This window comes from Oncorhynchus gorbuscha, linkage group LG07 (assembly GCF_021184085.1).
Source record: "Oncorhynchus gorbuscha isolate QuinsamMale2020 ecotype Even-year linkage group LG07, OgorEven_v1.0, whole genome shotgun sequence".
Lineage (NCBI taxonomy): Eukaryota > Metazoa > Chordata > Actinopteri > Salmoniformes > Salmonidae > Oncorhynchus > Oncorhynchus gorbuscha.
This window is the reverse complement of record NC_060179.1, coordinates 69,760,223-70,048,580: the sequence shown is the minus strand read 5'-3', so window position 1 is coordinate 70,048,580 and position 288,358 is coordinate 69,760,223. Positions and strand designations below refer to the sequence as shown.

Here is a 288,358-nt window from a genome sequence, read left to right as displayed (position 1 = left end):
GAGAGGAGAGGTCTTGGTCTCCACTGGGCTTTGTTAGCACTAATGGGAGAGGAGAGATCTTGGTCTCCACTGGGCTTTGTTAGCACTAAGGGGAGAGGAGAGATCTTGGTCTTCACTGGGCTTTGTTAGCACTAAGGGGAGAGGAGAGATCTTGGTCTCCACTGGGCTTTGTTAGCACTAAGGGGAGAGGAGAGATCTTGGTCTCCATTGGGCTTTGTTAGCACTAAGGGGAGAGGAGAGATCTTGGTCTCCACTGGGCTTTGTTAGCACTAAGGGGAGAGGAGAGATCTTGGTCTCCACTGGGCTTTGTGAGCACTAATGGGAGAGGAGAGGTCTTGGTCTCCACTGGGCTTTGTTAGCACTAAGGGGAGAGGAGAGATCTTGGTCTCCACTGGGCTTTGTTAGCACTAAGGGGAGATGAGAGACCAAATCAAATCAAATCCATTTTCATTTGTCACATACACATGGTTAGCAGATGTTAATGCGAGTGTAGCAAAATGCTTGTGCTTCTAGTTCCGACAATGCAGTAATAACCAACAAGTAATCTAACTAACAATTCCAAAACTACTGTCTTAAACACACAAGTGTAAGGGGATAAAGAATATGTACAAAAAGATATATGAATGAGTGATGGTACAGAGCGGCATAGGTAAGATACAGTAGATGGTATCGAGTACAGTATATACATATGAGATGAGTATGTAAACAAAGTGGCATAGTTAAAGTAGCTAGTGATACATGTATTACATAAAGATGCAGTAGATGATATAGAGTACAGTATATACGTATACATATGAGATGAATAATGTAGGGTATGTAAACATTATATTAGGTAGCATTGTTTAAAGTGGCTAGTGATATATTTTACATCCTTTCCCATCAATTCCCATTATTAAAGTGGCTGGAGTTGAGTCAGTGTGTTGGCAGCAGCCACTCAATGTTAGTGGTGGCTGTTTAACAGTCTGATGGCCTTGAGATAGAAGCTGTTTTTCAGTCTCTCGGTCCCAGCTTTGATGCACTTGTACTGACCTCGCCTTCTGGATGATAACGGGGTGAACAGGCAGTGGCTCGGGTGGTTGTTGTCCTTGATGATCTTTATGGCCTTCCTGTAACATCGGGTGGTGTAGGTGTCCTGGATGGCAGGTAGTTTGCCCCCGGTGATGCGTTGTGCAGACCTCACTACCCTCTGGAGAGCCTTACGGTTGTGGGCGGAGCAGTTGCCGTACCAGGCGGTGATACAGCCCGCCAGGATGCTCTCGATTGTGCATCTGTAGAAGTTTGTGAGTGAATTTCTTCAGCCTCCTGAAGTTGAAGAGGCGCTGCTGTGCCTTCTTCACGATGCTATCTGTGTGGGTGGACCAATTCAGTTTGTCTGTGATGTGTATGCCGAGGAACTTAAAACTTGCTACCCTCTCCACTACTGTTCCATCGATGTGGATAGGGGGGTGTTCCCTCTGCTGTTTCCTGAAGTCCACAATCATCTCCTTAGTTTTGTTGACGTTGAGTGTGAGGTTTTTTTCCTGACACCACACTCCGAGGGCCCTCACCTCCTCCCTGTAGGCCGTCTCGTCGTTGTTGGTAATCAAGCCTACCACTATTGTGTCGTCCGCAAACTTGATGATTGAGTTGGAGGCGTGCGTGGCCACGCAGTTGTGGGTGAACAGGGAGTACAGGAGAGGGCTCAGAACGCACCCTTGTGGGGCCCCAGTGTTGAGGATCAGCGGGGTGGAGATGTTGTTGCCTACCCTCACCACCTGGGCGCGGCCCGTCAGAAAGTCCAGTACCCAGTTGCACAGGGCGGGGTCGAGACCCAGGGTCTTGAGCTTGATGATGAGCTTGGAGGGTACTATGGTGTTAAATGCCGAGCTGTAGTCGATGAACAGCATTCTCACATAGGTATTCCTCTTTACAGATGGGTTAGGGCACTGTGCAGTGTGGTTGAGATTGCATCGTCTGTGGACCTATTTGGGCGGTAAGCAAATTGGAGTGGGTCTAGGGTGTCAGGTAGGGTGGAGGTGATATGGTCCTTGACTAGTCTCTCAAAGCACTTCATGATGATGGAAGTGAGTGCTATGGGGCGGTAGTCGTTTAGCTCAGTTACCTTAGCTTTCTTGGGAACAGGAACAATGGTGGCCCTCTTGAAGCATGTGGGAACAGCAGACTGGGATAAGGATTGATTGAATATGTCCGTAAACACACCAGCCAGCTGGTCTGCGCATGCTCTGAGGGCGCGGCTGGGGATGCCGTCTGGGCCTGCAGCCTTGCGAGGGTTAACACGTTTAAATGTTTTACTCATCTCGGCTGTAGTGAAGGAGAGGCCGCATGTTTTGGTTGCAGGCCGTGTCAGTGGCACTGTATTGTCCTCAAAGCGGGCAAAAAAGTTATTTAGTCTGCCTGGGAGCAAGACATCCTGGTCCGTGACGGGGCTGGTTTTCTTTTTGTAATCCGTGATTGACTGTAGACCCTGCCACATACCTCTTGTGTCTGAGCCGTTGAATTGAGATTCTACTTTGTCTCTATACTGACGCTTAGCTTGTTTGATTGCCTTGCGGAGGGAATAGCTACACTGTTTGTATTTGGTCATATTTCCGGTCACCTTGCCCTGATTAAAAGCAGTGTTTCGTACTTTCAGTTTCATGCGAATGCTGCCATCAATCCACGGTTTCTGGTTTGGGAATGTTTTAATTGTTGCTATGGGAACGACATCTTCAACGCACATTCTAATGAACTCGCACACCGAATCAGCGTATTCGTCAATGTTGTTGTCTGACGCAATACGAAACACATCCCAGTCCACGTGATGGAAGCAGTCTTGGAGTGTGGAATCAGATTGGTCGGACCAGCGTTGAACAGACCTCAGCGTGGGAGCTTCTTGTTTTAGTTTCTGTCTATAGGCAGGGATCAACAAAATGGAGTCTTGGTCAGCTTTTCCGAAAGGAGGGCGGGGCAGGGCCTTATATGCGTCGCGGAAGTTAGAATAGCAGTGATCCAAGGCTTTGCTAGCCCTGGTTGCGCAATCGATATGCTGATACAATTTAGGGAGTCTTGTTTTCAGATTAGCCTTGTTAAAATCCCCAGCTACAATGAATGCAGCCTCAGGATGTATGGATTCCAGTTTGCAAAGAGTCAAATAAAGTTCGTTCAGAGCCATCGATGTGTCTGCTTGGGGGGGATATATACGGCTGTGATTATAATCAAAGATAATTCCCTTGGTAGATAATGCGGTCGACATTTGATTGTGAGGAATTCTCAATCAGGTGAACAGAAGGACTTGAGTTCCTGTATGCTTTTGTGACCACACCACGTCTCATTAGCCATAAGGCATACGCCCCCGCCCCTCTTCTTACCAGAAAGATGTTTGTTTCTGTCGGCGCGATGCGTGGAGAAACCAGCTGGCTGCACCGACTCCGATAGCGTCTCTCCAGTGAGCCATGTTTCCGTGAAGCAAAGAACGTTACAGTCTCTGATGTCCCTCTGGAATGCTACCCTTGCTCGGATTTCATCAACCTTGTTGTCAAGAGACTGGACTTTGGCGAGAAGTATACTGGGGAGTGGTGCACGATGTGCCCATCTCCGGAGTCTGACCAGAAGACCGCTACGTTTCCCTCTTTTACGAAGTCATTCTTTTGGGTCGCCGGCTGGGATCCATTCCGTTGTCCTGGGTGAAAGGCAGAACACAGGATCCGCTTCGCGAAAGTCATATTCTTGGTCGTACTGATGGTGAGTTGACGCTGCTCTTATATTCAGTAGTTCTTCTCGACTGTATGTAATGAAACCTAAGATGACCTGGGGTACTAATGTAAGAAATAACACGTAAAAAAACTGCATAGTTTCCTAGGAACGCGAAGCGAGGCGGCCATCTCTGTCGGCGCCGGAAGTTCCTGATAGAGGTAGCACTAAGGGGAGAGGAGAGGTCTTGGTCTCCACTGGGCTTTGTTAGCACTAAGGGGAGAGGAGAGATCTTGGTGGTGTGGGGGCTGTGCTTTGGCAAAGTGGGTGGGGTTATATCCTTCCTGTTTGGCCCTGTCCGGGGGTGTCCTCGGATGGGGCCACAGTGTCTCCTGACCCCTCCTCTCTCAGCCTCCAGTATTTATGCTGCAGTAGTTTGTGTCGGGGGGCTAGGGTCAGTTTGTTATATCTGGAGTACTTCTCCTGTCCTATTCGGTGTCCTGTGTGAATCTAAGAGTGTGTTCTCTAATTCTCTCCTTCTTTCTTTCTCTCTCTCGGAGGACCTGAGCCCTAGGACCATGCCCCAGGTCTACCTGACATGATGACTCCTTGCTGTCCCCAGTCCACCTGGCCATGCTGCTGCTCCAGTTTCAACTGACCTGAGCACTAGGACCATGCCCCAGGACTACCTGACATGATGACTCCTTGCTGTCCCCAGTCCACCTGGCCATGCTGCTGCTCCAGTTTCAACTTTTCTGCCTTACTATTATTTGACCATGCTGGTCATTTATGAACATTTGAACATCTTGGCCATGTTCTGTTATAATCTCCACCCGGCACAGCCAGAAGAGGACTGACCACCCCACATATGCTCTCTCTAATTCCCTCTTTCTTTCTCTCTCTCGGAGGACCTGAGCCCAAGGACCGTGCCCCAGGACGACCTGACATGATGACTTCTTGCTGTCCCCAGTCCACCTGACTGTGCTGCTGCTCCAGTTTCAACTGTTCTGCCTTATTATTATTCGACCATGCTGGTCATTTATGAACATTTGAACATCTTGGCCATGTTCTGTTATAATCTCCACCCGGCACAGCCAGAAGAAGACTGGCCACCCCACATAGCCTGGTTCCTCTCTAGGTTTCTTCCTAGGTTTTGGCCTTTCTAGGGAGTTTTTCCTAGCCACCGTGCTTCTACACCTGCATTGCTTGCTGTTTGGGGTTTTAGGCTGGGTTTCTGTACAGCACTTTGAGATATCAGCTGATGTACGAAGGGCTATATAAATACATTTGATTTGATTTGATCTTGGTCTCCACTGGGCTTTGTTAGCACTAAGGGGAGAGGAGAGGTCTTGGTCTCCACTGGGCTTTGTTAGCACTAAGGGGAGAGGAGAGATCTTGGTCTCCACTGGGATTTGTTAGCACTAAGGGGAGAGGAGAGGTCTTGGTCTCCACTGGGCTTTGTTAGCACTAAGGGGAGAGGAGAGATCTTGGTCTCCACTGGGCTTTGTTAGCACTAAGGGGAGAGGAGAGGTATTGGTCTCCACTGGGCTTTGTTAGCACTAAGGGGAGAGGAGAGATCTTGGTCTCCACTGGGCTTTGTGAGCACTAAGGGGAGAGGAGAGATCTTGGTCTCCACTGGGCTTTCTTAGCACTAAGGGGAGAGGAGAGATCTTGGTCTCCACTGGGCTTTGTGAGCACTAAGGGGAGAGGAGAGATCTTGGTCTCCACTGGGCTTTGTTAGCACTAAGGGGAGAGGAGAGATCTTGGTCTCCACTGGGCTTTGTGAGCACTAAGGGGAGAGGAGAGATCTTGGTCTCCACTGGGCTTTCTTAGCACTAAGGGGAGAGGAGAGGTATTGGTCTCCACTGGGCTTTGTTAGCACTAAGGGGAGAGGAGAGATCTTGGTCTCCACTGGGCTTTGTTAGCACTAAGGGGAGAGGAGAGGTATTGGTCTCCACTAGGCTTTGTTAGCACTAAGGGGAGAGGAGAGATCTTGGTCTCCACTGGGCTTTGTTAGCACTAAGGGGAGAGGAAAATTGTACTGAGCACACAGCTATGTTTTCATACAATGCAACAAATTGTATCAGAAACATGCCTAAGACATGCTTAAGACATCACAGCGCAGTTAAATCAAAGCAAGCAGGATGTCAAGTTATAATGCAAGTGAAGCCGTGGTTTACAATATATGTGTAATTATAAATCCTATTGCCTTTCTGTTTATGTGACTAGTCTTTGTGTACATCACAAATGGCACCCTATTCTCTACATACAGTAGTGTACTAATTTTGACAGCCCCAGTGATGGTCTATAATTAGAGTGGTGATAATAGACTGAAGTCAAGAGTGGAATGTAATCTACAGTACATAATGCTTTATTTGTGTTGGTGGACGGTGAAGTGAACATCTTGCCAAAAGACCTGATACACACACACACACACACACACACAAGCCGTATCTGTGAGGGTGAACACTACACTGTATAACAAGGCCCCCTGACAGATAATAAACAAATGACTTTGTGCTCCACAGGGTGGGCCAGAACCATGTACTGTATATATAGTACATATTGTATACATAAATATGCCATATCTAGAGTAGGCAGGGATTTACTATTACTAATGCCAGGAAGATCATTTCTCACTCTCGTGTCACAATGATTGATGGTGGCCCATGCCAACTGCAAAGAGCTGGATAGACTGACACTGAACCTGGCAGAGATTGGGAATGAGGTAAGCTTCTATGATGAAGGATTTCAGATAAGGAATAACATATTTGCTGTTGTGCCTGAGAGTTTGAGTTTAAAATGTGATTAAGTCTGCATCGACGAGTGTACGTTCATCTAGGTGTGTGTGTGTGTGTGTGTGTGTGTGTGTGTGTGTGTGTGTGTGTGTGTGTGTGTGTGTGTGTGTGTGTGTGTGTGTGTGTGTGTGTGTGTGTGTGTGTGTGTGTGTGTGTGTGTGTGTGTGTGTGTGTGTGTGTGTGTGTGTGTGCGTGTGCGTGCGCATGCGCATGTGAGTAGCAAATAAGACAGGTGTGGTGACAATAAAACAGCACTTGTTCAGTCTATACTGAATGAGTTATGGGGAGTGACATAGTAGATTTGGCTTTCTGTGAATGGAGTTATTACTTTTTCTCTAAAATATCCACCTCATTTTCGACCGCTTTTAAAACACAAAAGACAAAATTGGGAAACTTCCTCTGCGCATTATCATAATTCATATGCGTTCCACTAGAAAACCCTGCATTAGAATGTTTCTGTTAGCCGAGACGTCCTGACAAAATACCATACATTCATAACATTGTGTTGGGGGGGTTAGGCATCTAAAGCTCATTTCCTGTATTTTTACACAATCCAATACGCAGTCTTCATTTAGAACAAAAAGTAAGCAGAAATGCCCACAGTCATCAAGCTAGGTAAGAAATCATTATTAAATGTGTTTAAGTGGTTAATAAGGCTGAACTAAATCAAAGGTAATTCAATAATAAATAGTGTGTTGCTCCCTTAACCCATAGACCTAAATGAACATCAAAATACAAAGGCTTTTGTCTTTATTAAGACATCCTCTATATAACATTTCAGCAAAGACCGACCAGTCAGACTGAGCCGCCTTCATGCCCGATCCCCAGCAGTCTAGTCAACAACTTAACTCTCTCCCAACAATTTCCTTCCCAGTTCACACCTTTATTTTTTTTTATTCCCAAGGGAAAGGTTTGGAACATAAAACAAAACTTATACATTAACACACAGAAACAGCAAATCCTCCATATAATTAACATCATAGGACTAATAGTACTGTAGAGCTCTTTTTACTTGCACACAATGTAGCTGGGTCACCCAGTCCTGTCCCTAGGGGTCCACCACCCTGCAGAGCCCCAACACGCCCCACTCAGCTTTAGGATCTTAGTGAAACATTCAATATTGATTTTGGGTGTGTTAGGCCAAGGCCAGAGTGACAACCCACAGGACGGCAGACCCCCAGGGCCAGGACTGAGCAGCCCAGCAGCTAGGGGTTGCCGAAACAGGTATCTCCCTTGACGAGGGCATGTTTTCAATACAGACTCCTTTAGTCATACTGTATTCCATAGAAAGCATTCAGACCTTATGGAAGTTTCCCAGTATACCCTCAGTGGTGGAAAAAGTACCCAATTGTCATATTTGAGTAAAAGTAACGATACCTTAATAGAAAATGACTCAAGTAAAAGTCACCCAGTAAAATAATCCTTGAGTAAAAGTCTAAAAGTATTTGGTTTTAAATATACAAAAGTAAATGTAATTGCAAAAAATATACTCAAGTATCATGTTCCTTATATTTCAAATTCCTTATATTAAACAATCCACAGTGCACCATTTTCTTGTTTTTGTTATTTATGGATAGCCAGGGGCATGCTCAGATACTCAGACATCTTATTTATGGATAAATGCAATACCAGACATCTTATTTATGGATAGCACCATTTTCTCTTATTTATGTTTTTGACATCTTATTTATGGATAGCCAGATACTCAGACATCTTATTTATGGATAACATGCTCAGATACTCAGACATCTTATTTATGGATAGCCAGGGGCATGCTCAGATACTCAGACATCTTATTTATGGATAGCCAGGGGCATGCTCAGATACTCAGACATCTTATTTATGGATAGCCAGGGGCATGCATACTCAGACATCTTATTTATGGATAGCCAGGGGCATGCTCAGACATCTTATTTATGGATAGCCAGGGGCATGCTCAGATACTCAGACATCTTATTTATGGATAGCCAGGGGCATGCTCAGATACTCAGACATCTTATTTATGGATAGCCAGGGGCATGCTCAGATACTCAGACATCTTATTTATGGATAGCCAGGGGCATGCTCAGATACTCAGACATCTTATTTATGGATAGCCAGGGGCATGCTCAGATACTCAGACATCTTTACAAACTAAGCATTTGTGTTTAGTGAGTCCGCCAGATCAGAGGCAGTAGGGATGACCAGGGATGTTCTCTTGATACTACTACGTTCTGTGAGCTTGTGTGGCCTACCACTTCGCAGCTGAGCCGTTGTTGCTCCTAGACATTTCCACTTCACAATGGTAGCACCTACAGCACGAACTGACTTGTTGGAAAGGTGGCATCCTATGATGGTGCAACGTTGAAAGTCAATGAGCTCTTCAGTAAGGCCATTCTACTGCCAATGTTTGTCTATGGAGACTGTATGGCTGTGTGCTCAATGTTATACCCCTGACAGCAACGGGTATGGCTGAAATATACTAATCCACTAATTTGAAGGGGTGTCCACAAACTTTGTATATATAGTGTAAGTGTGAATTGTATAATTTTCCAGTACTTTTGGGTGTCAGGGAAAATGTATGGTGTAAAAAGTACATGATTTTCTTTAGGAATTTAGGGAAGTAAAAGTAAAAGTTGACAAAATCTAAATAGTGAAGTACAGATACCCCAAAAAAACGACTTAAAAAGGAAAGGTTTACCCATTTGAAGTGTTACATTCTTTTTGTACATCTCTGAGCAATCTATTGATTCCCTGGGTCATTTCATGTGTATCTGAGTTGTTGGCGTTCAATCAGGCAGAAATCTGGCAGGTATGACATATCACTGTGATAAAGTCGTTGTCACGCCCTGGTCGAAGTATTTTGTGTTTATCTTCATTTATTTGGTCAGGCCAGGGTGTGACATGGGTTTTTGTATGTGGTGTAGCTTAGTGGGGTGTTCTAGTTAAGTCTATGGCTGTCTGAAGTGGTTCTCAATCAGAGGCAGGTGTTTATCGTTGTCTCTGATTGGGAACCATATTTAGGCAGCCATATTCTTTGTGTGTTTCGTGGGTGATTGTCCTTAGTGTCTTTTTCCTTGTTCTGTGTGTATGTGCACCAGTATTAGGCTGTTTCAGTTTTCATTACGTTTATTGTTTTGCATTTAGATTCGTGTTACGTTTGTTTATTAAACATGGATCGCAATCTACACGCTGCATTTTGGTCCGACTCTCCTTCACCACAAGAGAACCGTTACAGTCGTTCTCATTACACTGGAAGTTAATAGGAATATGACTTTTAGATCGCTAAAACGTCTATCATACCTCACATTTCAATTCTGGCTGATGTCATAAATTCGGAGGATGTCTTCTCTCGAATAAGCCTTTGATCATATTTTTGCGATATTCCTTCCTCAAGAAATTTGCAATTTAACAAAGGGTCAAGTACATTTGTCTCCTTCTTCTATGATATAATGGCAGTCTGCAAACAAACATTAAAGGTGCACGCTGCCACCTACTGTGCTGGAGTGTGTATTCTCAATCACAGTTTACAACATTAGCTCCACATTTCTAAATCCTCCTACCGAACGCAGTACTTTTGAGAAAATAAAGAGCCCTACTAACTTCTAATAGATCCTCCCCATCCCCAAAATCCCATCCAACCCTGCCCAACTTCAATGACCGTACACTTCAATCTTTCCCTCTCTTCAACACACAACAATATAAGCACATTTCTCCTATTTGTCTGTCTCTTTAGTCCAGGGTGCATTTCATGGTGCCATTGCCAGAGATATTCGAGAAAGGAGATAGGAATCCAATGTATGAAGAATGTATAACGCCCCAAACCAGTAGACTGTTGACCGATCATGTTCATGTTGACAATTATTCTTGATGGTTGTACAGTCGTCTCAAATAAAGCTGTGAAGGACCTCGGCGTTACTCTGGACCCTGATCTCTCTTTTGACAAACATATCAAGACTGTTTCAAGGATAGCTTTTCTCCATCTACGTAACATTGCAAAAATCAGAAACGTTCTGTCCAAAAATGATGCAGAAAAATGTATCCATGCTTTTGTCACTTCTAGGTTAGACTACTGCAATGCTCTACTTTCCGGCTACCCGGATAAAGCACTAAATAAACTTCAGTTAGTGCTAAACACGGCTGCTAGAATCTTGACTAGAACCAAACAATTTGATCTTATTACTCCAGTGCTAGCCTCTCTACATTGGCTTCCTGTTAAGGCAAGGGCTGATGTCAAGGTTTTACTGCTAACCTACAAAGCATTACATGGGCTTGCTCCTACCTATCTTTCCTATTTGGTCCTGCCTTACATACCTACACATACGCTATGGTCACAAGACGCAGGCCTCCTTACTGTCCCTAGAATTTCTAAGCAAACAGCTGAAGGCAGGGCTTTCTCCTATAGAGCTCCATTTTTATGGAATGGTCTGCCTATCCATGTGAGAGACTCAGACTCTGTCTCAACCTTTAAATCTTTATTGAAGACTCATATCTTCAGTAGGTCCCTATGATTGAGTGTATTCTGGCCCAGGAGTGTGAAGGCGAACGGAAAGGCACTGGAGCAACGAACTGCCCTTGCTGTCTCTGCCTGGCCGGTTCCCCTCTTTCCACTGGGATTCCCTGCCTCTAACCTATTACAGGGGCTGAATCACTGGCTTACTGGTGCTCTTCCATGCCGTCCCTACGAGGAGAGAGCGAGAGTCAGAGAGGATGGAGGAAGCTTTCCTTGAAGCACTGAGCATCTTGTTATGACATGCATTATCTGTTGGATTGACGTTGGACCAGATCAAACGTTAACTTGTCTGTGAAGAGCAGCACTAGAATTAAAAACATCTTACCTTCTTGTAGTTAATCAAATGAATGGGAAATGTGATGACTATAGTATCCTTAAATCCTGAATGAATCCCTATTCCTTAAAGTGCACTATATGGGCCCTGGTCACCTATGGGCCCTGGCTGATCAAAAGTAGTGAACTATATATGGAATATTGTGTCATTTGGTGCCCAGTCCAGTCTTCCCTCCCGTCTTTTCCTTGAAAATTACCAAGACGACCCAAGTTTAGTAACTGGCAGTGGTGCAATGTAACAAACAATACTTTTAAGTACTCCTGCCTGCTTCAAATCAAGGGTTTGAACTGGTTCAGGGAACAGAAACATGGAAAATAAATACATTATTTGAGGAACAAAACTCAAACTGGAAATTAAAGTGATCTATTCAGAACCGTTCTTTTAAAAGCATGGGAGGGCTTTGTTTGCCAGTTCAACAAAAATCGCAACAAAGCATTTATGCAAAGCCCTCACTCTGTCACTTAGAAACTTATTCCAGCATCTTCCTGCAAGCTGTAAATCTTTTCCTGTGTGTGTGTGTGTGTGTGTGTGTGTGTGTGTGTGTGTGTGTGTGTGTGTGTGTGTGTGTGTGTGTGTGTGTGTGTGTGTGTGTGTGTGTGTGTGTGTGTGTGTGTGTGTGTGTGTGTGTGTGTGTGTGTGTGTGTGTGTGTTACCTGCCCCTCCCCTTTGAAGGATAGGTTACTGTAGCCTACTGACGATGAAAAAAGTATTGTTCCAAAATTAGGAAGAGATTTTTAAAAGAATGAATTATTTTTCCAATGCTAGTTAAGTATGAAGATGCTAAGATTTCTCCATTATTTAAATGTAATTTCCAGAGATCAGAGACAGAGACAGTCTCTAATTGCCATGGGGGATGAGATCTGCAGGGCATCAGAGGAGAAGAAAAGATAGAGAGATGGTGGAAAGAAATGGAGAGTTGGGAAAGGGAGGAAAATAAAAAGAAAGTTCTCCAGGAGCAATCAGGGACATCCCTGAAAGACTGCCTAAAGGGACCGAGGGACACCAGCACACACCGCACGCCTTTTTTCATCCCTTGTTTTACACTGCCCACTGTATGAGCATAGAGACACATGAAACAGGCCCCCAGTAATAGCTTTGCGAGAAGGAGAGAGGGGAAGCAAGAGAGGAGAGCAGAGGAGGAGAGGTCAGTTTAATCCACTGATGCTTTCCAATCATGCCAACAAAGACTAGAGAGATGCAGGGGCCGTACTTGCGAACATTAGAAACAGTTGAAATTCAAAGTTAAGCTGTCTAAAAATGAGCATCAGACAATTAAAATAGTTGATTTACTTACATATGATAGAACACAAATAGTGTAGGCCTAATATGTAAGCCGACAGTGTGCCACCCCACCAAGCCATTTGAAGTGGGTGATTTAAGTTGTACTGTATCTATCAGGGTTCCAGGTAAGACCCAAGTTCAGACTGTGTCAAGTAACAATGTTTATTGTAACAACAGGGGCAGGCAAACGACAGGTCAAGGCAGGCAGGGGTCGCCTCCAGGGTGGTGCATTGGTTAAGGGCGCTGTACTGCAGCGCCAGCTGTGCCACCAGAGACTCTGGGTTCCCGCCCAGGCTCTGTCGTAACCGGCCGCGACCGGGAGGTCCGTGGGGCGACGCACAATTGGCCTAGCGTCGTCCGGGTTAGGGAGGGTTTGGCTGGTAGGGAAATCCTTGTCTCATCGCACACCAGCGACTCCTTTGGTCGGCCGGGCACAGTGCGCACTAACCAAGGTTGCCAGGTGTTTCCTCCGACACATTAGTGCGGCTGGCTTCCGGGTTGGATGGCGCTGTGTTAAGAAGCAGTGCGGCTTGGTTGGGTTGTGTATCGGAGGACGCATGACTTTCAACCTTCGTCTCTCCTGAGCCCGTACGGGAGTTGTAGCGATGAGACTAGATAGTAGCTACTAAAAAACAATTGGATACCACGAAATTGGGGAGAAAAGGGGGTAAAATAAATAATAAAAAAGGCAGGCAGGGTTCGATAATCCAGAGTAGAGGCCAAGGTACAGGACGACCGGCAATCTTAGGGTCAGGTCAGGCAGTCGGTAATCCAGAGGTGGAGAAAAGGTACGGGACGGCAGCCAGACTCAGGCGGAGTGGTCAGGCAGGCGAGTACGGGGTCAGGACAGGCATGGGTCAAAAACCAGGATTCCGAGAAAAGAGTGACTAGGGAAAACCAGACACTGAGACAAACCACTGGTAGGCTTGAACAAACAAGACAAACTGACACAGACAGACAGGAAACACAGGTATAAATACCCAGAGGATAAGTGGGGAAGATGGGCGACACATGGAGGGGGTGGAGATAAGCACCACGACAGGTGAAGCAGATCAGGGCGCGACAGTTTCGCAAATATGGTTTTGCATAGGCTATTACTGTGTTTGTTACAGACTATTTGAGGAAGCAGGCTTGCTCTTATTCATTTCTCTTTGTAAAACAGGCCTACAGCATAAGCTAAATTAACTGTAAGGGAAAGTTGCGAGAAAGTGAGTTGGTGTGATTACTTTGGCCAGTTATGATAACATTGTTGCACTGATGCATTGCACATAGTTGCACAGGACAGACAGAGATGAGCACAGTGAACAAGAAGACACAAAGGAATTTGCAACTATTAGAGAAATAGTAATCACTTGGAAACCACTTGAGCAATGAGGCAAGGACATTTTGTAAATGATGTGCAGGCTAAACTTTGTTTGCTGTTGAATTGCTACAGTTAAATATTTGTTGTATATTCTTTTTCATTGTATGTAGCCTACGTTGAGTGTTATTTGCAGTTGTTACCTTGACAATGCACACACCCTGAATGCACTGAATGGTCTGTGTTAGCAACTTAATAGTCTTACAGTGTGCAGTAGGATGGGTTGATTGACAGGCATACTGTAGAATGATACTCTTTCCTCTAGTGTGGATCGTCGACAATGTGGGTTCCAGTCCGGACTCACGATAAACTGCTTTAAAATAACTAACACTGTTACTGCAATACTGCCATCTGTAGGATGATAACGAGAGTGCTTGATTTTGTTAAAGACGGTCTTATTGAAAACTGTTTGTTCATATCCATCTACATCAACATGTGTAATTGATTGATGCAGAACTTGTTCGAGGAAATAATCACTGTCATCTGGTGAGGTCAGCATACACTCTTAGAAAAAAGGGTTCCAAACGGGTTCTTCAGCTGTCTCCATAGGAGAACCCTTTTTGCTTCCAGGTAGATCTCGTTTGGATTCCAAGTACAACCTTCTATATAAAGGGTTCTACCTGGAACCAAAGGGCTTCTACCTGAAACTATTATTTTTATGTTCTTTGAAGAGTGTAGGGCTTACGTGTGCCAGGTTATCTCAAATACATTCTAGCGTTCTATCACATGCAAGTAAATCAATGATTTTCGTTTTGAGACAGAGCAACTGTGTAATTGTAGTTGCACAAGACTCATTGGACTCATTGGCCCTCTGGCTGGACAAAGGATCCTCTGGGTCCTGGAGAAGTTCCAGGGACCAGCAAGTTATGGTCCTTGCTCCTGTGAGGTCAGCTTTGTCTAAAACCAATACTTGAGAACTGACTTTCAATCAGTGCCAGCTAAATATCTACAGGACCGATCAGCAACATCCCAGTTACTGACACTGGTGCACGGATAATAAACATTGCTGTAGGCTACCCAAGTGGCTCAGCAGTCTATCGCAGTGCTTGAGGTGTCACTACATAACCGGGTTCGATCCCAGGCTGTGTCACAACTGGCCGCGCACGGGAGTCCCATAGGGCGGCACACAATTGGCCCATCGTTGTCCGGGTTAGAGAAGGGTTTAGCCGAGGGGATCTTGGGCTCCTGCAGGCTGACTTTGGTTGTCTGTTGAATGGGGTTCCTCCAACACATTGGTGTGGCTGGCTTCAGGGTTAAGCTGGCAGGTGTTAAGAAGCGCGGTTTGGCGGGTCATGTTTTAGAGGACACATGAGTTGACCTTTGCCTCTCCAGACCCAGTTGGGGCGTTGCAGCGAATGAGACAAGATCATAATTGGATCGCAATTGGATATTACGAAATTGGGGAGGAAAAAAATGGTCAAATACAACAACAAATACTAAATATTGCTGTTGAGGATAAACAGTCTGTCCAGTTAACACCTGATAACCTGCAAGATTACAGAATCTACATGATCTACTAACCCCCCAAACTAAGTCCGCTTCTATGTCAGAGCCATAATAAAGCTTTTAGGCTATATTGATTGGATTGTGTTTAAAGCTTGTCCTCATTAGCTATTCCATGGTCAACTATTGAGTTGCTACTAACTGCTTCAATAGAGACCCACAGTGGAGGCTCTATAGACAGCAGCTATTGGAGGGGAGCTAGGGAGCTGCTAGGGACCAGCTATTGGAGGGGAGCTAGGGAGCTGCTTCTATAGACAGCAGCTATTGGAGGGGAGCTAGGGAGCTGCTAGGGACCAGCTATTGGAGGGGAGCTAGGGAGCTGCTTCTATAGACAGCAGCTATTGGAGGGGAGCTAGGGAGCTGCTTCTATAGACAGCAGCTATTGGAGGGGAGCTAGGGAGCTGCTTCTATAGACAGCAGCTATTGGAGGGGAGCTAGGGAGCTGCTAGGGACCAGCTATTGGAGGGGAGCTAGGGAGCTGCTTCTATAGACAGCAGCTATTGGAGGGGATGCTAGGGAGCTGCTTCTATAGACAGCAGCTATTGGAGGGGAGCTAGGGAGCTGCTTCTATAGACAGCAGCTATTGGAGGGGGAGAGCTAGGGAGCTGCTTCTATAGACAGCTATTGGAGGGGAGCTAGGGAGCTGCTTCTATAGACAGCAGCTATTGGAGGGGAGCTAGGGAGCTGCTTCTATAGACAGCAGCTATTGGAGGGGAGCTAGGGAGCTGCTTCTATAGACAGCAGCTATTGGAGGGGAGCTAGGGAGCTGCTTCTATAGACAGCAGCTATTGGAGGGGAGCTAGCTAGGGAGCTGCTTCTATAGACAGCAGCTATTGGAGGGGAGCTAGCCAGCTATTGGAGGGGAGCTAGGGAGCTGCTTCTATAGACAGCAGCTATTGGAGGGGAGCTAGGGAGCTGCTTCTATAGACAGCAGCTATTGGAGGGGAGCTAGGGAGCTGCTTCTATAGACAGCAGCTATTGGAGGGGAGCTAGGGAGCTGCTTCTAGGGGAGCTAGACAGCAGCTATTGGAGCTAGGAGCTATAGGGCTAGCTGCTTCTATAGACAGCAGCTATTGGAGGGGAGCTAGGGAGCTGCTTCTATAGACAGCAGCTATTGGAGGGGAGCTAGGGAGCTGCTTCTATAGACATCAGCTATTGGAGGGGAGCTAGGGAGCTGCTTCTATAGACAGCAGCTATTGGAGGGGAGCTAGGGAGCTGCTTCTATAGACAGCAGCTATTGGAGGGGAGCTAGGCAGCTGCTAGGGACCAGCTATTGGAGGGGAGCTAGGGAGCTGCTTCTATAGACAGCAGCTATTGGAGGAGGGAGCTGCTTCTAGGGACCAGCTGCTAGGGACCAGCTATTGGGGGAGGGGAGCTAGGAGAGCTGCTTCAGCAGCTATTGGAGGGGAGCTAGGGAGCAGGGACTATTGGAGGGGAGCTAGGGAGCTGCTTCTATAGACAGCAGCTATTGGAGGGGAGCTAGGGAGCTGCTTCTATAGACAGCAGCTATTGGAGGGGAGCTAGGGAGCTGCTTCTATAGACAGCAGCTATTGGAGGGAGCTAGGAGCTGCTTCTATAGACAGCAGCTATTGGAGGGGAGGGAGCTGCTTCTATAGACTATTGGAGGGAGCTTGCTTCTATAGACAGCAGCTATTGGAGGGAGCTAGGGAGCTGCTTCTATAGACAGCAGCTATTGGAGGGGAGCTAGGCAGCTGCTAGGGACCAGCTATTGGAGGGGAGCTAGGGAGCTGCTTCTATAGACAGCAGCTATTGGAGGGGAGCTAGGGAGCTGCTTCTATAGACAGCAGCTATTGGAGGGGAGCTAGGGAGCTGCTTCTATAGACAGCAGCTATTGGAGGGGCTAGGGAGCTGCTTCTATAGGGAGCTGCTTCTATAGACAGCAGCTATTGGAGGGGAGCTAGGGAGCTGCTTCTATAGACAGCAGCTATTGGAGGGGAGCTGGGAGCTGCTTCTATAGACAGCAGCTATTGGAGGGGAGCTAGGGAGCTGCTTCTATAGACAGCAGCTATTGGAGGGGGAGCTAGGGAGCTGCTTCTATAGACAGCAGCTATTGGAGGGGCTGGTCTTTTTTAGCTAGGGAGCTGCTTCTATAGACAGCATTGCTATTGGAGGGGAGGGAGGCTAGGGAGCTGCTTCTATAGACCGCAGCTATTGGAGGGGAGCTAGGGAGCTGCTTCTATAGACATCAGCTATTGGAGGGGAGCTAGGGAGCTGCTTCTATAGACAGCAGCTATTGGAGGGGAGCTAGGGAGCTGCTTCTATAGACAGCAGCTATTGGAGGGGAGCTAGGCAGCTGCTAGGGACCAGCTATTGGAGGGGAGCTAGGGAGCTGCTTCTATAGACAGCAGCTATTGGAGGGGAGCTAGGCAGCTGCTAGGGACCAGCTATTGGAGGGGAGCTAGGGAGCTGCTTCTATAGACAGCAGCTATTGGAGGGGAGCTAGGGAGCTGCTAGGGACCAGCTATTGGAGGGGAGCTAGTGAGCTGCTTCTATAGACAGCAGCTATTGGAGGGGAGCTAGGGAGCTGCTTCTATAGACAGCAGCTATTGGAGGAGACTATTTCTTTTTTGAGCTAGGGAGCTGCTTCTATAGACAGCAGCTATTGGAGGGGAACCTGGCTATTTGGAGCTGCTTCTATAGACAGCAGCTATTGGAGCTGGAGCTTCTATAGACAGCAGCTATTGGAGGGGAGCTAGGGAGCTGCTGCTTCTATAGACAGCAGCTATTGGAGGGGAGCTAGGGAACTGCTTCTATAGACAGCAGCTATTGGAGGGGAGTGCTAGGGTTCAGCTGCTAGGGACCAGCTATTGGAGGGAGTTGCAGCTAGGGAGCTGCTTCTATAGACAGCAGCTATTGGAGGGAGCTAGGGAGCTGCTTCTATAGACAGCAGCTATTGGAGGGGAGCTAGGGAGCTGCTTCTATAGACAGCAGCTATTGGAGGGGCCAGCTAGGGAGCTGCTTCTATAGACAGCAGCTATTGGAGGGGAGCTAGGCAGCTGCTAGGGACCAGCTATTGGAGGGGAGTCTGGGGAATAGGGAGCTGCTTCTATAGACAGCAGCTATTGGAGGGGCCAGCTAGGGAGCTGCTTCTATAGACAGCAGCTATTGGAGGGGAGCTAGGGAGCTGCTTCTATAGACAGCAGCTATTGGAGGGGAGCTAGGCAGCTGCTAGGGACCAGCTATTGGAGGGGAGCTAGGGAGCTGCTTCTATAGACAGCAGCTATTGGAGGGGAGCTAGGGAGCTGCTTCTATAGACAGCAGCTATTGGAGGGGAGCTAGGGAGCTGCTTCTATAGACAGCAGCTATTGGAGGGGAGCTAGGCAGCTGCTAGGGACCAGCTATTGGAGGTGAGCATAACGATACATTGTTGCTGACAATATTTTTCACGATTGAAATTGCCTTTGTCTTTTATTGTTTCTTTAATAAATCATCTACCATAGATGATTGATGCAATCCGAGGGTAATGTCGCTGAGACAGTTTTGATGGGATTGTGGAGAGAGAATATAAAGAATCAACTTAGTGTTGAATATTTGCACTAGAGTAACTCAGACTAAAAATGCAGTACTTTTGGAGCTGGCTGTGTGTGAGTGAGCAAGAAAGAGGTTTCAAACTATATTTTAGTCACTGCAGCCAACTCAAGGGCTTGACTGCAGACTCTTCTGTTTGCTGTTTAGATGCATGTCACATTGATCTAAAAATGCATATATTCTGCTACATAGAACAATGATAGACTATTTTTGATAGATTAAAGCAATGCCTGTTCTATAGTATGGCAATATGATTAAGATCAGACTGGGTAATTGTAGGCAAAGTGAATACACACTGACGGGGGGTTGAGAAATAGTTAGAATTAAGCGATAAAGAGAGATGTTTGTTAATACCAGCTCTAATCTACATGTAACAGTGCTGATAAGTCTGCTTCCGTAGATAACCACTGATGAGATGACATCAATCATCAACTCCTTTACGAAGTACCAATCTCTCTGTTGACTGGCTAAAGCAGAATCTACACTGTCATGTACACAATGGGACATCTGTGTTAATTTAGCGTTGTTAATTGCAAAGCATACTGTATACTGACTGTCCTCAGTCTCAACAACTTTATCGGGCCGTCTCACTGCTAATTATCAACCTATTTATCAATTGTGTTGTGTCAGTAAGAGGTAGGGATGGTACTGTATGTGATAGCTTGGTCCAAAATATATCACATCTTACAAATTATGGGGTTGACTAAGCCTAAAATTGAAGACAATCAAATTGTTTTATTCTCACTGCGCAACTTGGATGCTCAATATTATCAAGACAATATCTCTGCCAGCTCGGTCACCATCCCTGCTGATTAATTAGTGTTTCAAATTCATTTAAGCAGGGACAGAATACCCTGAAGTGTTTCTTTTATCCCTGTGTGTCTGACGCCCGCACCGCAAAAACCCCTGCGTAACAATATTCCATTTTATTCACGTTAACGTTCACTTTGCACTATACACATGGCAATTACTAGATAGAAATGAGCTTTGTTTTTTATATCCCATACATAACTTTATTGCAGAAATGCAGTTTGACATTTGCTATTATTGTTTTCTGTCAAGTGAACGCTTCATAGTTTACGTGGTAACAGTCATTGGTATAATTTAACTCAAACTTTTTTCCCATGAGTTTAAAATAGCGAAGTACATTGATATTGATTATGGTTATTGCGAAAATAATGCTTGTCTTTAAGAACATGATCCGTATATCTAAACATTATAACATTGTCTAAATGTAAAACTTGATGGTTTGCAGACTCCCCTTGGAGCATGGAATGGAACTGGCCACTCCCCTTAGTCTCTGTGAATGACCATTTCAGTTGGTTGGTTTATGGTTTATGTACGTTGTCTTCCTGCATGTTTGATCTTAGTTATTTTTTAAGTTAAGATTTTATAGGATGGTCTGATTACTCATTTAAATTAATTTAGTATATTTTATTGTATTTTGAATTTTTACCCCTTTTTCGTGGTATCCATCTTGTCTCATCGCTACAACTCCCGTACGGGCTTGGGAGAGACGAAGGTTGTGCGTCTTCCGATACACAACCCAACCAAGCCACACTGCTTCTTAACACAGCGCGCATCCAACCCGGAAGCCAGCCGCACCAATGTGTCGGAGGAAACACTGTGCACCTGGCAACCTTGGTTAGCGCGCACTGCGCCCGGCCCGCCACAGGAGTCGCTGGTGCGCGATGAGACAAGGATATCCCTACCGACCAAACCCTCCCTAACCCGGACGACGCTAGTCCAATTGTGCGTCGCCCCACGGACCTCCCGGTCGCGGCCGGTTAGGAAAGAGCCTGGGCGCGAACCCAGAGTCTCTGGTGGCCCTTAACCATTGCGCCACCCGGGAGGCCCATTTAGTATATTTTAAAGCACTGGTTTATTTCCTTATCATTATTTGCATTTTCTATGTTGAGGAATAAAACCCTTACATGGTGTGCAAACCTACTCCGTTGTCTCTCGTTGCCTGCTAGGTCATCCCTGACAGTGTCACTTCTTCCCTACCCTCTTCAACTCCAGGAATACATTTGTCATTCAAAGTCATCATAAAAATTCTGGAAAGTTAGTTTAGCATGGTGACACTTCATCTTAAAGTGTTTAACCGTGAGACAGACATTCCTTGAAGAGAAGAGGGAGGAAATTTGGGTACTCAAGTGTCACCATCTCTACAGGGATTGTTATTGTAGTGGGGGGAGAACATGACACAGTACATCAGCTTGTCTGTCTCAGACTTCAATTGAGATCCAATTATAGGCCTGTGGTCTTTCTCCTTAAACTGAGTCACATCTCCATATGCCAGAGACACATTGCTATTGTGGAAGAGAATCAGGAGATGATGTAGACAACAGAGTTGTACTACATAGAGTTTGGTCAGCAGCTGAATCTCCTTCCATCTACCTGCACTGATACAGCATCCTCAATCCACACTTACACAATGTCCAACACATACATCAGGGCGAGACAGGGAGAAATGATTACAGAAGTGCAATTACCACAGACACGCTCATCACACACAGGGCATTAAGAGCAGCTGAATTATTGTACAGCTACAGCATCCTCAATCAATAACAATGCATGCACACACTACCCCCCCCCACACACACATTCTCTCTGCAGTCTCACAATGTACATGATCGGATCCCCATGATCAGATTCCCATTGTAGCTAGGTTTGTACACATTGTACAAAACACTGTTCATAATTACCTCTTTCCATGACAGACTGACCAGGTGAAAGCTATGATCCCTTATTGTCACTTGCTAAATCCACTTCAGTGTAGGTGAAGTGCTGGTTAAGGATTTTTAAGCGTTGAGACATGGATTGTGTACAGAATGTGTCATATGTACAGTGGGGAGAACAAGTATTTGATAACCTGCGAAATCGGCAGTGTTTCCTACTTACAAAGCATGTAGAGGTCTATAGGTACACTTCAACTGTGAGAGACGGAATCTAAAACAAAAATCTAGAAAATCACATTGTATGATTTTTAAGTAATTAATTTGAATTTTATTGCATGACATAAGTATTTTATACATCAGAAAAGCAGAACTTAATATTTGGTACAGAAACCTGGTTTGCAATTACAGAGATCATACGTTTCCTGTAGTTCTTGACCAGGTTTGCACACACTGCAGCAGGGATTTTGGCCCACTCCTCCATACAGACCTTCTCCAGATCCTTCAGGTTTCGGGACTGTCGCTGGGCAATACGGACTTTCAGCTCCCTCCAAAGATTCTCTATTGGGTTCAGGTCTGGAGACTGGCTAGGCCACTCCACGGCCTTGAGATGCTTCTTACGGGGCCACTCCTTAGTTTCCCTGGCTGTGTGTTTCGGGTCGTTGTCATGCTGGAAGACCCAGCCACGACCCATCTTCAATGCTCTTACTGAGGGAAGGAGGTTGTTGGCCAAGATCTCGCAATACATGGCCCCATCCATCCTCCCCTCAATACGGTGCAGTCATCCTGTCCCCTTTGCAGAAAAGCATCCCCAAAGAATGATGTTTCCATCTCCATGCTTCACGGTTGGGATGTTGTCTTTAGGTTGTACTCATCCTTCTTCTTCCTCCAAACACGGCGAGTGGAGTTTAGACCAAAAAGCTCTATTTTTGTCTCATCAGACCACATGACCTTCTCCCATTCCTCCTCTGTATCATCCAGATGGTCATTGGCAAACTTCAGACGGGCCTGGACATGCGTTGGCTTGAGCAGGGGGACCTTGCATGCACTGCAGGATTTTAATCCATGACGGCGTAGTGTGTTACTTATGGTTTTCTTTGAGACTGTGGTCCCAGCTCTCTTCAGGTCATTGACCAGGTCCTGCCATGTAGTTCTGGGCTGATCCCTCACCTTCCTCATGATCATTGATGCCCTACGAGGTGAGATCTTGCATGGAGCCCCAGACCGAGGGTGATTGACCGACATCTTGAACTTCTTCCATTTTCTAATAATTGCGCCAACAGTTGTTGCCTTCTCACCAAGCAGCTTGCCTATTGTCCTGTAGCCCATCCCAGCCTTGTGCAGGTCTACAATTTTATTCCTGATGTCCTTACACAGCTCTCTGGTCTTGACCATTGTGGAGAGGTTGGATTCTGTTTGATTGAGTGTGTGGACAGGTGTCTGTTGTACAGGTAACGAGTTCAAACAGGTGCAGTTAATACAGATAATGAGTGGAGAACAGCAGGGCTTCTTAAAGAAAATTAACAGGTCTGTGAGAGCGGGAATTCTTACTGGTTGGTAGGTGATCAAATACTTATGTCATGCAATAAAATGCAAATTATTACTTAAAAATCGTGATGTGAATGTGATTTTCTGGATTTTTGTTTTAGATTCCGTCTCTCACAGTTGAAGTGTACCTATGATAAACATTACAGACCTCTGCATGCTTTGTAAGTAGGAAAACCTGCAAAATCGGCAGTGTATCAAATACTTGTTCTCCCCACTGTGTGTGCCATTCAGAGGGTGAATGGGCAAGACAAAAGATAAGTGCCTTTGAACGGGGTATAGTAGATGACAGGCGCACCGGTTTGTCTGAACTGCAACAGTTCTGGTTTCACGCACAACAGTTTCCTGTGTGTATCAAGAATGATCCACCACCCAAAGAACATCCAGCCAACATGACAACTGTGGGAAGCATTGGAGTCAATGCCCAGACGAATTGAGGCTGTTCTGAGGCCAAACAGTGGTGCAACTCATCTGGAAGGTCTTCTTAATGTTTTGTACACTATGTACTACAGTTGTGACATGTGCCGAGTTTGACAGACAAGATTAAGACGGCATATGTAATCAAATCAAATTGTATTAGTTACATGCGCCGAATACAACAGGTGTAGTAGACCTTACAGTGAAATGCTTACTTACGAGCCCCTAACCAACAATGCAGTTTAAAAAAATACGGATAAGAATATGAAATAAAAGTAACAAGTAATTAAAGAGCAGCAGTAAAATAACAATAGCAAGACTATATACAGTGGGGTACCGGTACAGAGTCAATGTGCGGGGGCACCGGTTAGTTGAGGTAATATGTACCTGTAGGTAGAGTTATTAAAGTGACTGTGCATAAATGATAACAGAGTAGCAGCGGTGTAAAAGAGGGGAGGAGAAGGGGGAGGGGCAATGCAAATAGTCTGGGTAGCCATTTGATTAGATGTTCAGGAGTCTTATGGCTTGGGGGTAGAAGCTGTTAAGAAGCCTCTTGGGCCTAGACTTGTCACTCCGGTACTGCTTGCAGTGCAGTAGCAGAGAAAACGGTCTATGACTAGGGTGGCTGGAGTCTTTGACAATTTTTAGGGCTTTCCTCTTACACCGCCTGGTATAGAGGTCCTGGATGGCAGGAAGCTTGGCCCCAATTATGTACTGGGCCGTATGCACTACCCTCTGTAGTGCCTTGCGGTCGGAGGGCCCGAGCAGTTGCCATAACAGGCAGTGATGCAACCAATCAGGATTCTGTTATTGGTGATGTGGACACCAAGGAACTTGAAGCTCTCAACCTGCTAAACTACAGCCCCGTCGATGAGAATGGGGATCTGCTCGGTCATCCTTTTCCTGTAGTCCACAATCATTTCCTTTGTCTAGGTTCACATTGAGGGAGAGGTTGTTGTCCTGGCACCACACAGCCAGGTCTCTGACCTCCTCCCTATAGGCGATCTCGTTGTTGGTGATCAGGCCTACCACTGTTGTGTCATCGGCAAACAGGAGGGGACTGAGCACGCACCCCTGAGGAGCCCCTGTGTTGAGGATCAGTGTGGCGGATGTGTTGTTACCTACCCTAATGTGGGGGATTTAACAATAATTATAAACTGGGTGGGTCGAGCCCTGAATGCTGATTGGCTGAAAGTCGTGGTATATCAGAGTGTATACCACAGGTATGATGAAACATTTATTTTTACTGCTTTAAATTACATTATATCTAGTGTATAATAGCAATAAGGCACCTCAGGGGTGTGATGTATATGGCCAGTATACCACAGCTAAGGGCTGTATCCAGGCACTCCACTTAGCATAATTTCTAAGAACAGCCATATACCACACCACCTCTGGCCTTATTACTTAAATAGCCTACTCTTATAGCCGTAATATACCATATTTTATACGCGAGGTGAAGTCCTCAGGACTAAGCTAAACATTACGTTCTTTATGTCAAGGACTGGAGCATGGGAATCACACAGTCAGGGTGCAACCATTTATTCTCAGAGTCAAAAGAAAGGCTATCCCATAGGCCTACATCATGTCCATATGTGCTCTCCAGCTCCAGGAGCGCCGTACAACTGTCCTACAAGAGACTTCAACAGATAGCAACATGAGAGCTCAAACAAATATCACCAGGTTTATTCACATAGTCAAACAGACAGTAATGTGTTGCAACACTCAGACAGCATGCCCAGGGAGAATGAGAGCAGGTCTAGGTGGAATATGGGCACCAATGCCTAAAAACACCACATATACAAGCATTCCTATTTCTCATACTTCCTTTGTTTCAAAAACCACCATCATCACTCCCATCCTCCCAAGGCCCACTGACCAGCACATAGTAAGGGGATCCCCCAAATGAAACAAACAGGATGGCTTTTATACAAAAGGCTACACCCTTAATTAACAATCACATACACCTGGCACAGGCAGAATAAAGAGTGTGTTCAATATAGGTTGACGGTTCTACCCCACATTATCAGTGGGTGCTGCTGATGATGCACTATTGTGTGCATCAGTGGGGATAAGAGCTGCTGAGTAAATGTAATGTAAATGGGAGGACGGCTCATAATAATGGCTGGAATGGAGTGAATGGAATGGTATTAAACTCATAAAAACCATGTATGTTTGATACCATTCCATTTACTCCCTTCCAACCATTGTTATGAGCCGTCCTCCCCTCAGCACCCTCCACTGGTGTGCATGATTATGCGAGCATATGTGAATGTGTGTGTGTGTGGGGCCTTATATTCCTAATATCACCCAGAGGATTGCATTCTAGATCTTCCTTAAACACACAGTGTCACTACCTCAGGGGGGAAACAGGAAGCGTGCTGCTGGTGTACTTGAGACAAAGTGTGTGTGTGTGCTAGAGAGAAGGCTCCTGATACTGCGGAGTCTCTCTCTCACACACACACACACACACACACACACACACACACACACACACACACACACACACACACACACACACACACACACACACACACACACACACACACACACACACACACACACACACACACACACACACACACACACACACACACTGTGTCTCGGCATAGGAAGAAGCCAGAGGATTACCAAAGGCAATAAGCATGAAATCCAGCAGGCTCACAGCTTGTTTACTGACTTAACAAAGAGCTTAAATTACCAACACCACACAAATACACCATGAACCACCCTCGTCTGACGTGATGACTAATCTTCCCTGAGACCTGAAGACTTGTGTTGTCTCCTGAATGTAATGCCATACCTAATCGACACAGATGTCAATTCCACGTCTATTTCACGTTGGTTCAACATCATTTCAAGTTAATTAGAGTTAGCAGCCTTAGAAATTGCAGCCCAAGTAAATGCTTCACAGAGTTCAAGTAACAGACACATCTCAACATCAACTGTTCAGAGAAGACTGTGTGAATCAGGCCTTCATGGTCGAATTGCTGCAAAGAAACCACTACTAAAGGATACCAATAATAAGAAGAAACTTGCTTGGGCCAAGAAACATGAGCAATTTACATTAGACCAGTGGAAATGTGTCCTTTGGTCTGAAGTCCAAATTGGAGATTTTTGGTTCCAATCGCCGTGTCTTTGCGAGATGCGGTGTGGGTGAACGGATGAGCTCCGAAGGTGTGGTTCCCACCGTAAAGCATGGAGGAGGAGGTGTGGGGGTGCTTTTCTTGTGACACTGTCTGTGATTTAGTTAGAATTCAAGGCACACTTAACCAGCATGGCTACCACAGCATTCTGCAGCAATACGCCATCCCATCTCATTTGTTTTTCAACAGGACAATAAACCAACACAACTCCAGGCTGTGTAAGGGCTATTTTACCAAGAAGGAGAGTGATGGAGTGCTGCATCAGATGACCTGGCCTCCACAATCCCCCGACATCAAACAAATTGAGAAGCTAAATCAGCCAACGGGTGCTCAGCATATGTGGGAACTCCTTTAAGACTGTTGGAAAAGCATTCCTGGTGAAGCTGGCTGATAGAATGCCTAGCGTGTGCAAAGCTGTCATCAAGGCAGAGGGTAGCTACTTCAAAAACACTTTTTTTTATCTACATGATTCCATGTGTTATTTCATAGTTTTGATGTCTTCACTGTTATTTTACAATGTAGAAAATAGAAGAAAAAAATATCCTTGAATGAGTAGGTGTTCTAAAACTTTTGACCAGTAGTGTATAAAAATGTTTTCGCTTTGTCATCATTGAAAGGTTCGACGCAGGAGATGAGAAGCAGGTGCAGGTTATAGGAGTCCCGCTAGCAGGACAACTTCCGGTGAAACTGGAGGGCGCACAATTCAAATAAATAATCGTAAATATTATAGATTTTAAACATTTAGGTACACATAAGTGTCTTATATATCGGCCCGAAAGCTTAAAATCTTGTTAATTTAACTGCACTGTCTGACTTACAGTAGCTATTACAGCGAAAACATGCCATGCGATTGTTTGAGGACTGCACCCCACATCAAAATATTTTTCCACTGGCACAGTTTTCATAAATTCACATATAACAATGAAATATTCACTTACTTTTTGAAAATCTTCCTCTGATTTGTCATACAAGGGGTTCCAGCTATAACATGCACGGTTGCTGAGTTAGATAAAATCCTTTTTTATATCCCAAAAAGTCAGTTTAGTTGGCGCCATCGATTTGAGTAATCCACTCGTTCAACTTGCAGAGAAAGAAATCTGAAAATCTACCCCTAAACTTTGTTTCAACAAGTCAAAATAAGTTTCCATTTACTCCTCAGATACCCTCAAATGTAATCAAACTATAATATTTATTACGGAAAGAAGTATGTTCGATAGGAAACCGATTTTAGCAGGTGCGTCCTGTCTTAATAGCACACACAAACACGGATTTCCAAGACTGTGTCCTTCCAAGCCCGACATCACCAACAAAACAAAACCCTAAAAAACTCCCTGATGTTTCTTGTAATGGTGTCCACATTCTTAAATGATCAATGCAGGAGATGAGAAGCAGGTACAGGAAGTGAAGGTTTAATAACTGATGGACATGAAACAGAACAGGAACATCGTCTGGACAGGAACACATAGCAATTAATGCGGACACATGGAACACCACCGAGGAACATACAGATATACAGGGGGGAGGGTAATCAACCACGTGAAGGAGTCCAGGTGAGTCCAATGAGCGCAGCTGTGCGTAATGATGGTGACAGGTGCGGGTAAAGACGGGTAGCCTGGAGCCTCGAGCGCCAGGGAGCGGGAGCAGGCGTGACATTCATGGGGTATTGTGTGTAGATTTCTTAGGTTTTGTTTTTATTTCATCCATTTTAGAAAAAGGCTGTAACGTAACAAAAAGGTGAAAAAAGTCAAGGGGTCTGAATACTTTTTAATGCACTGTATGTTGATATTCTTCAAGTGCACAGAATGAAACACAAGACCACATGATGAGACAATGAAACACAAGACCACACGGTGAGACAATGAAACACAAGACCACACGGTGAGACAATGAAACACAAGACCACACGGTGAGACAATGAAACACAAGACCACACGGTGAGACAATGAAACACAAGACCACACGGTGAGACAATGAAACACAAGACCACACGATGAGACAATGAAACACAAGACAGACAATGAAACACAAGACCAGACATTGAGACAATGAAACACAAGACCACACGATGAGACAATGAAACACAAGACCACACGGTGAGACAATGAAACACAAGACCAGACATTGAGACAATGAAACACAAGACCACACGGTGAGACAATGAAACACAAGACCACACGGTGAGACAATGAAACACAAGACCAGACATTGAGACAATGAAACACAAGACCACACGGTGAGACAATGAAACACAAGACCACACGGTGAGACAATGAAACACAAGACCACACGGTGAGACAATGAAACACAAGACCACACGGTGAGACAATGAAACACAAGACCACACGATGAGACAATGAAACACAAGACCACACGGTGAGACAATGAAACACAAGACCAGACATTGAGACAATGAAACACAAGACCACACGGTGAGACAATGAAACACAAGACCACACGGTGAGACAATGAAACACAAGACCACACGGTGAGACAATGAAACACAAGACCACACGGTGAGACAATGAAGCACAAGACCACACGATGAGACAATGAAACACAAGACCACACGGTGAGACAATGAAACACAGGACCACACGGTGAGACAATGAAACAATGAAACACAGGACCACATGAGACAATGAAACACAGGACCACACGATGAGACAATGAAACAATGAAACACAGGACCTCATGAGACAATGAAACACAGGACCTCATGATGAGACAATGAAACAGAAGACCACATGATGAGACAATGAAACAGAAGACCACATGATGAGACAATGAAACACAAGACCACATGATGAGACAATGAAACACAAGACCACATGATGAGACAATGAAACACAAGACCACATGATGAGACAATGAAACACAAGACCACATGATGAGACAATGAAACACAAGACCACATGATGAGACAATGAAACACAAGACCACATGATGAGACAATGAAACACAAGACCACATGATGAGACAATGAAACACAAGACCACATGATGAGACAATGAAACACAAGACCACATGATGAGACAATGAAACACAAGACCACATGATGAGACAATGAAACACAAGACCACATGATGAGACAATGAAACACAAGACCACATGATGAGACAATGAAACACAAGACCACATGATGAGACAATGAAACACAAGACCACATGATGAGACAATGAAACACAAGACCACATGATGAGACAATGAAACACAAGACCACATGATGAGACAATGAAACACAAGACCACATGATGAGACAATGAAACAGAAGACCACATGATGAGACAATGAAACACAAGACCACATGATGAGACAATGAAACACAAGACCACATGATGAGACAATGAAACACAAGACCACATGATGAGACAATGAAACACAAGACCACATGATGAGACAATGAAACACAAGACCACATGATGAGACCCATGCTTTGAGGACCAGGCAGTACGGTGCTGTGAAGTGTGTGCGCGTGCATGCGTATGGATGTGCGTTTGTGTGTCTGTTCGAACATGCATGCATGTGTGTGCCTGCATGGTGTGTGTGTGTGTGCATGCGTGTGTGTGTGAGTGGATGCGAGAGGGGAGGAGGATCCTGAAATGTAAAGCCTAGCCATTTAACGCTGCATGGCGATCAGCAATATTAAAGCAGGCACTTTATCAATAAGTCCTTCCTCCGCCTCCCAGAGGCTCACACAGTGTGTGTGTTCTGCCAGCTTGTTCTCTTCCCTCGTTGTTAAGACTGAGCTTGTCCCTCTATTCAAAACTCACAACAAACTCTCATCTACTCTCCGTGTGTCCATATAAACCAAACACATTCCCAAGGCATGTGTGGTCCTGTGTAGTTAAGTTTGAAACAGCATGGCACCAGCAACGCCAAGGTCATCGGTTCATTCCTGCAGGGATCACATAAACAGTACATATATTATGTGCATGTATGGTTCATGTATTGATAGAGTTGCATTATTGCCCCAGACACTGACACTTTGTGAATGCGGGACCAGAAGCATCTCAGAGTACAAGTGCTGCTCTAGGATCAGGTCCCCAGGGTTCATATACATTTAACTCACTACGCATGTTTTGATTTGCTCCAAGCACTACACAGCTGATTCAAAATCATCAACTCATCTTCAAGCGTATTTCAATCAGCTGTGTACTGCTAGGGCAAAAACCAAAATGTGCACCAAGGGGGAGGGGTGCCCAGGACCGATTTAGGGAAACCCTGTTCTAAAAAGCTAAACCAATCGTAGATCTGCAATCCTCTGTGAATACAGGCCCAGAACTACACCCTGTATAATGTATCACCATTAAAGAATTATCAATATCTTACCAGCTAAACAGCAATAGTGTGTCTCTTTCTTCTAAGCGTTGCTCTTTTTAACTGCAGCATCTAATGTTCCTCTGACTGTTGTGAATGTACTGCTGCTATACTGCTATAACTACAAGCCTGTCTCTGGCTGTAGCTCTGCATATTGAATTTATAATGTCGTTCATTATGTAAGCTGCACTCTCACTGGCAGTGACAAAAGGAAAGAAAGAACGATGGCTCAATGTTTCCCCCAAACCAAAACGGATGCAAGATAACAATTGTGTCCATCCATCATTCCTCCCTCCCTTCTCCATCTGTCTCTGACTGCCTTCCTCTCTCTCTCTCGCTCTCTCCCGCTTTCTCCCCTTCTCTCTCTCTTTCGCTCTCGTTGACTCTCTCCCCCTCACCCCCACTCTCTTTCTCGTCCTCTCACTCTTTCTTTCCCTCTCTGTAGTGCACTATATAGGGAATAGGATGCCTTTTAGGACATGGTTTCTCTCATCTAAGCTCTTCATTATGCATTATAATTGGTAGTGGGTCTATGAAATTGCTTTTACTATGCTAATGTGATTCAGGGTGTGTGTGTGTGTGTGTCTGCATGTGTGCATGCAAGTGTGTGTGTGTGTGTGTGTGTGTGTGTGTGTGTGTGTGTGTGTGTGTGTGTGTGTGTGTGTGTGTGTGTGTGTGTGTGTGTGTGTGTGTGTGTGTGTGTGTGTGTGTGTGTGTGTGTGTGTGTGTGTGTGTGTGTGTGTGTGTGTGTGTGTGTGTGTGTGCAAGCCAACTGTGTATAACTCAGAGTTGCTTGGGGCCTTAAAACATATTCCTACGCAGATCCAGGAGTATTGAGTATTACTGGTCAAAGGTTTTTACTGTAATACGATATTGTCCCAGGGGTCTCGCTGGAGTGGTTGCTATGCAACTCCTACAGTTACTATCAGAGTTACAGTATATAGCCTAAACCAGATAATAGGACGGCTCAGAGCATGGGTCAGCTATTACAGTAGATAAAATATCACTTGTGATTGAGGAATATTCACTTGCATAATATACAATCAATCATTTAATGTACTGAGGTTTTATGTCATTTATCTGCTCCTGACCATGGTTTGGATCCCATAAGAACACATTACTGTCATAAAGTGAAGCAAGAGGTCAAGAAATCCGAATGTCTGTACCTAGTGCTCAAGCACTTTCGCTATCAGGAGCTAAAATGACAGGCCTAAGTCAAGAGCACAGGTCAATTTGAGCTGTGACATTTTTTTTTATACCTTTATTTTACTAGGCAAGTCAGTTAAGAACAAATTCTTATTTTCAATGATGACCTAGGAACAGTGGGTTAACTGCCTGTTCAGGGGCAGAATGACAGATTTGTACCTTGTCAGCTTGGGGATTCGAACTTGCAACCTTTCGGTTACTAGTCCAACACTCTAACCACTAGGCTACCCTGCCGACATTAAGGAATATAGACTAACTTCAAGATATAATGTGGGTGATTAGATTCCAGTAAGAAGCTCGTCTTCACCACAAGTACACTCAGCTTTTATTTTCATCTTAATCAATCATCTTCCCTTCAACAAGTATCTACAGTGCCTGATTTTTTCCACATTTTGCTGTGTTAAAACCTGAATTTAAAATGGATTACATTGATACCCCATAATATTTACTAATTAAAAATGAAAAGCTGAAATGTCTTGAGCAATAGGTATTCAACTCCTTTGTTACGAAAAGCCTAAATAAGTTCAGAAGTAAAAATGTGGTTAACAATTCACCTAATAATTTGCATGGACAATAGAGTTAAACATGATAACGGAATGACTACCTCATCTCTGTAAGGTTCCTCAGCTGGGCAGTGAATTTCAAACACAAATTCAACCACAAAAACCAGGGAGGTATTCCAATGCCTCGCAAAGGCACCTATTGGGAGAAGCAGACATTGAATATCCCTTTGAGCATAGTAAAGTTATTAATTACACTTTGGGTCGTGTATCAATACACCCAACTGCTCAGGGATTTCATCATGAGGGCAATGGTGATCTTAAAACAGTTAGAGTTTAATGGCTGTGATAGGAGAAAACTGAGGATGGATCAACAACATTGTGGTTACTCCAGAGTACTAACCTAAACGACAGAGTGAAAAGAAGGAGGCCTGTACCGGAATACACATATTTCAAAACATGCATCCTGTTTGCAATAAAGCACAACTGGAAAAAATGTGGCAAAGAAATTAACTTTATGTCCTGAATACAAAGCGGTATGTTTGGAAACCAACACAACAGATCTCTGAGTACCAATCTTCATATTTTCAAGCATGGTGGTGGCTGCATCATGTTATGGGTATGCTTGTCGTCAGCAACGACCAGGGAGTTTTTTTTAGGATAAAAAGAAACAGAATAGAGCTCAGCAGAGGTAAAATCCTAGAGGCAAACCTAGCGCAGTCTGTTTGCCAACAGACACTGGGAGACATATTCACCTTTCAGAAGGACAATAGCCTAAAACACAAGGTAAAATATACACTGGCTTTTGCTTACCAAGATGACATCGAATGTTCCTGAGTGGCCTAGTTACAGTTATGGCTGCGATCCCCGTACAGGGACCAACATCAGGGGAAATTTCAGAGTGACAACTAAAAATACAACTTTGTAACATTAAACGTTCTTGAAAATGCAAGTGTCTTACACCCTTCAAAAGATTAGAATCTTGGTAATCAAACTAAGTTTTCCAATTTAAAATAGCTATTACAGAGAACAAATACCATGCTTTTGTTTGAGAAGAGCAATCAACAACAGAAACATTTTCCGCCATGACAGTTTTTACACATTCACATCTGAAGGTAAAATGATGACTTACATTCTGATATCTTGCTCTTATTTCTCTTCCTGAGGGTCCCAGTGATCAAATGAAGTGCGTTTTCTTTGATCAAATCCATTTTTATAGCCTAAATCGAAACATTTTGTAAACCATTTGTGCCGTGAACTCCATCTCTATCAATTTTTTTACGGAGCATTCGACGTGATTCCCCCCTGTAAACAATCGTTTATCTAGTCATGGTTGGTTTCAGTGCATTCCTCTGGATGTTTGCAACACAGCCAAACGTCATTGTTTTTTTTTGCAGGGAGTATTGACCGAAGTGAGGTGATTTGAAGACAACAATATATGACTACCTTATGCACCAATAATTTAAGCGAAGCTTAATTGATTGACTATATTTCTGCCCAATGACCACTGATCTTCTTGAAATTTAGCTCGGTAGATAGCCAATGAGCTGAGGTAAATGCCAGTATGTAATGGTTTGGGATTGGACCACAATTCCTTGCTTGTAATCGCACGCGCAGGGAACTCCATTCTCGCCTTGATGATCAGAGGAGTTGCTGTAAGGCTTTTTATGCGCAGCTGTATTTCGGAAAGTTGTAGTTTCAACGATTTCATTGAAGATATCATATTAAAAATTAACAGAACCCCCTGGAGTCTCAAATTACCTTGAATGAACTACAGGACAAAATAAAAACCCTCCAACCGAAAAAGATGGTATCCTCAATTAAATGATAAAATACACGGACAACAAATTCCAATTGGCTATACTAAAACTCTTTAACATCATCCTCAGCTCTGGCATATTCCCCAATATTTGGAACCAAGGACTGATCACCCCAATCCACAAAAGTGGAAACAAATTTGACCCCAATAACTACAGCTGGATATGCATCACCAGGAACCTTGGGAGAATCATCTGCATTATCATTAACAGCAGACTTGTACATTTCCTCAGCAAAAACAATGTACTGAGCAAATGTCAAATTGGCTTTTTACCAAATGACGTACGACAGACGATGTATTCATCCTACACCCCATAATTGAGAAACAAACCAAAACAAAAGGTAAAGTCTTCTCATGTTATGTTGATTTCAAAAAATATTTTGATGGAATTTGGCAAGAGGGCCTGCTATACACATTGAAGGAAAGTGGTGTTGGGGGAAGAAAAAAAACATACGACTTAAAATCCATGGTTTTGCAGAGATTGTCAGACCTGGGCCCCAACAGTAAATCTCAGTAAGACAAAAATAATGGTGTTCCATAAAGGGTCCATTTGCGAGGGCAATGAATACAAATGCTATCTAGACACCGTTGCCCTAGAGCACACAAAAAACTAAGCCATCAAAAGGAACATACCAATTAGGATCTGGCTAAGAATACTTCAATCAAATCAAATCAAATCAAATTTTATTTGTCACATACACATGGTTAGCAGATGTTAAATGCGAGTGTAGCGAAATGCTTGTGCTTCTAGTTCCGACAATGCAGTGATAATCTCCTCAGTTATAGAACCCATTGCCCTTTATGGTTGTGGAGGTCCGCTCACCAAGAATTCACAAAAATGTGACAAACACCAAATTCAGAATCTGCATTCAGAATTCTGCAAAATATTCTCAGTGTAAAACACCAAATAATGCACGCAGAGTAGAATTAGACGGATACCCGCTAATTATCAGAATCCAGAAAAGAGACGTTAAATTCTACAACCACCTAAAAGGAAGCGAGTCCAAAGCCATCCCCTACGGAGAAATGAACCTGGAGAATAGTCCCCTAAGCAAGCTGGTCCTGAGGCTCTGTTCACAGACAGCGATTAGACCCAACCAAATCATGAGAACAAAACGATTGTGTCAAGTACCAAAAAAAAACCTTTAAAAAATAGAAGGCTATTTTGCTGAAAGGAGTACACATTGGTAGAATACCCGATCACTGTGACCGACTCAAAACTAAGAAAATCTTTGACTATGTACAGACTGAGCATAGCCTTGCTATTGAGAAAGGCCACCATAGGCAGACCTGGCTCTCAAAAGAGGCTATGTGCCCACAAAAATTAGGTGGAAACTGAGCTGCACGTCCTAACCTCCTGCCAAATGTTTGAAGCTAACTGAACGAGCTTCTCCAAGAAGGCCCTCCATACTCGGGATGTGAATTGGGGGCCACGGTCTGAGACGATGTCCTACGGAAGGCCATAATGCCAGAAGACCTGCTGGAAGAGGGATTAAACAACATGACTTGGAGAATCTATCCGCCCCCAGAATGGTGGTGAAACCATCAGAAGGGGGAAGATCAGTAACAAAGTCAATGGATCCTGCACCAAGGTGGGCCACCAGTATTTCTCAGTGATGGAATGGATGGTGCGAGGAATCCCTGGATGTCCAGTGACAACAGCTGTGTGTGACCAGGTCAGCAGCCTGGTCACTGCTTCTGGAAACTGCTACTGTCCGTAAGGTAAGTGCATACTCAGCAGCCGTCTGATTCCCCTGCTGGAGCTGAACCGAAGCGCTCACCTCCCTCCCTGCCCTCCACGGGATGATCGAAATGACATTTTAAACAGAGCCATGAACCCCACAAGACTCAATCTCCTCCTCTTCCAGACGGCCGTAGCCCATTCCAATGCCCGCCCAGTCAGCAGAGAAATAACCGTGGCAACCTTAGACCTCTCAGTGGTGGGTGCTCCCATCCCATGTGCGAAATAGAGGGAGCACTGAAGGTGGAAGCCACAACATTTGGATGGTGTCCAGTCATATATCTCCAGGAGGGATAGACGGGCTTCGCTGACCTAAGCAGGTTGCTGAATGGGCTGGTGTGCTGACTCGTTGGGTAGACTGGCTCTAGAATATCCTCCACTGTTGAGACATTGTAGACTGAGGAGAACCTATTCCATGGCCTTCCCCATTTGAGCCAGCTGATCATGGAGTTGACGAAGAAGGTCACCTTGTTCATTAATTGTCTGGGAGACGTCCGGATGTCCTGCTGCTTCCATATTTTGAGTTGATATTCTGTAATGATGGGGCGGTGAGTCGGAAGCAGGTGCTACATTTTAATATAACAACAAAACCAAGACCATGACACTAACATAAGGCAGAACGCCAATACACATTGAAAAATACCAATTAGTGAGTGAACCTGGGAGATTAACATATAAAGAGGTGGAAATTATGAAGGTAATGATTGTGTGAATTCGTAATGATTCACAGGTGCGCGTAATGATGAGTGCCAGGTGTACGTAATGATGAATCCCAGGACCGGTGGTTAGAACTCTGGCGACGTCGTACGCCGGAGGGGAGGAGCAGACGTGACAGTCTTTATTATTTTGGAACTTTTCTGGGTGTATGTTTAATGTACATTTTGTATTGTTTATTATTTTGTTTATTATCTGCTTCAATTGCTTTGGCAATGTAAACACATGTGTCCCATGCCAATAAATCCCCTTAAATTGAAATTTAATTGAGAAAGAGAGCGAGGGAACGGGAGAGGGAGAGAGGGGTGGCAGAGAGACAGAGAGAGAGGTGGGGGAGAGAGAGAGAGAGAGAGAGAGAGAGAGAGAGAGAGAGAGAGAGAGAGAGAGAGAGAGAGAGAGAGAGAGAGAGAGAGAGAGAGAGAGAGAGAAAAGAGTGAGAATGCTGCTCCTCCAATTTCAACTGGTCTGCCTGCGGCTAAGGAACCCTGACCTGTTCACCGGACGTACTTCCTGTCCCAGACCTTTTCAACTCTCTGGAGATAGAGAGCGGTAGAGATACTCTGAATGATCGTCTATGAAAAGCCAACTGACATTTACTCCTGAGGTGCTGACCTGTTGCACCCTCTACGACAACTGTGATTATTATGGTCATCTATGAACATTTGAACATCTTGGCTATGTTCTGTTATAATCTCCACCCGGCACAGCCAGAAGAGGACTGGCCACCCCACATAGCCTGGTTCCTCTCTAGGATTCTTCCTTGGTTCTGGCCTTTTCAGGAGTTTTTCTAGCCACCGTGCTTCTACACCTGCATTGCTTGCTGTTTGGGTTTTAGGCTGGGTTTCTGTACAGCACTTTGTGACATCAGCTGATGTAAGAAGGGCTTTATAAATAAATACATTTGATTGATTGAGAGAAAGACAGTGTGAGAGAGAAAGAGAGAAAGGGAGAGGGATAGGGGGTGGCAGAGAGAGAGAGGGAAAGAGAGAGAAAGAGAGGAGAGGGAACAGGAGAGGGGGTGAGGCTGCCCCCCTGTAGCTCAACCCCCTGTGGAAAGAAAATTTAATGAATTGAATACAATTTAATGTGGGCCACGGGTGGAGGAGAGAAGGATAAGAAGAGCAATGGGTGGGTAATGCTGAGAGAGAACGAGAGAGAGAGTGCCTGGGCTGGAGGATGAGAGAAGCGATGGGTGGGTAATGCCAGTGTGATGGAGTTCCCCATTTGCCCTGCGGTGCTTTGCCAGCCTCACCGCGCTGACACTCAGCGGATGTGGGAAGAGACTGAATACCCTGTGTTTGTGTCATCCCTCTGCAGGCTCTGTATCATTAAGCTCCTACATGATACACACAGCTATTCAGCTGGGATAATACCAGGGTCGTGACTGGCCCACAGGCAAAACAACTCTCCATGCAGTTTTATGAAGAAGGAACTGTGGGATATCATATCTGTGCTGTTATTTTACTTTTGAGAAACTGATATAGGGGATTTTAATGATATGCTGATTCTAAATTTAACAAAGTGGTAGATTACACACAAAGGGGAGTTGTAGATTACACACAAAAGAACAGTGGTAGATTACACACAAAATGATAAATGGAAAGGGGGAAACCTAGTCTGTTGTACAACTGAATGCATTCAAATGAAATGTTTCTTTCGCATTTAACCCAACCCCTCTGAATCAGAGCGGTGCAGATTTTTACCATGTAATTTCAGGGATTCAATCCAGCAACATTTTGGTTACTGGCCCAATGCTCTAACCAGTAGGCTACCTGCCGAGTGGCACATTTAAGTGATAATGCCCGAGAAGCCGGTGTATGGCGGATATATTGGCACGGGTGTTGTTTGGATCGAGACAAAGTTGTATTACACACAAAGGAACAGTGGTAGATTACACACACAAGGGCACTGATAGATTAAACACAAAGGAACAGTGGTAGATTACACACACAAGGGCACTGATAGATTAAACACAAAGGAACAGTGGTAGATTACACACACAAGGGCACTGATTGATTAAACAAAAAGGAACAGTGGTAGATTACACACACAAGGGCACTGATAGATTAAACACAAAGGAACAGTGGTAGATTACACACACAAGGGCACTGATAGATTAAACACAAAGGAACAGTGGTAGATTACACACACAAGGGCACTGATAGATTAAACACAAAGGAACAGTGGTAGATTACACACACAAGGGCACTGATAGATTAAACACAAAGGAACAGTGGTAGATTACACACAAAAGGGCACTGATAGATTAAACACAAAGGAACAGTGGTAGATTACACACAAAAGGGCACTGATAGATTAAACACAAAGGAACAGTGGTAGATTACACACAAAAGGGCATGGATAGATTAAACACAGAGGAACAGTGGTAGATTACACACAAAAGGGTACTGATAGATTAAACACAAAGGAACAGTGGTAAATTACACACAAAAGGGCACTGATAGATTAAACACAAAGGAACAGTGGTAGATTACACACAAAAGGGCACTGATAGATTAAACACAGAGGAACAGTGGTAGATTACACACAAAAGGGTACTGATAGATTAAACACAAAGGAACAGTGGTAAATTACACACAAAGGCACAGTGGTAGATTACACTCAAAATGACAGTGGTAGATTATTTTATGGCAGTGTAGAATGGGCTGTAGAATGTAGGCTATGTAATGTTTTAGTTCATTTTTCATCCTCTCTTTGTTTCCTTGTTTTCCGTGACCTCATCCTAACTTTCCACAGACACCATCTGACAAGCTGGACGATCAATGAGACCTCCCCTGCGTCCCAAATGGCACCCCATTCCCTATGGGCCCTGGTCAAAAGTAGTGCATAAAGGGAATATATAAAGGGAATAGGGTGCCACCTCAACTGCATGCAACCTGTACGATCAATGAGACTTCACCTCATCTGTCCTCTGTTTCCATAAATTGACACAGGCGTTGGTTGGCAACTTGGCACCGATTGGCCTAAGATGAATTTTTCATAACCGGCCTCTGAAGACAAGAAAAATGACTAATGATGATGGAAGAACAGTGTGCCTCTCCCTGCATGTGTATCCCACACACACACACACACACACACACACACACACACACACACACACACACACACACACACACACACACACACACACACACACACACACACACACACACACACACACACACACACACACACACACACACACACACACACACACACACACACACACACAGAAATCTCAGGGAAATACAGTATACAGTTTGGCATCCGGGATTCAGTCTAACTACATTACTGTCACTCAGGTAATTTATTTCATGGTAACACAATGATTGTTATTTTTTGGTATCCTGCCATGTTAAGAAACACTTTAAACCAGTAGCTGTGTAGCCTGCTGCTCACTGTTGTAGGTAGCAAACGAAAATAACAACAGCACAAAGCGGAGACACGGCACCACAACACAGAAAGTGCAGTAGCATGCTGAACAAACAAAACACTAATGGATGTCAGGGGAGCATGTAGAGAGAGTGTGTGTGTGTGTGTGTGTGTGTGTGTGTAGGTCTGAGGGTGTGTTGTGATAGTAGGACAGAGACATTTTACCACAGGAGACCGTTGCATTGTAACAGGTTCTGGGAGTCTGGCCAAAGATATCGGCTGGGCAGCCATCCCTATTATGCCATAGTGAAATGACATTTGACTTGATGGATCCTAGCGATGGAGGACGGAGAATCCCGGAATCCAACTGTGGAGAGACAACAGTACAGATAGTCTACATGTGTTTCAACAAGAGTGTAATGTTCAATATCCTGACCTAGCCAACTCCTTGCACTAAACAGCACTTACCTTAACATTACAATTCAGTCATTTAGCAGATGCTCTAATCCAGAGCAATTTACAGTTAGTGCATTAATCTTAATTAAGGCACAGATGTTATAGGTACAACAACCACTTCTCACAGTCATAGTAAGCAGAATGTTAGTGCAAGAAAGGAACTACAATGATAGGGTGCTAGTTTTCTTTGTTGCACAAAAGCCATTATGGCTACTCAAATCAAATCAAAGTTTATTCATCACACGCACAGGATACAGCAGGTGTAAACTGTACAGTGAAATGCCTACTTGCAGCTCTTCCTCAACATTGCAGTGCAACTGTGGAGTTTTGTGCTATTGGGTTTTATTGATTGCATTCAAAACCAAAGCACAGCAATGACATACAGGAGAGTCAACGCGTATATGTTCTCACGTTGTGCTCTGAAGATAACATATATACAGATGTAGGATCTTCATTTGAGCCAGTTTGCTACAGCAGGAAAATAATACTGCAGCAACAGGAAAGTTAATTATTATGTGGATTATAATTAATGGACATTTTTTGTTAGGGTTGATAGATTCTTAGTTAGGGCAAATCAGGTGTGACAAGTTGCAGGGTTGAGTAAACGGGTGTAGGCCGGCTAGTGATGGCTATTTAGTCTGATGGCCTTGAGATAAGCAAACAGGAAACCACTCACCCAGAGGCGGCGCTCCTAGTGGCTGGAGACTTTAATGCAGGGAAACTTAAAATCGGTTCTACCAAATCTCTATCAACATATTAGATGTGCAACCAGAGGGGGAAAAATTCTAGATCACCTGTACTCCACACACAGAGATGCGTACAGAGCTCTTCCTCGCCGTCCATTTGGTAAATCCGACCACAACTCTATCCTCCTGATTCCTGCTTACAAGCAAAAATTAAAGCAGGAAGCACCAGTGACTCGGTCTATAAAAAATGGTCAGATGAAGCAGATGCTAAATACAGGATTGTTTTGCTATCACACACTGGAACATGCTCTGACGCCTGTCAGATGTGGCAGGGCTTGCCAACTATTACAGACTACAAAGGGAAGCACAGCCGCGAGCTGCCAAGTTACACAAGCCTACCAGGTGAGCTAAATCAGTTCTATGCTCGCTTCGAGGCAAGCAACACTAAGGCAAGCATGAGAGCATCAGCTGTTCCAGACGACTGTGTGATCACACTCTCCGTAGCTGACGTGAGTAAGACCTTTAAACAGGTCAACATTCACAAGGCTGCGGGGCCAGATGGATTACCAGGATGTGTATGTGCTGACCAACTAACCCTGACATTTTCAACATGTCCTTGATTGAGTCTTTAATACCAGCATGCTTCAAGCAGACCACCATAGTCCCTGTGCCCAAATCAAATCAAATTTATTTATATAGCCCTTCGTACATCAGCTGATATCTCAAAGTGCTGTACAGAAACCCAGCCTAAAACCCCAAACAGCAAACAAACTGACCCTAGCCCCCCGACACATAAACTACTGCAGCATAAATACTGGAGGCTGAGACAGGAGGGGTCAGGAGACACTGTGGCCCCATCCGAGGACACCCCCGGACAGGGCCAAACAGGAAGGATATAACCCCACCCACTTTGCCAAAGCACAGCCCCCACACCACTAGAGGGAAATCTTCAACCACCAACTTACCATCCTGAGACAAGGCCGAGTATAGCCCACAAAGATCTCCGACACGGTACAACCCAAGGGGGGGAACCCAGACAGGCCGACCACAACAGTGAATCAACCCACCCAGGTGACGCACCCCCCCCAGGGACGGCACGAGAGAGCCCCAGCAAGCCAGTGACTCAGCCCCCGTAACAGGGTTAGAGGCAGAGAATCCCAGTGGAAAAGGGGAACCGGCCAGGCAGAGACAGCAAGGGCGGTTCGTTGCTCCAGAGCCTTTCCGTTCACCTTCCCACTCCTGGGCCAGACTACACTCAATCATATGACCCACTGAAGAGATGAGTCTTCAGTAAAGACTTAAAGGTTGAGACCGAGTTTGCGTCTCTGACATGGGTAGGCAGACCGTTCCATAAAAATGGAGCTCTATAGGAGAAAGCCCTGCCTCCAGCTGTTTGCTTAGAAATTCTAGGGACAATTAGGAGGCCTGCGTCTTGTGACCGTAGCGTACGTATAGGTATGTACGGCAGGACCAAATCAGAGAGGTAGGTAGGAAGCCCATGTAATGCTTTGTAGGTTAGCAGTAAGACCTTGAAATCAGCCCTTGCTTTGACAGGAAGCCAGTGTAGAGAGGCTAGCACTGGAGTAATATGATCAAATTTTTTGGTTCTAGTCAGGATTCTAGCAGCCGTATTTAGCACTAACTGAAGTTTATTTAGTGCTTTATCCGGGTAGCCGGAAAATAGAGCATTGCAGTAGTCTAACCTAGAAGTGACAAAAGCATGGATTAATTTTTCTGCATCATTTTTGGACAGAAAGTTTCTGATTTTTGCAATGTTACGTAGATGGAAAAAAGCTGTCCTCGAAATGGTCTTGATATGTTCTTCAAAAGAGAGATCAGGGTCCAGAGTAACGCCGAGGTCCTTCACAGTTTTATTTGAGACGACTGTACAACCATTAAGATTAATTGTCAGATTCAACAGAAGATCTCTTTGTTTCTTGGGACCTAGAACAAGCATCTCTGTTTTGTCCGAGTTTAATAGTAGAAAGTTTGCAGCCATCCACTTCCTTATGTCTGAAACACATGCTTCTAGCGAGGGCAATTTTGGTGCTTCACCATGTTTCATTGAAATGTACAGCTGTGTGTCATCCGCATAGCAGTGAAAGTTTACATTATGTTTTCGAATAACATCCCCAAGAGGTAAAATATATAGTGAAAACAATAGTGGTCCTAAAACAGAACCTTGAGGAACACCGAAATGTACAGTTGATTTGTCAGAGGACAAACCATTCACAGAGACAAACTGATATCTTTCCGACAGATAAGACCTAAACCAGGCCAGAACATGTCCGTGTAGACCAATTTGGGTTTCCAATCTCTCCAAAAGAATGTGGTGATCGATGGTATCAAAAGCAGCACTAAGGTCTAGGAGCACGAGGACAGATGCAGAGCCTCGGTCCGATGCCATCAAAATGTCATTTACCAAAGGCAACCTGCTTAAATGACTACAGACCCGTAGCACTCACGTCCGTAGCAATGAAGTGCTTTGAAAGGCTGGTAATGGTTCACATCAACACCATTATCCCAGATACCCTAGACCCAATCCAATTTGCATTCCGCCCGGAAAGATCCACAGATGATGCAATCTCTATTGCACTCCACACTGCCCTTTCCCACCTGGACAAAAGGAACACCTATGTGAGAATGCTATTCATTGATTACAGCTCAGCGTTCAACACCATAGTACCCTCAAAGCTCATCACTAAGCTAAGGAACCTGGGAATAAACACCTCCCGCTGCAACTGGATCCTGGACTTCCTGACGGGCCGCCCCCAGGAGGTGAGGGTAGGTAGCAACACCATGCTGATCCTCAACACTGGAGCTCCCCAGGGGTGCATGCTCAGTCCCCTCCTGTACTCCCTGTTCACCCACGACTGCATGGCCAGGCACAACTCCAACACCATCATTAAGTTTGCTGACGACACAACAGTGGTAGGCCTGATCACCGACAACGACGAGACAGCCTATAGGGAGGAGGTCAGAGACCTGTCTGGGTGGTGCCAGAATAATAACCTAGCCCTCAAATGAACCAAGACTAAGGAGATGATTGTGGACTACAGGAAAAGGAGCACCGAGCACGTCCCCATTCTCATGGACGGGGCTGTAGTGGAGCAGGTTGAGGTCTTCAAATTCCTTGGTGTCCACATCAACAAACTGGAATGGTCCAAACACACCAAGACAGTCTTAAAGATGGTAAAGCCTCTTCCCCCTCAGGAAACTAAAAAGATTTGGCATGGGTCCTGAGATCCTCAAAAGGTTCTATAGCTGCAACATCGAGACCATCCAACCGGTTGCATCACTGCCTGGTACGGCAATTGCTCAGCCTCCGACCGCATGCACTTCAGAGGGTAGTGCGTAAGGCCCCAGTACATCACTTGGGCAAAGCTGCCTGCCAAAATTATCAAAGACCCCAGCCACCCCAGTCATAGACGGTTCTCTCTACTACTGCATGGCAAGCGGTACCGGAATGCTAAGTCTAGGACAAAAAGGCTTCTCAACAGTTTTTACCCCCAAGCCATAAGACTCCTGAACACGTAACCAAATGGTTACCCGGAGTATTTGCATTGTGTGCCCCCCCCAACCCCTCTTATACGCTGCTACTCTCTGTTTATCTTATATACATAGCCACTTTAACTATACATTCATGTACATACTACCTCAATTGGCCCGACCAACCAGTGCTCCCGCACATTGGCTAACCGGGCTATCTGCATGGTGTCCCACCACCCGCCAACCCCTCTTTTTACGTTACTGCTACTGCTACTCTCTGTTCATCATATATGCATAGTCACTTTAACCATACCCACATGTACATACTACCTCAATAAGCCTGACTGACCGGTGTCTGTATATAGCCTTTCTACTCTTATTTTCCAATGTCTTTTTACTGTTGTTTTATTTCTTTACTTACCTACACACACACACATATTTTTTAATTTCTCCACACTATTGGTTAGAGCCTGTAAGTAAGCATTTCACTGTAAAGTCTACACCTGTTGTATTCGGCGCATTGTATTCGGCGCACGTGACAAATAAACTTTGATTTGATAGCTGTTTTTCAGTCTCTCAGTCCCAGTTTTGATGCACCTGTACTGACCCCCCTATAATCCAAAAAGACGAGGTCAGTACAGATCTACATCAAAGCTGGGACCGAGCGACTGAGAAACAGATCTCAAGGTCATCAGACTGTTATTAAATAGCAATCACTTGCCAGCTACCACCCAGTTACTCAACCCTGCATCTTGGAAGCTGCTGCCCTATGTACATCGACATGGAATCACTGGTCACTTTAATAATGGAACACTAGTCACTTTAATAATGTTAACATACTGCTTTACTAATTTCATATGCATATACTGTATTCTATTATACTGTATTTCTGCTGTAATAGTTATACACATATATCTTAATTATATTCTTTTACTTTTAGATTTGTGTGTATTGTTGTGAACTGTTAGATACTACTGCACTGTTGGTGCTAGGAACACAAGCATTTCACTACACCTGCAATAACATCTGCTGAGTATGTGAATGTGACCAATAAAAAATGATTTGATTTGATGACATTTTAACCAGGCAAGATGAAGTCATACTGCCCTGCATGGACAGGTATCATGACCTACAGTATAGCCCTCATACTCAACTCTAGACCTCGAAGCCAGTTCCACTGCTGGTTTTCTGTTCTACCTGATAATTAACAGGGACTGATTTAGGGACACCAGGTGGGTGCAATTAATTATCAGGTAGAACAGAAAACCAGCAGGCTCCGGTACATGTAGGGTAAGAGTTGAATGCCCATGGCCTACAGCCTGTGAAAATAACAGTTAAGGTCATACCATTATCAAGGGTTTAGACTCAGTAGCAAGATTGACTTGTTAATTTGGAATTTCCACCGAGTCATTTGCATGCCTGACCAGTGACCATGCACAAACAAACTCCCTTGTACATAAGCTCATACAGTATGCAGACCCAACACAGATATTCCATAAGCAACATCACAATAACAAAATCATACAGCTGAACCTTTGTAAATTTCACCAATACACATTGTGCACATTCTCCGTTGAGGTTACCTACTGTACATGGGCTTCATAGAGTATTCAAATGTGAATGCTGACATGTTATGCAGGGAAAAAGTCTACCTCTTTTCCAGAGATGAAAAGTAGTTCACACACTTCACCATACAAATAGCATGCCTTCAACAAAGCCTGTTTCTAACCAGTGATGAAGTATCCACTAATTTAGTCATTCATTTTTATTTTAAGAAAGACCTGGCCAAAATAGCAGCACACAAAGTTTCAGACACATTTACAACACAAAACAATAATAATATTATACACTAGTCACGTTCGTCGTAATAATGGTCGGACCAAGATGCAGCGCGATATGGTTTCCACATAATTTATTAAAGTGAAAAACTTAGAACAAAACAAAATAAAGACACAAACAATGAACCGTGACTAACGAGATGCTACGTGCACTAACTCAAAACAATATCCCATAACACACAGGTGGAAAAATGCTACTTAAGTATGATCCCCAATTAGAGACAACAATTGCCAGCTGCTTCTAATTGGGAATCATACCAAAACACCAACATAGAAAAAACAAACTAGAACCCCACATAGAAAATATAAACTAGACTAAACCCCTAGTCACGCCCTGACCTACTCTACCATAGAAAATAAAGGCTTTCTATGGTCAGGACGTGAATAGGGTGTTTGAAGACATAATATTCAAAGTCGATGAATTTGGTTATTAACATGATGGCCTCAGTTTTGGCGAGGGAGGGAGGCCTCCATAAATGCACAAAAAGAGAAATCAACTTCAGCACCATGGACAGCGCCTGCACACATTCGAGTCGAGATTTCTGATAAGTTTTGTTGTGACCATACACATATAATCTATAGAAGTGGCTTAGAGCCTCTAACTCTGACAATTTGACTGGTAAAAGCATGTATACACTCGCTATGGCTGACCTGTTATTGTGATAAAATAAATGGTAATTTTGAATGTTCTATCAACTGCTGCTGGAATGCCATGGTCATGTAGAATATGCATTCAAATTATGCTAAATGAATGCATTTCTTGTAATGATTGATGGAAATGGCTGCCAGACAACTCAAAAAAGTCTGAAAAAGCTACTAAAGGTTGCAAAAAATATTTTTGGGAGCTCATCGCCAAATGGAGAAACACAGCAGACACTAGCTACACCTGACAACGATGGAGATAATCTGGACAACGCTGACAAGAATCTTGATGTGCCTCAAGGCCATAGGCCTACTGGTGTGGTTCAGATGTCCAAGACATTCTCCGTGGTGATTTTCTCTGTCTGTTCTTGGCATCCTCCTCCTTCAACTTTTTACAGACCATGAGACTGAAGGGTCAACTGAAGATCTCTGAAGAACTCCTCACTGATATTTCTGTAGAATTGGACAAATGAGGACAGGTGCTTCCCTAGAGACTTCAGTCTGAACCCCCACCATCCGCTACACCTACCAAGCCTATCCAGACTGAACCACCACCATCCACCACACCTACCAAGCCGATCCAGACTGAACCACCATGCCTACCACTACCACGGGAGTCCCAATGCCAACCACTGTTGAGACACCGTGGAGCCGTGAACTTTACATGAACCTTTCAAGAAAGCCTGGAGTAGTGCCCGAAAGTATGTGGAAGTGGATAATCATGGAGCTGATTTGATGCCATATAAAGCCAGCGCTCCTTATTCGCTTCTTCTCTCTGAGAAAGCCGCCTTTTCCGTAGAGGAAAGAGAAAAAGGTGCAGATGCACAATTTAGCTGTCCGTGTTTAACTTTGACACCAGCCATCAAAGAGCAGCCATCATCCCAGTTAAAAGTTTGGACATTCTACATTGTAGAATAATAGTGAAGACGTGGTCCTTCTATAGCTCAGTTGGTAGAGCATGGCGCTTGTAACGCCAGGGTAGTGGGTTCGATCCCCCGGGACCACCCATACGTAGAATGTATGCACACATGACTGTAAGTCGCTTTGGATAAAAGCGTCTGCTAAATGGCATATATTATTATTATTATTATATATATTACATCAAAACTATGAAATAACACATATGGGATCATGTAGTAACCAAAAAAGTGTTAAACAAACCAAAATATATTTTATATTTGACATTCTCCAAGTAGTCATCTTTTGTCTTGATGACAGCTTTGCACAATCTTGGCATTCTCTCAACCAGCTTCATGATGTAGTCACCTGGAATGTATTTCAATTAACAGATGTGCCTTGTTAAAAGTTAATTTCTGGAATTTCTTTCCGGGATCGGACCCTTTTTTTTTCAATTTTCATCTAGAATAACATACCCAAATCTAACTGCCTGTAGTTCAGGACCTGAAGCAAGGATATGCATACCATTTGAAAGGAAACACTTTGAAGTTTGAGGAAATGCAAAATTAATGTCGGAGAATATAACACATTAGATCTGGTAAAAGATAATACAAAAACAAACATGCGCTTTCTATTTTTCCCCCATCATCTTTGAAATAAAAGAGAAAGGCCATTATATCACTTAGGGGTCGAGGCGCAATTTAGACTTTGGGCACTAGATGGCAGCAGTGTATATGCAAAGATATAGACTGATCCAATGAACCACTGCATTACTGTTCAAAATGTATCAAGTGTGCCCAAATGTGCCGAATTTGTCAATTGATGCATTTGCAAGTACATAAAAATAGAGAACTTACAAAAATTATATGGTAATAAAAATTGTACGTTTTTACACACTCCCGGGAATGTCATAAATTATGGATAATTAGCTTCCCTACAGAAAAGACACTAACCTTCACACATCTAAACACTAACCTTCACACATCTAACCTTCACACAGCAGGGGTTCAAACTGTAGAACCCAGTTCCTACATTTGATTAGAACAATTGATTTTATCAAACAAAACTATGCTACATTTTATCTATGGGACCCTCAGGTTGACAAATCAGAGCAAGATTAATAAATGTAAGTACATTATTTACCTTCAGAGGTGAATGTATCAAACCAGTTGTTGTGATAAAAGTGTTTTGTTGTTGTTGTGCACTCCACACAAACAATAGCATGGTATTCATTCACTGTAATAGCTACTGTAAATTGGAGAGTGCAGTTAGACTAACAAGAATTTAAGCGTTCTACCCATATAAGACATGTCTATGTCCTGGGAAATGTTCTTATTACTTACAACGCCATGCTAATCACATTAGCGCACGTTAGCTCAACCGTCCCGCAGGGGGGACACGGATCCCGTAGATGTTTTAATGCATTTGAGCCAATCCATTGTGTTGTGACAAGGTAGGGTTGGTATACAGAAGATAGCCCTCTTTGGTAAAAGGCCAAGTCGATATTATGTCAAGAACAGCTCAAATAAGCAAAGAGAAACTTTAAGACACAAGACATTACTTTAAGACATGAAGGTCAGTCAGTACAGAAGATTTCAAGAAATGTGAAAGTGCAGTCACAGGAAGGGAAGACCCAGAGTTACCTCTGCTGCAGAGGATAAGTTCATGAGAGTTACCAGCTTCAGATATTGCAGCCCAAATGAATGCTTCACAGAGTTCAAGTAAACAGACACATCTCAACATCAACTGTTCAGAGGAGTCTGCATGAATCAGGCCTTCATGGTTGAATTGCTGCAAAGATACCACTACTAAAGGACACCAATAAGAAGAAGAGACTTGCTTGGGCCAATACTTGAACATCAGACTGATGAAAATCTATCGTTTTGTTCAGAGTTTTGGTTACAACATAACTTTTGTTACGTGTCTTTGAGAGACGCAGAGTAGGTGGACGGATTATCTCTGTGTGTGTGGTTCCCACCATGAAGCACGGAGGAGGCGTTGTGATGGTGATTTGGTGGTGACACTGTCAGTGATTTATTTAGAATTCAAGGCACACTTAACCAGCATGGCCACCACAGCATTCTGCAGCGATACGCCATCCCATGTGGTTTGCGCTTAGTGGGACTATCATTTGTTTTTCAACAGGACAATGACCCAACACACCTCCAGGCGGTGTATGACCATGAAGGAGAGTGATGGAGCATTGCCTCAGATGGCCTGGCCTCCACAATCACCCTACCTCAACCCAATTGAGATGGTTTGGGATGAGTTGGACCGCAGAGTGAAGGAAAAACAGCCAACAAGTGCTCAACATATGTGGGAACTCCTTCAAGATTGTTGGAAAAGCATTCCAGGTGAAGCTGGTTGAGAGAATGACAAGAGTGTGCAAAGCAGTCATCAAGGCAAAGGGTGGCTACTTTGAAGAATATCAAAACTAAAATATATTTGGATTTGTTTACTACACGATTCCATATGTGTTATTTCATAGTTTTGATATCTTCACTATTATTCTACAATGTAGAAAATAGTAAAAATAAAGAAAAACCCTGGAAATAGTAGGTGTTTCCAAACTCTTGACTTGTACTGTATGTCCAGCTATCCTTCGGGTCCAGTATACACGGCTGCTCTGCATGAGCGATGTTGGACACTTTGGTCAGAGGAGACATTTCTGAGACCATTCCCCCTTATGATGGATTCTACTGCATTGGTTTGAACAATATGGGACAAATTATTGTCTACGAGGAATCCCATCAGGATTCCGTCCACATAGATTCCAATATCGGCCATTGGAATCTATGTGGACGAGGAATCCTGACCCTCACCATGGTCAGATGTCTTTCTACGATGCGCACAGCCAACAACACCTTTACACTACCGTCTTCTCAAGAAAAGGGAAAATAGGGTTTCTTTGACATCATCACTTTTAGTTTTTCACAAAGGTATCTTCAGAAAGTGTTAAACAGGATGGGTCAGTGAAAATGGTGGAGCTCATTGGTTGAAGGTTCTTGTTGATTGCATGGAAGTAATTTTGGTTATTTTTTTACAATGAAAGTTGTACTACTTCGGGGTGGCAGGATAGCCTAGTGGTTAGAGCGTTTGACTAGTAACCGGAAGGTTGCAAGTTCAAATCCCCAAGCTGACACGGTACAAAGATGTCGTTCTGCCCCAGAACGGGCAGTTAACCCACTGTTCCTAGGCTGTCATTGAAAATAAGAATTTGTTCTTAACTGATTTGCCTAGTTAAATAAAGGTTAACAAAAAAACAACAAAAAAACAAACTATACAACATATAAGACTGGCTATAAGAGTCAGGCTGGTTCCCAGACTTGCCCTCTACAAGATCATCAGCAGACTCCATCACCATCATCTACCATCTTCTGACCAGTTATCTCCACCATCTTCAGAGGATACAGCTTTAAAGGACTTGGCCTCTATTGGTTGACCTGTCATGATGCTGTATATTGCTTGTTTGATTTTTGCTCTGAGTCTCTATGAAAAACGCTATAGAAATGCAATTTATTATTATTATTATTCATATTAAATGTGGGTTTTTCTAAAAGTTAGGGTGCCATCTAAACTTTGCCAGGCAATAAATATGGATATAAGATTTTATGCAATCACATCTTAGATAGAGATCAGGAACAAGCTAATTTTCTGATTGAGATTCAATCTACTTGGCGTTTTACAGCACCTACAGGACCAGTTTTATTACTGTGGTTTAAAATATACCACAACTTTAGAAAAGAGCTAGCTATGGCTACAGGAGAGAAAATGGCAAAGAGGGAGCAGGAGTTGACTTACAATCCACATCACACAATTTTGTATCTTTGTATAGTTTCCAGATATAGGGCCTAATGTATTTTCAATAGATCTGATATGGAGTCTAGCCTGAAGATATTGGGGAATATGTCTAATAAATAGCCTACCTGGAATTAATAATGCACCTCTGCACTACAATGTATGTAAAGCAACTACTGCAGCCTAGTACATGGTCAAATGTTTTCATGAAGGCCTAGGTTGTTGTGGATACCCCACAAATAGGTCCAATTCACAAGATAATATTCAGACTTTACAATTATGATACTATATCAGAGATGGTATAGAATCTCTGACTATTACCTACCAGATGCAAATATTTGGTTCTAGATGCTTGGACGTCACATTACTGTAGTTTTGTTAAGCCAATATCGATCTAGTGGTTCACAGTGCCCTCATCTGTTCAGAGCTTCCACTGCATCTTCACACAAAGGATACACCCCCGTGTCATGCTGTAACCCTGGCTGCAACCAGCAGAAGTTGATTTAAAAGCTATTTGGTTACATTTTAACAGTAACTATTCAACTGAAAACAGCATGGCTAGCCACACATTTATGTTAGCTCACACAACACATGGTATGGACATGTTTAGCGTTGCTAGTCGCCTAAATGTATTTAGATGAATGTAGTTCTGTCCTTAAGATTCAGAGTTTAATACTCACCTGTACATGGTTGCAGGTGTGATTGCAGGGTACAGTGAACATCTTGTAGGACTCTGTGAAATAAAACAACGGAAATGGTAACAGAAAAACAACACAACTATAAATAGAGCTATATGCATCATAACTGTAGCAGTGATGAATAAATACATGTCAATAGGGGTGGGACAAGAGCAAAGACTGTTTAGAGGGTGTGGGGGAATGACCAAAGCGGGAGCAACATGACCATTGAGGGGGGTTTGAGGACCAAGCTGTCCTTGTCTATGTTCTGTATTAGCCTATGTCATATATTTTATGTTTTGTGTGTAGACCCCATGAAGAGTAGCTGCTCCTTTAGCAACAGCTAACGGGGATTCTAATAAAATAGTAATACTAGAGGAAGAGGCGAAGCTAGAAGGTTTATTCCGCACCAAAAATGTCTACAAAAATAAGCCCTAGAAGTGAGGAATTTCCGTATGGAGCTCAATGATTGCTGAATTTAGACAACACTTCTTTTATTGCTAAGTTGCTTATTTGGTCGAATAGAAGTGTTAAAATAATTTGGGTGTTACGAGTGTACTTATAAGTGCACGGCAGCTATCTGCCCGCTCATTTGCTCATTTGCTAGAATGTTGCCCCCCCCCCTTGGGTTGTGCCGTGGCAGAGATCTTTGTGGGCTATACTCGGCCTTGTCTCAGGATGGTAAGTTGGTGGTTGAAGATATCCCTCTTGTGGTGTGGGGGCTGTGCTTTGGCAAAGTGGGTGGGGTTATATCCTTCCTGTTTGGCCCTGTCCGGGGGTGTCCTCGGATGGGGCCACAGTGTCTCCTGACCCCTCCTGTCTCAGCCTCCAGTATTTATGCTGCAGTAGTTTACGTGTCGGGGGGCTAGGGTCAGTTTGTTATATCTGGAGTACTTCTCCTGTCCTATCTGGTGTCCTGTGTGAATTTAAGTATGCTCTCTCTAATTCTCTCTCTCGAAGGACCATGCCTCAGGACTACCTGACATGATGACTCCTTGCTGTCCCCAGTCCACCTGGCCGTGCTGCTGCTCCAGTTTCAACTGTTCTGCCTATGATTATTATTATTTGACCATGCTGGTCATTTATGAACATCTTGGCCATGTTCTGTTATACTCTCCACCCGGCACAGCCAGAAGAGGAACGCTTGAACGCACTTGAACGCTGAAGCACTGGCATTGTTTGTCCCACTCCGCTTGTCGTAGCTTAATACTCTGTCGCTCATTTTGCTCCACGTAGACTGCACATGCGCACTACACTGATCACCTGCAAGAAGAGACGAGTGACCAGGAAAAATACTAAATACAGGAATTACATTACAATAAAATACATTTCGCTTGGAAGTAACAACATCTGGTGAAAAGATGTTCAAGAAACTAAAGCAGCAAAAGATAAATGAAGAGCAATTGCCGCAACGGAATGCGCAGTCACCGCAACAGGCCCAGGTTGGTTTACGAGTTGTCAAACTCAGCTGTTCGAATTAACATGTCATGGTAGCTAGGGCAGAAAGGAGTATTTTGATTTGCCTAGCTAGCTAGATAACTATCGCGCTAGCCTAGTTGGTTTGCTACCTTAACGTTTTCGCTAAAACACAACAACCATAGCCAAATTCAAATGTCTATCTTCCCACTATTCTGCAAAACGACTAATTTGCTAGCTGCTCAGAACCGAAAGTGTGGCGATTCCATAAAATCACGCCAATTCGATACAGTTACGACCAGAAGTGACCCCTTTCGTTGCAGGTTAGAAGAATGCCTAATTATCCTAATCTGCTGCGTAATACCGCGTTAAAAACAACTGGGTACTCGGAAATCTCAGACTTCAGTGTGTTCAAGTCAACTGGGAACATGGACAAAAACGAGCTCGGACTGGGAAAAATCGTTTGAATGGTCCTCCAACTTGGAATTCCAACTCTGGCATCTTTCTAGAGTTCTGACCTGAAAATCGCTGACGTCATGATTTTCCGAGTTCCCAGTTGTCTTGAAAGCATCATATGTTCTTTTAACCACTAAAGTATAATAAGAACTCCTAACCTGCTACAAAACAGGTTCTCATTTGGAGAGTGAAGTCCTGTGTAGGTGTTTGAGCAACACTTGGCTGTGACATGAGCAGAGAGGAATGGAAAGGTAGCTAGGTGTGTTAGGAGTTGAGGATGAGATGAGATGAAGTCGAGTGGTAAAAGGTGGAGGTAGAGTAGTGAGAGTAAAGGTTAAGAAGAAGATGAAGCCTGAGGAGCCTTTGCAGGTCTTGCCGGGGGAGTAGTGATGAGCGAGGTTCGGTTTTCAGTGTTGTACTGAGAAGTGGAGTTAAAGGTTTTGGTGAAATTGAATGATGAGGGTAGAGTCATGGCGGTCTGATCGCGTTGGCTTATTTCTGAAGCTAAGCAGGGTTGGTCCTGGTCAGTCCCTGGATGGGAGACCAGATGCTGCTGGAGGTGGTGTTGGAGGGCCAGTAGGAGACACTCTTTCCTCTGGTCTAAAAAATATCCCAATGCCCCAGGGCAGTGATCGGGGACACTGTCCTGTGTAGGGTGCCGTCTTTCGGATGGGTCGTTAAACGGGTGTCCTGACTCTCTGAGGTCATTAAAGATCCCATGGTACTTATCGTAAGAGTAGGGGTGTTAACCCTGGTGTCCTGGCTAAATTCCCAATCTGGCCCTCAAACCATCACGGTCACCTAATAATCCCCAGTTTACGATTGGCTCATTCATCCCCCTCCACCCCCTGTAACTATTCCCCAGGTCGTTGCTGTAAATGAGAACGTGTTCTCAGTCAACTTACCTGGTAAAATAATGGTTACATTTTTTTTTAAAGGACAGGTGTCTGCTAAAGTTCTTTGTGATGGAAGTTTGGTGGTGTGTATCAATGTTTAACAGTATGGGAAGGCGCTCAAACTCAAGCAGGTATGTAAACGTGCGGTGGATAGTAGCATGCCGGATCAAACTGGACGGCAGTGGGTGAAGGGAGTTATTACTGAATTTGTTAACGTGAAATATATAAAGGACCACTTGAAGGGAGGCTCTCTTAACATCTTACGGCTGAAATCCCGTTAACGGGATCGATTTGACAACAGCCAGTGAAAGTGCAGGGCGCCAAATTCAAACAACAGAAATCTCATAATTAAAATTCTTCAAACATACAAGTATTATACACCATTTTAAAGATACACTTGTTGTTAATCCCACCACAGTGTCTGATTTCAAAAAGGCTTTACGACAAAAGCATACCATGCGATTATGGTAGGTCAGCACAGCCATTTTTCCAGCCAAAGAGAGGAGTCACAAAAAGCAGAAATAGGAAATTTAATCACTAACCTTTGATGATCTTCATCAGATGACACTCATAGGACTTCATGTTACACAATACATGTATGTTCGATAAAGTTCATATTTATATCCAAAAATCTCTGTTTACATTGGCGCATTATGTTCAGAAATGTTTTGCTTCCAAAACATCCGGTGATTTTGCAGAGAGCCACGTCAATTTACAGAAATACTCATAAATGTTGATTAAAATACAAGCATTATACATGGAATTAAATATATACTTCTCCTTAATGCAACCGCTGTGTCAGATTTCAAAAAAGCTTTACGGAAAAAGCACACCATGCAATAATCTGAGTACAGCGCTCCGAGACCAAAACAAGCCATACAGATACCCACCATGTTATGGAGTCAACAGAAGTCATAAATAGCATTATAAATATTCACTTACCTTTGATCTTCATCCGAATGCACTCCCAGGAATCCCAGTTCCACAATAAATGTTTGTTTTGTTCGATAAAGTCCATCATTTATGTCCAAATACCTCCTTTTTGTTTGCTTGTTTAGTTCACAAATCCAAATTCACAAGGCGCAGGCACTTAGTTTAGTTTTGGCCTGCCATATGAGTTCTGTTATACTCACAGACATCATTCAAACAGTTTTAGAAACTTCAGAGTGTTTTCTATCAAAATCGACTAATAATATGCATATCTTAGATTCTGGACCTGAGTAGCAGCTAGAGGTCGACCGGTTATGATTTTTCAACACCGATTTATTGGAGGACAAAAAAAAGCCGCTGCCGATTAATCGGCCGATTTAAATCGATATTTTTTGTTTTGCAAGTATATATTCACACACACACACATTTATGTAATAATGTCAATTGCAACAATACTGAATGAACAATGAACACTTTTATTTTAACTTAATAATACATATGGGATTTTGGATAGGTGTTCTTAAGGTGATTCTATAGGTTGGTGGTATTTTTTGATTTAGCCATTGCTGACCCCATGCTTCCATCTTTATCACAAATAATACGCCTTGCTTTCCCTGGTGCCAATTCCATGTAATAGTCCCACACTGGTGCTCTGCTTTTCTCTGTTATCTGTAAAACACACACACAACTCTGAAGTGACAATGATACTGAAGAGTCTGCTTAGGAGACAAATACTCTCAACTGTTTGAATAAAAATAGAGTTCAAGTTACCTGTGATGAATGTTGAAAACAAAAACTGTCATTTCTATATGCAGGAAATCCTATTTTAATAATGGACATGGTAAGAATTGACTACCAAAGTGGGAGTCATAATTCCTATGACACCTTCTAGCAACATTTGAAAAGCGGTTCCTTCATTTATTTATTCCATAGGATATTTTTAGATTCACTTAAAATAAGGTCTGTGTTTCGTGTAGGCTTACACCACCTTGCCAATTTTATAACTGTGTAGATATCCATAGGACAAGGTAACTCTGATCAATATTGGCTAAATATAAGCGAATATCATTTTTTTGAGTGGATTTATGAAAATATGTTGACAAACGTTACCTTACCCATGTAAATCTCACTAGGATATCAAAACGCCGAGGTGGTTTAAACCTGCACGAAACACAGACCTTATTTGAAGTAGATCAAGACATTCTCTATGGAAGACATGAACGGTAAAATAACGAAGGAACCCCTTTCAAGTTCAGCCGCAAGTTATTACAGGAATTATAACGCGTCGACTATTTCTCTCTAAACCATATACCTTTGACTATTACGAGCCTGCTGCTGCCTACCACCCCTCAGTCAGACTGCTCTATCAAATATCAAATCATAGACTTAACTATAATAAACACACAGAAATACAAGCCTTAGGTCAAATCCGGAAACTATCACCTCGAAAACAAAAAGTTTATTCCGTTCCATATTTTATCTAACGGATAGCATCCATGAGTCTAAATATTTCTGTTACATTGCACAACCTTCAATGTTATGTCATAATTACGTAAAATTCTGGCAAATTAGTTCGCAAAGAGCCAGGCGGCCCAAACTGTTGCATATACCCTGACTCTGCGTGCAATGAACGCAAGAGAAGTGACACAATTTCACCTGGGTAATGTTGCCTGCTAACCTGGATTTCTTTTAGCTAAATATGCAGGTTTAAAAATATATACTTGTGTATTGATTTTAAGAAAGGCATTGATGTTTATGGTTAAGTACACATTGGAGCAACGACAGTCGTTGATTGTTTTTGTTATAAGATAAGTTTAATGCTCGCTAGCAACTTACCTTGGCTTACTGCATTCGCATAACAGGCAGGCTCCTCGTGAGGCAGGTGGTTAGAGCTTTGGGCTAGTTAACTGTAAGGTTGCAAGATTGGATCCCCTGAGCTGACAAGGTAAAAATCTGTCGTTCTGCCTCGTTCCTAGGCCGTCATTGAAAATGTGTTCTTAACTGACTTGCCTAGTTAAATAAAGATTAAATAAAGGCAAAATCGGCGCCCAAAACTACCGATTTCCGATTGTTATGAAAACTTGAAATCGGCCCTAATTCATCGGCCATTTCGATTAATCGGTCGACCTCTAATCCAATCTACTCAATACTGCCCCCCAGCCATAAGAAGTTAATGAGGGAAAGCGCCTTCAGATGACACGAGATGGAAAGAAGGTGGATAGCCTGTCAGTGCTACTATACTTTAAGGATCAGATACTGCCAGAAAAACGTAGGATTAGTTATGAGTTATCATGTGCGAGCTTATGTTCCAAAACCATTGTGTTACAATAACTATCAAAGGTTTGGGTATATGGCGACAGTGTGTATAGGAAAAACGAGATGAGAAGCAGTGAAGGTAGTTCACACACAAACAAGCGGGGAACCTAAAAGAACAGGTATTCCAGGTCGGGTTGCAGGTTGGGTGTGATGTAGTGAGCAGAATGGGGGAGAACACAAGACTGGTAGAAGACATGAGGAAAGGTTGTTACATTTGTGACAGCAGCAATCAATTGCACATAAAAATTACAATCTGAGTCTAAGAAGATTCCGATCATAGTGGAGCAGGCAGTGAAGTATCCTGGGATCACAGGACTGACATGGGAAAATGTACAGGATGACATCAATAAGATTGAGAATCATTCTAGCCAGGAATCATTTATTGGTTAGTTGTCATTATGATGTTAATCCTTCAATGGAATGCCAGAAGTTTGATGGTTAATGGGCAGGAGTTCAAACAACAGTTTCTTGACGAGTTACCAGCCAAACCTGATGTGATATGTCTCCAGGAGACATAGCTGAAAGCTACTCTAGATTTTTTTAAATACAAGGTTATGTTGCAGTCTGTAGAGATAGGGGAGGAGTGGTGTGTGCTACCTTTATAAAGTGGGGGATCCCATATAGGCATGTGGGAGAGGGAGTTGAATAGGAGTATGTAGTGGTTGGGAGGGGGGAATATGCTCATAGTGTAATTTTACAACCCCTGTAAGAGAGTTGTTGGCCCTTGGGAATGTAGAAGGTCAAGATAGAAGATGGGTAATGTGGTGAGGGGATTTTAATGCTCATAATACGCTCTGGGGAAGGGTACGGATAGATGTAGATGAACAAGTGTTGGAGGAACTATTTGATGAGAAAGGGCTTGAGTCTTAATAACGGCCGGGGAACCAGGATTGACCCAGTAACTGGAAATGAATCTGCTCTGGATCTTACTCTGATCTCAATATTCAATGGCAGGTAGATGTAGTTAGGAGGTTTTGGAGGAATCTACAGGGGGTAGTGATCATTATCCTATCATGTGTACTGTGGGAATGAGGGTGGAAAATTCAGTAGGACATTCCATTTTTTTTAATTGAACCTTTATTTAACTAGGCAAGTCAGTTAAGAACAAATACTTATTTACAATGAAGTCCTACACCGGCCAAACCCGGACGACGCTGGGCCAATTGTGCGCCGCTCTATGGGACTCCCAATCATGGCCGGTTGTGATACAGCCTGGATTCGAAACAGGGTCTCTGTAGTGAAACCTCTAGCACTGAGATGCAGTGCCTTAGTCCGCTGCATCACTCAGGAGCACAAATGGATTGGATTGAGGAGATGGATATTTGGGAAAGCGGAGTGGGGTCAGTTTCAGGACTTGAGTGAACAGGAGCTGTCTCAGGTTGATCTCAATTCAGGTATAGAAACAGTGAATGATAGAGTAAGAGGTGCTATAGGAGGGGCTGCAAGCCAAGTGATTCCTATGGGAACAGTAGGGCGAAAGAGTAACTCAGTTCCCTGGTGGACTGAGGAGTGTAGAGGAGCTGTGAAAGGTAGGAAGCAGGCTTTCAGAATGTTGAAAAGGTCCCATAATTTCCAGCACCGGATTCAGTGTAAACAAGCACAAGCAGTAGTAAGGAGGATCATTAGGACAGCTAAGAGGTAGGACCACTCCTGTAGGAGAGGTTTAGGGGGTGATTTAGAAGATGAGTAGGGTCAGATGAGATTAGGATCTCCCTGTGCTGAAAAGTGGGGAGATGGTTGCAGTGAGAGAGGGCAGATGGTAGAGATGTTAGCCCAGGCAATTTTGAAGGTGCACAGCTCAAATAATCTGACAGAAGAGGGGCAGCGTGGGAGAGAGAGGAGGAGGAGGAGAATATCTGGAGGTCCTGGATCAGAGAGCGATGGTGGGGGATGCGTTGAATACCCCTTTTTATGTGGGCTAAGATGAAGAGAACTTTAGCTAAAGCTGGGGTAGCATCTCCTGGGAGGAGGAGATGTTACATCATGATGGTTCGTCTCAGTGACACTGCAATGGCGAAAGTATTGTGCCTTTACAGTAAGGTGAGGCAGGAAGGGAAACTGCCTGGAAGTTGGATGCAGGCTGTAGTGGCGCCGATATGGAAACCTGGGAAAAACTCTACTAGTTCTTCAAGCTATAGGCCGATAGCATTCACATCTCATGTATGGAAACATATGGAAAGGATGGTAACAGAACGGCTGATTTACTTTCGGGAGAGTAGAGAACTAATGTCACCAGACTAAAGTGGGTTCAGAAAAGGCAGGGGAACGATGGATCTTGTACTGTGCCTTGAGTCAGTCATACGGAAGGCACAGGCAAATATGGGGGTGGTAGCTGTTTCCTTTGATGTACAGAAGGCCTGATATGATGTGGAAGGATGTCAGGGGGGTTGATGGAAAGGTTTTCAACTGGATAAGGGTTTTTTCTTTTGTCCGGTCAATAGAAGTGAGCGTGCGGAGCTCTTTGTCAGCTATGAGGTGTGGTCCTTCTGTAGCTCAGTTGGTAGAGCATGGCGCTTGTAACGCCAGGGTTTGTCAGAAAGCTATGAGGCTAAATGATAATGGTAGATAATGGTAGCCCCCAGGGAACTGTCATTAGTCCTTTGTTCTCTATTATGATTGACAATGTGTTATCCTAGGTGATACCTGATATTGGGAGGTCATTGTTTGCAGATGACTTTGCACTGTGGAAGAGGGAGAAATATTACCCATACAGCCAGGAAAGTTCAAGAAGCTATTAGTGAAGTTGATCAGTGGTCCCTCAGGTGGGGCTTTGAATTTTCAGTTGAGAAACCACTGAGGGTTTTTTTCTACATGAATGTTGGGGAGGAAATATACTTGAAGCTGTATGGAAGGAATCTGGAGAGAGTGGGAGGGTTTAGGTTGCTGGGGGTCTGGTTTGACACTCAAATGACATGGACAGAGCATATTAATAACAGTAGTTCTCAAAGGAAAGACAATATTGAATGTGATGCGTTGCCTGTTAGGAATGGAGTGGGGGGGGGGCAGATAGAATGGTGTTATATGCTTTATATAGTGCTGTTAATGTCATCACTGGATTATGGAAGTGTAGCATATGGATCAGCAGCTCAGACATCTTTAAAACATAAAAAAAGGAAGAAAAAATAAGCTAGATGTAATCCAGGACCAAGCCCAAAGAATATGTTGTGGGGCACTCAGGACCTCCCCGGTGGCAGCTATGCAGGTAGAGTTGAGAGAGTTGCCGTTGAAGTTAAGACAACTAACCATGACATATTGGGTAAATATACAAGGACATAAGGTTACACATCCAAATAAAAGGTACTCCTATGGTGCTGGGAACACTAACAAAATCCGAATACAAGTTTTGGGTGGATAGTCATTGGCATGGCTAGAGAGATGGGGTTGTTTGGGAGGGAGTTTAGCCTTTCTGTGGTTCTTCCTGCTATCCCACCTTGGTTGCTCCCTCTGCCAGCGATAGATTTAGGATTGCTTGAGAAGGTAAGAGCTATTGAGGAAAGAGTAGATTTAGTTGTATGTGAACAGTTTAAGAACACAATACTATGCTTTCTTGAATATATTCACATATGGATCTAAGGACCCCAAACAGATTTTAGTGTTCCTGAGTTTAAGGTGGCAGTGACAAAAAGCAACAGATCATTTATCTGTTTACACAATGGAGTTGATGACCATAATCTTGGCTGCAGAGTGGGGGGGGGGGGGTGAGGCCAGGCAGGGTACTTATCTGCTCTGATTCCTGATGAGCTTAAAATCATTTGTGTCTCGGAGCAGACAGATGTATTGTATGAGGTTTTGCAGTGCTTGTATAGGGTAAAACAGATGGGGATATTTATGATGTTCCTCTGGGTACTAGCTCATGTGGGAGTATAATTATTATTTCTTATTTTGTTGATGTATATGTTTTTTAAACATAACCTTTGTTTAACTAGGCAATTCAGTCAAGAACAAATTAGTATTTTTAATATTGCCAAGCAGGTTCTTAAACATCCTAATGTTGAGATGGAATTGTCCGTCAGTAAAGCAGAAGCCAAGGGGTTGGTTAAAAACAAATGGCAAGAGTTGTGGAAAAGGGAGGGAAAGGAAGACACCTGTCTAAGGTTCAGGAAAAGGTGGGGGCAGGGAGGTCCTCAGGCTGAGCGACAAGGGAGGATAGTGTAATCGCAAGGCTTCGACTGGGACACACAAGGCTCAATAGTACATTGAAATTGGTGGGGACATATCCAACTGGAAGTTGTGATCATTGTCAGGAGGAGCTGGAGACAGTGGAACACGTTCTATTTCAATGCCAGAAATATGGGAGGAAAAGGGAGTGATTGTTATTATATTATTATAAGCAAGACAAGTGTTTGTGTAAGTTTATCGATAGCCTAGCATAGCATTATGTCCAGCTGGCAGCAGGAAGCTTGGTCACGAAAATCAGAAAAGCAATCAAATTAACCGTTTACCTTTGAGCTTCGGATGTTTTCACTCACGAGACTCCCAGTTAGACAGCAAATTTTCCTTTTGTTCCATAAAGATGATTTGTATACCCAAAATACCTCTGTTTGTTGGTCATGTTATGTTCAGAAATCCACCGGAAATAGCGGTCACGACAACGGCTAAAAAAATTCCAAATTATATCCATAATATCGAAAGAAACATGGCAAACGTTTTTATAATCATCTCAAGGTGTTTTTCAAATATCTATTCGATAATATATCAACCGGGACAATTGGCTTTTCAGTAGGAGCGAGAGGAAAAATGACCACCTCTGTCTTTTACGCAAGAATCACTCTGAGAGCCCTCAGCTGGCCACTTACTCAATGTAGTCGTTTACACTCATTCTTCAATATAAAGGCCTGAAACTACGTCAAAATGCTGTAGGCACCTTAGGGAATACGTAGAAAAGGGAATCTGGTTGATATCCCTTTCAATGGCCAATAGGGGTGCATAGGAACACAACGGTTTAAAAATAAGAGGCACTTCCTGAGTGTTTCGCCTGCAATATCAGTTCTGTTATACTCACAGACAATATTTTGACTGTTTTGGAAACTTTAGAGTGTTTTCTATCCTAAGCTGTCAATTATATGCATATTCTAGCATCTGGTCCTGAGAAATAGGTTTACTTTGGGAATGTTATTTTTCCAAAAATAAAAATGTTGCCCCTAGTTTCAAGAGGTTAAAGTTGGTTGCCAACCGCTATAAAAAAATCCACAGAAGAAGAAAGGGCCTCCTGAATGGCGCAGAGGTGTCACTAAAGCAGCGGTTTTGATCCCAGGCTGTGTCACTGCCGGCCTTGACCAGAAGACCCATGAGGCGGTGCACAATTGGCCCTGCATCGTCTGGGTTAGGGGAGTGTGTCTTGCCAGGGTCGTGTTTTAGAGGACGCTGGCTCTGGGTTAAGCGACAGTGTGTCAAGAAGCAACTCCGGGTAGAGGATGCATGGCTCTCGGAGTTGCAGCAATGGAACAAGACTGTAACTACCTATTGGGCATCATGAAAATGTGGAGAAATGGGTAAAAGTACAACAAAGAAAGAAAGAAGAATGCTACGAAAAGTCACTTCCGGTCGTAGATGTATTGAAGTGTCGTGTTTTTAGGGAGTCGTGTCTGAGCAGCTTCGAACCAAAGTCTAGCTAGGCTAATCTATACTAGTGTCATGTGACTTTAAAAAAACACAATAACAGAACAATAATCATAGTTTTGTCTACATTTAATCAAACAAGTGTAGCTGTCTGTGGAACCATTACATTTGTCCCAGCCAGCCAGATCATCTTTAAATAATTGATTGACTGGACTTGTTAGTAGTACTGTAGCTACAGTTCCTTGTAAATGTCTAGCCAGTTAGCTGGTGGCTTCATTTGGCAGCTCCATGCATGTCACTCCTACTGGATAATCATTTCATTTTAACCCATGATGTATGTGTATCTCAAGGTAATATTTTTTCCATAGTCTGTGTCAATATAACCTGTCTGTCAAGCTGGCAATGTTTACAGAAAATAGTAGCCTATTGTTTAGTAAGGGCAGCTTGGTCTTTTAGTGAGTCAACACTAGAATCTTACCTAAAGATAGCCAAGGAAAAAAACAATGTTATCTAGCTTTAACAGATGCATATTTATTGTGTAGAGTGACATCCTTACTCTGTGGACTTGAACATGTTGGACAAATGTGTTGTTTATATCATGATACATATCAATAATTTTCCCTAAGATGGGCCCTGGAGAGAGACGTAGCAGCCACACACACCCCTCCCTGCACCAAGATACCTCAGCCTCACCTAGTGATAGAGAGGTAAGACATGAGCCTCAATGATGTATGTAATATCATCTGACCTACACTACAGTCTTCTGTTGATGTGCTTTGGCTCTACACTGCAACTTGTGCAGGCAGGAGAAATTGGCCTACAGTATGCGCACTGCCTTCTTAGAATCACTTTCTTATAAGGATTGCTTGAAATAATGTTATATTAGTCCTAGATCTTACGCTTCGGGCTAGTTTCTCTGAAACATATGAAGCCTAGTCCTGCCTAGATTACAAAACACTTTCAATTGAGGTTCTAGAAACTAAGATTAATCTGTGTCCAAGAAACTGTCCCTCATCATTAGACATAGATGATATGTGTATGTCCCAAAGCCCTGTTTACCTTCTCTTCCTCCAACACCTCTTGGATTGAGGACTTAGGCCAGGGCTCTTCAACACGGGTCCTGGAGGGCCTAAAAACTTGTTTTCACCCTCTCCTTCGAATCAGGGACTGATTCAGACATCGGACACCAGGGGCCGCCTCATTTATCAATATTACGTATATACTATTCTAAAATACTACTTCCGAACAGAATTTAGAATGTTCGTACGAATAGAAAAAGGGTGATTTATCAAATAATCCTATGAGCCTCATACGCACACCGGTAGGAAGTAACTATCATGGAAATTCGAACCAAAAAGAAGAGACTGTAGATTCTTCAAACAACAACTTGGAGCAGTTAACAATCACTCAATCGTGCAGAGTTAAGGGCCCAATTCACACAGTTGGGTTTCAGCTTTTATAGGAAAGTACAACGTCTTTGTTTACGTGGTGGTTAGCAGATGTGTGGAAACAGGGGCGGGAACATGGTGTAAAAGGTGATTTGCTTGTCTGTGCAGATTAAGATAGTTGACGTTGCCACAGCTCACACCATTGTCTGTTCCTTCCTGCACGTTTCCACACAGCTGAGTTCCTGCCGATAGTAAAACATGGGATGTGTCACATGCTGCGGTCGCACCCAAACGGCTCTTAGTCATAACACTGGGTGTATAGCTAAGACACAAACGTGTCTGTGTATCAGTAAAAAAACACTAACAAATAATAGATCGTTCTCTTAAGTGAAATGTTTAATTAGTCATTTTCATAATCATTGATAAATACCAATTATTCTCAGTGCTCGTGCACTGATATATTGTCAAATTCCCCCCTTTAAAGCCTGTGGGGAATATACAACGCGGTGAGGTGATAGTGTCAGAGATTGATTACAACCAAAAGTTGTTATTTGACTCGCTCAGTTGTTGACCAGTACAAATAAAAACATGGCAACAAAGAGAAGACCATTAAGACAATGAGTTGCTTTAGCAATGGCAAATCTACTTAAAATGAGTAGGCATTTCTCACCAATAAGCCATCCATCCTCGACAGCTCCCTCCTGTAGGCATTTAGGCCAATATTGCTTTCATGCAGAATGAAAGAGTTGTGCGTACCATCACATTCAGCAATGTCTTTTGCGCGTCATATAGCCTATCACCTGCACATTAAGAGTGGAAGCCTTCACATACAGTACCAAAAGTCAAAGGTTTGGACACACCTACTCTTTCAAGGGTTTTTCTTTATTTTTACTATTTTCAACATTGTAGAATAATAGTGAAGACATCAAAACTATTAAATAACATATATGGAATCATGTAGTAACCAAAAAAGTGTTAAACAAATCAAAATATATTTAAGATTTTAGATTCTTCAAAGTAGCCGCCCTTTGCCTTGATGACAGCTTTGCACACTCTTGGCATTTTCTCAATCAGCTTCACGAGGAATGCTTTTCCAACAGTCTTGAAGGAGTTCCCACATATGCTCAGCAACTGTTGGCTGCTTTGCCTTACCTCTGCGTTCCAACTCATCCTAAACCATCTCAATTGGGTTGAGGTCAGGGGATTGTGGAGGCCAGGTCATCTAAATCAGCACTCCATCAAGCTCCTTGGTAAAATAGCCCTTACACAGCCTGGAGGTTTGTGTTGGGTTGAGAAACAAGTGATAGTCCCACTAACCGCAAACCAGATGGGATGGCATATTGTTGCAGAATGCTGGGGTAGCCATGCTGGTTAAGTGTGCCTTGAATTCTAAATGAATCACAGACAGTGTCACCAGAAAAGCAACGTCACACCACCTCCTCTGTGCTTCACGGTGGGAACCACCGATCATCCGCTCACCTACATGTACATCATCTACATCATCCGCTCACCTACATGTACTCTGCGTCTCACAAAGACAGCGGTTGGAACCATAAATCTTTGATTTGGACTCATCAGACCAAAGGACCTATTTCCACCGGTCTCGTGTTTCTTGGCCCAAGCAAGTCTCTTCTTATTGGTGTCCTTTGGTAGTGGTTTCTTTGTAGCAATTTTACCATGAAGGCCTAATTCACACAGTATCCTCTGAACAGTTGATGTGTCTGTTACTTGAACTCTGTGAGGCAGTTATTTGTGCTGCAATTTCTGAGGCTGGTAACTCTAATGAACTTGTCTTCTGCAGCAGAGGTAACTCTGGGTCTTCCTTTCCTGTGGTGGTCCTCATGAATGCCAAGAGTTTGCAAAGCTGGCATCAAGGCAAAGGGTGGCTACTTTGAAGAATCTCACATTTAAAATGCGGCGTTCGTATTTGGGAACCCATTGCAACGAAAATCCTCTTGACTTCAACCTGTTGTGCGATGGTGTATGGAAATTGTATGTTAGTTTGTTTTGCTGCTGATTTGCATTCAAAACATTGTCTCATCGAGGGCTGTGAGATGCCGCTCAGCAAGCTCCCGCTAAAAAGTGTCCGTTGCCAAAAACCCGAGGGTGGATAGCACTTGGATGTGCACCGGAATGGCATGTCTTTGCCTTTTTAAAGTAGGTCTTAAATCCTTGCAAAACTCCTATAACATTGGCTCATCTGATATCATTTCTCAAAATCAATCTGTACTTTTTGCAGAAAAAGTCCCACCTGTCTCTTAAAAACACCTTCTCTGCTAAATGCAGCATGTGACAAATCTTCCAACAGAGCAAGATCAACCTAATTCCATTTCCCATTATCAAATCATTTTTTTGTATTTCAACAATGGTTTCACTTTCACACGTGCCTCTAATTTAACAAATTACTGTAGTTTATATGGATTATTATCGTAACAAATGCACTGATGTGGTCAGATGATATGCCTGTCAAGATATGTTGCATGAATTCACAATGGAAATACAATGAAACTGAAAATTGTTCAGACATTTTCAAGATATATTTTCCCCATTCTACGCTTGACAAGCAGCAGTTCCCTTATTCCACCACTTGGCATGGCTGTGTCTAAATTTACACACACTCTCAAGCAAACGTTCATATTGATAAATCTCACTTTCCGTGGAAATGATCCCACATATGGTTTATGCACAGATTTGTGCATTTGCATGATTGATAAATAAGGCCCCAGGTGAGTGCAGTTTGCTACCAGAAGTGTTTCGGCCCTCCAGGACCTGAGTTCAAGAGCCCTGACTTAGGCCTATGTCTGCAGTGCTTCCAGAGGACTACGCCGCCATGCTCTGCTGCATCATAAAACTGCCCTAATGCATATCCAAGGGTTTAAAGTTTCTGGAGCCTCACCCAAAGGATAAGCTGTTCAACCAGTATCATCCCTTAAGTCTCAGCCCTGCATCGATTTAAAGCTGATTAAAACAAACCATGACCAACATGGATGGAGGCAATTTAGCCTAATTAGTGCAAATTGTGGACTAAGTAAATTGCGGACCATCACTTATTAGACCTGACAACTAGGTTTTTATCCAATAAATTACCAAATTAATAGGGTTAAGAAATATTTCCACTATTGAAAAGAAGCTAAACCTTTTTGACTGTCTTCAAGTCCTAGCCAATTGTTTTTTTTATTTTTTATTGTTCAGGTCTAGGATAGTACTTCAATTAATTCCATGGGTGAACCACAATGTGTCGGCATGCCAAGTTTATTTTCTAATGACCTCTGACTTTGGAATGTAGCCTAAACAAGTGAAGTGACGTGTTCTCAGGTACACTGCTCTGAAGAAGTAGCCTAGGCCATTATGCAGCAATTAGGCTACAGTCAATCATCGCCTGAAGACTGCTGGTGGAGCTGATCTATTGACAGACTTTTAACTTTAGTTAAGGTGTAGGTGGATGGATCTCAATGAATGGCAATACATACAACAGCATTTTGATATTAGGACTTTGACTTACAGTGTTTTGTACAGTAAATCCAATTTGGCATATCCACGTCGTCAGATTAAAAAGACAAAAACAATTTTTACCAAAGATCATAGGCTAAACAACTTTATTTTCAACACATCCATTTCTAAATCCGTTGTAAGAAATAAGCTACCTCAGCAAATAATTGATTGATTCCGCATTTTAAATCTCAACTCAAGCCTAAGATATTCACCAACCAAATCCAGCCTGAGGTAGTGAATTGTAGGCTAGACGTTTCAGGCTTCCAGCCCTTTGACAGCACCCGGCTTTATCATCTCCCCTGAAAGACGGCCATCCCCACTATATGGCTTCAGATAGCCTAGAGGCATCTTCTTCCTCCTCATCGTATTCAAATCATCTCTAGCTCACCGTCAGCTCCAGCCTTTACTCCTTTGACTTCACTGTTTCTGTGCCCCACAAAAATGTAGGCAAATTAGCCTCATACATTTTTTTAGCTTAATGATGACTTGGACATCCTCGTTTAAAAGATAAGATGTTAACATTTAGGCCTACCTTTCTATCAATCTCATGAAAGGCTATTTCACAATGGAGGACACAGATACTAGGATGTCAAATTCAGTAAATACCACATCGCCCTAATGTTGATTGGGTGTTCTTTCCATTTTTCCTTTCTCTCTGTCTCTCTTTGACCAGTCTTTCGCTCTCTCTATGTTTTTCCTCTGTCTCTTTGTCAGATTCTCTCACTTTCGTTTTCTCTCTCTGACCAGTGTCTCTCCAGAGAATCTGGGCAGAGACTACACTCTCCTCAGCGCTGTTTCACTCACTCTCATGGTGTTGTTTTTCTCATTGCTCTCTGTCCCCCCCCCCCCTCATCTGTCGTCCCGTTGACACACTGACCTTTGACCTGGGGTCAGGTGCTGGCCGGGATGATAGCCGAACCTGCCTTTCTCTCTGAGTATACTATCTTTGCTCTGGACCAATCAAAGCCACCCCCCAAAGCACCTCAGGCTCAGGTTGCTCAGGTAGCCAGTGCGGTGAGTTCGGTTCGCCCCCCTCACACCCACCCCTGCCTCCTCTCCTCTTCCTGCCCCTCTCGTTTTCCTTTCCTCGCTCCTGGGTAGAGGGTAGAGGAGCTGGCCTGCTGTTTAGAACCAGTGAAGACTGCTTGCACCCTGCTCTCTCTGTCTTTTCCTCCTCCTTATCTGTTTTCTTTGATGTTCGTAACTTGAAGGCATCTCACCACCACCTAACCTTGCATCTAATCCCTTGGGAGTGATTGTTGGTTTGTAAATGTGACTGTTGGGATAGAAGCTTGTTGTGCTTTCTTCAGTATGCCAGTTTGTTGTTATCCAATAGTCTCTCTTTCAGTTGTCTCTGATTTGACAGAAAAGGATGTTATCCCGATTCCCCTTTGTCTTTAGTTATCCTTTATAGTTGCTTGCCCCTGAAACCCTACCAACCTCCTATATAGTTAACTATAGATTTTATTCCCTTCCTCGTTCCCACTTCTCACCCCAAACGTCTTCTGTTTGGAGAGTTTATAGTCATGCGATCCACCTCCGGACCTTCTCTAATTAGCTTGCATAGTTGAAGCTTTTCCTAGATCCATGAAAGATGTTCCTTTATTTAATTTTATACATATTTACCCTTCTCAATATAATTGATTGGTAGTGGTCAAACAAACAGCCCATCCAACAATACAATACCCTTCCGATTGGTGTTGAGTGACATATTTATATTAAAAAATATCGCACACCAAAACAACCAAGCTGGTGTTGGGAACTAGAATACTGCAGGGGGAACTAGATTAATGCAGGGGGAACTAGAATACTGCAGGGGGAACTAGAATAATGCAGGGGGAACTAGAATAATGCAGGGGAACTAGATTAATGCAGGGGAACTAGATTAATGCAGGGGAACTAGATTAATGCAGGGGAACTAGAATACTGCAGGGGGAACTAGAATACTGCAGGGGTAACTAGAATACTGCAGGGGTAACTAGAATACTGCAGGGGGAACTAGAATAATGCAGGGGTAACTAGAATACTGCAGGGGGAACTAGAATACTGCAGGGGTAACTAGAATACTGCAGGGGTAACTAGAATACTGCAGGGGTAACTAGAATAATGCAGGGGGAACTAGAATAATGCAGGGGAATTAGAATAATGCAGGGGAACTAGAATAATGCAGGGGGAACTAGAATAATGCAGGGGAATTAGAATAATGCAGGGGGAACTAGAATAATGCAGGGGTAACTAGAATAATGCAGGGGAACTAGATTAATGCAGGGGAACTAGATTAATGCAGGGGTAACTAGAATACTGCAGGGGTAACTAGAATACTGCAGGGGGAACTAGAATAATGCAGGGGGAACTAGATTAATGCAGGGGGAACTAGAATACTGCAGGGGTAACTAGAATACTGCAGGGGGAACTAGAATAATGCAGGGGGAACTAGAATAATGCAGGGGGAATTAGAATAATGCAGGGGGAACTAGAATAATGCAGGGGGAACTAGAATAATGCAGGGGGAATTAGAATAATGCAGGGGGAACTAGAATAATGCATTCCTATTCCTCCTCACTTCATCTATTGAAATACCATTGGAAAATACCACACAATACATTGGTCTCAATCTCATGCTCTTAAAATAGACCAAGTTGTCCCCCCCCTGAAACATTTAGCTAGCCAGCAGGGTTGGGGTTGACATTCCAATTGACTTCCTGAATTGAAATGGAATTGACCCCACAGATAGACTAGGCTACAGGCTAGATTGCTGTTGAAAAACAGAGCACAATGGGCTGGCTAGCCTCATCTGTCTGTCTGGAGGATTTACACATGATCTGCATTTAGAGATGGACTTAATCCTTCTCGAGGCTGTCACCACACTCATCTAGAATTAACAAGTTATCTTTACTCATTCTGTGTCTATTACATGTTTTATTTTTCTATATTTTCTTTCTTTCTGCATTATTGGGAAAGGCCCGGGACCATTTAACAAAATATCATCACTCTTCACCTGACTATAATATAGTATGTGTTTTACTATAACTGTGGAATCAACAGATATTGCAAATGATAGGCTATTTATTTAAATAATAGGTACTGACTCAGAGATATGTTACTATTTTGAGCAATGTTAAGTTGGAATCACGTCCTAATATTAGTCCATAAATGTAGTCTGTGTGTGACCATGTGTGTTTGTACAAAACATTTAACTTGAAAGTAAATGGTAAATGTGCCTTTTTATAAACACACAGCCTACTTGTTCCTCATAACTGCAGAGAGCTGTTCAGTTTAACACACTGACATCCTAACCTGTCCTTAGCCCTCTTGGAGTCCTCTAGTAGCTAACCTATTAGCCTAATTTCTTACTGTGTTTGAGTGCAGAGACTGCAGACGTTCTCTGGGCGAGCAGCTTTCCTGTTAGCCTAGTTTTTTATCTGTGTTTGAGTGCAGAGACTGCAGACGTTCTCTGGGCGAGCAGCTTTCCTGTTAGCCTAGTTTTTTTTTCTGTGTTTGAGTGCAGAGACTGCAGACGTCCTCTACTTCTGACATTGAAACACAGCACCAGTGTAGCTCTGCTTTCCACCACATGGTGTCTGGATGCCAAGCCAGGCTGGCATAGTTGTCTGTTGACACAGTATCGTTAGTCATCTGTTGGCTTGGTACAACTGCAGAGGGGAAAATACGATGTGTCCTGAATGTCAGGGATGCACCCTATTCCCAACAAATGGAATACATAGTGCACTATGTAGGGAACACAGCCTGCATCCTTCTGTTTGGCGAGATGTCCCTTTATATGCCCTGCCAGATTGTGTACAACTACAGAGACTATGGCACATGTTGCTGGTACACTAGCCTGACTGAGTGTCTGACACAATACCACCATACCAGTACTGTTGTCATCTGCTAAAGATAACCCGTACAAACCTGCCCTGGTACATCCTGCTTCAGCACTACACTGCTTATACCTATCCAGCCCCCTTAGATCTGCCAACATCATTGTCAGTATGGTTAGTCATCATGCCTTGGCCAGTGGCCTGACAGACTGTGTACAACAACTAAAACTAGGCTGCTGGTTAATGATGCCACTGCCAGTCTTCACATCCAGTGAGTGACAGTACTGTTTTCCTCCTTTGTGTGCCCTGTCTGCACACACAGCCTAACCTAAACAGCATCTTGGAATGACTGTTTGGGTGTAGTTGTAGGCAGCCTTCACAGTCTGGGTTGTAGGGGTGGGGATGGGTTGTGTCTAGACATTATTAGGCCATGTATAATTCATCGATTGAGAGCAAGTCAGGCATGTTTTCCACTACTCTGAGCATCTCACTCAGCCACTCTGGGGCTCTTCCCTTTGTCTGCCTGTAAGGTAGGGTTAGGGGGCATTGGTTTGACCTACAAACACTCACACTCAGATTCAAAGTCAAATGAAATGACTTGTTGTTGTAGTCAAAGCAGACCCTGCTGCTTTGTAGCCTCACAGCAAACCAGACACATTGTGAAATGTGTCCCTTCTCATCAGTCTCAAATTGCAACCTCAAACTCCCATAATACATTTGTATAGAGGTTTTCATTTGTTGAATCATAATTGATTAATATTTTTGATACTTTGCGATGGGTGTATAACTCTGTCTGTAATACGTTTGTTTCATGTGTAAGTGTGCTCTCAACATTTCTTTGTAACTGAGACAGCTCCTTGACTGGTATCACTGGTCAGATTTAAAGATCACACTTGCAGAAAACCCCTTGCTTTTCTTATCTAGTATCAATGTTACTCAAAGGAGGGGAGGAAACTGTTAACAAGCTTACAAGTAGGCCAAAAACTGGGTCGTGTTCTGTAGCAAAATATTTAAAAACCTTTTTAAAACTGAAGATGACAATTTCAGGCAACCCCTCCCTCTTTCAGTCCATTTTCTTCTGTTTGGTGGCTGATGCACCAAACTCTGATCTTTTCTATAACCAACCAGCCAGGCTACCCAGCTAATGTTCACAACAACACTACTACACCTGTCTTTACTATGTTCTAGTTAACCTACAATAACACCCTGCTGCAGTGATCCACAGCAATGCCAAACCTTTGACCTTCAACCTCTTCATCTACTGGCTCCTCTAATCAAGTTTGACTGTTTGTTTTGACCTCATGGCTACCAGTTGTAGTTTAATGGCTACTAGCTGTAGATCTATTTGAACTCCTATCTGTTCTGTTACTGTATGTTGTACAGTAGAGATGCCTTCTATCTTGTAATTTAACCCCTCTGTTTAATCCAATTTTGCATGAGGGTACCCAACTACAGTACCCATAAGTCCCTGCATTGCTCCTGTCCAAGCAATACTAATATTCAGAGCCATGTATATTAGATGGCTCTGCTAATATTGCTTGATCCTATACAGAGTAATCAAGGTGTAGCGGTACTGTGCACGATGGCTGGGTGTGGGACATATGGAAGACTAACAGATCCAGGTACCAGGGCTGCGTCTGAAATTGCACCCTATTCACTATGGCCCCTATATAGTGCACCACTTTGTCACCAGGGCCCATAGTCAAAAGTAGTGGTCAAAAGTATTGCACTACAGTATATAGGGAAATAGTGTTCCATTACAGACCCAGCCCTGGTTAAACCAGGACCTAGGTTGTTCTAACCTCTCTCTCCTGCCTCCTGCTATAGAGTGGCAGGAGAAGTGCCACAGGATCACCTAGAGGAAGCATCAATGGAGATGGGAGGGCTTCTCCTCAGGCAAGTTACCTCATTCTCCTAACACCTTTCTCTGGCTTTTCTGTTTCCATTTAAATGTGGTTATTGATGTGTCCTGAAGAGGTCATAAAGCAACTAAGAATACAAGTTAAGATGCTATGCCAATTAGGCCTAATCAGCTGCAGAGGAAGATGCATTCTGATAAATGTGCCATTTGGATAGAGTCTAGGCCTAACAAAAGGAGTGGTTTAGTTGATTATCTTTAACCCATGCATGTGGAAACACACATTCATATCCATGTGTTTCAGTTCAATATAGTTGACTGCCATCTGGAAATGAATAACTTAAAGTAATACACTCTCCTATCCATCCTCATACAGAGAGAAGAGCCCCAGTCGTTTGCCCAGAAGCTACAGCTCCGCGTCCCCTCTGTGGAGTCTCTCCTCCTCCGCGGTGCCAGCCGGGCCGAGGGCCTCTTCCGTTCCCCGTCTAAAGAGAGCCTGAACCGCAGCCCCTCTCTCAACTCCCTCACCCCCTTGGGGGAGAATGAGCCCCTGGCCTCCCCCTCTGCCACCTCAGCCTACGACCCTCCATCAGACATCGAGAGCGAGGCAGAGGAGTCTTATGGTAGCCCTGAATCCCTGCCGGCCCTGTCTAAAGAACAGCTGATCCATCGGCTACACAGGGTGGAGAAGAGCCTGGGGAACTACAGAGGGAAATACTCAGAGGTGGGGTCATGAGACACTACAGCAGTGGTACTGCATGGTACATCCTTTAGTGAGGCTTGTGGAAATCAGTGTCAAAAGAATTCAGTGTAATCACTAAATAATTATCAGGTAAAATGACCAGTTCAGCAAGTCATTCCGAATGGCTAAAACAGGGAGGTGGCCTGCTGTATATCTACAATACACCTCTATGGGATGTACAAGTCACTATGATCAGTCTTCTCTCGCTCATCCAGTTGGTCTCAAATTCAGATGACCAGAGTATGGAGTTGGCCTGATATGCATACAGTGCATTTGGAAAGTATTCAGATCCTTTGACTTTTTACACATTTTGTTACATGCCTTATTCCAAAATGTATGAAATAAAAAATAAAAATCCTCATCGATCTACACACTACCCTATCATGACAAAGCGAAAACCGGTTTTAAGAAATGTTTGCAAATGTATTAAAAATAAAACACAGAAATACCTTACTTGCATAAGTATTCAGACCCTTTGCTATGAGACTCGAAATTGATCTCCGATGCATGATGTTTCCATTGATTACAGTGTTGTACGAGATCTTAAGTTTCTTGGCAATTTCTCACATGGAATAGCCTTCATTTCTCAGAACAAGAATAGACGGTCGAGTTTCAGAAGAAAGTTCTTTGTTTCTGGCCATTTTGAGCCTGTAATCGAACTCACAAATGCTGATGCTCCTGATACTCAACTAGTCTAAAGAAGGACAGTTTTATTGCTTCTTTAATCAGGACAACAGTTTTCAGCTGTGCTCACATAATTGCAAAAGGGTTTTCTAATGATCAATTAGCCTTTTAAAATGATAAACTTGGATTAGCTAACACAATGTGCCATTGGAACACACGCCTATGGACGCCTATGTAGATATTCCTTTAAAAATCTGCCGTTTCATTACATACATTTACATTTAAGTCATTTAGCAGACGCTCTTATCCAGAGCGACTTACAAATTGGTGCATTCACCTTATGACATCCAGTGGATTGTCATTTACAACATTAACAATGTCTACACTGTATTTCTGATCAATTTGATGTTATTTTAATGGACAAAAAATGTGCTTTCAAAAACAATGATATTTCTAAGTGACACAACTTTTGAACAGTAGTGTGTGTTAAAAAATGTGTGCAACAATTTCAAAGAACTTGTTTTTGCTTTGTCACTATGGAGGATTGTGTGTAGATTGATGAGGGGGGAAACGATTCAATCAATTTTCAAAATAAGGCTGTAATATAACAATGTGGAAGTCAAGGGGTCTGAATACTTTCTGGATATACTGGATATCTGTGTGTACAGCTATATTTGATTTACCTTTCTAACCATTCTCCTTCTCTCTCTGTGTGTGTCTGTCTCTACAGTTGGTCACTACCTACAGAACAGTCCAGAGAGATAAGGAGAAGACCCAGGTGATTTTCATAAACCACCTCAACACCAGATTACCTATAGTGATGCTCTGTACTATTGGGAGGATGGAGGAACGCTTTTATCCACACTCACTGAATGCTGAAGTCTTTTCTGCTTATCTCCTCAGGCCATTCTCAGTCAGAGTCAAGACAAAGCTCTCCGTAGGATAGGGGAGTTGAGAGAGGTACGAGTATGACCATGAACACCATATGTTTCTGTTAAATACCAGTATATGTCTGTACTATTTTTGTCTTACTATCCCTATCAAAGTACTGTCTACGGGGTCTTATTTTACTCTGTTATGACCCGTTACTCTCTCTGAACTCAAAAACTTTTAGGATGCAGGCAACCACTGAGTCACAGCATTAGGTGTGGAAGTCCTGAAATCTTTCTGTCCTGACCCAAAAAACAGGAGCTGAGCCAAAGGAAGGACGTCAAGAGCAGTAGGTTAGCTAAGCCAAGGAAGGAGCAGTAGGTTAGCTAAGCCAAGGAAGGAGCAGTAGGTTAGCTAAGCCAAGGAAGGAGCAGTAGGTTAGCTAAGCCAAGGAAGGAGCAGTAGGTTAGCTAAGCCAAGGAAGGAGCAGTAGGTCAGCTAAGCCAAGGAAGGAGCAGTAGGTCAGCTAAGCCAAGGAAGGAGCAGTAGGTTAGCTAAGCCAAGGAAGGAGCAGTAGGTCAGCTTAGACAAACTGAGGAAGGAGCAGTAGGTTAGCTAAGCCAAGGAAGGAGCAGTAGGTCAGCTAAGCCAAGGAAGGAGCAGTAGGTCAGCTAAGCCAAGGAAGGAGCAGTAGGTCAGCTAAGCCAAGGAAGGAGCAGTAGGTCAGCTAAGCCAAGGAAGGAGCCATTAGGTCAGATTAGACAAACTGAGGAAGGAGCAGTAGGTTAGCTAAGCCAAGGAAAGTGAGGACGGAGCAGTAGGTTAGCTAAGCCAAGGAAGGAGCAGTAGGTTAGCTAAGCCAAGGAAGGAGCAGTAGGTTAGCTAAGCCAAGGAAGGAGCAGTAGGTTAGCTAAGCCAAGGAAGGAGCAGTAGGTCAGCTAAGCCAAAGAAGGAGCAGTAGGTCAGCTTAGACAAACTGAGGAAGGAGCAGTAGGTTAGCTAAGCCAAGGAAGGAGCAGTAGGTCAGCTAAGCCAAGGAAGGAGCCAGTAGGTTAGCTAAGCCAAGGAAAGTGAGGACTGAGCAGTAGGTTAGCTAAGCCGAGGAAGAAGCAGTAGGTCAGCTTAGACAAGGAAAGTGAGGAAGTAGCAGTAGCTAAGCTGAGGAAGGAGCAGTAGGTTAGCTAAGACTTGGAAAGAGAGGAATGAGCAGTAGGTTAGCTAAGCCAAGGAAAGAGAGGACGGAGCCGTAGGTTAGCTAAACCGGGGAAGAAGCAGTAGGTCAGCTTAGACAAGGAAAGTGAGGAAGTAGCAGTAGCTAAGCTGAGGAAGGAGCAGTAAGTTAGCTACAACTTAGAAAGAGAGGAATGAGCAGTAGGTTAGCTAAGACTTAGAAAGAGAGGAATGAGCAGTAAGTTAGCTAAGACTTAAGAAAGAGAGGAATGAGCAGTAGGTTAGCTAAGACTTGGTAAGAGAGGAATGAGCAGTAGGTTAGCTAAGGCTTGGAAAGAGAGGAATGAGCAGTTGGTTAGCTAAGACTTGGTAAGAGAGGAATGAGCAGTAGGTTAGCGAAGACTTAGAGAGGAAGGAGCAGTTGGTTAGCTAAGACTTGGAAAGAGCAGTAGGTTAGCTAAGACAAGGAAAGAGAGGAATGAGCAGTAGGTTAGCTATGACTTGGAATGAGCAGTAGGTTAGCTAAGACAAGGAAAGAGTGGAATGAGCAGTAGGTCAGCTAAGACTTAGAGAGGAAGGAGCAGTAGGTTAGCGAATACTTGGAAAGAGAGGAATGAGCAGTAGGTTAGCTAAGACTTGGAAAGAGAGGAATGAGCAGTAGGTTAGCTAAGACTTGGAATGAGCAATAGGTTAGCTAAGACTTGGAAAGAGAGGAATGAGCAGTAGGTTAGCTAAGACTTGGAAAGAGAGGAATGAGCAGTTGGTTAGCTAAGACTTGGAATGAGCAGTAGGTAAGCTAAGACAAGGAAAGAGAGGAATGAGCAGTTGGTTAGCTAAGACAAGGAAAGAAGGAGCGGTAGGGAGTGGAGAAAACAGCATATTTTCATTATCAGAACACGATAAGGCATCACAGGTGACTTGTTTGAACTTGTGTGATGTAATTCACTGATACTCTCACCTGTGTTTGTAGGAAAGAAACCTTTCCCTGGTTGAAATGGTGCAGTGTGCCCTGCATGTAGGAAGTATAGGAACTGGTTCAGGATTGTGATAATAAGGCGATCAGTGTGAGCAAGGCAATTCACAGAACTACTAATCTGGGTCTCATAGTGAGTAGTTATTAGGGAAGTAGGGTGTAAATCAGTCATTCTGAGTGGTCCGACTGCAGTGTAGTCGATCACAAACACACTATATTCCTCACCAAGAGCTGTGTGTATTAAGGCAATGTGTTATATGACAATGTTTCTCCCCAGGAGTTGCACATGGACCAGCAGGCTAAGAAGCACCTTCAGGAGGAGTTTGATGCTGCCCTGGAGGAGAAGGACCAGATGATTACTGTGCTTCAGACCCAGGTGTTTATATACAATACAGTGCCATTTTCACATTTTGTTACATTTTTGTTCAATGTAAAATGCATCACGTTGGGATTTGCCCCCACTGATCTGTACAACAACATACTCAAAGTATAAGAACAATGATAACATTTCTACAATTGATTTAAAATAAAATGTGTTTCAATGAGTGTCTGCTGAACACTGTCAGTATAATCTTGACTGTAGAATAATATCTCATCTTCAGCCTGTGTTGCTCTGTGTTTTGACTGTGTGGTCCCTCCTCCTCTGCCAGGTTGCCCTGATGAAGAAACATCTGAAGGGGGTTCCTGGTGGAGCTGTGGCCCCTGAGGTTGAACATCCTCTCCAGGCTGAAGATGCTTCAGACTCCACCTCTTCCCCACAGAGCCCCTTTAAAGACGCAGGTATTATACAGTACAGACACTATGCTGACTCCCACCCCTGATAGATGATGATGTGTAGATGGACAGTAGCAGACCTGGGTTCAAATAGTATTGTCTGGTGCAATGTAACCAATTGAATAGTGCCTAAGGTGCAAACCCTCTACACCTCTGGCACTCTAGGCAGGCTCAACCAAACACTTAGTGTTTGGATTTCAAATACTATTTTCACCCAGGTCTGAGTAATGTAATATTGAAATGTTTACAGCCATTTGTCTTTTATCACATTTATTGAGTATATTTAAAGGGATTAATCACCCAAATGACAAAATGACACATTGGTTTCCTTACCCTGTAAGCAGTCTATGGACAAGGTATGACAGCAGTCCCTGCTTTGATGTAGTTTCCCTGGCACTGTTTAAACATTCAAATGTTTTAGTGTTCGTTGCACAAATCCCACCAGCATTTTACACACGTTCTATTTATTTTATTTAACCTTTATTTAACTTTATTTAACCTTTATTTAATCATCAGAAAGTATCTCAAATAGACTGTAAAGCTCAACAAAGTGACTTATAGATGTTTTGAACATGATGTGTGACAAATGCAAATATTGGTGCCATGACTTAAATGGGATTTGTGCCACAAATGCTGAAACATTAGCATGTGGAAACAGTGCCAGGGACACTAAATCAAAGCAGGGATTGCTGTCATACCTTGTCCCTAGACTGCTTACAGAGTAAGGAAACCAATGTGTAATGTAGGTGAACTATCCCTTTAACACATAAAACCACAACACCAATCCTCTTATTCAGAGGGGTTTTGTTAAATGCGGAAGACACATTTCAGTTGAATGCATTCAATGGTACAACTGACTAGTTATCCTTAACGCCTCAGTGCTCCTCTTTTTCTGACTGAGCCGCGTTACCTCATCTAAACTGCAGAAGGCAGCGCTGACCCAGTGAAAACTATGGATAGGGATAGGATTAGAACATATGTACAGTATGTATTTCTATGTAATAGAATATGTATCTCTCCATGGGAGTCCCTTTCTCACTAAGCTGTGTTACCTCTTCCAAACAGCAGAGGGTGTCACTGACCCATCTAAAAGCATGGAGGTGCTGCAGAAGAGGGTGACGCGCCAGGAGAATCTGCTCCAGAAGTGTAAGGAGCTGCTCAGGACACACAAGGAGCGCAGTGCCCAGCTGACCAGTGAGAATGACACTCTGCAGGAGCAGCTGCAGGAGAGACTGCAAGAGCTGGAGAAAACCAAGGTGTGTTAATCAATGTCAGTGGAGGCTGGTGGAGGGAGAAATGGAGATGATGTATTGTGATAGTATTTCATGACTGGAATGGAACGGTATGGAACACGTAATCATAAATGATCAATATTCCATTCCGGCCGTTACAATTAGCCATTTTGTTTAGAAACGGTCACATGGCTCTTCTAATAAACTTTTCTGGAAAGATAGCTTACCCTTCACCCTGGAATACACATTTTAGAAGACCATTTTCCACATATGGCAGCCTGTACTTAGTACACTAAAGTTTTGAAAGGAGTTCATTATATGGGACTGAAGAGTGAGTGTCTGAACTCTGAACCACAGAAATCAACACTATAGTGTGAACAGTAACACCATGTTTCACAACACTGTTTATAAATCATCCAATGGAGTCTTGATGGTTTAGTGATCATGTGCCTGGTCTGGCTTCACTATCTATTTCAATGACACACACACATGAGGCCCTCATAACGAGACAGAGCTCCAAAGTACACAATGTATGAAAATGGGTGCCATATGTAGGGAATAGGGTGCTATTTACGACTCATCCCAGTGGCTGACCGAGGTCATGTCATTTAGCTAACTTTGACATTTATTCTGTTTAATAGCACAACATTGTTCTTTGGTGGAATAATAAGTACATAGTTTAGTTTGGCTGTGGTGTCTGTCGTTTTCACTACATTTACATTTAAGTCATTTAGCAGACGCTCTTATCCAGAGCGTACAAACTTAAAAATTCACTAGTGGCTGAGAGTGCTGGGTGTCAGAACAGGCCTGTGATAACAGACAATAGCTCTGCATCTAAGTGTGATGGGCAGAGGTGTGTGTGGAGTTGCAGAATGTGTGTGTGTGTGTGTGTGTGTGGTATCTGTGTGTGTGTGTGTGTGTGTGTGTGTGTGTGTGTGTGTGTGTGTGTGTGTGTGTGTGTGTGTGTGTGTGTGTGTGTGTGTGTGTGTGTGTGTGTGTGTGTGGGTGGGGAACCTGGCCAGTGTCTCAGAACAGGGCTGTTCCTGTGACAGAAAGAGCCAGAGGTTAACAGGCGCTCAGCTCACCTAACTTGCGTGGAGGGGCTTGCTCATCCACACACCCCATACCCTGTAAAACAGACAGCAGCTGTCTCTCAGGCCACCATTTCACCTTTGGGATCTGGTATTTATATGGCGGTGTGGTCTGTTTCGTATTTGCGTTAAATGTTTATTTACCTTATTGTATGTTCTCACACAGTAGTTTCATAGTGACGTGCTAGCTACACTACAGACCACTGCTGCTAACCTAACCTGGTCTATGTGTTGGTTTAGTTGGCCTCGTATGCGGCCTCTGTTGACAACCGCCTTGTGGCTGTGGTGGCCTGGCCTCATGGGTGGTGTAGGGAGACTCTCTGCCTGCCATGCAGAAACATTTTGCAACCTGGCTTGGTACTTCCTTGTTTTATTTAACTTTTTTTTAACCAGGAAAGTAGCCTGTTCTGAGAGCTGTTTGTATTGTATTCATTGTTAATTTACTACAGCGGTGCTCCTGTTCCTTTACTACAGCGGTGCTCCTGTTCCTTTACTACAGCGGTGCTCCTGTTCCTTTACTACAGCGGTGCTCCTGTTCCTTTACTACAGCGGTGCTCCTGTTCCTTTACTACAGCGGTGCTCCTGTTCCTTTACTACAGCGGTGCTCCTGTTCCTTTACTACAGCGGTGCTCCTGTTCCTTTACTACAGCGGTGCTCCTGTTCCTTTTCTACAGCGGTGCTCCTGTTCACTACAGCGGTGCTCCTGTTCCTTTACTACAGCGGTGCTCCTGTTCCTTTACTACAGCGGTGCTCCTGTTCCTTTACTTCAGCGGTGCTCCTGTTCCTGTTCCTGTTCCTTTACTACAGCGGTGCTCCTGTTCCTTTACTACAGCGGTGCTCCTGTTCCTTTACTACAGCGGTGCTCCTGTTCCTTTACTACAGCGGTGCTCCTGTTCCTTTACTACAGCGGTGCTCCTGTTCCTTTACTACAGCGGTGCTCCTGTTCCTTTACTACAGCGGTGCTCCTGTTCCTTTACTACAGCGGTGCTCCTGTTCCTTTACTACAGCGGTGCTCCTGTTCCTTTACTACAGCGGTGCTCCTGTTCCTTTACTACAGCGGTGCTCCTGTTCCTTTACTACAGCGGTGCTCCTGTTCCTTTACTACAGCGGTGCTCCTGTTCCTTTACTAGAGCGGTGCTCCTGTTCCTTTACTACAGCGGTGCTCCTGTTCCTTTACTAGAGCGGTGCTCCTGTTCCTTTACTACAGCGGTGCTCCTGTTCCTTTACTTCAGCGGTGCTCCTGTTCCTTTACTTCAGCGGTGCTCCTGTTCCTTTACTTCAGCGGTGCTCCTGTTCCTTTACTACAGCGGTGCTCCTGTTCCTTTACTACAGCGGTGCTCCTGTTCCTTTACTACAGCGGTGCTCCTGTTCCTTTACTTCAGCGGTGCTCCTGTTCCTTTACTAGAGCGGTGCTCCTGTTCCTTTACTAGTGCTCCTGTTCCTTTACTACAGCGGTGCTCCTGTTCCTTTACTGCTCAGCGGTGCTCCTGTTCCTTTACTTCAGCGGTGCTCCTGTTCCTTTACTACAGCGGTGCTCCTGTTCCTTTACTACAGCGGTGCTCCTGTTCCTTTACTTCAGCGGTGCTCCTGTTCCTTTACTTCAGCGGTGCTCCTGTTCCTTTACTTCAGCGGTGCTCCTGTTCCTTTACTACAGCGGTGCTCCTGTTCCTTTACTACAGCGGTGCTCCTGTTCCTTTACTACAGCGGTGCTCCTGTTCCTTTACTAGAGCGGTGCTCCTGTTCCTTTACTACAGCGGTGCTCCTGTTCCTTTACTACAGCGGTGCTCCTGTTCCTTTACTACAGCGGTGCTCCTGTTCCTTTACTACAGCGGTGCTCCTGTTCCTTTACTAGAGCGGTGCTCCTGTTCCTTTACTAGAGCGGTGCTCCTGTTCCTTTACTAGAGCGGTGCTCCTGTTCCTTTACTAGAGCGGTGCTCCTGTTCCTTTACTAGAGCGGTGCTCCTGTTCCTTTACTAGAGCGGTGCTCCTGTTCCTTTACTAGAGCGGTGCTCCTGTTCCTTTACTAGAGCGGTGCTCCTGTTCCTTTACTAGAGCGGTGCTCCTGTTCCTTTACTAGAGCGGTGCTCCTGTTCCTTTACTAGAGCGGTGCTCCTGTTCCTTTACTAGAGCGGTGCTCCTGTTCCTTTACTAGAGCGGTGCTCCTGTTCCTTTACTAGAGCGGTGCTCCTGTTCCTTTACTAGAGCGGTGCTCCTGTTCCTTTACTAGAGCGGTGCTCCTGTTCCTTTACTAGAGCGGTGCTCCTGTTCCTTTACTAGAGCGGTGCTCCTGTTCCTTTACTAGAGCGGTGCTCCTGTTCCTTTACTAGAGCGGTGCTCCTGTTCCTTTACTACAGCGGTGCTCCTGTTCCTTTACTAGAGCGGTGCTCCTGTTCCTTTACTAGAGCGGTGCTCCTGTTCCTTTACTAGAGCGGTGCTCCTGTTCCTTTACTACAGCGGTGCTCCTGTTCCTTTACTACAGCGGTGCTCCTGTTCCTTTACTACAGCGGTGCTCCTGTTCCTTTTGATAACTTGCAGATGAATCCATCTTTTACTTTCAAAGATGGTCCATTTATCTTTACCCAAATAGCACCTTCAACCTTCAATATATATATTATCTGATCTCTCCTTCTGTCTGTCTGTTCTCAGTGCCTTCACTGTTGCTTTGATACCTTGCACATTAACCCATTTAAAAATATATATTTCCTTCCGTTTGTCTTGTCTGAACTACAGGAGCTGCACACCACAGAGAAGACCAAGCTCATCACCCAGCTGCGTGATGCTAAGAACCTTATTGAACAGCTGGAGCAGGACAAGGTGAGTGAAGAGGGCTTCTAATGCTAGCCAGGAGATTCTGGACCTTGCTCACAAACATAAAAACTATTTGATTAAAACAACATCACCATAGATAATAAGCTGAAACCGTCAGTTAACTTTCCTTTTTAAGGTTGGTCATGTATCTTGATTGAAGCTCCCTTTTAAGCTTCTGAGTCACTGGAGGCTGGTGACACTTCAAATCAGGCTCATCGTATTGGCAAGAATGGAATCCTAAAACAACACATGGATACCCGCTGTTTGAAGTGTTGTATACCTTTCATTCCAGCCATTACAATTACCCCATTCATCGATTGCTCCCTTCTTCCACCAGCCTCCACCATTCTGGTCCTAATGTTGAGTGCCCCTAAAATGTCTTCCGCACTCCTGCTTAGTGTGAATGTGTGAAATATAGACATGTTTGTGCTATGCCCCTGAGTGCAGAGATGACATAAACACTCTATCCACGATTGTTGCGCTTGACCATTATCCTCTGGCTCTGCAAGAGATGTGTGTGTGTGTGTGGAGACTGTGACTTGTGAGGTCACACTGATGAATATGGGTTAGGGTTAGAGGCACAGCATAATTGTTGGAAACAATTTAGGGGCCTTGGGTTTGATTAAGACATACTACATAGGAGACAATCATAACAGTGCAGATAAAAAATAAAATAATTGAGGACCTATTTGGAAATATATATATATATATATATATATGCAAGCAAGCAAGCAAAAGTATGTGGACACCCCTTCCAATTAGTTGATTCTGCTATTTCAGCCACACCCGTTGCTGACAGGTGTATAAAATCGAGCACACAGCCATGCAATCTCCATAGACGGCAGGGTAGCCTAGTGGTTAGAGTGTTGGACTAGTAACCGGAAGGTTGCAAGTTCAAACCCCTGAGCTGACATGGTACAAATCTGTCGTTCTGCCCCTGAACAGGCAGTTAACCCACTGTTCCTAGGCCATCATTGAAAATAAGAATTTGTTCTTAACTGACTTGCCTGGTTAAATAAAGGTAAAATAAAAAAAAAAATAGACAAACATTGGCAGTAGAATGTCCTTACTGAAGAGCTCAGTGACATTCATCGTGGCACTGTCATAGGATGCCACCTTTCCAACAAGTCAGTTTGTCAAATTTCTGCCCTGCTAGAGCTTCCCCGGTCAACGGTAAGGGCTGTTAATGTGAAGTGGGAACGTCTAGGAGCAACAACAAGTGGTAGGCCACAGAAGCTCACAGAAGGGGATCACCGAGTGCTGAAGTGCGTGGTGCGTAAAAATTGTCTGTCCTCAGTTGCAACACTCACTACCGAGTTCCAAACTGCCTCTGGAAGCAACGTCAGCACAAGAACTGTTCGTCGGGAGCTTCGTGAAATGGGTTTCCATGGCTGAGCAGCCTCACACAAGCCTAAGATCACCATTCGCAATGCCAAGCGTCGGCTTTAGTGATGCATAGCTCTCCGCCATTGGACTCTGGAGCTGTGGAAATGGGTTCTCTGGAATGATGAATTCCGCTTCACCATCTGCTAGTCATACGGACAAATCTGGGTTTGGCGGATGCCGGGAGAACGCTACCTGCCCCAATGCGTAGTGCCAACTGTAAAGTTTGGTGGAGGAGGAATAATGGTCTGGGGCTGTTTTTCATGGTTTGTGCTTGGTCCGTTAGTTCCAGTGAAGGGAAATCTTAATGCTACAGCATACAGTACAATGGCATTCTAGATGATTCTGTGCTTCCAACTTTGTGGCAACAGTTTGGGGAATGCCCTTTCCAGTTTCAGCATTACAATGCTCACGTGACCAATGCGAGGTCCATACAGAAATGGTTTGTTGAAATCAGTGTTGAAGAACTTAACTTGCCTGCACAGAGCCCTGACCTCAACTCCATCGAACACTTTTGAGAGGTCTGGCCGACTGCGAGCCAGACCTAATCACCCAATATCAGTGCCTGACATCACTAATGGTCTTGTGGCTGAATGGAAGCAAATCCCCACAGCAATGTCCCAACATCTAGTGGAAAGCCTTCCTAGAAGTGTGGAGGCTGTTATAGCAGCAAAGGGGGGACCAACTCATTTGGAATGAGGTGTTCGACATACTTTTGGACATGTAGTGTAAGTGTGCTCATTAATGTGCTATCCTCTGGGATCACATACACATATCAGCATGTATTATTTTATTCTGAAAGTAAAAATAAATTCAATCCAATCATGGCTGTACCTTCAGGGCATGGTCATAGCAGAGACAAAGCGTCAGATGCATGAGACTCTGGAGATGAAGGAGGAGGAGATCGCCCAGCTCCGCTCCAGAAGCAAGATGGCTGCCGCCCAGAGAGAGGAACTGCAGGAGCAGAAAGAGAAGTCTGAGAAAGCAGGTCAGTGGATCTCTTCTTCGTCTTTAGCAATGGGTAAGTTGTACAATATCTAACCAACGATGTGTGTTTGCACCTTCCCCCAGGGTTTGAGGAGCTAGAGAAGGCTCTGACCATGGCCCAGAGGGCTGAGGAGGCACGGAGGCTGCTGCAACTCCAGCTGGAGGAACAGGTGAAGGAGGTAGTGCAGGTCGGGGAAGAGGAGAGGAGGAGTCTGCAGCAGGAGCTCACCAGGGTCAAGCAGGAGGTGGTAACCATCATGAAGGTGAGGGGCATCTACTGTACATCAAAATACTAATGAAAAACTCACTCAGTACTTATGCAGTACTCATACAGTAGTACACAATCACTACTCACCCAGTACCAAGACCAGGGTTGGCTGCAATTCCATTTCAATCCCTGTAAATTTACTAAGGGGCCGATTACGAACAGAGTTAAGCGCACATAAATGAAACATAATTACCTTTTTATGCACTTTTCTCTCTGTGTGTATTCTGGACTTGAAATTAAGCATGAGAATAGCATGCTATTCGTTTGGGTGGAGATCTAAGATATAAAGGTGTGGCGGAGGTGTGTCTACACATACGCTGTATTCTGACCTAAATTCCCTGAATAACTACATATATAGTCAGCAGCATGCTCTTACCAACTGAGCCACGAAGGACTACCTGTATTTACCCATCCATTGCAATCACTTGAAGGTGTAATATTGTGTTGCTATTTGTGTTGTAGAAATCCTCAGAGGAGAAGATGGCAGAGATGGAGAAGCTACATAGTGAAGCACTGGCCAGTAAAGAACAGGAGCTCACCGCTCGAGTCAACCAGGCCGTGGTAAGTTCGTATCTTTTAATACTGTATTTTGTCCTCTACACATACTGCAAAACAAACTCGGCTATAGTTTTGAGCTGTTTGAGCTACATGTTTACGTATATTATGTGAATATTTCTCCGGCACTGTCTTGCTGTTTCTATTGCTGTTTTATTGTGAGAGTCCTGAGTAAGATATCCAATGTATTTGTTACATATGGCAGATTTCAACGTGAATTGTGTGTTTGGTTTAGGAGCGGTGTCAAGAGGAGCTGGCCCAGGCTGCCAAGGAGTTGGAGCAGCAGTCTGCCCTTGCCCTGGAAGATGCAGAGCTGCAGAAGGCTGCCATAGAGACCGAGGCAGAGACCAATGCTAAGGAAATACTTCTGGAGCTGGAGACCACCAGAACTGTAAGTCCTCGGGTAGTTAATACATGAAGACTAATGCATTATTGATATTTGGAATTAGAATCTTTTGCCGTTTAGCTACTCTATTCAAATATGCTGCACATTGTTGATTCTACAGCAAATAATATAGTCTAATGTATCTAGAAGCTTTACATTGTTGGTTGATTCTATGGCAAACATACAATAAATACACATCTCATTACAGAGAATTCTGGAACTGGAGAGCTCTCTGGAAAGGTACTCCCAACCTGGGTCAGTTCCGTCATCAGATGATCTCTCCACTCAGATGGAGGAGCTGAGGAGAAAACACGAGGAGGAGGTGACTGCACTAGAGGAGAAGCACCGTGAGGAGCTGGAGAAGCACAAGGTAGAGCTGCACCAGGAGGCCTTAGCCCAACACAACGCTGCCATGGAGGAGTTCAGGGCAAAGCACAGAACTGAAGTGGAGACCATCTTGAAGGAGAAAGAGGCCCAGTTGCAGTCCCATGTAGAGGACATGAACCAGAAGACAATGGAGAAGCTTGATGTAAAACAAACTGAGTTGGAAGCCCTTTCCTCTGAGCTCCAGGAGGTGTTGAGGAGCAAGCAGGTTCTCGAGGAGAGACTGGATGCAGTTGAAACCGCTGGTGGGTCATCCAGGCAGGAGCTGGAGCAGAGACTACAGGAGGTGTTGACCAAGCACAGTGTGGATATTGAGGAGATCAAACTGCAGCATGTGCAGTCCCTGGGAGGGATGGAAAAGACGCTAAAAGAAGAACTCAACAAGTTGATGCTGGTGCTGAAGGAGAAAGAGAAGGAGCTTGAGGCTCACCTTGTCTGTGAGAAAAGACTGAATGAAGAATCAGAGATGGTTCTTCAAGACCGGAATGCCAAGGTTAAAGAATTAGAGGAGCTTAGGAAGAGTTTAAAGCAGGCCCAATCCGAAAAGAAGGGCCTTGAGAAATCTAATGCCCAACTCCGTAAGATCAGAGATGAACTCTCACAGTGCAAGAGTCAGTTGATAGATTTAGAGCAAAAACTGGTGACAACTCGAAGTGACTGCCAACAGAAAGAGGAATCTCTTCAACAAAAGGTACAGGAGCTTGAAGAGCTAGAGAAGCAGTTGCAACAGGCTAAGAAGCAGCTCTCTGAACAGGATACATCTTACACTGATGAACTGAACACTAAGCAAGAGGAAGAAAAGCAACTAAAGAAACAGCTAGAGGACCAGAAGGCTGCTCGTGAGAAGGTAGAAAACATTAAGACCGACATGGAAGCCAAGTTGAAATCACAGGAAGCGAAGATGGAGAAATTTAAAACAAAGAACAAAGAGATGCAGGAGAAATTCAAGAAGAAGCTTCAGGAACTTGAGGAATCTTCAAAAAAGGAGCTGGCAAAGAAGGAGTCAGAGCTATTGCAGAAGGAACAGCAAGGTAAAGAGAAAGTCCTGGAGTCTCAGACAAGTTCAGAAGGCCTGAGCAGTGCAATGTCCCAGCTTGAGGCCAACCACAAGGAAGAACTAGAGAAGATGTGTGAAGTCCATAAGCAAGAGAAGGAAAATATTGAGCATCATTGGCAGGGAAAGCTGGGACAACAGGAAGAGGAAATACAGGAGAAACACACACAAATACTACAGGAGAAGGTACAGGAATTGGAGGAGGTCACCCAGCAGCTTGGAAAGGCCAAAGAAGAAAAAGAGCAAGTTGTGCAGGAAGTGAAGAACATGAAGGAGGAGTTGGTGATGAGACAGACCACTGTGCAGAAACTGCAAGCCGAGCTTAAGGAAGCGGCAGTCAAGATGGAGAGTTTATCTCAATCTGAGGCAATTTTCAAAGAGCAAGTAGAGGTGATAGAGAGGAATCTAAACACGGCTCTGAATGAGAGGAACTCCTTCCAGGATCAGGTGAGCAAGACTGAGGAGAAGGCAAGAGAGACGATCAAGGCTCTGTCTGAGAGGTTTGTAGACACCGAGACGCAGCTTCAAGCTCTTGAGGCTTCTAAGGGTGAAGAAGGGGAGGCCGTTCAGAGGAGGCTTGAACAGCATTCTCTTCAATTGGAAGTCAAGGAAAAAGAACTGCAGAAGCAGTTCACTGGGATTAGCAACGAACTGATGCGTTACTGCAGAGAAATTGAGGCCAGCATCGAAGGTGGTACGAAGGAACTCTCTGAGCGAGTCGAGAGCAGAGTGAGAGAGTTGAAAGAGAGGGTTCTGGGTAATCAGAAGAAGGTAGCACATCTTAAAAACGTTATCCTTACCAAGGTTGACAGGATACGCACTTTGGAGGAGCAACTCCATCAGAGGACAGAGGAGAATAACAACCTATGCAGTTCACTAGAGCAAATGACTGTTCAGCTAAATGTACACAAAGATGATATCAAAGCCTTAACTGCTGAGAGGGAGTCTCTGCAGAGGGATGCTGAGAATCACGCTCAAGCTCTCTCAGAAAAAGTAATTTGCATTGAACAGCTCAGTGAGGAAAACCGAACCATCTCAGAGAATGTCAAATCAAACGTTGTGCATATCAGCAACTTGGAGAGTATCATAAATGACTTGAAGACCCAGTTATCAGGTAGCCATATGAGGAAGGATGAAGCCATATCACTGCTTGATCAGCAGCACAAGGAGGAGAGACAAAGGCTTGTTTGCAAAATGGAGGAGATCATTGACAGACTAGAGAAAGAGAAGAAATCTGCAGTGGAGCAAGCCGACACCCTCAGGAACAACCTCACTGAGTTCAAGACGAAAGCAGAGTCCAAGTTCTCTCAGAACCACAATACTGTCAAATCTCTGCAGACCAGACTTGAGGATATGGAGAAACAGATCTCTGAGAAGAACGAGGCCTTACAGAGACTGACGGCCAGCATTGACAGTCAGTCCGTCAGCAAGTCGGAGATGGACCAAGCCTTGAGTGAAAAGGAGCAGAAAGTCAGTGCCCTTTCTTTGCAAGTGGAGAGCTGCAACAGCCGGCTTAGTGAGCTGGAGGAGCAGTTGGTCCTCAGGACGAAAGAGAGTGAGCAGCTAACTGCTGACCTGAAGCAGCAGCACATTATCAGGGAGTGTGAGAAGCGAGAGCTCACAGAGCATCTACAACAGACCCAGGAGCAGTTCAGAACCCAGAATGTAAATCTAGTCCAGGCTACAGATGAGAAACTGCAGTCCCTGGAGAGGGAGAACCAAACTTTGAAACAAGAGCTGGAGTGGCAAAGGGAAGCCGTTGAGAAGACGAAGGCTGAGATTCTCAAGAGCAAAGAGGAGAGTCTGAAGGCGGCTGAAGAGAGGTTGTCAAAAGACAATGCTGGGAAAGTGACCGAGCTGAAGAAGAAAGCTGAGCAGAAAATCAGCCAGATTCGGAAACAGTTGACCTCACAACTTGAGGAGAAGGGAAAAACAATCAAAGACCTTCAAACACAGTTGGAAGAGGCCAAGATCGATGAAGTGAGAAAGAAGCAGCAGGTGGAAACCCTGGAGGAGAAAGAAAATTCCCTTGAGGAAGCCATGGCCAAGATGACGGAAGAGCAGGAGAAACGCATTGAGCAAGTGCGTAGTGATGAAAGACTGGAAAAAGAGAGCTCTTTACAGAGTTTGAAGGACATTTACGAGGAAAAGCTATCATTACTTCAGAAAGACATTTCAAACCAGGAGGAAGCCCTAGCCAAGCTGAAGGAAGAACAAGAAAAACATATTGAGCAAGTACAGAACGTCGAGAGACTTGAGAAAGAGAGCTTATTGGAGAGTTTGAAGAACATGTACGAGGAAAAGCTATTGTCACTTCAGAGAGATATTTTGAACCAGGAAGAGACCAAAGCAAATGAGACCCTCTCAAGGCTTGAGGAGATTAAGATTAAGCTTAAGGAAGTGGAGGTGGAAAAAGGTAACTTTCTGGCTGAAATAAGCTGCCTGAAGGATGATCTGCTTGAGAAGACTGCACTGATCGAACAGCAAAAGACAGAATTGGCTAGCTTAGAAAAACAGGGTATGAATGCAGTGGAGGTCGTGGAGCATTGCACTGCAGAGCAAACCAAGAGTCTCACAGCAGGCAAAGAGACGGAGAACCACTCTCTGACGCAGGAATATGGGGATGCTGAATCTCTGTCGTCCCTGCAGAATAAGCTGGCAGAGGCAGTGCAAGAGAAGCAGAATCTACAGAAAGACTTGCGTTCCCTAAGGAGGGAGCACGAGCAGGATCTGGAGTATGTGAAGAAAGAGTTGGCCCAAGAGAATGAGAAGAAGCTCAAGTAAGTTTGACCTAATGGTTAGTGCAGTCAATCAAACAAACAAACACAATTATTTATAAAGCCCTTTTTACATCAGCAGTCACAAGTGTTTTAGAGTTAGTGATTTAAAGTAGTCAGTTGAGGTCAGAAAATAAATGCTTTCGTTGCCATTTCTATTCATCCTTTTTGGTACTTCCTATTTTTTCTTTCTCAATCCATACTGTATTTGACATTTTCTCTCCCCATTGAACAGGCTTGAGGTCGAGGATCTGGAGATGAAGCAGAACTCGTCCCTGAAGCAGCTGATGAGGGAGTTCAACACACAGATGGCTTTGAAAGAACAGGAGATGACTGCTGCACTGAAGGAGACCATTGGTGAGAGGGAATCAGAGTTTTCTGACAAGCCATTGCATGATAAGACACTGGCAGGTATTACCATTGAAACTTATAAATATTTAGAAAGTCGCAGCTTTCCTTTTCTACAGTTCAGTTAGTTAGCACCTCAAGTTTTTCGGAAGTGCGTCTTACTACTTATGTTACTAGACTGTCAATGCCCAAAACACCGAAATGAATATGCATATATGAAGTCATTATATGTTATAAATTAATTTGTTTTGTGTGACTAAAATGTATTTGTTTTGTGTGACTAAAATGGTTTACGGTGTTAGTTTATAGTCTAACCATACTCTCAAACTTCACCAATGCAAATTCTTCACTTTTTGATCATTTGTCATGGAATCCACATAAATTCATGTGTAATTGGTCCTTGTAGTATTCATTTGAAGTGTTTCCAATAGAGAAAATGAAATGAGTTTTAAATATGAGTGACTTTTTAGACAGAACAATAGGGGTGAAACGGAGTTGGGAGATGATTGAATTAGGAAACTGTCTCTGTCTGAAAGAATCACCATATGTTTTCACTGTGGTCCAGTCATTAACACTGCATTCCAAAACGGAAGTAAGTGACTGCTTTGTAATATGTGAACTTCAAGGTCTACTACGTGCTTTGTTTCTTGGCCCGTATTCAAAAGCTGTCTGAGTACTGAATCTGATCTAGGATCAGGTCTGTCCATTTAATCATATTCGGTGTAACCTAAAAGGCCAAACTGATCCTATATCAGCACTCTTCCTCCTCCTCTCTTCTCTTCCAATCAGGGAAGGCCCAGAGCGTGGAGGTGGAGCTTATGGACAACCATCGGGAAGAGACCAATCAGCTGCAGAAGGTGATCGCCCAGAAAGATGAGGACTTAAACAGAACAGTCCATCGATATGAGCAGGTCCTGCAGGTACAGAACTGTATGAATGAATAGCACATGAATGTGTCTCTCGCACTTGTAATAACCTCTACTGCTAAACTCTATCAATATGTAAATCATAGCAGTTCCAATGAAACTACAAATATATTACTACAGCTATTACTGTGTAACTACATGGGTAGAATGCCATTTTAACGTAAAGGGTTATATGAATTGACATTTATCATTACAGACTGACTGGTTTGCTTTTAGAAAGTAGTTTACAAGTAGGATTTACTGGTCCAACATTGGGTCTGTTTTCCTCAGAATAATTAGTCCACTTGTGTTTTGTTTCCACGCTGTGATTCGAATAGTATTGTGATACTGGTCACTAGTCCAGTGTAAGGGTTTTCTTCTGGGGAAAGAGAGGCGGACCAAAATGCAGCGTGGTGGTTATTCATGTTTCTAATAAAGATGACTATACATGAACAGACTATACAAAACAAGTGAAAACCTAAACAGTCCTATCTGGTGCAAACACAGAGACAATCACCCACATAACCCAACACAAAACAGGCGACCTAAATATGGTTCCCAATCAGAGACAATGACTAACACCTGCCTCTGATTGAGAACCATATCAGGCCAAACATAGAAATAGACAAACCAGACACACAACATAGAATGCCCACCTAGCTCACGTCCTGACCAACACTAAAACAAGGAAAACACATACGAACGATGGACAGAACGTGACATCCAGACACTCCTATCAGTTCCTGACATATTTTTCAACTTTGAGCTTTATTAGAAAAGGACATGTACTCCACCCATCATCAGGAAACTATTACTGACATGGAACCTCCTCCCTTCAATCAGTCCCCCAGAGAACTAAGCTAAATGACAGATACCTTCTGGCTGTAGTGTCTGCTGAATGATTTACATTAAAGACTACTAGACTGTGTGTGTGTGTGTGTGTGTGTGTGTGTGTGTGTGTGTGTGTGTGTGTGTGTGTGTGTGTGTGTGTGTGTGTGTGTGTGTGTGTGTGTGTGTGTGTGTGTGTGTGTGTGTGTGTGTGTGTGTGTGTGTGTGTGTGTGTGTGTGTGTGTGTGCGTACCTTCTGACAGTATGTTAAGTGATTTACATTTGAAACTAGACTAAATTACTATAGAGGGATAGTCTGCTCTGCTCAGTTAAGTAAACTACAATAAAAGCTGTCTTCTCTCATTCATCACTGTCTCCAGACAATGAAAGTAGGAAGGCCTTAAGTAGAGTAGCACTTGGTATTTGACTGACTGACAATACTGTGCAGTTGTGATATCAGACTATACAGAGATGAAACACACACTGAAGGCTTTTAGCTGAAATGTTTGTTTGCTGATCAAATAAATAAATGGAAAAAAAGTGCAGGCAAAAAACATAGAAAAATACGTAGAAATACACTAAAATAATAGGGGAAAGTTATTTGAAATTACTGTACTTTTTGAGTACAGAGCTACTGTATTTTCTAAGAAAGGAAATGACTGGGCCGTGGTTGTCCTGTTCTTCCCGGCAGAGTCGAGAGGTGGAGATGGGGGACAGAGTGTGGCAGGTACAGAAAGAGCTGGAGGACCTGCAGGCAAGGACCCACAGCGGCAGTGGAGAGGTACGGTATCTCAGTTCATACTGTACATGTTTATTGGGTGAAGCTAGGAGTAGGGGTTAAAACTTAAACAAATTGGCATCCTTGATGTTAAGGGGAGAAAATCCCTGAAAAATCACAAAATTAAAATCACAGTGCAGTTATTACAAAACTACCACTAACAAGTCCTGATCATCAACATAAAGGGGAAAATTAAACAAATACCTAACGCAACAATGCTGGAACATTGCTGGAACAAAATATATTTTTTAGCTACTTTATAATGAGGGAGAGTGAGCGGCTCGAAGCAGAGCAGCAGCTCACGTGAGAGCGACGCGGGGAGGGAGAGAGAGATGGCAACCAAGTCGACTCGCGCTGGTAGACTAACTTATTGCTAGTTATGTATCATCTCATCTGATTACATAGTACTGGCCTTGACTGCATCAAACCGAGAGTAGTTAAGCTAGCTAGCTAACGTTAGTTAGAATAGTTGAGACTACATCATTTGAACTGTGCACTCCCTCCCCTTTAGAATCCTACAGTAAATAACAACTCCATTCGGATTACTAAGTAATGTTGGCTTTTGGGGTTTTTGCATGTCCTTCTCATTTAACCTTTAGTTAGATATCGCCTAATAGCTTGCCACACAGAGGCTCTAGCTCTGACTATAGCCTAGTGCCGGTTTGATGACTTTTGATTGGATGACAACAACAAGCTACACGAGCCACTCTTGTGAAAAGCAAGAGCACCAGCAGCATAAATTTTATAATTTTCTCTCTGTAGGAAGCGCAATGTAGACCATCTGCATTGTGAATTCACATGGAATTGTATGCATTTTCTTCTTGTTTTGATGGAAAACCAATAACAAAATGTCAGTTGAAACATTAAGAAAAGGTTCCACTTGTCACATCCCTAGCGAGGAGCACAACTAGCAGCACAGGGTTAGCCACAGAGTAGTTTGGGAATTAACTGCCACCACCCACTGGTTGCTTGGCTCACTCCTGCCAGATTTCTCCCGTCAGCCCTGAGACTCAAAACGGCAACCATCCGGTTACTGGCCCTTCTCTCTTAACTTTGAGGCTACCGCCGCCCCATCGCTACAGGTTTACCGATTTATTCATACTGTATTTAATTTACCCCCGCACACAGGATGTCAAAAGAGGTTGCCATATCTGTGGTATTTTCCCACTGACAGTGTGTCTCAAATTTCACCATATTTCCTATTTAGTGCACTACTTTTGACTAGAGCCTTCTATGCCCTGATCAAAAGTAGTGCACTGTAAAGGGAATAGGTTGACATTTTGGGAAACCCATATAGCCCTGGAGGCTTCGCTTGGCTGGATGACATATAGAATGGGATTCTGTTGAAGCAATACATTAATACAGCTTCCTGCTCATCCCGCTCACAAAAGAGACTCAACCACACACACCTCTGCCCAAACTGTCATTTTTCTTCATCCTGCCTCTCCGTGGGCCTGTATTTAAAAAACACCTATGTGTCTGATGGAGGAAAGATTACCGGTTCAGTGTGGAAAGCCAAGAAAAGCATTGTCTCTCTCTCTCTCTCTCTCTCTCTCTCTCTCTCTGTCTCTCTCTCTCTCTCTCTGTCTCTGTCTGTCTCTCTACATTTAAGTCATTTAGCAGACGCTCTTATCCAGAGCGACTTACAAATTGGTGCATTCACCTTATGACATCCAGTGGGACAGTCACTTAACAATAGTGCATCTAAAACTTAGGGGGGGTGGGGTGAGAGGGATTACTTAACCTATCCTAGGTATTCCTTAAAGAGGTGGGGTTTCAGGTGTCTCCGGAAGGTGGTGATTGACTCCGCTGTCCTGGCGTCGTGAGGGAGTTTGTTCCACCATTGGGGGCCAGGGCAGCGAACAGTTTTGACTGGGCTGAGCGGGAGCTGTACTTCCTCAGTGGTAGGGAGGCGAGCAGGCCAGAGGTGGATGAACGCAGTGCCCTTGTTTGGGTGTAGGGCCTGATCAGAGCCTGGAGGTACTGAGGTGCCGTTCCCCTCACAGCTCCGTAGGCAAGCACCATGGTCTTGTAGCGGATGCGAGCTTCAACTGGAAGCCAGTGGAGAGAACGGAGGAGCGGGGTGACGTGAGAGAACTTGGGAAGGTTGAACACCAGACGGGCTGCGGCGTTCTGGATGAGTTGAAGGGGTTTAATGGCACAGGCAGGGAGCCCAGCCAACAGCGAGTTGCAGTAATCCAGACGGGAGATGACAAGTGCCTGGATTAGGACCTGCGCCGCTTCCTGTGTGAGGCAGGGTCGTACTCTGCGGATGTTGTAGAGCATGAACCTACAGGAACGGGCCACCGCCTTGATGTTAGTTGAGAACGACAGGGTGTTGTCCAGGATCACGCCAAGGTTCTTGGCGCTCTGGGAGGAGGACACAATGGAGTTGTCAACCGTGATGGCGAGATCATGGAACGGGCAGTCCTTCCCGGGAGGAAGAGCAGCTCCGTCTTGCCGAGGTTCAGCTTGAGGTGGTGATCCGTCATCCACACTGATATGTCTGCCAGACATGCAGAGATGCGATCGCCACCTGGTCATCAGAAGGGGAAAGGAGAAGATTAATTGTGTGTCGTCTGCATAGCAATGATAAGAGAGACCATGTGAGGTTATGACAGAGCCAAGTGACTTGGTGTATAGCGAGAATAGGAGAGGGCCAAGAACAGAGCCCTGGGGACACCAGTGGTGAGAGCGCGTGGTGAGGAGACAGATTCTCGCCACGCCACCTGGTAGGAGCGACCTGTCAGGTAGGACGCAATCCAAGCGTGGGCCGCGCCGGAGATGCCCAACTCGGAGAGGGTGGAGAGGAGGATCTGATGGTTCACAGTATCGAAGGCAGCCGATAGATCTAGAAGGATGAGAGCAGAGGAGAGAGAGTTAGCTTTAGCAGTGCGGAGCGCCTCCGTGATACAGAGGAGAGCAGTCTCAGTTGAATGACTAGTCTTGAAACCTGACTGATTTGGATCAAGAAGGTCATTCAGAGAGAGATAGCGGGAGAGCTGGCCAAGGACAGCACGTTCAAGAGTTTTGGAGAGAAAAGAAAGAAGGGATACTGGTCTGTAATTGTTGACATCGGAGGGATCGAGTGTAGGTTTTTTCAGAAGGGGTGCAACTCTCGCTCTCTTGAAGACGGAAGGGACGTAGCCAACGGTCAGGGATGAGTTGATGAGCGAGGTGAGGTAAGGAGAAGGTCTCCGGAAATGGTCTGGAGAAGAGAGGAGGGGATAGGGTCAAGCGGGCAGGTTGTTGGGCGGCCGGCCGTCACAAGACGCGAGATTTCATCTGGAGAGAGAGGGGAGAAAGAGGTCAGAGCACAGGGTAGGGCAGTGTGAGCAGAACCAGCAGTGTCGTTTGACTTAGCAAACGAGGATCGGATGTCGTCGACCTTCTTTTCAAAATGGTTGACGAAGTCATCTGCAGAGAGGGAGGAGGGGGAGGGGGCGGAGGATTCAGGAGAGAGGAGAAGGTGGCAAAGAGCTTCCTAGGGTTAGAGGCAGCAGCTTGGAATTTAGCGTGGTAGAAAGTGGCTTTAGCAGCAGAGACAGAGGAGGAAAATGTAGAGAGGAGGGAGTGAAAGGATGCCAGGTCCGCAGGGAGGCGAGTTTTCCTCCATTTCCGCTCGGCTGCCCGGAGCCCTGTTCTCTCTCTCTCTCTCTCTCTCTCTCTCTCTCTCTCTGTCTCTGTCTCTCTCTCTCTGTCTCTCTGTCTCTCTCTCTCTCTCTCTCTGTCTCTCTGTCTCTCTCTCTCATTATTATTTTTTATTTTTTCCAAAAGTTCAGTTTACGAGCTTAACAGTTAGTGTCAGCTATCTTCTGGTTTGTTGTGGAGTAAAAATGTGTTTGTCTGTGTGTGTTAACAACAGGAGCTCCACTTTAAAGACATTCAAGGCAATTGTCAAAGGGTGTGGCTTACATATTTTGCTGTAATCAGGCGATGGGTTCTATTAGTAAGGTGGCTGGTCTCCAGAGCTAACTGGATGATCTGAGGATTTCTTGTATCAGACTGGGTAGTGTTCTCTTTTGGAAAACAGGTTTAAAGAGGCAGTACACCCCCTATTTGTTCCTCCATCCAGACCTATGTTCAAATACTATTCAAAATACTGCCTGGAGAGCCAGAAGGGCAGAGGTTTTGTGAGTATTCTATTGGTTCCATTTCGCCAGGCAAGCTCAATCAAGCCCAGATAAAGTATGTGAATGTTAAATATTATTCAAACCCAGGTCTGGTACACACATTCCACCCTCCATCCCTGTTCCTAGTTAATCTTCTGTGTCAGAAATGGCACTCTATTCCCTATAAGTAGTGCTCTATATGTGTAGTACGGTGCTATTTGGGACGTAGTCATTCTCTGGACGGCAGATGTATGCTTTAAAAAGGACAAGGATCTAGAGAGAGTGGTAGAAAAGCAGGAGGAGAGGGTGAATTAATACTCATGTGTTGTTGTGTAGAGAGACCCTCAGACTAACACCCACGCTCAGTCACACATTCACATGCCAGAACACATTCACCACCTCACACACACACACACACACACTACACAAAGACAGTATCAGCTTGCACGCACGCACACCTACACACACACACAGGACACGCTCCCCCATACACACACAATGAAGTGCAGCTCTTTTTTCGTTCACCTCGCTGTTGCATATTTCCAAGCTGATGTAATATCTTTGTGGGGATTGTATGGGGTTACACTCAGGAAGGACTACCCTTATTCAGGGCCTCAACAGGCCACTCTACTCATGTAGATGTCAGGTCAGTCGCTCTGTCTCTATGCTTTACGCTGTGAAATAGAGCACTCACATGATGCTCCTATAAAAGTGACATTTTATTTTCTTTCTCCATCTTTCAGGTTAATCACATTGAGATTGGAATCTCTGTTCAGGAGAGCTCTGAAACCATGTTCAAACCATTTCCCATTTAGGAGGAACGTCCAAAACTAGACCTACATTTTCTTTGTCGCTATTGATTTGTTGCTCATGTCTGTTATTGATGATTGTGTTGTATTGGTTCAGATGGGTGTGGAGGAGCTGCAGGCCCAGCTAGCTGAGAAGACCACCCTGCTCAGTGAGGCCAGGCTGAAGGAGCAGCAGTTTGTCGACAGGGTGAGTGTCACCGGTGGTGCCAAGCATAACCGTACTCTTCTGGCTTGGATGTTTTTTTTGTTCTTTCTTTAAAAAAAATATATAATTTAGCAGACACTCTTATCCAGCTCTTATTAGGGTTCAGTGCCTTGCTCAAGTGCACATCGACAGATTTTTCACCTAGTCAGCTCGGGGATTCAAACCAGCAACCTTTTGGTTACTGGCCCAATACTCTTTACCGCTAGGCTACCTTTCCATTATGGTTCCAGCAACTATGATGATGTTATATGGCCAGCACAGTACAGCTTGGCTCGACTATGCTCAGCTTGGCTCAGTAGTGGGAAAAGGGCATCAGTTGACCTTGGTCTTTCAGTCTCTGTCTCTCTACGGTACAGTACATCCCTCATTCCACACCACTGTATTCCTCTCTTCCTTTCCAGGACTCTTTCACCCTCCGGCCATCCTATCTGACTGTTAGTCAATCTATTTGGATTAAGTTCATTACATGGAACATCTGTTTATTCTTGCTGTAACCTTATAAACAATTACCCTGCCCCTTCCCACTGTTTCACACACACACACACACACACACACACACACACACACACACACACACACACACACACACACACACACACACACACACACACACACACACACACACACACACACACACACACACACACACACACACTGTTTCTCTCACACATTGTGTGGACTGATCGTTCTCCAAATAAACTAACCCCTGGATGACCATAGCAGGCCAGTATATTGCTATTTATCTCCCACAAACTGTTCAGTACAAGTAATTTAAAGGAACACAACCACTTGAATAAAATGGTAACACTTTACTAAGCATGTAGGTATGACACTTCATAACTTGTTATAAGCATGTATAATGCTTTACACCTGCAGACTTTAATTAAAGTGTTCCCAAAAAAGGAATCCCTTTTTGTCGATTTTGTGCTTTTTTCTAATGTACTTTTCCCCTTCTAGATCCACTCACTGGAGGACAAAATGAGATGTGTCCACAAGAACTCAGTGTTGACTCATATGGGGAGCACGTTCAAAGGTAAACATCTATATTTAAGTAATAAGGCCCGAAGTGATGTGGTATATAGTCAATATACCACGACTAGGGGCTGTTCTTCGGCCCAACGCAAAGCAGAGTGCCTGGACACAACCCTTAGCTGTGGTATATTGGCCATATATCACAAGCCCCGATATGCCTTATTGCTGTTGTAAACTGGTTATCAACGTAATCAGAGCAGTAAAAATAAATGTTTTGTCATACCGGTCTGCTATACCATGGCTGTCAGCCAATCAGCATTCAGGGCTTGAAACACCCAGTTTATAATAACATTTATATAAAACATCTATACTACTTTACATATAAGCATCTATATAACAGAGGGATTCTTTCCTCTGGTCCAATGCCCCAGGGCAGTGATTGGGGACATTGCCCTGTGTAGGGTGCCGTCTTTCGGATGGGACGTTAAATCCTGACTCTGTGTTCACTAAAGAGCCCATAGCACTTTTCGTAAGAGTAGGCGCGTTAACCCTGGTGTACTAGCTAAATTCCCAAACGGGCCCTCGTACAATCATGGCCACCTAATCATCCCCAGATTCCAATTGGCTCATTCATACCTCTTCTCTAACCCCTGTAACCTACTGTAAATAAGAATGTGTTCTCAGTCAACTTACCAGGTAAAATAAAACAAATACACTACAAGACCAAAAGTATGTGAACATCTGCTCGTCGAACATCTCAATCCAAAATCATGGGCATTAATATGGAGTTGGTCCCCCCTTTGCTGCTTTAACAGCCTCCACTCTTCAGTGAAGGCTTTCCACTAGATGTTGGAACATTGCTGAGGGGACTTTCTTTCATTCAGCCATAAGAGCATTAGTGCGGTTGGGCACTGATGTTGGGGGATTGGGCCTGGCTCGCAATCGACGTTCCAATTCATCCCAAAGGTGTTCGATAGGATTGAGGTCAGGGCTCTGTTCAGGCCAGTCAAGTTCTTCCACACGGATCTCGACAAACCATTTCTGTATGGACCTTGCTTTGTGCACAGAGGTATTGTCATGCTGAAACAGCTAAGGGCCTACCACAAAGTTGGAGGCACAGAATCAACAAGAATGTTGGAAATAAGGAGCCTAGCCTGAACCATGAAAAACAGCCCCAGACCTTTTTAATCCTCCACCAAACTTTACAGTTGCCATTTTGGCTATGTATCTTATTTTTCACACCCATACAGCATACAGATAGATACAGCGCAGAGAATCTGTCACAGTGCGAGAGCTGCTACTGCAGCATCTCAAACGGCAACAGAAGGCAGGCTTCATCAGCATGTCACACACCACTTTGCAATGAGCTGGAGGCAGTAGGTTATGCATTTTGAAAACATACTTTGTTTGAAACCTGAATGTTTTAATACATATGAGGCATGTCTTACCTTGCTTCAAAGTAGCCTATTAGATCTCTTTTTCTCCATTTCTAATGGATTTCCCAGCTAATTGCATTATGGAATGAACATACCCACATATCCTACTGCCTTGTGCGCTTATAATGTGAAGAAATAGTAGTTTATCAACATTAAGCCAAACATTCTGATATGTTGCATCAGACTCATTGCTTTTTAACTGGGTTTTTTAATGTAGCCTAGGCCTTGTTGTTGTATGCATTTGGGGCTCTGTCTTCCCACAACTGTCCTAGAGTCTGTTTTGCAATAGGCTGTTTCTCGACAAGCTGACCAATATAATAGGTAAACTTTTCTACTATGGGGGCTGGTAGGTTGACATAGGCTAGTGCTGTTCGATACTCATCTTGGCTGAGGAAAGTAAATGTGGCAGTTATTCTAACATGTTTGATGTGCACATCAGAGTTTGGTAAGAAGGGTACGCACATCGTTGCATCCTCGACTTGTATGGTCTGTGCATATGAATTACCATAATCGAAATGTGATTTCTGTCATTCTGAGCACCGTGGGTGGACACCCTAATCAGGTTATGCACCCAGTGTATGTGCGTCCTACAGATTTCTCAAATGTCCGGTAAATTAAAATGTTGCCGGTGAAATGTCCAGCGCCACATTTTCCATATGGAAACCTTGGTATGAATTGATGTCATATGCCAATGGAAGGGCAGGAAATGCACCTGTCTTCCTTATTTAGGAGATAAATGTAAACATGTTCAAGCCAGTCTAAACTAAACGATGCCAGAGACTGGGCATGTTATTGATTGTAGTAATATGTGCTGCGTGTGAGCGATAGTTTGACTTGTAGGCCTAGGTCCACACATGTAATCCCAGCTGTGCTGCTGACTCTGTGGGAGAATAGTACCTCTAACATCACTGCTATTAATCTGTCAAGTCAATCTGCGAACACACACACACGGCACGCACCGTTGAACATGGATAACAAATATGTGACATGGGACGCAGGGGTTTTGAGAGAGGGTGTGGAGGAGAGGAGAGGGGAGGACAGGGTAGAGGAAGGCGGGACTGTCAAACTAAATTCTAGCCTCTTCATGGACCTTCCCTGCTGGCGTAATAAAGAGAATCGGCTGTCGGAAGGGAAAGTGGGATGAGGAGGTGGGGAACCAGGTGAAAATTAATCCCAGGACATAATGGCTTTTGCAGGCTGCAGTCTTGTTTCCCACGCAAAAAACCCTAACGCACAGCATCACAGCACACGGCCTGGCCTCCCTGGCCTCTCCCCGTGCCTCCTGGCCTGAAGTTTCACCACTCAATATCAAATGCTCTCTCCAACCCGAGACACCTGGGGTCCACTCTTTTTGGCCTCCGTGTTTGAACAACCCTCTTGGCCAGGTCACATCCTAACCTCTTCCCTTTATGCTTACCCCATTGCTTCTCTATTCTAGCTGCAGAGAAGCCTGCTGGTCCAGTGACTCACTCACACCACTGTTGACGGTCTTGGCATATATTAACACCATATAAATATGGCTTCTGCTGTCTTGACCACTGTGAAACCTTGATAACACAGCTGAGCTGTACTCAGCCATAGTTGTTGGTAATGTGCTAAAAAGGAACAATGTGAAAACAATTTCCAAGCAATTATAGTTAGTTTAGAAACCACCTTAGAATAATGACTCCTGGTCAAGAGGTTAATGAGGAGTGGTTCCAGGTAGAGGGACTCGCTGCTATGTTGTGTAGGGTGGGTCCTCAGCCCCCTGTTTTAGTGTTACTCTTCTGTGGGTTCAGCTGGGGTACCCTGCCCAGTGCCTGGAGGTCAGGAGGTCAGAGGGCGCAAAGGATTTATTAGCCAGACCGTTTCTCCACGCCTGATGATCAAAGGCTAGTTTGCGCTACCTCTTCTATTCATCACGCCTTTCTTTTCCTACCTTTCCCTTTCCTAACCCTTTACCTTTCAACCTCAAGGCCATCTCTATCATGTTCAGATGCTGGCCCCAACATCTCTATGGAACATATTGTCCTTATAGAGGAAATTCTTTGCACAGCTCCAAGTTGTTACACACAATGATTCACCCCCTAGGCATTTTTCTTATTTTGTTGTATTACAACCTGTTTTTATTTGGATTTCATGTAATGGACATACACAAAATAATCCAAATTTGTGAAGTGAAATGAAAAAAATAACTTCATAAATTGAAAAGTGGTGCATGCATATGTATTCACCCCTTTGCTATGAAGCCTCTAAATAAGATCTGGTGCAACCAATTACCTTCAGATGTCACATAATTAGTTCAATAAAGTCCACCTGTGTGCAATTTGCAACATGATCTCAGTGTATATATAAACCTGTTCTGAAAGGCCCCAGAATCTGCAACACCACTAAGCAAGGGGCACCAACAAGCAAGCGGCACCATGAAGACCAAGGAGCCCTCCAAACAGGTCAGGGACAAAGTTGTGGAGAAGTACAGATTATGGTTGGGTTATAAAAAAAATATTTGAAACTTTGAACATTCCACGGAGCACCATGTATTAAAAAATGGAAATAATATGGCACCACAACAAACATGGCAAAAGAGGGCTGCTGACCAAAATTCACAGACCAAGCAAGGAGGGCATTAATCAGAGGCAACAAAGAGACCAAAGATAACCATGAAGGAGCTGCAAAGCTCCACAGCGGAGATTGGAAGATCTGTCCATAGGACCACTTTAAGCCATACACTCCACAGAGCAGGGCTTTATGGAGGAGTGGACAGAAAAAAAGCCATTGCTTAAAGAAAAAAATTAGCAAACATGTTTGGTGTTTGCCAAAAGGCATGTGTGAGACTCCCCGAACATAGGGAAGAAGATACTCTGGTCAGATGAGACTAAAATTGAGATTTTTGGCCATCAAAGCAACTGCTATGTCTAGTGAAAACCCAACACCTCTCATCACCCCAAGAATATCATCCCCAAGCATGGTGGTGGCAGCATCATGCTATGGGGCTGTTTTTCATCGGCAGGGAAATTGGTCAGAATTGAAGGAATGATAGATGGCGCTAAATACAGGGATATTCTTGAGGGAAACCTGTTTCAGTCGTCCAGAGATTTGAGACTGGGATGGAGGTTCACATTCCAGCAGGACAATGACCCTAAGCATATTGCTAAAGCAACACTCAAGTTATTTAAGGGGAAACATTTAAATGTCTTGGAATGGCCTAGTCAAATCCCAGACCTCAATCCAACTGAGAATCTGTGGTATGACATAAAATTCGCGAATTTTGCCCAGTTGTGGTACGCTAAGCTCAAGTCCTTTTACGAGGGCCTCCCGTCTTTTGCATGAGTAAAAATAGGAACACACCCACCCCAGCAGCTTGAGGATTTATCAGCCTATTTGAATTTGAAGTTGGAGCACATCGACTGGTATTTCCATCAATGAAAAAAAAGCACTATTTTGCAATTTGGCCAGCAACAATTTTTATCTGCTTTTCATTTTTTTTATCAACCAAAAGCTGGCATTTACCGCTAACGGAAACCCTGAACTGGACTGTTTGTAATGTTCTTTCGGTGTACTAGTGCTCATCTAGGCCATGTGCCATGCTTTCCAGTTTTGGTCGTTTTTGTATTTGGCACTTGGTTTGAACCCACGCCTGTGCACTGCTGTAAGGGTTTCCATGTTCTGTAACTAATTGAAACATTATTCACTCCCTTTTTGTTTAGGCATGCCTAAATCAGTTCAGGAGTAAAATTTGGCTTAACAAATCACATACATTACATGGACACACTCTGTTTGAAATAATAGTGGTTGACATGATTTTGAATGATCAACCCTTCCTCTGTCCCACCATACACACAACATCTGTCCCTCAGTGAAGTATTGAATTTCAAGCACAGATACAACGAAAAAGACCAGGGAACTTTTCAAAAGCCTCAAGGAAGTGCGGTGATTGGTAGATGGGTAACAATTCAGACAATTAACAACATTGTAGTGACTCCACAATAATGATCAAAATGACAGAGTGAAAATAATACAAATATACAGAATACAAATATTCCAAAACATGCATCCTGTATGCAACAAGGCACTAAAGTAGAACTGCAACAAACAAGAAAACACGTCAAAGGAAAGCACTTTTTGGCCTAAATGCAAAGCCTTGCAAAAGTTGGGGCAAATCCAACACAACACATTACTGAGTAACTGCCTCTTTATTTTCAAGCATGGTGGTGGCTGCATCATTGTATGGGAATGCTTGACATCGGCAAAGACTGGGGAGTTTGTCAGGATACAAAGAAATGGAATTGAGCTAAGCACAGGCAAAATCCTAGATGAAAACCTGCTTTACACCAGACACTGGGAGAGGAATTCACCTTTCAGCAGGACAATAATCTACAACAAATCTAAGGCCAAATCTAGCTACACTGGAGTTGCTTACTAAGAAGACTGTGAATGTTCCTGAGTGGCCAAGTTAACATTGTTGGCTTGAAAAGGCCTGTCTAGCCATGATCCCCAACACCTTGACTGAGCTTGAAGAATTAATGTGGATGCTAGCTGAAAGATTAGTGGAATCTGTGTGGGTTGCTGGACAGGTAGGATGACTGACAGTGAAGGTGAACAGGTGGTCACGTGTCAGGTGACAGAGGAATGTATGAGACTGAGGCAGGAATTCCTTTAACCATAAAGTGGTATATTTACTGGTAGTCTGTGCTGCATCACAAAGGAAACAAATAACATGTATACAATCAAATTCATAATCAAAGTTCAAATCATAGCAGTCATTATTAACAATTCACATTACACAATGTTTGAAGCGTGCGCTCCAAGCCGCGCTCCGCGGTGATAACTATAAACAATAACTGAATGGCCCACTCTCCCGATCACCACAGATCATTCAGATGAAAGGTAAGAGTCGGTGGACTTACGTGGATTCATGGACGCACAGAACTTCTGGATCAGATGGATTTAGGGAAGAGAAAGCAGCGAGATCAGGCGATGGCAATTTCCTCCTTTTATAGAGTTGAGATCTGTAGGACATTTCCACCTGACCTAATTAAAGCGCCCCTGGCCCAGCTGAGTAAATGGCAATTAATTAAAGGAGTATTCCACCAACTCCATGGGCCTTTTCTACAGCCACCCCGGAAATTTGTTAATTTCCACATTCCTCAAAAAGGCTCATTGCTCCCCATCCTCTGTGATCAGATGGGAGAGGAATCAGTCGGGCAACTGGCCGGATATATGTCCGGTTCTTCACCTGGATTTCCACTGATCTAACATGACCATCGGTCCCAGGCATGGTCTTAGTTATACGGCCCACCGGCCAGGAGGCTCGAGGCAGCTGAGGGTCCACCATCATTACTACTTGGCCAGTTTCCAGGCTGGCCATTTCTCTCCGCCATTTCCCTCTGTGCTGTAGACTTGGTAGGTAATCCCGAATGAATCGGGCCCAAAATGGTCAGCTAAGATTTGGCTGTGTCGCCACCGGCGTCTGCCTACGAGGTTGGTATCAGCATACATGGCTTGAGGAAGTGGCGCATCTCGGCGTCCCATCAAAAGCATATTCGGTGTAACCGGATCGGGGTCAGCGATGTCTGCAGAGAGATATCCCAAGGGTTTGGATTTCAGAATCCCTTCCACCTCTATCAGGACAGTCCTCAAGACCGTTTCAGTGACAGTTTGGTCCCCTAGTACGACTCGTAAGGCCGTCTTTACAGATTTGATCTCTCGCTCCCATGTTCCTCCAAAATGAGGAGCGCCTGGAGGGTTAAATTTGAATGAGATTTGTTGGTCCATCAGCTGATCCTTGAGGCTGGGTTCCATGGCTTGGAAGGCTTCCTCCAACCTGGCTTCTCCTGCCTTGAAGTTCGTACCTCTGTCAGCCAGGATCTCGTAGGGTTTCCCCGTCGGGAGATAAACCGCCGTAGGGCCATGAGGAAGGCTTCCGTATCCAAACTCTCCAGTAGGTCCAGGTGGACACATCTGGTTGTCAAACACTTGAATAGAATGCCCCAGCGCTTTTCCACACGACGACCTAACTTGATCATCAAGGGGCCGAAGCAATCTACTCCTGTTGACCAGAAGGGTGGTTTAAGGAGGCGCAAGCGAGCAGGGGGTAAATCTGCCATTTTGGGCACCGTAGCTCCGGCCCGCCATCTCTGACATTCTACGCAGGCGTATTGGTGCTTACGAATGGCTCCTCGTCCTCCAATTATCCAGTACTTCCGCCTCATCTCCCCATAGACCCTCTCTGGCCCTGGGTGGAGAAGCCGCTCACCATAACTCTTGATGAGGAGCCTGGTAAGAGGGTGTCTGGAGTCGAGGATAATTGGGTGGATAGCATCTGGGTCCAAAACCTCCGCTTGGCGCAGCCTCCCTCCAACTCTGATCACTCCAAGGATTGGATCATATTCTGGGGCAAGAGAGAGAAGATGGCTGCCCTTAGCCACTTCCCTACCGGCTTTCAGAGCTTTTAACTCCTCAGGGAAGCTAACTGCTTGTGCTTGCTGGAGGAGTAGTGTCTCTGCCGCGAGGGAGGTAGGTATAGAAGCCACCCCATCTGAGGTCTGGTTTGTGGCTGTGATCAGATCCGGCAGTGTTTGGGATTGTGTTAGGTCAGGGAGAGCCGTTGTTGGTTCCGTAGAAATGCTGTAGCATTGGGCAGACTTCCTTAACTCATGAGCTTCAGTCGGTCGCGGAGGGGCCGCACGCCTGGGGGCTGTCGGCCACTGTTCTCTGGTTGGGACAAGAATGGTGGTCCCAAGCTCCAGCGATGGGGTTTAGCCAATTCCTTAAGGGTTTTACCTCTAGTAATGTCATCAGCAGGATTGTTTATGCTATCAACATACCTCCAGTCCTGGACTTCTGTTAGGTCTTGGATTTCCGCAATGCGAGTCCCGACAAACACCTTATACCTGCAGGACTCCGACTTGAGCCATGTCAATACAGTGGTCGAATCACTCCAGTAGATGATCCTTTGGATTGGCAAGGTGAGCTCGGCTCGCAAGGTAGAGGCCAACTGGGCTCCGGAAAGGGCAGCACTGAGTTCCAGCCTAGGCATTGACAACTGCTTCTTGGGTGCGACCCTGGACCTGGCCATGACAAAGGAGACATGGGTGTGGCCTGCCTTATCCTCCACTCTAAGATAGGAAACCGCCCCATAAGCTCGCTCCGAAGCGTCACAGAACACATGCAGTTCCAGGCATGATCCCAGTTGGTCAACACAGGATGGTACATAACATCTTGGCATTTGGACATCAGAGAGCTCCGTTAACTCAGTTTCCCAACAGATCCATCGTTCCACTAGGTCAGCTGGGTGGATTGGTTCATCCCAGTCCCTCTTGGTCTGCCACAGGTCCTGGACTAAGACTTTGGCCCGTGTTGTGTATGGCAGGATATACCCAAGGGGATCGTATTGACTGGCCAGGGTCCGATAGATGGTGCGCAGAGTGGGGGTTTCGGTACTCGGGGATGAGCGGTGCTTATACCCCAGGGTATCCGGTAGGCAGCTCCACCTCAGTCCTAGAGTGGGCTCTTCTGGGCTAGCACCAGACTGCGTTAGCCATAGTTCACTGCTACTGGACCTAGCTTGTGGCGGAGGTGCTGGATAACCTCCGCTCTGTTACTAGCCCACTGTCGGACCTCAAATCCCCTTTGGACAGGAGATTCCGCACTTTATCAAGGAGTGATTTCGCTTCAGCCGTGGATGGGATGCTTTGTAAGCAGTTATCCACATAGAAGGCATTTTCCACTGAATCCAATACTTCTGGGTCACTCTCTGGATGCTCCCGTGCGTGTCTCTGCAGAGCGTATATGGCACAGCAAGGACTGCAGGTGGTGCCGAATGGGAGTACCTGCCATTCATAGATTGTGGGCTCTGCATCTCGTTCCATATTTCGCCATATGAACCGGAGCAGTGTGGTGTCGGAAGGCAGTAAACGAATCTGATGAAACATGGCTTTGATGTCTCCACTGATGGCTGTAGAGTGCTGCCGGAACCGGAGAAGGACACCGAGCAAGGAAGGACCTAAGGTTGGTCCGGGAGTAGACAGTCATTCAGGCTTTGACCAGCTGCTTGGAATGAACAGTTGAAGACAAGTCTATACTTCCCACCATGTTGCTGGATAACATGGTGAGGGAGATACCAGGATTCACCGAGTGCGTTTCCCTCTTCATGAGCTGTCACTTCAGTGACGTAGCCTGCCTTCACAAGGTTATGAATCTCTCGGTTATGAACTTCTGCAAGCTCAGGATTCTTCACCAGGCGTCGCTCTGTTCCACGCAGTAGTGGGAGTACAGCCCGTGTCATGGTTGCCAGAGGAGGATGGTTGGGCACCCGTAGCAGTGGGGTTGCATACCTGCGAACGCCATCCATTTCAGTGGTGGTGGTGCTCTTCTCCAGGAGGTCTAATGCATAGGAGTCATTTTTCGAGCGAGTGACCTCCTGTAGCTTCCGGTTGGAGAAGGTGTCCATCTTCCATAGCATCTCAACATTCCGAAGGAGGTCAGTGGCTGCATCTGGATTGCTTCTGGTGAAGAGGACTTGCTGTGACTGTACAGCTTGGGTGGAGAGAAGTAGATGGGATGGACCTTGCACAGCCCAACCCAAGGATGTATGGACAGCAATGGGTCCTCCTTCTGGTCCAGCTCGTATAGGCTCAGTCGGGGTGACGAGATGTGGGTGATCTGACCCAATCAGGATAAGTGGTGCTACTCTGGCCAGGTTAGGAAGAGGCAATCCTCGTAGATGAGGATATTGTTTCTGTAGAACACTTACCGGGCAGGAGTGCTCTGCGAGATTCAAGCCATCTGCCGTGAAGGCATTGGTGATGTTATAGGCCACGCCCCTGTTTCCTGAAGGTGAAATGCTGAAGGTTACAGCAGAGCCTTTCATTTGGATAACATCGTGTCGCACCGTTCTGAGATTAAGGGTCTCGGGGGTCCCTTCCAGGTTAAGCTGACGGGTGGCCGCTGTGAGAATGATTGTTCTTTCTGACCCATCATCTAGAACGGCGAATGTATCAATGCTTCTCCCTTCACTTTGCAGAGTGACCTTGACCACCTTCAACATGACCCTTGGAGATCGGTTCTGCTGGTCGAGATACAGCTCCTTTGCAGCTCCTACCATGAGCATACTCTGCTCCTTCTTTGCTTGGGGAAATAGATCATGCAACACGGTGAGATGGATTTCTTTACAGCGGTTGCAGGGTTTCCTCAATGTGCAGGTCTCCACCTTATGGCTACGGGCACACTTGTAGCATCGCTCGCCTGAAGTGATCCAGGCCTTCAATTGAGTTTGAGTGAGCTTTTTTACTCTGGGGCATGAGCCAAGGAAGTGCCCCTTAATATTGCAATATGGGCAGTAAGGCTGGAATTTGATGTTCTTGCTCTTGAGAGGGGTCTTTTTCCCAGGTTCCTCTCCGGCATCACTATTTAAGTACATGGTAGTGGGATTTGGCCTTTTCTGTCCCTGCTGGCGTTCAAACTCCTTCCTTCCCCCTATGGCTATGGCGGAGATTGTGGCCTGGTGAGCGATGCTCTTCGCCTTTGCCTTCACCTCCAACCATGTGGCCAGGTCTCTGAGAGCATAGGTGCTTCTCGAGCCCTCTTTCAGGATGCCCTTATTCAAACAATGTTCAATGAAACTGTCTCTGAGGTACACTGGAAGTTTGCTAAGAAGCCTGTCCACGTGGGAGCCACATTTTAGCTCGTTCCCGTCTTCTCCTTCAACGGATTGGAGCATAGAGGTCAGGGATTGGACAGCCAGGGAGAATTCTTGGAAGGCAGCATGGTCTCCCATTTTAATTGGAGACGTGTTCAGGATGTTGTTTAGTTCATTCTGGACTAGCTGACGTGGCTCACCATATCTCGCCTTCAGGGCCTGGAGAGCTGTCGTGTATGGTGTTGCGGAGTGCATAAAGGATTGGGCCAGCCTGTATGCACTGGGAAACCGCAAATGATCCATTAGTACTTGGTATTTGTAGCGTTCTGACAGATGACTGTGAATACCCAGTAGACTCTCCAATGCCATTTCCAAAAGGACAAATTCACTCTCCTTTCCATTTTCAAAGTATGGCAGTTTGGGTCTGGGAATTCCATAGGCTGAGGCTACTAGAAGTTTCATAATGTTGGCTCCCTCTTCTGGTTGCGTGAAGGATAAACCCGGGACTTCTGATGAGCCCACTGTGGCCTCATTGGGCCGGTCACCTACTGTCCCAGACCCACCATTTGTGGCAGCCGGAATTAGGGCGAGAGCCCTCCAACCTGTTGTTTGAGGACTGGCCTGGCCCTGGATGAAAGGAACGATTTGCCTTGGTTGGTAATTGGCGGAAAGGCGAAGGAGTGATGCTTTGTCCAGATGGAGGAATGCTAACTTGGGTCACTGGCATAGAGGGCGTTGGCGGAGCGGCCCGTCTCCCGTGCTCCGTGTTGGCTGTTGACCCCGGAGCCTCCGAGGACTGTGTGCCATGCTGTACCAGAGGGGCAGATTGGGAAAGAAAGGCAGACAGTTCAGGTCCATGTGGAGGGGTGGTCAGGTCAACTCCCTGTTCGTTCCTCTCCAGGAAGGATGAGACCATCCGTGCCTCCTCTAATTCCCTTCTGGCTTGACGGTGCCGAGCTGCTGTGCCAGGTCCTTGGCAATGAATTCCCTTTCCTGTAGAGCTCTACGGGCCTGCACATCCAATTGGTGACATCGTTCGTCAGCCTGTCGTTCCTCCTCAATCTGACGCTCAATTTCCTCCAAAGCTAATAGTTTCATCCTCTCTTGTAGGACAGCGTTCTGTGAATTGCTGAGGGCTAGTGAATGGCGGCTGCCATGGCCACTTCCAAAGGGGTATCCACTGGTCGAACTCCCACTCCGTCTAGAGTGCTTCGACGATTTCCCATTAGTTAAGGGGTGAGCGGAGCCTGCCTCTGGAAGCTGGTCGACCTATGCAGTGGGAGTTACCTCTTCCTTAGGTTCCTCACGTAGACCACTTTCCTGCTCCAAAGCAGTTTCCGGTCCTTGGCTCAGAGGGGATGGTTGATGGCTGAAACATATAGTTGATCCATCAACTCTTTGAGCTCTGGTGGGCTTGCCCTTTGATGTCGGAACCTCGACCACATAGTCCTTAAGATAACCAGGTGCTTGCCTGGTTCTTCTGGTGCTCCTGGTAGTTGAGGATGAAGCCTTTGTTGCTTTAGGCTTAGCTCCTGGATATTTCCTTTGTTCCAAGACCTTTCCCTCAGCTGCTCTCTCCTCCTCTCTTCTTCCTTCCAGTGGAGACAATTCTTCCCTCTCCGCCTCCATTTCCTTTTCACCTGTCTTTGGTTCAGTCATCATCCAGCTCAAAGGACCATTGAAAGATTAGTGGAATCTGTGTGGGTTGCTGGACAGGTAGGATGACTGACAGTGAAGGTGAACAGGTGGTCACGTGTCAGGTGACAGAGGAATGTATGAGACTGAGGCAGGAATTCCTTTAACCATAAAGTGGTATATTTACTGGTAGTCTGTGCTGCATCACAAAGGAAACAAATAACATGTATACAATCAAATTCATAATCAAAGTTCAAATCATAGCAGTCATTATTAACAATTCACATTACACAATGTTTGAAGCGTGCGCTCCAAGCCGCGCTCCGCGGTGATAACTATAAACAATAACTGAATGGCCCACTCTCCCGATCACCACAGATCATTCAGATGAAAGGTAAGAGTCGGTGGACTTACGTGGATTCATGGACGCACAGAACTTCTGGATCAGATGGATTTAGGGAAGAGAAAGCAGCGAGATCAGGCGATGGCAATTTCCTCCTTTTATAGAGTTGAGATCTGTAGGACATTTCCACCTGACCTAATTAAAGCGCCCCTGGCCCAGCTGAGTAAATGGCAATTAATTAAAGGAGTATTCCACCAACTCCATGGGCCTTTTCTACACTAGCATGATTACGGATAATCCTGAACGAATCGTGAATAATGATAATGAGTTTGAAAGTTAGACGCACAAATATCATACCCCCCCCACACACACACGCAAAAATGATAACCTCCCCTGTTATTATAATGGTGAAAGGTTAGCATGTCTTGGGGGTATGATATTTGTGCGTCAAACTTTCTCACTCATCATTCACGATTCATTCAGGATTATCTGTAATCATGGTAGCATCCACATTAATGTAGAAGTGTTAGAAACATTCTATTCTTATTTACAATAAAATTGACTCCAATGACACACACTACATTATTTACCATTATTTTCTATTGTGCACAAATGATCTGAAACACAACCAAAACAAACAACAATTGCATCCAACCAGTTTGTAGAGTCACCAGCTTGATGTAGTCATTGCGTGCTATGAATAGGGGTCCAAATACTTTTAATATACATACTGTATACAGTGTAAGTGAACTTGTCCCCTAAAATGGAGAGACTATGTACCAAAAGTGCTGTAACTTCTAAACGATTCAGCCGATATGGATAAAAATACTCTCAAATGAAATCTGACAGTCTCCACTTTAACCTCACAGTCATTGTATCATTACAAATCCAAAGTGGAGTACAGAGCCAAAACGACAACAAATGTGTCCCAATTCTTTTGGAGCTCACTGTATGTCCTAGTTAATAGCTTGGTGACTGAATTCACTGATGATCAAGATTGTACAACTTTGTCCATACATTTTAAAGATTTAGTGACTTTAATTTTGTGATGAATGAATTTGACCCTTTGTGTGTTCTAGATCCTGGCCATTACCGTGCTGAGTCCTTCTCGGAACCCACAGAGTTTGAGTACCTGAGGAAGGTGCTGTTTGAGTACATGATGGGGCGGGAAACTAAGGTATTTTATCAATAATCAATTTGCATCTTTAGCATTAAAGTAACATTTTCTGATGAGGGAAGATTGACAGTGCACATAATCCTGCATCATTCAAGTTTCTTCAAATATAACCATCGGTATCACACTTCCCTTTTATTCAGCCCAGGATAGATTGCCATTTGTGTAGTTGCTTTCCCTCAATGAAAATGTGAGAGGAGGTCAAAAATATGGAAGGAGGAGAGACCGGAGAGAGAAAGCGAATAAACTTCTCCATTCCCACACAGCCATCACCCAGTTAGACTCGCACAAAAGTCATCTTGTGTTTGTGTCTATTTAGCATAGGTGCTAATTAATGATGCTGTATGGGAATTAACAGTGCTAGTTGACATGGTCCTAAAAACAGCGGGCTATCGCACGCACACACATAAAGTTAGCAGGGTTCCCCCCTAGGTCCTCAGTAAAACAGTTAAACTTGATGATGTCATAGCCATATCATTATGGCCTCCCTGGGAGTGGAAGGATGTCCCCCCCACAGACATACTATTCACATGACTCACACTGACATTTTAGACTTACTGGACTTGTTTAGCTCCTCTACAACAAGAAGAGGTCTTTGGTTGGTTGTTCCCCTGGTTTCCTCAAACAGTAGCACTTTTTCTGATTAGGGCCAGAATTTTATAAGCTAGCTAACACATGCTGCTAACGCTGGCAGATAGACTTTGAGTTTTTTTGGTCTCAATGAGCAGGCTGATTTGATTGGGTCATTGATGGTGGTGATGAGGGCAGGTGGCCACAGAGCCTTATGGGCTGCAGTGTGTGATCTTACGTGGTGAATGGCTGGAAATGGGTTCACTTAACCTCAATTGTTTATCTGATGGAAGATGGTAGTGATGAGGGCAGGGTGTCACAGAGTAGAGACTGCATGTTGGATTACTACGGGGTGAGGTGGGTGACTGAGCTGGGTGATTGGCTGGACAGGGGATCACTAAGCCTCCATGATGGCTCTGAGCTTGGTATATGGCTGGACAGGGGTTAACTGTGCCTACATATTGGATATGCATCAACTGAATAGGGATCTGAGCTTGGTGAATGGCTGGACAGAGGTTGACTGATCATCCATGTTTGGTCTGGGCTGGGTGAATGTCTGTACAGATGGGCAGTTTTAGTACTAGGTTTACTGCAATGATCCCAACCCGGCGGCCAAGAATTGAGAGACTGAAAAACATTGAACCATGTGGCTGCATACCCATGCCATTGAGAGCATTGACTCTAACAACTCAGTTGTGAACTGTCATCAGTTTCCCAACACATATCACAAACATCCCCAGCCACCAAGTTAAAGTTCATGTTTAAGGAATTTTCAATGAGAAGAAATGGGTAGAAAAAAAAACGTTTTTCTTTGAATGTATGCTACTTTTCTTTTTAGATGGTTAAGTCATTTCTGTATTTTTCAATTCCCTCCCACAGACGATGGCTAAAGTCATAACCTCCATGCTCAAGTTCCCACAAGACCAAGCTCAGCAGGTTCTGGAGAAAGAGGATACAAAAGCAATTGTAAGCATCTGTTCTTCCTTGTCGTAAAGCCACTAATGATGAGCCATATGCAACCACACAGATACGCGCACACGCGCACACACACACACACACACACACACACACACACACACACACACACACACACAGATACGCACACGCGCACACACACACCCAGTCCGTGCTATGTCAGCAATCGCTTACAGACGTTGCCTTGGCCTATAGGTATAGTATGTTGATAATATCCTACTCATCCAGATATATTGCATCTTAAACAACTAGACCCATGTAGATCACTTACCCGTGACTACAGTATCAGTTACAGCAATGGAAACACATGGCGGGATGTGAAGGGGGAAGACATGTCTAGCCTCTTGTCTGTTACATTATTAAGGCATATTGGTAAGCACAGAGTACAAGCATACAGAATTTGGCTTTAGTATCAAATCACATTTATTTGTCAGATGATCCAAATACAACTGGTGTAGACCTTACTGTGAAATGCTTAGTCATAAGTGTGTTTTAGCTCAGATCAGAGTAGATGGTATTTGTGCTTCTATTCTTTTGTTACCAGTCAAAGTAGTACTGTGCAGTTAAAGTAATCATGTATCTCTCTTCTCCCTATTGTTTCAGCCTTGGCTACGATGAGGGTCAGGTATTAGAATGATGCTGGTACTTTAAGGATGGAGGGTGGACTAAACTGCTGCTGAAGGACTAGAATGAAGACTACTGTACCTCTGTGGACTAGCTCTAGCCCTTCTACTGTCCTGTCTGACTTATTTTGCTTCTGACTGTGTGTGTTTGTGCACTGTGTAGATATGTGTATGAGCTGCATAGCTAATCTTATGAGGGAACTATAAAATATGCCAACTAAAGATAGTATCTAATTCTTCCAGTCTACTTTCACGTGATGAAATTAGGGTTTTTAATTTATGAAATATACAATATTTGTTTGTTTTTTAGTCCAAAATGAATTCTGTTTCTTACTTAGATTTTCTTTGGATGGATGGCTTGTGCAATAAGTTTGTTTTGGTCATTGGGTTGGTTGATTTCTTTTTAGTTGATTCTTTGGTTGTGTTTTCTGATAAATTAACTGTCCAGTTTTTCCAGATTTCTATTAAATATGACTTATAATTAATGACAATATGAGTGAAATACTTTTCCTTTGAGAACGTAGTATTTAAATGCCAGAAACTAGATTCCCTACACACTAGTCTTGACGAGAAGGAAAAAAACTGTCAGGGGAGGTTCTCTTCTGCACTGCTCAGCCAATCCATTAAATGTGGAGGAGGAGTTAAGATGGAGTTGCAACACAGGCTCTTTCCATTTCCTCTGAAAACCAGAACATCCGGTTGTTGGGGACTACCCAACAACAGAATAGTGTGGGCGTATACCGGTCATTAAAAATATGAACGTGAGTAGACCGCTGATTGGCCAGCTCAGCCAATGAGGCAGGATGACATCGTTCTCTATGAGGAAATGGCAAGCGTTTTTTTAAATGTCTGTTTGAGATACAAGTTTGAGTGGGGTTTTTGAAGTGTTATTTCTTCAATTTATGCTTTGCCCACAAATATGAGTATAAGACTAGTCAACAACATTATTTGGGTATGAGTTAACAGAATATGAACTTTTAGGAGATTTTAACTGGACAGTTACTTTAAATTATTTCAGTTGATCCATGGTTGTATTTGAGTCGATCTTTGGTTGTTTATAAGTTGATTTTTGGTTGTTTCTGCTCTACGTATCAATTCCCCCTTGTGACTGTGTGATGGATCATAGAAATAAAATATCTATGTTCTATTTCTATCGGTTCTTAATATGAATCTGCATTGTATTTCTATGGATGAGATGACCCTTTAACTGTACCTTCCATTACACTCTACCACTTAGACACACTGGCTTCTAGGACCATGTTTGTTTGTTTCCCACAGCTTTTCTACTTGATATTTTGTGGAGACTGACCAAAAGAATGACTCAATTGGGAACAATGTGACTGTTGGCTATATTAATACATTTTGAGACGAGCTAATACAATTGTATTTACACTGATTTTTTTGTCTTCCTCTGTGCTCATTTTTCACTTTGCTGAAATGTGGATCTTTTTCAATATTGTATATACAGTATGTACATGTTAGCCTATTCTGACCTTTATATTCTTGTATTACCAGATATATTTCAGAAAAAGATACTGTATTTCACTAAGATGTTTTCTTAATTTCCTGAATAACCTTTTGAAGAGTCCGGTGGTAAGGTACGCTTATTTGAATTTTCAGTAAGAGATGTCAGTCAGAGGTATTTTGTTGAGGTATTTCATGCCTTTTTTTCCCACAATTTCTGTTACACAATCTGTATCACAAGAGAAGATGACAAATAAGAAGTGATCACCTGCTTGTGTTCTAACTGTAGAGAGTGATCAGAATAACAACCACTCTAACCAAAACAGGACATGTCACAGTTCTATTAACCTGTAAGTATAGAACTGTTTGGCAAGCTGATAGAGGACATCTCTTTCATACTGTTGAATAACAAATGCTTCACTTTAGGAAATAAATAACATCTGTATTAGAAACTGCCAGGATTTAAAGTTGCCTTTATACAGTACTACTCTGTGATTACTTTGGCTTGCCAGATGGCAGTAATCTTTTGTAACATACATTTAATTGAATTTATGGAACCAGGTCCTTGTTAAGTGAACCAAAAATTACAGTCCACTTAGTATTTTATTTCTGATATTTTAATTTTCTGGCAAGCCACTTATTTTGTTAAGCAAGGAAGTGTTTCCAAAATATATGAACAAGTGATGAAGACTGCATGATCCACAAACATCAGCCAATATACAAATGGATTGGTCTACAACAGGTAGTTTGTCTTTTGCCCTTGGTTTGTTCACATACCGAACGGCAGGGGGCAGCATCGTTCATAAACGTAAGCGCGAAGCGGTTTTTGGTGAAATCTGATGCTCGGGCCCCGAACCCATTTGCGTTTCACCATGACCGCACTTATCATCGCCGCGAGCAACTACGAGCTGCAGACTCCAGTTCCTCAGATTCACAGTATGGAGAGCAGCTGATCAGACCGTTACTTTTCACCGGACCATTCTTTTTATTCTCGAGCACCTACTACCCCTGTCATTTTTCTATGTTCGAAGTGCTAGACTTCAGAAACTAGTTGAACTGTTAGTTTTTGTAACTTTTTCTGTAGTAGCACTGAAACCTTGACGAGCTTTGCTTTTAGATACTTTTTCCATAGAGTTGTTCCTCTCAAGGATGCGCAAAAGGATGGCCCATTTTCTGAATCAGAAGAGGAGCCTTTTGAATGTGCTCTACGTGTATTTGTCTGTTTCTGTAGTTCATTCCTACAACATTGACTTAGAACATCCTATTGTGTTCCGTGGACCTGATTCGAGTTTCTTTGGATATTCTGTTCTGGAGCACTATCATGACAATACGCGCTGGTAAGTCTCATAGGCTACATGTTTACTCATGGTAGCCTATAACGGCCTAGTATCTATCTTATAGTGAATGTTATTGCAATGGGGACTGTTCATGCACTTATGTATCCGCCCTTGGACATTAATGGCACAGTATGGTTGTTACGCAATTCTCATGGATTGTCATTTGGGCCATTCAGATTTGTGCGCGCTACGTAGCCTACATGCAGTTGTTGAAAGAATAGCCTGCATGCAGTTGTAATAATAGCCTAATGATGTGAGCAATAGCCTCTAAAATCACTAACTAAATAATATTTTCTATAAAAAATACACGTACTCAATTGACAGTGTGTGGGTGAAGTTTACTCACTACTTTACGGCTTAAACTCATTTATCTTGTCTCGAAAAACAGTCAATTTGTATGATGGTGACATATAATCTTATCATTATTATGTCAACAGTTTGATTGATGTGCATTATTTAAGAAAGTGCAGGTCATTTGGTTTCTTTTAGACTTTATGTAGCAGCCTAGCTGGCCTGTCCCAGATTCCAGCATGTAGCCAAAGTTTATGGGATCATGTCCCCATAGCTGTGAACTTCCACCATTGTCTTCATTGTCATGAGTTCATCAATCAGGGTGCTGATGCCATGACTGACCCATATACCCAGGGGTGGAATTGTAATAAAAGTCACTCTGGAACTCTTGTTACATTTTAGAGTTCACCTTTGGAAAGCAGATTTTCACATTAAAATAATTTCACGTTGAGAACTCCAGTTCCACATGTTCTCCCCCAGTTCCACCCCTGAATATAGGCTACCATACTTGTCTTGAACATGGGGGGAATTACTCTGTTGTAGAGTGGGCCTTATGAAGATCATTATGTGACTTTACTCTGACAGCCCACTGGGCACAGACGTCAATTCAACGTCTATTCCATGTTGGTTTAACGTCATTTGACTTAAATGACTTGGAAACAACATTGATTCAACCAGTGTGTGCCCAGTGGGAGGATGTGTGTTATTGACACTGTATCCTTCATGCTTGGTGACAACCACCATTTGACTCTTCATGCAAGGTGTTCTTGTTCTCCCATTGTTTCTGTATGCAAGGTGCAGATAGGACCCCCCAAGGCCAACTCTTCCTACTACAGCAGTCCTCCTTCTTGAAGGTGTTCTTGTTCTCCCATTGTTTCTGTATGCAAGGTGCAGATAGGACCCCCAAGGCCAACTCTTCCTACTACAGCAGTCCTCCTTCTTGAAGGTGTTCTTGTTCTCCCATTGTTTCTGTATGCAAGGTGCAGATAGGACCCCCCAAGGCCAACTCTTCCTACTACAGCAGTCCTCCTTCTTGAAGGTGTTCTTGTTCTCCCATTGTTTCTGTATGCAAGGTGCAGATAGGACCCCCCAAGGCCAACTCTTCCTACTACAGCAGTCCTCCTTCTTGAAGGTGTTCTTGTTCTCCCATTGTTTCTGTATGCAAGGTGCAGATAGGACCCCCCAAGGCCAACTCTTCCTACTACAGCAGTCCTCCTTCTTGAAGGTGTTCTTGTTCTCCCATTGTTTCTGTATGCAAGGTGCAGATAGGACCCCCAAGGCCAACTCTTCCTACTACAGCAGTCCTCCTTCTTGAAGGTGTTCTTGTTCTCCCATTGTTTCTGTATGCAAGGTGCAGATAGGACCCCCCAAGGCCAACTCTTCCTACTACAGCAGTCCTCCTTCTTGAAGGTGTTCTTGTTCTTGGCCGCTGTGACAGGATCTGTTGCGTTTGCACCGTTTACAAACAATGTTTTGTTTCTGTCTACAGGGTGCTGGTAGGGGCCCCCAAGGCCAACTCTTCCCACAGCAGCTCTGTTCACACCCCTGGAGCCGTGTTCAAGTGCCTTGTCCACAGCAACCCAGAGAGACGCTGCACTGAGATGGACCTAGGCAGAGGTCAGTACTGAACCACAGACCATGCAGTCACCAGGGACCACAAGTAAAGCCATCTGGATAACCACAAACTATACTGACCCTTAGGACCAGAGTCTTCTGTTCAGTATAACCCCCAGGACTCAAGGCTGGAGGCTTCTATGCATAGATGGAGCTCCTCAGAGCTCGGAGCCACTGGCCGTTTGTAGGACTGTTTGATAAATCACACATTTTCTATGCGTATGAACATTCTAAATTCTGTTCGTATGTAGTATATTAGAATAGTTTTCTATGCAATATTGACAAACGAGGCCTCTGCTTCACAACCTTCTACAGAGAACTACTTACAGGACATAGACAGGACAACTGACCATTGACAGGACAACTGACCATTGACAGGACAACTGACCATAGACAGACAGGACAACTGACCATAGACAGCCAGGACAACTGACCATTGATAGGACAACTGACCATAGACAGACAGGACAACTGACCATAGACAGCCAGGACAACTGACCATAGACAGCCAGGACAACTGACCATAGACAGCCAGGACAACTGACCATAGACAGCCAGGACAACTGACCATAGATAGACAGGACAACTGACCATAGACAGCCAGAGCAACTGACCGCAGACAGACAGGACAACAGACCATAGACTGACAGACAGGACAACAGACCATAGACTGACAGACAGGACAACAGACCATAGACTGACAGACAGGACAACAAACCATAGACTGACAGACAGGACAACAGACCATAGACTGACAGACAGACAGGACAACAGACCATAGACTGACAGACAGACAGGACAACAGACCATAGACTGACAGACAGGACAACAGACCATAGACAGACAGACAGACAGACAGACAGACAGACAGACAGACAGACAGACAGACAGACAGACAGACAGACAGACAGACAGACAGACAGACAGACAGACAGACAGACAGACAGACAGACAGACAGACAGACAGACAGACAGACAGACAGGACAACAGACCATGGGCAGACAGGACAACAGACCATGGGCAGACAGGACAACAGACCATGGGCAGACAGGACAACAGACCATGGGCAGACAGGACAACAGACCATGGACAGACAGGACAACAGACCATGGACAGACAGGACAACAGACCATGGACAGACAGGACAACAGACCATGGACAGACCAGGACAGACAGACCATGGACAGACAGGACAACAGACCATGGACAGACAGGACAACAGACCATGGACAGACAGGACAACAGACCATGGACAGACAGGACAACAGACCATGGACAGACAGGACAACAGACCATGGACAGACAGGACAACAGACCATGGACAGACAGGACAATAGACCATGGACAGACAGGACAATAGACCATGGACAGACAGGACAATAGACCATGGACAGACAGGACAATAGACCATGGACAGACAGGACAATAGACCATGGACAGACAGACAGGACAGCAGACCATGGACAGTCAGACAGGACAGCAGACCATGGACAGTCAGACAGGACAGCAGACCATGGACAGACAGACAGGACAACAGACCATGGACAGACAGACAGGACAGCAGACCATGGACAGACAGACAGGACAGCAGACCATGGACAGACAGACAGGACAGCAGACCATGGACAGACAGACAGGACAGCAGACCATGGACAGACAGACAGGACAGCAGACCATGGACAGACAGACAGGACAGCAGACCATGGACAGACAGGACAACAGACCATGGACAGACAGGACAACAGACCATGGACAGACAGACAGGACAGCAGACCATGGACAGACAGACAGGACAGCAGACCATGGACAGACTGGACAACAGACCATGGACAGACTGGACAACAGACCATGGACAGACAGACAGGACAGCAGACCATGGACAGACAGACAGGACAGCAGACCATGGACAGACAGGACAACAGACCATGGACAGACAGGACAATAGACCATGGACAGACAGGACAATAGACCATGGACAGACAGGACAATAGACCATGGACAGACAGGACAACAGACCATGGACAGACAGGACAATAGACCATGGACAGACTGGACAACAGACCATGGACAGACAGACAGGACAGCAGACCATGGACAGACAGGACAATAGACCATGGACAAACAGAACAACAGACCATGGACAGACAAACAGGACAACAGACCATGGACAAACAGGACAACAGACCATAGACAGACAAACAGGACAACAGACCATGGACAAACAGGACAACAGACCATGGACAAACAGGACAACAGACCATGGACAAACAGGACAACAGACCATGGACAAACAGGACAACAGACCATAGACAGACAAACAGGACAACAGACCATAGACAGACAAACAGGACAACAGACCATGGACAGACAAACAGGACAACAGACCATGGACAAACAGGACAACAGACCATAGACAGACAAACAGGACAACAGACCATAGACAGACAAACAGGACAACAGACCATGGACAAACAGGACAACAGACCATGGACAAACAGGACAGCAGACCATGGACAGACAGGACAATAGACCATGGACAGACAGGACAATAGACCATGGACAATCAGGACAATAGACCATGGACAGACAGGACAATAGACCATGGACAAACAGGACAATAGACCATGGACAATCAGGACAACAGACCATGGACAAACAGGACAACAGACCATGGACAGACAGGACAACAGACCATGGACAGACAGGACAACAGACCATGGACAGACAGGACAACAGACCATGGACAGACAGGACAACAGACCATGGACAGACAGGACAACAGACCATGGACAGACAGGACAACAGACCATGGACAGACAGGACAACAGACCATGGACAGACAGGACAACAGACCATGGACAGACAGGACAACAGACCATGGACAGACAGGACAATAGACCATGGACAGACAGGACAATAGACCATGGACAGACAGACAGACCATGGACAGACAGACAATAGACATGGACAGACAGACAGGACAGCAGACCATGGACAGACAGACAGGACAGCAGACCATGGACAGACAGACAGGACAGCAGACCATGGACAGACAGACAGGACAGCAGACCATGGACAGACAGACAGGACAGCAGACCATGGACAGACAGACAGGACAGCAGACCATGGACAGACAGGACAACAGACCATGGACAGACAGGACAACAGACCATGGACAGACAGACAGGACAGCAGACCATGGACAGACAGACAGGACAGCAGACCATGGACAGACTGGACAACAGACCATGGACAGACAGGACAACAGACCATGGACAGACAGACAGGACAGCAGACCATGGACAGACAGACAGGACAGCAGACCATGGACAGACCATGGACAAACAGGACAACAGACCATGGACAGACAGGACAATAGACCATGGACAGACAGGACAATAGACCATGGACAGACAGGACAATAGACCATGGACAGACAGGACAACAGACCATGGACAGACAGGACAATAGACCATGGACAGACTGGACAACAGACCATGGACAGACAGACAGGACAGCAGACCATGGACAGACAGGACAATAGACCATGGACAAACAGAACAACAGACCATGGACAGACAAACAGGACAACAGACCATGGACAAACAGGACAACAGACCATAGACAGACAAACAGGACAACAGACCATGGACAAACAGGACAACAGACCATGGACAAACAGGACAACAGACCATGGACAAACAGGACAACAGACCATGGACAAACAGGACAACAGACCATGACAGACAAACAGGACAACAGACCATAGACAGACAAACAGGACAACAGACCATGGACAGACAAACAGGACAACAGACCATGGACAAACAGGACAACAGACCATGACAGACCATGGACAAACAGGACAACAGACCATAGACAGACAAACAGGACAACAGACCATGGACAAACAGGACAACAGACCATGGACAAACAGGACAACAGACCATGGACAAACAGGACAATAGACCATGGACAGACAGGACAATAGACCATGGACAACAGGACAATAGACCATGGACAAACAGGACAATAGACCATGGACAACCATCAGGACAACAGACCATGGACAAACAGGACAACAGACCATGGACAGACAGGACAACAGACCATGGACAGACAGGACAACAGACCATGGACAGACAGGACAACAGACCATGGACAGACAGGACAACAGACCATGGACAGACAGGACAACAGACCATGGACAGACAGGACAACAGACCATGGACAGACAGGACAACAGACCATGGACAGACAGGACAACAGACCATGGACAGACAGGACAACAGACCATGGACAGACAGGACAATAGACCATGGACAGACAGGACAATAGACCATGGACAGACAGGACAATAGACCATGGACAGACAGGACAATAGACCATGGACAGACAGGACAATAGACCATGGACAGACAGGACAATAGACCATGGACAGACAGGACAATAGACCATGGACAGACAGGACAATAGACCATGGACAGACAGACAGGACAGCAGACCATGGACAGTCAGACAGGACAGCAGACCATGGACAGACAGACAGGACAACAGACCATGGACAGACAGACAGGACAGCAGACCATGGACAGACAGACAGGACAGCAGACCATGGACAGACAGACAGGACAGCAGACCATGGACAGACAGACAGGACAGCAGACCATGGACAGACAGACAGGACAGCAGACCATGGACAGACAGGACAACAGACCATGGACAGACAGACAGGACAGCAGACCATGGACAGACAGACAGGACAGCAGACCATGGACAGACTGGACAACAGACCATGGACAGACAGACAGGACAGCAGACCATGGACAGACAGGACAATAGACCATGGACAAACAGGACAGCAGACCATGGACAGACAGGACAACAGACCATGGACAGACAGACAGGACAGCAGACCATGGACAAACAGGACAATAGACCATGGACAGACAGGACAATAGACCATGGACAGACAGGACAATAGACCATGGACAGACAGGACAACAGACCATGGACAGACAGGACAATAGACCATGGACAGACTGGACAACAGACCATGGACAGACAGACAGGACAGCAGACCATGGACAGACAGGACAATAGACCATGGACAAACAGAACAACAGACCATGGACAGACAAACAGGACAACAGACCATGGACAAACAGGACAACAGACCATAGACAGACAAACAGGACAACAGACCATGGACAAACAGGACAACAGACCATGGACAAACAGGACAACAGACCATGGACAAACAGGACAACAGACCATAGACAGACAAACAGGACAACAGACCATAGACAGACAAACAGGACAACAGACCATAGACAGACAAACAGGACAACAGACCATGGACAAACAGGACAACAGACCATGGACAAACAGGACAACAGACCATAGACAGACAAACAGGACAACAGACCATGGACAAACAGGACAACAGACCATAGACAGACAAACAGGACAACAGACCATAGACAGACAAACAGGACAACAGACCATGGACAAACAGGACAACAGACCATAGACAGACAAACAGGACAACAGACCATGGACAAACAGGACAACAGACCATGGACAAACAGGACAGCAGACCATGGACAGACAGGACAATAGACCATGGACAGACAGGACAATAGACCATGGACAGACAGGACAATAGACCATGGACAATCAGGACAATAGACCATGGACAAACAGGACAATAGACCATGGACAATCAGGACAACAGACCATGGACAAACAGGACAACAGACCATGGACAGACAGACAGGACAGCAGACCATGGACAGACAGACAGGACAGCAGACCATGTACAGACAGACAGGACAGCAGACCATGTACAGACAGACAGGACAGCAGACCATGTACAGACAGACAGGACAACAGACCATGGACAGACAGGACAACAGACCATGTACAGACAGGACAACAGACCATGGACAGACAGGACAATAGACCATGGACAGACAGGACAATAGACCATGGACAGACAGGACAATAGACCATGGACAGACAGGACAACAGACCATGTACAGACAGGACAACAGACCATGGACAGACAGGACAACAGAACATGGACGGACAGGACAGCAGACCATGTACAGACAGACAGGACAGCAGACCATGGACAGACAGACAGGACAGCAGACCATGGACAGACAGACAGGACAGCAGACCATGGACAGACAGACAGGACAGCAGACCATGTACAGACAGACAGGACAGCAGACCATGTACAGACAGACAGGACAACAGACCATGTACAGACAGACAGGACAACAGACCATGGACAAACAGGACAGCAGACCATGGACAGACAGGACAACAGACCATGGACAGACAGACAGGACAGCAGACCATGGACAAACAGGACAATAGACCATGGACAGACAGGACAACAGAACATGGACAGACAGGACAACAGACCATGGACAGACAGGACAACAGACCATGGACAGACTGGACAACAGACCATGGACAGACAGACAGGACAGCAGACCATGGACAGACAGGACAATAGACCATGGACAAACAGAACAACAGACCATGGACAGACAAACAGGACAACAGACCATGGACAGACAGGACAGCAGACCATGGACAGACAGGACAGCAGACCATGGACAGACAGGACAGCAGACCATGTACAGACAGACAGGACAGCAGACCATGGACAGACAGGACAGCAGACCATGGACAGACAGACAGGACAGCAGACCATGGACAGACAGACAGGACAGCAGACCATGTACAGACAGACAGGACAGCAGACCATGTACAGACAGACAGGACAACAGACCATGGACAGACAGGACAACAGACCATGGACAAACAGGACAGCAGACCATGGACAGACAGGACAACAGACCATGGACAGACAGACAGGACAGCAGACCATGGACAAACAGGACAATAGACCATGGACAGACAGGACAACAGAACATGGACAGACAGGACAACAGACCATGGACAGACAGGACAACAGACCATGGACAGACAGGACAACAGACCATGGACAGACTGGACAACAGACCATGGACAGACAGACAGGACAGCAGACCATGGACAGACAGGACAATAGACCATGGACAAACAGAACAACAGACCATAGACAAACAGGACAACAGACCATAGACAGACAAACAGGACAACAGACCATGGACAAACAAACAGGACAGCAGACCATGGACAAACAGGACAGCAGACCATGGACAGACAAACAGGACAACAGACCATGGACAGACAAACAGGACAACAGACCATGGACAGACAAACAGGACAACAGACCATGGACAGACAGACAGGACAACAGACCATGGACAGACAAACAGGACAACAGACCATGGACAGACAAACAGAACAACAGACCATAGACAAACAGGACAACAGACCATAGACAGACAAACAGGACAACAGACCATGGACAAACAAACAGGACAGCAGACCATGGACAAACAAACAGGACAGCAGACCATAGACAGACAAACAGGACAACAGACCATGGACAGACAAACAGGACAACAGACCATGGACAGACAAACAGGACAACAGACCATGGACAGACAGACAGGACAACAGACCATGGACAGACAAACAGGACAGCAGACCATAGACAGACAAACAGGACAACAGACCATGGACAGACAAACAGGACAGCAGACCATAGACAGACAAACAGGACAACAGACCATGGACAGACAAACAGGACAACAGACCATGGACAGACAAACAGGACAGCAGACCATAGACAGACAAACAGGACAACAGACCATGGACAGACAAACAGGACAACAGACCATGGACAGACAGGACAACAGACCATGGACAGACAGGACAACAGACCATAGACAGACAAACAGGACAGCAGACCATGGACAGACAGGACAATAGACCATGGACAGACAGGACAATAGACCATGGACAGACAGACAGGACAGCAGACCATGGACAGACAGACAGGACAGCAGACCATGGACAGACAGGACAATAGACCATGGACAAACAGGACAACAGACCATAGACAGACAAACAGGACAACAGACCATGGACAGACAGACAGGACAGCAGACCATGGACAGACAGGACAATAGACCATGGACAGACAGGACAATAGACCATGGACAAACAGGACAACAGACCATGGACAAACAGGACAACAGACCATGGACAAACAGGACAATGGACCATGGACAGACAGACAGGACAGCAGACCATGGACAGACAGACAGGACAGCAGACCATGGACAAACAGGACAACAGACCATGGACAGACAGACAGGACAGCAGACCATGGACAAACAGGACAACAGACCATGGACAGACAGACAGGACAGCAGACCATGGACAGACAGGACAACAGACCATGGACAGACAGACAGGACAACAGACCATGGACAGACAGACAGGACAGCAGACCATGGACAGACAAACAGGACAACAGACCATGGACAGACAGACAGGACAGCAGACCATGGACAGACAGACAGGACAGCAGACCATGGACAGACAGGACAACAGACCATGGACAGACAGACAGGACAACAGACCATGGACAGACAGACAGGACAGCAGACCATGGACAGACAGGACAGCAGACCATGGACAGACAGGACAACAGACCATGGACAGACAGACAGGACAGCAGACCATGGACAGACAGGACAACAGACCATGGACAGACAGACAGGACAACAGACCATGGACAGACAGACAGGACAGCAGACCATGGACAGACAGGACAACAGACCATGGACAGACAGACAGGACAACAGACCATGGACAGACAGACAGGACAGCAGACCATGGACAGACAGGACAACAGACCATGGACAGACAGACAGGACAACAGACCATGGACAGACAGACAGGACAGCAGACCATGGACAGACAGGACAACAGACCATGGACAGACAGACAGGACAACAGACCATGGACAGACAGACAGGACAGCAGACCATGGACAGACAGGACAACAGACCATGGACAGACAGACAGGACAACAGACCATGGACAGACAGACAGGACAGCAGACCATGGACAGACAAACAGGACAACAGACAACACTAACCACAAAGTATGTTACATAGGCAGCTACTGTGTTTAACACTAGTCAACTGTTCCTTTTACTTATAAATAATAAAGACATACAGAAAGAGAGAAAAATCTCGGGTTGCTAGAAGTCCAGAAATATTTTGATAGGTATGATTAATGTTTTAGCTAATATTTTCCAAGTGGTTGTGCCAGAAAGTTTACTGCAATTGCTATTCTTATGGTCAAGAGAGAGAGAAGGTTTATGTGGGTTTAATAGAAATCCTCACTTACTCCTCCATGTCACCAACAAGATGTACATTATTAAACGAAGCGTCAGGCCAGACATAGGGTGGTCCTGTAGCTCAGTTGGTAGAGCATGGTGCTTGTAACGCCAGGGTAGTGGGTTCGATCCCTGGGACCACCCATACGTAGAATGTATGCACACATGACTGTAAGTCGCTTTGGATAAAAGCGTCTGCTAAATGGCATATATTATTATATTATTATTACATGGGGTTCTGTTGCAGTGTTCACTCTCTGTCTCTGTCTCTGGTCTCATTCTCTGTCTCTCTGGTCTCTCTCTTTCTCTCTCTCTCTCTGTCTGTCTCACTCTCACTCACTCTCTCTCTCTGTCTTTCTCACGCTCTCTGTCTCACTCTCTCTGTCTCTCTGATCTCTCCCTGTCTCTCTCTCTCCCTTTCTCTCTCACACACAACACACGACACACACACACATACAGAGCGAAAGCTACCATGAATTACGCCAGACAGAGGGAGTTCAGCCCGAGGGTGCCTCAGAGAAAATATTAGTGATGAACTCCGGAAATAGCATCAATTATAACTTTTCTTATTTGCACTGACTGCTCCAGTAAATCTGTGTGTGAATCACAAATGGCACCCTGTTTCCTATAGGAACTACATAGGGCACAGGGTGCAATTGGGGACAAAGCCGGTGATCTGAGACGGAGGGCAAAGGAACTGAACCGTTTAAGGGCACCCATGCTGCTGAGAGAGAGAGAGAAAGAGAGAGAGGCTTCTTTTTTTTCTAAAGTGACGTTAGATTCAGACTCTGTAAAAGCAGTGCCTTGATTGCACAATTCTTCTTGTGGGTGTCTATGACTGCTAATTCACCTAACATATGCTAATTGATTTTATTTGCCCAGTTAAGTGCATTCTTGTTAAAGTGAATAACTGTGTTCCTTTCTTACTGCTGTTTACTCGTTGCAGTCATGTTTTAATGGGACTAATGTTTTTATGTCTTGGGCAGTGTCCCAAATGAGACCCAAGGTCTTGGTGAAATGTAGTGCACTACGTAGCCAATAGGGGTGCCATTTCGCAGGAGACACAGACTTACTCCTTTCTCAGACATTCCTTAGGTCTTTTTGATCTTCATTAAGATTTAAGAATTGCTTAAAGTTGCAGAGACAGAGAGCAAATGGTCATAGAGGCCTAGAAGCCAGTCATAATATAGCCCAGCACCATCAAAAGAAATGTATGCTTTTCTAAACCACTTTTATCTGTTAGCAAACATGAAATAACTGGGCAGCTCCTTTGGCCTAGAGTTCTGCTACACACTCTGTAATGATTAAAAAGGGTAGGATGACCAAACAGCGATTCTGTCCTAAATGGCACCCTATACCCTACATAGTGCATTACTTTTAACCAGAGCTCTATGGGCCCTGGTCAAAAGTAATGCACTATATAGGGAATAGGGTGCCATTTAGGATGAAGGAAGCGTTTCAATCCTCTCCTCCCTCCTCCTAGGTCACTGTGCTCTCCATCTATCAGAGAGACAAACACACACACCACATTCTGGGCTGTAGTCTGGGATTTAGGCCATATCTGTTGACCCAAGAGTTGTTTGTTTGGTGTCAACACCGATTTAGAAAAAAAAAGGCTGTCTGGTATTCAGATCATTACATGGTACATTTTCCTGCAGTCTCAAAATGTAAGACTGTTCAATAGTGAACCAGGGTTGAACCCAGGATGTATGGATGCCATAAGACTGTGTTAGCTTGATGAGCTAATACCTTGGCTTTAGCTCATCTCAGGGCAGCTAACACAAATCCTCAGACCTCAAACAACGTCACTCATCATTGGAGCATAGCTCACCGAACCACGTCCACTACATCTACAAAAAACAAAAATATAAAAGATCAACTTTAAAGCTAGTTTGTTAGAACTGTATTAGAAACTTGTCTCTGGGCTCACCTTTCATCTGTTGACTCCCAGAGGATGGGGGAAAACATCCACTTTAAATATTACAGTCATTATTAACAAACTGCTATCTTCTGTCTGTCTCCTGCAGGGAACAAGCCCAGGGAGTCTTGTGGGAAGACGTGCCAGGGAGACAGGGATGATGAGTGGATGGGGGTCAGTCTCGCCCGGCAGGACAAATCCAATGGAAAAATACTGGTGAGTTCAACGTTCACAGTACGACCCTGATCATCTGTTTTAATCTGTTTCATCTGTGTCTTCTAAAGTGTGCACTTGCACACTCTCTGTCATGGATTTGAAAGCATTGGATTGATGTACGCAGTTACTTCAGCAATTGTTTAACACAATCCATGTATGCTTGCAAAAGCTGCCGGGTTTAAACCATCATCATTGTTACAAATGTCCTTCCATGAACCACATAGTCAAACCCCAGCTTGTCCTAACATCAAAGCGCTCCTTAAAAGGCAAATGTATTTGTTACTCCATCCTTTGGTTTTCAAGTAGAGGCACATGCTTTTAGCAATACGGCATGATGGTTTTCAATTGGATAAGTAGACACAACTTCATTCCAAATAATACACTTATACGACACAGCAACTATGAAAGTGCACGTTAAGTTTTTTGTTTATTTGTGAGTTTGTGTGTGTTTATGTATGTGTGCGCACATGCCCGTGTGCGGCTGTGCATGTGTGTGTCTGTCTTTCTGTGTGTCCGTGAGATGTGCATGTAAAATGCATGTTTTCTTTCTTTCTTCTTATTTCACCTTTATTTAACCAGGTAGGCCAGTTGAGAACAAGTTCTCATTTACAACTGCGACCTGGCCAAGATAAAGCAAAGCAGTGCGACAAAAACAACAACACAGAGTTACACATGGAATAAACAAACGTACAGTCAATAACACAATAGAAACATCTGTATACAGTGTGTGCAAATGAAGTAAGGAGGTAAGGCAATAAATAAGCCAATAGTGGCGAAGTAATTACAATTTAGCAATTTACACTGGAGTGATATATGTGCAGATGAGGATGTGCAAGTAGAAATACTCGTTCCAGTCATAGGCAGCAGAGAACTGGAAGGAAAGGCAGCCAAAGGAGGACTTGGCTTTGGGGATGACCAGTGAAATATACCTACTGGAGCGTGTGCTATGGGGGGTTGTTGCTATGGTGACCAGTGAGCTGAGTTAAGGCGGAGCTTTACCTAGCAAAAACTTATTGATGACCTGGGGCCAGTGGGTTTGGCAACGAATATGTGGCGAAATGGCTATTGTAAGAGATAGCTGTGAACCATTCATGCCGCTATCATTCTGTTAGCAGTTGACGTTAAAAACACCTATTTAATTTTAAAGCAATCAATAAACCAACTATATGCAGTAGTAATCTCTGACGTGCTAGCAAGGCTGTGGGTCTTTACTCCAGGGTCTCTTTTTGTATATTTACTCCCAGATCAGAGGGCAGCTGGCTGGGTTTGTTTAGGCTGCAGTCCCTGGCCCTTCCACGGTGGTGGTCTCCCAACCTTAGTTTCATTAAGTGTTAACTCCTGCACCCTGCAGTGGGCGATGAAAGGACCAATCCCCTCTCTCTTTGGCCCTGAAGCCCGTCCCTCACCCTGTGGGACATTCCATGGCCTTGAGACTGGCTGGACGCTTTGGAGGGTTGTCAGTAGTGGGTCGAAGGACACTTGTAACGGCTATAAACCCATGTAGAGAAATAGACAGAGTAGAAGGACACTCATAGCCTCTGTTGGCCTCGTGTTGAGACAGTCTGTAAACACCTCTGGCAGGTGGCAATGTGTTGACACACTTGTTGATAGGCTTCCCCCATCAGGGGAGTTGGAGGAATCTTGAGAATTTGTGTTCTGTTGCTATGGTCTTTCTCCATCTCAATGCTTCCATTATCGGATCATTGCGGAGGGATTATATTTGCATGATGTTCAAACCAGTTCCAATGGTTATTATGCATGAATAACAGATACAGAGAATTCGGAGGGATATGTCTTGGGTAATGTATTGTAGTTGTTTGTAGGTGATGGCTGTTTTCCTTATCCGTTGAGAAAACATTTCATTATTAACTTGGCCCACACCCTATCAATATGTGGCAAATATCAACAGAGTTGAAGTTAATCATTGGTTAAACATTTTAGCATCTGTAGACCATTTGTAAAAGGACTCATTAAATAAAGTGATACCAAAATGTTAGTTAGGGCCAGGCACCACAGGCTGAAATGACATTTTTGCATCTACCTATATTTTTGAAATGTGCTCATATTTTGTCCCATTAATATTAATATTTTAAAGTAAACATACAAATGTCAAACACTTGATGAACATTTATATTTTGTTTAGTTTATCATACTACCGTCATCAACATTTATATTTAGTTTAGTTTATCATACTACCGTCATCAACATTTATATTTAGTTTAGTTTATCATACTACCGTCATCAACATTTATATTTTGTTTTATCATACTACCGTCATCAACATTTATATTTTGTTTTATCATACTACCGTCATCAACATTTATATTTTGTTTAGTTTATCATACTACCGTCATCAACATTTATATTTTGTTTTATCATACTACCGTCATCAACATTTATATTTTGTTTTATCATACTACCGTCATCAACATTTATATTTTGTTTTGTTTATCATACTACCGTCATCAACATTTATATTTTGTTTAGTTTATCATACTACCGTCATCAACATTTATATTTTGTTTTATCATACTATTCAACATTTATATTTTGTTTAGTTTATCATACTACCGTCATCAACATTTATATTTTGTTTTATCATACTACCGTCATCAACATTTATATTTTGTTTAGTTTATCATATTACCGTCATCAACATTTATATTTTGTTTTGTTTATCATACTACCGTCATCAACATTTATATTTAGTTTAGTTTATCATACTACCGTCATCAACATTTATATTTAGTTTAGTTTATCATACTACCGTCATCAACATTTATATTTTGTTTTATCATACTACCGTTATCAACATTTATATTTTGTTTTATCATACTACCGTCATCAACATTTATATTTTGTTTAGTTTATCATACTACCGTCATCAACATTTATATTTTGTTTTATCATACTACCGTCATCAACATTTATATTTTGTTTTATCATACTACCGTCATCAACATTTATATTTTGTTTTGTTTATCATACTACCGTCATCAACATTTATATTTTGTTTAGTTTATCATACTACCGTCATCAACATTTATATTTTGTTTTATCATACTACCGTCATCAACATTTATATTTTGTTTAGTTTATCATACTACCGTCATCAACATTTATATTTTGTTTAGTTTATCATACTACCGTCATCAACATTTATATTTTGTTTAGTTTATCATACTACCGTCATCAACATTTATATTTTGTTTAGTTTATCATACTACCGTCATCAACATTTATATTTTGTTTAGTTTATCATACTACCGTCATCAACATTTATATTTTGTTTTATCATACTACCGTCATCAACATTTATATTTTGTTTTATCATACTACCGTCATCAACATTTATATTTTGTTTAGTTTATCATACTACCGTCATCAACATTTATATTTTGTTTAGTTTATCATACTACCGTCATCAACATTTATATTTTGTTTAGTTTATCATACTACCGTCATCAACATTTATATTTTGTTTAGTTTATCATACTACCGTCATCAACATTTATATTTAGTTTAGTTTATCATACTACCGTCATCAACATTTATATTTTGTTTAGTTTATCATACTACCGTCATCAACATTTATATTTTGTTTAGTTTATCATACTACCGTCATCAACATTTATATTTAGTTTAGTTTATCATACTACAACATTTATATTTAGTTTAGTTTATCATACTACCGTCATCAACATTTATATTTTGTTTAGTTTATCATACTACCGTCATCAACATTTATATTTTGTTTTATCATACTACCGTCATCAACATTTATATTTTGTTTTATCATACTACCGTCATCAACATTTATATTTTGTTTTATCATACTACCGTCATCAACATTTATATTTTGTTTAGTTTATCATACTACCGTCATCAACATTTATATTTTGTTTAGTTTATCATACTACCGTCATCAACATTTATATTTTGTTTAGTTTATCATACTACCGTCATACTTATCATACTACCGTCATCAACATTTATATTTTGTTTAGTTTATCATACTACCGTCATCAACATTTATATTTTGTTTAGTTTATCATACTACCGTCATCAACATTTATATTTTGTTTAGTTTATCAACATTTATATATTTTGTTTAGTTTATCATACTACCGTCATCAACATTTATATTTTGTTTTGTTTATCATACTACCGTCATCAACATTTATATTTTGTTTAGTTTATCATACTACCGTCATCAACATTTATATTTTGTTTAGTTTATCATACTACCGTCATCAACATTTATATTTTGTTTAGTTTATCATACTACCGTCATCAACATTTATATTTTGTTTAGTTTATCATACTACCGTCATCAACATTTATATTTTGTTTTTATCATACTACCGTTTATCATACTACCGTCATCAACATTTATATTTTGTTTTGTTTATCATACTACCGTCATCAACATTTATATTTTGTTTAGTTTATCATACTACCGTCATCAACATTTATATTTTGTTTAGTTTATCATACTACCGTCATCAACATTTATATTTTGTTTAGTTTATCATACTACCGTCATCAACATTTATATTTTGTTTAGTTTATCATACTACCGTCATCAACATTTATATTTTGTTTAGTTTATCATACTACCGTCATCAACATTTATATTTTGTTTTATCATACTACCGTCATCAACATTTATATTTTGTTTTATCATACTACCGTCATCAACATTTATATTTTGTTTTATCATACTACCGTCATCAACATTTATATTTTGTTTTATCATACTACCGTCATCAACATTTATATTTTGTTTAGTTTATCATACTACCGTCATCAACATTTATATTTTGTTTTATCATACTACCGTCATCAACATTTATATTTTGTTTTATCATACTACCGTCATCAACATTTATATTTTGTTTTGTTTATCATACTACCGTCATCAACATTTATATTTTGTTTAGTTTATCATACTACCGTCATCAACATTTATATTTTGTTTAGTTTATCATACTACCGTCATCAACATTTATATTTTGTTTTGTTTATCATACTACCGTCATCAACATTTATATTTTGTTTAGTTTATCATACTACCGTCATCAACATTTATATTTTGTTTAGTTTATCATACTACCGTCATCAACATTTATATGAATTTTAAGCATTAAATGGACATACTTAAATACTTTCAAAGCTCACTACATTAAATGACGTCATTTAAAAGGATATTTTATAGCGTGTTACCAACTGGACTATAATTAGTAACTTACTTTGAAGGGATGTTGATTGGGTCTAAATATGCATTTGTTATAGTCTAAATTCACTGCACTTGTTTTTAACTGTCATTTCTTAAATGTCAGATTCTTCCAACATGCCAACACATTTTTCTCAGCTTCAGAAGCATCTGCATTCACCAAATGCTGTGTGGTTTTCCTTAGATATATTCTCCAGACTTGCCCAGAGGGAGTTATTGATATGTTGTAAATGTTTTATTGTAGATAACATTTTTCTTTGGAAAAATGCGCCAAAAAAGCTTTTAGTATTTTACAGATAGAATGATAGAAAAACTATTTATCCACAATCTGCTCTGGATAAGTCTTGGAGTGTCTTAACATAATGAAACTTCATCCAGTGTCCAGAAAAATGGATTTCTGTGATATGCAAATATGCACATATTAATGACACATCACTGCATTTGCATATTTTAATTAAACCTTTAAAAAATAAAATTATAATCAAATATATTTGACATTAAACTTGTAAAAGTTGGTTATGATATGATTAATGGGAAGAAAAAAAATAGCCTATGAGGGTGTGGTGCCTGGCCTTAACTCCAGCAGGTTTGGTGATTTTACAGAAAGTCAAGTGGCAAATTGTCCAAGTAGTTGTTTTAAACTCCCCAGCAGGTTTAGTGATAACAGAAAGATAGTGAAGTTTTAGAGCCACGTATCCATGGGACCCTGTAGAGGTCTGCTGAGTATAGACATATCATAGAAGTAAACTACTATCCATTCTGAGGGGAGCAGGCTGCTGATATTTGTTTTTATCTCATCTGAATGGACTCAGGTTTCTCTGCATGAGGAGAGGACCGGCTGCTTGGCAGATGTCGCTCTGTGCTGTACGTATCAAGCGTCTCAGAGTAGGAGTGCTGATCTAGGATCAGTTTTGTCTTTTAATATCACAATGAATAAGATTACATTGACGGTACTTGATCCTAAATCAACACTCCGACTCTGAGACACTTGATACATCCAGACTCTGAACTACATTTATTTCAGCCGTGTGTTGCTGAAGGCTTAAAGTTTAACCAATCAGCTGTGTTTAACTGAACGTCTAAACCAATCAGCTCTCAGTCTGGACAGCAAAATGTGTGATAATAGAACACCTCCATAATTGGTCTCTGATTCTGGCAGAGAAACACAACATTAATATTCTGGTTTTACTAGTTTATTACTTGTTTATAATATACTGGTTCTTTGGAGTCAGGCATACTTCTTCTGTTGTAGTACTGAATATGATTTAGTAGCAAGCTTGTTGGAGAACCAGTAGTACTGCTAGTGCTGTCGGCCAGACTGCTCTGAAACACATGAGTGTTTCCCAACACAGCCATACTTCTGCCAGACAGTCATCTGATGCTCTCTCTCTCTCTGTGCCCACAATCTGCTGCACAACTCTTCTACCCGCTTCAATAGGCTGTGTAACAGTGTGGACTGGAATTCTCCTCCAGTATGACAGGGGAAAGGGCTGATGTGTGTGTGTGTGTGTGTGTGTGTGTGTGTGTGTGTGTGTGTGTGTGTGTGTGTGTGTGTGTGTGTGTGTGTGTGTGTGTGTGTGTGTGTGTGTGTGTGTGTGTGTGTGTGTGTGTGTGTGTGTGTGTGTGTGTGTGTGTGTGTGTGTGTGTGAGAATGCGTGTGTGTGTGTGAGAATGCGTGTGTGTATGGAAAAGCGTAAAAATACCTTCATAGAAAATGACAACTTAAGTCCTTAAGTTACTTAAGTATCAAAAGTAAATGTAATTGCTAAAATATACTTAAGTATTAAGAGTAATAGTATGAATCATTTCAAATTCCTTATATTAAGCAAACCGGCACCATTTTCTTGTTTTTTAAATTTACGCATATCCAGAGGCACACCAACACTTAAGTACTATTTTAAAGTATTTTTAACTAAGTATTTTGCATCACTGTCTAAGACTGCACCCAAAATGACACCCCATTCCCTAGATAGATAGTGCACTACTTTTGACCAGCAATACCTTGATCAAAGTAGTGCACTATCTAGGGAACAGGTTGTCCTTTGGAATTAGTCTAAATTCGGACCACATTTCTGTGGCACCATTTGTGAAAAGAAGCTTGGAGGCTGCTACCATAGTTTCCTATTAAAACCCCCTAAGGTCGAAGCCCCCCCCCCCGCTGAAACCTAATTTGAATTATACAAAAAGCACCCTAAAAATCTGTCAGTTTAAGCTAGAGATATCTGCTTTGCATTTGATGAAATCTCAATCCACCGCATCCGCCTATGTCGCACTTCCGCATCTGTGGTGACAGAGCTAGAGCAGTGTTTGTCAGACCATGAGACATCTGTGGTGAAAGGTGACAGAGCTAGAGCAGTGTTTGTCAGACCATGAGACATCTGTGGTGAAAGGTGACAGAGCTAGAGCAGTGTTTGTCAGACCATGAGACATCTGTGGTGAAAGGTGACAGAGCAAGAGCGGTGTTTGTCAGACCACGAGACATCTGTGGTGAAAGGTGACAGAGCTAGAGCGGTGTTTGTCAGACCAGGAGACATCCCGAATATCGGTCTTCTCACAAAATCGTCTGTAGCGTCTAAACAGTTTGGCCTACAAACTAATATGACCCCTCTGTGGAAAGGTGACTCTCACGAACACATACACGTTGCTATAGGATGCCCACAGGCCTCACAAGACAAGGACCGCCACAGGAAAGGAAGACGCAGAGTTACCTCTGCTGCAGAGGATAAGTTCATTAGAGTTACCAGCCTCAGAAATGGACAATTACCTGCACCTCAGATTGCACCTCACAGAGTTCAAGTAACAAACACATCTCAACATCAACTGTTCAGAGGAGACTGCGTGAATCAGGCCTTCATGGTCGAATTGCTGCAAAGAAACCACTACTAAAGGACACAAATAAGAAGAAGAGACTTGCTTAGACAAAGAAACATGAGCAATGGACATTAGACCGGTGGAAATCTGTGCTTTGGTCTGATGAGTCCAAATTAGAGATTTTTGGTTCCAAATGCTATGTCTTTGTGAGACGCAGAGTGAATGGATGATCTCTGCATGTGTGGTTCCCACTGTGAAGCATGGAGGGGGAGGTGTGATGGTGCTTTGCTGGTGACACTGTCATTGATTTATTTAGAATTCAAGGCACACTTAACCAGCATGGCTACCACAGCATTCTGCAGCAATACGCCATCCCATCTGGTTTGCGCTTAGTGGCACTATAATTTATTTTTCTACAAGACAATGACCCAAAACACACCTCCATGCTGTGTAAGGGCTATTTGACCAAGGAGCGGGATGGAGTAATGCATTAGATGACCTGGCCTCCACAATCACCCGACCTCAAACCAATTGATACGGTTTGGGATGCGTTGGACCAAGAGTGAAGGAAAATCAGCCAACAAGTGCTCAGCAATGTGGGAACTCCTCCAATACTGTTGGAAAAGCAATCCTCATGAAGCTGGTTGAGAGAAAGCCAAGAGTGTGCAAAGCTGTTATCAAGGCACAGGGTGGCTACTTTGAAGAATCTCAAATTTTTTTTTTTTTGATTTGTTTAAAACTTTTTTGGTTACTACATGATTCCATATGTGTTATTTCAAATGTTTTGATATCTTCACTATTATTCTACAATCTAGAAAATAGAATTACATTTTTTTTTTGGAATGAGTCGGTGTGTTCAATCTCACCTATATATATATAAATAAGGGGTTAAATGCACGTAAAAAATAAAATAAAAAATGTTTCCTGATCTTTCTCATATTTTTCAGATACAGGACACACTTCAGGACAAACAAACAAAAACATTTTTGGGGTGGGGGGTGGGGGTGGGGGGGGTCAATCTGTTGTTCCATGTAGTGAATCTGGTATTCAGTGTGTTTGTATGCGCTAATAACCGTAAGGTCAAATAAATAACATTTTCAGCAAAAACATTTTTGATACTCCAAGGGGTCTTATTATACATATAGCTCATTATACAATGGGTGGGTCTAATCCTGAACGCTGATTGGTTAAAACCGCATTCCACCTGGTGTCTATTCCACAAACTACCACCGGCTAAATCTATGACGTTAAAATGCCTATTTACTCTGTTCTGTCTGCGCAATCCACTGTTATACTATCCCAACAAAGCAATTTATAAACTTGATCTCCACCATAAAAAAAAAACATCTAAAAAGTATCTAGACATTATCTCACATTTATTTTATACTAACATTTATTTTTCAACAGCGAACATTTGTATAAACCCTGCTGTCTGTCTGTGACATTTGCAAAATGTCTCATCTCGACTCCAAAAGTGCTAAGTCAGGATGAGACAGATGTGCAGCTGTTCTCAGCCAGTCGAAATCATGAATCAGCATAATGTGTATGTATATTTACGAAGAAATATCAATAGAAAACAGGTAAAGCAAAACGAAGTGGCACATTTTCCTTGTTTTGCCATCCTTGTGAGGACTTCTGGGCCCCACAAGGATAGTACAACCAAACCTTACACTCACAAAGAGATGGAGATAGTTCTGGAATGTTTATCCAAAATACAAGATGCTAAGCGATTATTTAGAGGAACACTTTCAACACGCAATATTAATGAAGAAAACAACTCCATGGGACTGGAAGAAATTCAATGCTTTACTCCATATTCAGACTCCCCCTAACATGACATAAATAACACTATAAAGTTTTGAAAATGAACTTGAAATTGAATTCACTTCTTTAAAAAAAATGTTATTGTGATTTACAGTGCTCTATCTCTGTGAGTTGGTGTATTTGGAACGAGCCATGGGAGAGTTTTTCAATGCCGGCATTACCGCTGAAATCATTTGTCTTTGAAGTATTTTAATACAATATAATATTTGTAGCTACTTTTTAAGTAGATGCCTGCAGTCAACCTTTGCAATACGTTAGGAGATAAAGAAGATCGCGTTCTTCATTTCACCTGTCACATCATTTTTCATTATGAAGCTTACTGGTAGACCCCCGTCACGTGGAGTTTGTTTACAACGAGAGACCGGAGTCTTGTGAGTTAGATATCTTATAACTATTAAGTTAATTGTCTAAATGTACTATCTAGCTACGTGGAGAACGCTGTAGCTCAGTTGGTAGAGCATGGTGCTTGCGATGTCAAGATCGTGGGTTTGATTCCCAGGACCACCCATACTTAAAATATATTCCTACATGACTGTAAGTCGCTTTTGGAAAAAACGTATGCTAAATGGCATATGTAGAACTGGTTAAGGGATTTTCACACTACTCAACTGAGCCTAACTGAGCTGGCCAGGTTACTAGAGATGTGCATTTTTCTCTTTCAAGACGAACTATACATTTTAGTTTGAAACTATTCTGGGTATGTTCTGGGTATAACCATGTAAATTACATTGGTTGTAACTCAACAAATAAAGCCTAATATTGCGCAAGCCAGTTTACGAACATTTGAACGCTGAAGGTGACCTGCAGATAGAAGTGCCAGATCAGGAATAGGCGATCTCGTTGGTCAGCGCGCGAATCTGCGCACGGCGGGCAGTTTGACGAGGCTAATGGTTTTGCCTGGGGTTGTTCGTCATTCAAAAGGCCTTGTAATCAACGACTTTCAACATAATTACATGCTTAGTTAGACACTGAAGAAGAAGATGCCAGTTGTCATAAAAGATGAGCGGTATTTTCAGAAGGTAGAAAGAATGTCATTTGAGCAAAACATTTTAGTGAACCTGCAATTTGAATTGATTTCTGACGGATGCATGCTACTTTTGGGGTCCTGCTGACCAACGCACAGGGACAGATCCATATCTTTGAATAGTTACATCCCTAGTGCTTATGCATCGGTTGCTGAAACCATGCTGAAAAGAACATGTGAAAAGAAGAAATACTCCTGTGGCTGTAAAGTTTGGCTCGGGCCAGCACAATATTGGGACATGTGTTGGACAAGCGCAGTGTGTTACTACAGTATGAATATGTTATGAGAAATGAAAGGAATTCAGAGGTTATTATTAACATCTTATGATCAGTAAACTTATGACCCACTACATATACAATTGCTTTTTTGGAGGCAGGGGATGTTTAAACGAGGCTGCCTGGATCTTTAATTTAAAGACCCTTGCGCCCTTCGGTCTCAATGTAGACTTTGATCTAAATCCATTCTTGTGATTGTGTTTTTGCTCTCCATTGTAAATCATGTTTGTAGCCAAATTATATCTATGATTGTATGTAATGTTCTTTTTATATCTGTAAATTGATCAATGAAATCAAGCCACAGTCGGCCATGATTACAGACACAAATCACATGTATTTATAAAGCCCTTCTTACATCAGCTGATATCTCAAAGTGCTGTACAGAAACCCAGCCTAACCCCTCAAACAGCAAGCAATACAGGTGTAGAAGCACGGTGGCTAGGAAAAAAAGTCCAGAACCTAGGAAAAAACCTAGAGAGGAACCAGGCTATGCGGGGTGGCCAGTCCTCTTCTGGCTGTGCCGGGTGGAGATTATAACAGAACATGGCCAAGATGTTCAAATGTTCATAAATGACCAGCATGGTCAAATAATAATAATCACAGTGGTTGTCGAGGGTGCAACAAGTCAGCACCTCAGGAGTAAATGTCAGTTGGCTTTTCATAGCCGATCATTCAGAGTATCTCTACCGCTCCTGCTGTCTCTAGAGAGTTGAAAACAGCAGGTCTGGGACAGGTAGCACGTCCGGTGAACACGTCAGGGTTCCTTAGCCGCAGGCAGAACAGTTGACACTGTAGCAGCAGCACGGCCAGGCACCTGTGTATCTTTTCAAACTATATAAATTAGTAACCCGCAGTGTTTGCCATTATACCGTGATGAAGACAGCTTGGCTGTCCAAATGTTGGTTAAATTATTGCATCTGAGCTCTTAGAGTGTGCAGCTCTCCTTTTCTTTTTCAAAATGTTCTTTAGCTGACCTGAACCACGCTGGACTGAGCTGGCCTGGTTACACATCCACCATAGTTGCTGGAACGGTACTGGACAGAAAATAAGTGTCAGCACAGTTTGGTTCAATAGTGTGAAAGGAGGCCTGGGAAGCAACTAAAATGTTAATATGAAGATGTTATGAGTTAGGTCTAACTAGGAGTTAGGATCTCGTCCCACCGCATATAAAATGTCTGTTTTGGAAGCAGGGATTGTTCCTAAGCTGATGTTCAGATATTCACACCACAGACCAATGAGACCAGGGCCGTTATGGTCACAGTTGGCTTTGCTTTCATCCCCCTTCTTCTCTCAGAACAGTTAATTTGGCAGCCACTGTCAGTGGCTGAATCCCAAATGGCACCCTAATTCCCTATATAGTGCATTATTTTTGACCAGGACACATAGGGCTGCTATTCGGGACGCAGACACACTGTCTCCAGCTCACATAATACAGAGTCGGTCTTGCCTTCTGCTTTGTGGATATCGAGTTACATAAGAACTATTAGGTTAAGGAATCAGGATGGTAGATTGAAGAATACACCTATGATGTCAAGTGTTTGGGAATGCACATTATTGGTTAATGTGTGTGGGGTGGTTGTGTGTGTGTGCATGTGCTTCTGTCTGTCATTTCTGTCTGTCCATCTGTCTGTCTCTCCGCCCTTTCTGTCTGTCCATTCTCTCAGAGGAGGCCAGCAGATCCAGTCATACTTGAGTGAGATGCCATGTCTCTCTGTCTGTCAGTGTCTGTCTCTCTGTTATGACTATGCCTCACTTCATGTGTTTGATGCAGGCCTGTGCCCACCGTTGGAAGAACGTCTACTATGACTCTGAGCTCATCCTTCCCCATGGTTACTGTTCCATTATCCCTCCTACGCTACAGGGCCGGACCCAAGCCCTCATCCCCTGCTATGAAGGTACAGAAGTACACACACACACACACACACACACACACACACACACACACACACACACACACACACACACACACACACACACACACACACACACACACACACACACACACACACACACACACACACACACACACACACACCAAATGTACAGGACAGTACCAACGCCCTAATCCCTTGGTAAGAAGGTACAGTAATGTGATACAGTAATAATATTTTTGGATTACTGTACCCCTAATTACATTTTTCTCTGCCTGAAGTACCCCCTCGTGAACGACTGATCGTCTATTTTCTTATGAGTCTTCCAACGTAACCCCTGCTTATGGGCCAGTTACTCTTATAAGTAATAGCACACCATGCTGAGAAACACTGCTTCACATCCACTTCATGATGGATTAGATCAAATAAAGTAGAATCATTTCCTTCCTGGTAAACTATGCATACACAGATGCCTTCATTCTGAAGACGAACAGACAGACAGTAAAGTCATGGTTACTGCATGAACATTTCAATGGAATTCTTTAATCAGCCAAATTGACTCACACTGTACACAACTTAGACACAGACAGAGACTTTAGCAAAGTTTACTGAGTTTATAAGTAGGATGAGGGGAGAGGGCTTGTGTGTGTGGTTAAGCTGTGTATACCCTCGGCCTCGGGTTAGACAGTGCAGGTAGTTTATCATGGCACACATTCTCTCCGGCTCTCACAATGAGTTATAGATTTACTGCACACACACACACACTCCAGACCACTGACTGATATCCTGACTTTAAAAGCTAGCTGACACTTTTTGAGCCTTGAATTGTATTCACTATTCCTCTCTCTCTCGCTCTCTCAAACCAACTTAAGACAGAAATATGAGCTCTCAGTCTGGCAGGACGCAACACCTACGGATTCCAAGGACACACACACTTCATTATGCTGCTAAAGGATCAAATATTACACGCAAACACCTAGTCATGTTTTATTTATTTATCCATTATTTTACCATGTAAGTTGACTGAGAACACGTTCTCATTTGCAGCAATGACCTGGGGAATAGTTACAGGGGAGAGGAGGGGGATGAATGAAACTGGGGATTATTAGGTGACCGTGATGGTTTGAGGGCCAGATTGGGAATTTAGCCAGGACACCGGGGTTAACACCCCTACTCTTACGATAAGTACCATGGGATCTTTAATGACCTCAGAGAGTCAGGACACCCGTTTAATGTCCCATCCGAAAGACTGCACCCTACACAGGGCAGTGTCCCCAATCACTGCCCTGGGGCATTGGGATATTTTTTTTAGACCAGAGGAAAGAGTGCCTCCTACTGGCCCTCCAACACCACTTCCAGCAGCATCTGGTCTCCCATTCAGGGACTGACCAGGACCAACCCTGCTTAGCTTCAGAAGCAATCCAGCATTGGTATGCAGGGTGGTATGCTGCTGGCAATATGCTGCTGGCAATATGCTGCTGGCAATATGCTGCTGGCAATATGCTGCTGGCAATATGCTGCTGGCAATATGCTGCTGGCAATATGCTGCTGGCAATATGCTGCTGGCATATGCATTATGATCTGAATGGAAAATATGATCCCAGATCAACTGTCCTACTCTGAAACTCTTTGTTTGCGCCATTGTGACACCCGTTCTCGCGGGCCCTTGTGCGCGGTTCCGCAAGGGGCTGCGTGTGGGGGATCACCGACAACGATGAGACAGCCTGTAGGTAGGAGGTCAGAAACCTGGCAGTGTGGTGCCAGGACAACAACCTCTCCCTCAATGTGATCAAGACAAAGGAGATGATCGTGCACTACAGGAAAAGGTGGGCCGAGCACACCCCCATTCTCATCGATGGGGCTGCAGTGGAGCAGATTGAGAGCTTCAAGTTCCTTTGTGTCCACATCACCAACAAACTATCATGGTCCAAACACACCAAGACAGCCATGAAGTGGGCACAACAAAGCCTATTCCCCCTCAGGAGACTGAAAAGATTTGGCATGGGTCCTCAGATCCTCAAAAAGTTTTACAGCTTCACCATCGAGACCATACTCTCTTTACCCCTAACCTACATGTACATATTACCTCATTACCTCGACTAACCTGGCCCTCACACATTGATTCTAGGTCATTTCCCTAGAATGTTCTATACAAGTGTCATGGTATGCGATCTAAATGGCACCCTATTCCCTACATAGTACACTACTTTTGACCACAGCCAGGATTTCATTACATTATTTGTTTTGATTCAGCCAAGTGAGTTTCTTTTTCAAATGAAGGCAGGCCTTTATTTCTTGATTGGACTCGCAGGTTTAGATTTTCTTTAATTTTTTTCCTTTCTGCTATTGCTTCCAATCTCACGGAGCCACTGCAGCTAGGCACACACACACACACACACACACACACACACACACACACACACACACACACACACACACACACACACACACACACACACACACACACACACACACACACACACACACACACACACACACACACACACACACACACACACACACACACACACACACACACACACACACTTCAGCTAGGCCTCAGATGGGGCCATGTGTACCCTGTGATTCAGAGAGATCCAAGCCCAATATTGTTCTGTAACTCGAGAGGTAGTGTCCCCCCAAGTGTGAGTTTATGTTGAATGTTGTCTTACTCTGTAGTTTGTAACTCTGCTTCCTAAATGTCACCCTATCCCCTACATAGTGCAATACCTTTGACCAGGGTCCATAGTGAATCCCATAGGGCTCTGGTCAAAAGTAGTGCACTATATAGGGAATAGGGTGACATTTGTAACAATACCTAACTTTCTTCCTCCTGATTCCAGATTCCTACTTGGCTGGCGCTGAAGACTTTGACTAGGTCCATATGGAATACAGAAATAAGAGGAGTGAAAGTGCTGGCTAAGACACAAAGCGAAATCATTTGTGGTTTGTTTTTTCTTTGCAGACTATAAGCAGAAGTATGGGGAAGAGCACGGCTCGTGCCAAGCGGGGATAGCGGGCGTTTTTACTGAGGTCAGTAGCAGTGCATTCTCCATGTTCTACTTTTCTCTTCTTCTAATGCATGTGATACTGCTTCTGTCTCTGTTAGTTCCGTCATACTGCTCTTTCAGTCCGGGATATGTATTAATGCTCGAATACACATGCACACTCACACACACACACGCACACTCACACACACACACACTGGACAGACACAGACGCCCCGGACACACACGCTCACCACAAGCACAAACAAACACACAGACGACAGTCATAGTGTTTTTAGCAACGCGCATGCCCCGTCCACTTGAGAATCTGTCTTTTTCAGGCGTCTATGTCCTGGGTTTGAGGTGTGAAAAATCCAATTGTCACTTAAATCTCGCTGGATTGAATGCTTTCATTTTACTCCTGCGACTCTTTTCTACTCTTGTTCGTGCCTGTCGTTTTTTCTCGTTAACGTTATGACCGTGGAAATGTTTGTAATGACCTGTCAAACAAACCACGGTAATGGCTGAAATGGGCTCAATGGAATAAATTGGCTATGAGAGCATTAAAGCTCGGGAATTTAAAATCTTGACACTTCCATCACAAGTAAGAGAAGAAAGATAACTTTATTTTGTGGAATTTCAACAAGTAATCATTTGAAACAGCTGAAATGTTTACAAATGAAATGCGCTGAAATAAAAGCAACTTCGGAAACTGAACACTGGGTTTATAGTGGTATTATTTCTGATCTAGCAAACAGCGTAAAGTATGTATAGAAAGTTGTAATCTAGATCCAAGTGCGTTGATTTTTTACCTGCCGGTATCCTGCTATTGGCACACAAGTTGAATTATGCAATAGAACATGACAACAACAGTAATTAATGAAAGGGAAAGGGGGATACCTAGTCGTACAACTGAATGCATTCAACTGAAATGAGTCTTCCGTATTTAACCCCACCCCTCTGAATCAGAGAGGTGCGGAGGGCTGCCTTAACTGACCTCCAATGAGGCAGTCTAGACAGCACAGGTGAGTGCAGGCAGACAGAGGAAGGTTTTGTGGTTGCAGCCCTGTTCTACGCCTTTAAGTTAATTCATATATGCAAGTCAAATACAAATTTGCATGGACTCACTCTGTGTGGATCAATAGTGTTTAACATGATTTTTGAATGACTACCTCATCTCTGTGCCCTACACATACAGATGAAGTTGGAAGTTTACATACACCTTAGCCAACTACATTTAAACTCAGTTTTTCACAATTCCTGACATTAAATTTCCTTGTCTTAGGTCAGTTAGGATCACCACTTTATTTTAAGTATGTCAAATGTCAGAATAATAGTAGAGAGAGTGATTTATTTCAGCTTGTATTTCTTTCATCACATTCCTAGTGGGTTAAAAGTTTACATACACTCAATTAGTATTTGGTAGCATTACCTTTAAATTGTTTAACTTGGGTCAAACATTTCAGGTAGCCTTCCACAAGCTTCCCACAATAAGTTGGGTGAATTTTGGCCCATTCCTCCTGACAGAGCTAGTGTAACTGAGTCAGGTTTGTAGGCCTCCTTGCTCACACACGCTTTTTCAGTTCTGCCCACACATTTTCTATGGGATTGAGATCAGGTGTTTGTGATGGCCACTCCAATACCTTGACTTTGTTGTCCTTAAGCCATTTTGCCACAACTTTGGACGTATGCTAGGAGTCATTGTCCATTTGGAAGACCCATTAGAGACCAAACTTTAACTTCCTGACTGTTGTCTTGAGATGTTGCTTCAATATATCCACATAATTATCCATCCTCATGACGCCATCATCATGATGCCACCATTTTATGAAGTGCACCAGTCCCTCCTGCAGCAAAGCACCCCCACAACATGAAGCTGCCACCCCCGTGCTTCACGGTTGGGATGGGGTTCTTCGGCTTGCAAGCCTCCCCCTTTTTCCTCCAAACGTAACTATGGTCCTTATGGCCAAACAGTTCTATTTTTGTTTCATCAGACCAGAGGACATTTCTCCAAAAAGTATGATCTTTGTCCCTATGTGCAGTTGCAAACCGTAGTCTGGCTTTTTTAATGGTGGTTTTGGAGCAGTGGCTTCTTCCTTGCTGAGCGGCCTTTCAGGTTGTGTCGATATAGGATGCGTTTTACTGTGGATATAGATACTTTTGTACCTGTTTCCTCCATCTTCACAAGGTCCTTTGCTGTTGTTCTGGGATTGATTCACAATTTTCGCACCAATGTGCGGTCATCTCTAGGAGACAGAACAAGTCTCCTTCCTGAGCGGTGTGACGGCTGTGTGGTCCCATGGTGTTTATACTTGCATACTATTGTTTGTACAGATGAATGCGGTACCTTCAGGTGTTTGGAAATTGCTCCCAAGGATGAACCAGACTTGTGGAGGTCTGCAATTGTTTTTCAGAGGTCTTGGCTGATTTCTTTTGAGTTCCCCATTATGTCATGCAAAGAGGCACTGAGTTTGAAGGTAGGCCTTGAAATACATCCACAGGTACACCTCCAATTAACTAAAATTATATCAATTAGCCTATCAGAAGTTTCTACAGCCATAACTTCATTTTCTGGAATTTTCCAAGCTGTTTAAAGGCACAGTCAACTTAGTGTATGTAAACTTCTGATCCACTGGAATTGTGATAGAGTGAATTATAAGTGAAATAATCTGTCTGTAAACAATTTTTTGAAAAATGACTTGTGTCATGCACAAAGTAGATGTCCGAACCAACTTGCCAAATGTATAGTTTGTTAACAAGAAATTTGTGGAGTGGTTGAAAAATTTGTTTTAATGACGCCAACCTAAGTGTATGTAAACTTCCGACTTGAACTGTATATGTGATTCAAACACAAAGACCACAGAGGTTTTCCAATGCCTCACAAAGAAGGGCACTTATTAGTAGATAGGTGAAAGAAAAGGAGACACTGAATATCCCTTTGAGCATGTTTAAGTTGTTCATTACACTTTAGATGGTGTATCAATACACCCAGCCACTACAAAGACACAGGCGTCCTTTTTAACTCCGTTGCCGGAGAGGAAGGAAACTGCTCAGGGATTTCACAATGAGGCCAATGGTGGTTTTAAACAGTTAGAGTTTAATTGCTGTGATAGGAGAAAACTGAGGATGGATCAACAACATTGGAGTTATTCTACAATACTAACCTAAATGAGAGAGTGAAAATAAGGAAGTCTGTACAGAATGAAAATATTCTAAAACATGCATCCTGTTTGCAATAAGGCACTAAAGTAACACTGCAAAAAATGTGGCAAATGAATTCACTTTTTGTCCTGAATACGAAGCATTATGTTTGGGTCAAATCCAACACAACACTTCACTAAGTAAGAATCTTCATGTTTTCAAGGATGGCAAAATCCTAGAGGAAAATTTGCTTCAGTCTGCTTTCCAACAGACACTGGGAGACAAATTCACCTTTCAACAGGACAATAACCTAAAACTCAATACCAAATATACACAGGAGTTGCTTAGTAAGACGACATTGAATGATCCTGACTGGCGTAGTTCCAGTTTTGACTTAAATCGGCTTGAAAATCTATGGCAAGACTTGAAAATGGCTGTCTAGCAATGATCAACAAACAACTTGACAGAGCTTGAAGAGTTTAAAAATGGGCAAATATTGTACAAGCCAGGTGTGCAGAGCTTTCAGAGACTTACCCAGAAAGACTCTAATTGCTGCTGAAGGTGATTCTAACATTTATTGACTCAGGTGGTTGAATACTTACAGTGCATTAGGAAAGTATTCAGACCCCTTGATTTTTCCACATTTTGTTACAGCCTTATTCAACTTTGTTGAAGCACCTTTGGCAGCGATTACAGCCTTGAGTCTTCTTGGTTATGACGCTACAAGCTTGGCACACCTGAATTTGGGGAGTTTCTCCCATTCTTCTCTGCAGATCCTCTCAAGCTCTGTCAGGTTGGATTGGGAGCGTCGCTGCACAGCTACTTTCAGGTGTCTCCAGAGATGTTCCATCGGGTTCAAGTCCAGGCTCTGGCTGGGCCACTCAAGGACATTCAGAGACTTGTCCCGAAGCCACTCCTGCTTTGTCTTGGCAGTGTGCTAAGGGTTGTTGTCCTGTTGGAAGGTGAACCTTCACCCCAGTCTGAGGTCCTGAGCGCTTTGGAGCAGGTTTTCATCAAGGATCTCTCTGTACTTTTCTCCGTTCATCTTTCCCTCAATCCTGACTAGTCTCCCAGTCCCTTCCACTGAAATACACCCCCACAGCATGATGCTGCAACCATGGCTCACCGTAGGGATGGTGCCAGGTTTCCTCCAGATTGATGCTTGGAATTCAGGCCATAGAGTTCAATCTTGGTTTCATCGGACCAAAGACACTTGCTTCTCATAGTCTGAGAGTCTGTAGGTGCCTTTTAGCAAACTCCAAGCCGACTGTCATGTGCCTTTTACTGAGGAGTGACTTCTGTCTTGCCACTCTACCATAAAGACCTGATTGGTAGAGTGCTGCAGAGATGGTTGTCCTTCTGGAAGGTTCTCCACAGAGGAACTCTGGAGCTCTGTCAAAGTGACCATTGGTTTCTTGGTTACCTCCCTGACCAAGGCCCTTCTCCACCGATTGCTCAGTTTGACCGGGCGGCCAGCCCTAGGAAGAGTCTTGGTTGTTTCAAACTTCTTCCATTTAAGACTGATGGAGGACACAGTGTTCTTGTTGACCTTCAAAGCTGCAGAAATGTTTTGGTACCCTTCTCCAGATCTGTGCCTCGACACAATCCTGTCTCGGACCTCTGCGGACAATGCTCTGACATGCACTGTCAACTGTGGGACCTTATATAGACAGGTGTGTGCCTTTCAAAATCATGTCCAATAAATGTAATTTACCACAGGTGGACTCCAATCAAGTTGTAGAAACATCTCAAGGATGATCAATGGAAACAGGTTGCACCTGAGCTCAATTTCGAGTGATATTGAAAACTTGTTTTCGCTTTGTCATTATGGGGTATTGTGTGTAGATTGAAGAGGAAATTGTTTTATTTAATCCATTTTAGAATAAGGCTGTGTATTCGTTTTTTGAAACATTTGTTTCTTCCACTTTCACAATACAGAGTATTTGCGTAGATAAAAAAAATCCAGTTTGTAACATATATATTTTTGTAGAAAATGTTTTTTTAATGCAAATTAGGCACAAATTTAACACAAAATATAAAATAAATACCTGATACCATTACAAAATGTATATTTGAGTGCACTCTAAAGGGGAAAAAAGGGACATTTTACAATTTATAGTACCAGTCAAAAGTTTGGGCACGCCTACTCATTCAAAGGTTTTTCTTTACTTTTACTATTTTCTACATTGTAGAATAATAGTGAAGACATCAAAACTATGAAATAACACATATGGAATCATGTAGTAACCAAAAAAGTGTTAAACAAATCAAAATATATTTTATATTTGAGATGCTTCAAATGCTTCAGATGCTTTGCCTTGATGACAGCTTTGCACACTCTTGGCATTCGCTCAACCAGATTCATGAGGTAGTCACCTGAATGCATTTCAATTAACAAGTGTGCCTTGTTAAAAGTTAATTTGTGGAATTTCTTTCCTTTTTAATGTGTTTAAGCCAATCAGTTGTGCTGTGACAAGGTAGGGGTGGTATACAGAATATAGTCCTATTTGGGAAAAGACCAAATCCATTTTATTGCAAAAACAGCTGAAATACACAAAGAGGAAATGACTGTCCATTCTTACTATGTGACTCCCAATCACGGCCGGTTGTGATACAACCTGGAATCGAACCAGGGTCTTTAGTGACTGCCGTAGACTGTAGCGCCACTCGGGAGCCCCATAGCTCTCTGGTCAAAATGTGTGCACTATTAGGGGATAGGGTGCCATTTGCTACACAGCCATTCTCTTTGTACTTAGTCTGTGCTTTTGATGAGATGAAATAAGGACATATCAAAGAGGTAGTGCACCGTTTAAAGTTGTGCCAGTCCATTAAAGTGTAATCAGTAATTTGACTTATTGAGTTATTTGCTGAGCTGTCTGAATGTCTCTGTCTGTGTGCCCAGAGAAGAGCAGTGTTCTGTTCTATTCTGATCAGGCCCTGGAACATAACAGCACCAACACCACCACCATTATCTTACTTGACAGAGAGTAGCAGTTCCAAGCCCAAAACCAGGTCTGTCTTTCAAATTGCTGAGCTGTCTATATGCCAAGAGAAGTCTTCCTATTTGAGGAGCATCACCTAACAGCAGTAGTATCCAGAACCCAAGTCAATCTATCAAATCAGTTCAGACCATGATTTCATTCTACCGTGGCTCCAGATCATATAAGAACTTTGCCTAGTTAACCCTCAAAAGAAATGAAAAAATAAAGTTGTGCAATTTATAAATCTAAAAAATGGTTTCAAGTTACCATCAAATCAGTTCAGACCACAGACCATAATTTCACTCTGCACCCCGTACTGTGTGGTATCTAGCCTGGAATCCAAAACTGCAGCCTGTGGGGAATCTTAGCCTGGCTCCAACCTGAATATCACTCAGTTTCATTATTGTTTCACTTCACAAGTTTAGTCTGGAACTACACCAATAGACAGACACTTGGACTGTCTAGATGAGAAATTATTCAGTTTGGATTCCAGGCTGTGTGGAATCAACATTGTATGAGACCTTTGCATAGTGCACGGCTGAACATTTATACGGAATGGGAAAATAAGTTATGTAAGAATAGGAATACCGATGAGCATCCAAGTTGCATATCAAGGTTGTGTTACCAGAAGGTTGGGGGGTTGTTGGACTCAACAACGGAGTCGTCTGAACAAAGGAGCAAAGGAACAACACGTTTTTTCCACCACAGACTGTCCATACACAGACAAGCGAAGAGCTGTCAGACTCTTGGACAGCGTTTCAGTACAGAATGTCAGGATCTGAGGAATGTTAGATATAATAGACAGCTGTTGTTCTTAACCTTTGTCTCTGAATTGTAGCTAATGTCTTAGTATTCTAGTGTTTCCCAGATGTGTGACAGCAGGAGGACAACATTCTGACATTCTAAAAATGAAGTGACAGCAGGACGCATCTCATTCTAGAATATAGTGAAAGCGGGATGTATTTGACATTCTAGAATCTAGTGAAAGCGGGATGTATCTGACATTCTAGAATCTAGTGAAAGCGGGATGTATCTGACATTCTAGAATCTAGTGAAAGCGGGATGTATCTGACATTCTAGAATCTAGTGAAAGTGGGATGTATCTGACATTCTAGAATCTAGTGAAAGAGGGATGTATCTGACATTCTAGAATCTAGTGAAAGCGGGATGTATCTGACATTCTAGAATCTAGTGAAAGTGGGATGTATCTGACATTCTAGAATCTAGTGAAAGAGGGATGTATCTGACATTCTAGAATCTAGTGAAAGCGGGATATATCTGACATTCTAGAATCTAGTGAAAGCGGGATGTATCTGACATTTTAGAATCTAGTGAAAGCGGGATGTATCTGACATTCTAGAATCTAGTGAAAGCGGGATGTATCTGACATTCTAGAATCTAGTGAAAGCGGGATGTATCTGACATTCTAGAATCTAGTGAAAGCGGGATGTATCTGACATTCTAGAATCTAGTGAAAGTGGGATGTATCTGACATTCTAGAATCTAATGAAAGCGGGATGTATCTGACATTCTAGAATCTAGTGAAAGTGGGATGTATCTGACATTTTAGAATCTAGTGAAAGCGGGATGTATCTGACATTCTATAATTTAGGGTGCCCATCAAATCAAGGACTGACTGACCAATCAACTCCAGATGTTTGTTTCTTTACTTCCTGACTGGATAATTTATTGTCATTCCGTTAGACTTTTTGATGTTTTGTAACTTTCGTTAGGTCGACTGTGAGAGACTGGTGGTAAATTTGGAGTCACTGACCTGATATTTTTGTTGTTTGCTTATTTGTAATTTGCTCTGTCTGTTGTAGGTATATGCAGGGGTGAAAGTAACCAGTACAGCACAGGAGTACTGGAAAAATAAATTGTGTGGGTACACCAAAACATCTGAACATGAGCCTAAATCACAATAATTAAAACAAAGATCCCAAGAAAGCTGTAGGTCATTTCACTATTATTTATCAGTACCTCATGTCAGTGTAATTACAAATGAGCAAATGGACTTGAAACCTGAGGAAGTACGCTCCAAAATGCGGTGTGGTTCGAAAATAACAGTGACATTTTGCCAAGGCAGAGATAAGTGGCCGAAACGCACACACACAGTAGTAGATGGATCAATACAGGTCAAAAGTCTTATTTGAAAATCGCAGAATGTCATTCATTATACTTTTTGGTGTTTTCTAACAGATGTCTCTTTCCCTTCATCAAATGACTGGTGCACAGTGCACTGTATGGATGCGGGAATGATTTTAGAGTGGACAAACATGCGCAGGAAGCCAGGCTTAAAGGAGCCTTTTCAAGTGATTGTTTGACAATCAGATGAAAATATCAGGACTAGAGGTCGACCGATTAATCGGAATGGGCGATTTAAGTAGGGCCGATTTCAAGTTTTCATAACAATCGGAAATCGGTATTTTTGGGCGCCGATTTCCGATTATTTAAATAAATAAAATGTATACCTTTTATTTAACTAGGCAAGTCAGTTAAGAACACATTCTTATTTTCAATGACTGCCTAGGAACTGTGGGTTAACTGCCTTGTTCAGGGGCAGAACGACAGATTTTCACCTTGTCAGCTCAGGTGTTCTAATCTTGCAACGCACAGTTAACTGGTCCAACGCTCTAACCATTGCACTCCATGAATAGTCTGCCTGTTACACGAATGCAGTATAAGCCAAGCTAAATTGCTAGCTAGCATTAAACGTATCTTATAAAAAACAATCAATCATAATCACTAGTTATAACTACTATTCCAGTTTAGCAGGCAATATTAACCAGGTGAAATTGTGCCATTTCTCTTGCATTCATTGCACGCAGAGTCAGGGTATATGCAACAGTTTAGGCTGCCTGGCTCATTGCGAACTGATTGGCCAGAATTTTACGTAATTATGACATACATTGAAGGTTGTGCAATGTAACAAGAATATTTAGACTTAGGGATGCCACCCGTTAGATAAAATACCAAACGGTTAAATTTTTCACTGAAATAATAAACTTTTTGTTTTCGAAATGATAGTTTCCGGATTTGATCATATTAATGACCAACGATCAACGATGCTTCGAGTGTGGCTGTTGTCGATGTGTTCCTGGTTCGAGCCCAGGTAGGGGTGAGGAGGGGGACGGAAGCTATACTGTTACACTGGCAATACTATAGTGCCTATAAGAACATCCAATAGTCAAAGGTATATGAAATACAAATGGTATAGAGAGAAATAGTCCTATAAATACTATATTAACTACAACCTAAAACCTCTTAACTGGGAATATTGAAGTCTCATGTTAAAAGGAACCACCAATTTTCATATGTTCTCATGTTCTGAGCAAGGAACTTAAACGTTAGCTTTTTTACATGGCACATATTTTTCCATGGCACATATTGCTTTCTTCAACACTTTGTTTTTGCATTATTTAAACCAAATTGAACATGTTTCATTATTTATTTGAGGCTAAATTGATTTTATTGATGTTTTATATTAAGTTAAAATAAGTGTTAATTCAGTAATGTTGTAATTGTCATTATTACAAATGTTTTAAAAAATTGTCTGATTAATCGGCATCGGCCTTTTTGGTCCTCCAATAATCGGTATCGGTGTTGAAAAATCACAATCGGTCGACCTCTAATCAGGAATGGTTGTGTTTATGCCACATTAAAAGGCAATACATTTTAAAGGTGTTTTTTTAATTTATTTCACCTTTATTTAACCAGGTAGGCTAGTTGAGAACAGGTTCTCATTTACAACTGCGACCTGGCCAAGATAAAGCACAGCAGTGTGAACAGACAACAACACAGAGTTACACATGGAGTAAACAATAAACAAGTCAATAACACAGTAGAAAAAAAGAAAAGAAAGAGTCTATATACATTGTGTGCAAAAGGCATGAGGAGGTAGGCGAATAATTACAATTAAGCCGGTTAACACTCGAGTGATAAATGATCAGATGGTCATGTGCAGGTAGAGATACTGGTGTGCAAAAGAGCAGACAAGTAAATAAATAAAAACAGTATGGGGATGAGGTAGGTAAATTGGGTGGGCTATTTACAGGTGGACTATGTACAGCTGCAGCGATTGGTTTGCTGCTCAGATAGTAGATTTTTAAAGTTGGCGAGGGAGATAAGTCTCCTACTTCAATGATTTTTGCAATTCGTTCCAGTCACAGGCAGCAGAGAACTGGAAGGAAAGGCCGCCAAACGAGGTGTTGGCTTTAGGGATAATCAGTGAGATACACCTGATGGAGCGCATGCTACGGGTGGGTGTTGCCATCGTGACCAGTGAACTGAGATAAGGCGGAGCTTTACCAAGCATGGACTTGTAGATGACCTAGAGCCAGTGGGTCTGGCGACGAATATGTAGCGAGGACCAGCCGACTAGGGCATACAGGTCACAGTGGTGGGTGGTATAAGGTGCTTTAGTAACAAAGAGGATGGCACTGTGATAAACTGCATCCAGTTTGCTGAGTAGAGTATTGGAAGCTATTTTGTAGATGACACCGCCGAAGTCGAGGATCAGTAGGATAGTCAGTTTTACTAGGGTACGTTTGGCGGCGTGAGTGAAGGAGGCTTTGTTGCGAAATAGAAAGCCAATTCTACATTTGATTTTGGATTGGAGATGTTTGATATGAGTCTGGAAGGAGAGTTTACAGTATAGCCAGACACCTAGGTACTTATAGATGTCCACATATTCTAGGTCGGAACCATCCAGGGTGGTGATGCGTGCGGGTGCAGGCAGCGGTTGAAAAGCATGCATTTGGTTTTACTAGCGTTTAAGAGCAGTTGGAGGCCACGGAAGGAGTGTTGTATGACATTGAAGCTCGTTTGGAGGTTAGATAGCACAGTGTCCAAGGAAGGGCCAGAAGTATACAGAATGGTGTCGTCTGCGTAGAGATGGATCAGGGAATCGCCCGCAGCAAGAGCAACATCATTAATATATACAGAGAAAAGAGTCGGCCCGAGAATTGAACCCTGTGGCACCCCCATAGAGACTGCCAGAGGACCGGACAACATGCCCTCCGATTTGACACACTGAACTCTGTCTGCAAAGTAGTTGATGAACCAGGCAAGGCAGTCATTAGAAAAACCGAGGCTACTGAGTCTGCCGATAAGAATATGGTGATTGACAGAGTCGAATGTCTTGGCCAGGTCGATGAAGACGGCTGCACAGTGCTGTCTTTTATCAATGGCGGTTATGATATCGTTTAGTACCTTGAGCGTGGCTGAGGTGCACCCGTGACCGGCTCGGAAACCAGATTGCACACCGGAGAAGGTACGGTGGGATTCGAGATGGTCGGTGATCTGTTTGTTGACTTGGCTTTCGTAGACCTTAGATAGGCAGGGAAAATGGATATAGGTCTGTAACAGTTTGGGTCCAGTGTGTCTCCCCCTTTGAAGAGGGGGATGACCGCGGCAGCTTTCCAGTCCTTCGGGATCTCAGACGATATGAAAGAGAGGTTGAACAGGCTGGTAATAGGGGTTGCGGCAATGGCGGCGGATAGTTTCAGAAATAGAGAGGGGGGGTTGAGCTGTTGGCACACTTAGACGGTCCCGTACTGGCATAGCCACGGGAAGTTGTTTGGGGGTGCTAAAAAAATATATTGCTGCTGCTGAAGACATCTATATTGGTCAGCTAATACGGAATTGGTAAAGGCACAGTGCATTATTTTTGTGGGGAAATAAATCAACTAAATGTATTGAAGAGTTTATCAGCATTTGTAACTGGAGTCAGATAATTTTTACAATTTTCTACATTGTAGAATAATAGTGAAGATATTAAAACTATGAAATAACACATATCGAATCATGTAGTAACCAAAAAAGTGTTAAACAAATCAAAATATATTTTATATTTGAGATTCTTCAAAGTAGCCACCCTTTGCCTTGATAACATGACATCTTTGCACAATTGCAGAGAAAGGGACAGGGCAACAACTCTTACAATTCCAACCATTGAATCTTGCATGATACTGTTCTTAATTATACAACTAACTTTTTTTGCCAAAGCTGAAAAAAATAAAATCTTCCTGCACTACAGATGTCTACAGGGGGTGCTGCACCATCCTCAGCACCCCTACTTCCCGCAGTTATGCGTACTGGGAATACATTTGATCTACTTTCACCCCTGGGTGTATGTATTATTTTGCTGAGTCAGAAGGCTAATAAATCTCTAAGGCTGTGTTTACACAGTCAGTCCAATTCAAATATTTTGTCAATTATTTGCATATCTGATACCTATCGGCAATGGTGGAAAAAGTACCCAGTTGTCATACTTGAGTAAAAGTTAAGATACGTTAATAGAAAATGGCTGAAGTAAAAGTGAAAGTCACCCAATAAAATACTGGTTGTAATGACCGTTATCATTACAACCACTCAAAAATGTAAAGGAACAGTGACAGGAAATGAACATTGCATCTGTGTGCTACTTCAGAGGCTACATCAGAGTAAAAGTCTAAAAGTATTTGGTTTTAAATATACTTAAGTATCAAAAGTAAATGTAATTGCTAAAATATACTTAAGTATCAAAAGTAAAGGTATAAATAATTTCTAATTCCTTCTATTAAGCAAATCAGGTGACACAATGTTATTTTTTTATTTTTAAAAAATGTACCTATATTTAGGGGAACACCAAAATTCAGACATAATTTACAAATGAAGCATTTGTGTTTTGTGAGTCCGCCAGATCAGAGGCAGTAGGAAAGACCAGGGATTTTTGTGTCATGGAAAATGTATGGATAAAAACGACATAATTTTCTTTAGGAATGTTATTAAGTAAAAGTTGTGAAAAATATAAATAGTAAAGTGATGACTTAAGTAGTACTTAAAAGTATTTTTACTTTAATTACTTTGCACCACTGTCTATCTGATATTTTCCCTAATGTGTAAACAGCAAAAAAAGAAAACACATGCAATCAGATTTTTGGACTTCCGATTAATAACACCTCCTATGTGGATCTAAATCCTTATCCAAACCCGATCCTCCATGTGCGACTTCTGTCTGGATGCTCAGATGAGATTTTTTTTAGCTCTGAAGTGGTTTTATTGCACATGACTGTTATCATTACAACCACTCCAAAATTTAAAGGAACAGTGACAGGAAATTAACATTGCATCTGTGTGCTACTTCAGAGGCTACATCAGTGTGAATGCTCAAATCTGATATGGGTCACATGTAAAACTATGCGTGGACAGTCAGGAAAAAAATATTGGCGATATAGAAAGAAATTCAGATTTGGATTCTTAGGGTGGCTGTGTAAACACAGCCTAATGTTGCAAGATGCATGGTGTGTGGTCAATTTCAGGAGCTGGTGGTGATGGGAGCTCCAGGATCATACTACTGGACAGGAACAGTCAAGGTCTACAACCTGACCTCCAGCACCTTCTACAACCCCAACAAAGAAGAAGTTGACTCACACAGATACAGCTATCTAGGTATGTTTCCTTTGATTGATTTAATTGATTAATCACTTATGCAATCGATCAATCTGTCTGTCAGTCGGTCTTTCAATCAGTTGATTAATTAATCAATAAATAAATAAATAGCCCAATCAATTTATAAATCATCAATCAAATGTATTCACAAAGCCCTTTTTAAATGACAGTACACTTTACACTACACTAACCTGGTGTAGACCCTCTAAGAGCACGAGTAAAATAGTTGACTACCTGTACCTCATTTATTTGATTGTATTGACAACTCTGACTGTTTCTGTCTGTCTCTCTGGGCTGTGCTGTGACTAACCACTATTTAATGTAATGTCTGACTGTTTCTGTCTTTCTCTCTAGGCTGTGCTGTGACTAACCACTATTTCATGAAAAGTCTGACTGTTTCTCTTTTTCTCTCTAGGCTATGCTGTGACTGCTGGACACTTCTCCTCTCCTAACTTCATAGATGTGGCTGCAGGAGCTCCACAACACAGTGGAGGAGGAAAAGTATGTACAGGATTTGATTGGTTGATTTAGGAGGAGTATCATATCTTTGTTAACACTGTATTTTAACACTGTATCCTCCTTTCCCTCCAGGTTTACATTTTCAGAATAGATGGTGGGTCTTTGGTGAAGATCTTTCAAGCCTCAGGGAAAATGGTATGTGTCTGAAATATGGACCACAGCGATCTACTACGCTGTTTAACCATTACTACATGACAGTGACATGTTGTTTCTTTAGTGTGTCAGTGGTGATCACTGTTCACTTCTACCATCTGTTAGTATTCTTTGTTATCAGAAATGACATAGGCCTACACTTGAGTGATCATACTCAATGGAGAGTCTCTAGACTTAATCAGGGTCTGGGAAACCATGCCCCATGTGTAGTAGAGTACACATACTGTAGCTGGTGCAGGTGAAGCATGGCAGACTGTTAGTTAATGGTTTTCTCAGAAGCACCACACTGTTTATGTGGTTTATGTAAAGTGTTTAGAGCGCTCTAGGCTTGCATCCCAAATTGCACCCATTGGGCTCTGGTCAAAAATAGTACACTATATAGAGAAAAGGGTGCCATTTGGGACACATCCCTAGTCTGACCACGAACCAGACAGCTAGGGAGGGCAATTCACATGGTTTTAAGAGTAAATAATAACTCAATCTTTGTAGATTAAGACCCTATGTTTTGTAAATATTCCTTTAATATTGGTAGAGATATGAAAGGGAAAATTAATCCAGTCAGATTGTGGAGGGAGAGAATGATGAAAATAAAAAGGAAGTGTCTGTCTATCTTGAGGGCAATCGAAAAAGCAGTCCTCATTGGCAATGAGTAGAATAGAATATAAATATTATAAGACAGAACAGAATGAAACTAATAGAATAGGACAGAATAGGATATAATTTTTTTCCTAGATGGACCTTCAGTTGTGGCTAATAATTAAGACAATAAATATACACTTAAATACATTCACACAATTCACATGACACAAATACATTACACTAGATCAACATCAATAATCATGTTTCGATGAAAAGACTGATCTGACTAGTGGTGTGTGTGGCTCTGTGTCTGTAGTGGTGTGCCTGTCTGTGTGGCTCTGTGACTGTAGTGGTGTGCCTGTCTGTGTGGCTCTGTGGCTGTAGTGGTGTGCCTGTCTGTGTGGCTCTGTGACTGTAGTGGTGTGCCTGTCTGTGTGGTTCTGTGGCTGTAGTGGTGTGCCTGTCTGTGTGGCTCTGTGGCTGTAGTGGTGTGCCTGTCTGTGTGGCTCTGTGGCTGTAGTGGTGTGTCTGTCTGTGTGGCTCTGTGGCTGTAGTGGTGTGCCTGTCTGTGTGGCTTTGTGGCTGTAGTGGTGTGCCTGTCTGTGTGGCTCTGTGGCTATAGTGGTGTGCCTGTCTGTGTGGCTCTGTGGCTGTAGTGGTGTGTCTGTCTGTGTGGCTCTGTGGCTGTAGTGGTGTGCCTATCTGTGTGGCTCTGTGGCTGTAGTGGTGTGCCTGTCTGTGTGGCTCTGTGGCTGTAGTGGTGTGCCTGTCTGTGTGGCTCTGTGGCTGTAGTGGTGTGTCTGTCTGTGTGGCTCTGTGGCTGTAGTGGTGTGCCTGTCTGTGTGGCTCTGTGGCTGTAGTGGTGTGCCTATCTGTGTGGCTCTGTGGCTGTCGTGGTGTGCCTGTCTGTGTGGCTCTGTGGCTGTAGTGGTGTGTCTGTCTGTGTGGCTCTGTGGCTGTAGTGGTGTGCCTGTCTGTGTGGCTCTGTGGCTGTAGTGGTGTGCCTATCTGTGTGGCTCTGTGGCTGTCGTGGTGTGCCTGTCTGTGTGGCTCTGTGGCTGTAGTGGTGTGTCTGTCTGTGTGCCTCTGGCTGTGCTTGGTTATTTTCCAGATGTGCTCTTACCTTGGCTCCAAATTGTGTGCATAGAATAGAATACATGTATATCTCTATACATTATACACCAGGTGAACACAGCGTTATGTATTTTCACTGACCCAATGCTACCTGTCTGTGTGGCTCTGTGGCTGTGCTTGGTTATTTTCCAGATGGGCTCTTACTTTGGCTCCTCATTGTGTGCAGTTGACCTGAACCGGGATGGCCTGTCGGACCTGCTGGTTGGAGCGCCCATGCACAGCACACTACGGGACGAGGGACAGGTCTCTGTCTACCTCAGCAAGGGCAATGTGAGTGGGAATAGAGTTGGAAAATGATGTGAACTTTCTGAAATGTCCCAGATCTTCCAGAAGTTGTAGAACATTCAGAAGGGAGTGACCAGGTAGAGAATCCTCCAACGAGGAATTCTCTAAATGAGATTTGTGAAAAACATTGGAGATGTACAGTATATTCTAGCCCTCCAGTCAGCCTGTATATAACCCACCATATAGAAACATGGCTGCCTATACAGCCTGGTCTCATAGACTAGATGTAAACGTAAATCCACTCAAATTAGTGTGATATGTCACGTTTGGTATGGTTACATAATACAGATGGTTACTTAAGGCAAACATGACAGTATGGTGGTTGGTCAGGGGGGATGAGGGTGTATATTATGACCTCCATATAGAGTGTTTGATCCGGTTCTATTTATGAGTTATCATTAGGATCTTAGAACCAGCTCGTCTTGGAGGTTGTTACTGTGTGTTTGAGTTGTTCATGAAAGTCAAGTAACTAAAGGAAGGGGAACGCAGCCATCTATAGCCGATAGAGACAGTTCCTCAACTGTTATAGTAAAAAGCAGGATGTATTTTAGTTAGTAGTAAGTTATAACCATTCTACTTTAAAGTGAAGGGTTGTGTCATGCCGTAACTGCTCCCATTTTATAGTAATGGCTATATCACACAATAACCATTCCCCTTTAAAGTTATGGGTTGTGTTACGCAATAACCCTTCCCCTGTAATGGGTTGTGTCACGTCATAACTATTCCCCATTAATGTAATAGGTTGTGTCACATCCTAAACATTCCTCTGTAATGTCTTGTGTCACGTTATAACCATTTTCCTTTAAAGTAAAGGGTTGTGTCACGTCATAACCCTTCCCCTTTAAAGTAATGGGTTGTGTCACATCATAACCATTCCCGTTTGACTATACTTGCAGGGGGTGATGGAGCAGGCTGAACTCTTAAATGGAGATGATGCCTACAATGCACACTTTGGAGAGTGCATCACTGCAATCGGAGACATTGATGACGATGGGTACCAAGGTAAGTGTCTCTCAACTAAGTCACTGTGTTTTCAAGCATAGAATGTATGCTTATATAAAAATGTTAACCCTCCTCAAATCACTATTTAGCACTATTGTTGTATGCATACAAAACTTCTGGATGACACATATTAGATTTATGAGAATTGGTCTAGTTTTTCTTCCACAATGTTAAACATTGTGACATAAGCAAACGTTGGATGGTTGTAATACGTATGCTATAAAACCCCCAAAAGCTTTTCTCTCAGGGACATTCTGTTTTGATTATTTTGTGGAGAGTGGGATCTTGTGCACTGCCCTATGGGGCTCCCAAGGGGCACAGCGGTTTTAGGCACTGTATCTCAGTACTTGAGTAGTCACTACAGACACCCTGGTTCGAATCCAGGCTATATCACAACCGGCCGTGATTGGGAGTCCCGTAGGGCGGTGCACAATTGGCCCAGCGTCGTCCAGGTTTGGCAGGTCTAGGCCGTCATTGTAAATAAGCATTTGTTCTTAACTGACTTGCCTAGGTAAATAAAGGTATAAAGAGAGGAAATTAGTTATAACATCTTTAGCACCCAGCATTTACATTCAATGTTCAGAAAATTGGAATAACATTCTGTAGGTTTCTGCTTTCAATTCCCCACATTTGATAATGTAAGAGATACAGGATGAGGTACTTAGTAGCCTATGTTGTTAAACCACATTGTAAACCTTGAAGATTTCCTTATCCATGTTATGATTGTTTTAAAACATTCACTTTTTTCTTATGCATGCTATCACTGAATAACTATTTTTGTTTTAAAGGGGAAAGTGTATTTTCCAGCTTTGGTTGTGAGGGGGGATTAAGGGACGTTGCCTGCGCATCAAATGCCACCCTCTTCACTGCATAGTGTACAACTTTTGACCAGGGCCCATTTGGGATGCAGACTTTATGTTCATCCTTTTGCCTTCAGTTTTATGATTCTGTTTCCACTCTTACAGAGGTTTCACACTGGGGTTTATGGGGACTGACAACACTTAAATGTCTATTAAGAGACTGTAACAACATGTTTCCGAAGCACAGCCCTGCAAAAAGCAAAAAGACTCAGGGGTCCTGACCATAGAAATAGAATGAATAGAATGGACGTCTTCATTCATGTCAATGATGGCATAATGGGTGGACTGGCAGCCATTTTGAGTGTACCCATGCCAGGAATTAAAAGCAGGAAGCGTACCCTTCAATTTGTGCTGTGATTTGTTGAGTCAACTCAACTGACATTACACTGACATTACAACTCAACAGTTCATTACACGTTCTAATGAACTCGCACACCGAATCAGCGTATTCGTCAATATTCCCATCTGACGCAATACGAAACATGTCCCAGTCCACGTGATGGAAGCAGTCTTGGAGTGTAGAGTCAGCTTGGTCTGACCAGCGTTGGACAGACCTCAGCGTGGGAGCCTCTTGTTTTAATTTCTGCCTGTAGGCAGGGATCAGCAAAATGGAGTCGTGGTCAGCTTTCCCGAAAGGGGGGGCGGGGCAGGGCCTTATATGCGTCGCGGAAGTTAGAGTAACAATGATCCAAGGTTTTACCACCCCTGGTTGCGCAATCGATATGCTGATAAAATTTAGGGAGTCTTGTTTTCAGATTGGCTTTGTTAAAATCCCCAGCTACAATGAATGCAGCCTCCGGATAAATGTTTTCCAGTTTGCAAAGAGTTAAATAAAGTTCGTTCAGAGCCATCGATGTGTCTGCTTGGGGGGGGGGATATATACGGCTGTGATTATAATCGAAGAGAATTCTCTTGGAAGATAATGCGGTCTACATTTGATTGTGATGAATTCTAAATCAGGTGAACAGAAGGATCTGAGTTCCTGTATGTTTCCTTCATCACACCATGTCCCGTTAGTCATGAGGCATACGCCCCCGCCACTCTTCTTACCAGAGAGATGTTTGTTTCTGTCGGCGCGATGCGTGGAGAAACCCGTTGGCTGCACCGCCCTGGATAGCGTTTTCCCAGTAAGCCATGTCTCCGTAAAGCAAAGAACGTTGCAGTCTCTGATGTCCCTCTGGAATGCCACCCTTGCTCGGATTTCATCAACCTTGTTGTCGAGAGACTGGACATTGGCAAGAAGAATACTGGGAAGTGGTGCGCGATGTGCCCTTTTTCGGAGTCTGACCAGAACACCGCCGCGTTTCCCTCTTTTTCGGAGTCGTTTCCTTGGGTCGCTGCATGCGATCCATTCCGTTGTCCTGTTTGTAAGGCAGAACACAGGATCCGCGTCACGGAAAACATATTCTTGGTCGTACTGATGGTGAGTTGACGCTGATCTTATATTCAGTAGTTCTTCTCGACTGTATGTAATGAAACCTAAGATGACCTGGGGTACTAATGTAAGAAATAACACGTAAAAAAACAAAAAACTGCATAGTTTCCTAGGAACGCGAAGCGAGGCGGCCATCTCAGTCGGCGCCGGAAGTATCCCATAATAAACCATAAACCATAATTTTCACTTGTCTGACGGCTTGCATCATGACAAGTTTCTCACATGACAGGCCTATCTGGGTGATGTTTTTTCTCGCCGGAATTATCTACATCTAGGATTACAGGGACTCTCTGCAACTATATTCAATGTGCGGGACAAAATTGAGGATATGATTAAGAAGTTGGAGCTCTTCTCTGCCTTGATTAGCAAGGACAACACAGAGGTCTTTCCATCATTGTCTGGTTTGTTGTGTGCAAATAAACTCAAGCTTACGGACAATTTCAAATGTGATATAGCGAAACACCTTAGTAAGTTGGCTATTCAATTACGCAGGTACTTTCCCGAAACGAATGACACAAACAACTGGATTTGTTATCCCTTTCGTGCCCTGCCTTCAGTCCACTTACCGATATATCTGAACAAGAGACCCTCATCGAAATTGCAACAAGCAGTTCTGTGAAGATTTTATTTAATCAGAAGCCACTCCCAGATTTCTGGATAGGGCTGTGCTCAGTGTCCTGCCTTGGCTAATTGCACTGTTAAGACACTGATTTCCTTTGCAACCACTTACCTATGTGAGAGTGGATTCTCGGCCCTCACTAGCATTAAAACTAATACAGGCAAAGACTGCGTGTGGAACATGATTTAAGACTGAGACTCTCTCCAACACCACCCATCACCACCCAACATTGCAAAGTTATGTGCATCCTTTCAAGCACACCCTTTATATGTAAGATGGCTAAATAAAGAGCAAAATGATTGATTATTATTATATGAATATTTGTGCCCTGGTCCTATAAGAGCTCTTTGTCATTTCCCCTGAGCCGGGTTGTGACAAAAACTCACACTCGTTCTTATGTTTAATAAATGTATTGTATAGTGGGTGTCTGTGTGTGGCAGGCTTACAATGATGGCAAAAAAACTACATCTGAGAGTGTGCTGACGCTGGTGCTAGAGGGTGTACGCAACTGGAGGTTGAATGTTTGAAGGGGTATGGGACTATACAAAATTTGGGAACCACTGGTTTAGGGTTTCTGGGATAATGGTGTTGATGTGAGCCATGACCAGCCTATCAAAGCATTTCATGGCTACAGACGTGAGTGCTACGGGTTGGTAATAATTTAGGCATGTAACCTTAGTGTTTTTGGCCACAGGGACTATGGTGGTCTGCTTGAAACATGTTGGTATTACAGACTCAGACAGGGAGAGGTTGAAAATGTCAGTGAAGACACTTGCCAGTTGGTCAGCGCATGCTCGGAGTACACGTCCTGGTAATCCATCGGGCCCTGCGGCCTTGTGAATGTTGACCTGTTTGAAGGTCTTACTCACATTGGCTGCGGAGAGCGTGATCACTCAGTCGTCCGGAACAGCTGATGCTCTACATTTACATTTACATTTAAGTCATTTAGCAGACGCTCTTATCCAGAGCGACTTACAAATTGGTGCATTCACCTTATGACATCCAGTGGAACAGTCACTTTACAATAGTGCATCTAAATCTTAAAGGGGAGGGGGGGGTGAAAAGGATTACTTATCCTATCCTAGGTATTCCTTAAAGAGGTGGGGTTTCAGGTGTCTCCGGAAGGTGGTGATTGACTCCGCTGTCCTGGCGTCGTGAGGGAGTTTGTTCCACCATTGGGGGGCCAGAGCAGCGAACAGTTTTGACTGGGCTGAGCGGGAACTGTACTTCCTCAGTGGTAGGGAGGCGAGCAGGCCAGAGGTGGATGAACGCAGTGCCCTTGTTTGGGTGTAGGGCCTGATCAGAGCCTGGAGGTACTGAGGTGCCGTTCCCCTCACAGCTCCGTAGGCAAGCACCATGGTCTTGTAGTGGATGCGAGCTTCAACTGGAAGCCAGTGGAGAGAGCGGAGGAGCGGGGTGACGTGAGAGAACTTGGGAAGGTTGAACACCAGACGGTCTGCGGCGTTCTGGATGAGTTGTAGGGGTTTAATGGCACAGGCAGGGAGCCCAGCCAACAGCGAGTTGCAGTAATCCAGACGGGAGATGACAAGTGCCTGGATTAGGACCTGCGCCGCTTCTTGTGTGAGGCAGGGTCGTACTCTGCGGATGTTGTAGAGCATGAACCTACAGGAACGGGCCACCGCCTTGATGTTAGTTGAGAACGACAGGGTGTTGTCCAGGATCACGCCAAGGTTCTTAGCGCTCTGGGATGAGGACACAATGGAGTTGTCAACCGTGATGGCGAGATCATGGAACGGGCAGTCCTTCCCCGGGAGGAAGAGCAGCTCCGTCTTGCCGACGGAGCTTGAGGTGGTGATCCGTCATCCACACTGATATGTCTGCCAGACATGCAGAGATGCGATTCGCCACCTGGTCATCAGAAGGGGGAAAGGAGAAGATTAATTGTGTGTCGTCTGCATAGCAATGATAGGAGAGACCATGTGAGGTTATGACAGAGCCAAGTGACTTGGTGTATAGTGAGAATAGGAGAGGGCCTAGAACAGAGCCCTGGGGGACACCAGTGGCGAGAGCGCGTGGTGAGGAGACAGATTCTCGTCACGCCACCTGGTAGGAGCGACCTGTCAGGTAGGACACAATCCAAGCGTGGGCCGCGCCGGAGATGCCCAACTCGGAGAGGGTGGAGAGGAGGATCTGATGGTTCACAGTATCGAAGGCAGCCGATAGGTCTAGAAGGATGAGAGCAGAGGAGAGAGAGTTAGCTTTAGCGGTGCGGAGCGCCTCCGTGATACAGAGAAGAGCAGTCTCAGTTGAATGACTAGTCTTGAAACCTGACTGATTTGGATCAAGAAGATCATTCTGAGAGAGATGGCGGGAGAGCTGGCCAAGGACGGCACGTTCAAGAGTTTTGGAGAGAAAAGAAAGAAGGGATACTGGTCTGTAGTTGTTGACATCGGAGGGATCGAGTGTAGGTTTTTTCAGAAGGGGTACAACTCTCGCTCTCTTGAAGACATGCTCTCATGCATGTTGTTGTACTTGCCTTGAAGCGAGCATAGAAGTTATTTAGCTCGTCTGGTAGGCTCGTGTCACTGGGCAGCTCTCGGCTGTGCTTCCCTTTGTAGTTCTAATAGTTTGCAAGCCCTGCCAAATCAGATGAGCGTCAGAGAAGGTGAAGTACGATTCAATCTTAGTCCTGTATTGGCGCTTTGCCTGTTTGATGGTTCGTCGTAGGGCATAGCGGGATTTCTTATAAGCTTCCAGATTAGTCCCACTCCTTGAAAGCGGCATCTCTACACTTTAGCTCAGTGCGAATGTTGCCTGTAATCCATGGCTTCTGGTTGGGGTATATACGTAGTCACTGTGTGGACGATGTCCTCGATGCACTTATTGATAAAGCCAGTGACTGATGTGGTGTACTCCTCAATGCCATCGGAAGAATCATGGAACATATTCCAGTCTGTGCTAGCAAAGCAGTCCTGTAGTTTAGCATCTGCTTTAACTTCCTGATGGATGTCTTGAGATGTTGCTTCAATATATCCACATAATTTTCCTCCTTCATGAAGCCATCTATTTTGTGAAGTGCACCAGTCCCTGCTTCAGCAAAGCACCCCCACAACATGATGCTGCTTCACGGTTGGGATGGTGTTATTTGGCTTGCAAGCCTCCCCCTTTTTCCTCCAAACATAACGATGGTTATTATGGCCAAACAGTTCTAATTTAGTTTCATCAGACCAGAGGACATTTCTCCAAAAGTACGATCTTTGTCACCATGTGCAGTTGCAAACTGTATTCTGGCTTTTTTATGGCGTTTTTGGAGCAGTGGCTTCTTCCTTGCTGAGTGCCCTTTCAGGTTGTGTCGATATATGATTGATTTGGATTGATTTGCACTTTTCACACCAAAGTACATTCATCTCTAGGAGACAGAATGCATCTCCTTTCTGAGCGGTGTGACGGCTGCGTGGTCCCATGGTGTTTATACTTGCATACTATTGTTTGTACAGATGAATGTGGTACCTTCAGGCGTTTGGATAATTGTATCAAAGATGAACCAGACATGTAGAAGTCTACAATTGTTTTTCTGAGGTCTTGGCTGATTTCTTTTGAGTTTCCCATTATGTCAAGCAAAGAGGCACTGAGTTTGAAGGTAGGCCTTGAAATACATCCACAGGTACACCTTCAATTGACTCACATTATGTCAATTAGCCTATCAGAAGCTACTAAAGCCATGACATTATTTTCTGGAATTTTCCAAGCTGTTTAAAGGCACAGTCAAATTAGTGTATGTTAACTTCTGACCCACTGGAATTGCGATACAGTGGATTATAAGTGAAATAATCTGTCTGTAAACAATTGTTGGAAAAATTACTTGTGTCATGCTCAAAGTACATGTCCTAACCGACTTGCCAAAACTATAGTTTGTTAACAAGAAATTTGTGAAATGGTTGAAAAAACTAGTTTTAATGACTCCAACATAAGTGTATGTAAACTTCTGACTTCAACTGTATATGCATAGGCCCCCACCCTGTGTCTTACCAGAGGTTGCTGTTATGACCTGCCAATGGAGTGTATATCCCGCCAGCTGTATGTTCTTAATGTCGTCGTTCAGCCTTCACTTGTTGAAACATAAAATATTACAGTTTTTAATGTACCGTTGGTAAGATATATGTGCTTTCAGCTCATCCCATTTATTTTCCAGTGATTGAACATTAGCTAGCTGGACAGAAGGCAAGGGCAGATTAGCCACTCGTCACCTGATTCTCACAAGGCACCCTGATCTTTTTCCACAAAATCTCAGTTTCCTACTCCAGCGAGTCACGGGGATCGGGGCATGGTCGGGTGTCTGTAGTAGTATATCCCTCCCATCCAACTCATTGAAGAAGAACTCTTTGTCCAGTTTGAGGTGAGCAATCGCAGTTCTGATGTCCAGAAGCTCTTTTCAGTCATAAGAGATGGTAGCAGCAACATTATGTAAAATTCAAGTTACGAACAAAGCGAAAAAACAAACAATATAGCATGGTTGGTTAAGAGCCGGAAAGACGGCAGACCTCCCCTCCGGCGCCATCGTAATACTCTAAAATGTGCAGTTTTGTCACACAACACAATGCTACAGATGTCTCAAGATTTAGGGAGCGTGTAATTGGCATGCTGACTGCAGGAATGTCCTTCAGAGCTGTTGCCAGAGAATTTAATTTCTCTATCATAAGCCACCTCCAACATCGTTTTAGAGAATTTGGCAGTACGTCTAACCTGCTTCACATCTGCAGACCATGTGTAACCACACCAGCCCAGGACCTCCACATCTGGTTTCTTCATCTGAGGGATTGTCTGAGACCAGCCACCCAGACAGCTGATGAAACTGTGGGTTTGCACAACCGAAGAATTTCTGCACAAACTGTCAGAAACCGTCTCAGGGAAGCTGATCTGCGTGCTTGTTGTCCTCACCAGGGTTTTGACCTGACTGCAGTTTGGCATCGTAACCGACTTCAGTGGGCAAATGCTCACCTTCGATGGCCACTGGCATGCTGGAGAAGTGTGCTTTTCACAGATTAATCCCGGTTTCAACTGTATCGGGCAGATGGCTGACAGCGTGTATGGTAATGTGTGTGGCAGTGGGGTTATAAGTTATGGACAAAGAACACTTGCATTTTATCGATGGCAATTTGAATGCACAGAGATACCATGACGAGATCCTGAGGCCCATTGTCGTGCCATTCCTCCGCCGCCATCATCTCATGTTTCAACATGATAATGCACTGCCCCATGTTGCAAGGATCTGTACACAATTCCTGGAAGCTGAAAATGTCCCAGTTCTCACCAGACCTGGATACATCTAGCCTGTTTGGGATGCTCTGTATTAACGTGTACGACAGCGTGTTCCAGTTCCCACCAATATCCAGCAGACATAAATCAATCAATCAAATGTATTTCTAAAGCCCTTCTTACATCAGCTGATGTTACAAAGTGTTGAACGGAAACCCAGCCTAAAACCCCAAACAGCAAGCAATGCAGGTGTAGAAGCACAGTGGATTGGAAAAACTCCATAGAAAGGCAGGAACCTAGGAAGAAAGCTAGGGAGGAACCAGACTATGAGGGGTGGCCAGTCCTCTTCTGGCTGTGTCGGATGGAGATTATAATAGAACATGGCCAAGATGTTCAAATGTTCATAGATGACCAGCAGGGTCAAATAAGAGTAATCACAGTGGTTGTAGAGGGTGCAACAGGTCAGGACCTCAGGAGTAAATGTCAGTTGGCTTTTCATAACTGATCATTCAGAGTATCTCTACCATTCTTGGTGAGGTATGGGACAACATTCCACAGGCCAGAATAAACAGCTTGATCAACTTTTTGCCAAGGAGATGTGTCGCGCGCTGCATGAGGCAAATGGAGGTCACACCAGATACTGACCGGTTCTCTGATCCACACCCCAAATATTTTTTTATGGTATACGAGATGACCAAACGTATGTGGACACCTACTTGTCGAACATCTCATTCCAAAATAATGGGCATTCATATGGAGTTGGTCCCCTCTTTGCTGCTATAACAGCCTCCACTCTTCTGGGAAGGCTTTCCACTAGATGTTAGAACGTTGCTTTGGAGACTTGGTTCCATTCAGCCACGAGCATTAGTGAGGTCGGGCACTGATGTTGGGTGATTAGGCGTGACTCGTAGTCGGTGTTCCAATTCATCCCATAGGTGTTCGATGGGGTTGAGGTCAGGGAAAACCATTTCTGGTTTCAGGTGTTTGAAAAATGTGAAATTCTCCAACTTACGGATGGGGGGCCTAACCCATTCAGGTCACCCCCTAGCGATCCTCACATACTTTGTGCCTCCTCAGATTTTTAGGGTGCATGACAACACTGTTTCTATTCATTTAATTTCTATGGTCCTGACACACACAAAGCAACTTCTTGAACAGCAGTTGGAATCCAGTCTTGTTGGTTCTTAACTTTCTTGTTAATTTTCTGTAGACGAGTAATTCTGAACTCTTTCTCGCTGTGTGTTTGTCTTTGTCTCTCTGCCTCTGTCCTATTCTCTCTCTCTCTCTCTCTCTCTCTCTCTCTCTCTCTCTCTCTCTCTCTCTCTCTCTCTCTCTCTCTCTCTCTCTCTCTCTCTCTCTCTCTCTCTCTCTCTCTCTCTCTCTCTCTCTCTCTCTCCCCATCTCTCTCTAGATGTGGCCATAGGAGCACCCAAAGAAGATGACTACGGTGGAGCAGTCTATATTTACCATGGCGATGCCACAGGAATCGTCAACAAATATTCTATGGTAAAGACACTTTCAATGGTTAGACACAACAAGTAGTCAGCACAGGTCTTGGGTAGATAATATGCCACCATCATAGGCTCTTTTGGAGGAAGAGATACTAGAAAGTCAAGAGACAATTCATCTTAAACCAATTGAGACATTATGTCCCCTTTGTTTAAGACCAACAACATACAATATCATCTTCATCTGTTTTTAATTTCTAGTTTTGTCCACACACACACACACGTTTGTTTTACAAACAGTTGATTCCCATTTACAATCCTATTTTCCCTAACCCTTAACCTAACCTTTAACCCCAAACCACTAACCCTAATCTTAACGCTAAACCACTAACCGTAATCCTAACCCTAACTCTTAAACCTAACCCCTAAACCTAAAATAGTATTTCCTCTTGTGGGGACCGGCAAAATGTTCTTAATATTCCTTGTTTTACTATCCTTGTGAGGACTTCTGGTCCCCACAAGGATAATGAAACCAAACACACATACACACATTGCATTGTGTTAGCAACAAGGATAACATCACAGCTCCATCTGTGTTGACACAGCAGCACTATTACTCTCTGTCTGCATCTCAAATAACACCCTATTCCCTATAGTACAATGTTTTTGACCAGAGCCCTATGTGCACTAAATAGGGAATAGGGTTCCATTTGGGAAGCATCCTCTGACTAACGTGTCATAAAGACCCAGGTGGTAATGTTATCCTGGGAAGAGATTTTCCACTCATCTAATACGAACACACACACAATACACACACATACACACACACAGGAGTGTGTTTTCAATAGCTTGGAAGCCAGACCAAAAGATCCCCACAATGGATATTAGCCCAATGAAACAATATTATAGAGTGTGAGTCCCAAATGGCACCCATATATAGTGCACTACTTTTGACCAGAGCCAATAGGTCCCAGGTCAAAAGTAGTGCACTGCATAGGGTCCCATTTGAAACAGTCACAGTAGTTCATCATTTCTATTTACTGAGATACAGGATGAGGTGAAATGTAAAAGTGCACTTCCCTCTCAAACCGTAGCCTTGCTCAGTGTTGTTGGTAGATTAAAGCTCAGACAGTGGTCTGTTATGGTAGCAGTAACAGACACAGTTGTCTGTTATGGTAGCAGTAACGGACACAGTGGTCTGTTTTAGTAGAGGTAGCAAAAACATGCTTGACTGTTGTGAGACAATGTGATGCTGATCCCTCCTGCTACAGTAATGTGTTCGCTAATGTTAATCTGTCAGATCAGTCTGTGTGTGTGTGTGTGTACTTGCGTGCGTGCGTGCGTGCGTGCGTGCGTGCGTGCGTGCGTGCGTGCGTGTGTGTGTGTGTGTGTGTGTGTGTATTCTCACGTTTATATAATTCATTGCAGAGGCTGTCTGGACGGAGTGTAAACCCCGCCTTCCAGATGTTCGGCCAATCAATATCTGGCAATGTGGACATGGACGGCAATGGATATCTAGGTACTGTCACATTATACAGTACATAGAATGAAGAATTGGCGTGCTCAACTGAAAAGTTTGTAGTAACAAAAACTCTTTGGGTGCCAGATTCAAAAGGGATACACTGTTTTTAAAAAACAATGAATATTCTTAAAGATTAACTTAAATAATATTTCAGTGAGTGCAGGTTTTTCCTTTGTACAGTGCAAAACAGATGATACAACGTAGCCAACACTAGGTTCAGGGTCAATGATGTAAGTAGGGGCTACAGCTCTACTAGCCAACACTAGGTTCAGAAGTTAACTTCTTGATGCACTTCTTGATCATTTTCGTCAACCGCTGAATTGCAGAGCGCCAAATTAAAATTAAATTACTACAATATTTAATTAATGCAATCACAAGTGCAATAAAGCAATCCACCTGGTGTGTCAGGTGATCCTGGTAATCCACCTGGCATTCAAAACGCTGCTGGCACCCAGCCATCCAATGACACAATGTGATCTTACTCGCTCATTTTTCAAGATAAAAGCCTGAAACCCTGTCTAAAGACTGTTCACACCATGTGGAAGCCACAGGGATTCTGGTTGATATCCCTTTAAATGGAGTGATGACAGGCAATGGAACAGAGAGCTTTCAGGAAAAACAGCACTACCAGGTTGGATTTTCCTCAGGTTTTCACCTGCAATATCAGTTCTGTTATACTCACGGACAATATTTTGACCGTTTTGGAAATGTTAGAGTGTTGTTTATTCTAATCTGACAATTATATGCATATTCTAGATTCTGGGCCTGAGAAATAGACAGTTTCATTTGGGTACGTTTTTCATCCAAACATCCAAATACTGCCCCCTACACTCAACAGGTTAATGATGTATGTAGGGCCTACAGCTCCACTAGGTTCGGGGTTAATGATGTACGTAGGGCCTATAGCTCCACTAGCCAACACTAGGTTCAGGGTTAATGATGTACGTAGGGCCTACAGCTCCACTAGCCAACACTAGGTTCAGGGTTAATGATGTAAGTAGGGCCTACAGCTCCACTAGGTTCAGGGTTAATGATGTACGTAGGGCCTACAGCTCTACTAGGTTCAGGGTTAATGATGTACGTAGGGCCTACAGCTCCACTAGGTTCAGGGTTAATGATGTATGTAGGGCCTACAGCTCCATTAGGTTCAGGGTTAATGATGTATGTAGGGCCTACAGCTCCACTAGGTTCAGGGTTAATGATGTATGTAGGGCCTACAGCTCCACTAGTTTCAGGGTTAATGATGTACGTAGGGCCTACAGCTCTACTAGGTTCAGGGTTAATGATGTACGTAGGGCCTACAGCTCCACTAGGTTCAGGGTTAATGATGTATGTAGGGCCTACAGCTCCACTAGGTTCAGGGTTAATGATGTACGTAGGGCCTACAGCTCCACTAGGTTCAGGGTTAATGATGTACATAGGGCCTACAGCTCCACTAGGTTCAGGGTTAATGATGTACGTAGGGCCTACAGCTCCACTAGGTTCAGGGTTAATGATGTACGTAGGGCCTACAGCTCCACTAGGTTCAGGGTTAATGATGCGTAGGGCCCTACAGCTCCACTAGGTTCAGGGTTAATGATGTACTTAGGGCCTACAGCTCCACTAGCCAACACTAGGTTCAGGGTTAATGATGTACGTAGGGCCTACAGCTCCACTAGGTTCAGGGTTAATGATGTACATAGGGCCTACAGCTCCACTAGGTTCAGGGTTAATGATGTACGTAGGGCCTACAGCTCCACTAGGTTCAGGGTTAATGATGTACGTAGGGCCTACAGCTCCACTAGCCAACACTAGGTTCAGGGTTAATGATGTAAGTAGGGCCTACAGCTCCACTAGGTTCAGGGTTAATGATGTAAGTAGGGCCTACAGCTCCACTAGGTTCAGGGTTAATGATGTAAGTAGGGCCTACAGCTCCACTAGGTTCAGGGTTAATGATGTAAGTAGGGCCTACAGCTCCACTAGGTTCAGGGTTAATGATGTAAGTAGGGCCTACAGCTCCACTAGGTTCAGGGTTAATGATGTAAGTAGGGCCTACAGCTCCACTAGGTTCAGGGTTAATGATGTAAGTAGGGCCTACAGCTCCACTAGGTTCAGGGTTAATGATGTAAGTAGGGCCTACAGCTCCACTAGGTTCAGGGTTAATGATGTAAGTAGGGCCTACAGCTCCACTAGGTTCAGGGTTAATGATGTAAGTAGGGCCTACAGCTCCACTAGGTTCAGGGTTAATGATGTAAGTAGGGCCTATAGCTCCACTAGGTTCAGGGTTAATGATGTAAGTAGGGCCTACAGCTCCACTAGGTTCAGGGTTAATGATGTAAGTAGGGCCTACAGCTCCACTAGGTTCAGGGTTAATGATGTAAGTAGGGCCTACAGCTCCACTAGGTTCAGGGTTAATGATGTACATAGGGCCTATAGCTCCACTAGCCAACACTAGTTTCAGGGTTAATTATGTACATAGGGCCTACAGCTCCACTAGCCAACACTAGGTTCAGGGTTAATGATGTACATAGGGCCTATAGCTCCACTAGCCAACACTAGTTTCAGGGTTAATTATGTACATGGGGCCTACAGCTCCACTAGCCAACACTAGGTTCAGGGTTAATGATGTACATAGGGCCTATAGCTCCACTAGCCAACACTAGTTTCAGGGTTAATTATGTACATAGGGCCTACAGCTCCACTAGCCAACACTAGGTTCAGGGTTAATGATGTACATAGGGCCTATAGCTCCACTAGCCAACACTAGTTTCAGGGTTAATTATGTACATAGGGCCTACAGCTCCACTAGCCAACACTAGGTTCAGGGTTAATGATGTACGTAGGGCCTACAGCTCTACTAGGTTCAGGGTTAATGATGTACGTAGGGCCTATAGCTCCACTAGCCAACACTAGTTTCAGAGTTAATTATGTATGTAGCGCCTACAGCTCCACTAGCCAACACTAGGTTCAGGGTTAATGATGTACGTAGGGCCTACAGCTCTACTAGTTTCAGGGTTAATGATGTACGTAGCGCCTACAGCTCCACTAGCCAACACTAGGTTCAGGGTTAATGATGTACGTAGGGCCTACAGTTCTACTAAGTTCAGGGTTAATGATGTACATAGGGCCTACAGCTCTACTAGGTTCAGGGTTAATGATGTACGTAGGGCCTACAGCTCTACTAGGTTCAGGGTTAATGATGTACGTAGGGCCTATAGCTCCACTAGCCAACACTAGTTTCAGGGTTAATGATGTACCTAGGGCCTACAGCTCTACTAGGTTCAGGGTTAATGATGTACGTAGGGCCTATAGCTCCACTAGCCAACACTAGTTTCAGGGTTAATGATGTAAGTAGCGCCTACAGCTCCACTAGCCAACACTAGGTTCAGGGTTAATGATGTACGTAGGGCCTACAGCTCTACTAGGTTCAGGGTTAATGATGTACGTAGGGCCTATAGCTCCACTAGCCAACACTAGTTTCAGGGTTAATGATGTACATAGGGCCTATAGCTCCACTAGCCAACACTAGTTTCAGGGTTAATGATGTACATAGGGCCTACAGCTCCACTAGCCAACACTAGGTTCAGGGTTAATGATGTACGTAGGGCCTACAGTTCTACTAGGTTCAGGGTTAATGAAACACTTGGAGCCTACAGCTCAACTTCATGTCGTTATTTTAAAAGAGAATGTGTTCTCAATATCCTACCTGGTGAGATTTAGGTTAAACAAATAAATCAAACGAGCTCGGATCAAATCAGCAGACAAAGTAAAGAACGTCTGCTGATTCGAATGTGGTGTTATTCACACCTTCTCCCACTTGTTCACCTCTCTGTCTGACACTGAGTGGTCCCTGGTCAGTCAGTTAGACTACCGTCTGTCTGACTGAGTGGTCCCTGGTCAGTCAGTTAGACTACCGTCTGTCTGACTGAGTGGTCCCTGGTCAGTCAGTTAGACTACCGTCTGTCTGACTGAGTGGTCCCTGGTCAGTCAGTTAGACTACCGTCTGTCTGACTCTGAGTGGTCCCTGGTCAGTCAGTTAGACTACCGTCTGTCTGACTCTGAGTGGTCCCTGGTCAGTCAGTTAGACTACCGTCTGTCTGACTCTGAGTGGTCCCTGGTCAGTCAGTTAGACTACCGTCTGTCTGACTCTGAGTGGTCCCTGGTCAGTCAGTTAGACTACCGTCTGTCTGACTCTGAGTGGTCCCTGGTCAGTCAGTTAGACTACCGTCTGTCTGACTGAGTGGTCCCTGGTCAGTCAGTTAGACTCCGTCTGTCTGACTCTGAGTGGTCCCTGGTCAGTCAGTTAGACTACCGTCTGTCTGACTCTGAGTGGTCCCTGGTCAGTCAGTTAGACTACCGTCTGTCTGACTGAGTGGTCCCTGGTCAGTCAGTTAGACTACCGTCTGTCTGACTCTGAGTGGTCCCTGGTCAGTCAGTTAGACTACCGTCTGTCTGACTCTGAGTGGTCCCTGGTCAGTCAGTTAGACTACCGTCTGTCTGACTGAGTGGTCCCTGGTCAGTCAGTTAGACCCGTGTCTGACTGAGTGGTCCCTGGTCAGTCAGTTAGACTACCGTCTGTCTGACTCTGAGTGGTCCCTGGTCAGTCAGTTAGACTACCGTCTGTCTGACTCTGAGTGGTCCCTGGTCAGTCAGTTAGACTACCGTCTGTCTGACTCTGAGTGGTCCCTGGTCAGTCAGTTAGACTACCGTCTGTCTGACTCTGAGTGGTCCCTGGTCAGTCAGTTAGACTACCGTCTGTCTGACTCTGAGTGGTCCCTGGTCAGTCAGTTAGACTACCGTCTGTCTGACTCTGAGTGGTCCCTGGTCAGTCAGTTAGACTACCGTCTGTCTGACTCTGAGTGGTCCCTGGTCAGTCAGTTAGACTACCGTCTGTCTGACTGACTGAGTGGTCTGAGTGGTCCCTGGTCAGTCAGTTAGACTACCGTCTGTCTGACTGAGTGGTCCCTGGTCAGTCAGTTAGACTACCGTCTGTCTGACTCTGAGTGGTCCCTGGTCAGTCAGTTAGACTACCGTCTGTCTGACTCTGAGTGGTCCCTGGTCAGTCAGTTAGACTACCGTCTGTCTGACTCTGAGTGGTCCCTGGTCAGTCAGTTAGACTACCGTCTGTCTGACTGAGTGGTCCCTGGTCAGTCAGTTAGACTACCGTCTGTCTGACTGAGTGGTCACTGGTCAGTCAGTTAGACTACCGTCTGTCTGACTCTGAGTGGTCCCTGGTCAGTCAGTTAGACTACCGTCTGTCTGACTGAGTGGTCCCTGGTCATTCGGCTAGATTCCTGTCTGTCTGACTCTGAGTGGTCCCTGGTCAGTCAGTTAGACTACCGTCTGTCTGACTGAGTGGTCCCTGGTCATTCGGCTAGATTCCTGTCTGTCTGACTCTGAGTGGTCCCTGGTCACTCAGTTAGACTACCGTCTGTCTGACTCCGAGTGGTCCCTGGTCAGTCGGTCAGACTCGTGATGCTGAGGCATGTTGTTTACTGCATTCCACATCAACAGGGGACATTCGGAACTAGAACAGTAAACAACAAGTATGAGGACTCCATTGTTAAAGTGCAACTGAAGGCAATAAACTTAATTGGTTGAAAACAGCCCATGTGGCATCGATATTAGTCAGAATAATTTATTCTAGTGTCAAAATTGACTACAATGTGTAAATAGAATACATTTGCTCATAGTCAGTCTCATTCAAAACTGAGATGTGCAAGATAATTAGGAAAAAATGGTGGATCACGGAATGAGTACTGTGTAGTAGGTTTCCTTGGTTTGGGTTTATTTCAAGCCTGCCCACAGCTAGCAGCACCCAAGTAATCATCAATTTGGAGCGCAGCTGCACACAACCCTATCGTAATGCCCGTGAACAATTTGGTTTGACATTCGATATCCCTATCGGGCTAGTTAGGGACCATCATAAATTACACAATTTACATGGGACAATATTTACAATTGTCAGTAGCTAAACATTTCAATGACTTAAAAATCTCAAACCAACTATAAATTGTAGAAATTAATATACAAATATTGCAATCATTTAATGAGACAACTAAAAGGCATGTAACATGGAAATATTGTCCCATTAACATTGTGTAATGTATTGACAGTCCCTAACTGGCCCCGGATTGGTTGCTGCATATATTAATAAGCAAACTAAAATAACGGTCAAATCAGTAAGTTCAGCCCCCTTTTAATGATAAACTTTGTGTATTGTGCCATATATTCAAAGAAGGATAAATCTGCACTAACTTAGGTTTCGCTCATTGGTTGTTCTTTCATTACAGACATTACCATTGGTGCTTTTATGGCTGATAGTGTGGTGTTATTGAGGTGAGTGGTTGTATTGTTGAAGTTGGAATGTAATATATTTTGGTGTTACTTGAATAGTGGCTTTGTTTCACTGTCCATACCAGCATACCACTTTGAATGTGTGCACAATACATGGTTTTATTCTAAGAGTTAACCTATGGTTCTGTGGATATTGGAAAAGATCAGTATACACACAAACAGTGGAACAGAGTATGTTTTTCATCACAGAAAGACATTAATGCCATGCTGTGTCCACTGCAGTGCCATGTTCAACATGTTGCAGGTCAATGGTCAATGGTTGTAGGTCCATTGACACCATGCTGTATTTTAATAGTTGTAGGTCCATTGACACCATGTTGTATTTTAATAGTTGTAGGTCCATTGACACCATGTTGTATTTTAATAGTTGTAGGTCCATTGACACCATGTTGTATTTTAATAGTTGTAGGTCCATTGACACCATGTTGTATTTTAATAGGTGTGGGTCCATTGACACCATGTTGTATTTAAATAGGTGTGGGTCCATTGACACCATGTTGTATTTTAATAGGTGTGGGTCCATTGACACCATGTTGTATTTTAATAGGTTGTGTGGGTCCATTGACACCATGTTGTATTTTAATAGGTGTAGGTCCATTGACACCATGTTGTATTTTAATAGGTGTGGGTCCATTGACACCATGTTGTATTTTAATAGGTGTGGGTCCATTGACACCATGTTGTATTTTAATAGGTGTGGGTCCATTGACACCATGTTGTATTTTAATAGGTGTGGGTCCATTGACACCATGTTGTATTTTAATAGGTGTGGGTCCATTGACACCATGTTGTATTTTAATAGGTGTAGGTCCATTGACACCATGTTGTATTTTAATAGGTGTGGGTCCATTGACACCATGTTGTATTTTAATAGGTGTGGGTCCATTGACACCATGCTGTATTTTAATAGTTGTGGGTCCATTGACACCATGCTGTATTTTAATAGTTGTGGGTCCATTGACACCATGTTGTATTTTAATAGGTGTGGGTCCATTGACACCATGTTGTATTTTAATAGGTGTAGGTCCATTGACACCATGTTGTATTTTAATAGGTGTGGGTCCATTGACACCATGTTGTATTTTAATAGGTGTGGGTCCATTGACACCATGCTGTATTTTAATAGTTGTAGGTCCATTGACACCATGTTGTATTTTAATAGGTGTAGGTCCATTGACACCATGTTGTATTGTACTGGTTGTAGGTCCATTGACACCATGTTGTATTTTAATAGGTGTGGGTCCATTGACACCATGTTGTATTGTACTGGTTGTAGGTCCATTGACACCATGTTGTATTTTAATAGGTGTGGGTCCATTGACACCATGTTGTATTTTAATAGTTGTAGGTCCATTGACACCATGTTGTATTGACACCATGTTGTATTGTATTGGTTGTAGGTCCATTGACACCACGTTGTGTTTTGTCTCTAGGTCCCGACCGGTGATCACTGTGGACGTGTCCATCTACCTACCTGTCTCCATCAACATCTCTGTTCCTCAGTGTCACGAGGGACCACAGCACCTCAACTGTTTCAACGCTACAGTCTGCCTGCTCTTCAGAGGAAAACACCTGCCTGGACAGATAGGTGAGCACACCTACAGCATAACTGTAGAATGTATGCACACGTAGAATGTATGCACACATGACTGTAAGTCGCTTTGGATAAAAGCGTCTGCTAAATGGCATATATATTATTATATTATATATATTATATATATATTATATATATTATATATATATTATATATTATTATATATTAACTACGCAGACACACAAAATAATGTACAGCGCACTTAGGTTGATAGTGGTATGTTTGAAATGGGACCCCTCATGCCTTGTTTTAGTAGTTAGAATAAGTAGACTATATTGTAGTGGATTATTCAGAGCGATTTGTGAATGTGCCACTGAATTGTGTCATTCCATGATGTAGCCTTTGGCCAATGGATGCTGCCTATGGTTGTGGTTCTCCTTCAGTCTACTAACAACAGCTGGTGCATGAAATCTATACATTTTGCTCGCTTGAAGTAGAGTATATTATGATAAATTGCAGGCCACACTACTTGCCTAGAGAGTTCTCAGCTATACTTTTCATGGCTGTTTATTTACCACAACAGACAGATGCCGGTACTAAGACTGCACTGAGCCAGCTGTATAAGGAAATAAGCAAACAGGAAACCACTCACCCAGAGGCGGCGCTCCTAGTGGCCGGAGACTTTAATGCAGGGAAACTTAAATCAGTTCTACCAAATCTCTATCAACATATTAGATGTGCAACCAGAGGGGGAAAAATTCTAGATCACCTGTACTCCACACACAGAGATGCGTACAGAGCTCTCCCTCGCCCTGCATTTGGTAAATCCGACTACAACGCTATCCTCCTGATTCTTGCTTACAAGCAAAAATTAAAGCAGGAAGGACCAGTGACTCGGTCTATAAAAAAATGGTCAGATGAAGCAGATGCTAAACTACAGGACTGTTTTGCTATCACAGACTGGAACATGTTCCGGGATTCTTCCGATGACATTGAGGAATACACCACATCAGTCACTGGCTTTATCCATGAGTGCATTGAGGACGTCGTCCCCACAGTGACTGTACGTACATACCCCAACCAGAAGCCATGGATTAAAGGCAACATTAGCACTGAGCTAAAGGGTAGAGCTGCCGCTTTCAAGGTGCGGGACTCTAACCCGGAAGCTGACAAGAAATCCCGCTATGCCCTGCGACGAACCATCAAACAGGCAAAGCATCAATACAGGGCTAAGATTGAATCATACTACACCGGCTCTGACGCCCGTCAGATGTGGCAGGGCTTGCAAACTATTACAGACTACAAAGGGAAGCACAACCGCGAGCTGCCCAGTGACACAAGCCTACCAGATGAGCTAAATCACTTCTATGCTCGCTTCGAGGCAAGCAACACTGAGGCATGCATGAGCCCATCAGCTGCCCCGGATGACTGTGTGATCACGCTCTCCATAGCTGACGTGAGTAAGACCTTTAAACAGGTCAACATTCACAAGGCTGCGGGGCCAGACGGATTACCAGGACGTGTGCTCCGGGCATGTGCTGAGAAACTGGCATTTTCAACATGTCCCTGATTGAGTCTGTAATACCAACATGCTTCAAGCAGACCACCATAGTCCCTGTGCCCAAGAACATAAAGGCAACCTGCCTAAATGACTACAGACCCGTGGCGCTCACATCCGTAGCCATGAAGTGCTTTGAACGGCTGGTAATGGCTCACATCAACACCATTATCCCAGAAACCCTAGACCCACTCCAATTTGCATACCGCCCAAACAGATCCACAGCTGATGCCATCTCTATTGCACTCCACACTGCCCTTTCCCACCTGGACAAAAGGAACACCTATGTGAGAATGCTATTCATTGACTACAGTTCAGCGTTCAACACCATAGTACCCTCAAAGCTCATCGCTAAGCTAAGGAACCTGGGACTAAACACCTCCCTCTGCAACTGGATCCTGGACTTCATGACGGGCCGCCCCCAGGTGGTGAGGGTAGGTAGCAACACATCTGCCACGCTGATCCTCAACATTGGAACTCCCCAGGGGTGCGTGCTCAGTCCCCTCCTGTACTCCCTTTTCACCCACGACTGCATGGCCAGGCACGACTCCAACTCCATCATTAAGTTTGCTGACGACACAACAGTGGAAGGCCTGATCACCGACAACGACGAGATAGCCTATAGGGAGGAGGTTAGAGACCTGGCCGGGTGGTGCCAGAATAACAACCTATCCCTCAACGTAACCAAGACTAAGGAGATGATTGTGGACTACAGGAAAAGGAGCACCGAGCACGTCCCCATTCTCATCGACGGGGCTGTAGTGGAGCAGGTTGAGAGCTTCAAATTCCTCGGTGTCCACATCAACAACAAACTAGAATGGTCCAAACACACCAGGATAGTCGTGAAGAGGGCACGACAAAGCCTATTCCCCTTCAGGAAAATAAAAAGATTTGGCATGGGTCCTGAGATCCTGAAAAGGTTCTACAGCTGCAACATCAAGAGCATCCTGACCGGTTGCATCACTGCCTGGTACGGCAATTGCTCGGCCTCCGATCGCAAGGCACTTCAGAGGGTAGTGCGTATGGCCCAGTACATCACTGGGGCAAAGCTGCCTGCCATCCAGGACCTCTACATCAGGCGGTGTCAGAGGAAGGCCTGGTAAGCGGTACCGGAGTGCCAAGTCTAGGAAAAAAAGGCTTCTCAACAGTTTTTACCCCAAAGCCATAAGACTACTGAACATGTAACCAAATGGTTACCCGGGCTATTTGCATTGTGTGCCCCCCCAAACCCTCTTATACGCTGCTACTCTCTGTTTATCTTATATACATAGCCACTTTAACTATACATTCATGTACATACTACCTCAATTGGCCTGACCAACCAGTGCTCCCGCACATTGGCTAACCGGGCTATCTGCATTGTGTCCCACCACCCGCCATCCCCTCTTTTTATGCTACTGCTACTCTCTGTTCATCATATATGCATAGTCACTTTAACCATACCCACATGTACATACTACCTCAATAAGCCTGACTGACCGCTGACTCACACACACACACACACACATTTTTATTTTATTTTCTCCGCATTATTGGTCAGAGCCTGTAAGGAAGCATTTCACTGTAAGGTCTACCTACACCTGTTGTATTCGGTGCACCTGACAAATACACTTTGATTTGATTTGGTCTAGTCTGGTTATAATCCAGCCAATAGGTGTTGACTGTTTAGATGTGGTCCTGGTTGGTTGTTTAGGTCTGGTCATGGTGTTCTTAGTGTTTAAGTGTTTGGTCATGGTTATCGTTTGACTCTTTAGGTGTGTTCATGGTTGGCTGTTGTTTGGGTGTGGCCACAGTTGGGTGTGGTCGTGTTAAGCACCCCTCAGGACAGGGAAATAGCCTGCTGTTTCATTACATAATGAGGAGCAGGCCCAGGGCCAGGCGTAACAGGAGGAATAAGGGTCCTCTGTTCTCTTCTATTTGACTGTTTGGCACGACCAGTGGAAAGTAGTTCTGCACTGCAACACCTCGTGTCTTTCTGTTTGGTGATGATGCCCGGTACTGTATGTATGTGTGTGTGTTTCTGTTCTGTTTGGTGAAAACGCCTGGGCCGGTAATGAACACTCAACGCCCCTTTCCGCCTGACAGGGTGAGGTCATGGAAGGCACCCCCTCACACACACAAACACGCATACATGCATGCACATACACACAAACCATGGCGCAAACACCACACCGAGATGCATACACACACACACACACACAATCACGAGATGTACAAATTCACACAACCACACACACAGTACATTTACATTTGTGTATGTTTTTTAAATAATTGGGAATAAAGTGACAGACAGTAAACAGTAGCAGCGTATGTGATGAGTCAAAAAAGTTGGTGAAAAAAGTGTCAATGCAGAGTGTCCAGGTAGTTTGGTTAACTATTTAACTAACTATTTAGCAGTCTTATGGCTTGGGGGTAGAAGCTGTTCAGGGTCCTGTTGGTTCCAGACTTGGTGCATAGGTGCCCCTTGCCATGCGGTAGCAGAGAGAAAAGTATATGGGTGTTTCCAAAATGCACACTACTGTACTCTACATACTCAAGTGCATTTTCTGAGGCCGTTCTCTTGAATACGTTCTTGTGAGGATGAGAGTGTGGAGAACGCATAAATCATTTCAATTGAGAAGCACTCCCCCTACGTATTACCTCGCGCTGCATCTCCCCATTCTCTGAACCTGATTCCATCCAGGACAATGGCAACAATAGAGATGAAACATACACAAAGAAAATGTTTTATTTCAGAATTATCATCGTAATCTATCTTGCCAGCAAGCTAGTTAAACAGGCAAAAATTACCTAAAACTAATGATATGCAAGGTATATGTCAATTCGTTTTGGCTAGCTAGCTAGCCAGTTAGCCATATTGACTTACTATGGACTTACCTATTCACTAAACCTTCCTTCTTCTAGCCAGGACAATGGCAATAAATCCAAAAGAAGATATACACAAAGCAAACGTTTTACTTCATAACTACCAGCTGGCTATATGTGAATCATAATAATGTAGCTAGCCAGATAGTATAACTGGCAGAAATGACCTAAAACCAATGTTATCCAAAGTAGATGTTAATTCTTTGTTGGTAGCCACAAAGGACTGTTAGCTAGCTATCTAGCAACAAGCCAGTTAGCGCTATTGACATCCTTTAAACATTTTTTTTAACCAGGTAGGCTAGTTGAGAACAATTTCTCATTTACAACTGTGACCTGGCCAAGATAAAGCATAGTAATTCGACACATTCAACAACACAGAGTTACACATGGAATAAACAGAACATACAGTCAATAATACAATAGAACAAAAGAAAACAAAAAGTCTATATACAGTGAGTGCAAATGAGGTAAGTTAAGGAAATAAATAGGCCATGGTGGCGAAGTAATTACAATATAGCAATTAAACACTGGAATGGTAGATCGGCAGAAGATGAATGTGCAAGTAGAGATACTGGGGTGCAAAGGAGCAAGATAGATAAATAAATACAGTATGGGGATGAGGTAGGTAGATAGGTGGGCTGTGTACAGATGGGCTATGTACAGGTGCAGTGATCTGTGAGCTGCTCTGACAGCTGGTGCTTAAAGCTAGTGAGGGAGGTGTGAGTCTCCAGTTTCAGAGATTTTTGCAGTTCGTTCCAGTCATGGGCAGCAGAGAACTGGAAGGAAATACGACCAAAGGAGGAATTGGCTTTGGGGGTGCCCAGTGAGATATACAGTGCCTTGCGAAAGTATTTGGCCCCCTTGAACTTTGCGACCTTTTGCCACATTTCAGGCTTCAAACATAAAGATATAAAACTGTATTTTTTTGTGAAGAATCAACAACAAGTGGGACACAATCATGATGTGGAACGACATTTATTGGATATTTCAAACTTTTTTAACAAATCAAAAACTGAAATTGGGCGTGCAAAATTATTTTTAAATTTTTTAAATTTTTATTCACTTTTTGGATGAGCATTTTCTTGTTTGCTAATGGCCCTATTCAGCTCTTTCAGTGCGGTCTTAGTGATAGCATCGGTTTGTGGTGGTAAATCGACAGATACGAAAATGATATATAACTCTTGGTAAATAGAATGCCTCATGATAAACCATACTAACTTCGGCAAGAAGAACCTTGAGACTTCCTTAACATTAGAGATTGCACACCAGCTGTTGTTAACAAAGATACAAACACCACTCCCGTTGAGCTTACCCGACGCTGCCGTTCTGTTCTGCCGATTCATAGAAAAACCAGCTGGAATATTATCCATTTCCTTGTTCAGCCAAGTTTCAGAGAAACAGTAGGTAATTACAGTTCTTTAGATCCCGTTGATAGGATATTCTCAAACAGAGTTTGTTTGGTTTGTTCTCCAGTGATTGAAGAATAGAACAGAGAGTAGAAGCGGATCATTTACTCTCCACCGTAGCTTCATCAGGGTACCTGTACGTCAGCCTCTATATCGCTTTCTCTTCCGAGTGTCAGGGATTAGGGCCTGGTCTGGGGTGAGCAGCATGTCCTGTGCCGCTGACACATTGAAGTAGAAATCTTCATCCAAATCAAGGCTGTTTATCACTGTTCTGATGTCCAGAAGCTCTTTTCGGTCATAGGAAACGATGGCGGAAACATTATTTACCAAATAAGTTAAGATCAGCTCCAAAGAACACACAAAATAGTAGAATTGGTCAGGGGCCCGTAAAACGTCCGCTATACATCCCAGCCTTAATTTCCTGTGTGTGTGCATGTCTGGTAGTGAGACCTCCAACTAAAGCTTGACCTAACTGGGGCGGTCAGCCGGTGATTGTCAAGCAAATAACTGTCGGTCTCATGGTAATTGACAGTTAATTAACATAAACATAAAAATGCAGCATCTCCTGGCGCCCACACACAGCCTACAAGCCATTTAAAAAAGTCTAATGAATCCATGTGATATAGCCTACACCTTCACAATAAGCATTTGATAATGCTTTGAATTTCACAGCGGCATCCATTTGTGGCCGTAATGCAAGCAAGCAATGCAGATGTTGAAGCACGTTGGCTAGGAAAAACTCCCTAGAAAGGCCAAAACCTAGGAAGAAACCTAGAGAGGAACCAGGCTCTGAGGGGTGGCCAGTCCTCTTCTGGCTGTGCCGGGTGGAGATTATAACAGAACATGGCCAAGTGTTCATAAATGACCAGCATGGTCAAATAATAGGTCTGGGACAGGTAGCACGTCCGGTGAACAGGTCAGGATTCCATAGCCGCAGGCAGAACAGTTGAAACTGGGGCAGCAGCACGGCCAGGTGGACTGGGGACAGCAAGGAGTCATCATGCCAGGTAGTCCTGAGGCATGGTCCTAGGGCTCAAGTCAGTTGAAACTGGAGCAGCAGCATGGCCAGGTGGACTGGGGACAGCAAGGAGTCATCATGCCAGGTAGTCCTAAGGCATGGTCCTAGGGCTCAGGTCCTCCGAGAGTGAGAAAGAAAGAGAGAAAGAGAGAATTAGAGAGAGCAAACTTAAATTCACACAGGACACCGGATAAGACAGGAGAAGTACTCCAGATATAACATACTGACCCTAGCCCCCCGACACTACTGCAGCATAAATACTGGCGGCTGAGACAGGAGGGGTCAGGAGACACTGTGGCCCCATCCGATGATACCCCCGGACAGGGCCAAACAGGAAGGATATAACCCCACCCACTTTGCCAAAGTACAGCCCCCACACCACTAGATGGATAACTTCAACCACCAACTTACCATCCTGAGACAAGGCCGAGTATAGCCCACAAAGATCGGGGGGGGGGGTGCCAACCAACCTTTACATATACTAAATAATATATGTGTCATTTAGAATGGACCATTATCATGCACCTGTATCGAAACAAGGCAGCGGGAAAAAATACATGTCATCTATGCACTTAAATAGCGAATGGAGGATGCTATTCCCCGCGGTTTATTTTCATGCCAGCCAGGTAGGCTATACTCCTGCTGTCAATATAAGCAATGTGCTTAATATTAGGAAAGTTGAGAAATAAATTTAGTTGGCCTAGCCTATAGAAAAGCTGATGGGATCCTCCTCTTTTTATTAGCGGCCATCACTCTGTTTTCTCACGCAATTGCATAGCCTATAGAAATGTTTAGCAACATGAGCTCATGAAGTGTTTGATTAGATTTTCTAATACATTTGCATTGAAGTCAAGAGTGATTATAGGGACAATGTAGTGCTGAGTCTATTGTAGTTAGCAAGTTTGGTAGGATACTAATGACCAGCAGCATCATCAGAGCTTGGAGAAGCCTAATTACGCTACCTTTACAGTCATGTGGAATTTGACTGCCTTCATGACACGTGACCGCCAGTGTGGAGGTAATACGTCACCGCATCAGCCCTAGACCTGACTAAGATCCACCTTGGATCGGAACATTGTCACTATTAAAAGGTGCTATTAGGAGCCTTACATTGCCTCTCCAACTAATATATTTCTCTCTCTCCCCTATGTTTGACTGTATTAATATGTCTTATTCAGACTGTGTGAAGTGAAACATGACTTAGCTTTATCTAACCCATGATTCCCACTCTCTCCCAGAGTTGCTGTATAACCTGACAGCTGATGTGGATAAGAGACAGAGGAGCCAGCCTTCTAGAGTGTACTTGGTTCAGAACGGAGCCCAGATGAGCTCTGTGAGCAACGAGCTCAGTCTGGACATCAACACAGTGGAGTGCCACCAGTACACTGCATACGTTAAGGTGAGTTCCTAGACCTCAGTCATATGAGGGAGTCAGTCATATAGCTTTCACCTGGATTCACCTGATCAGTCTTTGTCTTGGAAAGAGCCGGTGTTCCTAATGTTTTTTACACTCAGTGTAGCAAAATGCTTGTGTTTCTAGCTCCGACAGCACAGTAATATCTAACAATTTCACAACATATACCCAATACACACAAATCTAAGTAAAGGAATGGAATTAAGAATATATAAATATATGGATGAGCAATGTCAGAGCGGCATAGACTAAGATACAGTAGAATATAATACAGTATATACATATGATTAATGCAAAATATGTAAACATTATTCAAGTGACTAGTGTTCCATTTATTGAAGTGGCCAGTGATTTCCAAGTCTATGTATATAGGCAGCAGCCTCTAATGTGCTAGTGATGGCTATTTAACAGAAGCTGCTTTTCAGTCTTTCTGTCCCAGCTTTGATGCACCTGTACTGACCTCGGCTTCTGGATGATAGCGGGGTGAACAGGCAGTGGCTCGGGTGGTTGTTGTCCTTGATGTGTGTGGTTGCATGTGTGTATGACAGTTCAACAGTCTGTTTGAGTGGTATTTGACTGTAGCCTGCTGGGTCAGGTCAAAGGTGAAACGCAGGCGGTTATAATGGTTCATAAAACCACTGTTTACATTGACTGTGCTATCATCTCCAAATGGATAGAAACCATAGACATTGAAACCAGTTGATAGTAATAGCGCTGACCTCATCCACGTATTCTTAGGGAAAACTCCCGATGGCGCATGAAGCCAGAAGTATGTGAATTTGAAGTGCTCAAAGGATCATGGCCGATGTAGTTGTTTTCATTCTGCCTGAGAGAGTAAACCCAATGCTGCAAGATGACGTCGCCGTCAATAACGGAAGCCTTGGACATAAACAGTCGAAAACCAACCGATCACAACTCTGTTAGGCTAGATTGGATTTATATATAATTTATACAATTATTTTATCTTGATTCTGTATTTTTATATATTTGTAGGCTATCTTTATCATTTGTGCAACTGCTCTGTCATCCTCTGTTCTCCGCTCTGTCATCCTCTGTTCTCCACTTTGTCATCCTCTGTTCTCTGCTATGTTGTCCTCTTGCAGCTCCATAGACATTGGTCAGCCACTCCATCTACTCTTGACAGGCTTGTTGACTCTGCGTTCTCATCTGGATAGCACACCACACCCCCGTAGGTGCATAATTCACCTAAGGGGGGATCGAACTTGATCATAATTTAAAAGAAATAGAGCCCAAAATGGCAGGCCCCCCCAAATAAATTGTCCGTTCTGGGGCCTCCCGGGTGGCACAGTGGTTAAGGGCTCTGTATTTCAGCGCCAGCTGTGCCATCAGAGACTCTGGGTTCGTGCCCAGGCTCTATCGTAACCGGCCGCGACCGGGAGGTCCGTGGGGCGATGCACAATTGGCCTAGCATCGTCCGGGTTAGGGAGGGCTTGGCCGGTAGGGATGTCCTTGTCTCATCGCGCACCAGCGACTCCTGTGGCAGGCTGGGCGCAGTGCGCGTTCAAGGTTGCCAGGTGCACAGTATTTCCTCCGACACATTGGTGCGGCTGGCTTCTGGGTTGTATGCGCGCTGTGTTAAGAAGCAGTGCGGCTTGGTTGGGTTGTGTATTGGAGGACGCATGACTTTCAACCTTCGTCTCTCCCGAGCCCGTACGGGAGTTGTAGCGATGAGACAAGATAGTAGCTACTAAAAACAATTGGATACCATGAAATTGGGGAGAAAAAGGGGTTAAAAAAATAAATTGTCCGTTCTGGTGATCGTAATTTACATAGGCATTCTAGGGCAGACTATGGCTTTTGGCACCGCTAGGTTGATATGCAGTAGCCGACCAGCAGAGCTTGTGACTTCACGCTCCAGATGGACAGAGAGGGCCTTGTAGAAACAGGAGGCAGAAAAGTAATCTATTACAAAGACAACATAGCTTAGTAGCAGGGAAATATGTGACTTAAACTGGAGAAAGAACCCTCCACACTCACTGTTGAGCCATGCAATTTTCAGTCATTTAATTTCCAAGCTTTCTGTCACAGTAGTAAACCTTTGTCACTATTTTCAGATAGTATAGCCTAGAACTCTAACGAAGCCTATTTTTAAACTAAGTTTTAACGACTGCAATTTGCATGGATCTTAATGTGCAGACGAAAGCTTCTCGTACTCAGTAAAAACAGTAGACAGACGCTCCATTGTCACTTCATAAGTAGTTAGTTACTTTAGGGTAGCCAGCTGATTCAGAAATGGCAATAGAGCGGACCTATGTCCAGAAGTCTGAGGGCGTACATTTATGTCTCACCTCCTGCTAATGGGGACCAGAGGTCCCACCCCACACGGAGCCTGTACATTTTACTGGCATTCTTCACAGTGGACCCCAGGCTCATTTCTCCCTGGGAGGCTGAGCCCGACTGAACTATGCAGTGAAAGTATCTGTCATTATAATGCTAGCCTTCTCTTCATCTCTCTCTCTCTCCCCCAAACAGCCCAGGGTTCAAACACCATTCAAAAACTCTTATACATTATCTGTGCTTGCCTGGTTTAATTGTCCAATAGAATAGTTTCCAAAACTGCAAACCCTGCCCATCTGGCACTTCAGGCAGGCTAAAGCAAACACTCAAAGAATTTAAAAGATCCCTGAACCCAGAGCTTCTACCCACCCATACAGCCCTGTGATAAGTATACTTAAATTAAGTGATAATGCCTGAGAAGCCAGTATTTGGAGGATATATTGGCATGGGTGTTGTTTAGTATATCCTCCAATATATCCTCCAAACACCGGCTTTGAGGGCATTATCACTTTTATACAACGGGTTACAAACATATTCAAATTATGATTAACATATTTGAATTAAAAACGTTATTTTATTGAATGTATCTATGTAATCTATGTCATCCTTCCACAAGATATAGTAACGAAACAAATCTAGGGTTGCTACCCAAGCCGGCTGGTCGTTCGTTCTATTGGTTCTGTTGCCAGAGATACGACTGTGTCTGTTCTGTGTCTATGGACCACGACCCAGTCGTTCTGTCTTTTAGTTCTGTGTCTATGAACCTGACCCAGTCGTTCAGTCTTTTTGTTCTGTGTCTATGGACGCGACCCAGTCGTTCAGTCTTTTTGTTCTGTGTCTATGGAAGCGACCCAGTCGTTCAGTCTTTTTGTTCTGTGTCTATGGAAGCGACCCAGTCGTTCAGTCTTTTTGTTCTGTATCTATGGACGCGACCCAGTCGTTCAGTCTTTTTGTTCTGTGTCTATGGAAGCGACCCAGTCGTTCAGTCTTTTTGTTCTGTGTCTATGGAAGCGACCCAGTCGTTCATTCTTTTTGTTCTGTGTCTATGGACCACGACCCAGTCGTTCAGTCTTTTTGTTCTGTGTCTATGGACCACGACCCAGTCGTTCAGTCTTTTTGTTCTGTTCTATGGACCACGACTCGTTCAGTCTTTTTGTTCTGACCACGACCCAGTCGTTCAGTCTTTTGTTCTGTGTCTGTGTCGTTCAGTCTTTTTGTTCTGTGTCTATGGAAGCGACCCAGTCGTTCAGTCTTTTTGTTCTGTGTCTATGAAGCGTCTTTTTGTTCCCAGTCGTTCAGTCTTTTTGTTCCGTGTCTATGGAAGCGACCCAGTCGTTCAGTCTTTTTGTTCTGTGTCTATGGAAGCGACCCAGTCGTTCAGTCTTTTTGTTCCGTGTCTATGGAAGCGACCCAGTCGTTCAGTCTTTTTGTTCCGTGTCTATGGAAGCGACCCAGTCGTTCAGTCTTTTTGTTCCGTGTCTATGGAAGCGACCCAGTCCTTCAGTCTTTTTGTTCCGTGTCTATGGAAGCGACCCAGTCGTTCAGTCTTTTTGTTCCGTGTCTTTTTTGTTCCGTGTCTATGGAAGCGACCCAGGAAGTCTTTTTGTTCCCAGTCCGTTCAGTCTTTTTGTTCCGTGTCTATGGAAGTGACCCAGTCGTTCAGTCTTTTTGTTCTGTGTCTATGGAAGCGACCCAGTCGTTCAGTCTTTTTGTTCTGTGTCTATGGACCACGACCCAGTCGTTCAGTCTTTTTGTTCCGTGTCTATGGAAGCGACCCAGTCGTTCAGTCTTTTTGTTCCGTGTCTATGGAAGCGACCCAGTCGTTCAGTCTTTTTGTTCCGTGTCTATGGAAGCGACCCAGTCGTTCAGTCTTTTTGTTCTGTGTCTATGGAAGCGACCCAGTCGTTCAGTCTTTTTGTTCCGTGTCTATGGAAGCGACCCAGTCGTTCAGTCTTTTTGTTCCGTGTCTATGGAAGCGACCCAGTCGTTCAGTCTTTTTGTTCTGTGTCTATGGAAGCGACCCAGTCGTTCAGTCTTTTTGTTCCGTGTCTATGGAAGCGACCCAGTCGTTCAGTCTAAATGTTCCATTGCCATACTGGCTGGCAAAGTTCTTATCCCTTGCTTGCTAGCTAGCCTACTACAGCTAACAGTCACATCAAAATGTGAAGCCATAATAACAGCAAAGTAGCTGTATTTGCATTTGTTTAAGCTGTTTTCTAGTGACATTTATTTGGATACATTCATAACATTGAGCTAATGAGGCGCGATTTCGCCTGGCATAGAAAATTGATATATACTGTAATGATTCATGATTTCGAATGGTTGAAAAAAGCTGTCTGTCTGTCTCGTCGCGACTCCCGGCACGTTCATCACTATGGGACTGCTAGAGATCAAATTTGAATATTGAAACAATGTTGCAGACAGCAAGGTTTATACAAATCTTCGCTGTTGAAAACGAAATGTTACTCTAAAAGAAATGAGATAATGGCTAGATGCTGTTTATAGTGGAGATCAAGTTTATGAATTGCTTAGCTGGGCTGATAGAGTGGATTGTGCAGTCAGATGAAACAGAGTAAATGGCCATTTTAACGTCGTAGATTTAGCCGGTGGTAACTTGTGGAATAGACACTGGCTGGAATGCCCTTTTAACCAATGAGCATTCAGGATTAGACCCACCTGTTATATAAATCACTACATTGCACAGAACAGTTGTAACAATAATAATCCTCATTCATCATACTGGGTAATGTGTGAGGCTGAGGCTTCGCATTTTGTTGTATTCTGTTCTTTTAACTTAAGACACACAACTTAGTCATGTCATATGTGAGGCTTTCAACTACACATAATAACACAGTTATCGAGCCTTAGACAATGAAAAGTTGTGTTTATTCATCCGATCTATCCCAGTGAAGTGGGGATCATTTTGTGGAGTCAGTGGTACTCCTAGATGACTATAGTAGTCATTGATACTTAGGGTTGCCTCTTCTAATTTAACGCTGTAATCAGACAGAGCATAAACTGTTAGCTTCAACTGTGTAAATTGTAGGTATGCAATAAGAAGTATTGTATTGTTAATTCCCGAAGTAAACATGTTCCACATCTATACAGCATTATCTCTATTTTTTTGCATCCCAAAATGCACCAGATTCCTTTTATAGTGCACTCATTTTGACCAAAGCCCTATGTGGGGCCCTAAGTGCACTATAAAGGTATTAGGGTGCCATTTGGGACGCTACCTCTGTGTTTCTGGGTGGGCAGTAGTGTACTGTAGATTAGCTTTGACATCTGGTGTGTGCCACGTACGTAACTAACTGGCATCTCTCTGGCACTGTGTGCTTTAATGTACTAGCAGGGATAAGCACTCTTTCAGTAATACTGACAGTGGGATTCATCAGGCCAGAACCACATGGCATGATAGAGTTGAGCTGTGTTGTAGAATAAAACAGCACTTTGTTTAAAAACATTGGCAATGTACAATTGTTTGATTAATCAGAGATAAGAGGATCACTTATTCTGCTGTGTGGAGTTAAATACTGTGGTGCCAAAATTACACTTCCTCTTGGATATAGCATTATTTCTAGTCAATGAATTGCTATTCAAAGGTGTGACATATTGTTATAACTTCCAATATAACCTTTTGTATTTCATGTTCTGTGACATTTATTTTTGCATTACATTTTTATTAGATTCGCTTGACACCTTTAACATTTTCTTCGCACGCACGCACGCACACACGCACACACGCACACACACACGCACACACGCACACACACACATGCATATTCATACACACACTCTTACATATTTTGTGTGAAGAAATGTTGAGTCTGAATTAGCTTATTGTAGGTTTAAAGAGGAGTGTGTAGGCTCAGCCCATGTAACCATGAGGTGTCTGGTAGTGTAGCTGATTAGTGGTGGTTATTGTTGGATTGAAGGGGTATATTTTCCTGACTCTTTTGTGTGGGGTAACGAACACAGATGTGTGAACAAGGAATAGACACTGCAGTTCTATAGATGAGTTGAATAAAGGTACAATTTTAAATGTACCTTTTTAAATGTACCACCACCACAAGCCAACCAAAGAATCAGTGCACTCACTCATCTTCGCTAGCTCAGAATCCCGCACAAGTAGAATTCCAACCTAACCACACCAGACTGCTTAGACTACTAGAGTGATCGTGGCTTTCAGTCTGACCTTTGATACTGTACATATGATTGAGGGAAATAGAGGGGAGAAAAATATTATAGTATAGAGATTATAGGGACTACCCACTTTAATTTAATCCTCTAAATGTTTGTTTGTGACTCTGAGAAAAGACTGGAGAGAGAGATGCCCATCCTATCATTTGTCTTGCTAAAGTGTGTGTCCACATGAGCCAGGCCTTCTATTTGCTGGCTGAGGTATGCTAATGGAAAACAGCTGGTGCCCATCTACATCCTCCGGGAGACCCTGCCTCATACACATATGGCTAAAACACAGGATCCCACTATTAGAGGTTAACGTCACAGCAAGAGCAGGGTGGTGTCGTGTCAAATGGAACTGGTTGGGTGGGTGTGTGAACTCCACCACGCTGTCTGTCGCTGGCTCCGGTGGGTGATGCAATGGAAAACCTAGCTGTAGCTGTGTTTGGGGTTGACTGACTGGCTCTGACCATGCCTGGTGTATGACTGGTAGGGGTAGCAAGTCCATGTCATGAGCTATTTTAAGATATTTAAGTTGCTTGTACAGTACTGTATCTGGGCATGACTGTCCATGGATAGACATGGCAGTATATCAATCCTGCTCAGTAAAAAACAAAGACGTTATTTCTGTTTCAGTTATTAGCCTAACCATTATTACAATAGCTGTTCATTCACTGCTATACATAGATTCTGGGGATTGTTGGCACAAGCCAGAGGACAAAGGAAAAACAGATTCTTTTACACAGATGGACCTGACTTGGATTAATCAGTTGATCAATTCATCTTCAGGCTAACTTTCTGATCTTACTTGTAATGGACAGTGTACACATGGACTAAGAAAGATTAGAAACCACAGGGTAATTCTTCACAACCCTACATGTGAGGCAGATATCAGGAATTACCACTCACTCAGTAAATCACACAATATTATGGAGTGCGAGTTAAATAATAGTGAAATCATAACATGTTTTTTCTAAAGCAATTCCTGAAATGATATAAGTCTTTCATGTTGATCATTTTAAACATGTTTTGGTTGGCGGGTGAACGGTTATGGAAAGGCATACCAGACCTCCAGATGGACTTTGTTTAGTTATTTTTAGCTAAATAAACTACACACTGTATTTACCTCAGTCATACCTCACATTCTAGAGAGGGAAAACAGGGTTGTTATAATGATGAATGCTGAATGATTTGGGTGGTTGAAATGACTGGGGGGGGGGCGTGCGTGCGTGCTGAATGATGTGGGTGCTTGAAATAAGCAGTAAGGTCCAGGAGGCTGTGTATACTTGAGTGAGTGATTACAAGAGCTGGGAGCTAGAGAAAAACACCCATATTATTCTCTACCCTTCATTTTCAAGTCTCACGTTCAGGCATTTTTGTGCAATTGGCACATTATCTCTTTGTTTATTGTATCTCAGCTGACTATACACCACCAGACACCCTTGAAAATGAATCATGAAATAGCTTGCAGGTTTGGCTCAGTATTCATCTACTTTTTGTATCTGGATATTATACTAAAGCTTAAGCACTCGTTGTCTTCAAGGAGCTGTAAAATCATATACTGTACTCTTAAACTTTTGACATGTAGTCTAATATGCCCATTAACTACAAATCCAGCATGGAAATAAAATGACTGTAACGGAAAAAAAACCTTAACTCTATTTTCTATGTCTACTTCATTGGTACACACGGGATGGGAAGTTACGAAGAGTGCGCATTAACCAAGCTAGCTCCAGCAGTTGTCAGGCTGGAGGTCACTTCACTATGACATCTTCACTTGTTTACAGTTGTTTGGTCCTCTGTAGCTCAGTTGGTTGAGCGTGGCGCTTGCAACGCCAGGATACTGGGTTCGATTCCCGGGACCACTCATACGTAAAATGTATGAACTTATGACTGTAAGTTGCTTTGGATAAAAGTGTCCGCTAAATGGCACATCTATTAACAGACAGATGTCCAGTGCCCATACCCAACTTTTCCCCTAGAAGAAGCTCCAAGGTCCAGACATCAGAATAGGTTGATGTGTCTTTAAATACCCAGTGGTGCCAGGACACTGTTAGAGGATATACAATACTGCCAGCGAAGTAGGGCTCTCCCCAACAACAACAAAATTATTGGTCGACCGAGAGTCGTCTGTTTAAAACGGGTATTTTTCCATATATAGACACACCCTATGTTTGAATAAAATCAACAATATGTATGCTACTGAGCTTGTCTGATGCTTTAAACACTGCTTTTAAAATTGAAGACACTCAAATGACTAAAGAGTGAGCCAGAGATCATTATAACCCAACCAGAAGAAAACCTGTTCCTTACCCTCCTCCAACTGCTGCTGGCCTTCACAGATTCTGCCATTATGCTCCTGAAGTTGCCGGCAATAGGCTACACCTGTGGTGGTCAACCTTTTCCATTTGGAGTGTCAAGTTATTGTACCATTTCTATTGATCTGCCTGCCAGTTATGATTTTCCGATGCACATTTTTTTGTGGAACAGTTTAATTTCATTTATAATAAAGTCTTCATATCGCAAACTCAATGTCATGTGATGAATCAAAATTCTCTCTACAGTACCAGTCAAAAGTTTGGACACCTACTCATTCAAGGGTTTTTCTTAATTTGTGTATCTTTTTTTCTACATTGTACAATAACAGTGAAGACATCAAAACTATGAAATAACACATAATCATGTAGTAACCAAAAAAGTGTTAAAAATGAAAATATATTTTATATTTGAGATTCTTCAAAGTAGCCACCCTTTGCCTTGATGACAGCTTTGCACACTCTTGGCATTCTTCTCAACCAGCTTCACAAGGAAAGATTTTCCATCAGTCTTGAAGGAGTTCCCACATATGCTGAGCACTTGTTGGCTGCTTTTCCTTCACTCTGCAGTCTAACTCATCCCAAACTATATCAAATGGGTTGAGGTCGGGTGATTGTGGAGGCCAGGTCATCTGGTGCAGCAACTGGTGCATCTGGTGCAGCCACATCACTCTCCTTCTTCCATATTGACTGACCTTCATGTCTTATTTGAGCTGTTCTTGCCATAATATGGACTTAGTCTTTTACCAAATAGGGCTATCTTCTGTATACCACCCCTACCTTGTCACAACACAACAGATTGGCTCAAACTCATTAAGAAGGAAAGAAATTCCACAAAGAAGAATATATTTATATTTAAATATATTTAGATTTGTTCAATACTTTTCTGGTTACGACATGATTCCATAGTGTAGAAAATAATACAAAAATAAAGAAAAACCCTTGAATGAGTAGGTGTGTTCAAACTTTTGACTGGTACTGTAGATCCTCCTTGGAGAATGTAATGGAACTGATAGCCTGCTAAGCTAGCTAGCTACACAAGAGTGGGAGCTCACGGCTTACGCCCATCCATCCATACTTGATGGTAATAGTGCTCACTGTTGCCCCCTAGAGGGCAGTTTTGAAGGCCTTTTCGACATCCTGGGGACCTTGACGAACATCAAATATCGCCTTGGATCTCGAGTGACCTAGCTGCTCTGAGACTCAGTCTCAGCCCTCACTGGCACGTTAGCAGACAGAGCCAGAGCCACACGCTTCCACCACAACCACACTGCATGCTTTGTTTGCCTCCTTATACAGTTCTGCAGCAGTAAGACATTTTCAATTCCCTCAATGCCATTCAACTGGTTTCATTTACCGCAGGCCAAGAATGCTGATACAATAACACACACACGTGTGCACACACATACAGCTATACACACACACAAGCATAGAGAGGAAACTGATACAAAGAATCCACATGGCAGGAGGAAGGTAATAGTGTCCAGCTGGTTTCTAAAGAAAGTCACGGCAGCTCCACTCTATTTATTCAGATTCAGAAAACTTCATTGTCCTCAGAGAGGCAATTTGTCTTGCAGCAGTCGTAAACAATAGGATGGAAAAACATTCAAATGCATTGAAGCTGTCTCTCAAATGCCACTCTATTCGGCTCTGGTCAAAAGTAGTACACTATATAGGGAGTCATTTGGGATTACATTTACATTTAGCAGATGCTCTTATCCAGAGCGATTTACAGGAGCAATTAGGGTTAAGTGCCTTGCTCAAGGGCACATTGACATATGTGTCAGCTCGGGGATTTGAACCAGCAACCTTTTTGTTACTGGCCCAACTCTCTTAATGGCTAGGCTAGTATAGTCAGAGGGATGTAGTCAGAGCAGAGGAGGGCTACGGGAATAAATAAAGAGGAAAAATGTAATGTATCCTGTTCTTGGAGTATATCCTTTGATATATCCTTTGATATACTGCACTGTCTGCAGGTATCAGTCTGGACAGAATTGAGTGGATTAGGCAATATTACAGCACTAGATTGTGCAGAGTCTTAAGATGTTTAGCATACTGTTGAGGACTTCCCCATGTGGATTTGACAGCAGGGACTGGGACAATCTATGAGCCGTTCTCATCTCAGTCCCAGTTTAGGCGGACCCCTGGAGGTACTTGGCCTATCCACAGGGGTACTTGAAAAGCCTCATGAGACCACAGTGTTACTGGTAAAACATACATGAGACCATAGGGTTACTGGTAAAATGCACATGAGACCACAGGGTTACTGGTAAAATGCGCATGAGACCATAGGGTTACTGGTAAAGACCATAGGGTTACTGGTAAAATGCACGAGACCATAGGGTTACTGGTAAAATGCTTATGAGACCATAGGGTTACTGGTAAAATGCACATGAGACCATAGGGTTACTGGTAAAATGCTCATGAGACCATAGGGTTACTGGTAAAATGCACATGAGACCATAGGGTTACTGGTAAAATGCACATGAGACCATAGGGTTACTGGTAAAATGCACATGAGACCATAGGGTTACTGGTAAAACAAGACCATGGGTTACTGGTAAAATGCACATGAGACCATAGGGTTACTGGTAAAATGCTCATGAGACCATAGGGTTACTGGTAAAATGCACATGAGACCATAGGGTTACTGGTAAAATGCTCATGAGACCATAGGGTTACTGGTAAAATGCACACGAGACCATAGGGTTACTGGTAAAACGCACACGAGACCATAGGGTTACTGGTAAAATGCACATGAGACCATAGGGTTACTGGTAAAATGCACATGAGACCATAGGGTTACTGGTAAAATGCTCATGAGACCATAGGGTTACTGGTCAAACACACACGAGACCATAGGGTTACTGGTAAAATGCACATGAGGCCATAGGGTTACTGGTAAAATGCACATGAGACCATAGGGTTACTGGTAAAATGCACATGAGACCATAGGGTTACTGGTAAAATGCTCATGAGGGGGTACTTCAGTGTTACTCCCGGCAGAGCAAAATTTAGGTGGTGGTACGGTAACCAAAAAGGTTGGGAACCACTGCAATAGAACACTAAATTTAAAAGGTTTCCTGGATGGCTCTTGTACTGGCTAGATAGCTGCCACTTAATCTCACCATACACACACACACACACACAGTATGTGGTGGCCAAGTCTGACCGGAGGGAAGACTCTCTGCCCACTATGTTTCCCTCAAACCACTGAAAAGGAAACTCAAGTGACGTTGAAAGGAGGGAAATCTTCTCAACCAAATGTTGGCTATGGGGAGCAGCTTGGAGTAAAAATAACTGTAGCTCTCGCTCACAATTAAAAGCTGATGATTTATTTTTTCTTTAGATGAAAAACATGACTTTTTAGCCATTGATGGCTATAGATATAGAACATTGTTTATTATCTACGTCAATGTTATGGTTATGGTAAACAGATGTTCACAGAGGTGCTGAATGTTTTACATTGGGCCTCATCCTTTATTTATTTATTTATTTATTTAATTTAACCTTTATTTAAATAGGTAAGTCAGTTAAGAACAAATTCTTATTTACTGTACAATGACGGCCTACACCGGCCAAAGCTGGGCAAACTGTGCTCCACCCTATGGGACTCCCAATCACGGCCGGTTGTGATACAGGCTTTCCCCGAGCCAGGACAGGATCAGATGTGTGTTATCAAATCAATCAAATCAAATCACATGTATTTGTCACATGTGCTGGATACAGCTGGCCTTACAGTGAAATGCTTACTTACAAGCCCTTAATTAACTTCTTGGTGACAGGGGGTAGTATTTTCACTTCCGGATGAAATGCATGCCCAAATTCAACTGCCTGCTACTTATCCCCAGAAGATAAGATATGCATATTTAGATTTGGATAGAAAACACTCTGAAGTTTCTAAAATTGTTTGAGTCATGTCTGTAAGTATAACAGAACTTATTTAGCAGGCGAAACCCCGAGGACAAACCATTCAGATTTTTTTTCTTTTTTGAGGTCACTCTCTTTTCAATTATTTTTCATTGGAAACACAGCATTTCTTCTCTTTTCCACTGGATGTCAACAGTCTTTAGAAATTGTTTGAGGTTTTTCCTTTGTGTAATGAAGAAGTATGGCCTTCTTGAACGAGGGTCACTTGAAGTGTACTGTTAGAGGCGCGTGACCAGAAAGCCAGCTACAGTTTGTTTTCCTCCTGTATTGAACACAGATCATCCCGTCTTCAATTTGATCGATTATTTACGTTAAAACATACCTAAAGTTGTGTTACAAAAGTAGTTTGAAATGTTTTGGCAAAGTTGACAGGTAACTTTTGAGATATTTTGTAGTCATGTTGCGCAAGTTGGAACCGGTGTTTTTCTGGATCAAACGCGCCAAATAAATGGACATTTTGGATACATATAGACGGAATTAATCGAACAAAAGGACCATTTGTGATGTTTATGGGACATATTGGAGTACCAACAAAAGAAGCTCATCAAAGGTAAGGCATTAATTATATTTTTATTTCTGCGTTTTGTGTCGCGCCTGCAGGGTTGAAATATGCTTTTCTCTCTTTGTTTACGGAGGTGCTATCCTCAGATAATAGCCTCGTTTGCTTTTGCCGAAAAGCCTTTTTGAAATCTGACATGTTGGCTGGATTCACAACAGGTGTAGCTTTAATTTGCTATCTTGCATGTGTGATTTAATGACAGTTTGATTTTTATAGTAATTATTTTGAATATGGCACTCTGCATTTTCCCTGGCTTTTGACATATCCCAGAGAGGTGTAACCAACAATGCTTTAAGAAGTTAAGGGAAAAAATGAAAATAAATGTTAAGGAAAAAATAGAAAATAAGTTACAAATAATTAAACAGCAGCAGTAAAATAACAAACAAGGCTATATACAGGGGGTGCGGTACAGAGTCAATGTGCGAAGGCAGGGGTTCGTTTTCGGTAATTAAGGTAATATGTACATGTAGGTAGAGTTAGTGACTATGCATAGATTATAAACAGAGATTAGCAGCAGCGTAAAAGAGGGGTCTGGTTAGCCCTTATATTAGCTGTTCAGGAGTCTTATGGCTTGGAGGTAGAAGCAATTAAGAAGCCTTTTGACCAAGACTTGGCGCGAACGTCTTACCATGCAGTAGCAGAGGGAACAGTCTCTGACTAGGGTGGCTGGAGTCTTTGACAATTTTTAGGGCCTTTGACACCGCCTGGTATAGAGGTCCTGGATAACAGGAAGCTTGGCCCCAGTTATGTACTCGGCCGTACGCACTACCTTCTGTAGTGCCTTGCAGTCGGAGGCCGAGCAGTTGCCATACCAGGCAGTGATGCAACCAATCAGAATGCTCTCGATGGTGCAGCTGTATAACCTTTTGAGGATCTGAGGACCCATGCCAAATGTTTTCAGTCTCCTGAGGGGGAATAGGCTTTGTCGTGCCCCCTTCACGACTGTCTTAGCGTGTTTGGAGCATGATAGTTTGTTTTGATGTGGACGCCAAGGAACTTGAAGCTCTCAACCTGCTCCACTACAGCACCATCGATGAGAATGGGGGTATGCTCGGTCCTCCTTTTCCTGTAATCCACAATCATCTCCTTTGTCTTGATCATGTTGAGGGAGAGGTTGTTGTCCTGGCACCACACGACCAGGTCTCTGACCTCCTCCCTATAGGCTGTCTCATCGTTGTAGGTGATCAGGCCTACCACTGTTGTGTCATCGGCAAAGTTCATGATTTTGTTGGAGTCGTGCCTGGCCATGCAGTCATGAGTGAACAGTGAGTGCAGGATGGGACTGAGCATGCACCCCTGAGGGGCCCCGCGTTGAGGATCAGCGTGGCGGATGTATTGTTCCCTACCCTTACCACCTGGGGTCTGCCCGTCAGGAAGTCCAGGATCCAGTTTCAAAGGGAGGTGTTTAGACCCAGGGTCCTTAGCTTATTGATGAGTTTTGAGGGCACTATGGTGTAATCTGATAACGGTGTGATTATAACTCACTGTGTGTGGTTTTGTGGGTGGGTGGGTGTGTGTGCTTGTGTATGTGCACACAAGTGTGTTATAACAGTCACTGATTGTAACTCAATGTGTTTACCATAGGGCCCCTGAAAGGCTCACACACACACACACACACACACACACACACACACACACACACACACACACACACACACACACACACACACACACACACACACACACACACACACACACACACACACACACACACACACACACACACACACACACACACACACACACACACACACACACACACACACACACACACACACACACACACACACACACAGCCTCGACCCTTGGTCCCAACCCCGGCACTACTTCTTATCTAACCTGGCTACTCGCCCTGGTTGTTGCTGGAAGCGTATACTCCTGCCATCACAGCCCCATGTCAATACTGGGATTCCTGTACATGTATACACATCCTGGCCTCAGTGAGAATTTTTTTTTAACACATCAGAGATTTATTTTGTGTGGACTTTTTCACAGCAGAACTGGGTTTAAATACTTTTAGATTATTTTAAAAACTTTAGCTGTGTTAAATTGTGCCTGAAGAAATGTGCCGACCAGGCACTCTAGGCATGCTTAAGAAAAGGGTCAAAGTATTTGAAAGATTTCAATTAGTATTTGAACCCAGGTCTGAAGTGCACTACAGTCAGTAACCTGGCACCATCAAGAGGATTTGAAGCATTTATGTTGATCTATGATCAGAACACAGTGCTAACTGACTGTTGTACAAATGTCCCACCACAATGGATCCAAGAATAACAATGAAAGTCGCAGTAAAAGTGTCCCTAGCAGGGTTTGTGACCAAATCAGCTACAGGAAACATCTGGAGCTCTCCTCAATCAGTTATCAGGATGTCTCGAATAGAGACAGGGATGACAGGGGCTTGCTACATGATAAAACTACATAATACCCAACATGTCTGCTTATCCCTATCCACACCTATTTGGTATTCTCTTTGATATGATAGCAGAAGTTCTTTCTGGGTCACATGAATGAATAATGTGCCGCACACCTGACAATTATGTTAAGAAAAGGTGCAGGAGATCATTTCAGATTTGTTACAGTCGTACAGTATGTACTGTAATTCTAATTCATATTTGTGCTTTGGTCTGTAAAAATGATTATTTGTCCAATCAGACCAGACTCCGACAAGTGGAAATCAAAAGCTTCCTGTTTATGTTTCGGTAAATCATTATCAAGATGTCACAGGAAGTTCATTTCTCAAAGACAGGAAGTCTTCAAACTTCAGGAAGTCTTCAAACTCTTGTCATGTAAAAACAGCAACAAAGAACGTCATTAGCTACGGTTGATATAGAATTTGAGTACATGTATTGTTAGCCTAGAGGTATAAAAAGCATTCTAATGTAATAGTGCATTGTAAGAATTATTTTTTGATCAACATAAACACTAGCACCTTCCAGACTTTAAGGGATATTTTGGCAATTTCTAACTACTTCCCCAGAGTCCGATGAACTCCTGGATACCATTTCTATGTCTCTGTGTCCACAATGAACAAAGTTTGAGGTCGTTTCTCAAGCCAATGCTAACTAGCGGTAGCGCAATGACTTTAGGGCTATGGGTATCTGCTAGCATGCTAGTAGATAAGTAGGTGTGGCAGGTAGCCTAGTGGTTAGAGCGTTGGGCCAGTAACCGTAAGGTTGCTAGATCGAATCCCCAAGCTGACAATCTTTCGACGATCTGTCATGGGTTAACAAGGCAGTTAACCCACTGTTCCTTGGCTGTCATTGTAAATAAAAATGTGTTCTTAACTGACTTGCCTAATTAAATAAAAATAAATAAAAGATAAACAGAATTCCAGTCAATGTGCGAACGCTAGTTAGCATTGGCTTGTGAAACTACCTCTAACTTTGTTCATACTGGAGCCACTGTATGATGGTACAGTATTTCTTCTAAGCAGAGACGCTGGGGTTCATACCCCAGCGTCTCTGGTTTAGCTGCAAATGAACTTCCTGTGTAGAGTGGCTGCCGAGAAAGTGATTGAAGCCATGTTTCAGCCGGCCACAGCCCTCATACACACACAAACTTGCACACGTATGCACGCATTTTGCTTCCATAAAAGGAACGGCTCTGAATCCTTGTTTTCTTCAGCAGCACTAGAAGCTACAGTTGTTCTGCTTTGTTGGAGAGCCTCAGCCTAGTGTATGTCCTTAAGGTGACTCCACACTGTGAAAGCAGTGGGACCCAGTAACAGGGAAGGCCTGCCAGGGAGCAGGGACAAGGTGATTGGCAGGCACTGGGAATTCTGGAATTGTCAGGGATTCTGGAATTCTGAGAATGGGGAAGCAGCAGTGGAACTCTCTTTTTAATTAAGAAGCTCTCTGTTTCGTCTTAAAAGTTCCGCAAATCCCTCTTATTTCAGTCTTTTAAGGCGCTCTCAGTCCACACTTGGTGAATTGCTAGGAGCGTGAACAATGGGAAGTCGTCCCAAAGTGGATGACTTAATAAAAGAGGAAATAGTTTTCTCCAAACATCAAACAGGCATGTTATGTACAGATGTAGGATCCTAATTTGAGCCAATTTTCTACAGCAGGAAAATAATCCTGCAGCATCAGGAAATGTGGATTATAATAAATTGTAATTTACCAGGGGTTCATTCATTAGTCATTACCGTAAATCAAGTTTGAGATTTTAAAGTGGAAATGTTAAACCTTAGAAGCCTTTTTAAACCTCAAGATGCATTTCCTTCTGAGCAGGAAAAATCTCAGCAACAAAAGAGTGATCAAATTTACATCTTACATCTGTAGTGACTTTTGAAAAAACTGTGCAGCTTACAGTGTTAGGGAACTGTTTGTTTTGTGTGTTAGTGAAGATGTACAGCTGTGTTGAGCTATTCCTTTGTAGTTGTTTTTTTCTCAAGGCTCACTTTGTTTTGAATGTTTTCACTTCCATTACAACCTTGTAGTTAGATATCTACATTGGGATGAATATCTAAAGCTCTTCATTTGTTGACAGAATGTACAAATAGTAAAAACAGGGATGGTTTTAGTGTGTCTGAAGCAGAAAATGTGTGTGTGTGTGTGTGTGTGTGTGTGTGTGTGTGTGTGTGTGTGTGTGTGTGTGTGTGTGTGTGTGTGTGTGTGTGTGTGTGTGTGTGTGTGTGTGTGTGTGTGTGTGTGTGTGTGTGTGTGTGTGTGTGTGTGTGTGTGTGTGTGTGTGTGTGTGCGTGCGTGCGTGTGTGTGCGTGTGTGTGCGTCTTTATGAATCCCAGCTGTATTTTAACTGTCTCAGGGTCAGGTCCTGAATGCCTTTTACATGATGTGTGCTGAGCTCATAAAGGTTTACTGTAATTTGTGTTTACATGCACACACACACATACTGCCATTGTTTCAGAAAGCAATTAAACCATTCCCTCTCCTATTCTCTTATGCCCATAAGCATTAAGGTCATGTACTGTATGTGAGCATGTGAACTTCAGGACCCGTATTCGAAAAACGTCCCACAGAAGGAGTGCTGATTTAGGATCAGTTTTGCCTTTTTGACAATATTATATATGATTACATGGACAGCGGGGACTGAATTTATAAGGATGTGTATGGGAGATGTAGTACCCACTGTGACTATTAAAACCTACCCTAACCAGAAACCGTGGATAGATGGTGGCATTTGCGTGAAACTGAAAGCGCAAACAACTGCATTTAACCATGGCAAGCTGACTGGGAATATGGCAGAATATACTCTGCAAGGCAATCAAACAAGCTAAACATCAGTATAGAGATAAAGTGGAGTCACAATTCAACAGATCTGACACGAGACGTATATGGTAGGGACTACAGACAATAACGGACTACAAAACGAAAACCAGCTAAATTGCCGAGACCGATGTCTTGCTTCCGGACAGGCTAAACACATTCTTCGCACGCTCTGAGGATAACACAGTGCCACCGACGGGCCCGCTACCAAGGACTGTGGGCTCTCCTTATCCGTGGCCGCCGTGAGTAAAACATTTAAACGTGTTAACCCTCGCAAGGCTGCTGGCCCAGACGGCATTCCTAGGCATGTCCTCAGAGCATGGGCATACCAGCTAGCTGGCGTGTTTACAGGCATATTCAATCTCTCCCTATCCCAGTCTACTCTCTCCACATGCTTCATGATGGTCACCATTATTCCTGTACCCCAGAAGGCAAAGGTAACTGAACTAAATGTCTACTGCCTGTAGCACTCACTTCTGTCATCATGAAGTGCTTTGAGAGACTAGTCAAGGATCATATCACCTCCACCTTACCTGACACCCTAGACCCACTTCAATTTGCTTACGACCCCAATAGATCCACAGATGATGCAATCACCATCACTCTGCACACTGCCCTATCCCATCTGGACAAGAGGAATGCCTTGGTAATAATTATGTTTATTGACTATAGCTCAGCATTCAAAACCATAGTACCCTCCAAGCTCATAATTAAGCTTGAGGCCTTGGGTTGGAACACCTTCCTGTGCAACTGGGTCTTGGACTTCCTGACTGGACACCCCCAGGTGGTGAAGGTAGGAAACATCTATACTCCGCTGATCCTCAACACTGGAGCCCCACGAGGGTGCGTGCTCAGCCCCCTCCTGTACTCCCTGTTCACCCATGACTGTGTGGCCAAGCACGCCTCCAACTCAATCATCAAGTTTGCAGACACAACAGCAGTAGTACATTTGATTACAGGGAGGAGGTGAGGGCTCTCAGAGTCTATTGCTTGGAAAACAACCTCTCATTCAACATCAACGAAACAAAGGATATGATCGTGGACTTCAGGAAACAGGGGGGTGCCCCCTCTGCGATCTACATCAACGGGACCGCAGTAGAGAAGGTGGAAAGCTTTAAGTTCCTTGGCGTAAACATCACTAACAAACTAAAATGGACCACCCACACAGTCAGTGTGATGAAGAAGGCACAACAGAGCCTCTTCAACCTCAGGAGGTTAAAGAAATTTGGCTTGTCACCTAAAACCCTCACAACCTTTACAGATGCACAATTGAAAGCATCCTGTTGGGCTGTATCACTGTCTGGTACGGAAACTGCACCACCCGCAACCCCAAGGCTCTCCAGAGGGTGCTGCGGTCTGCCCAACGCATTACCGGGGGCAAACTACCCGCCCTTCAGGACACCTACAGCACCCGATGTCACAGGAAGGCCAAAAGGATCATCAAGGACATCAACGACCCGAGCCACTGCCTGTTCATCCCGCTCTCATCCAGAAGGCGAGGTCAGTACAGGTGCATCAAAGCTGGGACCGAGAGACAGAAGCTGCTTTTCAATCTCAACGCCATCAGACTGTTAAATAACCATCACTAGTACATTAGAGGCTGCTGCCTTATATACACAGACTTGAAATCACTGTCCACTTTTAGTCACTTTAATAATGCCTACATATCTGGCATTCTCATCTCATGTGTATATACTGTATTCTTTACTATTCTACTGTATCTTAGTCCGCTCCGCTCTGACATCGCTCGTCCATATGTGTATATAGTCTTAATTCATTTTTACTTAGATTTGTGTGTATTGGGTATATGTTGTGTAATTTGTTAAATATTACTTGTTAGATATTAATGCACTGTCGGAGCCAGATGCACAAGCATTTCGCTACACCCACAATAACATCTGCTAATCACGTGTATGTGACCAATAAAATTTGATTTGATCATAGATCAGCACACCTACTCTGAGATGGTTGATACATACAGCCCCTGGGCTCATCACAGCAGTGGTTCCCATTAGGGACTATTGTATGTATGCGTCCCAAATGACACCCTATTCCCTACATAGTGCACAGCTTTTGACCGAAAGTAGTGCACTACGGAATAGGGTGCCGTTTGGGACGCATACAATAGTCCCTAATGGGAACCACTGCTGTGATGAGCCCAGGGGCCGTTGCTTTAGAGGGGGTAGTGTTAGGTAGGTTACTTAGTGATGTGCGATGTTTGTGGGGGAGGCTTTCTATGCTCGGATTTCGAATGGAGTTTGTGCGCGTACTTGCATGCATACGTTTGTGTGTGTGTTGTGATGGAATGTTATGTGTTGTTGTGTCAAGAGTGGGAGGTAGATAGTTCTGTATGCTGGACTAGCCTCCTGGGACAACTTCACAGATGGTTCACGTTTCCTGTTGAACGCGCGCACACACAGATGGTACATGTTCCTGCTGTTGAAGTTATATTCCTCTAAAGCAGGGGTTCTTAAAGGGTAACTCTCAGCCCCAATTTCAGCCTTTGCCCAACCCCTTCACTTAAAAATACAAACAATGCATTCAGGTGAGAAGTTGTGAGTGGGGGGGAATTGCTCATACATTTTCATTTTGGAGGTGGGTTAATGTAGTTGCACCTGATCCCAACACTTTCTCACTAAAGCACACTTACGTGGACTCACATTTATTACAGTATTGTGTTGGGAAGAAAAGTGCAATCATTACCTTGAAAATGAAAATAAGGGGCTCAATTCAATCCAACCCGCATTGCAGTATTTACGCAGTAGCTCTTTTTCCAATGGTCAAATGAACTCACAGATTGTTTTTGGTACTGTATACAAACCTACAATTACTCCCAGGGGGACCCCTCTCACAGGTATGCTTTCACTTTTCAGAGTTAGAAATCTGTGGGCCTCTACATCACAATTTCAATGGTAGTTGAACCACTAGGGGCAAAAAGAGCTACATTTACAACTAAAATTTCAACAACTGTCAAAACGAAGACCAGAATTTACGTGTTTGACTATAACTAAGCATAAAACATCTGGTTTTCAATTAACACCTTTTTTTTCATGAAAGCTGCTCTTCAAACCTTTTCAGTTCGAGACCCAAATGAAACATTGACCGTCCTTCCGTGACCCAAATCATCCTACCTACGAGTGTGTGATTCTAGATGTATTCTCATAACTCACGACCCTCCTCTCACATGTCCAGGGCACACTTTGGGTCCCAACCCATCATTTATGAAACCCTGCTCTAAAGTGCTCACTTCCAATGTTCCCTTCTAATTCCCTTCTTCAGCCAGGCAGAGGATAGGTTCCAAATTGTACCCCATTAGTACCCTAGTACTTTTGACCATGGCCAATAGGGCTCTGCTCAAAAGAAGTTAACTTGATACAGCTGTAGGATCTTAATTTGATCCAGTTTTCTACAGCAGTAAAATAATACTGCAGCAACAGGAAATGTGAATTATTATGTGGATTATTGTTAATGGAACATTTGTGTAGGGGTTGATACATTTTTCGTTAAAGCAAATCAAGTCTGACATTTTAAAGATTAAATTACAAACTTTGGAAGCCTTTTTAAACCTTGAATACAATACAAGTTTGCAAATTCTCAGCAACAGAAGAGTGATCAAATTAAGATCCTACAACTGTACGGAATCGGGTGCCATTTGGGACAGAGTTTTGTTTGTTTATCTTGCTATGGTAAAACAGTTACAGCTGCACCCATGATATTTAACATTAACTAGAGGTCAGAACGTATCTTATATATCTCTTTGATGCTCCTTGTTATCACAACAAATATCACAGACACAAAAGCCCAGTGGTTTGAAAGGAGGAGAAACGTGCATATCAACTTGAGAGAGACTATTGCTTTTCATTTGAATTATTGATCAATGAGTACGGAGTATGTTAGTTTTCTTGTCATCATCATTTAAAAGATGACCTGTCATGTACAGTAACATTAGCCATTATGTACACTAGGATAACTAAATGTCACATTAAACCTATCAGCTATAAAGATTAAGCACTGGAAATACTGGATAAAATGGGATGGCATCGCATTTCGACAGGAGTGTGTGTGTTGGCATGACATCTATCCAGTGAAAAATCCGTTGTTCGTCAGTATGATTTGTTTGGTGAAAACAAAGTGCTTCTGTACACAGAGTCATACATCAAGAATGAGAACCCATCCGTGAATTATTATGGGGTTCAAGTTGGTGCGTAAACCTGGAGTGTGATCTGAGAAATGTTTCCACCTCTACTTCTAACACTATGCCCGTGTAGACTCAGCTATTCTCTCCTGGCTGAGTCTACTGAAGTAGAAGGGTAGAGTAAGGGTCTGTGTCAGGGCGGGTGCCTATTATAACTTATAACATTCAAACTAATATCTGGAAGGAAAAGATGTTCGGTGGCTGATGTTGAATGGTGTGATTATTGTCAATCCATTTAGCAGTATTGGCAAGTCATGATAAAAGCCTGCTTCACTCGTAGACTTTCATTTTGAGAAGAGGAACATCTCCTTCTCTTCCTTCTCGTCCATCGCTACCACACTATTATCCCTTCAAGCTGCCCCACCAATCATGTCCTTTCCTTTAGGGACCGTATTATATTGGTTCCATATGAGGATTGGGACCAGCTGAAGCCTGTCCTAGCCTCACCTCAACCTGTAGTAGACCTGGCTTCAAATACTATTTGAAATCATTTGAAATACTTTAGTTTGGCTTGATTGAGCTTGCCTGGCTGATGGAACCAATAGACATGTTAAAAAGGTGCAAATCCCTCACATCTGGCATACTGAGGCAGGCTGAAGGAAATATTGAAAGTACTTAAAATATTCTAAATAGTATTTGAACCCAGGTCTGGCCTGGGTAGATATCTGGTAAAGAACTTAAGACTGGCCTGGGCCAGGTCAGGAATGGTCTGACTCTTGCCTCACTCCTCTGGGAGGCAATGGGAAGACTAAGCCAGATAAGATGCTTAACTAACGTATGTCCCCCATATGTGCAAGTTGTTAACGGAAATACTTGTCATGAGATATTTCAAATAGTGTCGATCTTCTTTAGCACCTCAGAGGGAGTGAGTCCCATGAATCACTCCAAGTTTATTTCCACTAACCCCATTCACAAGATCATCGTGGAGATATTTACTTCTTCAGTTTCTCCAGCTGTTCTTGTAGGTTTGTTTTAACCAATATTAAGGCTACTCCTGGAATATGAAGTGCTTTCAATGTTGAATCTCCATTAAGCATGATTTTTTTTGTCCAGGTCTATATTATGCTTAATCTGGTCTGGAAAACCATCTCGTAAAGATGTATTTGAATTGAAGCCTTCAGTTACTACTATTCATTAGAAACAAGCTGAATTGTAGACCGGAAATAAATAATATATCAACTCAAATATGCAATTCCCTTGCTCTGCCCTTTAAAGGCTTTAAAGGAAGTTGTGTGTGTGTGTGATAGAGCGAGAGAGAATCGGAGCTTTGAAAAGGCTGACATCATCCTCCCCGCACCCACTGTGACGGAGAGAGGGAGAGTGAGAACATGAAGGGGAGGCTTGGGGTGCTGCCATCTTGCTGATCAGATATGCATGTGAGCAGTGGCGGTCCTAGCTTGTATGGCTCCCTGGGCGAACCCCCCCCCTGCAAACAATATGTCTGCGAAACTATGTACTATGTATGAATGAATTGTGGTTTATTTGGTAGCATTTCGTAGTGCGACTGATTTTATTAATTGCGTTAGTACTGTACAAAGTTAGAGGTGCACTATTTGATAGATTCCCCCACTCCCCCTACCTTGGGCTTCTAGTGGGGAGACCTGAGGTCACCCTACCCCCCTCCCCATCTTGTACTTCTGAATGGGAAACCTTTGCAGGCAGTAGCCTGCCTAGCTTACAAACTAGAATCAGGACGCCTACTCCGACAAGATTAATTGACCCACAGTCCCACACGGTGACCTGATATCATTGATGTGATGTGCAAATGAGCGATAGAAAACAGATCGCGCAAATGTCACCATTCAGATTTTTTTGTGCGGGTGCTCCGTGCCGCCCTCAGCGGCTGCCCATGTCGCCTATACCTAAACCCACCACTGCATGTGAGTGAGTGTGTGAGAGAAGTTCCCGGGCTTAGGCTGCTGTGCCTGTGTGGGTAAATAGTTCCGGGTATAACAATCCTTAAACTACAGTAAAGAGTAGCAAATTGTCAGTATCCTAAGTAGTCATTTTGTCCAGTGTTATCAAACTGAAAACAAAAATAAAGCTATATATACTGCCTGAGAATTGCTCCCAGGTTGATTGAAATGCCATGAAACATAGTCAAATTACAAGTAGTTTATAGTTATAGGAGCCCCTGCCCAGTCATGTGAATTCTATAGATAAGGGCCTAATGAATTTATTTCAATTGACTGATTTCCTTATATGAACTGTAACTCAGTAAAATAGTTGAAATTGTTACATGTTGCGTTTGTTATTGTTCAGTATATATTGTAAGTAGGCCTATATTGTAAACAACTGGATGGTAGATCAACTTGTCAGATGACGAAGAAACGTAGTTTAAGTGACAAAAAAACAAATGACAACTAGTCACAGAGTAGTGCCTGATGTTGAGCTAGGGGACATGGACCCTGGTTTATTGGAAATGTATCCTCCCTCCCTCTCACTCACTCAAACGGTCTCTTTCTCTCTCTCTCTCTCTCTCTCTCTCTCTCTCTCTCTCTCTCTCTCTCTCTCTCTCTCTCTCTCTCTCTCTCTCTCTCTCTCTCTCTCTCTCTCTCTCTCTCTCTCTCTCTCTCTCTCTCTCTCTCTCTCTCTCTCTCTCTCTCTCTCTCTCTCTCTCTCTCTCTCTCTCTCTCTCTCTCTCTCTCTCTTTCCTTTCAATCTCTCTCTGGGGATAAACGTGAACCTCCAATATGTCACAAACTCTTCAATCTTTAAACTCTCTCTCTGATTTATGACTGTGTATTTATGAGTTGAAGCTTTCCTTGATGACTGTCGTAACTTTTTATTCTAATATGTTCTAAAGAACAGAAACTGATTCTATAGAACTGAAACTGATTCTATAGAACAAACTGATTCTATAGAACAGAAACTCATTCTAAAGAACAGAAACTCATTCTAAAGAACAGAAACTCATTCTAAAGAACAGAAACTCATTCTAAAGAACAGAAAGTCATTCTAAAGAACAGAAAGTCATTCTAAAGAACAGAAAGTCATTCTAAAGAACAGAAAGTCATTCTAAAGAACAGAAACTCATTCTAAAGTACAGAAACTCATTCTATAGAACAGAAACGGATTCTATAGAACAGAAACGGATTCTATAGAACAGAAACAGATTCTATAGAACAGAAACAGATTCTATAGAACAGAAACTCATTCTATAGAACAGAAACTCATTCTATAGAACAGAAACTCATTCTAAAGAACAGAAACTCATTCTATAGAACATAAACTCATTCTATAGAACAGAAAGTCATTCTAAAGAACAGAAAGTCATTCTAAAGAACAGAAAGTCATTCTAAAGAACAGAAAGTCATTCTAAAGAACAGAAAGTCATTCTAAAGAACAGAGTCATTCTAAAGAACAGAAACTCATTCTATAAAACAGAAACTCATTCTATAAAACAGAAACTCATTCTATAAAACAGAAACATTCTATAAAACAAACTCATTCTATAGAACAAACTCATTCTATAGAACAAACTCTAAAGAACAGAAACGCATTCTGTAGAACAGAAACTCATTCTATAGAACAAACTCATTCTGTAGAACAGAAACTCATTCTGTAGAACAGAAACTCATTCTATAGAACAGAAACTCATTCTATAGAACAGAAACTCATTCTAAAGAACAGAAACTCATTCTAAAGAACAGAAACTCATTTTAAAGAACAAACTCATTCTATAGAACAGAAACTCATTCTAAAGAACAGAAACTCATTCTAAAGAACAAACTCATTCTATAGAACAGAAACTCATTCTAAAGAACAGAAACTCATTCTAAAGAACAGAAACTCATTCTAAAGAACAAACTCATTCTATAGAACAGAAACTCATTCTATAGAACATAAACTCATTCTAAAGAACATAAACTCATTCTAAAGAACAAACTCATTCTAAAGAACAGAAACTCATTCTAAAGTACAGAAACTCATTCTATAGAACAGAAACGGATTCTATAGAACAGAAACGGATTCTATAGAACAGAAACAGATGCTATAGAACAGAAACAGATTCTATAGAACAGAAACTCATTCTATAGAACAGAAACTCATTCTATAGAACAGAAACTCATTCTATAGAACAGAAACTCATTCTAAAGAACAGAAACTCATTCTATAGAACAGAAACTCATTCTATAGAACAGAAAGTCATTCTAAAGAACAGAAAGTCATTCTAAAGAACAGAAAGAAGTCATTCTAAAGAACAGAAAGTCATTCTAAAGAACAGAAAGTCATTCTAAAGAACAGAAAGTCATTCTATAAAACAGAAACTCATTCTATAAAACAGAAACTCATTCTATAAAACAGAAACTCATTCTATAAAACAGAAACATTCTATAAAACAAACTCATTCTATAGAACAAACTCATTCTATAGAACAAACTCTAAAGAACAGAAACTCATTCTGTAGAACAGAAACTCATTCTATAGAACAAACTCATTCTGTAGAACAGAAACTCATTCTGTAGAACAGAAACTCATTCTATAGAACAGAAACTCATTCTATAGAACAGAAACTCATTCTAAAGAACAAACTCATTCTATAGAACAGAAACTCATTTTAAAGAACAGAAACTCATTCTAAAGAACAAACTCATTCAATAGAACAGAAACTCATTCTATAGAACAGAAACTCGTTCTATAGAACATAAACTCATTCTAAAGAACAAACTCATTCTATAGAACAGAAACTCATTCTAAAGAACAGAAACTCATTCTAAAGAACAAACTCATTCTATAGAACATAAACTCATTCTAAAGAACAAACTCATTCTATAGAACAGAAACTCATTCTAAAGAACAGAAACTCATTCTAAAGAACAGAAACTCATTCTAAAGAACAGAAACTCATTCTAAAGAACAAACTCATTCTATAGAACAGAAACTCATTCTATAGAACATAAACTCATTCTATAGAACAAACTCATTCTATTGAACAGAAACTCATTCTATAGAACAGAAACTCATTCTAAAGAACAGAAACTCATTCTAAAGAACAGAAACTCATTCTAAAGAACAGAAACTCATTCTAAAGAACATCAACTCTAAAGAACAGAAACTCATTCTATAAAACAGAAACTCATTCTATAAAACAGAAACATTCTATAAAACAAACTCATTCTATAGAACAAACTCTAAAGAACAGAAACTCATTCTATAAAACAGAAACTCATTCTATAAAACAGAAACTCATTCTATAAAACAGAAACATTCTATAAAACAAACTCATTCTATAGAACAAACTCATTCTATAGAACAAACTCTAAAGAACAGAAACTCATTCTGTAGAACAGAAACTCATTCTATAGAACAAACTCATTCTGTAGAACAGAAACTCATTCTGTAGAACAGAAACTCATTCTGTAGAACAGAAACTCATTCTATAGAACAGAAACTCATTCTATAGAACAGAAACTCGTTCTAAAGAACAAACTCATTCTATAGAACAGAAAGTCATTCTAAAGAACAGAAAGTCATTCTAAAGAACAGAAACTCATTCTAAAGAACAGAAACTCATTCTAAAGAACAGAAACTCATTCTAAAGAACAGAAACTCATTCTAAAGAACATCAACTCTAAAGAACAGAAACTCATTCTATAAAACAGAAACTCATTCTATAAAACAGAAACATTCTATAAAACAAACTCATTCTATAGAACAAACTCTAAAGAACAGAAACTCATTATGTAGAACAAACTCATTCTGTAGAACAGAAACTCATTCTATAGAACAGAAACTCATTCTATAGAACAGAAACTCATTCTATAGAACAGAAACTCATTCTATAGAACATAAACTCATTCTAAAGAACAGAAACTCATTCTAAAGAACAGAAACTCATTCTAAAGAACAGAAACTCATTCTAAAGAACATAAACTCATTCTCCATCAGTGCTTGTGTTCCGTCCGATGTGAAAAGGCACAATTGAATGAAACAGACCCTCCCTGAGGCATCTGAGTACAAACGAGTGTTGGTTCATACAATGGCAGCCTTTCACTATAGAGTGACCTATTGCCATGCTGTCTCTCGTGTGTGTGTGTGTGCAGCGCTGTGACCGGTGTGTGTGCCCTCGGTGTGTATGTGTGTTAGTGTGTGTCTGTGACTGGTACCTGTATGTAAGGACCAGTTGTTGTGTGGGTACATTCCATTGACACAATTAAAGGCAACAGTCTGTTAATGCCCAGTAGGTCTCAGTTTCAGTTGGAGCTCAGTAACTCCTGTGTTCTATAAATACAGCAGTTAACAGCAGCACTGGGAGGGAGCTGGAGCTGGGGTGGGAGGCTGGAGTAGTGGACTATGTAAGGTTGGGGAGCTGGGTTTGAAAGGCTGTGGTAGGAGGCTGGGGGGTCGGGGTGAGATAGGAGCCTGGAACTAGGGCTGGGGGGAGACTGGGGGGCTTGGGAGGCAGGGGTTGAGGTGGGGTGGTATGGCAAACATTAATAACTGCCTGATAAAATCTTGGGCCAAAGAAGGCTTACCAATGACCTCCACTGTTTCCTAATATAAAGGGGGATGTGATGTGAGTCCTGCTGCTCTTTCTCAGAATCCAGCCAGGCATAGTTCTGTTCCTGACTCTGGGTTTGGGAAGTGGTTCCATTCCAAATGGCACCCTATTCCCTATATAGTGCACTACTTTTGATCAGGTCTTATAGTAGTGTACTATACTGTATAAGGAAGAAGGTGCCATTTGGGACCCAGGCTCTGTCTCCGTCTCCCACAATAAAACAGTCTCTGTTTGACAAGATCTAGTGGAAAGACCTCTAAACTAGTCTAGGTTGTTGTTTAATGAAGGTCCTAATGGCTACCAGGGACTACAACTCTTTATTTCCCTACTTACTTAAAGGGCATTTAGAATTCCAAGAGTTCACACAACAAACACTAGTTATGTTTCATGTTTTGCAACAACTCCATTTAAGTCCTTTAGTGTTGGAGTGCTGGGCTGCAGCTGAATGTGGGGACACTGGCCTGTGGCTGACTGGTCCCTGGAGGTAGGTTCACTCAGAGGCCACTGGTCAGGGGCTATTTGAAGCATTTAGCTCTAAACACCATTGGGAATTTGAAAAGCCAGCCCCTCTCTCAAACAGTACATGACCTGTGTGCGTGTTCATATGCGTGTTTGCGTGTTCGTGCGTGTTTGCGTGTTCGTGCGTGTGTGCGTGTTTATGCGTGTGTGCGTGTTCATGCGTGTTTGCGTGTTCGTGCGTGTTTATGCCTGCGTGCGTGTTTATGCCTGCGTGCGTGTTTATGCCTGCGTGCGTGTTTATGCCTGCGTGCGTGTTTATGCCTGCGTGCGTGTTTATGCCTGCGTTTGTCTTTATGCCTGCGTGCGTGTTTTATGCCTGCGTGTGTGTTTTATGCCTGCGTGCGTGTTTTATGCCTGCGTGTGTGTTTTATGCCTGCGTGCGTGTTTTATGCCTGCGTGCGTGTTTTATGCCTGCGTGTGTGTTTTATGCCTGCGTGTGTGTTTTATGCCTGCGTGCGTGTTTTATGCCTGCGTGTGTGTTTTATGCCTGCGTGCGTGTTTTATGCCTGCGTGCGTGTTTTATGCCTGCGTGCGTGTTTTATGCCTGCGTGCGTGTTTTATGCCTGCGTGCGTGTTTATGCCTGTGCATACACTACTGTTCAAAAGTTTGGAGTCACTTAGAAATGTCCTTGTTTTTGAAAGAACATTTTTTTTTAATTGTCCATTAACATAACATCACATTGATCAGAAATACAGTGTAGACATTGTTAATGTTGTAGATGAAGAGGTGACTCAGGGATGCTGGCCTACTAGGCAGAGTTCCTCTGTCCAGTGTCTGTGTTTTTTTGCCCATCTTAATCTTTTCTTTTTATTGGCCAGTCTGAGATACGGCTTTTTCCTTGCAACTCTGCCTAGTAGGCCAGCATTCCTGAGTCGCCTCTTCATCTACAACCTTACCAATGTCTACACTGTATTTCTGAACAATTTGATGTTATTTTAATGGACAAAAAGTGCTTTTCTTTCAAAAACAAGGACATTTCTTAGTGACCCCAAACTTTTGAAGGGTAGTGTACGTCCATGCTGTGTGTTTCAAGTTCTGATGTCACATGCACAAGTACAGGGAAATGCCTTTCTTCCAAGCTCTAACCCCAATAATGCAGTAATCAATAACAGTGTAATACTAAAAATAACTTACGGTAGAACAAAAAGACATGAGGAAGTACGTAACCATAGTACATACAGGGTCAGTTCCAGTTCTAGTGGAGTGAGAGGGGTAGATATGATCAGGGGTAAGGTGACTAGGCATCAGGATATATGATAAACAGAGTAGTAGCAGCGTATATGATGATTGTATATGAGTGGGTGCATGAGTGTAGAGTCAGTATAAATGTGTGTGCGTGTTGTGTGTGTGAGCAAGTGAAGTGCGTGTGTGTGTTGTATTGTCAGTGTGTAGAGTCCTGTGAGGGTGCATAGAGACAATGCAAAAATTTAAATAAATAAAATAGAAGGATCAACTCAGATGTAGCCCAGGCCAAACCTTTTCAACCTCCTGAGGTGGAGGTTCTTCACGAATATGTGCGTATGAGGGCCATTTTAAGTCCTTAGTGATTTGGACACCAAAGAACTTGAAGCTCCACTTCAGCCTCCTCGATGGGGAGGTGCTCGTCCCCATTGTTTAGTATATGGAAGGTTGGGAACCAAACCCATAAAATTACACTGAACAAAAATATAAACACAACATGTGAAGAGTTGTGGGTGGGTTCTGTAGCTCAGTTGGTAGAGCATGGCGCTTGTAATGCCAGGGTAGTGGGTTCGATCCCCGGGACCACCCATACGTAGAATGTATGCACACATGACTGTAAGTCGCTTTGGATAAAAGCGTCTGCTAAATGGCATATATTATTATATATTATTATTATTAAGAGTTCATCGCATGTTTCATGAGCTGAAATAAAAGATCCCAAGGATTCTCTGATTTTGTGCACAAATTTGTTTACATCCATTTTAGTGAGCATTTCTTCTTTACCAAGATAATCCATCCACCTGACAGGTGTGGAATATCAAGAAGTTGATTTAAATGGCATGATCATTACACAGGTGCACCTCGTGATGGGGACAATAAAAGGCCACTCTAAAATGAGCAGTTTTGTCACATAACAAAATGCCACAGATGTCTCAAGTTTCGAGGGAGCATTCAATTGGCATGCTGACTGCAGTTTTGCCCACCAGAGCTGTTGCCAGAGAATTTAATATTAATTTAACATAAGCTGCCTCCAATGTCGTTTTAAAGAATTTAGCAGTATGTCTAACCGGGCCTCACAACCGCAGACCGTGTGTATGGCGTTGTGTGGGAGAGCGGTTTGCTGATGTCAACGGTGTGAACAGATATCAGCGTTTCCGCCGCCATCACCTCATATCGCAAGGATCTGTACACAATTCCTGGAAGCTGAAAATGTCCCAGTTCCTCCATGGCCTGCATACTCACCAGACGTTTCACCCGTTGGGCATGTTTGGGATGCTCTGGATTGATGTGTACGACAGCGTGTTCCAGTTCCTGCCAATTCCACAGGCCACAACCAACAGCTTGATCAACTCTATGAGAAGGAGATGTGTCGTGTTGCATGACAAAAATGGTGGTAACACCGGATACTGACTGGTTTTGTGTTCCACACCCCTACTTTTTTTTAAAGGTATTTGTCTTGTGAAATCCGTAGATTAGGGCTTAATTAATTTAAATGGAATGATTTCCCTATATGAACTGTAACTTAGTCAAATCTTAGATGTTGTTGTATGTTGCCTTTATTTTTGTTCAGTATATATTCAATGATATTTGTGTTCTGTTTAACGTGACATTTAACGAAGAAATACTTCAATCATACAGTACAATGACATAATTAGCAAACTTATTCAATGACAAACAGTAAAGCAGATAAAGCACAGTAAGAAGACTGCATATCTTGGTATATTTCTATCTGTGCGTTACCAGAAGCTTGACAAAGTAAGCTATACTACTAAGAGGATAATTCACAAAAACTTTTAGTGAATTTTACAATTTGACTCATGGGGACGGGCTGCAGTATTGTATCCCTCCCCATGGAGGAATAAGCCCTGTAACCAGGCCTGTTTCTGTTGATTATTGTATCCCTCCCCATGGAGGAATAAGCCCTGTAACCAGGCCTGTTTCTGTTGATTATTGTATCCCTCCCCATGGAGGAATAAGCCCTGTAACCAGGCCTGTTTCTGTTGATTATTGTATCCCGCCCCATGGAGGAATAAGCCCTATAACCAGGCCTGTTTCTGTTGATTATTGTATCCCTCCCCATGGAGGAATAAGCCCTGTAACCAGGACTGTTTCTGTTGATTATTGTATCCCTCCCCATGGAGGAATAAGCCCTGTAACCAGGACTGTTTCTGTTGATTATTGTATCCCTCCCCATGGAGGAATAAGCCCTGTAACCAGGCCTGTTTCTGTTGATTATTGTATCCCTCCCCATGGAGGAATAAGCCCTGTAACCAGGCCTGTTTCTGTTGATTATTGTATCCCTCCCCATGGAGGAATAAGCCCTGTAACCAGGCCTGTTTCTGTTGATTATTGTATCCCTCCCCATGGAGGAATAAGCCCTGTAACCAGGCCTGTTTCTGTTGATTATTGTATCCCTCCCCATGGAGGAATAAGCCCTGTAACCAGGACTGTTTCTGTTGATTATTGTATCCCTCCCCATGGAGGAATAAGCCCTGTAACCAGGACTGTTTCTGTTGATTATTGTATCCCTCCCCATGGAGGAATAAGCCCTGTAACCAGGCCTGTTTCTGTTGATTATTGTATCCCTCCCCATGGAGGAGGAGGAATAAGCCCTGTAACCAGGCCTGTTTCTGTTGATTATTGTATCCCTCCCCATGGAGGAGGAGGAATAAGCCCTGTAACCAGGCCTGTTTCTGTTGATTATTGTATCCCTCCCCATGGAGGAGGAGGAATAAGCCCTGTAACCAGGCCTGATTCTGTTGATTATTGTATCCCTCCCCATGGAGGAGGAGGAATAAGCCCTGTAACCAGGCCTGTTTCTGTTGATTATTGTATCCCTCCCCATGGAGGAGGAGGAATAAGCCCTGTAACCAGGACTGTTTCTGTTGATTATTGTATCCCTCCCCATGGAGGAGGAGGAATAAGCCCTGTAACCAGGCCTGTTTCTGTTGATTATTGTATCCCTCCCCATGGAGGAATAAGCCCTGTAACCAGGCCTGTTTCTGTTGATTATTGTATCCCTCCCCATGGAGGAATAAGCCCTGTAACCAGGACTGTTTCTGTTGATTATTGTATCCCTCCCCATGGAGGAATAAGCCCTGTAACCAGGCCTGTTTCTGTTGATTATTGTATCCCTCCCCATGGAGGAATAAGCCCTGTAACCAGGCCTGTTTCTGTTGATTATTGTATCCCTCCCCATGGAGGAATAAGCCCTGTAACCCGGCCTGTTTCTGTTGATTATTGTATCCCTCCCCATGGAGGAATAAGCCCTGTAACCAGGCCTGTTTCTGTTGATTATTGTATCCCTCCCCATGGAGGAGGAGGAATAAGCCCTGTAACCAGGCCTGTTTCTGTTGATTATTGTATCCCTCCCCATGGAGGAATAAGCCCTGTAACCAGGCCTGTTTCTGTTGATTATTGTATCCCTCCCCATGGAGGAATAAGCCCTGTAACCAGGCCTGTTTCTGTTGATTATTGTATCCCTCCCCATGGAGGAATAAGCCCTGTAACCAGGCCTGTTTCTGTCCATTCATGTCCTACTCATTACAACACTGTTCCTCTTTCCTGCCACAGCTCTCAAGTTGCTAGGTAGCAGACAGTCGCCTCTCCACAGAGGATGTCAGTGTGTGTGTTTCAGTATGTGTGGGCTAATGTGTTAATCCAATCAGACAGAACTTCAGCCCTCCTAAATGACCTGAAGAGGATGGGGGTGGGTGGGTTGACGAACGGTGTAAAATGGAGCGATAAAAGAATGGAAATTGGGAGAGAGACGGACGGAGAGAGATGGAGAGAGAGACCCCCCACCGGAAAGAAAAAGAAAGTGAACCCATCTGTGTTTACATAAGGGGTTTGGCTCCAAGCTGCCAGACACTAGTATGGGGCAAAGATAAACACTTGTTTTCTGTTAAGCATCAGCTTGTGTGAGTTTTCCCGGTCTGTTGGTAGTACGAGACAGGACGATGGAGACAAACCCATCACCATCAGAGAGTCTCTAGCTCTTTAAAGTACAGAGTGAGTGAAGTGTAATGGACAGGAGAGATAGATGAAAGAAAAGCGAGAAAGACAAAGATGTGATTTTCTCGTGTCCCCTTTCCAACAGTTTTCTCTAATGAGGATGTAGGGTTTGATCATATTCAGGAGCTTTTTGTTTCCATGTCCCGTGCCAAAAGGAACACTTTCAGCCAAGGCTGGGCTGGGCTGAGCTGAGCTGGGCTGAGCTGTACTAGGCTGAGCTGAGCTGTACTGGGCTGAGCTGTATTTGGCTGAGCTGGGCTGGGCTGAGCTGTACTGGGCTTGTGCTGGGCTGAGCTGTACTGGGCTGAGCTGGGCTGAGCTGTACTGGGCTGAGCTGTACTGGGCTGAGCTGTACTGGGCTGAGCTGTACTGGGCTGAGCTGTACTTGGCTGAGCTGAGCTGGGCTGAGCTGTACTGGGCTGAGCTGTACTGGGCTGAGCTGAGCTGAGCTGAGCTATGCTGAGCTGTACTGGGCTGAGCTGTACTGGGCTGAGCTGTACTGGGCTGAGCTGTACTGGGCTGCTCTGGTTACGCATCCACCATAGTTGCTGGATCCAAGCAGAAAAGGATAATGTGTGGAGAAAATATCTGAGCCAGAACAGTTCAGGTTGGCATGAGTGTTTTTCTGAACCTAGGATCCAGTCCTGAAGTTTGGGTGGCTCTGTCCATGTTGAGATTGCTAGAGAGCAGGAGGAAACTATTTTAAAACCACTCAGAGGTTCAGATGGTAACATAAGATAAAGGCATTTATTTTCTAGGTGGTAACATTTAGCTCTTTTCTCATGACAAACCGAGCATTTAAGAATTGGTTCTGGATTCCGAGATTACATTGTGCTTGAACAGCCATTTTGTTTCTCTCTCTCTCTCTCTCTCTCTCTGCAGAAGGACGTGAAAGACGTGTTCACAGCCATCACCTTTGAAGTGGCCTACACCCTGGGGAAGCATGTGGTGGATGGACATCTTGACAATGACCTGCCTGCTCTCACACCTGTACTACGCTGGAAGAAAGGAGACAAGATAGCAGCAAAGAATGAGGTAACATTCTGCAGTTGTTGTGTTGCCTGTATGTACGTTGAATGAGGTAACATTCTGCAGTTGTTGTGTTGCCTGTATGTACGTTGAATGAGGAAACAGGCTTCAGTTGTTGTGTTGCCTGTATGTACGTTGAATGAGGAAACAGGCTTCAGTAGTTGTGTTGCCTGTATGTACGTTGAATGAGGAAACAGGCTTCAGTTGTTGTGTTGCCTGTATGTACGTTGAATGAGGAAACATTCTACAGTTGTTGTGTTGCCTGTATGTACGTTGAATGAGGAAACAGGCTTCAGTTGTTGTGTTGCCTGTATGTACGTTGAATGAGGAAACAGGCTTCAGTTGTTGTGTTGCATGTATGTACGTTGAATGAGGAAACAGTCTTCAGTTGTTGTGTTGCCTGTATGTACGTTGAATGAGGAAACAGGCTTCAGTTGTTGTAATGTCCTTAAAACAAGTCAAAATGAGGCTCAGTAGTGTGTGTGGCCTCCACATGCCTGTATGACCTCCCTACAACGCCTGGGCATGCTCCTGATGAGGTGGCGGATGGTCACCTGAGGGATCTCCTCCCAGACCTGGACTAAAGCATCCGCCAACTCCTGGACAGTCTGGTGCAACGTGGCGTTGGTGGATGGAGCGAGACATGATGTCCCAGATGTGCTCAATTGGATTCAGATCTGGGGAACGTGCGGGCCAGTCCAAAGCATCAATGCCTTCCTCTTGCAGGAACTGCTGACACACTCCAGCCACATGAGGTCTAGCATTGTCTTGCATTAGGAGGACCCCAGGGCCAACAACACCAGCATATGGTCTCACAAGGGGTCTGAGGATCTCATCTCGGTACCTAATGGCAGTCAGGCTACCTCTGGCGAGCACATGGAGGGCTGTGCGGCCCCCCAAAGAAATGCCACCCCACACCATGACTGACCCACCTCCAAACCGGTCATGCTGGAGGATGTTGCATGCAGCAGAACATTCTCCACGGCGTCTCCAGACTGTCACGTCTGTCACATGTGCTCAGTGTGAACCTGCTTTCATCTGTGAAGACCACAGGGCGCCAGTGGCGAATTTGCCAATCTTGGTGTTCTCTGGCAAATGCCAAACGTCCTGCACGGTGTCGGGCTCACGGTGTCGGGCTGTAAGCACAACCCCCACCTGTGGACGTCGGGCCCTCATACCACCCTCATGGAGTCTGTTGCTGACCGTTTGAGCAGACACATGCACATTTCTGGCCTGCTGGAGGTCATTTTGCAGGGCTCTGGCAGTGCTCCTCCTGCTCCTCCTTGCACGAAGGCGGAGGTAGCGGTCCTGCTGCTGGGTTGTTGCCCTCCTACGGCCTCCTCCACGTCTCCTGATGTACTGGCCTGTCTCCTAGTAGCGCCTCCATGCTCTGGACACTACGCTGACAGACACAGCAAACCTTCTTGCCACATCTCGCATTGATGTGCCATCCTGGATGAGCTGCACTACCTGAGCCACTTGTGGGTTGTAGACTCCGTCTTATGCTACCACTAGACTGAAAGCACCGCCAGCATTCAAAAGTGACCAAAACATCAGCCAGGAACCATAGGAACTGAGAAGTGGTCTGTGGTCACCACCTGCAGAACCACTCCTTTATTGGGGGTGTCTTTCTAAATGCCTATAATTTCCACCTGTTGTCTATTCCATTTGCACAACAGCATTTGAAATGTATTGTCAATCAGTGTTACTTCCTAAGTGGACAGTTTGATTTCACAGAAGTGTGATTGACTTGGAGTTACATTGTGTTGTTTAAGTGTTCCCTTTATTTTTTTGAGCAGTTATTTAAATAGGCAAGTCAATTAAGAACAAATTCTTATTTTCAATGACGGCCTAGGAACAGTGGGTTAACTACCTTGTTCTGGTGCAGAACGACAGATTTTTACCTTGTCAGCCCGGGGATTCGATCTTACAATCTTTCAGGTTAAGTCCAACGCTCTAACCACCAGGCTACCTGCCACCATATAGTGAATTATATACTTAACTATCAAAAGTAAATGTAATTGCTCAAATATACTTAAACATCAACAGTAAATGTCTAAATTCTTTCAAATTCCTTATATTAAGCAAACCAGATGTGTAACGTTCTTGGTGTAGTGGGTGTGAAGTCAGGCGCAGGAAGCAGAGAGTTCAGGGGAGTGCTATTTAATGCAGTACCGGCGAACATAAGCCACCACACGAAACACAGGGCGCACACAAACCAAATGCCCCAAACACGGGGACTTAAACAGTCCAGCAAAACCCCACCAAATGGGAAACACGTAAACCTCACACAAACCCCACACAAGTCACACAAAACAATCCCGCACAAAGAGCAGGCGGGCCTTCTGGTAATTATAGCCCAACTAATCAGCTTAAACACAACACAGGTGAAACCAATCAACAGAAAGTGGGAAAATGATCAGTGGCAGCTAGTAGGCCGGTGACGACGAACGCCGAGCGCCACCCGAACAGGAAGGGGAGGCACCTTCGGTAGGAGTCGTGACAAGATGGCGCCATTTTCTTGTTGTTTATTTTATTTGCGGATAGCCAGGAGTACACTCCAACACTCAGACATCATTTACAAATGAAGCATGTGTTTAGTGAGTCCTCCTGATCAGAGGCAGTAGGGATGACCAGGGATGTTCTCTTGATAAATGTGATCGACCGGCTCAATTTGGTCTTCTCTATAAACATTTGAAATTGTGTTTTTTACTTTAAATACATTTAGAGACTCCGAGCTAGAAAATGGTATATCATACACTCCAGTTGAACAATGGCAAAGTAATTCTGTTTTGAAAATTGATAAACTTGTAACCTCACTTTTGAGAAAATGGTCTTTAAATCTCTTTAACGATTCAGATATGAGGCCATGTGCTAAACTACCAAAGAATTAAAGACTAAAAGCATTATACTATGGGTGTGTTCATAAATTGAATCTGGAGTGCCAGAGTGTGCTCTGGGCATTCGTAAACTCAGAGCGTTGTCAGATTATACGTTTGTAAATTCAGAGTGTTTCGCTCTAAGAGTGTTCAGAGTGCACACTGGACGCTCTGGCTGAGGAGCAGGGTTGATCCGAGCGTTCTGTCCTAACAGCAGTCAAGCACCCAAGCTAACTGGCCAACGTTTGCTAGCTTGAGAGCTACTTCCAGACACAAATGAGAGAACACCTCACTCTGACCATTTTACTTGCCCTAGCAGAGCTGGTTAGGCTGGCAACAATTTTATTGTACTTTATTGCCAATGTTTCTGACGCTGGCCATATTCAACGAGTGTTGAGTGTTCGTAATTTCGTCAGTTATTCTGCGCTCTGGCACACTCAGACGAGAGTACTCTGAAATCAGAGTAGATAGCCAGAACACATTTTCCAGCTACGTCTATCAGCAGATGTCGCAGTGACATCTTGAACATTCTATTGAAATATTTACTTGGATATTGGAGTCTTTTGTTAAGACATGTAGCTAGCTGAACAATGGACCATAATCCCAACTCATGACGTTATTACCCTGCATGAATCTGCAGGTAGCTAACCAACCAGGTTCAATGTTATCTAGCTAACATTATGTTAAATTAGCAAAGCAAATGGCTCTGAGACATGTATAATATTACTACACAGATCATGCACATCACATTAGCTAGCGAGCCAGCCAGCTAATGTTCGCTAACTAGTTAACAGTACACTAATGACTTCCTGACACGTATAATATCTGAACATTTTGCTAGCTAGATTATCTTAACCGTTATACATGGATGGACGCTTCTCCCTATCACGGATGCCAAGGTTGCCCTTAGTTTGAAGATGTAATCCTGAGATAGGTGTTTTCTCCATCTCCTTAACTATCATACTCTACTTCCACTGATTTCAAAACTTGGTCCTCCATAAAGTGGAGAGCAACACTTATGCAGCTCTACTACGTGATATCTTTCTAAAAAAAAAGCCACGTTAGAAAGGGTTACCTACACATACTGACCAGCTCAAATAAACAGAAGCATGCTACATGGCAGACCAATCTGAACACATCTCTCGGCATGTCCAACCCACTCATTATCTCAGCCAATCATGGCTAGCGGGAAGGTTGCTGACTTTTTCTGTGGCTAAAACGACATCCGCCTAGTTTCCTGAAACAAATCACAAATGTGTGAATTAGACCATGTTCCTGTCCTGCTAAGCATTCAAAATATAACGAGTCATTTTGGGTGCTTTGGGAAAAAGTATGGAGCAAAAAGTACAATATTTTCTTTAGGAATGTAGTTAAGTAAAAGTAAAGTACAGATAACCCCCAAAATTACTTAAGTAGTACTTTCAAGTATTTTCACTTAAGTACTTAACACCACTACCTATATGTCTGTTGATTGAGATAACAGGCTACAGTTGTTGTGTTGCCTATATGTAGGTTGAATGAGGTAACAGGTTTTGTGTTGCCTATACGTAGGTTGAAATACTCACACACAACATAATGTAGTGACAACACCTAGCAACCTTACTAAGAGTTTTGGTGTAACAGTTAAGGTGTTTGATTGACAGTCGCTGGACCCAGATTTGAGTCCAGGTCTGATTTACCCCCCGAAATCACTCCAATACCATTGTTTTATTCTGGATCAAAATGGAGCTTAGGTAGTGGGAGTGGCGGGAGCGTGGCAGTGGTCGGAGCCAAGACATTTCAATACTGAAAAATCACTGAGTCTATCAGAGTTTAATTTAAATATACAGTATATTAATTTCCTTTAAGTTGTAGGAATATTTTAAGAATCCATCCTCTAACCATGGTACCTGAAAGCAAAGTCACGTCTTCCTCTGTATCAGCAGAGGAATGTCAAAGAAATAACCTCAAAGAAATAACCTCAAATGATCGTTATAACGAGGTGGTTTCAGTTACCACTTGGTGTTACCACTGTGTTTTCTTTCCTTGAAATAAATTATTTTTCTAGCACACACCCCTCCTCTACCCACACCACCCTTCCTCTACCCCCACCCACCCTCCTCTACCCCCACCACCCCTCCTCTACCCCCACCCACCCCTCCTCTACCCCCACCCACCCTCCTCTACCCCCACCCACCCTCCTCTACCCCCACCCACCCCTCCTCTACACCCACCCCTCCTCTACACCCACCCCTTCTCTACACCCACCCACCCAGCCCTCCTCTACCCCCACCCAGCCCTCCTCTACCCCCACCCAGCCCTCTACCCCCACCCAGCCCTCCTCTACACCCACCCCTCCTCCTCTACACCCACCCCTCCTCTACCGCCAACCACCCCTCCTCTACACCCACCACCCCTCCTCTACACCCACCACCCCTCCTCTACACCCACCAAAATTTAAATAATCATCCCTCTACTCCCATTTCCACCACTTGTGCTCATTAAAAAGTGGAGAATTAGCAACTTTTTGCATCTTTCAATACTTACGGAACTATTTCTGTGGACTTTCATGGGCTGCAACAGCACTGTACTGTCTGTCTGCATCCCAAATCTCTCCCTTTTCCCCCTTAAAAGTAGTCAAAAGCAATGCACTCCATAAGGAGTAGGGTTCTATTTGGGGCTCAGACTGTATTTCAGTTTCTTCAGACCAAGTGAATGGACAGCGCTGTTCTGGATGACTGACTAAATTTTTTATTTATTTAAATCTGATAATATAAAGCAAGTGATTCTTGGAGACTAGCCATCCTGTAGCCACACACACATGCGCACTCACGCACGCATGCACACACACACACACGACCGTCAGCGCTGCAATGGCAGTTCACCAGTCGATTTATCCCACATTAACCACAACACAACACTGCCCTCTAGTTTGTGTGTGTGTACGCGTGTTCAGACCGGAACTGTGAGGACATATAAACTCTCGGCCTCTCTCTCTCTCACTCCCTTTCTCACTTCCTCAATATCCTCTCGATCTCTCTCACTCCCTCTCTCTGTTATGTTTCCTCTTCTAGACATGGTTTGAGAAGAACTGCCTGTCTGATGACTGTGCTGCTGACCTGAGACTCCATGGGAAACTGCTGCTTTCTGGGTAAAGAACACAGACAGACAGACAGTCTGTTCCTCTGTTTGGCCACTCACTTCGTTGATATTGTGCGGATGGGTGTGTGTTTCTACTTTTCTGGCCACTGCTCACCACTCCTCTATGAAAGCTGACTGACGTCATGCTGTACACACTGAGGAGGTGTGGGTGTGGTCAGTGGAAGTATGATGCGTCCTCATTGGCTCTCGTTGTGGTTGGAAACCATCCATGCCTTTTCCATATTTAGTGAGGGAGGTCTTTTCCTTTCCTCTTTGTTGTATGAATCATTGGCAGTCTGTACGTTTGGAAACCAAAATCAGGTGTTATTCAGTGTGTAGAGTGAAATATCTCTGATATAACTCCACTGTAGTTATGATAATAACTTCTACCTCACAGGGCAATGTCTCTATATAAAGAAAAACACATTAAGAGATGGTGGCAGTTTTGAGACAGGTATTATACAAAGGCCTACGTGTTACTTATTGAATTAGAGACGATACATAATGATTCCAGAGAATGGAAAACAAATGCAGTTAATCAGCACTGTGCACTAATTAACTGAAATGGTTCATCAACTGAAATAGTTCATCAACTGAAATAGTTTATCAACTGAAATGCCTGATTCCTCATCCTGCTAGGCTCCATGTCTGTCCCCACCTTGCCCTGGAAGGAGTGAGTAACCCCTCCCAATGTTTTAATTGTTTCTTTCCCTATCAAATAAAATGTTAACTATTATATTCCTGCCTCCAGGCTCCACGTCCATCCCCACCTTGCCCTAGGAGGAGTGAGGAACGTCTCTCTGAACGTGACCATCTCCAACGCAGGGGACGATGCCTACGACACCAATATCTACTTCAACTTCTCCAGAGAGGTCTTCTATATCAACTACTGGCAGAGGGTTGGTTGTTGTTCTATTTCTGTAGTTCTGTTATTGTTGTTATGTTGTTGTTGTTAGTGCAGGCTGTTGTGTAGAAGAAGGTAGGAGCTGAGAGGGAAGAGAGAGGAGAGAAGAGAAAAAAGAGAGCACAGAGGAAGCCAGACTTTGTGAGGAGAGAGAGACATAGAGAGACAAGTTCAGGTAGTTAATTTGGCCGACCTTCTGTCACTCTGTCACATGCACTACTGACTAGGGACAGACGAACCATGTCAACAAGAGATAGGGTAGCCAAATTCCGGAAACTTTCCCAACATTCCCAAGTTTTTCAGAAACCCCTGTTGGAAGATTCCTGGAATCAAGAGAGAATACTCAGAAAGGGAATCCTACAACTGGAAATCCTACAAATGGCATCCAACAAGTGCAAATTCTTAAAAACCTATGATTTTTTGGGGAAAGTTTCATTTTAACCCTAGCAAGAGCACAATAACTAACAAAACTACTCCTCATTCAACAACTCCCTAACACTGTGACTATGTGCTATGACGTGAAACAGATTTGAGCCAGCATTCAATCATTTTTAATTACATGAGGGGAAGAGTGCAAGTGCAGGGAAGGGAAGTGTGCACGTGTATGGAAGGGAAGTGTGCACGTGTATGGAAGGAGAACAGAACAGATCTAATCATACCTGAGATAGATGCCATGTCAGAGATGAGAGTGTGAGAGACAATAATATTTTACCCATATGCACAATAATATTTTACTCAAGTATTGCGCAAATAGTATTTTAAGGGTTTTAGTTTCACCTGGCTAATTTAATTAACTATGAACTTCAGGTTGACGTTTAGTATTGGGATACCTCCTGTAACAGAGTCTCTCTTTGTCTGGGAAGCTAATAGGGTGAGGGACCAGCGGGACCAGGAAGTCACAGACAGGAAAGGAACAATATTAAATGAAGACACAGGAGTCTCTCACAGTCAGACCTGGGTTTAAATAATATTTGAAATATTAGTAATAGGCTGCCTGGAGTGCCAGGTGGGGGGGGTTTGAATTTTCTGGACTTTTCAATTGGATCGATTGCATAAGGAAATTTCAATCAAGCACAGCTAATACAGTATATATTCTAAAGTATTTGAGTTGATTTCAGATCACTTTTTAACCTAGGTCTGCACGATTCTCACACACAGCAACAGCCTTAGTCTGACTACTGTATGAGACTTTAGTAATTACTTCTCCCTGCTGGTTGAAGATGGAGGTGTTGATACTACCTACCTCTGCTCCGCTATGGTTCTGCAAGGGTCAGCTCCCGGCTCCCGTTTCTCGGATGAGGCTCTTTCTTTCGTTCTTTCTTTCTGTGTCTGTGTGTGTGGAGTCGAGCGTAAACTCCCGTTCCCTCCGTGTTTTGAGGGGGGATGTCAATGTTGTTCTTGCAACCAGAGCTGTCTTAAGACCAGGGAGGTGAATTGGTTTCAGAAGCTCAACATCGTCTCACTTCTCAGGGAGCCAAAAGACAGCACACTGTTCAGAAGACCTTGGTTCAAATACTATTTGAAATCTTTCATATAATTTGAGTGTTTAGTCTAACCTGCCTACAGTGCCAGATTGGTGAGGTTGTCACTTTTGTGACTGTTCTATTGGTTCCATTGCACTAGGCACGCCAAATCAAGCCCAGTATTTTAAATGATTTCAAATAGTATTTGAACCCATGTCTGTCGCCACACTGGCATACACCGAAGCACAGGAGCCTGGGTTATGAGGTGGAGCTGGGTGGTGGGCTTATTGTTTGGGGAAGGGAGCACCAGGTTTGTGTTTTGGAAGCTTATGTTACTCATGACAGGTCAGGGGTTTGGGACAGCCAGAACCTCTGCTAGAGGCTTTTGCAGTAAAGTAAGAAGGAACCAAATGCCTTTAGCAGAGGTTCTGACTATTGACATCAGGGTACTGGTGTGGTACTGGTTTGAGGGCTCATCATGTAACCAGAGCAGTGTTGTTATTTAGACTGCCAAGTCCTGCTGTCAAAGTCCAAATTCGTATGGTTTTTCTGAACTGAACTAAAGAAACCGAAAAAAAGCATTGCAAACACAAAATCCTTAGCCAACAACAACAACACTATCAGTATTTATTTAGAGTACAGGATGAGTTATGCTATGTGAGTTAGGGAGGGAGGGAGGGAGGGAGGGAGGGAGGGAGGGAGGGAGGGGGAGGGAGGGAGGGAGGGAGGGAGGGAGGGAGGGAGGGAGGGAGGGAGGGAGGGAGGGAGGGAGGGAGGAGGTTGCGAACTCGTGATGATTTAACAGGAATTTCAGGGGCAATGAAACCTCATGGTTAAGGAGTATGTCCTTCCTCATAACCTGTTGTACAGATAAAGGTGGTAAATCAAGGGTAAATCATGCTTGTAGTTCTTTATGAAGCAGAAGAAAGTAGAGAGTTCTAGTCACAGTTGTTTAGCCATAGAAGAGGTAGACTACAGAGGGTGAAAGATACAGCCTCATTTTAATCATGTCCTATTTTTCAAGCTCTATCAGTTTGCGTCAATTCGTTCCTTACACCTTCCCCTTGGCTCTAACCATTCAATGTTTAAAAATATGTAAAGTCTGGATAGATAAAAGCATTTTAGTGGTGGAGCTTCCGCCATTTTGCTTCCACCTTAAAGATCTCAACAAACATTGAAGTGTAACTGCCAAGGGGTAGTGAGTGAAATATTTTGGGACTGATAGGTCTCATGGGTAAAGTAATTCCCACCAAACTACGACTCCACTGAAGCCTTCTGCTGAAACTAAAACAACCTAAATAAACCCAGTGAGATTTACTGGGTCTGCCATTTGTCAGAATCCTAACATGAGACGTGGAAGACGGAGGAAGACCAGAGCGAGTGGAGAAGAGAGGGAAAGGAGGGTGAGGGGGTAATAAAGAGAGGGAAGAAAATTAGAGGTCTGCCATTTTTCCAAATCCCAAACATGAATCTGTTCATGACTACAGAAGACCAGAGAAAATGGGAGAGAGAAGGAGGCCAGAGGGAGAAAAATAGGAAACAACCAGAGAAAGAGTGACAGAGAGAGGAAGATCATTAAAAGTGAGATGGAGAAAGAAAGACCAGAAAAATGGATAAAGAGAGATAGTGTGGAAGAGAGAGAGAGATTATCAAACAGCTGGTAGTCCCCTCTGCCCCAATTTCCACACTCTGCCCTAGTCTCCCCACTCTGCCCAAGTCTCCCCTCTCTCTCTCTCTCACTCACTCACTCACTCACTCACTCACTCACTCACTCACTCACTCACTCACTCACTCACTCACTCACTCACTCACTCACTCACTCACTCACTGACTGTTGTTCTCAATTCAAAGGGCTTCATTGGCATGGAGAACATATGTTTACATTGCCAAAGCAAATGGAATAGACAATAAACAAACAAAAGTTTCAAAGGAATAGAGACATTTCAAATGTTATACTATTGCTATGTACAGTGTTGTGGAAATAGTTAAAGTACAGAAGGGGAAATAAATCAACATAAATATGGGTTGTATGTTATGTTTGTTCTTCACTGGCTTTCTTGTGGAGATGGCACACTGTGGTATATCACCCCACCAGCCCACCTCCTTCCCTGAAGACCCAGCACTGTTTGCACAGCAGCATGGAAGGAATACAGGAAATAGCTAGGAAATTTCTCCATCAGTTCCAGTCCTGTTGGGGTCCCCTCCCTCTCTACTGGGATCCCTGTTGCATCCATACAGGTGGCTGTGGGAGAGTAGTAGGTTTGGGGGGATGTGGGCCCCACCCTAACCCCCCACCCCACCCTGGCCTGTAGCTGGGAAACTGATGAGTAAGGGAGGGAAGAGTGGAAGAAGGAGGGGAGGCTGGATGATAGGTGTGTGGAATGATGTTTCCTCATCATGGTGTGAGCAAAAGAGGGTAAATCTAATGACTGGTAATAGTTGGTAGGTGCTATCGCAAAAAGAAGAAGAGGAGGAGGGTGAGACTTTGTAATGAGAGGTGTGTGGATTTATGTTTTCCTCGTAAGTGTGTGAGCAGAGGAGGGAGAGGTAACGACTGTTAAATATGCAGCAAATCTCTCATCTCTAATCTATCTCCCTGGTAATTAAGCAGCACATTTCTCATCTCTAATCTATCTCCCTGGTAATTAAGCAGCACATTTCTCATCTCTAATCTATCTCCCTGGTAATTAAGCAGCACATTTCTCATCTCTAATCTATCTCCCTGGTAAATAAGCAGCACATCTCTCATCTCTAATCTATCTCCCTGGTAAATAAGCAGCACATTTCTCATCTCTAATCTATCTCCCTGGTAAATATGCAGCACATCTCTCATCTCTAATCTATCTCCCTGGTAAATAAGCAGCACATTTCTCATCTCTAATCTATCTCCCTGGTAAATAAACAGCACATCTCTCATCTCTAATCTATCTCCCTGGTAAATAAGCAGCACATTTCTCATCTCTAATCTATCTCCCTGGTAAATAAGCAGCACATTTCTCATCTCTAATCTATCTCCCTGGTAAATAAGCAGCACATTTCTCATCTCTAATCTATCTCCCTGATAAATAAGCAGCACATTTCTCATCTCTAATCTATCTCCCTGGTAATTAAGCAGCACATTTCTCATCTCTAATCTATCTCCCTGGTAAATAAGCAGCACATTTCTCATCTCTAATCTATCTCCCTGGTAAATAAGCAGCACATTTCTCATCTCTAATCTATCTCCCTGGTAAATAAGCAGCACATTTCTCATCTCTAATCTATCTCCCTGGTAAATAAGCAGCACATTTCTCATCTCTAATCTATCTCCCTGGTAAATAAGCAGCACATTTCTCATCTCTAATCTATCTCCCTGGTAAATAAGCAGCACATTTCTCATCTCTAATCTATCTCCCTGGTAAATAAGCAGCACATTTCTCATCTCTAATCTATCTCCCTGGTAAATAAGCAGCACATTTCTCATCTCTAATCTATCTCCCTGGTAAATAAGCAGCACATTTCTCATCTCTAATCTATCTCCCTGGTAAATAAGCAGCACATTTCTCATCTCTAATCTATCTCCCTGGTAAATAAGCAGCACATTTCTCATCTCTAATCTATCTCCCTGGTAAATAAGCAGCACATTTCTCATCTCTAATCTATCTCCCTGGTAAATAAGCAGCACATTTCTCATCTCTAATCTATCTCCCTGGTAAATAAGCAGCACATTTCTCATCTCTAATCTATCTCCCTGGTAAATAAGCAGCACATTTCTCATCTCTAATCTATCTCCCTGGTAAATAAGCAGCGCATTTCTCATCTCTAATCTATCTCCCTGGTAAATAAGCAGCACATTTCTCATCTCTAATCTATCTCCCTGGTAAATAAGCAGCACATTTCTCATCTCTAATCTATCTCCCTGGTAAATAAGCAGCACATTTCTCATCTCTAATCTATCTCCCTGGTAAATAAGCAGCACATCTCTAAACTATATCTCTCGTATGCAGCATATCCAGAAGTTAGTAGTTTAGGTAAAGTCCAGTTGAGGTTAGGAATCGCTGTAGTTCCCTTATGAATACTGTAGTTCACAGGTGTCAAATTCATTCCACGGAGGGCTGAGAGTCTGCGGATTTTCCCTACTCCTTTGTACTTGATTGATGAATTAAGGTGACTAATTAGTAAGGAACTCCCCACACTTGTTTGTATAGGGATTCATTTAATGGAACAACTAAAAACACTAGGCCCTCCCTGGAATGAGTTTCACACCTGTGCTGTAGTAGTTCATTGAAGACTTTTGATACTATTTAGCTTTTTTCCAAGCTGACAATTGTATAAATAATAATACAGTATTTTAAAAGATTAAAAATCTGCAGTAGGATTCAGTGCAAAAGCTTCAGTAGGATTCCGTGCAGGCATAAATGAATATATTTGTTGTCCATTGATTTACCTCTTCCAGCTCTGCTGAACATTCCAGAAGCACTACTTTGTCTGTTTTTATCAGTGAACTTGTCAAAGTTGAGATGTGTCACAGCCTTCTTACTTTTATCCTCCTCCTCCTCCTCCTCCTCCTCCACACACATGTGGTCACACACCTGCACACACATACAGCACACACATACACACACAATGTGCCCCCCCCACACACACACACACAGAATCAGCAGCCCCTTAGTGAACTCTCACTGTTTGAATTCTTCCTCCTCTCAGAGTCCGAGTGTTTACACACACACACACACACACAGTGTTTATACAGTCCAGCCGGTGAAGCTCTCTTCTGTTTAGACAAGCTTCCAAACACACAGGCGGCATCCTAAATGGCACCCTATTCCCTATATAGTGTACTACTTTTAACCAGGACCTATTACCTATATAGTGTACTACTTTTAACCAGGACCTATTACCTATATAGTGTACTACTTTTAACCAGGACCTATTCCCTATATAGTGTACTACTTTTAACCAGGACCTATTCCCTATATAGTGTACTACTTTTAACCAGGACCTATTCCCTATATAGTGTACTACTTTTAACCAGGACCTATTTCCTATATATAGTGTACTACTTTTAACCAGGACCTATTACCTATATAGTGTACTACTTTTAACCAGGACCTATTACCTATATAGTGTACTACTTTTAACCAGGACCTATTACCTGCGCTAATTAGAGGTTGTCCTCCCTCTTTTACTACCGTCCTCTCCTGCAGGGACAAGAGAGTTTGGAGTGTGATCTTTAAAAAAATTGAGCGTACATCATTTTTTGGTCCTCCTGTAGCTCAGTTGGTAGAGCATGGCGCTTGTAACGCCAGGGTAGTGGGTTCGATCCCCGGGACCACCCATACGTAGAACGTATGCACACATGACTGTAAGTCGCTTTGGATAAAAGCGTCTGCTAAATGGCATATATTATTATTATATATATTATATTAGCTAAATGTTTACCTGCATTGTAAAAATATGAAATGTTTTTGTAGGAGCTAATATCTAGTCAGTTTATACACTGTACTATACGTTCTCCTCACAGGCACAGCTTTTAATGTCAGTATGTATATACTGTATGGTGAAGTGGATGAATCAGCTCTGTTCATTGTCATTTCCATTGGCTCCTCTCAATGCTTTCACCATGGCTCACTCATTCTCTAATACTGTGTCTTTGGCTGTCCCCTCTTTCTCTGTCTCTTGCACTCATGCTCTCTCCCCTCTCTCGCCCGTTCTTTCTCTCTCGCTCGCTCTTTCTCCATCCCCCATCCCCCATCCCTCTGTCTGTGTTTCTCCTTTCAATAAGTCATTTTTCCTCCGAGGCACAGCTATATAATGTGAAGTGAGGTTTTCACCGTGATCATATTTTCTTTATGCTGCGTTCACCTTGGTTCTCACTCCCTCCGTCCTCCCCCATTCCTCCCTCCCTGTGTGTTTATCTATTGAAGGAAGAGAAGGGTATTTCCTGTGGTCTTGTTGATTTAGACTTCCTCAAATGCAGCGTGGGATTTCCCTTCATGAGAGCACAGACTAAGGTATAGCTCCTAATTGTCATGGCAAAATGTTTAAATCCATGTATTATACAGTTACCATGCTATAGATAGTGTCCTGTTGTCTTTACCCAAGCACAACCTTTTTTTTAAAGCACAGACTAAGGTATAGCTCCTAATGGTCTTGGCAGATTGTTTACATATTCTAAATGTTTTACAGACAATACGTTTTGTAGTTTTTACATCAGTTTTCCCATACCAAACATACCATTCAGTGTTTAGTTGTTATCCTTACCCAAGCACAACATTTCCTTTCGCAAGAGCACAGACTAATGTAGCTGTCCTAAACATAATCACTGAACTTTTACATATGCATTTTTTACAGTCAATACTTGTCTGTTTGTAGGTTAGACATAAACGTCTTTCCATACATACCATGTAGTGTCTAGTTGTTATAAACACAACCACAACAGGATAGCATAGTATACACTTACAGTATCGTCTGCAGTCACTGGGCCATGTCACTATGCAGAGCCTGAAAAGCAAACTAATGATTTTGACAACTACTTGATATACATCATGTCACTTTACTAAAAGCTTTCCCCAATACTTCTCCTCTTACCTTGTCTTTCCTCAGTATCATCTTGCAGTGATCTTCGACACAAGCCGGCTTTCAGGGGAAAATGAGACATTGCAGTTTGTAGTTCATGCAAAAAGGTAAGTTGAGACGCTGTACGTTGAGACGCTGTACGTTGAGACGCTGTACGTTGAGTAAAAGGGAAAGTTGTTAGTGTAAGGTAAGCCTAACCCAGGACCATTTGTTGGTAATGAGAAGATGTATACACTCCATATAGACTGGTAAAATATTTACATTTCCTTTGTACACTTTGCGAATCATGCCTGGTAGTCAGAGTAGAAGTCCTCCCCTAAACATACATCTGCTAAATGACTTAAATGTAATGTAAATGTAAACATACACACACATACAGAGCCTTCAGAAAGTAATCGCACCCCTTGATTTTTACACATTTTGTTGTGTTACAGCCTGAATTTCAAATATACTAAATGTATATATTTTTGTAACTGGTCTACCCAATACCCTTTAATGTCAAAGTGGAATTATGTTTTTGAATTTTTTTGCTAAGTAATTAAAGATGAAAAGCTGAAATGTCTTAAGTCAACAAGTATTCAAGCCCTTTGTTATGGCATGCCTAAATAAGTTCAGGAGTAAAAAATGTTCTTAACAAATTACGTAATAAGTTGTATGGACTCACTGTTTGTGCAATAATAGTGTTTAACATACATTTTTAATGACTTCCTCATCGCTGTACCCCCACATACAATTATCTGTAAGGACCCTCAGTCAAGCAGTGCATTTCAAACACATATTCAACCACAGAGACCAGGTTTTCCAATGCCTCGCAAAGAAGGGCACCTTTTGGTAGATGGGTAAAAAGAAAAAAACGGACGTTGAATATCCCTTTGAGCATAATTAAGTTATTAATTACAGTTTGGATGGTCACTACAAAGATAGAGGCTGCCTTCCTAACTCTGTTGCCAGAGAGGAATGAAACTGGCATGATTTCACCATGAGACGGTGATAGAAGAAAACTGAGGATGGATTAACAACAAGTGTAGTTACTCCACAATACTAACCTAATTGACAGAGTGAAAAGAAGGAAGCATGTAACAGAATAAAAAATATTACAGATGTCTATATTGGTCCGCCAATACTAGTAAAGGCCCAGTGCACTACTTTTGTGAAAAAGTATATATTTCAAAAAAGTAGATTTTCTTTTAAAATTCTGATTATTATTCTATATTTAGATTTTTCAGGGGGTGCTTCAGTACCCTCCGTACCCCTTCTTCCCGCGGCTATGGCTACAACTGCTTTCACATAAGACCAGAAGGGTCTGCTGTCGTATAAGGCTGGGAGGGGTGAATAACTTCAAGTTGCCAGATTAGTGAAGTTAGCAGTGGAAAAAATACCTTTCTTTCTTTGACAGAAGAATTTAAGACCTAGCTAACTTTCTCTTTCATGTTGCTGTCAAGAATACAAAGATTTGTACTTGAATCACTATGCTGAAAATTGCCATCATTGACTACATGTTAAATGCCTGTTATTGTTTTCTCATTGTAGTGCCAACCCTGAACATAAACTGTTGGACAACACCTTGGATCTGTCTATCCCACTGGTCCATGAGGTAGACACAACTATCACTGGGTAAGTGGTTCAAAATGCGCAAGAGGACAAAACATAATTACTTTGTCTGCAATGGGAGTGGTCTGCTAACTGTAGACATACTATAAGCCATTCATTACAGTTAGGCCAAACCATAGAGATTGAAAGATCTTTGTGTCTGTGCTATTACAGCATCTGTGCCAGCATGGGCAGCGCCATTAAGGCTATCACCATTTTAAAGTAGTCCATTTGTTTCTTATTTTGTGTTTGAAAAAAGCGTAAAGCTAATATTGGTGATTTACCGCCATCTGCAGTGCTGGAGTCCTGAACCAAATATTGTAATTCATTTATTGTTACCACTAGATGGCGTTGATATAGCTTAAAGCCATTTACAAACCATAGCACTCAAGAAGAAGATGGCAATGCCCATGCAAAAAAAAGTGTTATATCAAAGTTGAATCCTCTAACTATCTCTATGGGCCAAACACACTACATTCCCATACTGTCTGGGTGCGTAGACTCTGAATTTATGCTACGCATATGCTATCAGATGAAGTCACTAGACAACACCATGGATTATTCAAATATACAGTATCAAGCAGCTTGGACTGCATGCTAAAATGGTAGGCTAAAATCAAGCTGAGAGACAGTCACTCTGTTTATTTTAACTGTATCAAGATTAATATAAATGGTCACATTAAGATCAAAGTGGTAGTCAAACTAATGCTCAGTTTCTCTGCTAGTTTGTGTGTCTGCCTGGTCTCTACAGCTCTGTTCTAAGCCTCTTGACAGATTAAAGTCACCAGACAGACAGAGCTGAGTTACATTATCAGACAACAGAGCTGTAGCTGAGCTGTTTTCTCCCTGTGGAGGAACTTGGCCATTTGGACATTGCATCTCTCTCTCCATTTTCTCTGATTTATGCTCTCTTTATGTCTGTCTCTCTCTGTTTCTCTTGTCTCTCTCTCTCTCTGTGTGTTTCCCTCTCTGTGTCTGTCCCTCGCTCTCTCTCTCTCTGAACTAACTATCTCTCTGATAAAATGCAGCTAGAGATAAAGGGCTTTCAAGCTGAAATGTTCCATTCTCACAACAACAGAACAGCCTTCCTCCCCCGCATGACACAAAGAAAACATCTGGACAACACACACCAGTCTTTAATCACCCTCTCTTACAGTCAATTTATATATAAAACATAGAGACCTACACAAAAAAAAGTGATTTGATATTGTGAATCTGTTGGTAATGTGCAATACCAATTACTGTCTGTCTGACTGACTGACTGTTAGTTGAACTGTCTAACTGTCCATCTGCTTGCCTGTCTGCCTTGATGCCTGACATTCTGTCTGTCTCTGTCCGTCCGTCTGTCCACAGTGTGGTGAACCCGACGTCCTTTGAGTATGGGAACTCCATCGATGCCTCTCGCTTCGTCCAGCTGGAGGACATGGAGTGTAACTTCCAGCCACTCAACTTCACCTTTCAGGTACTGGTGACACCCCTCCCGGCACCCCGTTCATTTGATTTATTTCACCTTTATTTAACCAGGTAGGCTAGTTGAGAACAAGTTCTCATTTACAACTGCAACCTGGCCAAGATAAAGCAAAGCAGTGCGACACAAACAACAACACAGAGTTACACATGGAATAAACAAACATACAGTCAATAATACAATAGAGAAAGTCTATATACAGTGTGTGCAAATGAGGTAGGATAAGGAGGGTGAGGCAATAAATAGGCCATAGTGGCGAAATTATTACAGTATGGCAGATTAAACACTGGGATGATAGATGTGCAGAAGATGAGTGTGCAAGTAGCGGTACTGGGATGCAAAATAAATAACAATATGGTGATGAGGTAGTTGGATGGGCTATTTACAGATTGGCTATGTACAAGTGCAGTGATCTGTGAACTGCTCTGACAGCTATTGCTTAAAGCTAGTGAGGGAGATATGAGTCTCCAGTTTCAGTGATTTTTGCAGGTCGTTCCAGTCATTGGCAGCAGAGAACTGGAAGAAAAGGCGGCCGGAGGAGGAATTGGCTTTGGGGGTGACCAGTGAAATATACCTGCTGGAGCGCGTGCTGCGGGTGGTTGCTGCTATGGTGACCAGTGAGCTGAGATAAGGCGGGGCTTTACCTAGCAACAACTTATAGATGACCTGGAGCCAGTGGGTTTGGTGACAGATATGAAGCGAGGGCCAGTCAACGAGAGCATACAGGTCGCAGTGGTGGGTAGTATGTGGGGCTTTGGTGAGAATAACGGACGGCACTGTGATAGACTGCATCCGATTTGCTGAGTAGAGTGTTGGAGGCTATTTTGTAAATGACATTGCCAAAGTCAAGGATCGGTAGGATAGTAAATTTTACTGGAGTATGTTAGGCAGCATGAGTGAAGGATGCTAGATTTAATTTTGGATTGGAGATGCTTAATGTGAGTCTGGAAGGAGAGTTTACAGTCTAACCAGACACCTAGGTATTTGTATTTGTCCACATATTCTAAGTCAGAACCGTCCAGAGTAGTGATGCTGGACGGGTGGGTAGGTTTGGGCAGCGATCGGTTGAAGGGTATGCATTTAGTTTTGCTTGCATTTAAGAGCAGTTGGAGGCCACGGAAGGAGAGTTGTATGGCATTGAAGCTCGTCTGGAGGTTAGTTAACAGTGTCCGAAGAAGGGCCAGAAGTATACAGAATGGTGTCATCTGCGTACAGGTGGATCAGAGAATCACCAGCAGCAAGAGCGACATCATTGATTTATACAGAGAAAAGAGTCGGCCCAAGGATTGAACCCTGTGGCACCCCCATTGAGACTGCCAGAGTTCTGGACAACAGGCCCTCCGATTTGACACACTGAACTCTGTCAGAGATGTAGTTGGTGAACCAGGCTAGGCAGTCTTTTGAGAAGCCACGGCTGTTGAGTCTGCCGATAAGAATATGGTGATTGACAGAGTCGAAAGCCTTGGCCAGGTCAATGAAAACAGCTGCACAGTATTGTCTCTTATCGATGGTGGTTATGATATCGTTTAGGACCTTGAGCGTGGCTGAGGTGCACCCGTATACCAGCTCGGAAACCAGATTGCATAGCGGAGAAGGTACGGTGGAATTCGAAATGGCCGCATAGTGGAAGGTGGCATTTCAGGTGTGCCGCCTTCAGTTTTATCACCACCTGTGAGCCTCCAGTGCCAGTATTCACTTTTTGCTTGTTTGTAATTTACTAAATAAAACATTCATCTTTGTTTTATGATGTTAACATCTGTTTGTTAACTTGGCTTTCGAAGACCTTAGAAAGGCATGGTGGGATAGATATAGGTCTGTAGCAGTTTGGGTCTAGAGTGTCTCCCCCTTTGAATAGGGGGATGAACACGGCCGCTTTCCAATCTTTGAGGATCTCAGATGATACAAAAGGGAGGTTGAACAAGCTAGTAATAGGGGTTGCAACAATTTCAAAGAGGGTCCAGATTGTCTAGCCCTGCTGATTTGTAGGGGTCCAGATTTTGCAACTCTTTCAGAACATCAGCTATCTGGATTTGGGTGAAGGAGAAATGGGGAGGCTTGGGCAAGTTGCAGTGAGGGGTGCAGGGCTGTTGACCGGGGTCGGGGCAGCCAGGTGGAGAGCATGGTCAGCCGTAGAAAAATGCTTATTGAAATTCTCAATTATTGCGAATTTATCGGTGGTGACAGTGTTTCTTAGCCTCAGTACAGTGGGCAGCTGTGAGGAGGTGCTCTTATTATCCATGGACTTTACAGTGTCACAAAACTTTTTGGAGTTAGTGCTACAGGATGCAAATGTCTGTTTGAAAAAGCTAGCCTTTGCTTTCCTAACTTCCTGTGTATATTGGTTCCTAACGTCCCTGAAAAGTTGCATATCGTGGGGGCTATTCGATGCTAATGCAGTACGCCATAGGATGTTTTTGTGCTGGTCAAGGGCAGTCAGGTCTGGAGTGAACCAAGGGCTATATCTATTCCTTGTTCTAATTTTTTGGAATGGAGCATGTTTATTTAAGATGGTGAGGAAAGCACTTTTAAAGAACAACCAGGCATCCTCTACTGACGGGATGAGGTCAATATCCTTCCAGGATACCCGGGCCAGGTCGATTAGAATGGCCTGCTCGCAGAAGTGTTTTAGGGAGCGTTTCACAGTGATGAGGGGTGGTCGCTTGACCGCAGACCCATTACGGATGCAGGCAATAAGGCAGTGATCGCTGCTATCCTGGTTGAAGACAGCGGTATTTGGAGGGCAGTTTGGTTAGGATGATATCTATGAGGGTGACCGTGTTTATGGATTTAGGGTTGTACCTGGTGGGTTCATTAATAATTTGAGTGAGATTGAGAGCATCAAGCTTAGATTGTAGGATGGCCGGGGTGTTAAGCATGTCCCAGTTTAGGTCACCTAACAGAACGAACTCTGAAGATAGATGGGGGGGGCAATTAATTCGCATATGGTGTCCAGGGCACAGCTGGGGGCAACGCCAACGGTAAGAGACTTGTTTCTGGAGAGGTGGATTTTTTAAAGTAGAAGCTCAAATTGTTTGGGCACAGACCTGGATAGTAAGACAGAACTCTGCAGGCTATCCCTACATTAGATTGCAACTCCGCCCCCTTTGGCAGTTCTATCTTCTATCTAGTTAGGGATGGAACTTTCAGGGTTTTTGGTGGTCTTCCTAAGCCAGAGTGTGCTAGGGCAGTGAATAAAACAAACTTAGGGAGGAGGCTTCTAATGTTAACATGCATGAAACCAAGGCTTTTACGGTTACAGAAGTCAACAAATGAGAGCGCCTGGGGAATGAGAGTGGAGCTAGGCCCCGCCCACACCATCTCTCTCTAACCTCAATTCTCTACCTCTCTAACCCCCGACTTTCTATTTCTCTCTACCCTCCACAATATTTCTCTCCCTAATATTTCCCTCTTTCTCATCTTCTTCCAGGTGATAAACAATGGCCCCAGCAGGCTCCCTGGCTCCATAGTGGACATCAGGATCCCCAACCGGCTGGCTGGCAATGGGGCCGACATGTTCCTCATCATGGACTCACAGGTCTGTCTGTCTGTCTGTCTGTATGTATGTATCTGTCTATGTATGTATGTATCTGTCTATGTATGTATGTATCTGTCTATGTATGTATGTATCTGTCTATATATGTATGTATCTGTCTGTCTATCAATCAACCATCTGGTTGGCAAAAGGGCAGATGTGTACCGTACCATAGGTGTGTACCTCAGTCTGGCCTACCTGTCTGCCAACAACAGTCTTTTTACCTGTCCATCCATCTGTCCAAATGATCGACCGGTATCTACATTATTTACCAATCCAACCATCCAAAAGCAGTCTATCAATCAAATTAAATGAATCAGATTCATGTATACGGTCCTTGTTACATCAGCAGACTCTACAAAGTGCTTTACACCAAAGGCGTCCGCATGCTTCCCAGCCAAAACAGTTTGTGCATATATTATAGCCCTATTGTGGCGGTTTTACTGTGGCAGCTCAGGTAATGGAATTACGTGCACGAGCACACATCACCACATCCGTCATTTTAGTCCTGTCCGAATCTGCCATGTCACTCATTTTTACAGGAAGGTTGTTATCCCAGCCCTAAAAACCTACTGTTTTTCAGAAAACTCCCAGGTCCTCTGATAATACTTATCCTGTGTGAATCATCATTCCTGTGTTTTAAGGGATATTACAGAGTTTAACAGGTGGAGCACCCAGTTTGGGTAAGAACATGGGAACAAATCGATGCTTAAACAAAGTGCTATGCACATGGCCTACAGATGAATGATCTGTTTTGTCACATCAACTTTCCTAGTGCCATACTTCTCTTTTAAATAATGAAGTGGACGACATTGTGCTAATGAATTGATCAATTGCAAAATACGTCAATTAAATGTCTGCGTAGGTTGAAGGAAGTGAATTGATATGCATTATTATTTTGACTGAAAGTCATCAGGTCAATATCAGCATATTCCTAGATATTTGAAATATCTTCTCGCCTGGAGAGCCTCCAGGTTTCCTTCATAGCGGTCAATTTTGAATGAGGAAAACAAATTATTGCAGGGGCAGTTTGGTAAAACTAATCCCATCCGAATCGTCCACTGGAAAAACGGACATGCTGGGGTAATAATTACATAACCGACATTCTATAGTAATTCTCGTCCCGTGCAAATAGGGCTCATGACGGTATTTTGTGACGTTTTTGTTTGTTTTGGACTTCGGTAAGTATTTTTTGGGCTGTTCGGGCTCACGTCATTCTTTCTCGAGGCAAGCCAAGGTCAGTAGCCGAAGTCTACGCCCCTTGGACGGTGATTGGTCAGCAGTAGGGATTCATCAATAAAGTATTTTTTGTCATTAAACGAGAGATGACTCGTTTTTATGCACAATTTGTTATTGAGAAATACTGCACTAAACATCTTAGTTAGATGTAAAATTGCGTGACTGAGATCTCCTCGGCAAAAACATCAAAATGAATGACAGATTTCTTGAGTTCTAACAATTTTGAGGAAGTGTATATTGTCTACGGCATCTCAAAGTGGACAAATAGTGCTATTGGCGCTTTTTTCCTCATTTTTCAAGCAAAGGTCTTTTAAGGGACTATGCGAGCACATTCGTTCGGTTTGCCTAGCCATGTTCAGCTAGGCGCCAGCCGAACTGAAGCATGCTAATGCTTAACCGAGCCTGGACTTCAAAGGGCAATCAAAAGGCTAGTGAAAAACTTCCTAGAAGGAAGATATCTAGACAAGAACCAGGCTCAGAGGGGAGACCCATAACATTATTTCGCTGTCTATATGTCCAACAGCAGTCTCCCCACACTATTTACCCATTCGCCCAAACATTAGTACCTCTGGCGTTATTTATTGGTTTATCGACCTACAGGCCATCCACATCCTTTGTTGCCTTTATCCTACAGAATGAAGTCTATCACTCTTGTTTGCCTTCATGGCCGAGTGCTCTGGATCCACAGTAGCAAACACTTTAATACAAGCTGCTAGTTTATCTGTCTCGGGTCATGGAACACAGGACCTGTTAGAACAGTGCGAGGCACCTTTTGAGGCCCCCAAAAAATCTATAAAGGGGAAAGAAATGTTGATACAGCTACTATAGCTAGCCTGGCTGGGCGACCATTTTGTTTCAGAACAGCAGTGTCTCATTTAGGCTGAGAAACTCCATATCCTCAGTGGGTGCTGTGTTATCATAACCCCTGTATTATAGGTAGATCAGGGGAGAGCTCAACCTGTTAATTGTGTTGACTGTGTGAATGGGAGGACTGGAGCAGAGACTGCAGACCGTATCCCACCCTGCGTCACCACATCTGGAATCACTTGGAAGGATCAGATAGCTTGCATGGAACTAACGGGGAGATGGCGGGGAAAACAGGGGGTAATGGGACACCTGCAGATCATTCTACTATTCTATAACATCCCCAACGTAGATATGGAGTCACATCGATCAGAAACTGGGGCCCTGGTCAAAAGTACTGCACTACATAGGGAATAGGGTGCCATTTTGGATACACCCTTTGTCTGTGTTAATTAACACTGAATATGTAGTCTCTCTGTCCTATATGGATAAGGATTTTACAGTGAGATGTTCTCCTTATACTGTATTTCAGCGTGACAGACATCTATTAACAGACAAAATAAACATGCAAGAAAAACGAGCAAGAAAACTTGGCGCGTTGCAGTTTGTTTGATTTCCAGTCATGATCTTACATTCACCCTAACGTATAGATTTCAGTGTAGAGATAAAGGCAACCCTTTATTTAGGAGCTCGGTTTAAGATTATACTTACCTGAGATTTGATTGGTATTAACTAAGAATCTGGTAGCAATGGATACAAAATAAATAAACATAATTGGTCAATTAGTCCAACACCTGTCTGGCACCAAATGGTGGGCTACACACTGACGCCAGAAACAACATTGTTTTTTCATGTACAATAATGATGCAGTCATTATTAAAACAAAACCAGCTTTTGAGAGTCAACAATGTCTTTATTGATATAATGTATCACAGCAAAATGAGCTGTGGCCCTTACTCTAGGGAAACTAAACATACCATCAATCTATTCAGAATTCATACCATTAAATTCTCTTCCAGCAGGGAGTCTCTCTCTCTCTCTCTCTCTCTCTCTCTCTCTCTCTCTCTCTTCTCTCTTCTCTCTTCTCTCTCCTTCTCTTTCTCTCTCTCTTCTCTCCTCTTTCTCTCTCTTCTCTCTCTCTTTCTCTCTTCTCTCTCTTTCTCTCTCATTCTTTATCGCTCTCATTCTCTCTCTCTCATCTAACAGACAGAGTTAAAGTTAGCCCACTGTATGAATGATATTGTCTGTCCAAAATGGCATCCTATTCCCGAAAAAGTAGTGCCCTATATAGGGAACAGAGTGCCATTTGGGTCACAGACATGACTCTTTCTCAGGCAGTGGATTGAAGTAACAAAAACACAGGATACCCTGGACAGTTAAGCCCAAAGTCATAAAAGTGTAGCGATTGTAGATAGAATAAAATAGTGCTCTGAAGGGGCAGAGGTAGTGGGTGGTATAAAACAGACAATGGAGAGGTTATAGGACACTTCCCCTTCTGGATAAGAGAGAGGGTGAGAGAGGGTGAGAGAGGGTGAGAGAGGGTGAGAGAGGGAGAGAGAGAGAGAGAGAGAGAGAGAGAGAGAGAGAGAGAGAGAGAGAGAGAGAGAGAGAGAGAGAGAGAGAGAGAGAGAGAGAGAGAGAGAGAGAGAGAGAGAGAGAGAGAGAGAGAGAGGTCGGGTAGAGATGGAGAGATCAAAAAAGGGGATGAGAGGGGGAGAAAGCGAAGGATCGGGGAGAGATGGAGAGAGAGAAACAGAGCGTGGAGCGAGTCAGAGGGAGAAAAAGAGGGATAGTAGAGAGAGAGAAATGGTGGGGGAGGGAGAAAGAAAGAGCGACAAAGAGAGAGATATGGGGGAGGCAGAGGAAAGGGTAAGCAGAGAGAGGAAAGGGGAAGTGTTCCCTGGGGGTATGGTTGGTGGTGATAAACCACCCTGGCTCTAAATCACTCCATATGGGAAACCTGTCAGGGAGCGGCACCGTCTGTCGTTTTCTACCCCCACCTCCTGCTCTCCTGCTGGGGGACAGAACTTCCTCTCAACCCCTAAGACCCATAATCCTGGGACATCAGCAGGAATAGGTGACAGTATGCCTGATAGACAGGCTTGCATCCCAAATGGCAGCCTACTCCCTATATAGTGTACTACTTTTGACCAGAGCACTATATAGGAAGTAGGTTCCCATTTGGGACAGAGACAGTCTCCACATCCACACTCTCAAGCTCACACCCTGGGGACCCCTACAAGCTGAAGGCCGAGTCCAATGAACCAGAGTCAGACTTTTCTCTTCACTCACCGACGGTCCCACAGGCACCCAGTCCTTGTACTTTTTAAAACAAGTAAAAATCATGTTAAACCAATAAACATATTGTTAAACCTTTAGCATTATGAGAAATATATTTGTATGAACATCAGTGGGTCTTAAAAATAAAATTATTGGGCTCTCAGGAGAGTCCTCTGTTATTACTTACTTGTAGAATGTGTATATTGTTGAACAATTCTGAGAGATTTCTCTCTCCAACTCCTGTCCTCCCTCTCCTCCCTCAACCTCCCCCTCCTCTCTCCCCCTCTCCCTCCATCTCCCCAGGTGGCGGAGGGGCGAGGGAACTGTACCCCCCACAGGAACCCCCAGCCCTGTACCATCCCCCAGGACAGAGAGAATATCTTCCACACCATCTTCGCCTTCTTCACCAAGTCTGGCCGCAGGGTCCTGGTAAATAAACACACACGCATACAGAGAGAAACACACAACACAGACACAGAGAGAGAAACACACAACACAGACACAGAGAGAGAAACACATAACACAGACACAGAGAGAGAAATCCACAAAACAGACACAGAGAGAGAAATACACAAAACAGACACAGAGAGAGAAATAGACAAAACAGACACAGAGAGAGAAACACACAACACAGACACAGAGAGAGAAACGCATAACACAGACACAGAGAGAGAAATACACAACACAGACACAGAGAGAGAAACGCATAACACAGACACAGAGAGAAATACACAACACAGACACAGAGAGAGAAACACACACACACACACATAGGCACAAAGAGAGAAAGTTTCACACACAGACGCACTCATATGCAAACATACAGATGCATGCACACACACTTCCACACACACTTGGGACAGTCACAGTCAGTGGAGTTTTAGGGTTCACTGAAGGTATTTCCCCTGCTGATGTATGATGTGTGTTGTAGTGTAACAACTGTTCACCTCTCTCTCCTTCTTTCTCTCTCTGTCCTCTCTCCCTCTCTCATGCTCTCCATTCCCCCTTTCTCTCTCTGTGTCCCTCTCTCCACTTCTCTCTCTCTCTCTCTCGCTCCCGCTCTCTATCCCCCATTCTTTCTCTCTCTGTGTCCCTATCTCTCGCCCCCTTCTCTCTCCACTTCTCTCTCTCTCGCTCCCGCTCTATATCCCCCCTTCTTACTCTCTCTTTCTCTGTCTCTTTCTCTCTCTCAATCCCTATCCTTCCTCTCTCGCTCCATCTCGCTCGCTCTCTCTCTTTCTCTCCCAATTCCCCCTCTCACTGTCTCTCCACCTCATCTCTCTCTCCAACAGGATTGTGACCGGCCAGGGAGAGCATGTTTAACTATCTCATGTACTCTAGGATCCCAGACCAAAGAGGATGCTATCAGTATAGATGTGAAACTTCTACTAAACACAGAGATACTGAATCGGGTATGCACATGGTTATTACATAATTATTACATGGTTGTTACATGATTATTACATGGTTGTTACATAATTATTACATGGTTGTTACATAATTATTACATGGTTGTTACATGGTTATTACATATGACATTGTTACATGGTTGTTACACGATTATTACATATGACATTGTTACATGGTTATTACATATGACATTGTTACATGGTTGTTACATGGTTATTACATATGACATTGTTACATGGTTGTTACACGATTATTACATATGACATTGTTGCATGGTTGTTACACGATTATTACATATGACATTGTTACATGGTTGTTACACGATTATTACATATGACATTGTTACATGGTTGTTACATGATTATTACATATGACACTGTTACATGGTTGTTACATGATTATTACATATGACATTGTTACATGGTTGTTGCATGGTTATTACATATGACATTGTTACATGGTTGTTGCATGGTTATAACATATGACATTGTTACATGGTTGTTACATGATTATTACATATGACATTGTTACATGGTTATTACATATGACATTGTTACATGGTTGTTACATGATTATTACATATGACATTGTTACATGGTTATTACATATGACATTGTTACATGGTTGTTGCATGGTTATTACATATGACATTGTTACATGGTTGTTGCATGGTTATAACATATGACATTGTTACATGGTTGTTACATGATTATTACATATGGCATTGTTACATGGTTGTTACACAATTATTACATATGACATTGTTACATGGTTGTTACATGATTATTACATATGACATTGTTACATGGTTGTTACATGATTATTACATATGACATTGTTACATGATTATTACATATGACATTGTTACATGGTTATTACATATGACATTGTTACATGGTTATTACATATGACATTGTTACATGATTATTACATATGACATTGTTACATGATTATTACATATGACATTGTTACATGGTTGTTACATGATTATTACATATGACATTGTTACATGGTTGTTACACGATTATTACATATGACATTGTTACATGGTTCTTACATGATTATTACATATGACATTGTTACATGGTTGTTACATGATTATTACATATGACATTGTTACATGGTTATTACATATGACATTGTTACATGGTTATTACATATGACATTGTTACATGGTTATTACATATGACATTGTTACATGGTTATTACGTATGACATTGTTACATGGTTATTACGTATGACATTGTTACATGGTTGTTACATGGTTGTTACATGGTTATTACATATGACATTGTTACATGGTTATTACGTATGACATTGTTACATGGTTGTTACATGGTTATTACATATGACATTGTTACATGGTTATTACGTATGACATTGTTACATGGTTGTTACATGGTTATTACGTATGACATTGTTACATGGTTGTTACATATGACATTGTTACATGGTTGTTACGTATGACATTGTTACATGGTTGTTACATATGACATTGTTACATGGTTGTTACGTATGACATTGTTACATGGTTGTTACATATGACATTGTTACATGGTTGTTACATATGACATTGTTACATGGTTATTACATATGACATTGTTACATGGTTGTTACATATGACATTGTTACATGGTTATTACATATGACATTGTTACATGGTTATTACGTATGACATTGTTACATGGTTGTTACATATGACATTGTTACATGGTTGTTACGTATGACATTGTTACATGGTTATTACATATGACATTGTTACATGATTATTACATATGACATTGTTACATGATTATTACATATGACATTGTTACATGGTTATTACATATGACATTGTTACATGGTTATTACATATGACATTGTTACATGATTATTACATATGACATTGTTACATGATTATTACATATGACATTGTTACATGGTTATTACATATGACATTGTTACATGGTTATTACATATGACATTGTTACATGGTTATTACATGATTATTACATATGACATTGTTACATGGTTATTACATATGACATTGTTACATGATTATTACATTTACATTTACATTTAAGTCATTTAGCAGACGCTCTTATCCAGAGCGACTTACAAATTGGTGCATTCACCTTATGACATCCAGTGGAACAACCACTTTACAATAGTGCATCTAAATATTTTAAGGGGGGAGGGGGTGAGAAGGATTACTTTATCCTATCCTAGGTGTTCCTTAAAGAGGTGGGGTTTCAGGTGTCTCCGGAAGGTGGTGATTGACTCCGCTGTCCTGGCGTCGTGAGGGAGTTTGTTCCACCATTGGGGAGCCAGAGCAGCGAACAGTTTTGACTGAGCTGAGCGGGAACTGTACTTCCTCAGTGGTAGGGAGGCGAGCAGGCCAGAGGTGGATGAACGCAGTGCCCTTATTTGGGTGTAGGGCCTGATCAGAGCCTGGAGGTACTGAGGTGCCGTTCCCCTCACAGCTCCGTAGGCAAGCACCATGGTCTTGTAGCGGATGCGAGCTTCAACTGGAAGCCAGTGGAGAGAGCGGAGGAGCGGGGTGACGTGAGAGAACTTGGGAAGGTTGAACACTAGACGGGCTGCGGCATTCTGGATGAGTTGTAGGGGTTTAATGGCACAGGCAGGGAGCCCAGCCAACAGCGAGTTGCAGTAATCCAGACGGGAGATGACAAGTGCCTGGATTAGGACCTGCGCCGCTTCCTGTGTGAGGCAGGGTCGTACTCTGCGGATGTTGTAGAGCATGAACCTACAGGATTATTATATGACATTGTTACATGGTTATTACATATGACATTGTTACATGGTTATTACATATGACATTGTTACATGGTTATTACGTATGACATTGTTACATGGTTGTTACATGGTTGTTACATGGTTATTACATATGACATTGTTACATGGTTATTACGTATGACATTGTTACATGGTTGTTACATGGTTATTACATATGACATTGTTACATGGTTATTACGTATGACATTGTTACATGGTTGTTACATGGTTATTACGTATGACATTGTTACATGGTTGTTACATATGACATTGTTACATGGTTGTTACGTATGACATTGTTACATGGTTATTACATATGACATTGTTACATGGTTATTACGTATGACATTGTTACATGGTTATTACGTATGACATTGTTACATGGTTATTACATATGACATTGTTACATGGTTATTACATATGACATTGTTACATGGTTATTACGTATGACATTGTTACATGGTTGTTACATGGTTATTACATATGACATTGTTACATGGTTGTTACATGGTTATTACGTATGACATTGTTACATGGTTGTTACATGGTTGTTACATATGACATTGTTACATGGTTGTTACATATGACATTGTTACATGGTTGTTACATGGTTATTACATATGACATTGTTACATGGTTGTTACATGGTTATTACGTATGACATTGTTACATGGTTGTTACATGGTTGTTACATATGACATTGTTACATGGTTGTTACATGGTTATTACATATGACATTGTTACATGGTTGTTACATGGTTATTACGTATGACATTGTTACATGGTTATTACATATGACATTGTTACATGGTTATTACGTATGACATTGTTACATGGTTGTTACATGGTTATTACATATGACATTGTTACATGGTTGTTACATGGTTATTACATATGACATTGTTACATGGTTATTACGTATGACATTGTTACATGGTTGTTACATGGTTATTACATATGACATTGTTACATGGTTGTTACATGGTTATTACATATGACATTGTTACATGGTTGTTACGTATGACATTGTTACATGGTTGTTACATGGTTGTTACATATGACATTGTTACATGGTTGTTACATGGTTGTTACATGGTTATTACATATGACATTGTTACATGGTTATTACATATGACATTGTTACATGGTTGTTACATATGACATTGTTACATGGTTGTTACATGGTTATTACATGATTATTACATTGTTACTGTACATGATTATTACATTGTTACTGTACATGGTTATTACACAAGTATATTGGTATTGCATTATGGATCTAAAGGAAGTTGTATTAAACCCCCGCTCACCTTCTATTTATCCCCCTTCCCCCTTCTCCTCACACACCTATAGGACAGCTCGTCGTTGATCCAGTTCGTGACGAGGGGTAATGTGAGAGTGGACGGGAGGGCCATGGAGGTACCAGAGGGCCTATCAGAAGACACTTCAGTAAGAACATCACTCACACAGATGTATTACTGCAAAGCACTTTAGAGTATGTGTGACCCAATCAGCATGTTTGAGGGGATCAGTTTCAGCATGTAGTAGACACAACATGATGTCAGTGAGACAGCCAGTTTAATACTATTAGGTGTTGTACCTCAGCCAGCCTTGAAGGGTGAATCTAGAAGCTGAATCTTGATTTAAGCCTGGGGAGCAGCTGGTGGCAGGAAACTAGCTCAACCTGGATGTCATGGGGGTTGTATTTTGGGGAGGGTGAGTCCTCAAGGACAGCAGGGTAGCACACACACACACACACACACACACACACACACACACACACACACACACACACACACACACACACACACACACACACACACACACACACACACACACACACACACACACACACACACACACACACACACATATATATATATACACATATATATATATACACACACATACACACACATACACATACACTCACACAGGGCAGCAGGCCTTTGCGTTGAGTGATTGGATGTGCCTGTGGACCAGTGGAATGAAGTGACGAGCGCTCGGCATCCCCTCATCCCAGATCCTCTCAGCTGATTATATTGATGACCTCCAGGCCCCAGCTCGTAGCTCCATCTCCTAGCGTAGGTTCCTGTGCTCCCTTGGGGTGGAGTAGTCTTGGTTTATCTTTACTGCGATGGGGCCCTTTTCCCAGCAAGCCTGCTACTTATCAACAGCTGACAAGATTTAGTTTATCACCCATGCCATGCAAACAGGCCCTGGTAAATGATGGGAGAACAAAATACTCGCCTTAAATGGTTCCTTAAGTTTTTAGTACCCGTAGGCATAGACATTTTTTCAACGTTGTTAGCTCAGCACAAACTCAGCTGGAGTCAGTCAGAGTACAGATCAGAAGGTAACATACGTTCCCATTGCACACACACAAGTGATTTGGCATTCGTAATGACAGAAGGCAGAATTACACAATGGATTTTTTTTTTTTACAAATGTGGGAAAGTGTTCAGGAGGAGTGACAGTTAAAGAAGATTTATCCTAGTCACCTTCTAGGTCTCTGTCTGTTGTTAGGCCGGTGTTGCATTTTTCATGCCACATTTGCATCCTTATCCCATGAGGACTGGAGTCTCACACGGTGAAACACTCTTGATAACGCTGCGTACGCATCCCAAATGGCACCCTATTCCATATATAGTGCTCGTACTTTTGATCACAGAAGTAGTGCACCATATCAGGAATAGGGTGCCATTTGGGACATATCCTGACAGTATTCTTAACGGAACACGTTACAGTTTAAAGAGGTGAAATTCTTCCATATTTCATGGTCATTTTCCTTTTCGCTATGCACCATATATTCCAGTTGGAATGGTGTGTTATTGTGGAAGCCTGATGTCTAGGATGGAGGGACAGGAGAAGGGTTTCCTGCACTGGGTTCAAACACTATCGCTGATCTTTCTTCCATATTTTGATTGTTTGCTCTAGCCTGCCTGGAGTGTCAGATGGGCGAGCTTTGCAGTTCAATTGGTCCATTAAGCCAGGCAAGCTCAATCAAGCACAGACACAAACACACACTGTCTGGTTGCCACCTATAGTAGTGTGTGTGTGCGCGTGTTTGAGACCACGTCTTCCCTCCAGAGACAATATTTAGGCTCACTCCCTCTCTGGCCTTGGAGGTTGGAACTTAGCTAAATTATGAAGAGTTAAGTCAACTAAGGATTTTGTCAGAGTAAACACAGATAATTTAGTGGGTCATTGTGAATTAATGTCATGAGAAGCAGGCAAAAATGACTTAGACCTATAATTTATAGTGGGATCAGACTGTCTGTTTGTGCAGACGGAGAATGTTTGTTATGAAGTTCTCCTTTGAATTTAACAAACCAGTTCTCTTAAATTCATAAATGAGCTGACTATACAGTAGTTTCAATGTTGTTTTAAAATCTCATGTCATATACACTGAAATGGCTATATACACAGCTCCAATTTTGATTCGTATCACATAATGTGCAGCAGAATATGATCTGTGGCCTTACTGTGTGAGGATGATGCAATAGTAGGATTGATTTGATTCATGTTTTGAAATACGTTCACATGTACAATGAAATAACTAAACACTTCAAATGTAGATGGGTAACAGGTATTTTATGCAACAGAATATTCTACTCTTTTCTTAGATTAGAACAAGAATGCTGCAATTGTATGATTGATTTGAAATCATATAACGCCATGGGATCCTCTATCTTTCTCAGACATTCTTGCTTCATCCAACTCCTTTTAAAAGTCACCTTGGAATAGTCCTCCAGACATTCCAGTCTCTGACACAGTCAAGCTTGCATTCCAAATGGCACCCTATTCCCTGTAGTGCACACTACTTTTGACTAGGGCTTTGACCAGAGCCCTATGGGTCCTGGTCAAAAGTAGTGCACTTTAAATGGAATAGGGTGCCATTTGGGACAGAGACCAAGTAATACTCTCACTATTGTTCCAAAAAGGAACTTCCCGTGAGCCTGTTTAAAAAGTAAGACATTTCACAGCAGACACTATTATCAACCAGGAAATGGCATCATCACGCAGTCGTCATTCAACCCTGCACCTTAGAGGCTGCTGCCTTATATACATAGACATGGAATCACTGGTCACATTGAAAATGGAACACTAGTCACCTTAATAATGTTTACATCCTGTTTTAGTCATTTCATATGGACTGTATATACTGTATTCTATTCTACTGTATTTTAGTCAATGCCACTCCGACACTGATCGTCCTAATATTTATATATTTCTTAATTCCATTCTTTTACTTTTAGATTTGTGTGTATTGTCGTGAATTGTTAGATACTACTGCACTTTTGCAGCTAGCAACACAAGCATTTCACTACACCTGCAATAACATCTGCTAAATATGTGTATGTGACCAATAACATTTGATTCTCTTAAACTCCACCAGACCGTAGAAGATATTCCCACTGTGTCTACATCCCAAATAGCACCCTATTCCCTACATAGTGCACTACTTTTGACCAGCTCTGATTGGGCCCTGGTCAAAATTTGTGCACTCTTTAGGGAACAGGGTGCCCTTTGGTATTCGGCCACAGTCCAATGGGAATGTCTTCCGTGGTCTGATTTGTCTGTCAGATATAGACTGATACAGTTCTCATAGAGAGCTTTGGATCTTTGGCATTTCTAGATAATGAGACACAGTTGAGCAGGTCTCTAGGTTTTATTTTAAACTTGTCTCTGTGTCCGTGTGTCTGTCTGTGTTGTAATTTGATCTTGGTTTGTGTACAGTATTTCTCTGTGTTTCCAATGTAATCTTTTCTGTAGCCTCGAATTTCCCATCTTTCACATTTCCATCACTCAGGAAAGTTAGCATAGTTGTAGGTATACATAATGTTTCGGAAACAATTAATATTTTCCAGATGAGTGTTAGTGTATATATTTGTGTTTGACTGTAGTCTTGTTGTGTCTGTACGTCTAAGTCTATTTGTCTTCTTGTTGTGTTTTAGGTGGTGTTCCAGGAGCCGATGAGCTAAGTGGTTGGCTGGATGTCTCTGTGTGTCTGTGTTTGATGCTTGACTGTATTCTTGTTGTGTTGCAGCTGGTGTTCCAGGAGCCGATGAGCTAAGTGGTTGGCTGGATGTCTCTGTGTGTCTGTGTTTGATGCTTGACTGTATTCTTGTTGTGTTTTAGGTGGTGTTCCAGGAGCCGATGAGCTAAGTGGTTGGCTGGATGTCTCTGTGTGTCTGTGTTTGATGCTTGACTGTATTCTTGTTGTGTTGCAGCTGGTGTTCGAGGCGCTCCACAGCCAGGAGCCAAGGGGCTATGTTGTTGGTTGGATCATTGCCATCAGCCTGCTGGTGGGAATACTCATCTTCCTACTGCTGGCTGTGCTGCTCTGGAAGGTAACACACACACACACACAAACACACATTGTCTTCTGCAGTACAGCGAATAGTATGGACTATACTTGGTTATTGCGTTGTTATTGGGAGGTGTTTGTCCCTCATATTGTTTTAGACTATAGCCTAGAACACCTCCCCTCTAACTGGCAAACACACCCTCATCGTGCTCTAGTCTACACTGTAGCCTCCAACTCTGGTTGACCTGTATCCAGGTCAAAACGTTAACCACAACTCCAAGTTCTAACACAAAGTAATCAAGGCTGGGGTCATTAAGGACTGTACCCTGTCATTTACTAATTTGACACATTTTTCCTATGATAATTATCATAATTATCTCTAATTTACATAATTAGTTTCCTCACCACTTAATGGCACTATCTTTAATTGCTGTAGTTTGTGTCATGGTAATGTATAATGTAGGGCTCTCCAACCCTGTTCCTGGAGAACTATCCTCCAGTAGGTTTTCACTCCAACCCTGTTCCTGGAGAACTATCCTCCAGTAGGTTTTCACTCCAACCCTGTTCCTGGAGAACTACCCTCCAGTAGGTTTTCACTCCAACCCTGTTCCTGGAGAACTATCCTCCAGTAGGTTTTCACTCCAACCCTGTTCCTGGAGAACTATCCTCCAGTAGGTTTTCACTCCAACCCTGTTCCTGGAGAACTACCCTCCAGTAGGTTTTCACTCCAACCCTGTTCCTGGAGAACTATCCTCCAGTAGGTTTTCACTCCAACCCTGTTCCTGGAGAACTACCCTCCAGTAGGTTTTCACTCCAACCCTGTTCCTGGAGAACTACCCTCCTGTAGGTTTTCACTCCAACCCTGTTCCTGGAGAACTACCCTCCTGTAGGTTTTCACTCCAACCCTGTTCCTGGAGAACTATCCTCCAGTAGGTTTTCACTCCAACCCTGTTCCTGGAGAACTATCCTCCAGTAGGTTTTCACTCCAACCCTGTTCCTGGAGAACTACTTTCCAGTAGGTTTTCATTCCAACCCTGTTCCTGGAGAACTACCCTCCTGTAGGTTTTCACACCAAACCCAGTTGTAACTAAAATGATTCAGCTTATCAACCAGCTAATTATTAGAATCAGGTGCGCTAGATTAGGGTTGGAGCAAAAACCTACATGACTGTAGCTCTCCAGGAACAGGGTCGGAGAGCCCTGGTATAATGTCGCCATCATTGGCTAATGTCATTTGGCATATTGTCAGAGGAACATTTTCTCCCTGTGCTAATACGTAAGCTCGTTAAACAACATGCTACATTAGGCAATTTGTGTAGAGCCTCTTGGTTTGTCTGTGGCAGTGCTACATTTCTTCTGAAAAAGACAGTCAGCACTCTCAAATAAAGTATGACTTTGAATTATTATCAGCAGTCGCAATGAACACATTTCAGCCATCAAGCCTTTGTCAGTGCTACGTTGTCCAGAGATGGTTCACACAGAGTCCAGTTGTGAAGTGCTGCTTCTCTTGGATTAGAGTGGCATGCAGTCAGTCACAGGGGAGGTGCTCTTGGCCAGTCTATAACAACCATCCCAGGAACAATACAGGGAACTCACTATAATTTACACCAACCATACATACCACGCACACACACACACACACACAGTCAAGCAGACACACACATGAAAGAAAGGGGAAATGGCAATCACACTGATGTCCAGACAAGAGGCCCCCCCCTCTTAAATCTCTTCACACAAAACTCCTATTCTTTTCCTCTTTTCCTACTCCCTTATTTTTTCCCCAAAGGGAATACCATGACTAAACCCTGGAATGCTGGTCCTGGGATATCCTCTGTGTGTGTGTGTGTGTGTGTGTGTGTGTGTGTGTGTGTGTGTGTGTGTGTGTGTGTGTGTGTGTGTGTGTGTGTGTGTGTGTGTGTGTGTGTGTGTGTGTGTGTGTGTGTGTGTGTGTGTGTGTGTGTGTGTGTGTGTGTGTGTGAGACACCAGCCATCCCCCCTCCCTTTGCCCAGGTCTTTGCACCCTGCCAAAATAAACCCCTCTTACAAGCGCCATGTCCACTATTTTCCTTTTTCTGGAAATTCCTGTGAGGCAGAGGTGTCCCAAATGGCACCCTATTCCCTATATAGTGCCCCACTTTTGACCAGGGTCCATAGGGAATCCCATAGGGCTCTGGTCAGAAGTAGTGCAATACTGTATGTACATATGTAAGAGCTTAATATGATCACTCTGTTGTTGCTGAGAATTTTCCTGCCAGCAGGAAATGCAAACTTGTAGTGTATTCAAGGTTCAAAAAAGGCTTCTAAAGTTTGTAGAATTTCCACAAACTGTATCAACCCCTAAAAAAAATGTCCATTAATTATAATCCACATAATAATTCAGTTTCATGTTGCTACAGGATTATTTTTCTGCTGTAGCAAACTGGCTCAAATTAAGATCCTACGTCTGTCGGAAATAGGGTGCCATTTGAGACGCAGCCTAGAGGTCTGTATCAATAAACGGTCTGGTCAATCGAGATATATGAATGAAATCAATGCGAGAGAGAAAAGACAACATACCATACCATCATGACAGTACCACACACAATCAGCACATCATCATCAAATAAAACATTTAGAATAGTAGAAACTACATAAAACAATAGAAAACATGAGAAGCACAAGGAAGACACCACAACAGCAGGGCCCGGAAGCTCACTTTGAGCTCCTAATGGAGCAAAAGGCCTCAACAGTGGATCTCCTGCAAAGGAAGCCTGGAACTTCATTCAATGTGGTTCTATCCTGGTGGTTGCTGCCTGGTGGCCAGTGTAATAGAGACTGGGAAATCTTAACAGGTCAAACATCTGGCCGTAGGTTCACCTCACTGGCAAATGCTCCTTCCCATTGGCCCTTAGAACAACTGCCTACGATGGCTCCTGGAGTGGTCTAGCGGTCTAAGCCACTGCCTCAGGGATGCATGCACCAGTGCAAGCGAGGGTTTGAATCCGACCCACTGCTAGCACACCCTCTCCTCCTACCTTTACAGTCAGTCTTTCACTGTCCTACAGTATATTTTACCGTACATACAAACAATATGAAACCGCTGACCCTAAGAACAACTGACATGAGTCAAACATCTGGCCATAGGTCCATCTCACTCCCTAACCTTTGCACCTGAGATTCTAGAAACTGTTGATTGTTGATGCCCATATGAGCAGAGATAATGGAATAGAGACGTGTAAATCTTAAGAGGTTAAACATCTGGCCACTACACCTCACCACTGACCCTGAGCTAACAACAAGTGGTTTTATTCTCTCCCCTCTCCTTGTCATCCTCCTCTCCTTCCCCCTTTCCCAGATGGGTTTCTTCCGCCGGCGCTACCGGGAAATCATCGAGGCTGAGAAAAACAGGAAGGACAGTGACGAGAGCTGGGATTGGGTGGAAAAGAACCACTGAGAGACAGAAGCCAATGAGAGCGCAGGAATTGGGGATTGGGTCAATGGTGGATCCAATGAGCTGGGGGCTTTCACCACAGCCAGCCAATCAGGACTAAGGGCCCTTCAATCTTCCATATGTGGAAGAGAAAAAAATATTCTCCGGATTTTTCGGAGGGAGACCTGACATTTTAGTGGGTGGGGGACTGGGGATTGAGGAAACGAACGAACAGACATCTGAGGTGATGGTTGGTGTGGCTTGCTAGGGTCGTGTTCATTAGGACCCTAATTCAGTGCAACAGAAATTGGAAATTTGCGTTTTTTATTTGACAAGCCCAATGAGTCTTTTCTATTTGTTTTCTTCCGTTTGTTGCCAAATGAAAACAACACTCGCAATAGAATTGAATTAGTCCCTATGGAGCTTATGGAGATAACTTCCTGACAGTCAAATCTATGGCGGTAACTCCCTGCCAACAGAAAATAACAGAATGGAACTGGTAAAGAAAGAAGGGGCCTGTTCAGAAGGCTGTAACATAGATAGAAATATATCGTGCAGAACAGAAATGATTGTCATATATACGAATAGGGAATTGCATCAGGTCTATTCATTCTATTTCTATCTGCAACGTTCAGAGTGCTTCACGTCCCTGAATTCACCCAAGGAGATTGATGTCCTGTGACAGGAAGTGGAAATGACAGATATTATCAGACAAGACCATGAAAACCCTCAGGGCTCTGTTTTAATAGTAGCAAAAATTTATTTTTATACATATTATAGCCATATTGTATTAAATTGGGGCTTCGAGAAAGGGTTAGTTGGGGTTTTTGAAGTCTAATGTAAGCATATCTATATGTTTTTCTTTAAAGCACTGATGTCCGAGTTGATAAGAAGAGTTGATGCTAATGTTTCCAAAGTTTATCCTTTCTTTTTGAGGCCAAAGATAATCTATAGTATAGTATATGAGTATAGTATATAATTCTGTACTGTTTCCTGCTCACAAATATCTCTTGAATATCTCACACATATCCTTCTCCCTTAGATATCTTTATGGCAACCAGCCAAAGCAAGTCCTATGAAAGCCCATATAAATATAACTATTAGAGCGGACATTCCCAGTCAAGTCAACATTCTATTTTTATGTGTAGACCTTCCCTTCACCATAAACAGAGCTATTTTTTTGGCACACATCGAAGTTGTCATTGTCATGAAGAAATGCTGATAACCAAGCAAAAGAGTTCTAATACGTTTTTAATTGATTGTATATGTAACGCTTTTCCAGACCCTCAAAGCGCTTTATATAGTAAAAAGGAAACTCACCTCAACTACCAAGTATCCCATGGTCCAGATGCAGACATCACCAACACCACTGTAGCTAGAGCATTTAATTTACAGTTAGAGCTCTGTTCAGTCTGTATGACTGAAGCGTTACAGATTGCGCGCTAGAAATGTAAAGCCGACATGCTGTGTTTACCGTGAATGCTGTGTTTACCGTGAATGCTGTGTTTACCGTGAATGCAGTGCTTACCGTGAATGCAGTCTCTGCTAACGAGGAAACATTGCCTTTACATTTCAATCACGCTGTAACGCGGAACTTCCGCGATACAGATTGAATAGAGCCCTTAATTTGCCACATTTCACAAAGTGTGGACGTTTCAAACTGAAAGTTTAAAATGTGAGTAAGGCAGAAGAGACAGTGGATAGAGGAGGAGTGGATAGAGGAGGAGTGGATAGAGGAGGAGTGGATAGAGGAGGAGTGGATAGAGGAGGAGTGGATAGAGGAGGAGTGGATAGAGGAGGAGTGGATAGAGGAGGAGTGGATAGAGGAGGAGTGGATAGAGGAGGAGTGGATAGAGGAGGAGTGGATAGAGGAGGAGTGGATAGAGGAGGAGTGGATAGAGGAGGAGTGGATAGAGGAGGAGTGGATAGAGGAGGAGTGGATAGAGGAGGAGTGGATAGAGGAGGAGTGGATAGAGGAGGAGTGGATAGAGGAGGAGTGGATAGAGGAGGAGTGGATAGAGGAGGAGTGGATAGAGGAGGAGTGGATAGAGGAGGAGTGGATAGATGGCATAAACAGATATACTCATCATTTTTTAGCTCAAAGAAGCATTCCACTTGTCGCCACTAAGTTAATAATCTCTCCAGTGTTGTGTGCCAGAGGAGAAGGTCCATCAATTAGATGATAGTCTGGAAAATTTCACAAATCATGGTATTTAAAAAAATTATAATAATTTTAACTGTATCCTTTCATATGAGTGGAAAGGTTTACATTATACCTTTAAATTGCCATTATACCTATGTAACTACATAGAAAGAACTGTATAAACAACATTGTAGTTACAGTAGTGATAGAGTATTGGCATAGGGCTATGCATTAGATGCAAATTAGAACATTTTGGTTTACAGTTCAAATGTGTAATTTAACCCACATCCCGCCAATCTTTTGAAGCTACAACAAATGTTGTAAAGGAGAAGTGGAATATAGGCTACATTCTTTGAGAATGAAGTGTCAAAAGCTGTTTTGGCAAAGAGCTATCGCTCAGATATCCACATGATCAATCACAAGCATAGCCTGTTTCAAATTTCAGTAAACATGTTTTTATGATCCTCAATGTAGGATCATATGTTGATTATAATGCCAGACATGACAATGACTAAATAGAAATTGGCTATACAGCTCAAACAGGTCTGGGACCAGGCTAGAGCGATACCAAACTGTATAGGATGTTTTACTCTACATTGCCGGAAGAACACAGCCTAGATCCAAACTGAATTGTTCCGTTTCACTATTGAGTTCATGTTTGCCACAGTTTTACAATAGTGAAGCTGAATAATTCAGTTAGAATCGAGGCTAGGATGAATATCTGAGATCAGAGTAAACTATACCAACCTACAGTTGAAGTTGGAAGTTTACATACACTTAGGTTGGAGTCATTAAATCTTGTTTTTCAACCACTACACAAATTTCTTGTTCACAAACTATAGTTTTAGCAAGTTGGTTAGGACATCTACTTTGTGCATGACACAAGTCATTTTTCCAATAATTGTTTACAGACAGATTATTTCACTTATAATTCACTGTGTCACAATTCCAGTGGGTCAGACGTTTACATACACTAAGTGCCTTTAAACAGCTTGGAAAATTTCAGAAAATGATGTCATGGCTTTAGAAGCTTCTGATAGGCTAATTGACATCATTTGAGTTAATTGGAGGTTTACCTGTGGGTGTATTTCAAGGCCTACCTTCACACTCAGTGCCTCTTTGCTTGACATCATGGGAAAATCAATAGAAATCAGCCAAGACCTCAGAAAAAAAAATGTAGACCTCCACAAGTCTGGTTCATCCTTGGGAGCAATTTCCAAACGCCTGAAGGTACCGCTTTCACCTGTACAAACAATAGTATGCAAGTATAAACACCATGGGACCACGCAGCCGTCATACCGCTCAGGAAAGAGACGCATTCTCTCTTCTAGAAATGAACTTACTTTGGTGCGAAAAGTGCAAATCAATCCCAGAACAACAGCAAAGGACCTTGTGAAGATGCTCGAGGAAACAGGTACAAAAGTATCTATATTCACTGTAAAACGAGACCTATATCAACATAACCTGAAAGGCAGCTCAACAAGGAAGAAGCCACTGCTCAAAAACCTCCATAAAAAAGCCAGACTATGGTTTGCAACTGCACATGGGGACAAAGATTGTACTTTTTGGAGAAATGTCCTCTGGTTTGATGAAACAGAAATAGAAGTGTTTGGCCATAATGACCATCGTTATGTTTGGAGGAAAAAGGGGGAGGAGTGGCAGCATCATGTTGTGGGGGTGCTTTGCTGCAGGAGGGACGGGTGCATTTCACAAAATAGATGGCATTATGAGGGAGGAAAATTATGTGGATATATTGAAGCAACATCACAAGACATCAGTCAGGAAGTTCAAGCTTGGTCGCAAATGGGTCTTCCAAATGGACAATGACCCCAAGCATACTTCCAAAGTTGTGGCAAAATGGCTTAAGGACAATGAAGTCAAGGGATTGGAGTGGCCATCACAAAGCCCTGACCTCCATCCTATAGAACATTTGTGGGCAGAAATTAAAAAGCGTGTGCGAGCAAGGAGGCCAACAAACCTGACTCAGTTACACCAGCTCTGTAAGAAGGAATGGGCCAAAATTCACCCAACTTATTGTTGAAAGCTTGTGGAAGACTACCCGAAACATTTGACCCAAGTTAAACAATTTACAGGAAATGCTAACAAATACTAATTGAGTGTATGTGAACTTCTGACCCACTGGGAATGTGATGAAAGAAATACAAGCTGAAATAAATCATTATCTCTATTATTATTCTGACATTTAACATTCTTAAAATGAAGTGGTTATCCTAACTGACCTAAAACATACATTTTTACTAGGATTAAATGTCAGGAATTGTGATAAACTGAGTTTAAATGTATTTGGCTAAGGTGTATGTAAACTTACGACTTCAACTATACCTACCTACACCCATTAGTAGATGCCCAGGGCATTTAACACCTACATACACCCATTAGTAGAGGCCCAGGGCATTTAATACCTACATACACCCATTAGTAGATGCCCAGGGCATTTAATACCTACATACACCCATTAGTAGAGGCCCAGTGCATTTAGTACCTACATACACCCATTAGTAGAGGCCCAGGGCATTTAATACCTACCTACACCCATTAGTAGAGGCCCAGGGCATTTAATACCTACCCACACCCATTAGTAGAGGCCCAGGGCATTTAATACCTACCTACACCCATTACTAGAGACCAATGGTATTGTATACCTAGCTACACCCATTACTAGAGGCCCCTTCCCATGACAGAGAAACAGGGCTGAGTAATACCCTTAAAATAGCAAGGTTAGGGAATATGCTTCACTCTACTCCATCACCATGCATAAACTACTAGCTATTTAAGGCTTATGAGAGCATCCAGTTTTGAAGTCAACATGTTTGAATGTAAGTGTTTGAAACTGATACGACTGAATCATCTGGAATTCTCCCATTAAAGCTACAATCTGGAAGACATGTTTTGAGGTAACGGTATACAGCTGAAGGATGGGTCCTATATACAGTGGGGCAAAAAAGTATTTAGTCAGCCACCAATTGTGCAAGTTCTCCCACGTAAAAAGATGAGAGGCCTGTAATTTTCATCATAGGTACACTTCAACTATGACAGACAAAATGAGAGAAAAAAATCCAGAAAATCACATTGTAGGATTTTTTATGAATTTATTTGCAAATTATGGTGGAAAATAAGTATTTGGTCAACAACAAAAGTTTATCTCAATACTTTGTTATATACCCTTTGTTGACAATGACAGAGGTCAAATGTTTTCTGTAAGTCTTCACAAGGTTTTCACACACTGTTGCTGGTATTTTGGCCCATTCCTCCATGCAGATCTCCTCTAGAGCAGTAATGTTTTGGGGCTGTTGCTTGGCAACACAGACTTTCAACTCCCTCCAAAGATTTTCTATGGGGTTGAGATCTGGAGACTGGCTAGGCCACTCCAGGACCTTGAAATGCTTCTTACGAAGCCATTCCTTCGTTGCCCAGGCGGTGTGTTTGGGATCATTGTCATGCTGAAAGACCCAGCCACGTTTCATCTTCAATGCCCTTGCTGATGGTAGGCTTTGCTACTTTGGTCCCAGCTCTCTGCAGGTCATTCACTAGGTCCCCCCGTGTGGTTCTGGGATTTTTGCTCACTGTTCTTGTGATCATTTTGACCCCACGGGGTGAGATCTTGCGTGGGAGCCCCAGATCGATGGAGATTATCAGTGGTCTTGTATGTCTTCCATTTCCTAATAATTGCTCCCACAGTTGATTTCTTCCAACTAAGCTGCTTACCTATTGCAGATTCAGTCTTCCCAGCCTGGTGCAGGTCTACAATTTTGTTTCTGGTGTCCTTTGACAGCTCTTTGGTCTTGGCCATAGTGGAGTTTGGAGTGTGACTGTTTGAGGTTGTGGACAGGTGTCTTTTATACTGATAACAAGTTCAAACAGGTGCCATTAATACAGGTAACGAGTGGAGGACAGAGGAGCCTCTTAAAGAAGAAGTTACAGGTCTGTAAGAGACAAATCTTGCTTGTTTGTAGGTGACCAAATACTTATTTTCCACCATAATTTGCAAATAAATGTACTAAAAATCCTACGTTATTTTCTGGATTTTTTTTCTGATTTTGTCTGTCATAGTTGAAGTGTACGTACCTATGATGAAAATTACAGGCCTCTCATCTTTTTAAGTGGGAGAACTTGCACAATTGGTGGCTGACTAAATACTTGTTTGCCCCACTGTATAAAGAAAGCTACAATCTGGGATAAAAAAAAGACAAATTACAGCAATGCCACTTGTTTTGGTGATGGTATACAGCTGAGGGGATAGGTGGTATAATAATTTTTAATGACCATGGAACAGATTCCCAGAATGCACCTTTTAAAGCACATATCTATTTGAGAAAGGGACCATTAATCCATTGTAAGAGACCCATAACCCTGTAAACACCAGTGTCTCTTTCTCAAAGTGTGGATATGTGTTATCTGATTAGATGAGTAAACCCAATTTAATCTAAAGCTTTCCTGACATGGAATGATGTAATTGATGAACAATGAGATAGATGTGTGTGGATGTGAGATGTTTTAAAAGCGCACACCTGTCAATTTAAAAGGGTTGAAAAGATTCTGAATGTGCAATCCCAAATGTTGCATGTGCTAGGCAGAGGCGCAACTTTGGTTTTAGATGTGGGGGGGCCCATAATTTGTTTTATTTTATCCAGTCGTATAAACACTCCAAACAGCCTACCCGACCACTCGGATGCGTCCGCATGGTCCAAAGCACATTGAAGTGGATTTAACAAGTGACATCAATAAGGGGTCATAGCTTTCACCTGGTCAGTCTATGTCATGGAATGAGCAGGTGTTCCTAATGTTTTGTACACTCAGTCTATATAAACAGCCTTGGGCGTTTCAGAGAGGCTTTTGTGTGATAATTAAATTAGGCTCTATTCAATTTGTATCGCTGAAGTGTTACAGATTGCGCACTAACATTTTTACGGTAATTTCCTATTGAGCTGACATCTGCAGTGTTTACCGTGAATACAGTCTCCACTAACGTGGGAACAATGCCTTTTACATTTGAACTTTTGCTATACGGATTGAATAGAGCCCTAAGTTATGTAGAGCTTTTTGAAAGCTGAATTGTGTGGTGTTCCTTTAGAAGTCTAAAAGGCTGAGACACTTTACTGTGCTTACTATGATGGCATTGTCTTTATCAATCATGCTGCATTGATCTCTGATTGATTGGTTAGAAATACATCCTATATTTTAATGTCACCCATTCATTTCACTGGCATGGCAAGTACTGTACACATTCACCATCTCCTCTGCACCTGATATAGTTACCTAATGGAAACTTGACATGTTTTTTGTATTTTAACTGTGATGGTTTCGTTCTTTACTTGTATATTGTTTCACCTTTATCACACCATAGGTATTTGAATTTTGTTTAAGATATACTACTGTCACTGAATTATCATTTGTATAAAAGTATTGATCTACATGTTTGATGTTTAAACTCATGTTCAAGCTGTATATTTATCTGTTGATACATTTTAGATTAAAACGAAGTTCTCTTCTTTTTTTAAATCAAGAAATGTTCTCCAACTTTGACGTTGTTATAGCTGTACCTGTTTGCGGTGTATGGCGCCCTCTTGTGGCAGACAGATGGTACTTTTCTCACAGTAAAAATTAGAAGGGGGAAATGTCATCTGATACTGGTTGCCATGAAACACTCACATTAAGCACAGCGCTTCTCACTCAGTTGCATCTAAATAATGAATGTGAGATGAAACAACTAGACTACAGCGCCATGCTGCAACAGTTGCAGACAGAGCTGTCATCCTCACAGGTAAATTCAGCATTTAATTTATTGAAAGCTTTCATCCTCACTTATTACGAAAATGAAAGACTTTGAAACGTCTGCTTACAAAGTATTTAGTTAAAGGTAGACAGCAATATGAGGTTGAACGTGTTATGTTTGCTCCTTGTATAATGACAAACCAGGGTATAGGTTTAACTAGTTTTAATGAACATATACTTCAGCTAGAAAACTTTAGCCATGCAAGGCATTCTTCAACCTCCTTCCCCCGCATAACCTGCTGGGTAACGTAGTCTTAATGTTATTAACACATAACGTCTCTGCTGTTTTGGTCCGGTGGCTACCACGCTATAAACAGCGTGAAGTTAATCCGTGCACAGATACTAGATTCTAGACTGAGAGAGCATCGAAAAGTCTTGCATCTCACTCGTCGCAATTTCTGCGGCGCTGCTCGTGGCAACGTCATTCCGCTGGGTTAAAAACATATTGTAATGAAACAGCAGGGAGCAAGTCTCAAACACTCAACCTTCTAGCGCGCTATCGACTGTGCCCCAAAAGCAAGCTCGAGTGGCAGAGTCGATATCCGCGCTTTTAACCAAGGGTCGTTACAATATGTTTAGAAGTTGTTTATAAGGAGACCTAATGTAGTTACCAATGTTAAAAACACCTGCAAATACAAACTAATCAACATGATTGGCTATCTGTATCATTTGTAAATTAAACTTAATATAACATTACTAACCTCCTGGCTATCACTCCTGCAGTACCAGTGTCCAGGTATGGCATCTTTCCTAGACCAGGCTAGCCTGATAAAGACAGCTGCTATAGAGAAGGTGGTGGCCCCCATCTCAGTACACCTGGTCCACCTGGTCCTGCTGTGTGAGAGGGCAGAGGGGCTGGAGGGACCAGAGCAGTTCACCCAGCTAGAGGGAGAAGCCCAGGCTGTGGCCAGAGCCACCATGAACATGGCCGCAGTTGCCTACAGGTGGTGGGACTATGCATTCCAATTCACTCTATCCTTCGTCTTAAAGTGTGTACTGCTTCCCTTGCATACATGTATTTAAAAAACAAAGGACAGGTAGTCTATAATAAATATGGTTGAAGCTCCGCATAAAACATAATATAATATATATATATATATATATAATATAGATTTATATATATATATATATAATATAGATTTTACAAGACAGGTATATTATCTTGCTTCTACCTGAACTGGCTTCTTCTGGTCTAGCATGACACACATTTGTTGACTCCATCTGCTATTGCAAAACAGGAAGAATGTCTTTTAGTCATCTGAGCAGGAATCGGTTAATTGAAGCCAGACTTTATTTTCTAAACATAACAACATGCAAAGTTTGTCATGAACATCACAGGGTGAAAAATATGAATACCATACAGAACTGTGAGTGCCCTGAGTAATAACAACAAGCCTGTAATCCAAACTGATATGCTCCATTTTACCAGAGCCTTTTATTGCATATAGAAATAGATGGCTCTGCTGATGGCTCATATCCATTTGGTTTCCAGGCTAAATAACAACATCATTAAATGAAAACCAGGCTGTTTTTTTCTCTCTCGCTCTTTTCCAAGACATTCAGAAGCCTCAGATGATGAGGTAATGAGGACAAAGATGTCATCCCTAGTGGAGCCGATGACTGTGTCTGGACAGCATGTCCTCCTGGCAGCCCAGAAACTCAGTATCCAGCCCAGCCTAGCCGAGCACAGAGAGGAGCTCATCACTGCAACACAGAATGTTCTGCTAGGAGTGGTCAAAGTACAGTAACATTAGCCTATGTAGTGACACTTTTCTTAAAGTCTGCAGGTACAAACATGGACAAAAGTTTTGAGAATGACACAAATATTAGTTTTCACAAAATCTGCTGCCTCAATTTGTATGATGGCAGTTTGCATATACTCCAGAATGTTATGAAGAGTGATCAGATGAATTGCAATTAATTACAAAGTCGCTCTTTGCCATGCAAATGAACTGAATCCCCCCCAAAAATTTCCACTGCTTTTCAGCCCTGCCACAAAAGGACCAGCTGACATGTCAGTCATTCTCTCGTTAACACAGGTGTGAGTGTTGACGAGGACAAGGCTGGAATCACTCTGTCATGCTGATTGAGTTGGAATAACAGACTGGAAGCTTCAAAAGGAGGGTGGTGCTTAGAATCATTGTTCTTCCTCTGTCAACCATGGTTACCTGCAAGGAAACACGTGCCGTCATCATTGCTTTGCACAAAAAGGGCTTCACAGGCAAGGATATTGCTGCCAGTAAGATTGCACCTAAATCGACCATTTATCGGATCATCGAGAACTTCAAGGAGAGCGGTTCAACTGTTGTGAAGAAGGCTTCAAGGCGCTCAAGAAAGTCCAGCAACTGCCAGGACCGTCTCCTAAAGTTGATTCAGCTGCGGGATCGGGGCACCACCAGTACAGAGCTTGCTCAGGAATGGCAGCAGGCAGGTGTGAGTGCATCTGCACACACAGTGAGGCGAAGACTTTTGGAGGATGGCCTGGTGTCAAGAAGGGCAGCAAAGAAGCCACTTCTCTCCAGAAAAAACATCAGGGAAAGACTGATATTCTGCAAAGGTACAGGGACTGCTGAGGACTGTGGTAAAGTCATTTTCTCTGATGAATCCCCTTTCCGATTGTTTGGGCCATCCGGAAAAAAGCTTGTCAGAGGAGACAAGGTGAGCGCTACCATCAGTCCTGTGTCATGCCAACAGTAAAGCATCCTGAGACCATTCATGTGTGGGGTTGCTTCTCAGCCAAGGGAGTGGGCTCACTCACAATTTTGCCTAAGAACACAGCCATGAATAAAGAATGGTACCTCCGAGAGCAACTTCTCCCAACCATCCAGGAACAGTTTGGTGACGAACAATGCCTTTTCCAGCATGATGGAGCACCTTGCCATAAGGCAAAGGTGATAACTAAGTGGCTCGGGGAACAAAACATCAATATTTTGGGTCCATGGCCAGGAAACTCCCCAGACCTTAATCCCATTGAGAACTTGTGGTGAATCCTCAAGAGGCGGGTGGACAAACGAAAACCCACAAATTCTGACAAACTCCAAACATTGATTATGCAAGAATGGGCTGGCATCAGTCAGGATGTGGCCCAGAAGTTAATTGACAGCATGCCAGGGCGGATTGCAGAGGAATTGTAAAAGAAGGGTCAACACTGCAAATATTGACTCTTTGCATCAACTTCATGTAATTGTCAATAAAAGCCTTTGACACTTATGAAATGCTTGTAATTATACTTCAGTATTCCATAGTAACATCTGACAAAAATATCTAAAGACAAAAGTTAAAATTAATTTGTGTCATTCAAAACGTTTGGCTACGACTGTATACCGTGTTATGGTGAAGTTATAAGAATTGTTATGACTTGTCATTGTAAGACTTGTGATGAGCATGAATGAACCCATTATAATGTGTTATAAACATGAACTGTTCTTCGTATATACAAACGTATGAATATTAAACAGCATAGAGGATCTGTTTCCAGGTTGTAGAACAACATATGTCATTGGAAAAATAACAACTCTCTGAAAAATATGTGGAGAGTGTTCAAGCAAACCCTTTATAACCCTATAAAGCATGTTGTATAACATTATCATATTCATTAGTAAATGTAATATTATTCAAGTAAACCCTCCAAAAATCATAATTATCGATTATTTATATTCCTATGTCATCTAGATACTTTCAGTGGAAGATGATGCAACAGTGAGAAAGACCATAGCGGCTGCAGACTGGGTGTTGGACTGCCTATCCTCTCTAGCTTCCTCCCTGGACATCCTATCTCTACTGAAGGCCTTCCATCGTTTCACTGAGGCACTGATTCTCCTGAACAACCTGGTAGTGGAACGGGCTGAAGCCCTGCTGGTATGGGGAGGGAACGTGCTCAACTTTTAGCCTGGTCAAGCAGACTGATCGTTTCACTTCAATTGTCAATTGAAACAGAGTGTGAGCTATCGTGAGATCAGGCTACTCAACTCCATCTTCTTGCGTAAAAATAGTGAAAGGGTGTTTGCAGTCAAGTCTGTAACAATGAAAAAAGGGGACCAGCTGAGCACTCACTCAATGTACCTGTAGTTGCAATTGAAGTCTTTGTTTATCTTCTGTTTTCCTACAGGATCCTAGGCAGACGGAGCACTTGCACAACTCTTTGGACTCCTTGAGGAAATGCATCTCTATGCTTCACACGGCTATGGTCACCACTATCAAACACCGAACCAGTGAGCAGGCCCAAGCTGCCAAAACGTACATTCTGGACAGGGTGAAAAGCACGGTGAAAGACATTGTAACTACACTCGAGAGTTATTGCCGTAGAGGGGGTGTTGCCTTAGGTCCGTGTGGGTACTACATTGACAGGCGTGATGCTTTGATAAGGCTACTGGCCAGTTCTTCCTCCTCTTCCTCGATCAGTAACGTTGACAGCCTCTTAAGAGATCTTGTGTTCCACTGCATGGTGGTGGCCAACTCCTCACAAAGGGAGCTTCAGCACTGTGTGGTGGATCATTGCCGACATGTCCTACATCTCTGGTCAGAAATGTCCAGGCTTGTAAAGCTTCCAGAGAATCCTGATGATGATAACCTGAACCAGCATTTACAGAGTATCTGTTTTTCACTGATGCAGCAAATCCAGAATCTTGACAGTGCTATGATGACTGCAGTTCTCTATCAAGTTCTGGACACGTTTGTTACAGGGTCAAGTCCACTCGAAGATCTGGTGAATATGGTTGGACAAGTATTGGAGAATGATTCAGTTGAAGAGTTGCTGGTAGATCCAGTTTCTATCCGTGTATTGCTCATGGATCTTCTAACACAGGCTGATAGGATGATCCAGGTTGCAAGTTTCATCTCGGCTTTCGCCACGGATTCTAAGAGTCTAGAAAATGTGGATAACTCAAGAGCATGCCTCATGCGTCTGAAGGCTGAGATCGAACCTCTTGCACTGGAGTTGGATAAAGACGGTTCAGACTTAGAGAACTGCTTTGAGGCCGTGCAGAAACTCCACGATGTGTGTGAGAGATGGGAAGAGGAGACCGGTCAGCTGCAGGATGCTCTTTGTGACATCATCGATGTTAGAGAATTCACTAGCTTGGCTGTTCACGAGATGGCTAACGACCAGTGTGGATGCGACGCGGCGTATAAAGCCCAGAACCACAAACTGTTCAGAAAGCATGCTGATGACCTTATCTCCCACACAAAACAGGTGGTTCACTCTGTTAGAAGACACATAGACAAGAGTGACAACCCCATCTACCGCAATGGACTCCTAGTTCTGTTGAAACAGGTCGAAGCGTCACAGGCCAAAGTGGTCGGATCTGTCAGAGACATGTGCTCTGGTTCCAGTCTTGATGTGAATGTATACTCTGTCTTTTCAGATCACACATTTGTGGTGATCCAGCACTTTAGAGTGTTAAGAGAAGGGCTGGATGGACAGCAACATCCACACCTCCTCAGTCCACTGCGAGAGGCTGCACGCCAGAGCATAGTCTCATCCTCAGTCCAAGCAAACAATCAGGTTCAAGGATCAGCTATGGATCAGGAAATAAGAGACCTTGGCCTTCAGTTTCCTGTTCTAGATGTTTCAGAAAGGGATTCACCAGTTGAATATAAAGTTGAGTTAACAGAAAAAGAAATTAGAGAGCCTATGATGGCAGACAAAGACTTCAATGATGATTTAAAGGGGCCAGCTGTTTCAGGTGAAGCGAATCCAATCCCAAAGCCTCTTGATTTCGACCTTTTGCCCCTCTTGTATAAGGTTGTGACTGTGACTAAAGAAAAAGATATAACGGTCCTCAACAAAGCCTGTACAGGAGTTCTCAAGCTTTCAAATTGTTACGCTCAGGCTGCGAAAGAAGCTTCAACTATTGTTGATGCTGTCGATAGTCAGACATTGGATATCTTCAGATCAGAGTTAGTGGCCCTGACGCCTCAGTTAGTCCAGACAGCTCAGGAGACTGCGATGAGCTTAGCTATGAGCACGGACAGTCTCTACAAACACAGTACACTGTTCTCTGACCTGATCAACAACATCAGGAAAGTGCTCTTACCAGCTGCTGGAACCTGGTACCATGCCGTTTATTCAATGTTTCATGGTCGTCCACGAAACACGGCCGCCACTGCCATTTCTCAGGAACTCAGCAAAGTCATGAGTTTGTGTGCCGATGTGGTGCAGCTGTTGACGTCGTCTGATATAACGCCACCAAGTGACTGTCAGGAGAGCTTTACAGTTTTGCACAGCAAGCTGAACAAAGCCCATAACAACACAAGAGAGCTGACAGAACTTGCTAGCTCATCAACATCAGGTCAGGCAGATCAACTTGAGGGGCCTTGTATTCTGTGGGCACTGTCAGTCCAAGTTTTACTGAATTCTTTGGATAAGATTTTAGGAACAAGGGAAACATTGATGAGACAGTTGACCCCTCAGAAAAGGTTGGCGGCCATGTCCGAGAACTCACTGCGAATCCAAGAGGCAGCGAGACTGACTAGCGTGAATTGTAAAAGCGCCTACAAAGTGAAAACGTTGACACAACTTCAGGAGGAATTAAAGACTCTCACTGAGGCATACTTACAGGTAGCTGAGGACCTCTGCATTGTATCTCTCTCAGGCATCCTCCAGTTTGCCAGGTCAGAAGTTCTACAAAGACAGCTCCTGATTAAAATGAGGGTGCTATCCGGCCACTTGAACAAAGCAAATAAGGACTATGTCACCGCAATTCAAAATATCGTAAACGTTGCTTATAAGGCTTCCAAGCACCACAAAGATAACAAGACATCCAAGGAGGCCCAAGAAACATTTGAGACTGCTGCAGAGTTGCTTTTCGAGAACGCCAAAGCTGCTACCAAGAGGGTTGAAGACTGTTTCAACTACATTCGCAACCCTCGTGCTCGGATTAACCTGAGGTCCATCAACGATCATCTGTCCTTCCAGATCTCGGATATAGTGAGCCGAGCCAGACTGGTAGTGGAGACCCACTGTATCTACGACTCTCTCAGTCTGGAGATCCAGATACAGTGCTGGTCGGCCAAGGCTCACTTTTTAGCCGAGGAAATCTATAAGGTGGATGGGATAAGCCAGGAGGCTAAGGAACACGTCAAGGTAGAGTTAACTTAGCTCTTTGTTGTTTATATTCCCCTTGTTTTCATTGTTTTAAAGAACACACTGTAACACTTTGAGATTGTTATAAAATAATGTTATAAAATTCTTGTGTTATTCTTATGAAGGTTGGTCTGCAGGGTGGAACACCAGGAGATTCCAAAGAAGGGATGACTGAGAGCAATCTTTCTCCTACTCTGAAGAAGCTTGATTACCAACCAGACATGGCACCCTGGCAGACAACCAATCCAGAGAATATAAATACCACAGAACAGAATTCCAGTATCTGTGGTGCAATGCTCAAATATGAACCTGTGATGGCAACAAAACAGTATGTGAGTATTGAATAGCTGATACTTTAAATATTTTAACTACATAGATACAAGATCATCTACTTTTGTATTGTACGGTATTTGTGCTTTTTCTGTTAGAATTATATTCACATTATATAGAGTATATATAGTTGAAGTCTGAAGTTTACATACACTTGGAGTCATTAAAACTCGTTTTTCAACCACTCCACAAATTTCTTGTTAACAAACTATAGTTTTGGCAAGTCGGTTAGGACATCTACTTTGTGCACGACACAAGTCATTTTTCCAGCAATTGTTTACAGACAGATTATTTCACTTATAATGCACTGTATCACAATTTCAGTGGGTCAGAGGTTTACATACACTAAGTTGACTGTGCCTTTAAACAGCTTGGAAAATTCCAGAAAAGGATGTCATGGCTTTAGAAGCTTCTGATAGGCTAATTGACATAATTTGAGTCAATTTTAGGTGTACTTGTGGATGTATTTCAAGGCCTACCTTCACACTCAGTGCCTTTTTGCTTGACATCATGGTAAAATCAAAAGAAATCAGCCAAGACCTCTGAAAAAAAATTGGAGACCTCCACAACTCTTGTTCATTCTTGGGAGAAATTTCCAAACACCTGAAGGTACCACGTTCATCTGTACAAACAATAGTACGCAAGTATAAACACCATGGGACCACGCAGCCGCCATAACGCTCAGGAAGGAGAAGCGTTCTGTCTCCTAGAGATGAACGTACTTTGATACGAAAAGTGCAAATCAATCTCAGATCAACAGCAAAGGACCTTGTGAAGATGCTGGAGGAAACGGGTACAAAAGTATCTATATCCACAGTGAATCTAATCCTATATTGACATAACCTGAAAGGCACCTCAGCAAAGAAGAAGTCACTGCTCCAAAACCACCATAAAAAAGCCAGGCTACAGTTTGCAACTGCACATGGGGACATAGGTCGTACTTTTTGGAGAAATGTCCTCTGGTCTGATGAAACAAAAATAGAACTGTTTGGCCATAATGATCATAGTTATGTTTGGAGGGAAAAGGAGGAGGCTTGCAAGCTGAACACCATCGCAAACGTGAAGCATGGGGGTGGCAGCATCATGTTGTGGGGGTACTTTGCTGCAGGATGGACTGATGCGCTTCACAAAATGGATGGCATCATGAGGATGGAAAGTTATGTTGATATATTGAGGCAACATCTCAAGACATCAGTCAGGAAGTTCAAGTTTGGTCACAAATGGTTCTTCCAAAAGGACATTGACCCCAAGCATACTTCCAAAGTTGTGGCAAAATGGCTTAAGGACAACAAAGTCAAGGTATTGGAGTGGCCATCACAAAGCCCTGATCTCAATCCTATAGAAAATTTGTGGGCAGAACTGAAAAAGCATGTGTGAGCAAGGAGGCCTACAAACCTGACTCAGTTACACCAGCTCTGTCAGGAGGAATGGGCCTAAATTCACAAATTATTGTGGGAAGCTTGTGGAAGGCTACCCGAAATGTTTGACCCAAGTTAAACTATTTAACTTCTGACCCACTGGGAATGCGATGAAAGAAATAAAAGCTGAAATAAATCATTCTCTCTACTATTATTGTAACATTTCACATTCTTAAAATAAAGTGGTGATCCTAACTGACCTAAGACTGGACATATTTACTAGGATTAAATGTCAGGAATTGTGAAAAACTGAGTTTGGCTAAGGTTTATGTAAACCTGTAGACTTCAACTGTACATTATTATTATTATTATTGAAAATAAAAAACAGATACCTTATTTTCATAAGTATTCAGACCCTTTGCTATGAGACTCAAAATTGTGCTCAGGTGCATCCTGTTTCCATCATTGAGGTGACCCATGAACCCGATAGTCTCTCTGACAGAGCTGCATAGTTCCTCTGTGGAGTTGGGAGAATCTTCCAGAAGGACAACCATCTTTGCAGCACTCCACCAATCATGCCTTTATGGTAGAGTAGCCAAACGGAAGCCACACCTCAGTAAACAGAACATGACAGCCTGCTTGGAATTTGCCAAAAGACACCTCAAGGACTCTCCGACCATGAGAAACAAGATTCTCTGGTCTGATGAAACCAAGATTGAACTCTTTGGCCTGAATGCCAAGCGTCACGTCTGGAGGAAACCTGGCACCATCCCTACGGTGAAGCATGGTGGTGGCAACATCATGCTGTGGGGGTGTTTGTCAGCAGCAGGGACTGGGAGACTAGTCAGGATCGAGGGAAAGATGAACGGAGCAAAGTACAAAGAGATCCTTGATGAAAACCTGCTCCAGAGCACTCAGGAACTCCGACTGGGGCGAAGGTTCACCTTCCAACAGGACAACAACCCTAAACACACAGCCAAGACAAAGCAGGAATGGCTTCGGGAAAGTCTCTGAATGTCCTTGATGTCCCCAGCCAGAGCCCGGACTTGAACCTGATTGAACATCTCTGGAGAGACCTGAAAATAGCTGTACAGCGACGCTCCCCTCCAACCTGACAGAGCTTGAGAAGATCTGCAGAGAAGAATGGGAGAAACTCCCCAAATAAAGGTGTGCCAAGCTTATCGTGTCATACACAAGACTCAAGGCTGTAATCGCTGCCAAAAGTTATTCAACAAAGTACTGAGTAAATGGTTTGAGTACTTCAGTTATATTTCAGTTTTCTATTTTTTAATACATTTGCAAAAAATGCGAAAACTTTTTTTGCTATGTTATTATGGGGTATTTAGTGTAGATTGATGAGGGGGAAAAAACAATTTAATGAATTTTAGAATAAGGATGTAAGGTAACAAAATGTGGAAAAAATAAAGGGTTCTGAATACTTTCCAAATGCACTGTATACATTCCCATCTTTCTTTGCAGGATGCCCCAAGGTCTGCATTCTTCAGAGACACCCTATCCCTGACTTACCTCACCCCTTCCTTCACCTACACCACAATCACCCCATCTCTTACCTACACCGCCTTGTTCCTCAAACAAGAGACAGACAGGTGGGACGCTCGGGGCAACCGTATCGTTCAGGTAACCAGGGAGATTGCAGACCAGATCTACCACATGGCCCAGTACCTGAGGAGGAAAGGGCCTATACTGGTAATGGCAATCAATCAATATTTTTTTTTTTTCACACTCTCGATAGGTGCAGTGAAATGTATGGTTTTACAGGGTCAGCCATAGTAGTAAGGCGCCGCTGGAGCAAATTAGGGTTAAGTGCCTTGCTCAATGGCACAT

The 288,358-nt window shown here is 43.3% G+C and overlaps 4 protein-coding genes across 6 annotated transcripts in view; 3 read left to right on the top strand and 1 right to left on the bottom strand.

The window, feature by feature from the left end:
* Positions 1–28,809: 28,809 nt before the first annotated feature.
* Positions 28,810–31,245, bottom strand: LOC124039351. Its single transcript, XM_046355310.1, has 2 exons — positions 31,102–31,245; positions 28,810–30,667 (listed from the first exon to the last, which is right to left on the bottom strand). Exon 2 carries the CDS (start codon positions 30,386–30,388, stop codon positions 29,462–29,464), a length of 927 nt encoding a protein of 308 aa, XP_046211266.1. The 5' UTR covers positions 30,389–30,667; positions 31,102–31,245; the 3' UTR covers positions 28,810–29,461.
* A 22,916-nt stretch (positions 31,246–54,161) lies between these two features.
* On the top strand, positions 54,162–119,861 carry golga4 (golgin A4). Of its 3 annotated transcripts, none has more exons than XM_046357368.1 (24): positions 54,162–54,366; positions 65,124–65,204; positions 70,272–70,391; positions 75,026–75,094; positions 75,433–75,780; positions 77,153–77,200; positions 77,326–77,382; positions 79,713–79,811; positions 80,086–80,215; positions 81,275–81,465; positions 85,263–85,346; positions 87,564–87,711; positions 87,795–87,973; positions 88,441–88,539; positions 88,769–88,924; positions 89,127–93,136; positions 93,369–93,490; positions 94,271–94,401; positions 95,906–95,995; positions 101,011–101,100; positions 102,076–102,151; positions 116,203–116,300; positions 117,747–117,833; positions 118,446–119,861. In XM_046357368.1, exons 1-24 carry the CDS (start codon positions 54,286–54,288, stop codon positions 118,458–118,460), a joined length of 6,609 nt encoding a protein of 2,202 aa, XP_046213324.1. In that variant the 5' UTR covers positions 54,162–54,285; the 3' UTR covers positions 118,461–119,861. The 3 variants fall into 3 exon arrangements, with proteins under 3 accessions (XP_046213324.1, XP_046213323.1, XP_046213325.1); XM_046357367.1 differs by having other exon boundaries at positions 93,369–93,544; XM_046357369.1 differs by lacking the exon at positions 70,272–70,391 and having other exon boundaries at positions 93,369–93,544.
* Positions 119,862–120,810: 949 nt separating this feature from the next.
* Positions 120,811–270,995, top strand: itga9 (integrin, alpha 9). Its single transcript, XM_046357366.1, has 28 exons — positions 120,811–121,266; positions 123,047–123,174; positions 134,519–134,625; positions 147,567–147,690; positions 150,632–150,699; positions 164,077–164,206; positions 164,622–164,707; positions 164,798–164,860; positions 166,724–166,861; positions 167,773–167,878; positions 177,421–177,515; positions 178,886–178,976; positions 185,252–185,297; positions 186,749–186,903; positions 194,935–195,095; positions 230,918–231,070; positions 236,997–237,073; positions 237,815–237,962; positions 245,337–245,423; positions 246,016–246,095; positions 247,519–247,602; positions 248,932–249,040; positions 252,474–252,581; positions 257,205–257,330; positions 258,194–258,313; positions 262,440–262,535; positions 266,321–266,440; positions 269,731–270,995. The coding sequence occupies exons 1-28, from the start codon at positions 121,079–121,081 to the stop codon at positions 269,827–269,829; spliced, it is 3,093 nt and encodes a 1,030-aa protein (XP_046213322.1). The 5' UTR covers positions 120,811–121,078; the 3' UTR covers positions 269,830–270,995.
* A 5,014-nt stretch (positions 270,996–276,009) lies between these two features.
* The window catches only part of LOC124040302, a 15,905-nt gene continuing 3,556 nt past the window's right edge, over positions 276,010–288,358 (top strand). The window contains exons 1-7 of the mRNA XM_046357364.1: positions 276,010–277,730; positions 278,465–278,685; positions 279,297–279,480; positions 281,414–281,599; positions 281,850–284,825; positions 284,951–285,157; positions 287,993–288,220. Coding sequence (XP_046213320.1) covers positions 277,584–277,730; positions 278,465–278,685; positions 279,297–279,480; positions 281,414–281,599; positions 281,850–284,825; positions 284,951–285,157; positions 287,993–288,220 — 4,149 coding nt within the window. The 5' untranslated portion in view covers positions 276,010–277,583. The remainder of the gene's footprint in view (positions 277,731–278,464; positions 278,686–279,296; positions 279,481–281,413; positions 281,600–281,849; positions 284,826–284,950; positions 285,158–287,992; positions 288,221–288,358) is intronic.

What these genes read in the sequence shown, in the direction of transcription:
- LOC124039351 (XM_046355310.1), bottom strand. Translation starts at nt 30,388, where the DNA reads ATGGCTAGGCTTTACATTTCAGGATCCTCCTCCCCTCTCGCATCCACT.
- golga4 (XM_046357367.1), top strand. Translation starts at nt 54,286, where the DNA reads ATGTTCAAGAAACTAAAGCAGCAAAAGATAAATGAAGAGCAATTGCCG. An exon ending in TTACTGTGCTTCAGACCCAG is followed by an intron (nt 79,812 to 80,085) that starts GTGTTTATATAC and finishes CTCCTCTGCCAG; the next exon opens with GTTGCCCTGATGAAGAAACA. An exon ending in AAGAGCTGGAGAAAACCAAG is followed by an intron (nt 81,466 to 85,262) that starts GTGTGTTAATCA and finishes TCTGAACTACAG; the next exon opens with GAGCTGCACACCACAGAGAA.
- itga9 (XM_046357366.1), top strand. Translation starts at nt 121,079, where the DNA reads ATGCGCAAAAGGATGGCCCATTTTCTGAATCAGAAGAGGAGCCTTTTG. An exon ending in TCGTCAACAAATATTCTATG is followed by an intron (nt 177,516 to 178,885) that starts GTAAAGACACTT and finishes AATTCATTGCAG; the next exon opens with AGGCTGTCTGGACGGAGTGT. An exon ending in ACACAGAGATACTGAATCGG is followed by an intron (nt 258,314 to 262,439) that starts GTATGCACATGG and finishes ACACACCTATAG; the next exon opens with GACAGCTCGTCGTTGATCCA.